This window comes from Larus michahellis, chromosome 9 (genome assembly GCF_964199755.1).
Source record: "Larus michahellis chromosome 9, bLarMic1.1, whole genome shotgun sequence".
NCBI classification, from domain to species: Eukaryota; Metazoa; Chordata; class Aves; order Charadriiformes; family Laridae; genus Larus; species Larus michahellis.
The window spans coordinates 12,323,085-12,611,442 of record NC_133904.1 but is presented as its reverse complement, the minus strand read 5'-3'; the positions used below and the strand labels follow the sequence as shown (position 1 = coordinate 12,611,442).

The window sequence follows — 288,358 nt, the reverse complement described above, 5'->3', positions numbered from 1 at the left end:
GCCCACTGACTACAAAATTCAAATCTACCTACATCAAGTATACCAGTACGATGAACAAGGCGTCTGCATACCTCTTCAGTATTACTAGCATAATTGAGAAATTACTTTGTAAGAAAATAACCTTATTGACTGCACCAGAATCCTTCTAATGAAGCAGAGAGTCGAGGATTGCTTTAAGTAAAGCAAAGCTGACAGCATGTTTTAGTTTTAACAAGTGTTAAAGAAAGTCATTTACTACAATTGATACAACCTCAGTTAAGACTCAAACCTGCATTTCTCATGTTCTCACTGCAGGTTCGGAGCTACTATTGGCCAAACTTTTGACTATTTTTAAGACGACAAAGGAGCTTTAACAATCTTCATTCTTAGTGCCTCATTGCTGGCACTCTGTTGGCTACCAACCATCTCCATCCATTTATTTTTAAGAAAGCAAATACACATTAATCCAGTGTTTAGAGTACCAACCCTGCAAAGCTGTCAAATCAGGCGCTTCAAACAGTATATTCTTAGCTAACATTTTGTACTCGTTGGCCCCAAGAAGAGAATACTACGCTAACAAAATTTAAATAAAATCAGTGGTTTATTGAACGCCCTTTATATGAAACAGATTTGTACCAAAACAAAGATGTTGACTAAAAAGAAGAATTAAGTAAATGCCATCTGTTAACATTTACAGAAGTATTTTGTCCTTTACAGCCAGCTAGTCTGAGTTGCATGAAAGTGTCAGACTACTTCTAATACAAAATCCTCAAGGCTACCTTAATGAAAATCAGTGTAAAAATGAAACTTACTTTCCAATAACTGGTACAGGTATTATACAAAAATAAAACTGCTGAGGAACTTTTAAACCTCTAGCAGATTGTTGCCCGCGGCACTTACCCTTGATTTTCCTTCAGCATCCTTAAACAGCTCCACGTATGTAACCTCACCAACTACATAAGACATACAAAGGGAAAATACCAAGAGACAATGCATTTAAACACCAGTATCTTTCTTTACTGTGCCCCTGTGCACAACTCTACAGAGAAGCACCTATTATTCACCAACAATCAAAACCAGACCAACGTACCTCCTGTCAATGGCTATATAATTTAGCTAATTTTCAGAAATATGCAGCAGCCACATTCTCAAAAGCTAAAAACAAACAACTATATTTAACCTAATTCATACTACAGATCATATTTTGGCCAGTATGATATAGTTGGTGAACAAATTCAGATATACGCAGTCCCTTCACCTAACAAATGAAACGTCAACGTTCAACTGGAAAGTGTTACATTTATCATCCTACTCACAACACCTGTTTTAAGGTGACTTTCTACCTGAATGTCTTCAATCATAAGTTTGCCTTCAGTAATAACCAAATTTACACGTCAAATATTTCACAGCAAGCCACTCACTTTCTAAAGTAGGAAGTTTCAGTAAATAAACCAATCAAATAGTCACGTCACCTTACAACAGATAAACCAGCAGTTACAGAAGGGGAGTTCTGGCATTTTTCACAGCCTAAAAGCCAAGTGTGCTTTGCATTACTTTTGAAGAATCAATTTTTTCAAGGAAAACACAGAACTAACTTTTTACAGAATTCAAATATTAGCATTATTTTACCCCAAACTTAAAATAAAACATTTGGGGTAGTAAGATTACTCTATCAGAACTGCAACAAAAGTAACAAGCTTTTAATACAAACCTCCAGACAAACAGTCATGGCAGTAGTGACAATGCAGACAAAGTTAATTCCACAGCCAGATTCCACCAAAGAAATACAAAACAACTTTTGAAAGACGTCCTTTATTATTCATGTTAACACACTAAATGTGTTGCTTAAATACAATAACCCTTAAAAAAATAAAATCTACAAAGACTACAACTAGACGAAACACAATCTCTTTAAGAAGTCATGAGGTCATGCATATACTCTCTACTGTCACACTAGAATGGCAGAAGATTGTAAGCACTTCATTTACCCATCCTACCCTGCAATGCAATTGTCTCAGATGAAAGAGGGGGAAGGGAGATAGATGAACCGAGTAAAGGCCAAAAATTAAAAAAAAAAAGTAAAAAAAGTAGTCATATCAAATCTGTGTGGCTCAAAGGACATATACGTTGCATTTAAAGTCTACCCCTTTCTTTCTATGTGAAGTGTATTATAAGGAATAAGTTACCTTTCTCTCTCATAAGATCTTTAATAGCTTGCCATTTCATGTCATACGGGATGTTACTAATAAAAACTCTATTACGATTAACAGTCTTCTTCTCTCCAGTGCCTGCATTCTTGTCCTTTGAATAGGGGTGGAATCTATTCTTGTTTCCAAGAGAAGGGATTGCCTTTGGTTTTGCAACGTACTTCTCTTTCACAGGTGCTTTCTCTTCTTTTGCTGTCTCATCATTATCCCTACATTAAAAAAAGAAAAACAAACAAACACCCAAACAAAAAAAATATTAGTCTTGTTTTGGATCATTAGACTATTATACCTCCTATGTATACAGCTGTACACCTCCTATGTTATTAAGGGGTATACTATGCTAACTCCCAGGATGTTAAATGCTGCTTTTTGAGTTAGGAAAAATAAATTCATGTTACCAGTCTAATTACAAAATACATTGCTTTATCTGGAACAAAAAAATAATGTTATAATAGATTTATTCACTACTGTAGCAAAGAAAGCACACCTTGCTACTTCAGTTACGTTCGATTTCCATTATGTCCACCAAGATTCAGCAAGATGGTACTACGGAACTGCTACAAATATCAAAATACGACGACTCAGATGAAAAATAAGCTACAGCATCCACGCTTCGGTGCTTCAATAATTTTCCATCAGTCTTGGCTAACTTACACAATATTCACCACAGAAGTGACAGCTGAAATGGTCTAATTTATGGAACAGCTTGATATACTTCATTCAACGTAACACTATATAAAAAGTAACTCTAATAGGTTGTAAATCAAATTAATTTTGTTTACCACATAAATAATTTTTATTCACAACTTGTGCCAGACTGCTTTTAGACAGAAATTAAAATTAAATTAAGAAGAAAAAATGCTCTTTCACTTTCATTGACTAACACTACTAGAATTTGAAAATTTGCTACATGCACAGAAAACAGGTGTATCAAGACATCCTCTGCATCTGAAATTAATTAAGTCACCAGGTATTATCCACTAGAAACAACATCAAAACAGACTTTTGGCCCTCGGTCTTTCAAAAATTTAACAATAGCAGCTGCTCTCTTATTAAAATGTTTTCATTTTTTAGATGAAAATGCAGGAAAATTTGCTTCCTCCCTTTTAAAGCAGCCCAAATCTCAACTTTGACAAAACTATATACTTTGAGCAGAATTAGATAAAATATCCAAAACTCTTCAGCGCTCTTGATAGTGTTACTAGGTGATTCAGCATACTAACAGAGGACCAAGATTACTGATTTTGATTAATTGAAATTAGTATTTTCAGCTCTCTGCATAGTTAACAAAACAGTGAGTGAGCAGCAGTCTTGCACTCAAGAGCACACACAAACAGCCCTTCAGGAAGCTAAACCAAGCTTGGGCACTTTTCAGGGAGGAATACATTCAAATACATCCATATTTCTCCCACGACTTTTTCCCAAATTTTGAAGTCCTCATATGATATGAACTTCACAGTCCTTGTGTTCACAAGTGGATTAAGAGAGGATTAATAACTGACAAATGTGTAGACTCCTCTGGGCCAAGTATTTGTCAAATTTAAAACATTCAATGTCAACACCACATCATCTGGTTCAAGCATCCTCCAGCCTCCCTCTGCATCATCCCTCCTCCACACCATCCTGTCTGTTGTGGCAATATAATTCTTGAGTGGCTGTGTAATGAAGTGAAACGGGGGGAAACAATGCAGGGAACTGCATGGAGCTGCAGGGAGACGGGAGGGGAAGCGCAGAGTATCAGGTTTTCCAGTCAGATCGGTTCCTTCCAATCCAGTCCCATTTGCGAATGCAAAACTCCTGCCCAATGAGACTCCTAGTAAAATCCGAGTTCTTCCCTAAGTTTTAAGATTAGAGCAATGGATCCTCTTTAGCCTTTTAAGCTCTTTCCTGCTTAAAGGATTATGAAACAGCCCCTGGGTGCTCAGGAAGAGCCAGGTCTCCAAATACGGAATCCATGGGCTCTATAAGACCTGGCTGCACAAACCAGTGGAGAGCACAGAGGATACGAGTCTGGCATAAACTCTTAAATCTGGGAAACAAGATGACACTTCACTTAGTCTGGGGATCACAGACAGTCTCCTGAAAACAGAGGATTAATTAAAAAGCAATCCTTCAATCCTTCTTCCAAAACTCATCTGCCAAAACCAACAGGCCAGTGAACAATCTGGAGCCAGAGATGCTTCTGTGGGTGTAAGTCTTACCCCCCTCCTTGAATATTAAAAATAATTTCTATCAAATAATACGTTCAAAGCAATGACATGTTAGTCATCTATACAACAAGAAAAGAGTCTCATAAACTATTTTCTTGGGAGAAAAACCAATAGTAATTTCTACTCTTTACCTTTTGTATGAACTAATCATTTTATACATTTCATTATTATTTGCCTGTGAAATCACTAGCAGATTTCTAGGGTTGAAAAAGAGATGTCTACACCAATTTCTTTTAAAAAAGCACATCCTCGTTGACTAAAAAGAGCAATTTTTACCTTTTGAAACATAATGCCTTTGAACTTCCATAAAGTTTTGGAAACAAAAGACAAGGTTTCCATATATAAATACTAAACCAGAAGCCTAAAAAATAATAAGCACAAGATAAATCAACATGAAAGCCTTAAAAGCTGCTTGGGGTTTTTTTAACAAACTTCTACTTCTCTGCTCACTAGCGTCCATACAAATAAGACGACCAGCAGAGACAGAAACGCAAGAAATCCACAATATGTGATTCTAAAGCACATAAATCAGTTAAGCTTTGCTGCAATAAACAGCTCCCCTGCTCAAAACAATGCACTTAGGGAAGTGTGAAAGTTGAGACCAGGATGCCTCTCCAATTTAATCTGAGTGCTAAGCAAACCTGGTTACTGAAATACTTTTTTTTTTTTTTTTTAAGTAGTACATTTCACCTGCACACTGACATTTTTATCTTTCACAGAAGTGTTTTGGGGAAGACTGGAAACTGCGTGTGAAAGAGTAAGATTAGAAATTCTATTACCAAGAACTTTGCATTATTTTCAAATGTAAAGTTGCGATTTCTACCACGCAGAATGACTGTGATTTTTCATTTGTTTCTGATTAGTCTCAGAGGGAAAATAAGGAAATTGCTGACAGAAGGAGGGATACAGAGAAATTAAGTCATTATTTGAACAGCAGCAACTCCAAAAGGCAATAAAACGTTACATGCCTCAAAGGTGCAAAAGGGTCACAATCTTCCTATGAAAACTCAATCAAAATTTGTGTAGTTTGGAAGCTGAGGGCCAGGCCCAGGGGAAAAAAAAAAGAAAAAAAACAACCAAACCAAACCAAACCTGTTGGTTTATGGTAATGTTAAATCTATAACTTGTAAACTATTTGAATTTCACAGGGAATCAAGTAAAGGCATGAAGTATGCCTTTATTCCTCCAGCTTTATATCGAACTTGATCCCATGTGCATTTTTTAAACACAACAGTATCACACTGGGCTGCTTAGAACATGTCAAAACTTCACAGATCTCAACAACTTTGATGTACTGCAACAGCAGGCCTACTATAAACGTATTTTCTCTCCAAGATGTGAATGAGATTAGAAGGGATATTGAAATTCCAATGATATGAAGCCAAAATCTAGTTCGTGTAAAGAAAGACGACCCTCGAAGCCTGACATCAAGAACAACCAAACCCATAAAAGGTTATTCACGGCATTGTTCTAGAGAGCTGGCACTTCTGGCTCCCTTACACTGTGTTCCTTTTAGACCTGCTAGATAAGACACAGTTTACATGTTCCCTATAGGATACTGTTATATTTACAAGAAAAGCTTGTGCATGCATGTAGGAGTTTGTGTTTGTTTTTAAAAAGTGAATCACTATAGGGCTGTCTTACCATTCTCAGGTAAACATAGATCAAAGGCTTCGCAAAACACACCGCTACGATAAGAAGTGGAGACGTAAACAACCCCACAGAGGATGCAGAACGCTCCTGGAGCGGGATGCTGCGAGGAGCGGCCTGACCCGAGCCCGTTACAGCAGCCCTGCGGCCCGCAGCCTCCACACCGCCCGCGCCCGGGCTCCCCTCAGCGACCGCCGCTCCGCCAACAAACTTCACCTTCCCCCGCTCCCGGCCCACGGCCTCCTCTGTGCACCCCGCCGGAGGGCACCGGGCCGGCAGACACCTCCCTCGCTACCCGGCCACCCCTCACGGCGCCCGGGGGGGTCGGAGAGGGCCGGCCGCCTTCCCCGCGCCGCGGCCTAGGCGGGCCAGCCGCACCCCCGCGCTTCCCCGGCCGCGCTGCCCCCCTCCTCCGCCCGCCCCGCCCCGGCCCGGCCCCGCACACACATTTTAACGCCATTAGCGCTGCCCCCGCCGCTCTTGGTTGCTGCCGCTGTCGCCGAAGCCGCCTCCTCATCCTGCGGCGGCGGCTGTGGCTGCTGCTGTTGTTGTGGCGGCGGCTGGCTTGCCGCGGCGGCGGCGGCATCCTCGGCTCCGCGCTGGGGCGCGGCCGCCGCAGCCTCTGGCTTGTCGTTCTCCGCCATTTCGTGGCCGGGCCGGGGCCCCGCTGCCGCTGGGTTTGAAAAGGGCCCGGAGCGCCTCGGCCTCGCCGCGCCGGGCCCGCCAAGTCTCGCGAGAACGGGGTTTGCGGCGGGGAGGGGACGCGCCGGGAGGCTTTACGCGTTGCCATGGCGACAGCGGTGGGCCATCGGGCCTGTGGCCGCCCCGCATCCGCAGCATGGCGCGGCCCGCCGGATCCGCCGCTCGGGACCGTAAGCCAGCGGCCCCGGGCAGTGACAAAGCCTCAAATGCCTCTGCCCGGAGCTCGGGCCTGCTCCCGAGGGTTTAGTAATTCTCACCCCGGACAGGCCATCTCCCCACATGGCACCACCCGCCAAGTGCAAATTCCCCTGATTTTAAACCAACCACCTCTTGCGGTGGCCAGTGACCCCCGCCCAGAATGGCCGCAGGGTAACTGAGTCCCAAGAGAAGCGGTGGGCAGCAGCACTGGCACCTCACGCAAGGCAGCGGGCCTAGCACTGACCAAAGGCGTAACACCATTTCCACAAGCTTGGGAATACCTGCAAGCGGTAGGGTGCTAGCAGTAAATAGCTACTGCACATTTTCAGCTCTTCACCTTGACCTTTCTAATAATACCGTCCACCCCAGGAAATGGCTGCTTGACGCCTAATTTGATTGAGGACCATCGTGCCCCTTGTTTGGGGACCATCGACATTCCAAAGCAAGTCACCCGCTGTCACAGCTTTCTCTCTACTTCAGAAAATAGACTGTAGCTTACTACTCAAATTTTACGCTAGGAATACTCAATGAATTGAAGTCATGATCTCTTAAAAAAAAAAAAAAAGCCTTGCATTTTTCCTACATGTATAGTCCCCTTGTTCCTTCAAAAATCAGCGTAGTCACGAGTAAAGTCCTCCTCCTGCCCATAAGATGTTGTGTGGTCCTTTTCCAAACATTTCAGTACCTCCATCGTTAAGAAGATCCCCACATTCACAAGGACATGAAGGCTCCTGAGATCTGTGGACCCAAATCACCCCTTAACCAGTGATGAGGCAGCTCACAGATCAAACACAGGGACAACCCTTATAGCTAGCCTGCTTAGGGGCGCTGGGACGCTCTTCTAGCATTGGCTAAAAAGCTTTCAGCTAGCACCTAAATTCTCCTCCTGCTTGCAGATGTCTGATTATTTACAAACATATAAAGCTACTGGGCAGCTCAAGCTGCACACTCAATTACAGTTAGAGCATTGGAATTTTCTAGATGGACATTTGTTTTATTCTTAAATATGAATAACAATTAAAAATTAATAGTTGTAATTCTGCTATAAAGTTTCAAAATTAGCCATGCCGCGCACACACTACTAAACATTTTGCATTCCCTATCACTCATCTTGGAAGGTGTTCGTTTACTTACGAGGTACAATCTGTGACATACTCCTCTCAGCTTCCCTTGGCTTCTTCAATCCAAATTTTCTCTGTCACTTGGGGGAAAAAATAGGTTTTAAGCAATATTTTTAAAAGAAAAAAAGAAATTCTGTCATCTGGACAAAGTTTAACTATTTCGCTAACGACAAGTACCAAAGTATTTCTAAAGGCGTCACCAAATTTTATATCAACATTTATAATATAAGGAAAACCATTCAGTCCTCTGCAGTGAATTGAGATCAGTGGCTTCCGGTTGCTGACTGACAGGAATCCATGCACTTCTTTTAAGAAAACCATAAATTAAAGTTAAGAAAAGCTGAGCACTACTGAGACTCCACGTCTCTGTTGGTGCGTGTTTCTGGCAGGAGACAGTTAAGAATCACTGACCTGGACAAATGTGGGGTTTGCAAGAAGTAAACTCCTTATGAGCTGCTGGGACTGTATTTTGTCTGCCTGTCCTCATGACTGTCACACCAGCTGTTGGTAACTGCTGAGATTTTGGAGAAAGCTCAAAGATACTATGAAACACCCTAACAACCTACATCCCAGATGAAGGTAGAAAGGCACGTCCAGAGGCCTGATAAGAGGTGCAATTCTGTTCACATATTAACCACAATTTGATAAATAACTTGGTATTTGCGATAATAACCATCACTGAAATAGTTAATGTTTATTTGAAATTGCTGTCATTACATTTTACGGCTCTCACTTCTACAGGATGAAAGGAAGCAATCCGCATGTCCAGGTTACTAAATCCTGTCACCAGACCGCTGTTGGATTGCGCTTTGCACAGAGCATCTCAGGTGTTGGAATCCTATACTCCTCAACCCAGAACTATGGCACCAAGCACCTGACGCTGAATTCCTGGGCCCGTGGGTGCTAGTAACAGGAAGAATTATTGACTTTCTTATGCACAGTTTGCCTACTTGTTCTGAGCAATCTACTGGCTATTTTGACTGCTGCCTTCTCATGTTTGTATGTCTTTTTGTCCCAGCATACACACGGTTTTGTACCAGTGAAATTAGTTGTCACTCAATGTGTTTTGCAATAAATACTGCTAACTGTACAATCCATACAGTGATGCACATCTATAAACACAGAGGTGTTTTGTACTAGAGCTGCACAGGGGCAAAGCTTAGCTTAAAGCCTGGAGGAGTGCTACGAGATTTACCCAGTCCCCCTCGCACCACAACTCCTATTTATAACATTCTCTTTACCTCAGTTGCCTCTTTCAGGATTTTTATGGGAGTCTTGGATCCTTTTCTAGAAGTCTTACACATAATCACTCAGTATTTCTGTCTTCAAAGAATAGTAATAAAAATGGGAGAACAATGTCACAATGAGCTCTTAGGGAGCTGACAGGGGTGAATTTGGATTAAAAAGTGGGATTTCTTTGGTCTACAAAACTGTGTTGAAAAAACCACAAGAAGATTTCTGTGTATAAACTGATTGAAATAAAAATAATAAAAAAGTACTTGGCACAGTAAGTTAAAAAAGGAAAACCAGTATCTTTCTATGCTTGTATTTGTGCTGAGAAAGTCTCTTTCGTTACACACCTCCTGAGAATATTTTAAAATTTTCCTTTGATACACGGGCTTCTAACATGTCTTCCACCTCTGTTCACATCCTTACAGGAGACAGACGTGGTCTCTGAGGAATGTTCCTGTTACAAGGGGATCCCTCATTTAGTACAAAACTGTGAAAAGTGTTCTTGATCTGCTCTCCTAACAAATTCCTCTTGTCATCCCCTAATGTAAATAGTGTTTCTCAGTTATGGGAAGGGTGTATGGCATTATGGCTGTATATCCTTGGCAAGCAGAGAGTTGACAGCACTAATTTACACAGGGAGTTGAAGATAATGGAATATTATTAGCATTCTTCCATATGTATGTAAATATAAGCAACTGTAAAGGAACTACTCTTGGAATTCTCTTGTACAAATAGTAGTTACGGAGTTAAAATGATTACACGTGTTCTACGTATCAGCATGCTTTTCAATACAGTTACTCCCTGGTAAATTAAAGTCTCAAGTCCTCACCGACAAACAAGTCATTGCTCTCAACTTGCTAATGACCAAATTTGTATCACGATCCTTTTAGAAACAATCGTTTTAATTGGTCTTCAGTTTACCTCAGTATTGTTTTTAATTTTGTTTCCAGTTAAATCAGGATCAAAAGCAGTCCATCAACACTTTCATCAGGTAGCATTTGTGAAAAACTTTTATCTTCCCGAAAGTCAGTTTGTATAGAATTCGAGAAAATGGGAATTCTGAGCATCATACATTTTCAATTCATTGTCTTTTTTTTTTTTTTGTAAATAACTGTTTTCAGTCAGACATTGTTCGAACCTATACGATGCCTGCATGATGAATGTGTTGCACGTATTTTTTATTGTTTGTTTGCTATGGCACCTAAACGTGCTTGGCATTTTCTAGACCCTGCCCCTTCTCCAGAAAGCCCCGAGTGCAGCTGGAGAAAGGCTGCTTTAACAGCAGATTTGCTTTGTAAATCATTTGACTTTTGCAGCTCATTTAAAGATTCCCTTTTGCACAACCACAGGTACTTCCAAACCAGTCTGCCTTGCCTAAGGCTGCACCCAGCCTACACTGCTTTACTTTGTGCTAAAAAACATTAGCCCTACTCTGCAGCCGACTCCCTCTTTTGCATAGCTATAATGCACCTAAAGTAAAGCAAATACTATCTTCCCTAAACGCTCTCTTTGCAATTAAACGCCACCTTTCCAGTCTGAGAAAAGTGGTGTTGTGTTTTTTAACTTTGGAAAACGAACCATTTTACACTTCAAAAGGGCAAACTACCGAACGCAGCAGCCTGTCTGCCGGCGGGCATCTCCCAGCCCAGCTGCGGCCGTTCGGCAGCCGGAGCCCACCCAGAGCACAGCCCTTCGCACCCGCGGCTGCGCTGCGGACCGCTGCCATCCCGCCCCTTCCTTCCCACCTCTTTCCAGTTGCCTCCTCTGTCTTGTTCTCCCCGTCCCGAATAATCCGTCAACAGCACTAGCTGGCTCAGACACACACCCCCCGATAAAAGACCGTACAGATGCCTGCTACAGCAATGAAACTGTGCGTTAAGGGGTTTGTTCTGCATCTTGTGTATTTATAACCAGAAAATCCGTGCAGCACCCTATGCCCATAACATGGGATCAGTTACACAGGAGATCTCCTCTACTTGATCTGCAGGGATCTAAACTCTTATCCCCCCCACTGAAGGTTTAAATCTCCCTAATTCTCATCATTTTTTTTCCCCAGTGTTATACAACCCTTGACCACAGTTTAAGAGACTAAAAATCAATCCTGTATTTTTTACCACTGCAAGGCTGCATAACACCAGACCTTTGGTAGCACTTTTACTGGTCCTATATTGAAACAAATCACATTACCCTCTTTTCCCCCAGCTCATTACTTTAGCTGCTGAAGTTACAAAAGAAAAAAAGTGAGCAACCTGCTTGCTTTTTGGTCTTTCCTTCCACAATGCACGTTGGTCCCTAATGACAGGTTGCATGCCCCTAACATACCCACCACCTCCTCTTTCACACTGAGGCAGTAAACACCCACCTCCTGCACGTCTGGAGAGAACCCCCCCCGCCTAAGGCCCCAGAAGCCCTTTGCCCTCTCCCTGTTGGCCAGGGATTTGCCCCAACCCCAAGATGGAGGAGCTGGGGACACACCTGGAGACATTTGCCCTCCTCATGGACCAACTCTCCTGTCCCACTCACACCAGGGGGCACTGTTGGTTTTCACTGCGTCCATGCACTCTTCCACCTTCCCCAACACTACACTGATGTGTGCTGGACTTACTAGCCGTGATTTTCAGCCTTCTTCAGTTCTGAATCCCTAAACTTGTCCTATTTGAAGAGTGGGGCTATTCAGATATTTAACATGGGGAGATTGCTTTGTAGAACTTGTTTTTCTGCCTCATTCCTGGCAGTCACCAGAGGTGTACCCTAGGGACCACCAGGACTGTAGATGACGTGTTTAAACCACTGTTGAAGTCAGTACCTAGTAAAAGCATGGCTTTTGGACAAGCACAAAGATAGATTCAAATCTTTTAAGAATACAGGAAAAAAACATGGTGGAACAGAGGTGCTTATCCTTTTTAAAATGTTAGATACCCTGAACTAATGATCAATACATAAATTAATACATAATCCTCTCTCTTTCACCGTGCCCCTCTATTACTACTTTTATCTCCCCCATACACTATTGCTTTATGATGGTGCATGTTTCTCATAAACTTGCTTAGACTTGCTTAAATTTGCTTAAGAGGGGAGTTTCAACTTGATCTGTGTCTTCTGTGCATAATATTCTTCACTGATTCTACCTTCATCATTCCATTCTAAATTTCTGGCAACGGAAGGGTGAGTTAGTTTGCTTGTGAAGGAACACTCAAAGAGCTGTTTAAAATTAAGCTGAAAAGCAAGTTACAATGGATTTAATTATTCCTCAAAATAGCTACATTTTCTTGATACTCACACCACTTAAGTGATCCTTAAACATCAAAAAGTGTTAAACAGCTAATAGCTCTAAGAATTCCCTATTTCATTTCACTCATTGGCACCCACTTGGTTTTAAGTGTCTTGCCCAACCTTAAACTAGGCCAGTTGAATTTGCAAGGTCAATGTACCAGATTACTAGATTATTATAAAATCTCTATTTCTGTTCAAGGGCTCTGCTTTGAGGACACATAACACTCCCTAAAATAAGGATTGAATCAACGGCAAATATGATTGAAGTCAGATGGAAGTAATAGTTGTTGAATACAAAGAAGATAGGGCCTGATAAAGAAATGGAAAGTGAAGCCAAGTGAATGCTCCATTTGTCCATGTATCCAGAATGGTCGCACATACACTGCTATTTCTTTTGCCTTGCAGGAAAAAAAAAAAATCACTAGTGACTTCTTTACAATTGAACATAAGTGCACAGTTCCTAGAAATAATCACATGATTTCAGTAACTTCTGCCATGAAATAGTACAAGAGGAGCAATTATTTAATGGTTAAAAAAAAGCCAACATTCCTAACTCCTACAGGAATAACTAAAGGGAAGCATAATATCATATCTATAGGGAGGAAGATCCCACCTTTTCCAGGAAAAATTGCAGTGAAAGACTCAGCATCCATGCCCAAAATCTGACAGAAGATGCAAGATGCACCCACTCAGAGGTTATGTGTTTCTATTGTCAATATTGCCCCTCATTCCTAGCCAGCGCAGACATAGTGGTCCTGATTACTCCCAAAACCTACTTACAGTAAGGTTCTCCAAGCGTAGCAATGCTCAACAACCATCAGAAAAGCCTTGATTTATGCCACTCTCTCAAAACAGTTGTGCTGGGTTGGTGTGGGGGTCGGGGCATGAAATTCTGAGCCCTTGTGTGCTTGCTAATCCCAAAATCCCAAACCATAACTGTTTCTCTCTAGCAAGAGACCTTCATGGGGCCCCAAGTAAATCAGGGACACGGCTAAAAAAGAAAACTAGAGCTCATTAGGAACAGAACAGGGTCCTTATATACATATTCTGAAAGCACAATCTTATACTATTTAAAACGATCTATTTATAAAGTCCTCATGGATCTTTAAATATGAGAGGCGCTTCAAAAATTAGCTTGACTTATAATTTCAGCAACAGACATTGTTTACCACATAGACTGATGCTGCAACACTAGAAGATAAAACTAGTAACCATTAGTGACTGCATAGTTAACCATCAGTTTAACCATTAATTCAACTAGCAGGAAAAGCTTTTTTTGTTGAGACTACCCCGTCTTTAGAAGCCCATTGCAGACACAGCAGAAGAATCAGGCATTAAAACAGCAGGCAATGCAAAACCCTGTCCCAGCACATATTAGGAAGAAAAAGGTTTAACCTATACTAGTGTTATTGCATGTAGCAAGAAACATGTGGAGTTTTAAAATTATTTTCTACAGAACAAATTCTGATAGCAGCTCTATAGTAGCCTTCAAAAATGTCATGATGCATGGCACTGTGATACAGTCCTATTCCACTGGCCCACGTGCATCCCTGCAGGGGTGCATTCACCAGGGTGGCATACAAATATGGAATCACTACCATTTAAAAGAGATTTGCTGTTTATTAGTGCAATATACAGATCCAGCTTTGGGAAAAGAAATCCTCTTTCCTTATCCACCTTAAACACCTGCTGTTGTGGCAAATGGAAGCCTCTCTAATATACAACCAGCGTCAGCTAAACGCAGCTCATGAAAGGATATAAAACGTGGTCTAGGCTTCCGCACCAGCAGCGGCTCCCAGCCATATGTCACCACGTGTTCTATGCTTTAATCGTTATTACTATTAAAGCTATTGGGAGGACCCGAGGCCACACTGTAGGTGCAGCCTAAGAGGCTTTTAACTCCCCACGCAAAGCGGCTCAGCACCGGTGTGTAAAACCCTGCTCGCTGATAGCACGGTGGTTGCTTGCGGGCCAGCAGAACGGCCCCGCCGCACCCAGCGCGGCTCTACAGGTCCCGCTCCGCACCGGCGGCGGGGCTGCGCTGTTCGCTGCCGGGGCTACCGGCTCCGGCAGGGCGGCAGCCCCCCTCCTGCGGGTACCGCAGCCCGGTCCTCCGTCACTGCGGGGACCACCCAGGCTTTGAGGCCCCGTTCCCCGGCCTGGGCGGCGGGGAGCGGACGGGAGGAGGGCCGCTCCCGCCCCGCTCGGCGGCCGGCCCTTACCGATGCGCCGCACGTAGTGTTTTGCAGGAAGTTTCCACGCTCCTCAATTTAATCCGTGCAAAGGCGGGGGGGGGAGGTTGGAGAGGAGCGCGGCTGAATAGCGATGGAAAGGGGCGGGCAGGGAGGAGGAGGAGGCGGTAGCAGCAGCGGCCGTGTTTAATTTTTTAATTAGGGCGGTTTGAGCATCTCCCGGCGGGGCCGCATCGCCGGGCGGCGAGGGGAGCCCGCCCCCGCCGCCCGGGACCCCTTCCCCCCGGGCCGTGAGCCGTCGGGGCTCCAGCCTGGGTTTCCGACAGCTGGCGAACCGGGCCCGGTAGCCGCGGAAAACTCCGCACTCCGCCACCATGGGCAGCGCGGGCGCGGAGGAGAAGGGTGGGTAGCGCGGGCGGCGCGGCGGGCGCGGCGGGGCTGGGCTGACCTTGCGGCACCGCCCGGCCCGGGCGGGGGGCACCCCGGGGGGGGGGGCGGGGGGCAGAGGGAGGGTAAAAGCGTAAATCTGCCCTCCCAGGGAAGGCGGGGAGGGGGGCGATGAAAGCGAAGGCTGTGCTTGCGATCCTACAGCAACAATTGCTCTGCAGGTGCTCGGTCTCTCGCAGCCTCCATCCGTGGGGAAGCAGGCAACACTTTTCCACGTTTACAAGTTAAAGATGATGCTAGGGAACGTCTTGTTTTCCTGCCTTTTTATATTATCCGAATCTAGACCAAATACATGAATTCACAGCGCAGGGGCTCTTGCCCAGCGGAGACTCCAGGCTTGTGTATTTACTAAGGATAAAATCTCATTTCTGCAATTCATTGCTTGCCTGAAGGCTGGAAATGTCACTGCCCAGCTGCTGCTTCCTTGTAGGGGAATGCCATTTACATTAAAAAGTGTTGCCTGCACCCTGAGTTACCATGCTGCAAAAGCAGTGCCTGTTTCTGTGGGGCTTCGCTATCCTTGCAGAAGTTAGCCATGCCTTCATTTGCTGGGCGTCCGTTCCCTGGTCTTCCTACCTTACACCTCCTTGGTTGCTGTCTCAGAAACCTTAGCCTGAGGAGACAGTCTTCTCCACAGCAATTTAGAGAATACAGGCATGCAATGTGCACCTGAGCATGACAGTCTGGTCGTGGGTCGCGGAGCTGTTTTTGCAGCATTTCTGGCCATGTGTTGTTATCTCAGATAGCTCAGACCCTTTGGAGGATTCCAAATTCATGCTGATTTCTATTTCCTTAGATTTTCTCCATTGCTAATCCTTTCACCCTGCTACCTCCTGTGCCCAATTCCTATAATAGCATTCCTGGAATACAGTTCCAATTCCTTGACTGGATAGCTAAGTGCAAATTAGGTGCTTCTGAAACTCCCAAGGGATGCCTTTTTATGTCCTTAACCACGCCAACACCTTTTCAAGTTGGGTTTGCTGTCACTCAAACACAAGCATCGGACTGAAGCTATTTGAAGTAGCTTCAGAATGACCAGATCCATGAACCAGCAGCTGGGCTGCAGATATCCAAGGGGAGAGCAGATGGCAACTGATTTAGTCCATTTTGTTACACACTATTGTTTATGAAGTGAGTTTTCATACATTTGAGGCTTAAGTATGCCAAGAGGATGAACGCTTCCAGCTTGAGCAGACATTAAAGGTACTAATTTCCAGTACTGAGCCATTAAAAAAACCCACACCTATAGGGGGTTCTGTGAGGGAAGGACTGAAACCCAAAATACAGGGAAGATTATTGAGGAAGCCTTGATTTAACACTTACTGGCTACTTTCTAAATCTTCTCAGTATCTCTGAAAACATAAGGGTGAAGGCTCGGATGAAGAAAGTGACACCCAAACCACCAAAGAGCTGGGGCTGGGATCTTCAATCCATACCAAACATTAACAGAGTTGGGCTGGTGATTCCCCTTCACCCTCCTCCATAGGTGCAGCCAGCACCCTCCGCTCATACCTCCATTCTCCTTACCTCAGCCGTCTATGTGATAAGCTATCTTCCTCATTCCTGTTTACTCTGGGACTCAGTTGTTTCTTCTGGCCTCACAAGAGCCTCCAATGGCCTTTTATTTTGCAGCAGATGTTAAGGAGCCTTTCTTTATGCCAATGTTTTTATACAGGCAAAGAATCAAAGGACGAGTAGGGTCTTGACCTATAAGTCAAGGGAGATCAGTCTGAGGCCAGCCCCTACAAAATGACTTTGCGGATTCTAACTGATATAATGCCTCTCCCCATCATACTTCCCTCAAAGGTTATCTTCAAGGATTTTTGGATCCGGGCCATGTTAGTATTCACAGTCTTCTGACTCGTGACTTGACACATAGACTGCAGCAAATGAAAAGATATCTGACTCATTGGGAGGGGACATCTAATCTGTACACAGCACTAAAATATGAAAACAATAAAAAGGCGCTCAAGGTCAGTCTTGGTACCACAGTTTTGGGGATACGTAATTAGAGCAAAATGTTCTGTGAACTTTAAGGCTTCAATTACAATTTCTGAAATTCAGGACAAGGAAGAGAAGAAAACAAAGCTGCATATTAGAGTTTCCCAGAACCAATTCCCACCTCCAAGCAAAATGCCTACTGTTTTCTGATACTGCTGTTTCAGCCAAACTCTTGCCAAATCCACATTTCAGCATCAGTCAGGCTTTGCACAGAGATCTGTCCCATAACATCTCCTGACACGCACATAATGAACAAACAAATCCCACTAATTCCGGTGTGTAACCTGCAAAATTAGTAACATTGGAAGCCACGTTCTTGGAGTATGACTCTACGGTGAAGAAATGTCACCCCAAACATATATATTTCTCTAGACTCAGCTCAAATGCACGGTTCTTCGTGGACAGCCTACCCCTAAGATTTCTCTCCATGTCTTTCAAGGTCGCAATCGTGGGGTTTGGGTCTGGCTTTCCCAGGTAGTGTCTACGTATAAGCCTTTAATTTAATTTTTATAACCCAGTGTCCTAGGACTTTTGGAAAGAATTTTTTTTCCTTGACTGGCTGTTGTTCAAATAAATTGATTTGTGACATAAATTTGTGATATTGAACTTCCTGTGATTTTTTTTTCCTACATAAGGTCAAACTTAATAGAAAAATTGGAAGTATGCCCAATGAAAATCTGTATAACAGGTGGGCTTTAGCTATAATACATTTTCAGAAGATAAATATTGATTGTTGTTGACATTACTTCAAATTCCCATAGGCTATATCTGATCTGATCCCACAGGATCTTTTCTCCAACTTAACAGGAATTAAACCAGTATGAGCCAAAGAGCAGAATATCATGCAAAACGAAGAAGGATCTCATACACAGCTCTATCGAATAAACAGAACATTGGTTGTTATGCTCTGGCAAATGTGTAAAGACTGTAATAGGAAACTGTATTATTTAATGCCTACTATAATGAGAGTTACTGCAAAAAGAAAAAGCCTTCTGCCTTGCCCTTTTAATCCTTGTTTTAAAATTTTCATTCTTTAGGATAATATTAAAAAATCCCACAAATTCTGAAGTAAGAAAGCAGACGCCAAACAAGATAAAAGTTCTGCCCATTCTGTCTTCTCAGAAAAACAAAAATCTTATTTTTACTGTTTCTGTTTTATTAATTGTAGGCTGACTCAGGACATGGCTACTTTCAGCCGTGACTGCAGTACAGAGCAGAGATACTGGAGCTCCCTTTGAACTGGCTAGCAGCGCAGGTACCTGAAGCAGTGTAGCCATGGCAGCACAGACCTCTCAGTGGCCTAATTACTCTGCCAAGAAATAAATGGATACTGGGAATTCCCTGGGGGGAAAGACGGTTGAATTGTTAACAAAAAGAGTTTTCCCCTGAGGCGTGCTAGTTAAATAGGTGTTACCAAGTGCCAAAAAACCTTAAGCTCCAACCTTAGAATAAAAACGCCTTTGTCCTTCTGCACTTCTGATGTCCCAGTCTTTCTAATTCTCCTGCTGTCTATAGAGACAAAGAAAGATGTGATTTCAATATCTGATGGAAAACCTAACATAAAGCTAAACGATTCCCACCCTCAACTAAAATCTATACATAAGATCTCCTGAAAAAGACAAAAGTAAAAGTCTCTTCTGGCTGAAAACAGACAAAGCTCTTCTGGGGGCAATGGTGGGGTGGAGGTGCTCAAGCATCCTGTCCCCACAGGACACACAGGAGGGTCAGTCCCCTGAGCTCCACAAGGAGCATGTTCAGATCTGGTGTTTACTGTGCCTGTGAAAATGTCAGGCTATGTATGTATTTAATGGGAAAGACCAAGGAGAAGAAACAAACGAGAGCAAGATTGAGGGGAAGGGAATTTACTTCTGTTAGCTCTTCTCCCACCAATCTTTCCTCACACACAAGAGTGGACACATACAGAGGAAAGCGAAGGGGCAATTTTACCAATATGCTCACTTTCTTACAAGGTCAAAATGCACACAGCATTTTTCTGAAAATGGAGCCCAAGACTTCACTAAAATTGCACGCACAATGTTTTATTTTACAAGTTGTGTCTATTTACTTGGTTTTATAAGCTAAATTACATAAGCAAAACTCACGTTATTTGGCTGAAATTCCCTTTGAGGTCAACGCGAGTTTAACTAGTTTAAGGACTGAGCTGTAAAGCCATTTCAGAAAACATACTCGTTTCTCCACAGGGAGACCTTGGTGAGTGTTGCCTTATCAGAATCTGTAGGCTTGTGCCCAGTCCGACAAAATGCTGTTTGCAACAGCCATATGCTGAAATTGCTCTGTTTTGAGGAGACAGAAAGCCAGAATATCATGAGTTTGCTGTCTCATAACAGAGGCCAGTAAGTGGATGGTGTGTAGAGGCTAAAAGTTGCAATTTTATCACATTAATTTAAATGTGAAAAAACAACAGGACACCACTAAAATCCAAGCTGTTTTTCATTTCCAAATGTTCATATGCTACGGCTCAGATATACACACCCCATTTAGACCTAACCAAACCGATTCTACTTTTCTATGCAGGCAAAGAAGCAATAGAGGTGAAAATCCCACGGAGCCACCAGGATGTGATGCCCAATGATGAGCAGTAATTACTGCAGCAACACTTCAGCCAGCATGAGTGTCAACGAAATGTCTGCCTTCCCTCTGACTTTAGAGCAAAAAACTGGCTTTGCCTTTGTAGGGATTTTGTGTGTTTTCTTGGGACTTCTAATTATCAGATGCTTCAAAATCTTGCTAGACCCCTACAGTAGTATGCCTTCTTCTACGTGGGAAGATGAAGTTGAGGGGTTGGATAAAGGAACATTTGAATATGCTCTTGCATGAAAAATCACAGACTATCCTGCCTTAAATTTGATGTTGATTTCATTTTGGAAACCAACTGTTGTTACATTTGTTATACATACCTGCATTTTGGAGATATGTTGGTGGCATCCATTTTGTTAAATAAATATTTGTTGCAAACTCAAAAGGCACTTCATTTTGCTTTGATTTTACGAACAGTGTAATGGTAGATAAGAAATTGTTAACAGCAAAGAAATACTAACAATAAACAATTCACTAGAATGTTATCATGGGCAAAACCTATTTTAAGAATTAGATGATATCTGCCTCTTCAGAGGAGGATCTCATGTCCACTGTGTCTCATGACAGGCTGGAGAGAAAGATAAAGGACAAAAGATGGGCTCATGAATGGTGAGTGCTTAACTGGTAACTCCTTCCCCTCCTCATCTGACACAATTTTCTGACGCTCAGAGACTCTGCTTGTATACTGAGAATACAAAAGTGGAAGACGCTAAATGGTTGTGGCTCAGAGCATGTGCCTGCAAGATGCTGAGATGAGAGGAACAAGGGTTGGTCCACACACTACCAATAATAAAGAACTAATGGGAAAGCTAAAATCGCATCAATTGCTAACTCACCTCTCACCTTCCAAGAAGAGCAGGGGCTGTACTACTGAGTGCTTATAAGGAAAGTGTATGTTGCGTCTCCCATGTGAAACTTGATGTAGTCCTCTGCAAACAGTGCATAGTTCTATTCCTTCCTGCTCATATGAGCATATTTTAATATTTCTCTACAGAAGAACCTCCCACTCTACAGCAACAGAAGTCAAACAGAATTACTGGAAGGGAAACAAACATCACCAAGGAAATTTTTGATTCGACAAACATTCAATGATACAAAATATATTACCTGCACAGAACTTCAGTCTGAACCAGACCATCACCACAGTGCCAGTCCACCAGTGTCTCCCATATCATTAAAAAATTTTAGGTGAAAGAGAAAAAGTAAATATTAAGTAACCAATCTTACAGTCTAGCTGAATTGGTCAAGGCATACCAATTTTTTTACTCCACTTGGTTACGGAAGATGATTCAGTTTAAACTGAAATGTAAACTGTCTGGTTAACAACACTCAGCAGTAATTACACCAGCTTGGCAAGGCAAAAGCAGAGACAGTCATGCTGCATACCCATTTGTTCCCAGCTCCCGAAAGGGAGAGGGGTGCAGAGCTGACTGGAGATCTCTCTGCTCTCCAGCCCCTCTCCACAGCTGGTTCTTCTGTTTGTGCTCCTACAGCTGTGCACAGTGTATGATCTGGACTGTCAAACTGAAGAATTGGTCATAGGAGATCCTATCGAGGCAGAAGAACTAACAGTGAAAGCAGAGACTCAAATCTGGGTATTCAAGGTCACCCTCATATATACAGCTGTTTAGCAAGTGTGCCAGTACTTGACAGAAATTCAATTCCATTTTTAAGAAGGTTGGCATCAGAAATTTAAGCACTGTCACTTTTGCTAAAAAGCTCTGTTTGCAACGAGAAGCCAAGACAAGGAGATCAGTTACGGCATTTGGTTTCTTTTGCACGTATCCTGAAAAATACATATCGTCCCTTTGCTCTATATACTAGGCAGAGGCAGCCAGTGGAACAGCAGACTTCAAGTGCCATTTGGAACATGAAGTACTTGATTGTACAAGGAAGGACATGACTCTCGTATCCGAAGAATATAAGAGAGGAACAGCCAACACTAATCTACACTGGTCCATCCAAACTATTAAACATAAACAATTTTGTGAATGTAAGTGCTTTTAAACTGCTTCAGATTCTGCGTAAGAAAAAATGCCAGACCCTCAGAGATTCAGTATATTGCATTTATCCTAGTTAATTTAACCCCAAAATCAAAGGTAGATATCAGTACACTGATTCATGTGATCTGTTATTGCCGGATAGGATAATCTGCTGCACAGACCAGATGCTGCCATTCTTTTTACGTACACCTAATCAGCATAGCTGAGCTCTGTGCTGTCAGGTTAGAGTGCTGAAGGTGCTTAAGTTATCTGGGTCAAATATAGTTCAGTCATCTCTAAACTATACAGCAAACACAGCAAACATACCCAAAGAACCCCAATACTGTCTTACTACTTTTGCTCCTGATCCAATCTATTGCTTGAAGCAATTATCAAACTCCCTTATGATTACAAAGCTTCATCATTTCCTGCACCCCCAAAAGACAAGAGAGTCAACCTTCCCAGAAAGAATATATAGAACATAATTTTTCTAAGGTTTTCCTTAAATATGCAGAGGAAAAATTTGAACGAGGCTAGGAGCAAATGGTTCAAAAATGCATGTAGGACAAGGGGACCCACCAATGACTGATCCTGCTGACTTCACTGGAATCTCTTCCACATAAAATGCGCTGAGCAGAAGCCTGAACTCTTGTTATCTCCGTTACTATATATGCAGAACTGAAAAATAGAGAGATCATGATCTGTGCACAGAGTCAGGCATAGCTGGGAGGGAAATGGAGATAACAAAAGTATTTTCAGGCCCCCTTAGAAATTTTGCAATACCATAAACCCAGTAATTGTAATGGATAGGTACATTTGCTGGTTAATAGTTAACAAGCTAGAATGCTTCTCTAAATCACCATCTAGAAATGTTTTGAAAGAGAAGGATTGGATGGTCTATTCCGTATATTAAGCAGGGAGAAAAATCTGGCCAATAAGGCAGAGTTTGTAATGCCTCAAAGAGAGGGACACACTATAGGCATGAATAAAAGAGGCAGATTGTTCTTCCCTAAAAACACAGGACTGAATGGTAAGTTAAATTATTCTGAATAAGGTAAACTTGATTATTGTGCGTAATGCTAGAATACTAAACACAAAATTAATGCCAAATAACAGTTGAGAAACCTCTGGAAATACACTGTGGAAATCAAAGTATTATTTTCAAGAACAGCAGAAAGGTAAGAGACTTTTCTTTTCCTAGCAAAATAGTAATATTATGGAAATAAGACAGTGAAATTACAGAATCATTTTACTTGGTAGCAAAAGTCTCTCTGTCATCAAAGAATCAGGATTTCACTCGTCATGGAGATGGAAACAAACCTACTTTCAACTGACTTTAATGACAAAAGATTTGGGTTTGCTCCTTCATGCCTGAAGATGAAACACTTCCTTACAAGTTTAAAAGACTGAAGGAAGCAGAATACTATCTACCATCAGAAATGTGTAGTAGTAATAATAATGATAATGTTGATCATCCAAACCCAGAAGAAGTAAAGTAAACTAAATAAATGCATCATGTTACTGTGAGGCTTACAAAACATTAAGCAGGAAAGCCAACGTAAATACGAGGAGGTTATAAAGTGGTGTCATAGCAGAGAGGTGACAGCAGAATATTATCTATAGCTGATGGAAGAAGCGAGAAAATATGCTTTAGCTATATCTCATACTGAAGATGGAGGACATCTGATTATCAGCTCTTCAAATTATAATTTTGATATGTGATTTTAGAAAAAATTTATATTGCCAAGGTATAAATATTGATGTGGCATTTTATCTTGCAGTGCCAAAGGGCCAAATGCATTCCATAAAATCATTGAGATATTTAAATTGGAAAAAATCTCCGGAGGTTATCTAGTCCAACCTCTTGTGAAAGCACAAAACTTTAAAAAACGCATCTAATGGGCTTATTTACCCAGACTTTCAGTTCATCTATTCCTTTATATAGATATATTTTGTTTCTAAAGCTTTCTGCTTTTACATACACTTGCAGAGTTTCAATGTCTAAGCACGGTCTGGTTTAGTCAGTTTGAACAGACCTGGACTCCTAATGAGTTATAGAGGTCTATACAATCACACTCCCTTATCTCCTTAGAAGTATGTTTCAAGACATACGGATTCCCATTGTTTCAATAGCTCATTTCAGGGCCATTGAGGCCATCCTGTAAGGTGCTGCAAAGGTACTTAACCCACTAAAGGCCTTAAATATAAGTATCTCTTTTGCTCTTGGGGTTTTTGTTTGTGCTTTTGGTTTTTTTGAGGGGTTCTGTGTGGGAAAGTGGAGGTGGGAAGCAGGTTGTACAGTTATCGTATGTTCACCTCGCTATGGGCTGCCACTCAGAGGGACCTAGACAGGCTAGAGGAATGGGCCAACAGGAATCGCATGACATTCAACAAGGACAAATGCAAATTCTGCAGCTCAGAGATACTAAACCCCTGTACCATACAGGCTGGGGCCTCACTGGCAGGGAGCAACTCTCCTGGAAGTGACCTGGTGAGCAGCAGGCTACAGAGGAGTCAGCACCATGCCCTGGAAGCAATGAAGGAAACACTGTCCTAGGCTGTGCTAACAAGACCATAGCCGGTAGATCAAGCAAAGTGATCACTCCCCTCCATTCAGCACTCATCAGATTGCACCTGGAACCCAGTTTCTAAGTTTGTTTACCTGTCCCTCCCACCTGCCCATGTAAGAAAGATATTGATAAACTTGTGTCTGTCTAATGGAGGGCCACCAAGATGGTCAGGGGTAGGAGCATTTGCCCTATAAGGAAATGGGGCTTGTTTATCCAGAGAAGAAAAGGCATTAGGGGAACCTAAGCAGCCCCCCCGCCCCAATACTTATTAAGAGGTTACTGACAAGGCAGAGCCCTGCTATTTACTGAGGTGCACGACAGGAGAGTGAGAGATAATGGTCATAGAGTGACACAGGGAAGGTTCCAACTGGATATACAGGAAAAAAACACTGTCAGGACAATTAAGTATTAGAATAGGCTGACAAGGCAGGTTGTGAAATCTGTCCTTGGAGAATGTCAAGACCTGACTGGTGAAAGCCCTAAGCAACCTGATTTACATTCAATGTTCCCTCTGCTTTGAGCGGGAGGTTGGACTAGATAAACTGCCAAGGTCCCTTCAAATCTGCGTGATTCTATGACTTGCTACAACTTTTTTCAAATCATCTTAAAGGGTGTTTTGAGTGTACAAATGTAAACTTGAGTATAAAATTCTATGAACCTTCCAATGCCCAGGACTAATGTTAATATTTCTTAATAATTACTGCTTTACCATCGTCATTTATTTCCTCCATTATAATTTAGGAAACCAAATACTATTTTTGGATCTGTTTCAGTTGTCTATTTATTCCATCACATTACATTGATTTTCTTTACATAAAAAAATGAACAATTTGTTATATCTTAATTGCTTACTCATAAATTGTCGCCATCGTGGAGCTACTGAAAACTTAAGGTCTAGCTTTTGTAGTTAATTTAAAAAAATGTATTTGATTCAAGCTTTTCATGCAAATTTAATGCTAGACTATGAGAGAAATACACATGGTACCATAATACTTAAGTGGAACATAAACAGTCAATGGAGTTCATGGAATCTTGTGTCACATCCCTTGTGCTGCCTACGCTTTCACTGGCTTCAATTAAACATAGCATTATTAAAAGAAGTACTATATTTGAAAATCAATTTTACGTACTTAGAATCTGATCCAAAGCCCGTTTTATATAGATGGTGTCATGAATCCTGAATTAGGATTCTGCCAACTACACCAATTTGTCGCAAATGGGTGATTTAGCTCGCTTAAAGAATCCCTGTCAAAGGTATTAGCAAAAGTGGTTTTAATATGATCTTGAAAAAGTGCGACTTACAAAGTTCAATGGCAAGGTTCACTCTATTACTGTATGCCACAATCATTTGAACAATGATTCAAAACTACCAAGGCACAAATCAAAGTTACCAAGACAAAATCAAAGTTACCATACTACAAGGTTATGCACCATATCAGTTGCTCACCAAAGAGTTGCCATTGGTGAAAGGTCTCACTACCTCGAGGAGCAACCTTGAGATGCTTCCCAGCTTGAGGGAGGATGACTGTCATGCAGCCAGGCTGCTTAGCCAAGAGTACTCAGAGAAGACTCACATATTTATGGAATAAAGTGGTTAGCTTGTAGTCAAATGACATGTGATGGAAAAGGTATGCATGTGACACCTTGTACCCACAACTTACTTTGCTCCTTGATAAATGAGTCTCAGAAAATCCACCCGCTATTCATGTGTTAATTGTATGATCGGTGTTCCAAGCGCATATGCATCAATGATCACTGTGTCACTCTGCTCCTTTGTGGGTTTTCAGGGAACAGATTGAAACTAGAGGAGTTCTTGGCCCATTTACAGCTTAGGCTTTTACCTCCTTTGCAGCCTGTACCAAACTACCGCTAGTTTGGTTAAGGGGTTGAGTGCATCCATCACAGATGGAAACATCCCCAAAAACTCAGTCTTTGACTCAACTGTTTTTTTACTCAACAAGTCACAGGATGTCAGTCTCATGGATATTTGGTGAGGCAGGGGAGAGATTATGGTGGAAAATTTATCTAATTGTGCAAGTTAATAGAAATTTTCTATTTGTATTTTTTATGGCAGAAACACAGCAGTTATTAGGAAGACTGCTTAGAGATTTCAAGAAAAGTTTCTCAGAACTTCATTACTCTAAGAGCAAAGATTTCATTTGCAAGAACACTAAACCCTTTGCTGCAGCTGCAACTAACTAGCTGCAGCCACAGAAGAGTAAACGGATCAGTGACCTAAGTCTATAGCATCCCTGAAGATGTCAATGAATAATTCGCCAAATGTATTCTTGGATCCAAATGCAAATCGGTTTCAAGTTAACATAATTAATGAAAGCCATGACAACAATGAAACATCCCAAGAGGATGTGGGCTCTGACCCACCACATTATGAAGAAACATCTTTTACTGACGAAGCACATAACAGACTGAGAATCAGTTACAGACCAGGAAAAAGAGAATTATACGACAATTTCCTTCAAAATGCGGAGAAAACAGAAGCCAGTTTACACCCCTATGATACCCACACTAAAATGTATTATCTACAAACTTTTGGCCATAACACAGTGGACCCAGTTCCAAAAATTGATTATTACAGAAACACTGGCAGTGTCAGTGGGAATAAGCTCAGCAGACCAAGCTTATTAGAAATTCATGAACAACTGGCAAAGGTAAGTGGAAAGGAAAGATACAAATTTTCTCTATTCCATTTCCAGGCTGTTAATTCTGTTTATTAATATGAGAAAGCCCTTAAATTCATGGACCTTGCCCAAGAGAGAAAGTACAAGTAATCGCCATATTTCCTTTGGTAGCTGCAGTATGTTTTTTGCTCTGTACTCTGCTCAAAGAAAAGATTTTTATTAAAAGGTGATAGTAATATACTTGATTAGCAGAAAAACATAGCTTAATCTTGTCTAAAAGTATAAAACTACTGAATCTCTTGTTTCACTTAAGAGTTAGGACAGCAGATGATGAATATCAATTCATAATTTAACCAAGCTACACAATTCACGCTTACTCTAAACTTCAATTTAACATTAATGCATAATTTTCACAGATTCCTCTGTTGTATTCATTAATATATGTAAGTATTATAAAAAACGTTATGTGCAATAAATGCAATTTCAACTAATCAGAAATCCAAAGCGCTACCTGTTTATTGCTGTAACAAACCAGTCAAACATCAAGAAAGAGTCCAGAACAAGGGTGTTGAGGTTGAAAGTGTTTGCTCAGAAGCGGGAAGCAGACAACAGTTTTCAGGTACTGATTCAGTGAATGAATTTAGGCCTTCATGCTCATTATACCAATGAATTTGGAAAGAATCTGAAAAGCCTTTTGAGTGACTACATAGAAAGCATTTATGGAGGAATAATTTGGCTAAATTCCTCCTAATCTATTCCATAAAACAGCTGTTTAGACTTTGCTCATGTAATAGATGGGACTATATCCATGTAAAACACGCTTACAGAGAGAACTACTGAACAGGATACAACGGGCTAACCTGCCTTTGAAAGATTTTCTAGGGCTGTTTTTCCTCTTCCCTTCTGAGTAGACCTACTTTTGGTTGACATAACGTAGGAGTTTACTATTGATACATATGACCAATGGTTTTTATGTAAAAAAATTCCCCTTAGCAGACTCTTCCTGTTTGTTCCACTTTTTTTTTCCACATAGACACTACAGCAAATGAATAATGAAATAACAAAACGTGCCCTTTATCATGATAATCCTCACTTTTGTTACCCTCTATGGCTACTTGTCAGAAGAATATACATTGGTCAGGTATAATCTTTTGGGGTTTGCGCATTCAAAACTTCCACAGGAAAGAATTTGAGAAGTTGGTAATACCAAGTCTTTAAATACCAGATTTTCACTAACTTCTGTGTTACTGCCTCGGATAGGTGGCTAGGTAAATTTTGCTGTCTATTCACCTATATAGATCTTTTAAGGCTTGATTTCCTTATGTGGAAGAATCACCTCCATGCAAAATAAATAGCATGGAAAGCTGTAATGAGAACTTTCGGGGACGAGAACAAGATTAACCACTTTGAAACAGTTAAACTATTAAAAAACCTACTGCAAAACCTTAGTGCAATAATATGATACTCTACTGACCGGTAAAATTAGACCCTTCCCCCTTCAGCCACAAAACCCAAGTTCTCTGTAAAAAGCAGAAGAGAGAAACAATACTTAGAGAATTAAAATCAAACATCTTTTGAGGTTCTTAATTACACACTTAGCAGGACAAGGCTGGAGAGAGAGAGATCGCCTCTACAGTCAAACTCAGACTAAAAGTGTCAATATGCAGCAAAACCCCCTATTCATTTTCTGTGTTGGGTGATAGTGAAATGAGAAATCTCCAGAGGAAGCATGCTCATCACTATTCCACTCAGTTTTACATACTTCTGAGGTCTGAATAATTTGGACAAGCATCTGATTTTTTGGTTGCTGGGCTAGATCTTGTTCAAACTCCAGTTGTCTGGAGATTCACCTGTCCTAAGGAGGATTAATATAAAGTAATGAAATCAAGCAAAAAAATAGCCATTAGGAAATTAGGACCTGATTCTTTAGGATCTTATTAGGACAACTTCTTAGTTTGGGCTTGACTTATTTAAATAGGTCTCCGCAGACCTGCATAAAATGGCTTACACAGAAAGGAGAAACAGGTTACCCAGGTAATCGTTTATGTCCAAAAATGATTGCAAAGTGGATGTGGAAAGGGAAAAATATGAATTTGGTAACCCTTCTCATTTGCAGATGTTTAAACTGCTACTCAAGGGACTAAACACATTTCCATGCCCAGAAAAAACTTCTTATAATTACTTTGTAGTAGCCAGAGAGGAGAAAAATAGTGTATTATTTTGGCTTTGAACATAATGCTGAATGAACAAATACTGAACTTTAGCACATTAAGGGATTTTCAGTTTTGACCATTACCAGAAAATCCAGGTTTTTTGCTGTTGTATCTCCCAATGGTTTGTGTATTTAAAAAAAAAAAAAAAAAGATAAATTTGTTTAGGGTTTTTTAAGGCTTTCACTTAGAGAAGATTAAATAGAAGGCAGATTACATCCCAGAATAAAATGAAGGGAAAATTGCTTCACGGATTGTGACTGTTAGAGAAGAGAAAAAAGCATCATCTAGCTTGATCATTCCCAGACATTTTCCAGTATCCAGTTCACAGAAGGATAATCTTATACCCCTCAAAACAGGAAGGTGAATGTCAGAGGTAATGGGATTTTTGTTACACTGGCAACCTGCTGTGCCCTTATGTGAGTTGTAGCCCCGGTCTGGGAGCCACTAACCACAGCACTGGAACAAACGACCCGCCATTAGCATGGCTGGAGTCTATTCCTGGCTGTCCCATGGACTCACTTTGTGACCTTGGACAAACCACTTCAGTCTATGGAGCTTATTCTGAAGAATAAACAAACATGAGGTCACCGAATAGTAGATTAGTAGGGAAGGGAATTAAGATGGTATGAAAATGCTGAGGTCCTATCAGGAGGCAAATGCAGCTTGTGCAGCTGGATGGGGTGCCCATCCACCAGCCCCAGCATGCAGCAGGCTCTCCTGCCACCACTAAGGAGGAGATGAAATGCCACACTGAGTGTGTACGTGGGTTAGACTAATAGCCTAAGATGCAGCTCTGGAGAAGATGCTTAATTCCTTTTTTCTTTAACACTAAAACCTGGGCTTACCACACCGTACCCCAAGGCAATCCCACTCCTCTCACCCTCGGCTTTTGTGAAACTCAAATTGTTGAAGACAACTGTCCTGTCAAAGCCCATTGCCAGATTCTGATAAGAAGTGACATATGTTTGACTTCAGATTTCTAAACATCACATAAGCATTCCCATTGTGCTTTGATGCTGAGCTTAACATCAGAAGATAAATATTAATATTTAATACACTTTTTTAATATGTAATTTTTCAAATGTCAGAATGTAAGGCAGGCTGAAAGGAACTTCAAATATCTAGTTCCCACACTGCTGGAGTCAAATGTGTGTCATCTTTTAGCAAGATGTGTCAGTTTTTGCACACATTAAGCCACAAAACGCCAATTAAATCCCTAAAAAATAGTCTAAGTGCTATTTCACAGCTGATGGCTGGTGATAATTACTTGGGCTTAATATTTACCCTACATAAGAAATCATCTAACCTTTCTTCATCTTGGCTATTCTCCACACTTGTTATGGAGACGTGATGAGCTCATCATCTTTATCCCCAGGAGAGATGAAGGCTAAACCGTTCTGAAACAAGGAAAGGAAAACGTTGGGTTTTTTTTCTAAAAGCAGTTAACTTTTTATTTTGGTAGCTTTTAAAAATGCTCTGTCACTTTTATTCCACATTCTTAATGCATGAGTAGCACAGGTACAACTGCTTGGTAAATAACCAATCATTCACTAAAGCACGCCAATTTAAAATGCATTTATGGAAGGTTTAAGGCCATAATTTATGATAATGGCATACAGAGCACAAATTAATTCAAAGTACATAGGAAACAACTTGTTTCAAGTACAAAGACCAAGCCCTTTTTTTTTTTTTGTCTCTGAAATTCTAACCGCTGTGGCAAAAAACCTTACATTATTCTTTAATCTTCCTTAACTTACTTTAATCACTTACTGTATTTTAAGGAAACACATCCTTTATTATTTTAGGGTAAGAATTGTCAAAATTATCTAAGTAACTTGGGAGCTCAAAGTCACAAGCTTTCAATAGATCTTGCGTTCCCATTTCACTTAGGGTCAAAAGGACCATAGGCACCAAGTTTAATCCATGTCAAAATGTATTATCCATCCACTTATTTCTCATTTGTGAGCACAAACCTGGATTTATTGTGTCAAAGGCATTCTAAAACCTTGCAACATAGTGGCTAGAGCCCCTACCTATGAGGGGGAGTCCAAATGTTAGTGTAAGTGTCGCATACAGTTGGTCTTTATGTCTGTTTTGGTTTTGTTTGTTGGACTTTTTTGAGTCCGTGGACAAAATATAGAAACAGCCTTGAAGCTTAAGCAAGATGAAAAAACTTCCTGTGTTTCACAGAATCACAGCTGTTTCCCCTCGTTGACCTGTTTAGTTAATCTGGAAATACCTTCACCCCACTCCAAATCCTGAAAGCATCTTGATTCCTCTCCAGAAGTGACAAACACTCCGGACCCTCTGCCAGGCCATGGCAAGGTACATGGTCCTTCCCGAAGGTCTTTGCAGAGGACCCAGAAAACACCTAGCGATAGTTAACCTAATGCCAACTCTTCACAAAACCAGTCAGAAGTTTGTGTTAAAAAAATATAAAATTAAAAGCAACAAAGCAGCAATGATGAGTACAAACCTCAGTACTGGGAATAATTCCTATTCAAGCCACAAGAAACATATCATGATGCTAAATTTCCTCAAAGATTCTGGGACATAGGACCTGAAGAGATAAAATACAGATTTAAGTCTAACTGGATGTGAATGATCTAAAATTCTGGGCTATTTATTCTGTTTATGTTACAAATACGGCAATTCCTAATCCTATCTACTATGGTTTTACCAGAGGTGGCTAAACCACAGAGGATTATTCATTTACTGCATTATTTACTACATTTCACTGGTATTTCTGTGACTGTTCTTAAGAATATGTTACCCATTTGCTGCTGCAATTATGTTTGTACTTCATCCAACAGAAAACACCAGAGTTCATCACATAACTTTGCCATGCAGCACTCAGCTAGGTCTCTTTTCTCTAGCGAGCAATTATCTCTGTTTCTACACTTAACATTATTCATAAATTGTTGCAGCAGCGTGTAGAGGCCAACCACAAGACCCTCATTATGTTAGATGCTGTACTAACACATCAACACAACATGTATGTTGAATACAGTTTACAATAAAAACAATTTAGTATCAGATAATAATGTATTTACTCTCCTTAAGTGATTCTTTCATCTTTTCTCACTGTTAGCAAGCCCACCTGCTGATGCCTGGCACTCCAGAGACAGTAAAACCTGATCTTCTTTGGAATCCCTTTGTTCCATGTCTCTCTGACGCAGCCAGTTGTCTTCTGCTTGGCACAAAAATGTATTTGTTTTCTGTGTAATCCTTCAGAACATAGCCGTGAGCACCGGCTCAGTCGAGAGAGTGGCTAATGGAGAAAGCACGGCTGGAGATGAGACAGCAGCCAGCAAGGAAGAAGAAAACAAAACAGGATTTGTCAAGTTCGGATGGGTGAAGGGTGTGCTGGTGAGAAATTCATCTGCATTTCTAAAAACATTAAAAGAAAATAATCTTTAAGATAAGTTCTGCAACACTAAGGTCTTTTAGAAGTAAGAGACGGAGGCGGACTTGAGGGATGTTTAGGGTGCTTTTAAAAAGCCTGCAATGCACACTATCACCCTTCTGGTTGTTAACACTACTTTCAACGTTGCACTAATGCAGTATTTTCTTGTTTAAAACCTAGGTAAGATGCATGCTTAATATTTGGGGTGTGATGCTTTTTATTCGACTTTCCTGGATTGTAGGTCAAGCAGGAATTGGTATGTATCTTATTTAATATAATTTTCAACAGAGAAAGGGATAAAGAGGATAAACTATACATGATCATGATTAATATATAATCTGAGATGTGCATTTGCATGCTGAACTAAATAATGTTTTCAAACGCTTGCCAGGGTAAAAGATGTTAATCCTCCAAACTATTGGAATTTTCCAGACTCACAGCCAAATTACTGCTTAGAGGCATAGATCTGTTAACTATGCATATGATCATCACATTTGAATATTTCTAAGCTGTGGTGAAATTTGTATTTAGATCCTGTAACAGATGTAAACTTCATGACTCGGGCCAATTTCTAATATGTGCGTAGAGAGTTAACCTTTAAGAGTTCACACTTTGCTTATCTGTGAATCCCAAACCTTGTCATCTACATATTAAAAACAACGCTTCTTCACACTTCTCTGCAAAGATGAAAACAGAACTGGAAGGAGGTTTCATCTCATCAGGATTTTTTTGTTATTTTTAACTATAGAACAGCACTAGATACTAGTGTACTATGGAAACACTAAGTTTTAACAGCTCTGCTACAGCTTTCATATAAATTAACTAAGTACACTTCATTTTGCTCTGTATTTTTGTTTCTTCATTGTGCCATTTAATCAATCTAAATCCCAGATCCCAGTCCCTGGGGGACTGGGCCCCAAGGCCTCCGTCCAGCATGTTGTTGAGTGCTCAATGAAACCAGCGAGAGAGGAAAAGGCTCACGACCTACACGAGTCTCCAGCAACTAGAAGCATCTCAGTAAGGTGCAATGTATCAGTAGTTGTTGTGTGGTACCACTTCCTTTTTAGAGCTACTGCTCTGGGGAGCACAGAAATGTGAACTGCAATGGCAGTGTCCAGATGCAATGCATCTGTGTTACACGATCATCCAGTCTAGAATAATATGGCCCTAATCTTCAACTGGCACCCAGACGGCATAACAACCAACAATCCAAAGGGTGGGTGGCAAATATTCCAGTTTGGATTCTCACAGAATGGAAATATTAAGTAGACACGAGCTGGAGTCCAAACTCTGGCCTCACAGCATCAACTCTCCTGATCTTGTATAACACTCAGTGCTCAAATTCCCACTGAATATAAGTATCATTCACTTCCTTGTTAATGGAAGTGAAATGAAACACTGAATGGAAACACCTCCCAAATTCTGCATGGTTGAAGTCTCATTTCCAACAAAAAAAAGTAACTTCACAGAAGTTTCACCTGAGCAAGACTGAGCTTTTTTTTAGAAAAAAAAAAAAAAAGAAAAAAAAAAGAGACAGAGAGAAACAAATTAAATGCTTATTAAGAAAAAAGTCCAGCCATAAACTTTTCTACACAAGTAGAAAAAAACGCCCAAACAATAAAAGTTCCAGAACTAAGCGGAAGAACTTTACCTACTTTTGCAGTGCTCCATGCGTGGCTCTAGCACTGTGCCTGACAAAGGGGTGCTTGCTGATTTTATGATGCATACCAAATGAGAGCGTACAGCCCAGGGCACTCATAAGTATATGCCTTGCCATGAAAATTCTGCATCTTAATATTGCCAAGACTTTGCTCTGGGGTTTCATGCAAAATTAGTTTTTAAGGGCAGTTTAGTAACTTATTGAGATCATCAAGAAGTATTACTTTGTTTTGAGGTGTGAGAATAGCCATAGGCAAGAGTAATTCATTTTAGAACAACTTACTTAGCAGCCATATGCCTGGTTTTCAATCTAAACTTTAATCAGATTTTAACATTAATTTGAACCAACAACAGTTAAACCCTTTCTGCTTTCACATTTAATTTTACCATTTTAATTCATTGATAAGCAGGCTCTCCTTTCTTATGGTTTATGGCTCTGCTGTTGCTTTTTAAAATTGCATGCTTTATGTAAGGTTAGTTTTACTTCTGAAAATGAGATATCAAATTCCGTTTGAATAATTTCTCAATGCATTTTCTGAATGTCTTATAACCAATGAGCTTTAAGTCCCTAGCCAAGCTGCTTAAGGAGAACAGTGATAGAAGCTCATCATCACCAAGGCTCGGGGATTTCACCGGGTACGGCTACTAACGTGGAAATTAAATGAGTCAGTTAAATCACCATCTGGGCACCATTTATATCCCCATCATCAGAGGGCAAGAGAGAAAACCCAATTATTTCCATATCCTGATAGGCTGTCTTGGGCAAAAGCTCTTACAGGGGAAAATAACTAACATTCCGACAAGGTTCTCTGTTTATCATCAGCTGGGGAAAAAGGGACAGTATCATCCTGACAAGGTTCCGGGTCCAAAACTAGCCTGATATTTCCAGCTAACACCTAGGGACTCTCCGAAGTCTGTATTTGTACCTATACATAGAATGGTTAGCCAAAGGCAGGGAAAACCACCGAGTTCATGTTAACTGAAAATCTGTCCCTGAATATTACAATTACGTTACATTATGTTATACTACAATGGTGTTTTGGCTGAGTCACTTTTTTTTTTTTATGTACTGTTCTTCTTACATGTCTTCAAAATGCCTGCTTTCCCAAGCAGATATTACTCATCAAATTATCAAAATATGTGACCCTATTTATCATATACACGTTAACAACATGAATTGTGAAATGCAATAGAAAATCCTGGAAAAATACTCCTTAGGATGCATATGCACTTACCAAATAATTTTAAAACTACTTTAAGAATAATGTGTCTAATTTATTCAATTTATAGAATCACAGAATTGCCTAGGTTGGAGGGGACCTTTCAGATCATCTAGTCCCACCATCAACCTAACTTTGACAAAAACTATCACTAAACCATATCTCTAAGCACTATGTCTGCCTGTCTTAAAGAGTTAACAGCTGATTAAAAGTCATATTCAGCCACTTCTCAGGCACAAGATTTGCAGGGTTTAACAATATCCTTCCATGTAACGGTAGCTGACCAAAAGGGATGACCATTTGGACTTCTTTTTAGGTGACCTGCATACAAAATAGGTGCATGACTAGTTATAGCAAGAGTTCAGAAATCAATAGGATAGCCATGATTTATTAGAGGCTCAAATCACTTTAAATATCCTACACTATGTTATATAGCATTTATATCTCACACATTACATTACTGTGTCTTGAAGGATTGTGATAACATGGCTATAATTCAAGCAGCAAAGAACATTCATTCAGGGATTGGATATCTATAACCATCCGGTATGAACTGAAGTCAGGAATCTGATCTGGAAGCCAGGAGGTAGAAATACAGCAGATAAGTCAATATGTCTGTAGTACTACTAGCTGAATGCCAGTTGTAGGATCCAAGTTTCAATTTGGATAAGCTCTGGTCAATAAATATTGCTACAAGCAATGTATAATCTTCAATTCTGCTTATTGCATAAGCGTTAGCAAGTTCAGACAAAACTAAGAACTGATTCCATGTTTAGCACCAAACTATAATTGTTTCTTTTTTTTTTTTTCTCCAGTTTTTGTTCCCTCCTCTCATAGATAGAAATGGGAATAGAAGCAATAAATTTGAGAGAAAAATGTGATCTTATTTCTTCACCTGACTTGAAACAAGAAAGTATTCTGGAGCTGCAGAGCCAAACTCTTAGTAGTGCCAGAAAATATAACAGAAGCAATGGCTGCAATTGTGGCTTGCGAAGTCCAGTTTGTACCCAAAGAAAAGCTTCTTCACTGGGCGGGTAGTCTAGTCCTGGAACATGTAATCTTTGCCCATGGAAGTTTTCAAGACCCAGCTAGCCAAAGCCAGCACTGATTTAATCCTGTGTTGGCAACAGTTCTGCTATAACTGGGAGTCTGAGCTACAGACCTTCAGAAGTCTGTCTGTTTCTATGATTCTAAATCATACTCGGCACCTCCCACTCATACAGCTTCTAGCTTCTAGCACAGTTTCACAAAGTTAACAGAAAACTGACCATACAGCCAAAACCTCATATTTTAGAGTGTTACTCAAACTGAAACCCAGTTCACCTATAACTAATTACGTATCACTGATCTTCAGATGTTTGATTATTTTTGCTTAATTATACAATTTTGTGATACCAGCTGAAAAAAAAAAAGACTCTAAGTTCTCTAAGATTATACATTACAGTAATTTAGATGCCATTTACTGTAGAAGTAAATTGCATCTAAAAGGCAATATTTCCATTTTCAAATGTTTTTCTTGTGTTAGAGTAAAACTACTTTTTGCAGGGAAAGAAGGAGATGAGGAGAGAGTGGGGAAGCACAGCACTTGATAGCTTGGCAAGTAAGGATATAGAAGGCTCACACTCAGGTCTTGTCTCTCAACCTGATAGACCCTTTGTCCTGGTGCACTAAGAAACTATACAGTCAGTCTTTCTCTGATTCAATATTTAATTAACTGATGAAAGGCAGCAGCATTCTTACAAGACCTCTGGTTAATGTGTCGATCTCTTCACCTTAACAGCCAGGATGTATATTAAAGGCAGATATAAGCATCCATGCCAAGGGACACTTGTTTGCTGATTTCCTCCAGCCTTTGAAAATCATGAGAGCTTCTGGCTAGGGTACTCCTATCAGAAAGAATCACTGCTTGAAGACTGATGGGAATAATTTACTACCGTGACATGGACTCCTTGGAAATGTTCTGCAAACTGCAAGTGGTCAACAAACCATCTTTTCAGTTTATTGCTCTGATTCTGGCCTGAAAATTCAATTTAAAAAGAGAATGATTTGTAGGAATCGCGGAACATGAGTAAAATATTTTATCTTCTTATTACTGACAGGTCTCGGAGTAATCATAATTCTTCTCGCCACGATGGTAACCTCAATTACTGGGTTGTCAACTTCTGCAATAGCAACTAATGGGTTTGTCCGTGGAGGTAAAAATCTTAGGGTTACTAATGCTTTCAAGTCCAAAAAGGTCTTTATGTATTATTTTCACATGAGACAAACCAGAGGGACGATAAACCAAATGGTACATCTAAAGGAACTGGAAGGTAACAATTCTAGCCACCTCTAATCACAATTTATGGCATGTTTGAATTGTCACTTTTAATAAATCCCAGATTTCAGTTCAGTCTGTGAAGTACATTTCAGATGTTCCTGCCTACTGCTGAGCGAGGGATGGCTTCTGGCTTTTCATGGAGTTCTTCTGTTACCTTTCAGCAGGTCTTTCTTATTCAGAGCATTTCAGCTTGGACATCCTTGGACAAACTGAGCATGAGGCATCTCTTCCTCTCATTTTACAGACTGATGCAGATCAGTGGACATCTTCAATTTAATACCTTCTTTATAAAACTCCTTACGTTTCAGCCACTCCTTGGAAGATGAGTAAATAATTTTGCTGGAAAAGTGCATGTCAGGTATTTTATGAAACAAAATTTTAGTGCATTTCAGAGCCTTAAAGTTATAACTGGTCTGGTCAAAACTCTGTGGAAAATGGCAAGTTCTTACTACGTCATTTAAGCAGAACAGGTATTTGAAAACACTTGAATATACTTTCTTTTTCGGATCTTTCAGGTCTTGGAATCATAGTTATCGGTCTGAGTGTAGTAGTAACAACATTAACAGGTATCTCCATGTCTGCCATTTGCACTAATGGAGTAGTAAGAGGAGGTAAGTAAATACGATCTCATGAAAAATACAAAAATCTGCAGATTTGGATTAGAAAAAAAAAAGGATTTAAAATAACTGTGTTATAAGCAAAGCAATAATAAAAAGATATATTTAATCTCTCTCAGTGGATCAACAGTAAATTAAAATGTATATAATCTTAAACACTTCCTGACAATAAATACTAACTGCCAGTGAGATGAGATGAAATAATTAACTGACAAAGCAATATGCTCCATTTATGGTGATATGCAAAAAAGATTAAAGATTCTCTGCATCACTACGCGGGAGCTTTAACAGTGTACCGAAGAATATGATCTTTCGTGCTAACATTGGAACAGATCCAAATAAATTAGAACCTGTCTGGAAGTGAGGTTCTCTCTGCTCTGTGTTACTACATTATGTATCATGAAAAATTATTTGAAGGTCCAGTTTTGCATGCTAATATGCCCTAAAAAGATTTCTGCAATAGAAAGGCATACAGAAAAGTCCAAAGGCAGAACCAGTACAAAGCACATTCCTTTTTTTATCAGTTTCCTCTATTAATAAAGGGCAAATATTGACTATGCTTGTTAGGTTAAAAGCAGAGATTCTTGCAGTATTATTTATGTGAGAAAAATGAGCAAAACCTGAGCATTTAGTTGTGCTGAAATAACAATCACTTCTATCTGTAGGTGGAGCATACTATCTTATCTCAAGAAGCCTCGGCCCAGAGTTTGGTGGATCCATAGGACTTATCTTTGCTTTTGCGAATGCAGTGGCAGTTGCCATGTATGTAGTTGGATTTGCTGAAACAGTTGTAGAACTTCTTAAGGTAAATGTAGATGTTTCATTTATATGATTAAATTGTTTTGTTTTGGCTTTGTTTTGTGGGGTTTTTTGTTTTGGTTTGAGGTTTTTTATTTGATTTTTTTTTGGTATAGTACATTTGCTTAAGTGGTGATACTTTTTAGCTGAGGCTTGAGGGACATCTTTAGCAGGGAAGAAGCTGGTCTGTCTAAATATGCCATAAAATGTTTCTCCATTATTTCTACTTTATGAACGTATTTCATAAATTTCTCAAAAAGAATCTCAAAATCAGAAAAGTAACAGACATCTAATTAGACAGCCAAAAAACCCCAACTACAAAGAGCCAGCTGGAACATGAATTACAAACACACGGTCTCACAAATCTCTGAAACTTTGACAGCTCACTGCTTTCTATTTCACCTTGTTACCTGATGCCGCCAGTTGGGCAGAGAAAGGCTGGTTCTAATAACATTTCTTACTGCTTTCAGGAGAGCGATACATTGATGGTAGATGAGTCCAATGACATCAGAATAATAGGTACCATAACTGTTGTATGTCTTCTCGGCATCTCTGTCGCTGGTATGGAATGGGAAGCAAAGGTAAACCTTTAAAAGAACATAAAGGCAAGCAGTATGATAGACTAGTGTACAGCATTTGTGTGTGAGGAATGCTATACAACAGGTGGAATTTTCAAAAGCACTCAGTTTCAGTTCACGCTTAATCTTTCTAAAAGCAATAGCAGTTTAATCATTACATTCAATGAAAGCACAATTACTCCATGCTCTTTCTCTAACATACATTTAAGAGGGAAGAGGAAGTTTGTGTTCTGCAGACAGTTTGATTATATTGATTTTTATAATTCATGGCATCATTTAGAGCCTTGGGTAAGTGCCCCCTCTGCCCTTATTTTTGATGCAGCTTGACAGAATAACATAGTAAAAACAATGTATGGTTTTATCACTGTACTCTCTCAAGCCCTACTCAGCCGAAGAGCTCTATTTGCCATCCATTCCTTAATCTCTAATGATTTCTGCTATTCTTCCACCTGTAAAAAGTTCAAAATGGAAATTCAAATGGAAATACTTTGGAGGGTGGAATAGAGCTATCGAAATCATGTCCAGAATAGCACCCTTATTTTCACATTCTGCTGTGATGGAGACTAGACCTACTTGTAAAAGACATCAGAAAAACAATTAGGTATTATAACCCTTGAAGTGACAACACACTGCAACTAAACAAATTTTATAACAATATAAAAATGTCTTATGCTTGATATTAATGCATTAGCTGTTTCGGTTTGCCTTTTCTTGTAAAGAAACTAACATAAAATTAAATTATAACTATATGTTTCAAAACCCCCTTAGTAAAAACTATCTGCTGTTGTCATTAGCTGCTTTAGCTATCTTGATTCATGGCATTTTCAAAAACTACAGAAACTAGTAATCTATCATAGGGAACACATACAGATGACTTACTATATAGCCATTTCCACAGTCAACGCAAATTAAAATCATCAGGAAAATCTTTTTGTTTCTATTAATAGGCTCAAGTTATTCTTCTAATAGTTCTCCTTGTTGCCATTGCAAACTTCTTTATTGGGACAGTCATTCCTACCAACAACGAAAAGAAGGCAAGAGGCTTTTTTAATTATGAAGGTAAGTAACCTTTTTATCTATCACAGAATAATAAGTTTGCATTCTTTTTGGCTTCATACTGAATTAAGGATTCCACCGAAAAAGGTCACAAGATCAGGATTTTCTGCCCGAGTTTAAGTAAGCTTGCAAACCAAGGGAATTTTTTTCATCTTTAATTTTGAGTCTGTCTCTCTGCGGCTGAAGCTGACAGCACAGCTATCTGCAGCTTGAGTCATTTATATATCAGCAGAGCACAGACAAACTTTTACACAGAGCTAAGTGCAAGTGCTTTAGTGACACTCCTGTCACTTCAATATGGATCTGTAGCTCTGAGATGCAGACAAGCACATCCTACTGGGGACCAGACTAAGGAAATCAAATTCACTTTGCTTATGATATGAGACAGATTCAAACCCAGTCGTCCAGACGTGAAAGACTAGCTTATTCACCTCTTTCATTAAGTAACTTTTGAACCAAATCCCAGTGGTATGTTTCATTTTCACCTATATTTGCAGCATCAATATTTGCAGAAAACTTTGGACCAGATTTCAGAAGTGGAGAAGGATTTTTCTCGGTGTTTGCCATTTTTTTCCCAGCTGCCACTGGCATTCTTGCAGGAGCCAATATCTCAGGAGATCTGAAAGTACGTATTTCATTAACTTCATAATACTAGCTGTAGGCTGAAAAAAGAACAAGAAAACCTATGAATCAACACTGCATTCAGTTTTAAATCATGTCATATTTTGGGAAGCAAAACCCTCACTTTTAAGTACTTGCTTTATTATTTAAAAACATCAGTTCACATTTTCTCTCATAATGCCTTATGACTATTCACACAAATTACTGCATTCAGATTTGGGTTGCTATATCATTTAAAAGCATGTTTCAATAACCTATAATAATATATCGTTAATGGTCCATTAGCAGCACACAACATAAGAGAAATTACACGTGTATCTCTTGGAGCTCTTCTTTTGCAAAATCTCCTAAAACATCATCCTAAAAAGCATACCTGTAAAGCTTATGTTTGTACTCACAAGAATCAGTGGAGACCAGCTTTTTCTATTCGGGGTCATCGCAAGGGCAGAGCAAGCAGAGAATTTAATGAAAGCAAGTATGTCCCAATCCTGTGTCACTACTGCTGCTCAAAGGAAAAGCTGCAGGTTTGCAGCTGTGACAGAAACAAGGAGTCTGAAGAGAAAGGGAAAGGAGGTCCAAGGGTGCCCCGTTGTCTTGCTGTGGCCATTCTGTCAGGTCCCCTCTCTCTCCTCTTGCCATATAGCAGTTGTACGAGATGATATTTCCAGTATCTAAACATATGAGTAAATTAGAGACCGGAACTCAGTGTAAACTTTGAGTGCCCTCTAGTTTTCATGACTTTGCACAGTGTATTTAATGGAAAGAGTGTTTAAGGCTAATCATAAAGATGAAGTAATTCAAAGCTCAGCAAAGCATTTGGTAAAACATCTCTACTAAATGTGGAACAATGCAATACTTTGTAATATTACATAAAATTCAGAAATGCATCAGGGGTGTCCATAACTCAAATCTTGCAATCTAATATGAAAAATAATAACAACAAAAACCAAACAAAAAACCCCAAAACCTCCTCCCCCCCCCCCAAAAAAAAAAAAGGAAATAAAGTCACCAAAAAGATGTGGCTCGCATTTTGATAACCCCAGCATGTCAAATTAAGTTATTTGGCTTTATTATATAGACCCATTGTCTTGTATACCTTAAGGATTCAACCAAAGGTCTGTTATTTCTATATTGGCACAGTAGTCACAAGTTCACCAGATCCTACCAACCCTGACAGCCCGTTCTGTTTCCCTTCCTCGCACTGAATTGCATGCCTCATCTCCGTTGTTTTCAGAGCACTGCTTTTGAAGCCAAGCACAGAGAGAAATATGTAGAAACTGAGCCACTAATAGCATCTATGAGATTCCATTTTTAATTAAAAAAACAAAAATCATTGTACTTCTGTCCACTGAGACTGAATCAGCCTCACACAATCTCCATCCTTTTATCAAACAAAAATAATTATTTTGCCATATATGGTGCTCACTATACATGGCAGGTTCCCAAAGCAGCAGCACTTCTTTCAAAAGCTATTTGAAAGAATCTGAGCAGACCAAGGGAAGTGGTTCTCCCATTGGCTCTCTGCAGTTGTTTCAGTCTGGCAATAAGTGGATTTCTATAACCAAGTCCTCCAGGCAGATTCCCCACTGAGCATGTTTAGATGCATTAGACAGGTCTAATTAAATTAACCAGCCTCTCCAGAAATCTAAAACACAAGCTAAGAAGTATTTAAAAAGTGTAAAGTTGGCCAATCAAGCTTTATTTAGAATTTGCTGCAAACACCTACGTACAAGCTTCTGTAGCCACTACATACTCGAGTAGTGGCCTAGTCCAAAGCCTGCTTACAAAAACAGTCTTCCTGCTGACTTCAGTGGGTTTTGGAGCATCATATTAAATATATGTTTAATTATTGATAAAATGTAAAAGTTACAAAGCTGTAAGAAGCTTTACTCCTAAAATTTAAGGTTACAGTATTTAAGATGGCAGCACGAGACTCCACAAAAACAGTGACCTAAGACATGCAGATCAGAACTGTATAAATTAAAGTTATCATGATCTGAGGGCAAAGAGTCTTATGCAGCTGGAGTGACTTGGCAATTTTTCAGCTCAATAAATCCTTACCTCATTTAAAAATTACATTAATTATTAACAAAGTTAAGTCGTTCATCCGTGTTTCACACGACACTCCAAATCTGTATTTTTTTTCCCATGCAACAAGCATAGTTATAAAAATACAAAAAATCTGTGGCTTCAAATGTATTCCATGCATCTTAGACTTAAAAAAAATCATTGCTAAAACAGCTTAAGAAGACAATTCATAAAGAGTGCTTTCTAGCATAAACAAACACACACTAAATTGTAAGGTTGGCTAGTATTAAAATCCCCTTTAAAATTACAATGTTTAATGCAGATCTTTGGACTCTTGTAGCTGTGTGATCGAAGCTGATATTGCTGTGAGTCAGTCTGTAAGCATGATAACCCAGCCTCATTAAATTATCTAAATTAAAAGTAAAAACAGTGAAAGGAAGTAGCCTGTTGTGAAGACACAACTAACAGTTACTGGTTGCTAATCACAAAAGTATGTTATTCTGTACAGGTATCTGCATCTATCTTAACGATTAACCAGAAATGGTTCAGTCTCATCATCCACAGGAATTTGATGGTTAGTTCAGTAAGTGTTTACCCACTATAGCTTTAAACATTAAAATAAAGCCCATTGCAACGTAAAGAGATTTTGGAGCTCCCAGAAATGCAGATCTCGGGACTCTCCTGCTGCTATAAACGTGACCTCTGTTCCGCAGAATATCCTTTGTCATGTCCAGGATAGGAGCACTGCCCCGCAAGGCTGCTTCACTACCTACCTGCTGGCACAGGACATGTTGGTGCAGGTCTAAGTGATAAAAATTTACCCTCTAAAGGTATCTTTGTATCACAATGTGGCAGGAGTCCCTAGGCATGCAAATGCAAGCAGAGTGCAGCACAGGAACTCACAGTGGTTTTTGGGTCACTGCTTTGTTTTAAGGATCCCCAAAGTGCGATACCCAAAGGAACAATGCTGGCCATTCTGATTACAACAATTGCTTACATTGGCGTTGCAGTATGTGTAGGTAAGTACAGAACCTCTGCTTCATGCCTTCATTTATACACTTTTAAAAGTCTGAAAGCCTGGTACGCAAACGCATGATTAACCTCACTGCTTTTTCATCCTGTGGATTTATTACATAGAGACACAATTGTTTTGATTTTACTGTATGTAAAAGCAGTGGGGAAAAAAGCAGCAATCAGCAGCAACAAAAGCCCCTGTTTGGCAGCTGGATTTTCATATAACTTGCACGGTTACTTTTGCATTTGATTATTCAGTGGCAAAGACCACTAGCTTACAGTATCCATGAGCATAGTAAAGATTAAAGGAACCTCTGATCAAGCTGCTGATTTTGTTCCCCATTCGCATTGAAATTTCACATGGCTTCTACTTGCTCTCACTAGTCTTACCAAGCACTCACGAGTAACAGGGTAACGCATATTTTTGTATCTTATATGTCAAAGACAGAAATCAATCGCCTCTCTTGAGGAAGATGCACTATGTAACTAGGTGCTCTACAATATTGGAACGTGAGGTAACAAAACGGACATAAGAGTAAAAAGGAGACCTGTACTGAAGCCGTGAACTGTGTTGGAGGAATATGCAATTAAATTCTCATTACACATATACAATAAACCTCTGTTCAAGAAAAAGATTTTTCTTTTTCTATTTTAATAGTATTGTAAGAAAGAGTGCTGTAAATGACCCTCTTCCGTATGAGCAAATACTTCAATGCTGCATGAAAGCCCATTTCTGGGAGGTGAATCTCAAGTCTTCTTGACTTTTGTGTTTCTTGTACTTTATGCAAAAGGCAGAATGCTTGATTCAAGCTGTAGCTCAGGCTATTGCATTATTTGGATACAAACTTGCCCTGCAATTAAGCCGAAGTAGTCATTCTTCACTTTCTATTATAAATCTGCACTAAAGCGTTCTGCTCTCACAGGCAACAGCTGTATTTCAACTTCAGAGCTGTCCACTTTTCAGTGCAATACTTTTTTTTTTCTGTTTGCATATTGGTTTGCTGAATAGGTAATTGTTACTTTGGGACTCTCAATAACAACGTTTTTGACATATTTGAAGATACCATATAAACTTACATTTTGGCTGCTAAAGATGTTGAGATCAGCACTCTAAGTTAACTCCATGTTTCTTCCCATTTCTGGTGGCAAACAAGAAAAGACAGCACAAATATTAATAAAAATAATATAGGTAATTTCTCCTGTTTAAAGTTTTTCTCACCATATTGGTATCAGTAGGGCTATGACAATTTGAACTGCTGAGGATCTGGGTTTCTAAAGCAATTGTATGTCCTTGTTAAACAAACAAAAAAAAAAAGGAGTGTATGCCTAGACCTAAAACCCTCACTGACCAGTTTCCTTTGAATATTGGCACTTGTAAAAGTGGTTACAGTTATACAATATACTTCCAAGTTAGTTAATTTATTGTTGATCTCTGTCTGTTTCCCTACTCTCAGAAATATGCTAGCGCTCTGTAGTCAACTGGCTTTTTATTTTAAAAGTAACAAAAGTAAATATTTGCTTACAGACAACATGAGAAACTAAGTCACAATGCAGGGAAGTAATCTCTGCCCAACATGAAACGTTGCTTTAGTCATGAGACTAAGGCAGCAGTTGTACAAAATGTGTGCAGACTAAGAGTCAAAGTGTGGCAAGAACATTATTCCAATGTCACAAGGAAGGAAAATAATAATCTATCATTGTTTCCACAGCCTCCTGTGTTGTACGAGATGCTACTGGGAGCATCAATGACACAATTGTACCTGGAATGAGCTGCAATGGATCATCTGCCTGCAGTCTAGGCTATGATTTTTCCAGATGTGCAAGTCAGCCATGTGATTATGGGCTGATGAATAATTTTCAGGTTTTAATGAGATTATATATATAATCAGAAGCAATATATGAATACATAAGTACAAATATGCAAAACCATTATTTGCTGACAACTAACTGCAACAGGACATCCACATTTACCTAAAAAAGCAAAAAGCTATAAGAACAATCAAAGGGAAAAGTTCCCTGCATTCCACATTACCTTCATACGGCCCGTCACTAGCCTTCCCAGCACTCCGGTAAGGTCTTTACCTCCTCTTTCAACAAGTACCATGGAGCAGTATGTGCTGTAAGATCTTCAAACTCAAAATCTAGACTTAACAGAGACGTCAGGAACTCCTGTCAGATGAGTAACTCATCCCATTGCTCTTTACACATGGATGTGGTTTTACCTCAGGGGTGCTGTGGTCACTGTGAAAGGTTTGTGCCACTGTGCAAAAAATGGAGTCCTCACTTCTTAAAAAAAAAAAAAAAGGTATCCAAAAACAGTTGAGTGAAAAATCAAGTGAGAAGTAATGCGGTCTTTCTCCTAGGCCAGAGAGAGACCACCTGCCATTTCTATTCTTCAAAATAAAGCTTAGGCAAAGCATCAAAGTAAAGCAGTTCTTCTGCAGCCTGACAACCACAGCTCCCAGATGTCTGTTCAGCCCCAGTGCTTCATGGCCCACGAGAAGAGCTTACCACCCACCTGCACTTGCTTTTTCAACTAGACATTTGTAGCTTTTAAAGTCACTTGCTTTTTTCCCAGCTGGCTCTACTAAATGACAGGGCTGGGTAACCACCTTAAAAGAGATAGCTGTCCCTGTCACAGACTACTTTTCCTTCCTTTCTTGATGATTTCCCATCCTCACTCCCACCTCAGTTCAGCTGCCCAGACCCAGGGCAACCCTTAAAATCAGTGACCTCCCTGCAGCCATAAACAATTTCACATTTTGCATTTATCTTTGCCAGATAAAAGTCAGGGGAAAAAAAAAAAGTCTTCATCTGACAAATCTGCAGAATTAACTGGTTTCTTTCCTGGAACACTTAGAATCATAGAATTTGTTGGGTTGGAAGGGACCCTTAAAGGTCATCTAGCACAACCCCTCTGCCGTAAGCAGGGACATCTTTAACTAGATCACACACACCTACTAGATCCTACACACCAAAAAGCATCTGGCAGTCACATCTGTCCACCTTTTAGCTTCCTTGTCTGGTGCTTCTCAACAGCCCTTTTGCTTCAGTGGTCACAGAGGCCAGCACAGCCCCTGGGAGGGCTAAGGGAGGCCTGGCAGGAACCACCATTACCATTTGCAGCACTGCTGCTACGCCAGCACAATCCGGCGTTTTCTCTCTTTTATAGCCATACTAAATAATTAAGAAAAAAAAAAACAACAAACAAACCCAAACCAAAGAAAGCACCTCCAACCACATTTTGTACTTTGGTACTTTTTCCTGCTGCTTCTGTTTTCTTTTCTTGCTACAAGCTGACTATTTGCCCATTGAGTAGAGGCTGTTACTTATAACAACCAGTTAGTAAAGGAGGTGAGAAAATCTCACTGAGTACTCGCCTGCAGACAGTTGCATACTTGTATAAAAATTTGGCTATGCCTCCATTGCTTTTTACTAAAATAGGAATAATAGTATCTCCCTACTTCACAGTTGGTTTGTAGGATATTGAATTTAGAACTGTGAAAAGCAGAGACAAGTAGGAACAGAACACTTAAACGCGTCTGTGATCAAAAAGCACATCCAAATGGAAGCCTGACTACTGTTTTTTCCTTCTTTTTTTCCTGAAGGTGATGAGCATGGTGTCTGGCTTTGGTCCTCTCATCACAGCTGGCATCTTTTCTGCTACTCTGTCATCAGCTTTAGCATCTCTTGTCAGCGCACCCAAAGTTTTCCAGGTAAAATTAAACTATCCATTTCCTTATACTCTGTTTAACTTTAAAGACATAAAATTTAGTTGAACTCTATGTGCCAAATGTGATGTATATTTAAACACCACTAACACATGTGGGAGAAAGAGGCATGGAAAACAGTATGTAGAGTGTTTTTCAACAGAAATAGGCAGATCTTATCATCCTCATACAAGGGTGATAGTGTACCTTTGGTCAGAGCTCAGCTTTGCTGCAGGAGCAGGGGATACACATGTGCTTGTTATAGATTGCTTCAAGGCTACTTTCAGGACCACTTCTGTCTCTTACAGAAAGCCACCCTGTAAGCACAGGGGTGTCAGGAATATGCAGGAGCCCTCAGGACCATAAGATTCAGGTGCTGGCAGGTGTGCTCAAACAGGCTGTCCAGAAGCTGTCTGCCAGCAGCAATGTGGACAGAATGGGAACAGAGGGCACGGGACAGAAAAATAACTTGTACAACTTACACCAAGCCACCGATTTGTGCTCCAGTTTCCCCCAGTTTAGACTCTAGCTATTCAGTTAACCTTTTTTAAAGCACTGAATAAGTATTAAATGCCTGTGATTCCGTTCTCCCGCTGTAAAATATAGTAGGATATTGGCTTATCACCTTATTTGAATACTTACATGCCATAGCAGTAGATGTACTTGAAGCACTACAACAGATTTCATTTTTGTTTAGTAAAAGCCTAGCAAGCTGTCAAAGACCGTGAACTTCTGATGCAAGAAAGCACTGCTTAACAGATTTAAGTTCTGATTTGTCTACCAGGCTCTTTGCAAGGACAATGTCTACAAAGGACTGCACTTCTTTGCCAAAGGATACGGAAAAAACAATGAGCCCATCAGAGGATATGTTCTCACTTTCGTGATTGCTATGGCATTCATTTTGATTGGTTTGTATATTGTTACACAACTGCTATAATGTCATGTTTTGAAATTATATAAACAGATATTTTAATACCCTGATTATGCTGAGAAAAATGTCCAGTCAGGTAAGCTCTGACACAAGCCCAAGCACACTCAACACCCTGGTAGCAATTCCATTATTCTTAAAGAAGGCAAAAAGAAACCATCAGAGACTCCAGTAACATCTCAACACCATAGCCTCATTTTCTAAATGTGGGGCTTAGAACTGTATCAAATAAGGCAAAGCCACCAACTCTGAAAATAGTTTTCCAGTTTATATTGCACATAGCTCTGAGGTAGTTCTGAGATAATTAGGAAGCCTACTCTGCCAAGCCTTCCCCACAGTCAGCTCCAAAGCAAATCCCAGTTTGCCAGCATTGGTGGACGAAAATCCCAGCTACCATATTTAGGAGCGTGGGGATTTTTAAATGAGTTTTTCCAAGATTTGAAAGTCAAACTGTGTGACACTAAGTAAATAGGAAGTTTAGTAGAGAGAATTCAGATTGCCACTTAAAAAGCAAAACAATAAGTTTTAACCATAAGTCTTTTGGGAAATGCATCTGTCCCCTCGAATATGTTTTTAAAATTCTGAAATTTACACCAGATCTACATGATTAAGAGCCAGTCTGTAGAATCAGAGTATCAGGTATAACCTTGTACAGCACATAACATTATTAAAATCAGCATCAGTGAACACTACTTAATATGAATGAAGGTATACGAGGTGGCCTTAAACTACCACCACAGGAAAATAGCCAAGCTCTCTCTGGATGACAAATTCAGACAGTGTCCAGATTTAATGCATTGTCAGGAAAAAGCTATCCAACAATCTAGGGAACTGGTGCCCATGTCTGACTTGTGCATGTGTCTTTTGCAGCTGAACTGAACACCATTGCTCCCATCATCTCCAATTTCTTCCTGGCTTCATACGCTTTGATTAATTTCTCCTGCTTTCATGCCTCATATGCAAAATCGCCAGGTGAGTCTGCATTCACCAGTGATTTAAATGTGGGCTTCATAGTCTGATCTCTGCAAGTTTTTGAGTGTACGTCAGGGAAAGCTGCAGTACCTGTAAAATATCTAAGCTATGTGATCTGAGGTTTTACCACACTCATTGAATATGATGACATTTTATTTATCTCTAAAAGGTAAAAGTAATGGCTCTAGTCCTTACGTTCCCTACAGTTGTACAGAGTGAAAGAGACTTTGGTGTAGCCCGCTGGAGCAGAAAAGCTCCTCCTCAGTGTGGCTTTTTCCTCCTCACTATCATACAACATGGGTAGATAAAAACCTGTGCCAACTCTAGCCACATAAAGTAAGCGAGGTATAGTGGGGAGCTGTTGTGTCCTTCTCCAAATCTACAGCATCATTTACAGGAAAGTCCGTAAGAACAGTAATTGCACTAGAAGTGACAGTGCGTGGAAGGGAACATGTAGATCAAGAACAGGTCCACCAAGCAGCATCAGCACAGCCTGCAGTGGCTAGGAGCAGAATTGTAGGGTGAAGAGCAATGAGTTCCCCTTCAAGGTTAACTTGAGAGCCCCTTTCTATATTTGTGCAGCAAAGGAACATGCTGACTTTCAGGCTAGTGCATCGCCACAGCAGAATAGTTCTCATCATCTTCATGAATGAATCACCTTAAGGACTAAAGTTAATCAGCTGAGCAACACTGGTTTTGGCACACAGGAAAGACAATTTCCTGCCACTGTGAATTAATTATTCAATTCAAGGAGCGAGGAACACATTTTTGACTTCCAGTGTGAAGAAACTGCAGTAGTGATATAAATGCCTACATCAACTTCCTTCCTATAGATCTGCATGGTGCCATTTGTTCAGAGGGCAGAAAAGATGAGCGCTTCTGCTAATTACCTGCACAGCTGAACAAATGCAGATCTGCTCTACACGGCCTTGAAGCTGAGTAAAAATTATCTCTATAGACTTCACGTGTGTGCATCTGACTCTACTCTGCCACTACTTAACATTTCAGACAAAACTGCAGCTCTTTTTCTTTTCTCATTTCCTCCAGTTAATTTCTGCCAAATCACAGTGATAGATTATAATAATTGCAAGGCTGCAGGACAACAAATTTCTTCACAGCAAGACCTTCCCATTCCCTCATTACAAAGATGATCCAAGATAGGGCTGCTCAACCTCTCCTTGCATCTTCTGTGTTTTTCCCCTCTCCAAAGAGTCTGCTTTGTGGAACACCTGGCAGAGACCTGGAAACCATGGAGGTTCACTGCTTGCCTCATCATTTTAATTGCTAGCAGGGGATGGATTCAGTACTGCAGCTGAAAAGCAGCAGGAATAATATCTTTTTAAAGTCAATTGCAAATTATTTTATTTTTCTGCAGTGAGGCCAGGCGATTTCCAAGTTTAAGACAGGTGCACTTACAGTATTGGGATAAACTCTCCTCTCAGCAAGTGTTCAGCTCCCATTAATAAGTTCTATGCACGTGCATCAAAAGGACACAGTAGCCAATTACCTGGAGTTACAAGAAAATCTATTTTCTGTTCTGAACCAGTGATCTTTAATTTGGCAAAAAAAAGCCATACAAACAGAATAGCTACTCAAAGCCAGACTGGACAAAGCAGTAAGAAAAGGTTTGTAGTAAAAGGCTTGTAAGAGCTATACATATAGAAGTCTACATCAGCCAACATCTGAAACTATCTGTTGATACTCACGAGGCCCAAGAATTTGCACATATCACTCCCACCCCTTCCAACAGAGCCTGAAACAATTTGCACATGGGTTTGTATGCGCAAAATTGGTGGATCAGCATTTGATCAATATATTTTATGCTCTTCCGATTTCCTCAATTCTCTTTTAACAGGTTGGAGACCTGCATTCAGATATTATAATATGTGGGTGTCACTTTTTGGAGCCCTGTTGTGCTGTGGTGTCATGTTTGTCATCAACTGGTGGGCAGCTCTCATCACTTATGCCATTGAGCTCTTTCTCTATATTTATGTAACATATAAGAAACCAGGTAAGGCCACAAAACACTATTATTTTTTGTATATGTTATGCAGGCAGACCGGATTTTGTGGGAATTAATTCTGCTACAGAATTAGATACTACTTTTTTACTGATACCTTTCTTTAGAGGGAAGTTTGGAACATCTCATTAAATCACACTTTATATAATGTACATTTAGATGATAGTCCGGTGAATTTTTGCCTGTTTAACAAGTACTTTGAGCATGGTTCAGGGCTTTTGTAAACATTCCTGCACACCAGTTTATTCCCACCACGTCTTTACTACATTTGGGCTTTTACTTGAGTAACACTCATCATTTTTTTCCACCCACACACAAAACCCTACCTGAATTTTGCTGCGCTCTTGGCTGACTCATCTGGGGTCCTCACTCAAAACGTAAACCTACTGTCCATTATACAACAAAAATGCAAGCTGTACTACTCATGAACTGATCATCCTTCACCACCTCCCTACAATTCCTCAGTAAATCAAGAAAGATGGGCACAACTTTACTGATGGAAAAAAACATGATTAGTAGCTCAGCAAATCACAGCAGCTGTCCTCAGAAATCTGTACGCTGATACAATACAGCACCAGTATGAGACTGCACATTCTGCTTATTCCTATCCAGAACAAAACTAACCCAGGTCCAGATTTCAGTGCTAACCATCTGAATTGCTTCTGCAGTAGAAAAAAATAATACAAATAAGGGAGAGAAGTTTCCCAGCAGAAGATGTGCTTTCAGTGCAGCTAGCTTGGAATAGGAACACCTGGTCTGGGCCTGTGTTGTTCTGCATATAACACTGCACTGTTGTGTGTCCTCCCTATCTGTGTTCTTGTATCCACTGGGATGGTCTGTGGTTCTCTTCCTGTGAATATCATCAGCTGTAGGAGACCGCACCTGTTACAAGACAGTTGTCAAGATCATTTAATAATTATAGCAGCCTTCCAGTACTTAAAGGGTGCCTACACGAATGATGGAGAAGGACTCTTTATGAGGGAGTGTAGTGATAAGGTGAGGGGTAATGGTTTTAAACTGAAAAAGGGTAGATTTAGATTAGATATTAGGAAGAAATTATTTACTGTGATGGTGGTGAGACGTTGGAACAGGTTGCCCAGTGAGGTTGTGGATGCCCCATCCCTGGAGGTGTTCAAGGCCAGGTTGGATGGGGCTTTGAGCAACCTGGTCTAGTAGAAGGTGTCCCTGCCCAGGCAAGGGGAGGTGGAGCTAGAGGAGGTCTTTTTGGTCTAATCCAAACCATTCTATGATTCTACGATTTCTACCCATTCCTAGTATATTGCCAGTGTCCTTGCTGAAAAGTAGCAGCTTAAAGCTTGGTTAATTCACTGAAGACACTGTACAAAAGCTATCTATCTCCTGCTCCCGAAAAGAATGACTTGTTCAGCACTTATTTACCAGCAGTGGAAGGGTTCAGAAAAGACTAATATTCCTGAGAAAAGAAGACCTCTAAACAAACCTCCACTTCCTTGCACTAAGTATTAGCTTTGTATCTTGGCATAATGGGACTTGATCTGCATTCATGGAGATCTCAAAGTGTGGAAAGCCGTGTCTTATCCGTCTCCATCCACCAAACAGCTACAAAATAATGAGAAAAGATGTATATGCCAAAATCGGTTTTAGAGAAGAATTTTTGACCTATACAGTAGAACAGAGCTAATTGGAGCTAGCAATGTTCTTTCCTAATGGTTTCTTTGAACTTCCTGAAATTCCACACCAAATACATGGCTCAGGGCTGTCCATTTTATACATGGGAGAAGGGTACAAAGTTAACGAACAGGGAAGAAAACAAGGAGGAAAACAATACTTTATATAAAGTACGAGAGGATTTATTTGCATGTTTGTTTTTGCATCACACAAGCAAAACTTATTCTATTACAAAGCACAAAGAACAATAGCTCTGTATCTATGAAGCATGAGAGAATATACCCTGCTTTGGCTCACAGATAACATGATTGCTGACCTTTGCAATAGAACAGAGGGAAAAGCCCATGGTTTAATATGCATTATTTGTCTTTATTACATGCAGAAGTAAATTGGGGCTCTTCTACACAGGCTCTTTACTATATTAATGCCTTAGACAGCGCTCTGGCATTAACTACAGTGGAAGACCACGTGAAAAACTTCAGGTAAGATTTCCAGTGAACAACAGAATGGCTTATTCTGAATAAGTACATTACCCAATTAAACACAACCTCTTTTTTCCTCCTAACAGACCCCAGTGCATAGCATTAACAGGAGCTCCTATGATCAGGCCTGCTCTGCTAGACATCACACATACTTTCACAAAGAACAACGGGCTGTGCATCTGTTGTGAAGTGTACACGGTAAGGTCAACTCATATAAATCTGAAAATTCAGCACCAGTGGGTGCTGCAGATCTCCATTACACATTCCACTCTCACTCGGCACACAATGTTCCCATTGGTGCTGACGGGCATCTGTGCAGACCATGAAAGAGATTTGCACTGAGAATGAATTTTGTCATAAGTCTTGACAAGAAAGCTATCGGCTGATACAGAGCCTGCTGGTAAATGACTCATTGAGATGCATTTCAGAGTTCATACTAGACAGAGCAAAAAATGGTTTAAAAAATAATGCATTACAAGGAAAGATTTTATTTTTTTTAAACGGACACAGCAAGACTTTTATAAAAAAACAAAAACAAACTAACACCAAAACCAAACTTGAAGGATTATAGTGCAAGAATCAAATTACCTAGGCTCTATCTTCAGCTTTGTCACCGATTTGCAGTGTTGAGGTTTGGCAAGTAATTCAGCTCTCTTTGCAGTGGTTTCTCCAAAACTGTAACAATGCTAATTTGGAGGATAAACATGCTCTTCTGAGATATAATGAGAGAAGCAAAGTATATTTCTAGTTATAAATACACAGGAAATTATGTATCTTAAAGGATGAAGACCTAGTCTTTCATTAGGACAGAAGAAAAATAGACGGATTTGTAGTGTAGAGGAGAAAATGTATTTTAAATACTACAATGACCTTTTAATTTTGAGAGGGTAAAAAAAAGAAATCAGCTCACGGCAGCAAATGAGGCTGCAGAATCTAACTAATAGAGGCAGTCCAGGCAAGTTAATGTATTCCTCTACAGGACTGTAGGAATAATTCATTTGATGCTGCCACTTTGCAGAAAGGGAATACAGAAGATCTACGTGTGATTCTTCACAAATCAAATGGATCTATAAAGAGTGAATGGTCCTAATTCTTCTCTACTGTAATTATTGTTAGCTTTCTGCATCCCGTAAGTGTAGAATCAATCCCAATAAGATCCTGAGACTACACAGCTTCCTAAAGTTGAGTTTCAGCAAGCTTTCTGAATTCTTAGGCATGTTTCTCTAACACTAGTACTTTCTATAGAGAACTGAAATTTCATAGAATTGCCTAGGTTGGAAGGGACCTTCCAGATCATCTAGTCCAACCATCAACCTAACTCTGACAAAACCCATCACTAAACTGTATCTCTAAGCACTATGTCTACCCGTCTTTTAAATACCTCCAGGGATGGTGCCTCAACCACTTCCCTGGGCAGCCTTTTCCTGTCTATACAGAAAACTAAGTCTGTTTTGCTAGTGCAAGCATTTTCATTGTTTTTGTTTTGTTTTGTTTGTAAATTATTAGCTCTTCAGCAATTTAAGCTAAATTTAATTTTGTTGGTAATAAAAGTGTGACAAAATGACCTTTTGTGATTTGCAAAATTGTGGTAAAAAGTGGATGTTAAAATTCCTAGCGACCATGTTGAAGAGCAGTCTATAATATATATCATAACAAATACAGCAAGACTATTTAGCCATAAATGTAATGCCCATCATATTTTGCCTCAAAAGCTGGCAATGCATAGTTTTGAGACACCGTGCCAGACAGAACATCTTTCATTCCCTTTTCCCAAAGGGCAGCTAGAAACTTTCCAGGAACATGGTGCTAGATAGTTCAGAGATAGGTAAAATAACTACGCCAACTGAACATAAAGATGATTAAAAAGTTATTTGTCTCTGAGGTTGTGGCTGCGTGTTGGCTTGAACAGTCTGTTTCTAGTAAAAAGGGTTATTCTGCTTTTACTCCGTGCCTTCAAGTAAGATATTTTTGCAAGGTTAGTCTTCATCCAGTCTGCAAATTCACTGGATTCCTCGTACAATTGCACAAACATTAACACTGATACAAAGGAGGAGTAGGGAAGGACACAGATAGGCTGTCATCTGATAGAAGGGTGGGACTGGCCCTTTGGCCAGCAGAAACACATTGCGCAAGCCAGTTGTGAAACTATCCTCATGTACACCCTTAGAGAAACCGGGAAGAAGGGCAAGACTTTTTTTTTTGTCCTGTCCTTACCCACAAGGGAACTTTAACCTTATTGTTTAACTTACTATTCCCAGGTCTTCAAACTACTCTTCCAGCAGCCAGGATCAAGCTCTTCTTAAGTTACACCTATTAAATGCAAACAAACTCCAACAAATTTACTATCACCAAAGAATGTAGTGTGATCTCATTAAAGAAAAATCACATGGACTCTCCCATCCTTTCCCTTGTACTTCTCAAATAGCCATAAGAAGTTCAGAAACATACATTAGAGACAACACCAGCACGAGCATCAAACAAGCCTGCTTTTGGTCAGGTCAAACCTCAATTTTTATATATATAATTCTAATGAAAAAGGTGCAGATAAAACCACAATATACGAAATATGCCACATCATTTCACAGCTTCTTTCTCAATGCTATTTTCTGATTTTTAGATAGAACTAGCTAGAAAGCTTTTTTTGAAGGCCTCTTTTTCTAACAGCCAATGCCAATTCACTAAAAGTAAATGTATTGCAGTTATTTCTACATCTATATAAATGTATAGTATATATCATTTTCTTCCAGGAAGGCAAAAAAGTAGTTTCAGTAAGGCTGAAAAATTTTGAATGAAGGATACTTTGGGTTTACATTCAAAATCACCTTTTAGAAATTGATTTTGAATTAAGTAATCCTTCCCATACATTTCATTTCGGAAAGAATTTCTTGCAGTTCAGGTTTTACACTACTCTTGATTGGGAAATAAATTTTGAGCTTACAGTATTTGCTACGGACAAAAAAAAAAAGTTTAAATCTCCCTCAGCTCTATTTTAACCAGTTTCCCAGCTTAGCAAAAGAAGCTACCATATACTAGCTTACTTTAAATGCAAAAGATTTAAATACGAATTTTGAAATACAGTCTCCTGAGCATGAGTTTACCAAGCCTTCCTAGATTTATATTATTGGAAACTTCTACCAATTTCTCTATGTATCTGTTCCATTGGAACTAAAATTGCAATTTGCTAGCATCCTCAAAAACATTAAAAATTTTAAAAAGCACAAAGGAATGAGTTCTGCACAAAATGAAACTCTGCAGCAAACTAAAGTTCAGAACTATCTGTTTATAACAAACCAAACTGGCACCACTACCTGAGTTAAGCACACAGAAATACTCACTGGATTCCAAGTGCTTCCAAGTCAGCTCCATCCTTCCGGCCCATCTAATTACTGCTTCTGTCTCTGATGTTGCTGGACACTCTCCCACAGTTTACAATTCTGCTCTACTATTCTGCCTTGGAAAGCAAAGACTACCTGTCCAGCCCAATAATGCTAAAATCAGTACCTGCGGCTCTTGAACGTCCATCTCAGAGGTTCATCATCACTGCAGAAGACCTGGACTACTGATTCAGTTTCCTAAAGACAACGTGAAAGGGAATAAACAAAGCCTAGCAAACCTTAAACTCAAACTTAAGAACACAGATTTTTTTAAAATCAACTAAAGTCCAGATACATGTTTCCCAAAACATATCTCAGTCTTTCTAAAGGCCATGCTTGCCTTTAGACTTGATGTCTTCCCTGGGCCTAATCTTTTGGGGACCCACTGGCAGCCCATTCTCTGCTGCCAAGTCAGTATATCTTGTCTTATGACTTGTATATGCACGTGGATTTTGTCTCATTAAATTATCAGATGACCGCTGGAAGAGCCTGGTGACAAAGGCATTTGCATCTTTAATGGCATGGCAACAACCCTTTTCTCTTACTATTAGTAGATAGCAGCTTAACCGTGTATATTTAGATCTGCTGAGACTTGTTTACGTAGTCAAGTCAAGGAGGAACTTCATTCACTCTGAGATGCTTCATCATACCTTAGATATTTTTCTAAGATGTTACAATCCATATTAGTCTTCCTTTCTGTCAGAATCACTATATTTAAGTAGCATTAACAGCCTCAGCCCTCTCAAACAGAATGTGAATTATGTTAGCAGCATAGTTCTTTTCAAAGGGCTGAATCTCTGTGGACCCCTTTTGAAAATGTATTTTTCTGACTCTCCCCATTCACTTCCACAGCAGACTAGGCAACTCCTTCAAAATCACTGTGTGATGTATAATACAAAGCCTTCTTAATAATATTTTATTGTATCATGCAGGGACCACGCAAGCTGTGTGTTAAGGAGATGAACAGTGGCATGGCAAAAAAGCAGGCCTGGCTCACAAAGAACAAAAGAAAAGCCTTTTATGCAGCAGTGGCAGCTGACAGCTTCAGAGATGGAGTCAAAAGTCTACTTCAGGTAAGCTTTTTGTTTACAGAACACATAGAGGAGTGTTACATCAAAGCATCCCTTTATGTAAAGCATTACTGTTTACTTGTTAAGAAGTCCTGTGTATATATGGATAATGTTATAAGCAGAAAAGGCATTCTGGGGGTACATGTGTTTATATTACAGGTTATTTCATAAAGAGATCTAGTTCCGGGCTACGGAACTACGAGACAAGGCAAACTGATTCTCTCATAAATGAACAAGACGCTATTAGAAAAAGAGAGAGGCGTCTACAGGGCAACATACGAACATCTATGCAGCCAACACTTAATATATTTCAAATCAATTCTATTGCTTGGTATTATGCAGCATATTAAATATCTGAGAATATTTTTGCATTAATTGAAAACTGAAAATATGTAATATACTTTTTCTGCAAACAGAGAGAAGGCCATCTAAATAAAAGTCTGCAATATTTTTCTATTAGTCTAAGAATATAGAAGATAATTTCCAACGGTCCATTTAAAATGGCATTAACGAAGGCACAGAGGCACCGTTTTCATGTTTCCCGTCTCCCTCTCTCTCTCACATATCTGAATATTTAAACATACAGGTACTGAGGCAACATGTAGAGAAAATTCCCATCCTTTGCACAAAATATACTGCTGAAAAGGCATCCTTGCAAACTGAGACAGTACGGAATTGACTAAAATACTCTGGGTAACAGTGACCCACTGGTAGGCCACCAGTGCTCTTTGTACACTTGCTGAATGGATGGTACAACTGAGCAAGATGAAATATTATTAATAAAGATCCCTTTGTTCTATCAAAGCCTCACAAGGACAATTCATCTTGGGTTTATACATTGTCTCAGTAGGAGATCCTTCTGATGTTTTTGAGAACTGTTACAGTCTGATGATCCTTTCCATTACTGCTTAAAACACTACTGCCAAAGTCAACTACTCGACCACAGATAATTCCCTTCCAGCAAACAGAAGGATAACCATATCATCATTATTGTAACCTAAGGACATCTGCATTGCTTTCTCAACCAATTATTCACTTCAATATAAATAGTGCAAATGTATCAGTGCTACTCAAAAAAACTCATGAAGATTCCAACATTTCCTATCTATTTTCTTTTTGCTAGTAGTAAAAACTGGCAAGTGTAACAGCTTGACAAGCTGGTGTATTTGTGGGTCTTCTCCTGAAGTTCCCAAGACATTGTGTATTTAGATTTGTATAAAAATTAGGTTAGCTGAATCTAGATCTGACAACCCTTACTTATTGGATTTTAGCATCCAGGCTCATTTATGCAGGCAATCTAATATCTTGACAAACCATTTGTTCTTCCTGTTTATAAACTGTAATTTTATCTATAAAGCATGCTCAGCTAATTTTGGATAATCTTTTGGAAAGAACACCGCAAACAGAACAGCAATGGTTTCTAAATTTAAGACAAACAAAAATTATTCTTAAGAGGATATGCCTTCTCTGCATATCATCTGAGGTGTTTTAAGAGACTTCAGACCCAGTTAATCTATTAAGTATTCCAAATCTGATAAAAGCTTTATGCTATTATGTTAGAATGAGCATATAAACAGTGCTTGAACTCTCTCTTGATTCCAAGTTATTGAACCATTTTAATGAGAGCATGTCAAGAAGAAATGCAAATGAATGCTAATTTAGCAAAACTACATTTCTGTCATCTAAAATCATTTATAGTTGGAATGATTTAGAGCTAATCTTTCTGCTTCCTGCATGGTTATGAGCATGAAGGACATTCATGAAATGCAATCTAGTTGTAAGTGTCTCCAGAACATTACTTCAGTTAGCTTTTGCCATTACTTTTCATTTACAGTAAAAGCATGTGTGTGTACCTTCTCAAGCAGTGTTTTAATATTGTTAGGCCTCAGGCTTGGGCAGAATGAAACCAAATACCTTGGTGATTGGATTTAAGAAGGACTGGAGAAATGCCACTGCCACACAAGTTGAAAACTATGTGGGCGTTATACAGTAAGTCACAGCTCAGCACCTCCTTTTTTTACTCCTCTTAGACTAGATTAATAGAGCATTCTATACAGAATTTGATGCGTAGAAACAATGTAAGAAAACACCGACAAATCTGAGTTTACACACACTAACTCTGTAACAGGAGTTTCTGACCATTAGAAAAGGCTCCTTGGCTTCACACACCTAGCAAGATCTGCTTAGCAAACACCTGGCACTGTCAGACCTGATGTGGCTTGACAGTGCTACATAAAGAAGCTGTACTGCTGTCAGCAGTACTTTTGCAGAACTGTATTTTCCCATTTTTAGTGGGCAGGAGCTCAAAGAAAAACAACCCTAATGTACATACTTAGGGAATAGGAGTACATCATGGAATTCTTCTTTTAAGCCTAGGAGACAGAGGGAGAGCCTTGCTTCAAATCTCATGCGTGCCTAAGGCTCAGCAGCTCTGTGGGTTGGGATTTAGCCAGGAAACAGTCATTTAGAAATTGGCTTCTTAGATTCTTGCTGAAAATTCACTCGTAAAACTGAAGCGAGTTAAAAAACAACAAAACCCACCCCAGATTTGTTTTTTCCTCAGAGAAGGGAGAAAAAAAAAGTACACAATGGCAACCTAGTTCCTAAAAAGTGTTGTCAGAAAGACCCGTTTCAGGAATAGCCTATCTGTTCCCATGCCCAATGATACCCTTTTTTCAAATGAGGGAAGAAAGTTGATAGTACTTTACTTAATCTTGGGCAATTCCTTCTGCGATTTTACCTAGAGCAGCCTAGTACATGGCAGTAATACCTCCCTCTGAGCACTAACACTTCTACTGATCTGCTCAAAGTAGTTTTCCTCATTGACATGCATGACGTGAAAGGATATTTATTCTTCTTTTTCTTTCTTTTCAGTGATGCCTTTGATTTTGAGCTCGGCATGATTATCGTCAGAATTAGCCAAGGATTTGATATATCTCAGGTCCTCCAGGTTCAAGGTATGTTGGTGACTCAACAGCTGAATATGTGTGCTGGTAACACTCAGCACGGGAAGGAATCTGACCATAGTCTTAGGGTCACTGTGTGGTTTCTAGAAGGTGGGGTTCCTATGCCCATAACTTCTACAGTTCCTCCTTGCTTCTACAGTTTCAATCCTGCCCGAAATCCTTGCTGAAGCACTGGCAGTGATAGAAGGAGGCCAAGCCTCACACATTAAGGGGCTCTGCACACCAGAGAAGTCAACTCAACTCCCCCAGCAATTCCAGCACAGGCGCACACTAAAGCAGTAAAATCATGCTGTGCCACAGCAACCACCCACTCCGGCATGTTTCCTTCCTGCTGTTGTCACCTCTTCCTCCCTCTGCCTACCTGAGATCTCTGGGACTTGCAGCAATCAGGAAGCTGCACTTCTGGAACACTGGGGCCCAGGAGGTTCTCACCCCATGCAAAAAATCTGGAACTCATAGGAAACATCAGTTCTCTTTTTCACCTTTTTGTTCATTCTTCCTTAGGTTAGCAGCGCATATCTCAGGGGGGGAAAGAGGAAAACCTTCCACCATATCTTCAGGGAGACATGCCACCTGGGTGGAAAAGGTAGAGGGACACAGAGCACACAGGCAGCATGAGGGGCTTCCAAGAGCCACATACATGGTGCCTTCATTCTTCCTTTTCATCTTTAGGACACAGAGGTCTTACTGGTTCCCCAGGTACCCTGAGGAAGGAATGACTCCTTATAAAAACCCCATCAGAACAATTCTCTAGGTTTTTGGTGCAACACTTTTCCACTTCTCATAAGTTTGTCCACTTGAGCAGACAGATACAGCCTAAACACGGACATTACTCCTAGCGTCCCTTGTCCTCCTCACCAGAGAGCTCTTTTGTGTTATAAAGGAATTAGATAAAATCTATAGACATGGAACATAGGCAGCATAAAAGAGAACGACGACTCTTTGCTGCCGCCTGCTGTAAATCTGCCTCCAGCTTCTCCCCTGTTTCCCAGAGACACACTGACCGCGCTCAGGACTGCTGGGGAGAACACACGGAAAGGACATAAGTACCTTAATAATTAAAACCAAAATTAAAGAGGACGGATTCCAGGATGAAGCAACCCTCAAAAGCAAATCATCTCTCAGAATTAAAAGGCGCCAGAGACTCCTTTAAGAAACAAGGGTAGATGAATATTCACCCAGCAGACTCTGGCAGCTTGATGTGCGTGGAGAGCAACAGGGCAAAATTACGGGGACTTAAGAAAAAAATTTCAAGCTAATCGCGCTTTTTTCCTCCCTCTTGCTGATAAGTCAAAGAGATCTGCCTGTCTCTACTTGCTCTAAGTTAGAAAATATCAGAAGACACAGTCATTGGAACACTAGTGAAACTACAGCAAATACCAACTTCACATTCATACAAACTAGCAAATGTTCTTCAAGTGTTAAGACACGAGGAATCAGAAAGAATTAGTAACACAGGGGGGAAAAAAAAAAAAAAGGAAAACCTTCAAATATGCAGAAATCTTTTGAAGCAGATACAAAGTCTCTGTAGTGGGGAAAAAAAGAGATCATTGTATTCTATTATACTTGCTACAGCATTCTGCTTAATAGAGGAACCGAAAATTTAGTTTTGAGTAACCATTAAGTTAGTGACTATCATCATGTCTGATAATCAGAAGCATATGGCTATCATGGATTCTAAAATGAAAGAAATTATATCCTTTTCTGTTGGCAACTGAGAGTGCCAACAGAGCACCGACTAGTGAAAGTTTGTTTTGTTTTTGGGGTTTGTTGGCTTGTTTGTTTGTTTTTTAAACACAATGTCTTAAATGAATTTACTTCACTCTCTAGTCCATATATTACTCAAATAGAAGTTTTTCTTATGAAAAAAAACTTTCTGCAGGCAAATGCCTGTATCCTATTAATTAGTGCCTCACCATAATATATATTCCACAATAATACGTGGTACCTTTTTCTAAGCAAAAGTCTAATATTGGTAAATGAAACTGTACTTTTATATTACTGAATTTACAGAATGTTAGCTAAATCTTACATCTTCGCAGCAAATGCTGAAAAAATTAAAACAGTAAAAATATTTCAGCATAGAAACTAATCACATATTCAGGATTTTTTTTTTTTTTTTAACGTATTTATGAGAATCTCAAAGTCCAAAGCCACGTGACCTTGTTCTTAGAATACGGACCCAAGGGCTGGAACCCAATACATCAGCTTTCTTACTTTAGGAAAATAGCTTTCCTAATGTGTTTTCAAATTCTTGGGGAAAGAGACCAACTGAACAAATCCACAAAGATAACTCCATAAATAGTATCTCCTGTAACTATAAAATACAGTAATACTAATTTGATCCGGAAGAGAAAATCTGAAAGCAGCTGAGCAGCACTTTAGTACACACCATTGCTGTAGGCGTGAGAACCCTATGTTAGGGCTTCCAGAGATGAATTCAGCTTCCTCCTCCCTACTGGTTTGCAAGGAAAAAGCATTTTAAAAGAGTTTTTCCTCCCAGCAGCTTTACATTGTGTACAAATTAGCACAACAGCAATTGCATCACTGCCATTATTTCAGTAAGTGATTTAATTGAAAATAGAAAATGATGTGTTACCAGTTCCCTTACTTTTCCCAATATACAGAGGAATTAGAGAAGCTGGAGCAGGAGAGATTGGCACTGGAAGCTACCATTAAAGAAAATGATTTTGAAGAAGGAAGAAGCGGCATCCGTGGATTCTTCAGAAAAACCAACATGCTCAATATCTCAAAACATGAAACAAAAAAGGGTAAGTTCCAGAATGACAACTTCTCTCTGACCCTTCAATACATCACATTTTCACCAATATGCAAACTGGACTCAGGCCAAAACTCCTGAGCCACACAGAAACCTCTGGAACAGCACCTACCCACATCAATCCTGTCTTGGTGACCACAACCACATAATGCAGAATAGACTGACCGTCCTCTACTGGTAGGACACGCTACCTCATACAACACAACTATTTTTCCCCCCCTCATTTGCTAGGTGAACTTCTCAGCTCAGCTTATGTTGAATTCTATTTGTCAAAAATAGCACATATTTATTAAGGTTTGAGGAATACAGAACAACTTGATTTTTGTTTTGTTGTGTTGTTTTTTTTTTTATAGGGTATTTTCAGTTTTTAAACAAGAGGCCTTTTTTTCTCCTCTTTAAAGAAAACAGGAACATATGCACAATATTCAGGGAACAAGCAGTCTCACTTTACTCAACATACACACATGCACTCCCAGTACCCAGCTGAAAAACAGGTAAAAATAGCACTACTGCTCTATATTCTAAGCATAATTTCATTAAAATGTACAAATGAAGGTGGTAAAAGTACTGAAAGTACATATACAGCATGCTGTCAAATAACTAATTAACACATAACTTAAATGTATAGGTGATGAAATCAAAATTACATTTCAGATATAGCAAAATGATACAGTAATACAGACAGAATTAAAGGTCTCATTTCACAATTGCTAGGCTGTAATGATAATGACCCACCTGAAGCCATGCTTGTATGCAGACAAGTATTTTCAGAATTTTCACCTGCAGAGACTACTACATCTGGCTGTGCATGCAACTCCCACAGGTATTAAGATGATCTACAGACTGAAAATATAAAATGTCATTCTTTACTTGGCAGACTTCAGTTCATTTTGCAGTCTTCAGTAGAATATATTTTTATAACAAATACCACAAGAATGTGAACCCCTGTTTCAACTACTCTTTTAGATTTAGTTCAGAAAAGCATAAAGGAAACATATATTATACACTTTGGCTCTATATATGAGATAGATTATGTTAATAAATATCCCTGCCTCTCCGTTTTGCTTATACATTCATCCTCCCCAGAGTTGTTGCATCGTCCAGCATAGATGCTACAGCTGTAAAGGAAAGCCAATAACTGCTTCAGAACTATCCTATTCACACTCTAGAAATACAGGAAAACCAAACAAAGCATTTTTCAGAACCCAGCAGATCAGAGGAAAAACCTCTAAAGAAGCCTGTCTGCTCCATTTAAAATACTGTTCTGACACCGTCTCTTTGAAATCATTGAAAGAGAAGCAGTAATAAAGCCACAGGCTTAAAAAAATGGAATGAGAGAAGATATCGTTAGCACATAGGCAAGACTACTTTTTAAAGTCAGCCAAGCAAACAGCAAGAATCAAAGTTTATTTTCAATTAACAAGGACCCTCTCAAGCATAGGGAAGTTGCCACATATGCTTATGTTTTCTTAGCTTCACCCGTGCTCTCGCTGTACCCCATTAGCTGTCTTTGTCCATCATTATACTGTGCCTTTCAGGGAGCTTTGGACTTTACAACAGACAGCTTAGCTTGCAAATGATGCAAAATGATGCCATTTACTAGTAAAATCTATCAGATATTTCCCAACTGCTTTTTAAGGCCCCAGTGAGTTTTAAATTAACTAAAAAGATGCAGAGCACAAATAATCAGATAACCCCTTTCAAGAAGTTATAATCTAGTGACAAAATATTACACAAGCTTGGGTTTCTGTGTGTATGAGTGTATTAAAAGTCCATAGCATCCGTGCTGCAATTTTCTTCAGATTTAAAGTATAGAAATTATGTCAGAAACAGTTCATTTTCCTCAAGCTTTCTCTCCACTTGGCTCCCTGAAGTTACTTATTGCCTCACTCATCAGAAATCCTTCCACTTTTTTTTTCCCATTACAGAGAGCACCATTAACACAATACAGTCAATGCACGTGGGTGAATTCAATCAGAAGCTGCTAGAAGCCAGCACTCAATTTAAGAAGAAGCAAGGAAAAGGTACAATTGACATTTGGTGGCTGTTCGATGATGGAGGTAAGGAATTCGAGCAAGAACTGCAGGGAGACAGATTTCTGTGTTACCAGATATAAAAACAGACTTGGGAATTTGCACAAAACTGTTTTCTTTTGAGATTACATAGTCAATTTTCTGTCTGGCTTAAATGTTTTAAGATTAATTTACATCCAACACTGCCGAAGTGAAGGATGGAATTTTTACCACACAATGCACTAATTTGATCTTCCTGCAATTTTATATGTTCTTCCAGGTCTAACAATCCTAATTCCTTACATTCTAACTATCAGGAAGAAGTGGAAAAATTGCAAATTAAGGATCTTCACTGGAGGAAAAGTCAATAGGATTGAAGAAGAAAAACTAGCGTAAATATATTTGTCTCACTGTTTAAAGAGTTTGAATTGATGCTGAACGTAATGCATATACAACAGGAAGCTCGAAGTTTCTCAGCACAATGGGTGTGTTGTACTGTGGGCAGCATGAAAAAAAAAAAAAAGATGTACTTGATAGAAAGGTGTTGAGCTTATGGCACAGCCCTCAAGGCTCAATATAAATGGTGATGACCAAAGGAAACTCACATCCAGCAATTTTTCCCATTAATAGCTCATATTTCTTTCTCTAAGAAGAGCGGTTTGCACTCTGTAATGAGAATATAATTAGTTTTATGGGATTTACATGAGATTGTCCAGTTAACAGTAAGTGAAATTGCACATGAAGTTTCTCATATGCAAATACCATAGACAGATAGCTCACATAAACGTGATCAACCGTGGTAAAATGTAAAAACCTTAAAGAGCAAGTTAATCAACTTGATTTGACTTAGCTTTTAAAAAAAAGTCTAGATTTCACTCACCTTCAAGCAAATGAAAGGTACTAATATAAACTTACTTTCTTCATGACTGTATATAGGACCTTTCCTTCCAAAGCACTTTACATCCTAGAGGCACAGTCATTTCATGACTGGTGGAAGCAGTTCAATTTGCAATGGACAGCAGTAACTGCTTAACAAAGAGCAGCAGCACCACCACAGTGAGTTAAAATCAACATGTCCAACCAAAACTCCATTGGAAAACAAGCGAGATGGACACAAGGACAGGAGTTAGAATTTAGCCAGCCTCAGAAAGACAGCTGCCACAGGGATGCTCCCTTAAGCTTTTGCTTTCACATAAAGCAAACTTTACTCTGCTGTGGTTCTGTCAGTTGTAAGGGTTACCCTAAATGTCACATCCTTCTATAGAAGAGATTCACAAGTGTTTGTACAAACTATTCTTATCATTGGGTAAAAAAAAAAAAACAAACCACCTTACAGCTGCTCAAGGACCTGCAGGGAAGCATCCTCTGCTCCCTGTCCAGAGCCTGCCCACACTTGGTTGTTCAGGACTGCAACCGACTCCTGGATCTAGGTACTCAGGTCACCAAATTTTGTTGGGAGGCAGTAGGAGGTTTTGACATCAAATGGGATTTGTCAAAACATGTCAGATCTTCACAGAGGCAGTTCTGGCACCTGTATACACTGCTTGTCCTACAAAACTCAGAGTGAACAGCATGGTCAGTACAGTTGACAATGACCTAATTTGCCTCCAAGAAACGAATACGTGTATGTATTTCTCCCTAAACATTAGCTTTCCTCAACAGCAAAGCTATTCTACCCATCACACACAGCAGCCTTCAAAGAGACAAGTCTGGAGGCTGGGTGGCTATTTACAATTTCATCCATTGCATTTCCAATTCAGAAATTATCTGGACTTTTGCTAACATGTAATTCCTAAATACTAAAAGCTTTCCACAGAAGTTGAGACTTTGCTCTTTTTAGCATTCAAAGCAAGGATTGCCCCAGGGGACATCAAGATTTATATAAGCAGTATGTTCTTATATAAAAAAAAAGAAGTAGTAAATTCTCAGGTCATAAGTAAATATGTATTTCTACCATGGTTTGCTCCTGGGAACTTTTTGACCTTTTCAAATTACAAAGCTTACATACCAAAAAAAAAAAGGGGGGGGAGGGGGAAAGAAGGTGGGTGGAGGAGGGGAAGAAGATACATGCTCCCAACCATGCTTCAACCAAAGGCAAAACTGACGCGATGAAACCTCTCTAACCTCAGCACAAACACACACAAAGCTACAAACTGTTCCTCCTGCCAGTTGGGGCAGAAAAGCAAAGTATTTTCTTTTATGAAAATACGTAAAGACAACATGCAAGTAGATCAATATAATTTCATGAATGAAAGAGTTTCTTTAAGCATTGCATATCAACCTTCCGGACCAAATTTTCACTAACACATATACTACCAGTGTTGTACATACTCCATGCATAGAATTCTGGTAGTAATAGAATAACAGAACACTTCTCTAAGTATTGGAGAATTCTGTCCTACTGTATTTTGAGTATTTTCCTTTATAATTCAAGCCTTTACACATACTTAAAGTACCATTTTTTCACAAAATGTAAACACCCTCCCCTCTGTCTGCTATTCATTTCAATTTTTTGTGGTTTGCATCGATCATCAGTTAAATGAATTATACTACAGCAATCACATCAATCCAGTTCTGTAATTGGAAACAGAAATACTAAAGCATTTAAAGTAATTTGTCATAAAATTAAAGATAACGAGACAACTGCATTTGATATCTTAACTCATTTATGAGTGCTCTTTGATGCAAGACACTCAGAAATATAGTGATAAAATGTTCTCTCTTTTGTTTTCAGGATGGCTTCACTTCTAAGCAAATTCAGAATAAAATTTGCTGATATTAATATCATTTGTGATATCAATATAAAGCCCAACAAAGAGAGGTAAGAAACATTACCAAAATCCATTATTTCTCAGTCAGCCTTTATCAGGAGCTTGTTTCTTTTACGTTGAGCATTAAAAAAAAAAAACCACAAAACACACCACAAAGAATAACAGTCACTTTATTGCAATCAATTCCTAAGTGCCTAGAGCAGGAAAAAAAAAATAACCTTTTAGCAATCACAACTCAAAGCGTCAAAACTATAGGAAACCTTTTTCTTTATGTTGTAATGATAAGACTTAATTTTAATAAAGACTAATTAGACAGCATACTTGCAAGCCAGTAAATTTAACAGGCATTTTATGATGGCTTTTCATTTCTATTTAGGTTGCCATAGACTCCCCTTCATCATATTATTCAGTCAGTCACAGTCCTCTTGTAAAATCAACATCTCTGCCTTCTGGGTTTTACCATGAGTTCATAAACTTAACATTTTTCTAGCCAAACATAAGCATACTTCTCCTTTCCCATGAGGACAATATTATAATACTCCCCCATCACTCAAATATAATGAAGGTTCAATGTTTTTAAAAATTAACTTATCTAAAGAATTGATGTTCTTAGGCATATGTTAGGAAGTTGATGAAACTGCGCAGGAAGCTTCACCTCCAACCGCATTAGCTAAGAAGAAAAATAAATCTTCAAGTCCTTGCTTTCTAAAATATATCTCTGTAGAAATCACCTATTTCTTCTGCTTTATGTAGACAAAAGTATATAGTAGGTTCCTCAGGGAATAACTGATTCCTAACTCAATTCACAATATTGCTCTTGGTCTTAAAGATCCTCTGAAAACATTCTCACCTTGCTGTGGAATCTTCCATCCCATCTCTTACTTCCCTCTTGATAGGTCCATGGCTATTTCATAGTCAAAGGGCTCCTCTCCCCCACCCAAAGCTTTTCCTCTGTGTTCAAGTGCAACCACAGGTTAGTCTCTTAATCCTTCTGTGTCCCGTTTCTCCACACACCGATAACTTTGAAAAAACAGTATTAGATTCACCAGTGTTTCTACAGTGCATTGGAGATTTTGACTTAGGAAATGCAATTAAAAAAGATTTTATTACTAGATACCTAAAGTCACTTACTAGTGCCCTCTTGTTTGCTCAGTTAGTTTTTTTTAATTATATAAAGAACTGTGTAGAATACTTCTAATTTTTCCAGTACTATGCAGTGATTTTATATTAAAAAAAACTATTAAAAAGAATTTGTATCTGGCATTAACATAAAAACCAAACGCATTTGCTGCATCAGCACTATCTGAACAGAACACTTTTCAGACATTTGCTAGTCCACTGTATCTCTTTCCCAGATAGTATCCCATTTTCTTCACTAATAAGAGGATTATCATTATTTTACATACTGAAACAGGCACTACGGATGTTGACAAACTCTCTGTCAACTTAGCAACAGCAACATTAAATGCTGCATGTCACAGCCTTTAACCCATCTCTTGACTTCCTGGCCATACGGCAAAGTCCAACCAGTGCCCAGCCTCCCATTTCACTTTACAGTGAGGCCTGTCAGCATAAAGTGCTCATAGAAATACACTTATATTAATACAAAAGAAACGCCCTGAGGTCTCTGTGGGATGATAGAAACTTTCAACAAAAGGGCAAGCAGGGAAGTACAGAAGGATGATAAGCTTCTCCAGGTGATGACAGTCAAAAGCTTCAAGAAACAAATTGAAATTTAGTGAGAAAATCCGTGGAAAAGTTGGGAAATGAACACAAATCTGAGCCCCCATATAACAAAAAACCTACAGCATTTCCTTCAGCCCCTTGCCACAGGAGATTTACACCAGCTGTTTCTCCATTTCATTAAAACTGTAACAGTAAAACTATACAAGTCAGGCAATGGCTCCAGCTAATGCTAAAACAATAATAAAAGCTCAGTATTTATGAGGAGCCCCATATCCATTATTAACATTAGTAACCAATATACTGCAGTTTGGAGTTACTGTAGAACTCATTTCAGTATTTTTGCTACAACCAGGAAAACACAGAAAATTCTCTGCAACTATAATAGGCCAAATGCAGTGTTTAATTATCCTCAAATAACCTTTTAATTATCCTCAAATAACCCCAACATATTGAAGTGACACAGCTATAACTTGGAGCACAAGGTGGCAAAGAATAGTTAGAGATTCTGCTGTTCTTCAGCTACAGTTATAGTCCGTGGTGCGTGCCATACATGGTGTCTGTATGTCAGTGAGTTCATACCCTGCAGCAAGGCCTCCTTTGTAATTTCTGTTTCAGCTGGAAATTCTTTGAAGAGATGATTGAACCATATCGCCTCCATGAAAGCTGCAAAGATATAACAACTGCTGAGAAATTAAAGCGAGAGACTCCATGGAAAATTACAGATGCAGAGCTGGAAGCATTCAAGGAAAAGGTAAAGCCCTGCCTGCCTTTTTACATCTGTACCTTTTCTTACACTCCAGAAGTTTGAAGCGATTAGTAAGAAAATGTGAAATACCAGATACAAAATTAGAAACATGGCATGTACAAACCCGTATTTGATATTTACAAATTGGATTTATATTGTAAACACAGCAGAGGTGTGTTACGATTGCATTACGCAGCACTCTGTAAGACCTTGGCATGTTTACCCAGTATTTTCCAGGCTGATGAGAAGCTCTGCCCACATCAGAGCCAGCCAAAGGAAAACCACCTCTGAACCAGGAGCCACACAGTACTGTGCTGAGCCCAAGCTAGTAAGATCTGCTGAGTGGTTTATTAAATGGCTCCACTGTTTTAGAGCTTGGACCTCTTAGAAAGTGCAGTTCCAAACATTCACCACTTTGGGAAATTTAAAACTGCATCCAGACCCTCCAGCTGGCTCCAGGAATTTTTCCAAAGGCAAGATTTAACACGGATTCTTACCTCAACGGCAGAGTGAAGACTAAACCTGCCTACAACACGGGAGCTCTCCCACAGTTCAGAGGCACTCTAAGGCTGATGTTGGCTGATCCACTGGGTGAATAAGAGCCCAGGCTGCTCTTTAATTCTGTTGAAACATACCTTTTTAGCAAAGAACCGCCAGGCTTCATCAGGCCAGTGCCGAAAGCACACTGCAAACTCTTCTACCCCTAAGAGATGAGTTCTCCTGTAACTGACAGAGAATTAATCTAGCAATTTTATTTATGGTTCCTGTTGGATTAACCTGAGTGCACTGAGAGTTTAGTTATCTCCACTTTATGGTGCTGGTAACTTCCTCAGTGGAGCAAGGATTGTGAGTCTGAGCTCAGAGCCGCTAGAGGTCACAGCCTGACATTAACATAAGCTGAAATCAATGGTGATTTAAAATAACACACTGCACTACCGACTGCAGCGGCTGGGAAGCAGACTGACTGCTCACTGTATTACTCTTTTCATAGATTTGATAACCAGCACAAAGTTACAGTAGTCAGCTGTGGGCAGAAAACTTTTGAAGTACTCTCAGCATAAATCATCAAAACTTGGGAGTCAGAGCCCTTAGAACATTTCAGTATAAAAGACAATGGGAATATAATCCCAGATACACACACTTGTGTGCAGAACCAGTGAGCATACAACAGGAAAGAGATACATGATTAAGTTTGGTCTTATCTAGGTCACTAACTAAAGAACCAGGAAAAAAACCCATAGGTTGGAAGCAGACAGCAATATGAAAATGCCAAATCTCTCTTTAAAATAAGAACAGCAACAAAAAGTTTAGTTTACACACCTAGAAAGACATGGCCCTTATCTTCAGAAGTAAGGCAGTTCTGGGAATATTATGGAGGACATTAGAACACGTTTAAAATTCAAGAGAGAAAAACCTGGCAGCACAGATAAAGTGTGATGTTATAGGATGACTCTCATGAGATAACAACTGGCTAAATTATGAGGATTCTTACCTATATAATGTGTAAAAGAATCGTGAAATTTCTGTAGCGAAGGAAAATTTAAGGTCTGAATGGAGAAAAAGCAGCTTTTTACATTCTCCAGGGAAAGAGAGAATAAAATTTCTAAGACCAGTTAAGATACATCTATTTCCCATGCTGTAATCTCCCTCTACAAAAACCTGCCCTGGTCTCTTGTTCCCTATGACTTGTGTTAAATTATAAAAAACTTTGAGGGCCTGAGCCTGATCTTGGATGAGTTTCAAAGCAACAGCGACTTATGCAATTTGTAAAAGTCCATAGAAATAAACAATACATAAAGCAGCTAAGTCTTACTCCAGACTCTTGGTCTTTTGTTTAAGAGGTGAACTTCTGGCAAGGCGCTCACTTTCACTTACACAGTGACATTCAGCTCTACCAGCACAGCAGCTGGACACTAACAAAATAGATGAATTAATACATTAACCGCCATCAAACAATAGCACAACAGAGTCTCTGCACACTGACTATACTCCATAGACAAAGAAATACGTAAAAACTATGTCTGAGCCAGCTCTGGTACTCTGTCAGTACAAAAATAATCCCCATCCCCAGGAAATCTTACACAGTGGTGAACAACTCTGGTCCCCATGAAGCTATGCTAATCCAGAAGCATGGCTTAGCCTCATGTTTTGCCATCTCTATCACTCTAGACCACAGGGCAGACCTGGCTTTCAATGTTGCCAGAGCAACAGCAGAAAATCTTGCAGGCAATGGCTGGTGTAGAAGTCCATGAGGCACCAGAACTGGTGATCACTGACCTAACTGATTTTTTTTTTTTTTCTTTTCCCCTGTTTTGTTTTAATCAGAGTTACCGCCAAGTCCGTCTGAATGAACTCTTACAAGAGCATTCGAGGGCAGCTAACCTCATTGTTCTGTGAGTTGCAAGATTTTGGTTCTAACTTTGAGAATAATCATCTAATGTGTAAAGGGATTCTGGACTAGAGCAACAGAAACGCTTGTGTTAATTCATTGAGGGCAAAAATAATCTTTTAAGTATGTTTTGAAGGACTTGCATCTGGACTGATCGTTCTCTGGGACTACGCTGAATATGAATCTTTCCTAGTAAATCTTCATAGCTTAAAACAAAGCTCTGCTCATGAAAGTGTCAAAGATGCAATCTTCACATCCAAATCTACATATTGAGTGTTACACCTGCTTACTCATCTGCAGAAAATACAAATTTTTCTTTCTTTCCCCCCAACTATTAACAACTCAGAGAAAGGATTCTTTTGGTTTGCACACAACAAATGGCATTGTTAGCCAAAACCTACTTGGAACTATGTGAAATTGGAAAAGGATGATGCAATTGCATAAAGAAAAAGAGGCCACCAATACAATCACCAAAAAAAAAAAAAAAAAAAAAGCATCAGCCATTTTCAGAATCAATTTTTAGTTAGAGCAGATAAACCTAATTCAGTTTCCAAAAAGGGGTGATCAGGTAGTGTTTACCATAATTGACACATACTTTAAAACTCCCATTTCACAGTAATTATAGATCAGAACATAAACTGATGGATGGCAAAACTCTTTTTTAAAGATCATATTATGTGTGGGTTTTATGACCCAAAAAATGCTTCTTTACCAGTTTAAGGTTACAATCACAAGCAGTCCATGCCCAGTACAACTAGCCACATTAACAGCACTAACCAGGTGAGCTAGAGTTTGCAGGATTAAGGCCTAACATTAGCCTTAATCTTTATAATCTTATAAAGATTACAGAGCTTTGTGCATTATAAGATTAAAACAATCATGTACTCTTAATTATGAACAGAGTTGTATATAAACAGTTGATGTTTACTACTTAATATTTAGTGAGATGCATGTTTTCAGGGCTACCCCTGTCTTCATAATGTTAATTTTATTTCTCTCTCTGTCTAAACAGGAGCCTCCCAGTGGCAAGAAAAGGAGTAGTGTCTGATTACCTTTATATGGCTTGGCTAGAAATTCTCTCCAAGAACCTTCCTCCAGTCTTAATGGTCAGGGGCAACCACAAAAATGTACTGACTTTCTATTCTTAGGAAAACATCAGCGCCCAGAATATTCCTTGCTTGATTTCAACACCTATGTTTTTAATTGCAGTGATTTATTAAAGATGCACTTATCTAATACAGATCTAAAACTTAGTAACTGACACAAAAATTTTCAAAAATCCAAAGCAACACAGTGAAGAACTAGACAAAAAAATGTAAATGGTCCCTGCTGGTGTTACACTCCAGTACAGGCAAAAGAAGGAAAATCTACCTATATCTATATATCTTTCTCACATAAAACAGCAAATATTTTGAATGCACAAAGAAGAAAATCCACTAATTTTATAAGGTATTGAAAATGATTTTGATATTTATCTAAGAAAGCCGAAATTAACTACTATAATACAAAAAGCATTAAATCTATAAGTAAATGCTTCTTTCAAATTGCATTGTCATAGTTGCTAGTAGACATACAGGAGGATTTCAATCACATGCACCAACTTGGGAGATAGAAAAAAACCTGCGTGGTATCCATCATGTCAAAGTCATAAACTGATATAATGCAAGTAGGATAACTGTGATGCTGTTTAATTATAATATTGCCAAATCAGGACCTATGCCCTCAGCAGATGCTTTTACCTAAATTGTTCTGCTAATTTATATTAATTAAAATGCTCCTAATTAACTGACAGTCAGTTACATACATAACGTTACGTACATAAAAATATGGACTCTATATGACAAGACTTGATAATGAATTTTCAAGCTCTGACATGGAATGGAATGTATTGCAATAATTAAATGTTTAAATAATTCATAATTAAATGTAAGTAAATTCACAAAGAAATTAGTGAAATAATAAGTATTCTGACAATTTTTGCTATGAATGTTACAGGTTAATACAATCTGACATTATACTTTGGGATAATATGTACAGTGATTTATGTGATTAGAAAACAAAATAAACTCCATTAGCTGAGTTGAATGCCTTATTTTTTGATTTATATAAAATATTCCTCTTATTTTTAGATTTTCTAAAAAATACTCATTACACACTAACTTGAAATAAAGGAAATCCATTAAGTTACGTAATTTTTCTATTTTCTATTCTGCAGCACTATAGTACTTTATCAATTCAGCTGTCAATAAAAACAGCTTCTCTTTTCAATGGGGAAAGTCATACCCTACGTGTAAGCATTATTTAAATTTAAGACCATTACAGAGCACAGCTAATTTAATTACTGCAGTTCTGCAACTCCTTTGCAGAGATCAACCAAAACCTAAGCCCCAGGAAAGCGAGGGGACCCTGAATTTCACTAAATGTTTATTTTAAAGCATCTCTCAGATTCTATCTTTGCTTGAATTATTAGAATATAATCTGTAGAGGATCTAGCACTCCATCTCCAAAAATGACAAATATTTGGTATTCATATTTTTCCTGAGTTCAACAGCAGCAATTTAGCAGAACATGGTAATGTAGCCCAATAATCCATCTATTTTCTCCATCTATTAAAGACAGGATAGGAAATTCTGGTATTTTTCTCATAATGTTCTTCCTTCACTCCTTCTGACACACTTACAGCCAGGTTGAAGGATCATTTTGCAGTTTAACTGCATGACACAGATATATGAGTTTCCTAGATATACTACGCTTCCTGCACAGCTCTAAGCAAACCAAACCTCACACTCTGTACCTGCAAAACAGGGAGATTATTCTTATACTTTGCAGTGATGTCAGCAGTGATACATGCTGTCAGGTCCTTCCACCTTTGTAGAATTGCAATGGCCACCACCCTTTCCACCTTGCTTCAGACACTAAACAGGTATAATCTGCGTGTGGTACCCAAGGCAGTCAACGGACAAAAAAAGAGCTTTTAGGGAGGCTCCACTTAGGCCTTCTGTAAGTGTGTTTCTTATCACATTCTATGGAAGGACCTGGGGGAAATACATACCTGCATTAAGCCCTTCAATTATGTACATAACAGGGGATTGTTTCCTAACTCTGATCTGGGGGACCTGAGCAGATCCAAAAAGAGAAGGAGCACAGTATGAACCAGCAGTGGCACTTTCTATACTATTCGCGCTTTTCTCTCATAAACGCATCGTTATGGGCATTGCAACAATTAATCCCAAGAGCTGTGTTTCTAAAACAACAGCCATTAAAAACTAAGTACTAACATACATATCACTGTAAAACTCCTTGCTTACACTACAGTGATTAATTAGAAGATGTACCCACACAACAATATTATGGGATTTATAACAAGCAGCACAAACTCTAGACGCAACAGTACTTAACTACCTGAAAGTGTTATTTCCACAAATTCACAAGTAATTTCAACATAGCAGTTTCCCAGGAGCTTCTGTTTCTCATTCCTCACCATGATTTCTGAAGTGTGTGTATGACCAATTTGGAGACCACAGTAATTATGGACTCTCTTAAATTGCAACTTCAATTGCAAAATTTTGTTAGTCCACCTACCTCTTTTCCCACTCTGTAACAGACACTTCCTCTTTTACATACATTATGCATAAAACAACTGCTGAATTTTAATCACCATGTTAGTAACTGAATTCTGATTACAAGTTTGACATCTCTAGAAAAAACATAGCTCTAAAGCTGTCTAGCACATTTTGAGCTTATATCACACTACCAGCTCTGCAGGTTTATATAATCTGGGGTTGATTTGAGCAGCCATGACAAACGCAAGCATAGATAAGGTGGCTAGGGACATTAAAGTGTGAAAATACTGTTGCTATGAAGGAAGAACAAAGAATATTTTGAGTCTTTTTCAAAAGCGTAGGCATCCCGCACAGCTAAGCTTGTGCCTAAGGGCCTGTTAAAACGATCCACGACCGCTCCTCTCATTAGTGAATCTTACCTTTCCCTCCTAACATTAGTGGAGCTCCAACAGGTAACACAGAAGGCATTTCATCATAGTTCTGAGAATACATTTTCCTTAAAACTTTTTACAACCACTGGCAAGTTCCCCATCTTGATCACATACCCCTAGGGCACAGTGCTTAGGAACGGTAACAGGCATCCTCACCCAGTGCTCCAGAACAGCATTCTTCCAACATGCCTTTCACTAGAGTTATGGTCCACAGAGATTAGTTTTGGGGGGTTTTGTTTGTTTCTTAATTTTAAATCAGCAACCCAATAGTGCAAGTAGAAAAGCTACCTCACGAAAAAGGCATCACATTCTGAAGATAAAAAGTTGCAACTGCTCAAGCCACATTGTGCAAAGTGCATACCGCTATTGTACTTCACAGCGAAAGGAGTTCTCCAGCATCATAATCACAAAGTATAAAGCTCCATCCATTTGCAAAGTAAATTCTGCCAGTCTTAACCTCTGCAATTTGCATTACATCTTTGAAAAGTCCTACCAAAAGCCTTCCTAGCTAGGCAAAATATGACAGGCTGCCCTTCATTCTCAGAAAACCTGGATGTTCCTCGTCTTTCCCCTGTGCTTTTTTTTTTCCCCCCTGTGATTCCACATGGTATTTCAAGATCTTCTTTAAGGCAGAAGCAGTTTCAGCAACTGATTAGTAGCTTACATGTGACAGATAAGGCAACAGGTAACGTGAATTAGCAGTGAAGTTGTAGATACTGGGAAAACAGCTGCAGAGTTTTAGCTATTACTAACTCATTTAACTCCCCGTACCTGTGTCACCTCCCTTCTGGCAGAGGTTCCTGACTTATCAGCAAATCTGGGAGAACAGAATTTGAGCAACCCTCAGCCTTTTCAACTTGAAGTTTGGTGGTCTCCTTCAAATTTCTGCCTCTGTCCGTTTGACTGTCATTGGACTTCAATGAAGTGACTGAGGATCACTCCAGGGTCCTGCTCTCTCTCCCCTGCTATCCCATTGTAACTTTTGTCAGAAGGCCAATAAACCCTTAAGGTGCTGCAGCTGTTTGCCAAATGAGTGACTCAGTCCTGAAGTTACAGGTGAGGAAAATCCAGGGTTTGTAACAGCGCGGTTCAGCACACATCAGACCACTGTTTAAACATCTATCCATTCTGGTACCTGGTTGGCACAGCCCCTTGGCAGGTGTGTAGCCCATCGAGGCTGCGTGGCTGCCGAGGGAACACCTCGCACTGGCCTTGCCTCTGCTAGAAAAAAAAAAGGAAAATGTAGTCGTGCCAGTGCAACAACAAACAAATATAGCAAATTTTAGCTTGCATTCTGCACAAACAACAAGAGCAATAACCCACAGTCACGCCATTGCTGGAGTTTCATCAGAAGAAATTCAGTTGCAAACAAAATAAAGCACTAAGGTTGTTCTGGAACAGAGTAAAAAGCAATGGCAAAATTCCACAGCCCCCCTCACTGTACAGCAAAACACATAATCAAAAACAGAGCTTAATTATAAACAAAATAGAGCTTAATTATAAACAAACACCCTCACAGCAGCCTTTTAAATTAAAAACCTTAATCACTGTGAGAAGACAGCTGTTCAGAGTGGGACTGGGGTGGGGAATCTCTCTTTAACGCCAGTTTTCTTCTAATAAAAATGCTCTTTCTAACACCAAAACTTCAGTGGGGAGAATTTTACAATTATTCCTGAAAGCAACTCTATGTTTCTTTCTGTGTACCACAAAGCAGCCTCCACTCCTACTCTCAATCTAAGTAAAAGGCAGATAACTTTACTTTATCTCGCTATTGTTCATCAAAGTCAGGAGGAAATGCCCAATGAAGAGCAGCACTAATCAGCAATCAAGAATGCAGGAATGTCAACCAAGTGACTATCTACAGAGCAAACAACACATTCCCAGGACCAAGGCAAACTTGCCCAGACTTCAAGCACAGGTGTTTTTTTTTTCCCCTCGTATAGATCTGGGGGGGGAAAAAGTGTCACTCGGTCGAGACGTTTCTCCTTGATAATATGTTTGGATGAGTCCTCCTATCTATTATTTATGGACTTTCAGGCTACCTTAGACATAGCGTAGAACCCAGCCTGCCTCACGGAGACAGGCCATTCATAAAATCAGTCCTTTTCTACATTATGATGCAGGATGCAATTGTAACCTCTATAAAGTTCTGCTTGTATAAATCACCATTTATAATTAGATATTCATTGGATACAACTTAAATTCTTATAAACTTCCATTTGTGGATGGCTTATATCAGAAGTCATGAAATATTCTAAGTAGCTTTTTCACATAGGTCTATGATGCATACACATGTTTCTTCAAACAGTGTACACTATTAAGACTGAAAGTGCTCAACAGCAATAAAAGAAACCCCAAATTGGGACATTTCTTCAAAATATTTTTCACAATAGGACCACAATGTGTAGCAACGGTTTCACTGCCATCTGGCTGCATTTAAAAAATGTAGCACAGCAAGGAGACAATCGCATATGCTTTGGTCTTAAAAAAAAAAGTCACAGAGAATGGTCGTTTGACAAAATTTAGACTAGCAAACAGAACTCCAACAGTCTGCAGCTATTTTGCGCAGAGAAAAATACATCCATCAGAGTGGTTAAGCACCTGTTTTACAGCCGTGAGTCCAATGGGCATTCTTGCCAGCCCACAGCACAGAAAACTAGGGGGGAATTTAGGGAAGTCTTTCATAAACAGGATGGCAAAAGAGGGCAGGGAATACCAAAATCAAAGATGGTGAAATTGTAAAATCACAGAATGGTTTGGGTTGGAAGGGACCTTAAAGATCATCTAGCTCCAACCCCCTGCCGCGGGCAGGCACGCCTCCCACGAGACCAGGTTGCTCAAAGCCCTGTCCAACCTGGCTTTTAAAAGTATTTTTAAAAAGCATTCTGCTTCGACTGAGGCAGAAGAACAAGACAGGCAGAGCACTGACAGGTTTCCCTATCCGCAGCCTGGACAAGGAGGGGAAGCGGTTGTTTCCCTTTCGCAAGGCAAACGCTTCTGACGGTTTCTGAAGGGGGACACAGGCTGTTTGCAGGAGGACGCCAGGCGGGAGGGCCGAGGCACCACCCGCATTAACGGCCATTCCTGCCGTACGACTTCGAACCGGGGCGGGGGACGGCCCCGCGGCCCCCCTGTGGAAGCTGTAACACCCCCCGACCCCCCCACCGCGCTCCCGCCCCTGCCCGAGCTGCTGACAGGGCCCGTGCCGGCCGCGCTGGGCCCTGGCTCCGCCCGCCGCCGGCCGTGCAGCCGCAATGCCGTTCCCCCGCAACGCTGCGCGCTCCGCGGGGTCCGCCCGCCATCCCGCTCCGCCGCCGCCTCCCTCTCCCGCGGAGGCCCGCGGCGCCGGGCCCGTGGCGGAGGGGCTGCGCCGCGCCGCATGGCAGGTAGACCCCGGGTTGGGGTAGAAGGGGCCGCTGCCCTCGCCCTATGCCCCCTGAGCCTGTTACAGCCGGAGGGCGGCGGGGAGCGCCGGGCAGCCCGAAGGCGGCACGCTCCCCACACGGCGGCGGCGCGATGCTCTCCTGGCACTTCAGGCGGCTGCTGCAGCCCCGCGGGCGCAGTAAGGGGGCGGCGGGGGGGCTGGGGGAAACGTAAGCTGCCTGGCTGGGCTGCGGCCCTGCTATGCCACGGGCCCGGTCCCTCGGGGGCCACCCAGCCGCGATCGGGAGGGGCTGCGGGGCGCCGCGACCGGCGAGTCCCGCCCGCCGCCACGGGGCGGGAACCAGCATCCCCGGGGGCTCCCCAGCGAGGGCCTGAGGAGCCAGGCGAGGCCATTCTCACCGGCAGGGGTGGCGCAGATGCTCCGCTAGAGAGCGACCGGAGAGGGAGCTATTGATTTCCCCCCCCGTCTCTGCCTTCAGTGAGCGATGCCAGTTTTCGCGGGCTTTTCCCCTCTCCCCTCACAGCGGTTCTCTCTCTCCCTGCCGTTCCCGCGCAGCAATGCCCTCCGAGGCCGTCCTGCAGCCGTCCCCCAATAAGAGGCAGAAGGGCTCGGTACCCGAGGAGCCCACGGCGCGGCTCCGCTTCACGAAGCTGTCCGAGAACGCCTCCACCCCCTCCAGGGGCTCTGCCCGAGCCGCGGGCTACGACCTGTACAGGTGAGGGTACCCCACCCAGGAGGGGCCCATGGCTCGGGGCTCCGGCCGCTGAGGGGGCTCTCCTGAGGCAGGGCCTCTTGTTGGGCAGACCCCCTGGGCATGCAGGACAGGAGGTCTGTTCGTTAGCTCCCTTGCTTCTCCATCCCCTCTGCCTTCGTTTCCAGAGATCTGTGGTCCAGTCATGCTGCAGCACTGATTTCATCAGGGAGCGATGCATCCGTTGGCCAAAAATCAGGCTTGACCCATCAGCCAGCGCTGCTGTTGGCGCCAGCATTGGCTAGGTGTCTGCCTATTCATCATAGGAATAGGAGATCACAAATGTGGTGTTTCTGACTGGTTGATTGTAAGAGCGAGAAGTTTGAATGAGACAATGGTGTTTCGGTTGCATTGTTAAGAAAATGCTGATAGCACCGTATGTACTATTTGAAGCTCCATCCCATAAGTATAATGTATATAAAATTATGGGGTTGTGTCATACTTCTGGTGAATCTAAGTTTTACAGTTGTAGGACAGGAAACTGAATTGTAGGCATGTTACTGTTTCATAACCCTGTGAGGCAATGAGGGGGAAATGACAAGTTAGCGCAGGTATGGTTGGCTGGAATGCCAAACGTATCTGTTTTAACCAGTAAGTAGCTATTATTTTTTCAGGTTTGTATTTCTCTTCAACTAAAACTAAATATAGCAGCATTATGCAATCTACGATCTTGTTGCAACCTTCAATGAAGACAGAGGCCCCAGAAACAATAAAATGGTAGCGCATGTGGGCCCTCCCTGCCAGCGTTTAGGCATTTCTGCTTTCCTCTTGGCTGTTGGGTGCTGCCTGCCAAAGGAGATTGTGACAGTTTGATAATGCTCCTAGCTGGAAACCATGTGGGTTGCTGTACAGACTTAGGTTTTGGTTTGCTTGAACTGATAATAACCATTGTTCAAAGGTTTTCGCTATATTCAAGAATAACTGCAGCTAGGCTTGCAGTTGTTTGCATAGTGCTTCTGTGATCAAATACAACCACTATATCTGAAACTCCACTTCTACCTCCTCTAGCTTCCCTTTTTTAGTATTACTTAGAATAATCAGCCTGTCTTTCTTCCTTCACCTATGTGACTTCCTTCCTGAAGCTTTGCTTCACTGCACTTGAGGCTTTTCTTTTGTATTCCTTTTGTCTACCAGGTTTGTTTTTGTTCTTGTTCCAGTGGTGCACTGTACACCTGGAAAAAGTCTGTTTCATAGAAAACCTTTCAGTGCTTCCCAGTGTTTAAAAATAAATTCTGTGTAAAGGCCAAGATATGCTTACCTTAAACAAGTAGAACAGTCTCACTGTGGTATTGTCATCGCTGCTTTTCATTAAGCCTCTAGTTGGGTAGCTTCAAAAAGTTCTTAAAATCTCTCTAGTTTGCAGTTCTCAACAGAATCCTGTGAATCATAAACTTCTGACTGGCTCAGAAAAAAAAAAAAGGTTGCCTAAAATTTAACTTAATAGATTATTATTTTTGATTACAACTACTTAATCTGCTGTAGAAAGCTTAATCAGAAGAGTGTATTATCCTTAAAGTTTCTGCTTTTGCACAACCCCATTCATTTAATGATTAATTTTAAAAGATAAGCTTGTATTTTTTGTCTTACCGTTAAAAAAAAACATTTAAAACTAGCAACCTTAAGACTATGCTCTTCAAATGACACCACTGAAATCTTAAACTAGCACCATCAAAATGGTGATATATTGTGTTTTAGGATCTGCACTAGATTTTGCAAATCTGTAAATATTTCTTGTATAAGTTCCATAGTATAAATTCCCAGCAAGAATAATTCTGGGTAATTTTGTACCTTAAGTTACAGAGAAGAAAATTTTCAAAATATTCTATATAAATTAGTGTTTTATTCTTTAATGTAGTGCCTATGACTGTGTGATACCACCCATGGAAAAGGCTGTAGTGAAAACAGACATTCAAATTGCACTTCCTTCTGGATGCTATGGCCGAGTAGGTAAGTAAACAGCCTATAATAAACCTGCAGAGTCACTGTAGAACAGGTTTGACACCATCATCATGTTTAGATTCTGCTTTCAGAATTAGTCTACACAGAAGAGAGGTGCCATGCGGCTGTGTGACTTATTAAGTCTTGTAATAGACATTTCTGGTCTAAAAATACATTTGAGGTTTGGTGTATGTCAAGTGACAAAAAGTTGATTAGCAAAAATGTTCATAATCTACATACAACTTTATAGGCTATGCAATAGTTCATTATTTCTCTGCAGTTTCAGAATTAGAATCAGAAAGACCAATAGGTAGCAGACATAAAGAAAACACACACCTTGATATTTAAAAGCTAACCCTGAAGTAAGAGTACTAGCGTAGTAGAATTTGACTACTTTTTGTGACAGAATACTTGAGAGAACCCATATAAGATATTTTGTTATGTTTTGCTCATTCTTTTTCTGAATTATGTATACATTCTTAAAGTAAAAAAAGCAATAACCACTCCACTGGAAGAGTGTGATCGGAGTTCGCTGTGTCCTTTTATCTAAAAGGAGAATGCGTGTGCATTTCTCTTATCCCAGACAAAGAAAATTTTGAAGAGAGTAACATTTTAGCACCTCATCAAAGGAGGCTAAGGTAAGTAAAAAAAAAAAAAACAAAAACACATCAACACCCTGCACATCATTAAATTTATCTGTGTATAATGTTTTTTGTAATTGGCTTGTCAAATCTTGTTTTCCATCATAACTTGAATGAATTGACCTTTTGAGATGATTCCAAACCAGTGGTAGCTGCCAAAAATAAACCAAGATGAGATACTTGTTGTCTGCTTCAGCCGCCTTTCTTGGGTAAACCTACTCTGCAATTGCTCGTCTAAACAAAGATATATTTATATTACTTAAAGATTGCAATTTTATTGTAGCCTGTAGCAGCTGTTATTTTGTTTAATATATACATTAACACTTACTGTAGTTCCTGTTAAATCACATTTATTTTAGAAAGACTGTGGAAACAGTTCTTGCTGCCATGACTCTGCAAACACAGAGCCTATAAATATTGTGTAAGAGTTTTAAAAGAAATAAATTATTATACTCACCAAAAAATTCTTGTTTTCTAGCACCGCGTTCTGGTTTAGCTGCAAAGCACTTCATAGATGTTGGTGGTAAGATTTTTGTTCTTTTTACTAAGACTTTGTAAAACTTGATTGCAGAAGTGCCTTGATTTCATATTGTAATAGGCGTAAATAAATAATGCTAGCTTCGTTGGTCATCTGGCAAAAGGAGGTAACTGTGAGATACCTCAGAGAGCCAGTGCATTGTAATTATTTTAAAACGTGCTGAATTATAAAAAAATTACTGATTTTTTTTAAAAAAATAATAACTATATTATACTTTTTTAGGCAATGCCTGGCATAAAAGTTATTTTTTGGTTTAGGCTTCAAAGATGACTTTTTACATTCTGCTTTCTCCATTTTGACTAATCATTTATGTGTGATTCTTTTGAGTCTGGTGCAAGATCTGAATGGATTAAGTCAATAACATAGATATTCTTTTACGCAGAGAGTATATAGTAATGATATTCAAAAGGAATAATAGAAAGCACTGGAAGACACCTTTACTGTGGATAGAATTAATAATTAGGATGAAAGGAACTTTAGTTTACTATTACTGATGAAACTATAACAAATTATGTAAAGCAAACGAAATTTATTCTCGTAACTTTGTACATTAATTGACTTAAAAATTGAAAGTTTTTTGAAAGAAATAAAATCCCACTTTGTACAAGTCTTTACAGGTGGTGGTTTTTTTGTTCAGTACTAGCAACAGATCTGTTTTGAACAAACAAACAGGATTTTTTTTAAAGTATTTTGAGCTTTTCTTCAACCTTTATTAGAAGGTCACAGATACCTTTCAAAAAATAGTTATAGGCATATCTATAATCAGAAGCCTTCATGAAAGCCTCACCGTGCCTTTACCATAGCCCTATAACTGCAACATGATGTAAATGAAGTTGAAAGTTCTATTCCAGTTTTGCTGTGGGGCTGATCAGAGCACAGACAGATTAGCTAAGTATTGTATTATGAAATGGCATTTACATTGCACAGAAGTTCTCACCGCTGAGATTATTGTGGAGTTCTGAGCACAGCTGTAACCACAGCAATTTAACCAGCACTAAATGCACATTACATTGTTCTAATTGTACAAGAATACAGTTCTAAGTTAAATAAAATGTTTTCTGCTGTTAAAACCCTGAGCAATTGGTTTTTCTGTCAATAGATTGTGGTAAAAGAACCAAAAATTACATTTCTGTTGTAATGACATGAAGAAGATGCATCTAATGGGTATCTTCAAAAGTGCTGGCTGGACAAGAGAGAGCACATTTTTTGCAAAGACATTACAATTTGAGCCACAATGGAAGTTGACAAGAAAAGTGTGCTGAAAAGTTGAGACCTTTTCCTCTTCTCTAGGTTTTTTGGGGTTTTTTGCAGGGGAGGAGGGGGTGGGGGTGTTGTTGGGTGGGTGGGTTGGTTGGTTGGTTTCCTTCACCACTCCCCTCACCGCCCCCTCCCTCCCCGGCACTGTTAAACCAGAGAGACTACTTAGAACATGGTACTCAGCCTTTACTTGCTTATAGGCTTGGCTCTAGAGGTGAGGAAGGGTGACTCTCAGCATCCTTTTCTTTCTGATGACAAGCCAGCCAAAAAAGCAAAGCAATTCCCAGTATAATTTAGAGCTGCTGCAGAACTACTTTATTCTGTCTGCTTTATGGCATACCAAAGTCTGGCTATGCCTGTGATACAGTTCTGATATCAGAGGCTAAAGGAGAGCATCTATGCCAGATTTGTGTCATTCAGGCTTTGTCTTAAATAAGCATTGATCCTTGCATGTCTGTTACACTAAGGTTTTCTTCAGTGTTACTGGGTAACATACCAAAGAGCACTAACATGGGAATCAAAGATTCTCCACAGCCCTGTGACACTAACATACATGGTCTACTATAGTGTGGTTCTTTAAAGCAACATTTCTAAATCAATTTTTTGTTTATATGAAAGAATACATATGCTCTGTAACAGTCTTTTCATCTGAAACTTAAACTAGAAAATACCAGAAGGCAACCAGAAGTGCTTAACAGGATGACCTATGTTCAGATTTATGAAAACTTGAAAACTGACAAGCCATGAGTAAAAATTATTACTGACAATTAGTAGATGACTTTTTAAAGAAAAAAAAACCAAAACTAAAACAATTGTTACATAATTTTAACTTGTCCTGCAGAAGTACTTTTGTCACAATGAGGGCATTATCCATTTAAGTAAAAATACATTGCCAGAAGCCCTAAGGTCAGGGAGAAAAATTGGGATCATGCAAGAATATGTTCAGAATTCACATCTGCTAGGTGTGGATGCTTTCCCAACAAGTGACATGCCAAACTTCTGACAGTATGATGGAATGTCAGACTGCCAATTCCAATGCATGATTTTTCAAAAAAAAAAAAAAAATGACATAGGTGATTTCCACCCAATGCATATAACTTAGAAAAAGCGCCGTAGTGCTCAGCAATGTGTATAATTATTGTAACTTGCTATTCTGGAGTAACAGAGTGCCAAGGATGTTAACATGTTTTGCCAGTATGCCCAGTTAAATAGAGTGAGTTTGTGACCCTACACAGAAGGAAAACCGATCAGGTCCTCCTAGATCATATTTTCCTGTATCTTACAAGGATCATGTATTCTTTGATAGAAATCATGTAGTTTGAACTCAAAATCTACACGGTGATTAAACTCAGTAAGACTATGTCAGTGGAGGTATAATACATTTAAGATACATTAGAGAAAATGATTGGTAGGGAATTAATTTCACAAAATCTTACCCATCTGTGCCTTTAATGGAACTTGAAATTATCATAGCTTTGACAGTGTTTCAGTCACTCAGCACAGCATTAGACTAATCGTTTTGGCCACAAAACACATTTTTAAATGTTATTTTCTTAAAGCAAAACTTAAACTCTAGTTGCAAGTTCTGTTTGTATAGGGAAGGCTTTTAAGGAAGAAGCCTGCTTTTCCTCTCTGCATCCTCTGGAAAGCTTTCACCCTCAGAAGTGTACAGGAAGCGCAATTCTTGCCTGCTAGAAAATACATCTGATACAATCTGTAGAACCATTACAAAGTGTTTACTTTATAGCTAAGCTTAGAAAATTAGAGTGTTTTAGTGAGAGGATTTTTTTCCTCTCTAGTGAATGAGTGACTTCAGTTCAGCCACAGAAATGTTCTTCAGTTATCAGACAGTTTTCAAATCTTAGAGAGCCGGTCTCTAGCAGCAATCAAATAGACGGTCAAAAGAATTGGTATCTTTTCATAGAAGTATCTGTTTAGGTGACAGCCTTTTCAACAAATACTTATAAAATAAATTTTAGAGTCTATATGTAAAGCTGAGATTGTGCTAATGCCATTGTTTAAAGGTCAGGGAAGCCATCTGACTAATTTTAAGTCAGTATAGATCCTTTATTACACTCCTTTTCAGAAAAAAACCCCAAACAACGTTTAGGGTTTAAAAAGGGGTAGAAGTACTAATGTGCCATTAAGCTCCAATTACTCCAATATAAGCTGTTTTAGATACTCTTTTTTTTTTCCCCTCTCAGTCTCCCAGAAAATAGCAGCAATGTCTGGTAGATCAAAAAACTTCATTAGCAGTTAAGTGCTAACCAGTACATCAAGTACAATTTTTGTCATTGTGTACAAATAAACTTGCTTTCTGTCAGAGACACAAAGGCAGAAAACTTAATTCAGAATGACTTTAAGTAGCCCCAGTTGTTCTGTTCTATATATTTCCTTCAGATAATTCCAGCAAGAACGTGACATGCAAGAGTTTCTTGCATGTATAAATCTAACCATATTACTTTAATAGGTACATTTTAAATATATAGAAGCATAATCTCCGTTTAAATAGAATTAGTAATCTGTAGTAATCAGTTTTGAGTATTGTGTTATATCAGAGCAGAATACTGTATTATAACAGAAAAAAACTAGCCCTCGTTATGTTAAATTAGCAAATTCCATTATCAATCTCTAATGCATAGCAATATCTGTCCCAGCATGTGGTCTAGAAAAACGTTGTCTTAGCTGTACAGAAACACTTGAGAATGGTTTGTCAAATTAAGAATTTATCCAAAGAGCTAATGATCTTATTATATGCATTTATGAGCATATCTACATAATTTTATGTGCCAAAAACGAATTTTGGCTTTCAGCTCTCCATCTAATTGACACGTGAACAAATGCACCAAATTAATGGCCAGCTGACTGCAGAACTTGCATGATGCTTAAAATTATTCGTGCTGCCATGACAAGTTTGTTGAATCTCTCTTTGTAATGCATGTATGTAGCACAGACTCGGTGTCATATAAACCAACGCAAATTATTTCACAGAATCGTAGAATAGTTTGGGTTGGAAGGGACCTTTAAAAGTCATCTAGTTCAGCCCCCCTGCAATGAGCAGGGACACCTTCAACTAGATCAGGTTGCTCAGAGCCCCGTCCAGCCTGACCTTGAATGTTTCCAGGGATGGGGCATCTACCACCTCTCTGGGCAACCAGGGCCAGTGTTTCACCACCCTCATCGTAAAATATTTCTTCCTTAAGTCTAGTCTAAATCTACCTGCTTTTAGTTTAAAACCATTACCCCATATACTATCACAACAGGCCTTGCTAAAAAGCTTGTCCCCATCTTTCCTGTATGCCCATTTTTTCTACTGGAAATACGCGTCCTGTATCTGAGAGAAAAACCTCAAGGAAGCAGAATACAATTATTTCAATGTGTATTGGTAGATAATCTGAACTGTGTAGTTAATACAGCTATATGAAATATAAAAGCAATCTTGTTCTACAGTATTTACACTTGAGTGTAGCTGAATGACAGTCATCAGTTCCTTAAAGCTTTAGTTCTGTTACCCTGCCTGGGATACAGGATTTGGATCTGTGCAAATACATAGCTCTCAAATAAAATGTTAAAGAACAGATTTCTGCTTGACACTCAAAGAGATGAAAGTTAGCAGAACAAATGGAGCCTGAATTTGGTACAGCTGTCTTGATTTCAGATAGTGTATTACAACTAAAATTAGTAGTACAGTGGTGAAACACTTCTTGACGTGTGATGGTGTTTTTCAGTTCTTTTTGTAAGATTCATTAGCACTTTTAGGTATTTCAGTGTTTTCATATATATTGTTTAATTGTGCATGAGTAATATAAAGGATGTCAATATGAGAAACTGCAATCATCTACTAATCTAAACCACCATTATCTAATACACTGACAACACTTATTAACTGGATTTCCCTCTTAATTCTTTCTAATGACAGCTGGTGTTATTGATGAGGATTACAGGGGAAACGTTGGTGTGGTACTCTTCAACTTCGGCAAGGAAACTTTTGAAGGTCAGTATTAAGCTTGGCAGAGCCTGTTTTCAGCCATCTGACTAGAAATGCGAAACTAATTTTTCTTTAAAAGTCCATGAAGGGTTAGAATTAGCTGAGAACATTTTTCTTGTTACAGTTAATGAAAACATGGGAAGTTAACAATGTCCTCTCAAGGAAACACAAAAGATTCCACTCCTAGCAAATTAGGCAGCATGCAAAAAAAAAAAAAACAAACCAAAAAAACACCCACCCAAAAAAACCCAACCAACCAAAAACCACACTGCCACATCAAAATAAACAAAAAAACCATGCTTAGCTAAGCTTCAGATTCATGAGCTGTACTGAAATGCAACTTCGTATTTAGTTTCTTTCTTGCTCTGGAAAAAAAAAAAAAGAAAAAAAAAAGAAAACCTAGCTGAGAAGTATTTGAGATAAAATTTCCCCGGAATCCTGGGAAACACTAGTAATAAAGATACAGTTTTCCCTTAACCATGCTGTCCCTCTGCAAACAGTCAGTTTTAAACTTCAGGGCCCAGTTACAATATTGCCAGTGTTTTTGCAGCCTTTTCTGCGACTTCACAGCACAAGCTTCTTACAGAACTTCTGTGAATGAGATTGGGTACTAATCAGACATTTTGTTTTCGTTTTATCAGTTCAGTCTTTTTCTCCCAGAGAAATCAGTTCCTGGGTCTAGTTCACAAAAGGAGCCACATTATACATGCAGCTGTCTCTCCATCTCTGCACTATTTATTCATAATGAAACTTAAGATGCCACAGTACGGCAGCAGGAACAAGGGGAGATGCCTTGAGCTGGTACTGCTGCTGAAACTTCGCCTTAAAAGGACTAAGCACAAGTTTAGCTCAGCCTGTATTTTTCTCAACTATTAACATCTGCTCAACTAAGTTTCAAATAAGTGTTTATGTTTTAGTACATTCTGATACTTTTGAAAGGCAATTGTCTAAACTTTGTATTGATTGTTCACTTTTTTTTGAAAGAACTAATAATGTTTTAACTTAATCGCAGTTAAAAAAGGGGATAGGATTGCCCAGCTCATCTGTGAACGTATTTTCTATCCTGAGCTAGAAGAAGTTCAAGTAAGTTGCCAAAAGAAAATATTTCTGCTATTTTGAATAATCAATAGTTTAAGATAGTTGTATATAAACTGAAAATCATGGTATAGATAAATACTTCGCTATTTACAGTTACTTTCAGTGTTAAAGCTGCATAGTGGCATTGCTACCTGAATAGAAATCTTGACACTTTGCATGCATTTACATGGATTTTTTTTTTTTTTTGTAGTTTTCAGAGTTAACGGGTACTTAAGAAAGACCTCAGTATATACTAGAAACAGTTGTCTCACACTGTGAGATTTGTTTAAACTTGTACAAAGGCTATTCTAAAATGTCTCAAAAATTTTTGTTTGATTTCTCAGTTGTAGCTATTGTTATGGTAAATGATAGACAATATCTGTTGTATAGAAACAAAAGGCAAGTTAAGACACTAAACCAACTTATAATTGCTGTCTTTCAGACACTAGATGATACAGAACGTGGAGAAGGTGGCTTTGGTTCTACTGGAAATAACTGAAAATTATTTGAATATGCTTTCTATATTTTTTGTTATGCTGTTTCTAAATCTTCCTTTGAATTAGAAGTGGGATTTTGGAGTACATGAAAAAATTTTCAAGATTTTTTCAGACTTCTCTGTATCTGTCCTCCTGTATTTTTACAGGCAGTGAATTCATCTGCATTATGGGGAAATGTACGTGACCGACTTGATTGATTAGTTGATGGATTGTTTTTTTCTTTTTAGGTGTTTGGTCCTCAGTAATAAAGAACTCATTGTTTATGTGCTGTTATACTGTAATAAATTATAAAGTAACTTAATGATTTGATTTTATTTTACTCACCTAAACTAAAATGGCTGATTGCTCCCTTCCCAGTTTGTGTTACTCTTCTGTAAGCTGTCTTCCCTGTAGTTCAGTATTTCATGCTGATAGCCTATTTCATACAGAATCCATGGTAATACAGGTATTGATATGACTTCCCACTCCGACCCCTAAATCAGAATAAGGTAAAGATATTTAATATTGCATCTTCTACAACCTGTCAAAATACCTGTGCTTCGGTTCAAAGCTGAAGTTCTGTCTTTGATCCTTAACTGATCCTCAAATAGCCAACTTTTCATCTCTCTATTAAAAGAGCAGGCAATACATTGTTTGAGCTAAATAACAACACTCTTCTATATAGTAAATAAATGCTATGAAATATGCTGTTGAAATATTTGTTGACAAATTAATTAATAAGTTACTGTATGGAAGAAAGATTCTGAATTACTGAAGCAGTGCACAAATTGTTATTTTCAGTTGTATTTTGACCAGTTAACATAGAATTCTTGGAATCTGTCCCAAACATGATTGTTTCTTTAAGTGTGAGAATCTCTTAAATGACTCAAAAGCTTTCAGGTGAAAGAACACACACACGAGAGAAGGAACAGAAAGGAAAGTATCTTGAGTATTTTGCCACTTTACAGAAAAGAATTAGAAAAGGCTGTGAGGCTCTCAAACATTTTTTTTCCCCCCTGCAGCTGTCTGTATTCTCTTTTTAGATTTTCTTAGCTGAAAGGCCACAAGTGTGAAATACTGTGCTTTAAGTAGTGTTTCAGCAGTGGAAAGGTAGGCCTTTGTGTGGATTAAGATGTTTCACAGCTTTCTTCTCCTTGGTAGTCTCACATAATAATCTTGTTGGTATTAGTTTAATATCCTTGTCTAGGACTAACCATTTCCTGTGAAGCAGGCCCAAAATACTGCACATTTTATACATTTTACCCCCTCTTCCCCAGGAAGCTGGAAAATAAAGTGTAATGTGACAGCATTCAGATTCCTTCAACCATAGGATAGTCATTACTTTGATTTGGCAGTGCTGAAGCAATAAGTACATTCATCTTTGGCTAGGGTAGAAGCCTTTCCCTCCATATGCATTATATGCTTATCATTTTTTTTTTTTTCTCCCTCCCTACACCCTTATCACAAGACTGTACTTCTGTCTGTATACCCAGACCTTCACAAGCAGGCTTACCAGGCAAAAGCATATTGTAAGCAAGAAGCACATAGTACCAACGAAGTTTTAAATAAATTGTAAAAGCTGGTCTTGACACTAAGTATCTTCCATTCTATAACCTGTCAAAAAGGACTTCAGTTACCAAAGGCTATTCAAAGGTCGTAAAATAATTATGATCCTTTTGTGCAAGGCTGTTTCCTCTTGGTAGACTGTAAGTTGAGAGCAAGTTTTGCTGCTTCTCTTTTCTTCCCTCCCTCTCCCCCTGAAGCAAAACACCATCGGGGATACATTGATGCAAATCCTTTTTAAAAGATACTACAAGATGATCTCACTTGGAACAAACTTACAGGGAAAAAGTTTAAGTTTTGTTGATGATTGTCATTTGTTGTACCTGTTGGAAACCGATCTAATTTCCATTTTTGAAAGCAATGCTAATACTCCAGATTCTGAGGTAAGAAGGAATAGAATTTGCTAGAAGAAGCACTCTCTCAGACACGAGGAGGACGCACTACAAATCCATGCCTGCTGTAAGTTGTCAACATACAGACTTTTATCTAAGTGTCATCACCAAAAAAGGCTCACTTATTTTGAAAATTGGTATAGTTGAGTTCCTTTTCATCATTTCTCAATACTTATCTAGAGAAGCATGTAATGAATTGAAGATTGCCACAAGGCTCTTCCCAGTAGGACCTTGGAAAAGTCTGTCTGTCTGAAAGAAGGGAAGTCCTTCCAAGCTCACCTCCACACTGAACCCCTCCCAGTGCATCAGACTGACTGTTGCACTAGGGTAACACATTCTGATAATTCTATTTATAGCGTTGGAGTTTTACTTCAGTATGAGTAGCACGTCTATAGAAGACAAATACTTCTAACCAGGCAACGAGAGTTACATACCAACGTGTTGAAAATTCTTAAGCTGATTCTTGCTACTGCAGACCAGGGCCTGTATTGAAACCTGCAGAAACTGTTTGTATTGGTATTAGTTATTGTTTGGTTCAAACCGTGCTGCCTGCATCTCTTCTCCACTCCTTGACAACTCCCTCCATTTTTTTTTTTTTCTTTTTTTTTTTATTTTTTTTTTTCCTTTTTTTAGGTACCACAGTTTCATTAATATGAAAAGCAATACCCTCCAAATTATTTTAGTGTTCCCTTTTTCCATTATTACCGCCTATGCTACAAAAGTATTTTATCTTGGTATCTGGCAAACACACACAGGAGGCACAGAACTGTATATGTTGCAGCAGCTAATTTTTACCTTCCCATGGCTCTTACTCATAAAACTCACCCCCTCCCTGTAAGCACGGGGAGGACGACAGACCGGCACTTCTTCAGCAAGGGTTAAATTTCCCTCTTTATAATGGTATACTTTAAGCTTTAATTAGCACATTTGATCCAGTTTTAAACAAAAATCAGAACGTTTAAAAATTTTTATATTAGCAAAAGAAAGGGAGGGCTGGGAAACACGTTGATCTGGTTCGTTACTTTATTTGCCTAAATTAACTAGTTGTAAATTATTTTTTTAATTGAACGAACAACCGGCTAAGCATGACTGAATGACATACTTAGGCAAATAAACTCATGAGAAGCTAGACATACATAGGTCTTATGTCCATCTAGACATACCCATGTCTCCAGAACCTGTCACTGAGGTGCGATCCCCTGGGCTCACTATAGGCATGAAACTAAAGAGATGCAAAGCTTCTAAGCAAGTCCAAAGTATAATGCTATTTGCGAAAAAATGAAATGAAACTTACATTAAATCAAAATTATGTTGGGCTGCTCTCTATTATCACTGAACAGGTTCAGACAAAGCTATTTAAGTTTAGACTGTCAACTGCGGTTGTAAAAGGGACATGTCTCCAAGAAGAGTTACCTAAAGCTTGGGGAGTGATCTTGTGGAAAGTCCTCTGTGTAAACGGAACTTTTACAATGGAAAATAATTTGTTGGGAATTCTCATCTATAGCAGAAAATGGCTTTTTCCTGCAGGGAAAGGAAAAGGACATTATTACCTAACAATCTGCCTCCTTTCTTTTAGAAATGGATTTGACTTGTTATAAATAGAGAAAATCCGGCCTTCAACCCCAGGTGAATTTGGAGGAGAATGCTAACTTTTGAATTCAGATGCTGAGCTCCAGGTTCACCCCCATGGTTTGGGTTCTATTTTGAGATCTGAAAGGGTTCTGTTTTCTAGTTTGTACTGAAATACATATGACAACTTGTATTTCCTTACCAAGGCAGAAGCTGATGAAGGTCTTGAAGAACAAGTGATCACTAGACAATTCCTAGCATTTGAACTCTCCACTTAGAGGCAAAAATCTTAAAAGAAAGATTATAGTAATGATACCATTGATCTTTCATCCTTTTCTTGATTTCCCCAAAGTATTAACCTAGTTTTTAATGGCTGTGAATTTAGCACTGCTTCCTCAGTTCAGCTACAGTTACATGACCCTGTGGCGTGTTAAGAATTTTTTCGATCTATGTAACGGTTTTTAGTAGATCAGCCACTAGATGGCACTTAAAGTTTGCTTTCTTTTCCGCTTTTTTTTTTCCAGAGGTATTTTTCAAAGAACTGTTCATCTATAATTAAGAGTTGATGACTCCCATTGGGACTATGTTGGCGGAAAGCAAGATGCAGCAATATTTGAGTGAAAGCAGGCAAAAGTATAACCATTAAAAGAGGAACAATGACTATAATTTAAATAAGATTTGGGTGGTTGCAGTGTTTGCATAATCCCTCCTGGCATGCAAGAGCAGTAGAGAAGCCTGTGGCTTCGCTCTCCTGCTGTGTTTCAACAAAAATGGAAAATTGTAATGAACAGCAACATTTTTCCTATCTTTCATACTCACTCTCTTCTTACCCCCCCTTCCTCCATTCCTTTAAGTGGAATGCAGTCTACTTAAGGATTGCATTGTAATGAAAGTAGTGTATAGCTTGGTAAACTGCATTGGATTCTTCAAATCAGATGCCTCTTGCTGCAATTTCAGGACATAAATTAAAACTTACTTCATATGTGTTAACCCAGTAGTGGCAGGTGACATATAGTAACCTGAATTATTAATTTTTATTAAGGTTCCTTAGTTTCTGTATTGGTTGCTACTCTGTAATAGCACAGTCTGGTGCTCTTGTATTCATTTTCCCTCCCTCCCCCCACCTTGTAATTTTTTTTTTTTTTTTAAATAACTATCATTGTACTTTGGCTTAAAGATGGTTAAATAAGTTTTGGTATTAAGTAAACTTCTATGACCCTGCCTATTTCCTGTCCTGTCAAACCTTTCCTTGTAAGAATAACAGTGTCCTTTTATTTGGTGGAGTGTAGCATGATGTTTTTGGCAGGCCCAACATTTTTGACTTGCATAAATTTGTGACCTCAAGTGCAAGAAAGTGAATGCTTGCTTCAGTGCCTCATGGTTTCTGCCTAAAAAGAAAAGTGTCCACATCGCTAGCCATTACAATTTCTGAAGGAAAATTATCAGCACACTTATTCCACCTGATTGCACATGACTGCACTTCCAAAGAAAAGAACCATAAATAAAAATAAGTATTTTGCACCTAGTTATGTAAGGTACCAAAAGTCTGAAAATATAGGGCAGACTGTACTGCCTTACGGGTTTCTAGAATTGGCACACATGGCACTTCCCTCGCTAACAGCTATTTGGCATCTCTACCTCAGTAAGGCTGTGATTCTGCAAAGTGTAAATTTGGGTCTGCTGCTGGGAAAAGAATGTCACATTTCATGGTTAAAGGTTGCAGGATCAGGTCTGAACTGAATTAACGTAATTATTTCCCTAAAACTTTCCCTCCGTTAACTGTGTGGTTATTTAGCTCTTTACCACTGGAGTGATGCTTTCCCCCTACTCTGTTAGAACACAGCAAGAAAACCTTTTACCCTGCCAAGTCTGAAAACCTGACAGATTAGTTTTATAATTTGAGAGCCCTCATCCAGAAAGTAACTACTGTATATTAATATGTAAAATATGCTTAAATAAACGTATGAGAGCTGTATATGCACACTTACTTGTTTCCCCTTAGACTTTGATGTTTTTTTCATTATGTCACAAAAATGTAATATTAATCATTGGCTTTTTGGGAAACATTCATATAGTAAATTTTGTAACAGAAATAAGAGTTTTGTATCAATTAATATTGCTTGTAGCCTTAACATTTAAAGCTGATACCCTTGAACTGAAGAACATTATCTTTTCAGTACTATTGATTACAGCAAAGGAATTTGTTTGGTTTTGTTTTGTAAAAGAAAAAAGAAAACATGAATGTAATATCTTTGGCCAGATTCTTTTAACATGAGTATTTTGTGGTTTATGGATTCCTAGCCCGAAAGGTTGTCTCCGAGTGTCCAAGACAAAACAACTATGTGTCCTAGTTGGAAGAAAACTTCCCCTTTCCTTTGCCGCTAAGCGGATTGTGCCATGTCTAGCAAGCACGGCGGCGTGTGGTCTCCAGTGCTGCCTTGCTAACGCACCTCAGTCCTGACCACAGCCTTCCTGCTTGCACGAACTTGCTCTCCGGTCACTGCCAAATTACAGGTACCTTCCTTAGGGTGCAGGACAGCATCAAGGGATCCCACTTCTCAGGTTTTCACAGCAGCAAACACAAAACAGCAGTCTCACTTTCCTACGCTTCCATGTAGAAGCTACTGCTGGCAGTGAGGCAAACTCTCAGCATTACAGGTAATTCAAGCCATTTAAATTCTGCAAAAATAATTTTATTTTTTGTCCATCCCATCCTATGACACTGTATCATAGCAATACATAGGCTGGCAGCAGTCAAAGGAGAGGAGGAGGTCTTTTGTTAGAGGAGAAAGCATCATATATATTTCAGTCCTGTTCTTACCTTTCTTCTCAACTTGCATTAAAGCATTAGAAATGTGAGAAAACTGAAAAAGGAGTTGTGAAAATCAGCAAGAGAGAACTCATTGCCCTCCCTGGACGTGAAGAAAAGGAGACAGATGAGTCAGAATGGACTGAGAGCTCCCACTTCATCATCTTGGTGAGTTTTTTTGGTTTTGGGGTGGGTTTTATTGTTTGGTTGGTTGGTTTTGTTTGTTTATATTAATCATATCAATTAAACTAATAAAAGTTCTCCAGGAAAAACTGGATAAAGCTCACTCCCTGGGCGACTGCTATGAAATGAAAAGCCAAACTGCTGCTCCAGGGAGGTAGCCAGGTACTGGTATTTTTGTCAGAACATCATTCCTCACCCGAGTGCAGCACTGTACATCTTGTTATCAGTTTCTAGCCAAGAGAGGCTTTAAGAGCAGCTTTAGAGAGGGCTTCACATTTCTGTAAGTGTAACATATGTTGTGTCCTACCCCAGGTCACCTGCACAGAGCCTCCAGACCGCTGTTCATAACTTTCCCAAATGCCGGCTGGGTAAGACTGACTAATAGTCAAAACAGGCAAGCTTTCACCATTGTATCTTGAGCGGGCTGGAAGCCTGCCGTGTGGGAGAAGTAGCCTCTGTTTGCACTTACTTTTTATTTGTATGACCTTCGAGAAGCTTAGCATTTATGGGACAGCCTAGACTGAGCAGAAAACCACAGCTCAGGCACTCCTGAGTAGTTTGGTTCCTACAACAGGATTCTGGATTTTTCAGTCCTGCCTGTTCCTGGGCACCTGCTTGCCAACAGGACCTACACTTTTATTTTTACATCATTATTGTCTGCTAATAAAGTTGATTTTAAAACTAAGAGAACCTACATTAATAACAAAAATAACAAATTGGACTCCACTTCTATCCCCCTACTCCTGAAGTTTGCTATTCAAATGTTCAGACCGTATGTTGACGGCATGGCTAGGTATATATTAAAGCATGGAAATGATCACTGATGCCAGGATTGCATACAAGCTAAATGAAAAATTATTACTCATTTGCAATTATTCCAAGAAATTTTGAGTAGCTGCCAAAATAATAGAACAGCTGGATGAGGAGGGGGACAGGGTCTGTTTAAGCTGGCACTCAGGCCAAAGAAATTCATGCAAAGCCACAGCCATGGCTGTCTGGAAGAGCCAACTTTATCCCTGTGTTGGGCTGGTGTGCAACAACAGCACTGACGAAGCAGCCTGCTAGCAACATCTGCCCAGCAAATGGGTTACTCCTCCAGCTTCCACTATATTTGAGCCGTTGGAGAACACCGAGTGCCTCTAGAGCCCCAGATCAGCAAAACCAATGCAACATTGAAAGCAGGGCTGCTTGGCTGTGGTAGGATTGTTAATCATAACGCAACCTTGTTGGTACTAACCCAGGGTAGGAATGAAACTGGGGTTTATTGCAAACCCCATGACTGTGCAAATAGAGTAGATGTGGAGAAAGCTAAGCCTTAACTCATTTCTTGTGGTCCCTTAGGGTCTCCCTGGATAGCACCTTTTCCCTTCATGCTTTTGGTCATTGAGCTCTACCTTCTGGTTTGCCAAACTTTCATTTTCCAGGTGTGCCGTCAGCTAGCAGGCAATGGTAGGAGTATTTAAATAGTTGAGATTCATGTGAAACTTGCTCACTTCTAATGAACAGTAGAGAAATAATTTAAGCTCTATTTAACTGATGCAAAGGAAAAGTGCTTACAAATGAGGCATTAGAACCAAAATTAGACTTAAGAGCAAAACTGCTGGTCTAATACTCTAAAGCATACGCCAATAGCCCAGGGAAAACCCTTTTGTTACAACTCCATCATAAGTCTATTAAGTTGCCTCTTCTACTGCTGCCTTATGATAAAGTACATTGCATAGTCTCACTAGCCTGTGCATGTTCCTAAAGTCTGGTGCTGTCACTGGCAAAGCTTTGTTATATTCCTACATTGCACAGAGCACTGTGCAAATGCTAAACAAAAGAAAATGACATCCAACTGCTAACAAAGACGTGTTGGGTTCAGATTTCTCCCCTTTGCCCACAGCCAAAGTGGCAGTCGGACAAAGGCTTCTTCTGAATCCTGGCTCATTATGTGAAGCACAACTCAATCAGTCACAAAATGGTACTAATCACAGCCTTCCATAGCTCTACAACTAATATTTTTAAAGTTATCCTGCATGCTAAATATAATTTTCTGTGGCTGAGAATTGTGAAACCAATACAGCCCTCATCAAAATGCTAAGGGTACTGGCATTGCTTTAAAACGATCTCCATAGTCAACTTCAACAGTTTATGTGCACATAGATCTCCAATAAAAGTCAGAGGATTGCATGTTTTAATAGCTATGGAAGTATTTTATTCCCTCTGAAAAAAATAATTGGATTCACGTTTGTTAATGCCCGATACCCAAGGTCAAAAATCATGTTCATATATTTGGCCAGAAGCGTTTCCTTGCAAGAGATCAAGATGTCAGAAACTTATGATTGATCAACAGTAGGTGCCCAAGGGATTTGAATGAAAACATTTGGAAGTCTTAAATCAATAGCTGTCAAGATTTCTCTATCTATAAATGCAGTTGTTTTTAGTAAACATCTGTTGAGTGTTTTTAATTCACCTAAAGAAAATATGTTGGAATTAATTTTTATGGGTTTCTGGGACATCAGATCACTAATTGCCTAAGAACTTTGGCACAACTGAAAGGAGTGAGAGTCAGACAGAACACTTCAAACACTAGTTAGGGCAAATTCTGAATGTTTGCCGATTGAAATGCAATTGTTCAGGGTTTGTGCATTACTTACTACTGAAAGATGACAAAATATGTCTAAGGAATAATTACTGAAAGAGACAGCTGTGGGGTGGGACACACTGTTAGCCTCATATGCTCTGTATACGAGAAGTGATTAATACAGAATTACATCTGAGATACAGTATAGTCATAAGACTCGGGGTCCTTCTCTCAGAGTTCCTTTTCTCCATCAAAATGAAACTTAGAATACTTCTGTTATTCCACAGACTCAAAGTTATTCCTAAGGGCAAGAACTAGTCAGCTATGTCATAGTCTCCCCAGGGAAGCTGTGGAAACCCCTTTGGCTTGATGCAGACAAAGAAGGGAAAAAGCATACCACAGAGAACAATCCTGCATTGGCTGATGGGTTGAGTAGATGACCTAACGGGTCTTTTCCATCTATAATTTTATTCTGTGGCTTTGATGCCGAAGGCCCTGTTGACATCTACAGTGCTGTTGCTTTCCTGGAAGCTTTAATAAAGATCTGGTTTGGAACTCAGAATAACTAACACCACTGAGCAAATAACTCTAGTATGGGGCGACAGGCAACAAGAATGCCAATGGGAACACGCCCCATCATGCTAGTTGGGTTTATTCCGGGCCTTAACACCAGGATTCCCCGAAACACTTGCATCAATATATAGTAACCGCAATGGATGTCAGCATGCTGCCGACTTCAATGCAGAAGAAATACAGGGCATAACCATTTACTGTACTTCTTACCCAAGATATTATTTGGATTTATAAGCTCCCATGTCTGGCCTAACCTGAAGACTTTAGTTCATTAGGAGATGCAGCAATTAATTAGAAATCCTTGGTCAGCAACAAACATGTCAGTATTTCTTCTCTATTCTTCACGTAGTCTGTTACTATCAGAAGCCTACTTCCTTTTCACTGCAGCACATCCTTATGTTAAGAATGGTACAAGCTCACAAGAGCCACTTTGTCACATTTATTCTTCAGACTTTCTACTTTACCCTGTTGCCACTGGAGTTAGTTGTGGGGCAAATGCAATTACAGTTATACCTCAAAGTACGGTGGGAAGATTTGCAATCTCTCTTGTCATCCAAAACCCCTTGTCAACAAAAACTTGTCACCCAACGTGACAGGGCTTGATTCTCCAAGTGAGACATGCCACTAGCCTCTAGGGCAGAACCTATTTGTGAACAGTTTCTGTTGGTCCATAGAGCAGAGCTCCTCAGCTAGCAGTCAGGTTTCCAACAGTTTGCAAAGTCTAAAGATATTTTGCCAATACAGTAATTAAATGAAACGTGGTAGAATGTAGCCTACGGCAACCCAGATCTGAATCTAGAAATCTAGCCTGCGGAGGCATGGTGGTACCAGAGGAATATTCTGACTCAGCTGGAGCAGCTTCTCAGATCTGAAAGAAATTTTGCCCAATGGGAACTCACAGCAGGTCACAGCTCTGTTTCTCATGAGGTTGGCTACATCTGTTCCCTTTTATGCAAGAGAAACACTTCATTAGGGCCCTACGTAACCTCCTGTTGGGCAATACTGGGCACTCCTGGTTTCATCAAATGATGAATCTGTGGGTCCCATTATTGCTTCATACCTCATACAGTAAAGTTTTGGGTGGGTTCTTGGACAAGAATCTTGGCTCTGAAACACGTTTGATACAATAGCCTTGGACACAGCCATACAATAATTCAAGCACTTCTTACAAAGCGTACGTGTTTACTTACATCAATAAGCATGAAATTAAAACCATCTCTTTTGCTATTGTATAAAATAAATAAAACCCCCAACACCATTATATTGCTTGGAATTCAGGGGCACCCCCACAAACAAATGCACCCCACTACGTGGCTGAGGAAGGTACCTTAGATTCCAGACCTTTCCATCTGCTGCAGAAAGGCCCTGTGGCTTCTCCAGAGCTGAAAGCTGACTCTGAGGGCTGCACACAGGCCAGCAGCCCTGATATTTACTGAATCAAACTGCACAGGTATGCGAGGCAGAGCAGAATCTGGGACTCAGTAACAAATAAGTCACTATTTTTAAAAGCTGTGTTGGTGTCTTTTTGAATGTTTCTTATTACTTCAGTAGATTATTACTTGGCTCTACCACAATCCAGTTTTCTTTCTAATTTCCAGAGTATATTCGAAGTCTGAGTGGATTAGAAAGCATGAAGAAGCACAGGGCTGCTATGTAAGTACTGAAGGTAGCTGTGATTTTCAAAAATACAGAGGGAGACCGACTGCTGAAGTCAGCGGCATTCAGACTGGAATTTAACAACAAAACTATTTTTAGAGGGAATGAATAGAGAGAAATATTTTGAGTCCTAGGCCGTCAGATATCATCCCTCTCCTTCCCTCAGTCTGGACTGACATGGGGATGTTTGGCTAAGATTCTGGTAGTTACCCTTGATCCAGCAGTAGACTAAATCCAGCACAAGTGTAAGGGGACACCAGGACTAAGACTTGCTCCTGCCACAAGTCAGGATTAGTTTCTTTCCCTCATTATCCCACAACAATGAAATAATTTTTTCCTATACTGTGTCCTGTAAAACTTTTAAGCGTGAAGTTGAAGGTACAGACAGGACATTTGGTCAGCACAAATGCACTCTCAGAATTACCGTGTCCAAACTTCAAATAGTTATTAGTAAAACAGGTAATTGAACACAGCGTCAACTGAAAGGCTGTTTAACCAATCAGTCTCTCACTACAGGGGAAAGTTCTTGGTGGAGAAGTAGTTCTGTTTGTTCCCATTCTTACCTTAATGTAATACTGCTGCTATATTTTGTCTTCCAGAAAGGCACTAGAGGCTGTGGCGTTGCAGCCCTCTCTTTCCGCTCAGTGCCTCACACGGATGACACACCCTAGCAGCGACGGGCCTCAGCTTGGGAACATCAGCCTGTTCCAAAAACCAGAGTTCCCACATAACTACATAATTCGCTGCTATCGAGTTACTGGGCTAGCCACAAATTGACTAATGTAATACTCACCGAGGATCAGGAGGTTGTAGCATGAGTGTTTAATTTCCAGGGGAGGGTGATTTGTCCTTTAGTATCACAAACACTTTAATTATCAACACACAAGTAAGTACTAAATCCCCATCTGGCAGCCATGCGTGGTACAAAAAGGAAAGGGAATCTGCAACCTTTAACTTGCAGTGATGTACCCAGACGTTAGGGCCCTCTGAAACCTGGCAGTGAAGTCGGTAGCACTGGTGCTTCCCTGGCTGTGGGGAGCAGGCCAAGGATGGGAGAGCAGCTGGGACTCGGCACTGCAGAGCGTCGCTTGCCTTACTGTGGCTGAGGAACGTCATTCTCCGGTTGGATATCACTCCGTCTCACTTAGTGTTTTCAGCCCATAAACCGAACAGCAGCCATGATCAAGAGCGATTCCTCTCCCCCAACATGCCTCACTGATAAAATGAAGCTTTTCCTGAGAAATAACGTCAGCCTTAGAAAATCAGATTAGTCTTTTCCTAAGCTAGAGGGTCTTTTGAACTGCTCCTTGAGCTTGGGCTTTGCATTACTCATTGCTTATTTCTCATAGTCTTTCAGCAACCAAATCGGTTCGTAAACCTGCAAAGAGAGACTTTGCTACAGCTATGACAACAGCTTAGACTAGAAGAAAGCAGCACCAACTTACATCTTCTTCAGTAGCTCAAAATCCCGAACATCCCGATCACGTTTTCTTCACCAGATCAGCTCAACGGTACTACAACTCCTCAGAAAGCAGGGGAATGGGAACAGGCTCTAATTATTGGCTGCAGATGTTTACACCAGCCAGTCTCCTGCTAACTACCTTTAATTGCCCGTGTGCTCCAGCACAGGAGAGCCACATAAACATCTGCAGCTGTTAACAGCCATTTCTTGCTTATGCAATTTCCCAAGGTTATATAAAGATTTCCTTGCACCAAGCACGAAAGATTTGCACTGCAAAATTTTAAAAACAACCCTTAGGTAACATGCTGAATACAACGACAAATGACTGCAAAGTAAAAGACAGTCTGGATTCATTGGTTGGAAACTTGCATGGAGAGTTCATTGAAAGTCTGCCCACCCTCTGCTAGGGCTGCTAATCCTCTTGGTAACAATCTGCTTTCTGAAAGAGGTTTCTAAATGTTAAACCATAAAATCTAAGCTAGGAAGTTATTTTACAGTAGATTGTCCTTCTCTGGATATTGCAAGACCAGCAATCTTTCTTAGTATTTGATTTGTATAGTAATCAGTGAAGAATTTAGTCCTAGCAGTGTTAGATCTTCAGCTAGCTGTCGTATTCACTATGTTATTTTATCTTATTCATCTGAAAATGGTTATTGTATTTCCATTTAGAATAACTTTATTCAGTATACAAGTACAACTCATCCTAGTGACATCTGTAAAAAAATTAATCTTGGAAGAGGTAATTTTTTAACACCACTGGACTGCCACTCTGTGGGGCAAAGAAAATTTTCTTGCTCGAGATGAGTAAGCAAACACACTCAGCTTCCCAAATTGGGACGACAGGACCACAAGGGTTACATGTACTTCCTATGGACTTCATAGAATATGTTTCTTTCTATTTAAGCCCTCACTCCCTCCCAATTCGCAATTACCTCTAGACTTCAGAGCTACCAGCAAGGTCTATTCCATACAGCTGCTCAAAATAAACCATTTAATTTTCTGAGCTCCTCAAGCTCCAAGTGCCATAAGCACAGCTCACCCTTCTATACCCATGTATGTGGCATCTGTAGATGTTAACTGTTTTCTGTCTTAATACCCTGAAGATCAGGTGAGACTAAAAAGTCAAATCAGGTCCCAGAGCAGATTGCAGACACAGGGTCTCTTCCTGCCAGCTCTGCAAAGGAGAAGCAGCGAGTGCCTTCTGGTTGGTGCTTGTAGCAGACCATGCAGAACGGAGAGTTTATATTCCTGTCCTTCCTGAAAAGAAATTTGGCTTTATGCCACCTGTTTCTTCTGACCTGAAGGGACCAGGTGCTATGGAAAAGCACGAGGGAATTCACGTGGCATACTTGTGGGCACCATTTCATTCAATTCTGATGCCATGTAATGTCAGGAAGCAATCTGTGAAATGACTGTAAAAAGCAGAAAGAAACTGTGCATTCAAAGGAGCAAAAGGGGAAATAAAAATAATGGATTGATTTTCAGAGTGCAACATGGTATGTATTTGGCTCTAAGTTAAAACCTCTCTGATATCACAGCACAAGGTTGTTGAAGGACTCTTTAGGTTAAAAAAAAAAAAGAAAAAAGGAACACTTTCATAATTAGCATCTATAATAAGAGCGAGGAGTGGAAAGGAACCCCTTGTACAACATTGATTGAAATTGTGTCAAGTGCTATACAGTTGAACTTTTTCACGGTGACTATAAGCCATGAGCTAACTTCAATACTCACAGTTGCTTTCTCCATACATGTGCCTAAATCTCTTCTGGTAAAAGTCAGCTTCAGCCGCACTGAACCAAGCGGCAAACGTCTGGCAGCTGCTGAGCTCGCGTGTGTCTTTCAGGAAAGCAGGCAGTGAAGCAAAGGCTGTATTAGTGGCCACCCAAATGAAAGGATGCAGAGTAAGCATCACCTGTATTAGCCTGCTGCACATGGGAAGGAGCTGCTACCGATGCTCTGTCCTCATGGGGACTAAACCTGACTGAACCTTTGCTCTTCCTAGACATCAAAAAAATCCACATGGAAGCCATGCATTCAGGGTGTCAGACTGCTCTTACTTCAGATTTGAACTCCCACCCCAATATCAGTGTTGAAAGAGCTCCATATATCAGAAATCCCACAGCGCAGTTTAGAGAGGAGGTCACCTGTGATCAGTGGGAGGGCGACTCTAAAGTAGCTGTCAAAGAAAAAAAGTTGCTTGAATGAAAAAATGGAGAAAACCTTTTGGTCCGCTTAGCAAATGCTAAGCTATGGGAGAGTTGGCAAAACAAGAAACCAGGGAAATACTGTTAAATAACACCAATTAACTTCCTTAGCTCTGTTTTCTGGAATAAGATGCTGATCTTACTTGTTCATTTACTCAGGTAGACGGGAAAATATTGTCACCAGGGGTCATATGTGCTGGGGTGATGGGAAAGTGTATGAGCAGGAAGCCATTAAATGCTTGTAAAAGAGTTGGACAGAATATGACATAATGCCCCAGGTCCAGCTAATGAACCTGCCTGAATTCATAGATGGATAAAAGATGTTAAGTTATGGGTCATTTGAGTTCTCAAGTGACAGGTCAGATCTGTGGAGTGGCAAGCATAGCATCATTATTGAAATAAGTGTTGGCAAGTATTATGAGTCTGTCCTTATGTTTAATAACATTTAATTTTATAAGCGGTTCTGGATGATATCAAGTAGCTGTTCAATCAATTAAATGCACACAGAGAAATGACTATGGAGGCTGGATTACTGGCACAGGCTCAAGGTACTCCTGGGCGGGTGGGACATCTCTCCATCCATAGAAATTTTTATTTGTTTGTTACTTGTGCTCTGGCCCTCTGAGAGCTCAGGGCAAAGCTCCACTGACCTATAAAGTTCTGCTTCTGTGCCAAAGTATCTCCGTCAGCCACTTCAGCTGCACGACACCTATCTCACGCCCAGGCCTGTCGGTATTGCCAAAGGGATACTCTCAGCACATCTGTCTGTGCAGGACCCAGGCTCAGCCGAGGGAGCTCCTCTGCTCTCTGCCTTCCTTTCCCCCGGTGGAGCTGTGGATGGCTGTGCTGAGCATGGGTGAGGTCCCAGGAGCACATTGAGGATTCAGGGCAAAATCTCGTTCCAGTAAAATCAATGGGCGTTTTGCTATTGACTTTGGTGGGGCCGAACTTCATTCATAAAGCATTGACTGTTATAATAGATTTCCCAGCCCCGCAGGCAGCCCATGCAGAAGTGTAATAGATCTACACTCTTGCTTCTAGAAATGAATCCCCTGGCTCAGGCCGAGGTCTGCAGAGAGCAGCTTTCCTGGGCCAAGCCCTTTATCCGGGAAATCTACCAGCCGGTACTCCACTGCGCGCCCGGGGCCGAGCGGGGCTGACGTGTGCCTCCGCCACGGGAGGACAGGCACATGCCATCCAGCTCTGGGAAAAGCCAAAAGCCCCATGGAGGTGTGGCCGGGTGGTTCTGCATCGCAGCATGCCGGTCCCTGGAGCAATAGCAGCAAGGGTGGACTTTCCCGGCTTGCACGGTGGCCAAGCTGGCCTTCAGCAGCCTTGTCACTGAGGCGGCACAAGCCACTGGCTGAGCCAGCGTCTGTGCAAGCCACGGGATGAAGTCTGGCCCGGTACAGGGCAGGGAAACTACTGCAGCGGCCAGCACTGCCCCTGCGCTACAGCTGCAGAGAGGGCTGTGGTCCCAGTGCCGCCTGCCATCTGTACTGCCCTGGTGCGATGTGCACTTTGTTTGAAAAGAAAAAAAGAAGGAGAGAGGGGGAATCCTGCTCCATTGTCCTGCTGCAAGTGGAAAAGGGCTGAACTAATTCAAACCAAACTCAGAACAGAAACTCCTCCCAGGCGGAGACATTTTTCTGTCAAGTTTCAGCCCTGGGAGAATTTTTACAGCTGAGCAATAAACTCTTGAAGCAGAGGTTAAGGGCCTGGCTAGCTCCAGGCTTCTAATCCAAGGAGCAGCACAGAGCAGCGGGCACTCTTTAATCTGCAGGAATGTGTCGGGCTGCCGGGGAGCTGGAGGTACTGGGGGAAGGAGGGGGTTAATCACCAACATTGTCCAGCAAACATTTCCTAATATTGTCACTTTTTACCCACAAGTTACAATTTCTCTGTTACTATAGAGGCAAGATGTTGATACTGGATTCATTTTCTGGGTTTTATTCCTTTTTGTCATTTTTCCCATGAACTAATAAGCCACAGTGGATTTGAAAGTATGAGCAAATGTGAACACTATACAAAGCACTTTTATGTTCTATTGACATTTTCTTCCCACCCTAATAATTTAGAGCTGCTAACATAAAAAAAAAAATTAAGATGATCATACTTCCCATCACTTTCATTTCCCAAGTTTATGAAGGAAGAATCATGAGTAATTTCCCATAGTTATTGTTTGCAGCGCAACACATGGTCTCAATTACCGGGATAAGAAACACAGAGAGGGTATTGGTGAGGATAAATCATTTATCTGTGCATTTCATTCAAAATTCATTTTCCATGCTATAGTTTATATTACTCTGATCAACCATCATCTTTCTTATTTCACTTTATAAACATAGTCCAACTATTCCGAGCGGGACCCCGGGTCATGAGAGATCAGTTTGCTGACATATTTTTGGAGCAGGGAAGCATACACGGAGTGACCCTCCACCAAACCTGCTTGCCGCTGAAGGTATCTACCCACGAAGGGCAGATCTGGACAAACCTAGACTAATAGGACACAAAATAACTCTTGGCTTTCACTTTTTTTTCTCATTTCCAAGGAAAGAAAAAGGGGCAACAACTAGTATCAGGATCCGTGCCCACAGAGAACAAAATTCTGTGCATTAATATGCATTTTCTTTCTGGCAGTTGGAGGTACTTCACTTGCCTTTGCACTGTTGTTGCCTTGCAAATGCCATTTCTGCGTGACTGGAATGAGTGGCTGCAGGCCCGTGGCTGATCTCTGCGTGTGAGCGCTGGCTCTGGAGCAGATGTGTGAAAGCCTCGTGGTACTTTGCTCCTTCTGCACCGGCAGCAGAGACGTACCATCGACACGTGACTCTGCTGAACCGGCATGTGCTATAAAGCGGCAGCTTTAGCACAGACCACAGCGGCTCAGACGTGGCAGACCTGCAATGGTCTCAGTGGAGTTTGGTTACGTGCAGATTTTGCAGGGATAGGGGCTCAGCTGGCATCAAAATCGTCATTTCTTTCTCTTTTGCCGTCCTTCCCAGCTGGTGCTCAAATCACAATGTTCAGCTGCTTCTCTCCTAGGACTGCTCCCAGTTAGAGATCGTGCAGGACATGAGGGTCTTGGTGCTTAGGGGGCTGGTGGAGAGGTCCCCCTGCCTAAATTCTTTACCAATCCTCTGTTTTTTAAATGAGTTCCAGGCTGGTCTGCGGGGAACTCAAAACTGTGCTGTTTGTTAGCACAAGTAAGTCCAACACAAATAGTTGGTCTTTTTCACCAGAGGGTTGTGCAACTCCTGCCAGACTTGGCCTTCAACCTGGGCCTGGTGGTCACGTCGGGACCCACAATTTCCTCCCATGCTGCTGTCACTGTGGAGCAGAACACACACTTGTTCCCAGCATATTTGGGGATATCGGAGTGCGTAGTAGGCATATGTATGGGTGACAACATGGTCTTTAATAAATTCAGTCTCCTAAATGACATAATTAATTACGGGGCAAATGCATAATGGGAAAGTTCACTCAGATCGGGCTTTGTTGAAGAGTGAACTTTTAGAATAGTTCAGCTTGCTGGTATGCAGCATCTTGTCTTTGCTCTGAGAAACAGCGGATACATTTCAGCCTTTTTTTCTCCCTTTATTTTCATTGTTGGGTGCCGCTACCAGTCTCAATCCGTGCAACACAGACATGATACATGATTTAAAAATAAAGACCAGGTCTCCTCAGGACCTCCGGCCATCCCTCACCTAAGCTTTGCCATGCCATACAACATCTCCTATGGCCCGAGTCTCCACTTGGGATTCTCTAGCTCTGGTCTTGTGCTGTGTCATGCCCACGAGCAGAAACCACCGCTGGTCTAACACGGGGCAGCATCTCGCCTCCGTGGTGCTTTGGTGTAAGAGCTGTACTAACAGATAGGGGACCTCGGAACTTCCCATCCTTTGCTGTGCCTACTTCTCCCCAGTGCTGTGAGGACACCGAGATCTTGAAAAAGTACTGGGACATCTTTTACAGGAGCAGGATTTGAAAATTGGAGGCAAAAAATGGATAGTGAGAAGCTTTCAGTGAAGGGGCTTTATGCCTTTGGCAACTACAATTTAAACATGTGGAATGGAAAATCCGTTAAATGCTTTCTTGGTTACCTTTTTTTTTTTAAATTCAGTAAATGAGGAATTGTCTTTAAGGGCTTATTAATCTACACTCAATACTTGCTAAGGCCTCATAATGATCTGGTGCCGACAGGCCTTGGGTTTTTTTCTGTTTGGCTCATTTGGCAGCTTCTCACCAGCCACAGTGCTGTGGACAGCTTTACTGTCCTTCTCAAAGCGCTGGTTGGCTCAGGAGCATCAGCTGATGGGGAAGGCCTTGCATTAAGGCCCGTAGCCTTGTGGAGCTGGCTACCATAAGGGCAGATGGCTGTTGATTCACATCGAAAAGTCTTTTGAGCAGCCGCTCGGCAGAGCCAGCGCTGCCGAGTCGCTCATTCCCTTTCTCCTCTCTCCCAGTTTCCTGTTGTTTCAGCTTTGCAGTGATGTGAATGCAGACTGACAGCGCGGTTCCCTTCATATTCCTCGTCTGGTCTGCGCTGGCACCTTCCTCCTCTCTTCCTGCTCGTCCCTCCTATCACGTGTTTCTCAAAGCAGCAGCAACTTGTGCTATCACCTTCTTCTCTAGACTCAGCACTTATATTCCCAGTTCAGCTGTTCATATTTTGCCTGATAGTTGAAGCCAGCTCCTGCTCAAATATTTTCCATCTACAGTTTATGTTTGGCACAAAAAGAATCTCATGATCAAGGGGTTTAATGATGATATATATTTTTTTATTTAAAAAGACAAGTTTATGTCTGGAGATCCCTTTAAAGCGCCTGAATGAATCTAAAGAAATCTGCATGAGAAGTGTTTTCAGCTCTTTTCCATCCTTGAGGTATCTGTGCTGAGCTGGCATCACCGGCACGCCGAGACCCGTGACCCTGTTGGGCACCTCTAGGCTGGAGAACTGGCACCACATCGCTCTGACTCTCAGCAGTTCAAGTAGCAAGTCCATTTCTCCATCGTGTGCTTGGATGTGAGCCCTGTTTGAATGCAATATGGGGACGAGGACCACGGGGCTTGTTCCTTAGCTGAATTTACTCCTCAAAATGCAAACACAGAGTACGGACTGGATCTTTGCTGCATAAGCCAAACCTGAAGTCCATGCAATCCAGGCTTGGAAATTGCACATGCAACTTCAGATCAAGAGTTTGGGGAAGGCTTAATTATGTGGAGGATTTAGCGGGGCAGCACGAGCCATGCCAGACTGCCGGCTGGAGGTGCATGGTGCCACCTGTGGTGGGGGGAGCACACTCCATTGCTAGTGCGGTGTCACAGGCGCGTTCTCGGGGCAGTGCAGGGCTTTGGGCTCCCACCCGGCGAACCAGTTTCTGTGTGGTTTGTTCCTGAGACTCACCTCTTTGCTCTGGTTGTTTCGTTTTTACGGTCAAAATTCAAAATCAAAGTGAAACTCAGCCAAAGCGCCAAGGTTTTCCTGGTTACAGGTTGAAACCAGGCTAAGAGTCGATGGTTTGTATGGTTCCAACCTAAAATCATAAATCATCTCTTATTCACCTAAAATTTGTTCCAAATTTGCTCAAAACTTGGCCCAGATTTGCCTGAAACTTGGCCCAGGATTGCTTGAAACTGAGCCCAGCTCCAGAGAGAGGTTCATGAACCTCGACAAACCTGGCCTGAGCCTGGAGTTTGTAATGAAACCCAAAACCAGGGGAGTTTCACCTGGTTTGGGTTTGGTTAGAGACATTTCTCACGGCTCTAGTATTTATTATGATTATAATAACAACACATTTATATAGAGCTGCGAGCATACACACAACATCATTGCAAAGTGAAAAAGTCCAGACAGCTTTCCTACCTGTCGGAGCTCCCCGGCTGAATAACGTACTGCACCGCAGCTACGGTCAAACTCAGTCCCGCACGGGCTGCTTAAACAAATATAATTTCTCCTGGGTTGTCACAGAGAAAAAATAAAATCACCCTGAAGCACCTCACATAGGAATGATAGGAATAAAGAATCAACCTCCAAAGAAAACTAAGCGGTAGCCCTGTTTTCCTGGCTGTTTCATCCAGCAGCCTGAGACGAGGAGGGGAAGCTGACAGATCCCAGGTCCTGCTCACCAGCAGTGTCACTTTTGATTATCTCCATGCAGCCCGCTGACCTGGATACTTACCCAAAATCTTTTTTTCCAGCAGAAAACTACCGGGCACTGTCATTTTAATTATTTTTTTTTAAACTGGCGCTGCTGCATCTGCAGTGGCAGCATCCTGTGTGGGGTACCTATGGGGACGGCCGCCCCGGGGGATGCGCTGGAGTACCGGGCCATGCCCCCGGCTTTCCCAAGAGCGTGGGCAGCGGCTGGGGCTCCACCAGGCTCCCTCTGGGCCACGTTTTAGTGCAGAGGGGCAGTTCTTCCAGCTTTACACCTGCCAGGGCCATCACAGCTGGTGAGCCCAGGGGCTCCTTGTCCTTCTCTCCGGGGACACCTCAGTACTTCGGGGCTGCTGCTGGCAGAACGGCCATTGCCTATGGGCTCCCTCAAACCAAGACATCTGGTTCTTGGTTCCTGCCCTGTAAAACAAGGATGACAAACACATCCCGACCTCACAAGGGTGTAGCGAGGCTGAACACGTGGGCCTGCAAGGCACTTGCATCCTGCAGCCCTGGGAGCCATAGAGAAGCTCATAAACAAACAAACCTGCAGATGTGAGAGCTGAGCTGGGGCGAGCGCTGGGCCCAAGAGGGTCCAGCCCAAGAGAGAGGAGAAAAAGCCCTTCCTGGGTACTCAGCAAAGGTTAAGCACAGCATGAGTTTAGCCTGGAAGCACTGAGATATAGTTATCTGTCTAGACTCCTCAGAAAAAAAACACATACATTTCTACACACATGCACGAGTGTGTCTGGGCAGGTTGAGGACTCAGCTGTACGCCAACAAGCAGCAACGGCACACACTGCACGGGCCGGCACCAACGTGGGGCTGCAGCCCAGCTTTGCCAGCATGCTCCCGCTGGCCGGGCAGCCCCGTCCACCACGGCTGCTTCCTGCCATCGCTGCGCCGCACGGGGGTATGTTAGAAATAAAAAGAAAGGCCTGAAATACAAAAGCAAACACTTTGGTGACCTCTCTGGCCTCAAGGTTCCTCTGCTGAACTCAATGGGAAGCTCATAACTGAGGAGTTGGCTTGGGTGTGATATTCCTCAAAAGCATTTGTTACGAGGGTGTGAAATATTTGGCAAGTTTTAAGGGCAACAGAAGTAGATAGTTGGAATTTGTCAGCACTGACGTCATCAGCATCTTCAAGGTTTTTGGTGCACAGGAAGATGGTCTCATTTTCAGGCGAACCAAAGCAGCCCACTCCAGAGGGACCAGGCGTTGACCTTCAAAGTCTCGCCGGGGGCACCAAGGACCTCAGCAAAGCGCGCACTGAATGCGGCAGCACCACGGAATCCTGCTGCTGACCAGCTCCAGCTTCCCGGCACCAGCAGCGCCTCTGCCTGCTCTGAAAGCAGCAATGGCGCGTCCTCTCCGCGGGGACGGCTGCTGCGGCACCTGCATGGGGACCTGCGAGTGACAGCCCAGGACGGGCACAAGGCACCAGGGCTGGTGCAGGACCAGAGAGTGAAGCAGAAGCCACGTGCGTCAGGGCGTTTTGGGCAACTGAATGACTGCAGCATTCTCCTCCCTCCCGTTTTCTTTCCCTCTTGCTACTACTACAACCTCTGCCATCGTTTGCATGTTCATTAGTGTAAACAATGGCATATTTTTCCCCAAATTACAGCTGCCTGCTCACCCTGCCTTCAGTTTTCGCAGTATCCAGAACCAGCGTGATCCCGCAGGTTAATGTGACGCCCCGGACCCGCGGTTTGCCCACAGAGCCCCTCTGCGCAGACACGTAACCGCAGGAGCTCGCACAGGGGCCGCAGGGGTTTCTGCAGGCATCCAACACGCTCAAGCCACACGCAACAACTAAAAGCTCTGGGATTTTCTGAACACAAGAGTTTTAGCCGAGTGTTATTCTGCCAAGACTGGGAGGGCTTACTCTGGGCAAAGACTCTGGTAGTCCACTGCCAACCTGGATTTACTGGATTAACCTGCTGTACATCATATCTTGGCCTTAGCTACTGGCCACTCCTGCGAGCATGAAGCCAACCAAAGCAGAAAAGCTTAAAGACTTGCTCCAGGGAGAGGGTGAAGTAGGCAAGATCCTGGGCCCAGACATCTCTGCTTTGGGAAGCTGGTGTGTCCCGTTAGCTCCTGTCCCACCTGGCATGGGACAGCTGGACACACCGAGAGGGGTACACGGCTCCTGCAGCTCCACAGGCAGCCCTGGCCTTGTCGGCTGCTGAACTCTGTCTTCCCCTCTATAACTGAAAATACAGGGTTTTCTTGTAACAGCAGTGAAATTGGAAGAAGAGAAGCTGTCTCCACCTCGCCTGGTGCCCCCTCAGAAAGTAGCAGTGCTGCAGCTCAACACAAGCTGTTCACATTGCTCATTTTGGCCACAGCCATCAGATCGGCAAGAGTATGAGGCTTTAATGGTTCGAGTACAGCATGGGTTTAAAGCGGAAATCCTAAAATTCCTTCACAGCAAATGTCAATTTTTAAAAGCAGTGAGGTGGCTTTTGCCACGCCGGCGACACCCCCAGCGTGGCCTAGAGCAGCGGGTTGGATGCAGCTGCCTTGTCCCACACTTACCCATCGTGGCGCTGCCGGCAGAGCCCGGCGGTGCCCAAGCGCGGTCCCAGGGAGGCGCAGGCAGCTGCTCGGCCACAGTCACGGCGTCTCGTCCTCCAAAGAGCTCAGGCCTGTCCGTGCTGAGAAGCCTTGACCAGATCAGCTCTTCCAAAGCACAAAGCTGAACTCGAATCGCAGCGTAGAATGTTTATCGTAGAGAAAACCTGAGTGTGACCCTTTGGGACCTGCCGTAAGAAAGCAAACACTTCAGGTCCTTTGAAAGTCAGCTTAAACGGGAGACGGTGGAAACAGTCGTGTTCTGCCAAAATACACGTCAGCTGTCAAGTTTACAAGATACTGTTACAACACACAACAAGAGAATGATTCGAATGCACAGTAACAAGCCATCTTTGTTAAACTCTGTGAACCAAAAATTATATTTATTATCCATGCATGCATCTATGCTGAGTTGTATGCACACTCGCAATGGAGGGAAGCCGCACTGTTATTTCAAATAATTAAAGATTTCAACATTTCCTTTTGAAATTTGGAAAATATCCTTTAATTGCAGAAGGATACACATTCAGAGGGGCCTCTACTTCAGTCTGTCTAGCGCTTAGAGTCATTCCCGGGTCCCACCATCAAATTGAATACAGGAAATTATTTTAAATTGCACTGTAGGTTACAAACCACTTTTTAATTGCAGTTCTTGCGCAACAGTATTATGCAACCCCTGATGCTTCACTGAGACTCGTTTGAATTTCTGCAGTTTCCTTAGAATGTAAATAATTGTAGACACACAGCAACTAAAACTGACACGCAAAAATGACATACCAGTTAAAGGGCACTGCTGCAGAGAGACACATGAATAATTGCACAAGAAAATGGATTTTTATGTGCAGATCTGTACAGCAAGACTGGGCTTTTCATTTTTACACCACTGAAAGAGATGCTGTCAAGATCTCTTGTTTCTGCAGCATTAACGAAGGTGATTTGCAGAACTGTGCAGGCAACACTGGGGCTGCTGGAAAACAATCAAGGAACTTTTGGCACGACAAGGTGTTACGCAGCAGCTCACGTGCTAAACCAACGCTACGGGACAGTCTTGACAGGTCTTTCTGAAACCGTTCTTCTCAGTTCCTCTCGACGTTTAAGGGCTGGAGAGAAAATACTCAAACCTCACACTTAACTATAAACCGTACAATCTTGCACACTGCCACTCTCATTAAAAATGACTCCCAACCTGCAGAAATTAGAGTGCCATTTACAACTGTAAAGCTCCAACTATATTTTGCCATAGTTATGCAACACGTGGAAAAAATACACCGTTCAACATTTTGGCACACTAATAAATAAAATCCAGACATGGTCTATTAAGAGTATCAAAGTAGCCCTGTGCACAAGCTCCTTTTTATATAGCTATATTTGTCATGCAGAAGAAGTCAAAGACAGCTGAAATCTAATTACAGAACATAATACAATTTGGGGTGAATTATTACAGTACATTTCCCTTCCGAAGCCATTACAGCTCAATATATGTTCCTTCTATCAACTACAGTGCTGTCCAATCAGCAGTTTCAGCGACACGGCTTGCTTTATTTTTCCTTCCAGATTTTGTAGCATCACGCCTCAGTACGATGTTCTGCTGCTGCTAAAAGATACACCACGGCACTTGCGTATACAAGAACACCCGCGTCATTGAATATTTCATTTGATATTAAAACCCAGCTACAACTCGTGATGGCTTTTGGTATCAGATTATCCCTTTGTTATCAGTCTTAGATTATTTGACAATAGCTGTTGAAGTGGGGGTAAAAGAATGGAATGTCTTAAGTCAAGGCACTTTTAGCAAACAAAACTTTTCAAATTAATTAAATGTGTTTTCTGTATAAGATTTAACATCCACTTCTGCATGTTTTAGCTATCAAAGTTACTTATTGACAGGGTTATTCAGGTCAAGTCATTGGAAGTGTCCTAACATGCTTTCTGGAGCCACGCAATAATCTGAGAGAGGTCCACTGCTGTTAGGATTTGTGAAGGATTCTGTATTTCTTCTGTCCTTCCTTTGCACGAAGAATGAACAAATGGCAGCAGCACACCTTCAGGAGAAATCACCTGCGCACACAGATAGACAACCAACCCTACCGACAATGCCTGGAACATAAGAATGCAGTTTATCACACTTTTAGCAAGAACACAAGGCCACAAAATAAACTAAAAAAAGAACTGTTTTATTGTGACATTTATGACATTGAACCCTTCTGGATATGAATGACTATGGGTACTCTTGACACGTTACATAATGTCATGGTGTAGGATGGCACTGATTGTCATCTGACTTTTGAGAATGTTTAATGGTCCCTACTGACCTCAGTGCATTTTGGCAAGTCACAGAAACTTTATCATCAGGTTTGTGTATACAGTTAACAAGTAGTTGGTCTTATAAGCACCATTACAAACCCTCACATTAAGGGTATTATTAATCTAGTTTACAAATGCTTCATTGATAAAAATAGCATGATTACAGTATACACACACTTAATTTACATGTAATGTATTATAGGCATAACTGAGATAAACTACTGAGCTAACTTTGGTTGATTGAAGTATTTAGACTGAATAATGGCAATTTTGGCTTCTAAGTTGTGTAAATATTACAGTGCATTTATAAATCTAGGTTGAAAATTTACTAGCACCAAACGGATATCATAAATGGCTGACCTAGTAAGTTGTAGTTGGAGAAGCGAAGTTTAAGAATTACAAAAATAGAGCTGTCCATCAGTTGAAAGCACATTCTTGTACCTCTGCTGAAATGATGACGTGTCTCAGCATCAGTGGCCAACTTCCAATGAGAAAAGTCCCAGTTTTCAAGATTCAACATATCAAGGTAGCTCAGCTACTCTGAAAAGCCTGAGGAAGTGGTTGTTTTGAGCTAGGGTATTCATCCTGTACCTTGTTTATGTAATAATATAATAGTGCTCGTTCATACAAATGTACTCACGTAAGACTGTACCTATGATATGGAGAATCTGATTGGGAGGAATATTCAGTCCTACCTATCTATCTTTGGTTTAATTATTTGGTCTTTGGTTGATGAATTAATGAAGCAATATCTGAATTTTCATTTTCAGGTTATCTCCCAGCTCACCACTGAGGTAGTCTTTGTCATGTTTCTCTTCAAGCTGGTTAAGTTCCTTCTTTTTATAGAGTGGAATACTACTGATTTGTAATGAATAGTTTCCGGGCACTGGCTTCTTCTTTGTGAAATGAAGGTAACTTATCCCGTCTTTCTTATTGATTCTAAAGAAACCGTCTTCGTTTCCGGAGTCAATTAAATATCGGTTATGGTTTGTCAGTGTTGTGAGGGCAGGAAGCAGTTCCAGGATGCGATCTTTGTTACTGAGATCCGAGATGTTGATGGAGAAGACTGCTGCTTTCTCAATATCCCAGCTGGCGAGACTGATCGGCGGCTCCAGCTCTTGCTGATCCTGCACAAGAACAAGTGATGTTAGTTGGCTTTGTCAGAGAGCGTTTCACATGCGCTTATGTGCATGTATTTCTTACACAGCTCACTCATTATTAATTAAATAATTTTTAAAAGGACATTCTCGAATATCATCTGTCAGATCCACTGTTATGGGTCTAGGACTTGTCAGGATAAAGTACAGTCTTTGTCACTGTCCCTGCGTGGGTAACGGGAGCCTGAGACATGCACTGAAAGTTTCTGCCTGTGGGTCCCGCTGCCTGACAAACAAAGCAGCTCCGCGCTTGGAGTCCACAACCAGTCCCCTACAAAGAGAGCAGCAGAGGAATACGCCTCCTCCCTACCAGGGGAACCACAAGCTAATGTGAACAACGATGCGCAGAAGAGAACACGGCCTGTGGAGGAGGCATGTCATTTGGGTGGGAGTCTTTTGCTTTTCACAGTTTGCTTTGTTTAGGTGTGGAGCCGGGGCGGCCCGCGGGTGCAGCAGGGTGCTGGAAAAGCAGCATCGCCCCTCACCTCCGAGTGACGGTAACTGGGCTCCCCCCAGTCCCCTGTGCACGAGTCACGTTGCAGCAGCAGAACGATAACATTTCAGACAGCACATGGGCTGTTACGGTTTCATTTGGAAAGCAAGGGAAGCTCTGTCACCTCTGAAACAAATCCAGCACTGATCACAGAGAAACACACTGAAGAAACACAGTTTACGAACCCACTCTGCCCAAAATCAAACATCCACACTCTTCTGGGTAAAAGCACTCTCTTGTCTTCCCATATTAGCAGAGCACCACGCACTGAGCACCCAGCGGGAACTGCTAACAGGCTCCCAAATCCCCTGTAGTTCTGCGTGGAAAAGCAAGCTCTTCGTCACATACACGACCAGAGAGCACAGGTGACATTTAGCTCAGGACAGTGATGGCGTGGCAACATTTTACAAGAGTATTTAGTGTCTCTTGGTTATATGTGGACTGCAACACACACGTTTGCAAACCTAGACACGTACTTTCAGCTGAATGACAAACACCTGCACAGTCTAGAGACTTGCCATGACCTGCTGCTTCTCTGGCCAGGTCAGGGCAGATCCCTTCACCTGTAACATCACTGTCATCTTCGACTGGATGAAGCAGCAAGAAGTCAAATGACTGTGACACCTCTACAAGCTGTTTACAATTTGCTGAAGTCTGTATGTAATTAGTGTGAACAATAAGTTTAATTCTAGTGACCTGTGCTGGACATTGGACTGGATGACCAGACTGGTCAATTCTGACTTTACGTTACAAGAAGCTGAAATAAGCCAATGTGGGACTCCCCAGGTAGTGGAAAAAGATTGAATTTGGCGCAAGAGGGACTACAGTAACATTACACATTACATGATCATGCTCCTACCATGACTTCTGCACTCTTACTGGGAGGTGTGGTGCTGGAAACCCAGCTGAAGACCAAACAGAATTACAACCAGCTCCATCCCATGGTGTCTCATTGTTGTAATCAATTCAGAACACACCCCAGCAGGGGGAGTGTGGGGAAGGATTCACTTCAATGCTTTTTTGAGAAATGTTTGCTAAGAACTACAGGAAAATACAACCCCCAAGGATGAGTGAAAAGGAATGCCCGTCCTTTGCATAAAGACAAAACTTGTCACATAGCAGACCAGTTTTCATGTAAATATAAGTGCTGAAACCACTTATTATTTGGTTATTGTTTTTTATTTGATTAATAAAAATAAATCAATGACAACAGCTAGGAAGAAGTGGAGTTCTGTGAGCATCGCAATGGACGATAAGCCTTACACTGACACAGTTACCCCACTCGGAGGCAAATGGAAGCCTGCCTCTCTCCCCAGCGACTTCCTAGCAATGACAAACGAAGCTCTGCCTTCTGTTCTGCTGCCTGGGCCAGTGGCGAGCACTGTGCATGGCCTCGCTGGCTGCCTCGCCCCAGGATGGCAACCTGGGTGACTGACTGCAATGGGCTGGATAAGCCCCAGGAAGGGCTGCAGCCCTGGACTCCCTCCAGGTGAGGTGTTTGTGTCCAGAGCTCTGTGTTTGCTTTGGAGAGGGCTCCAGCCCCCCCTCCCCCACAACACGGTGCTGCTTGGCAGGGTCCACATCCACCCTGACCAACACGTCCTGCCTTTCTGGCCACAAGGCCACACAAGCCTTTTACATGCCCGCTGTCCTCTGACACCAAGAGGCAGCTTTGCTGGTGAGAAAACTACTCTCTAAACAGCTGGATAGGCATTTATTTTAGTGTTTGATGCAACATAGATATTAGGTATGCAGGGGCTTCAGAGGATGATCTTTGCCTAATGACAGTGAAGAACTGCAGAAAGCTCCCCCCCCCGCAGACTACCTGACATCCCAAACCAGCTCTTTGCTCTACTTTCTTTGGGGTGTGCATTTCTCCAGTGGGATTGTCTCTTGGCACACCTCCTTCTGCGTCTGGCTTTCACAAGACAACCAGAAACCCTTTCCCCCCCAAAGGGTCAATTACCTCTGCTTCGTTTGCAGTTTCATTAGTGCTTCTGCGTTTTCTTCCTCTCTTGGGATAGCCATTGATTTTACATTCATAACAAGCTTCTGGAGAGAGGGAGTTGTCGTCTACTTCTCCACTGAGTGAAAGCTCTTGTCCTTGACCTTTGCCTAGCCCCACTCCAGAAACACAGTGTCTGAGGAAGGAAGAAATTCAAAATTAATTCCAGTGAGACATAGATCTTATCAAAAGCTCAATTTGGGGGACTGTGAATACAAATAATAAAGCAATTATGTTGCCCTCATTTCCTAGAAAAAAATTCCGCTGAAGTCAACAGGCAAAATTCTCACTGACTCACAATGCAGCTACCTCTGATTTCGAGAACCTGGCTCCATAAGGCTTTGCCTAAGAGAGACCTGCCAATACTTAATAGTTTTAAAAACACAGGCTTAAGCTCTGAGAAGTTGTTAGTAATTTCTGTTATCCAACCTGGAACACATTAAAAGAGGCCAATTTTCAGAAACTGCTGAAAAATCTGAAAAGTGAGGTCTTTCATAACGTAACCCAAAGCTTTTAGTCACTTCTAAAATTTAAGCCACAATCTTTCTGCTTTCCATTTGAGTTTCTTGATCCTACATGATGCACAGCCCCCACACTCCCACTGGGGCAAGTGAAAATTGGTTTTCTTGATAAAGCAGACATTTATTTAAAAAATGATTAATTTGGAACACAGAGGAATAGGGAACATACAAGAACGTAAGAGCATACAGAATTGTTTTTCCAACCAGTGGGTGAAGACACTTGTATAATATTTGGTTTTGGAGCTGGCCGGGGTTGTTATTATTTATTTATTTCTTAAGGACACAAGTAATACACCACAAATCACAGTGAGGGGTGCGAGGTCCCAAGTGGCAAGCTCATAGAACTTGGCTAGCTGCTGGGGTGTGCAGGAGAGAGGTGAAAGCAGTAGCTTAAAAGAGATGATTGATCCTGGTAGCCCTGACCAAGTCTCATTAAGCATTAACACCACTTGTGTTGTTCCCTTCCCTTGGTTACCTTCCCCTTCCCTCATCTCCAAAATCAGCAGGTGCATCCCTATCTCTCTTTCATTGGTGACAATCCCCCGGTTCTGCTGCTCCACGCTACAGAGAAATGAGCAGATTGTGTCCCCTTTACGCCTGTAGGTTAAAATAAGAATCCCTTACCCTTGTCCTATTCTGAAGTAACCAGGTGGACATCCACAGACATAGCCACCTTCAGTATTTGAACAACCATAACTGCATGGGGCTTGTGCAGAACCGCATTCATTGATATCTTGGCAACCTCCACTAAACTGTTCATACTGAAATCCGGTAGGGCACATACATTTATAGCTTCCCAAAGTATTGTGGCAAGATGCTCCTCCACAAATGTGTGCACTGAGACATTCATTTTCATCTGGAAAAGAAGCAGAACATACCACGTTAACCTTTACTCTCAGGTGTACTCCAACCTACCCCTTGAGAAATGTCATGCTTGGCTGTTGCTGGACATGCTGCCACATCAGACGGACAGAAACAGAGAACAGGGCTTGGCCTCACCCTTGGCTAGGGCAGCGGTTGCTAGGAGATGACTACAACCATACAACAGAGCAACATTTGGGCTACTCTACAGAAGATGTTTCATGCCACGTCAGCTCATGCTCTGGAGAGCGGAGAAGCAGAGGAGGCAACTGTTTTTTTGTTCCAGAAACATCTGAGAAGAATAAAACTTTGTACAGCCAACATTCTGGTCCAGCAATCCCATGTTCATAATGCTATTCAACATTAAAGGAAAAAAAGAGTAAGAAATCAAGATCTGACACCTTTTCCAGGCACTGAAAATCCCCCCCTACACACTCACATTTAAATATGAGATACAGGTAAGGTACAGGAATAAGCAGTAAAGTAAAAATAAAAGCAGCTGTAGATACAAAAGACGGTCACATTCTGCGCCAGCCCTTCTCCAAACTTCCCAAGTGCGGCACTGTAGGAATTCGAGGTCAGTTCAGGCTTGTTTACTGTAAATGGCTAGTTTTTTTTAATGTAGCTGGTCTGAATTTTTTTGTCTCATGTGGCAAATTGCTTTGAAACGTTCTGAATGCTATTGTTCCCCATCTTCTGTGATAAAGCAACTGTGTACGTTCATTGCGTGTGTGTGCACATGTGTAAGAAATGCCACCTGAACACTGTATGGGTAAAATGTAAAGCACAGAGCAGCATCTCTGACTTAAGCATCCAGGTTACAGAAGAGTAAGTACTAATTCAGCGCTCTACTGCCTTTTTCTAAACAACGTGTCTGTTTGCTATTTGTTTAAAAGCAACGCCTTTGCTTCTTGCAGCCTGATTCATGGCATGGTGCGCTACAGAATTGCCTGGGCAGGAGATGCAGTCACACACAGCACAAGACATGGGAGGAACCAAAGCATTCTTCAGTGATTATCTAAATATGTGTTGCAGCAACATCAAAAGTCCCTGAACACTTCATTAAATAAGCTAAAAAAGACACAAACTGTTTGCTGAGTTGGGATTGCCAAGGAATATGAAGGAATTGTCACGGAAAAACCTATTACATGGATTCTTCCCCTGTGGTATGCCCAGGAGATCTAGATAAGTATCTTAAGCATATACAGTTACAGACATTACAATGTGAACATGTGGAGACCACAAGGTATTAAAAACCGGGGCTGAATTATCTGTCACCGAAGCCTGTTTTGTCATTAACTTAGAGCGATGTTTCAATATCTGTCATACCCAACACAGCATTTATGCCAACGTCGTAAATGCATGTTTGGGCCACAGAAAGTTACCGCACCAAGAAGAGATAGGCTCACTTCGCCTTGCTCCACAGCAGCAAGAGTGTGGACACTCGTGAGGTTAGTTCCCATATTCTGGGTGATCGTTGGAAGAAAAAATATCAAGAAAAGTGGAAAAAACCAGTTACGGGAAGCTTGGACTCTGCGCAAGCTATGCTGTCAGGCACCAGCCTTGCTCTGCTACAGTCTGTGCTCTCCAACGCGCAGCTCTGCTGTGCTCAGCTTCAGCAGGAAGGAGAGATGCCATGAGGAGGAAACCAAGCCTCCTTCCCTGCAGTTTTGGGTTTCTGCCTGGACTGCCCCATGTTCAAGAAGGTGGAAGTGCCAGCTGACTCTTTCCCCAGTTGTGGCCCTCCGTGTCATTTTCCCTGGTGAAGTTTCTGGCCATCAGTATTTGTGGTGCCAAGGCTGAAGCCTTTCGTTCAGTGGGGGAAATGCCAGCACTTGTGCATTTTGAAACTGATATTCCCTGTATAAAATTTAAACAGTAGTCAGTGAGTTCAAAAGCTGGAATAACAGTGTACACCTGGTTTGGAAATACACTTCGTTAAATGCTACCACCCAGGAAGACTTGGAAACAGACAAGATGTTTTGCAAAACTGAAAGCTGCACTTCTTCAGATTCCACAATTTCCTCCAGCAGCCAGACCTGGCAGTGCTGGTTTGGGTTTTTTTTTTCCCCCACCCTCCTGCAGGTTAAATGCTAATTTAACGTTAAGGTCTTCTAGTTTAATTAATACTCAAAACCACTATATGTTTGTGTTCCTTCCTTGTTCTGCTGTATGTTACAGGCATAGAGGACTGGGGCACAAGCAAGCAAATGTGACAGCAAGGACTGCATAAAATGTCAGGGGGCTTGGTAAGCATAATTAAAAGCAGAGACCTCCCTAGAGCACCACAGTGATAACAAGCAAAGGCATTTTTATGTTTCTGAAAGCAAAGAAAGCCAAACAAAGAGTTATGAAGCCCTTTGTTCTCAAAGAGGTCTTTGGGTATCCACACAAGACTAACTTGTAAAAAGCCCATTAAATGTGACTAAAACCGTGCATAACTGTCACTAGAGGAAAAATGATTCATGTTTCTCGTGTTTGAATATGTTACATGCTACACTGCTGAAACACGCAGAGACTTTTCCCATGACTTCTGCAGAGGACCCAATTCTGTCTGCTCAAGTCATAGCCAGCCCCACATGCAGCCCCCAGAGACTTGGACAGAACCAAAGTTTAGACAGGGAAGAAATAAGCATTTTAATTCACCAGTGTATTTACTTCTTAACCTAAATCAAGAGCACTAGTATTTGTTATTTCGAACCACAATTGTCCTGCAAACACTTGTTGTAAACTGTATCCCAAAGCTGCAAGGAAGCATCTTGAAATTCTGTACAGAGAAGAAGCTTGAACACAGCAGCCTTCCTGTAGGTGTTGTTAGAATGATAAAAGCACAGATCAAGTAGGATTTTAATAGAATTTTAGATGCTTTGGTCCAGAAGTTTAATTTTACAATTTAACAATCCAAACTTGTGGTTCTGAGTCTGCCAGGTTTAACCCACCATCAGCTCTCAGACAGGACCTGTGTCTGAGCAGACTGCGGAATGGCTGAGTAAGACTTCAGAGCACAAAATATACCAGTAACACAAGTTCTCTCAAAGTCAATACAATACAGCTTCCAACACCCTCAAGGATCATTTTGTGCTTAAACACTCGTAGAACCAGGACATTGGCTACTGGGTGACTCATATACACTCTGCCTTTCACAGGAGCACACATTTGCAATGCAACTCTGCCGAACTTACTAAATTATAATCAGAAAAGGAAAATACGGCACACTGCACCATTGCCCTTCACTGTTTGCTGCTAACAAAGGTAACATGCATTTTAATGTACAAATTTAAGAAAGTGACTTGCCAACACATTGGTTCCATTGATAATGCTGGAGATATCCTTGTGGGCAGCTACACCTGTATCCTCCAATTATATTTTGGCAGCCATGCTGACACCGGTGGTTTCCATCACATTCATCAACATCTGAAAAGGTGAGAAACAGTCTGAGTTTTGGGAGAGAAGCTCAAATTACGCTATATTTGAAAAGTACATTAAAAATAACCACGTATATTCATATATAATATACGCAGAAGTATATTTCAGGATCTTTCAAAAACGTGACCAGTGCTAGGAGACCACTTTGGGCCTTTCAGGTTTGGATTTCTGGCTCCACAGCAAATAACTTAGGGCTGAAAACCACTGAAAGCTCAAATTCAGACAGAATTTTCAGAGTTTTTGCATTCTGCTATGGAGCAGACAGCAGAAAGCCATTTGTATATGGGACCCCCAAGGCTTTCCTAAGGCTTCCAGCTCCACAGCAGACAGTCCCTTGTGTTTACCCAAGCATCCAACCCAGGAATCCCAGGATATCCCTTTTGAAAGCAAATTAAACTCTATCCCAGGAGAAGGCTCTACAGGCTGTAGGGACCCAGAGGAATAAAGTCTGCAGCCCTTGAACTCTCTCTTTAGCAGGTCACTTTGGAGATGCAAGACTTCCTGTCCTTGGGTGAGTCCCTCAGAAATCCATGCAGGATTCAACAGAAGTTCCCTGAATTTACAATGCTTAAACTAAAACATTCCAGGCTAAATTGAAGTCTCCCCAGAAAATATCTGTCCAACTTTTTAGCATCCTGTAATATATCTATCTATTCAGGCTCATGGAGATAAATACTGCCTTGTTGCTAAATTTCCACCCCCTACTCCCCCCTTCAATCTACGCATGCTTACTCCATCAGTTTTGGTGCTTACTCCATAGGGCCCTCCTTGGATGACAGTATGGCTGAGAGAAGATGAAGGAAAGCAAGGGAAGGCCAAGTTAAATGCACTGTGTGTTGTACTTACCTTCACAGCTAAGTCCAGTTTGATCAAGTGAGAAGCCACGTTGACACTCACAAACAAAACTTCCTGGTGTATTCTGGCAAATGCCCTTCGCCCCACATAAGTTGATTTCAGTAGCACACTCATTATTATCTAAAGGAAACCAAATCCTGAGGGTTACTTTTTATTCCATGTTGTGAAGATGATCATTTAGCAATGCTACCAATGAACAGTTTGTGACAAGAGGTAAGGAAACACCAGTAATGCAGCTGTCGTACTGCCCTCCATTTTTACATTGCACTACAGAAGGAGAGCTTACGTTACCTTCTTTTTCATTTGAAAACACTAACAGCAACTATGGGAAGGGAAACGCTCCTTTTCTTCACCAAGAATATGGAATCTGATGTTCTAATCTCCAAACACCCCCAAATTCACATCGATACCCTGGGATCATCATACTACCACAAGCAGGATCCAACTTGCAGAGTAGGAGGAGTGTTTTGCAGGAAGTAGTTGTGTTTAATATTTCCACAGACATAATGGGTATGTGTTTAAAGGACAACTGCAGACACATACATTTCATTCTCATTGTTTCAAGAAGCCTTGACATGATCTCTAATCTGGGTCCAGCAATAAGCTACAGGAACAGAAGTATAATTATTTTTTTGCACAATGGGTAAGCAAGAATTACAAGTTGGTGTTTTTACTGTCTGATTCTTGCAAGTGCAAAATTCAAAGACATAGATTATGAAAACAAGGGAAAGTAGGAGGGAGGACCTCTTGCATCTTCTGCTTTGGTGGGAGTGGGATCAGAACCTGGCCTAGGTTTCCATTTGGTTTCTCAGGAAGCCCATTTCACTCCTTGCTACTTTGCTTCTGGAATAAGAGTCAGTAATAAACCCCAAATCTGCATGTACATTTCCACGTTACCTACCAATGCAGGCTGTATGGTGCTGAGTGAATCCAGGAGGACATTTACAAGTGAAACCCCCAATAGTGTTGACGCAAAGGAACTGGCAGTTGTGCTGCTTTGTTGCACATTCATCAAGATCTAAAAAACCCAAGAAAACATCTTTCACTTATGTTCCCTGTGGAGGATCTGACAGTTCAGCTGGACTTAAAAGAAAAATGATTGCAAATAAATAACATATCAAATAAAGTCTTTTGAATCTACATCTTGCTTTCCACACTGGCTTCCGGCTCCTCTCACATGAAGCCCCACATGCAATGAATGGGGCTTTGGAGCTAACGCTGGTTTACAGACAGCACTCTCATCTGTCAGAAAGATGCTGTCAGATAATAAATGTCTGCTCTCCCTGCAGTCAATAAATGGGAAGTCACCATCTTCGTGAAAAGCCATGGCAGAATGCAAAACAGTATTGCACTGAAGCATGCTATTACTCCAAAGGAAATACTTAAATGCTAATGACAAAGCACACTGCCATTTCCCATGCCAAGTTTAAAATTGCTGCTCTAACTCGTGCGGTTTCAGTCAGATCTTTGCTACCGAGATACATACATAAATGAAATTATAATGAACATTTCAAAATCTCTCCTGCACTGCTGTTCCTTATTCAGCATGCTGCAGAGGTGGTAGGTTAAAACTCCGTTGACACTGGACAATGCACTGCGAGCCATGCTCATCTTTGCATCCATTGAGATACATTTATCACTCAAAAATATCGTATAAACCAATATGCTCACCAAAATAAAACCAGTAATATATACTATTGGTTACGAAGTCTTTTAAGACCAGCTGCCATTAGCCTGCAAAAATTCCTATGGATCTACTGTTCATCCAGATTATCGAAGAACTAACTGAAACAACAGCTCTATCCTGTGCAGGCCACTTCCATTGTCCTTAGTGGAGATACTCACATGAATCAAGGAGACAGATTTACACCATTAAATGTCCTTGGATTCGTATTTCCCTGTGAAACACAGAGTTTCTGCAGTAAGTTCTTTGCTTGATTTTTACCTTTGCAGCTTCTCCCATCTTCTTGCAGGATGTACCCTTTCGGACATGAACACTGGAAGCTCCCCTCTGTGTTTTTGCAGATGAAATTGCAAGGTTTGGGGGACTCATTACATTCATTCAGATCTAGAAGAAGCAAAACCAGATACTTCAGTGCTGATAACCAAGATGCATGATAATGTTTTTCAAAATGCTCAGGAGATATCAGAAGGAAATCAAAATCCCCAAAGCATTCGAATGACATTTTCTTTTCTCATTTTTTAAGCTCTTCGTATTTCCTTCTTCGAGTCATCTCTTAGTAATAAACTTTATATACATACACCACAATGAAAAACCTACCTATGCAAAGAGTGCCAGTTATATCTGTAGTATAGCCAAGGTTGCAATGACAACGATAAGATCCCCTCTCATTGATGCACTCCCCATTACGGCAGACATCATGAATAACCTTGCACTCATCAATATCTGCAATAAAATGAGGGTTAGTTCACAACGGAAAAAGAACTGATTTTATACAGCTTCAACAGATTCTCGTGACCTGACATGAAAAATACCCCATACCCTACATAAAATAAAAAAATTACTTAAAATAATGAAATGTTGCACAGATTAAGCAGAAATATTAAGCGTAAAAATACGGAATGGAGCATTAATCTAACTTTCAAATGCAATGAACACGCCTTAAGTGGAAGCAAACAACCAGAGCTGATCATATACTAGCCTCCATAAATCAAAAATCACTTTGCTTTCATGTACACAAATAGCTCTTAATCTGTCACTACAACACACTGAAATGTGAGAGTGCAAATCCCCATTCGAGTGCATGTCAGTCAAGCAGCATGCAAAATAAGTGTATGCCAAGTCGGGACGGATGCCTTTGGCTACACACTCTCCTCCCAAAGGGGGGTAACTCTCTCAACATGAAAACTCTCAGACAATTTCAACTGATACCCAAAACATTTAGGACCTCACAGTGTTCAAAGATGCAAAAAGAAAGAGTTTATAATTTATCACTGAATTTGACATTATGTAAGGGGGCCTTAAATAGAGAAGTCAGTACCTGCTCCATTAGACATGTATCCTCGGCCATGAGGACAAAGCTTCTTGAAGGCCACGGTGCCTGGGAAGGGGCAGACCTCGCAGTTTTGCCCCCAGCCTCGGCCACCATCACAGCAGCATTCAGACTTGGTGACAGAGTTCCTGTTGCTTGATCCGATTTGACACATACTTTGTAAGACTTCAGTGAAGCAGTAGCCCTCCCTGTTGTCTGGAAGACAAATTATGCATCACAGAGAATCCTAATGGCGACGACCTCCAGAAGGTCATGAGATATTAGGAATTTAGTCAGAAATATAAAAGAAAGGGCATACTTCACCCTGGGACCGTGGAACTGAGAGTGAAAGACTACCAGCAGTAAGAAAGAGAGCATGACATCTAAGGGAAACAAAGAAGACGGGAAATTTAGCAAAAGGTGGAAGACAAGTTACATTATGTTTATATGTTTCTGTTTGAACCCAGAGAAAAAGTACTGCCTGAAAATCAGGACCAAAGAAAAGGCAGAGTAATTCCCAGCTGACTGAAAGCACCGAGCAGCCAGCTTTCACAGCAAGCCAAGCCAAGCAGACCGAGTGAAGCAGGCATACAGTCAGCATGAGAAGAATGAACTTGCAGGAGGGCACCTACTTACAAAGGTCCCTTCCCCAAGGCGTGTAAATTCAAGAGCACATTTACTCACTATACATTTCTAAGTTTAAGTTCAACCACGGTTTCTGCTATCAAAATGACAGTCCATTAGGGTGTTAACGTGTGACTTACCAAGGCACTCATTCTGGGTGTCACTGACAGTGAAACCTTCGTTGCATTCACATCTGTAACTTCCCACTGTGTTTACACAACGGCCGTTCTCACAGAGTCCAGGTTTGGTCTGACATTCATTCTCATCTGTGTTTTTGAAATGATATGACAAAAATCAAGTCCCTTGAGTGGATTAATGCAGGTTAGAGAAGTTTGCATGGAGTTCTTAAGCTATGCATTCTGCCTGGTTAAACATGCGTAATTATGTTTTTTTCCAATAAAAAGTCTAATTTATTCAATTTTCAGAGGAAAGATGACCATCTAAGCTCACAATATTGTATGTTTTGTTACTACGTTTTCTCTGCAATATATTGGTTTTCAAAGTTTTTCATAGTTATAGCTGCACTTCTGAATGCCATCCAGTTTTAAAATAATTCAGATCTACACTCATTCGTGCTAACAGATATAAACAAGCTTACAGCAATGGTCCCAATTCTCTCTGTTCTTCACTCAGAGTAATTCAGCAGCAGCAGTACAAACTGATTGTAAAGACAGCCACATCCAGATTTTCTACTTGCTGCCCACGTGTGCACACCTGAGCAGCAGAGCAAAGTGTGTATAGCACCGGCAGATCCATTACACAGGTAGTTGTGTAATTCTCCCTCCGAGTTCCTTAACACTGTTAAATCCAACATTTTCAGCTCTGCTGAGGGACTGTGCATTTCAAGAGCTTCAACACTTCAGTGTCACTTACCTATACAGCCTTCCCCATCTGGTCTGCGCTGATAACCTGGTCCACAGATACACATATAGGTGCCAATTAGGTTTTTGCACTCCATCTGTTTTGAGTCGCAATCGTGAATTCCTTCTTCACACTCATTCTGATCTAAAACACAAGGTTTAGACTTCATTATAGAGAGAGACGATCCTGGAAATTCACAATAGTAAATTCTGACTTTGGAATTTCAATCATAATCAAACTCTACACAAACTTTTATTGTGCTAAACTAAGCATAAGATATACTAGGCTAGAGCAAATTGATTTCTCCCAAATGCCCGTTTTCAGGGCAAGACAAAACCGTATCATCTGATATGACCTCACTTAATGCAGATGTATAAGTTTACGGGCAGGACAGGGCTAATACAATCAACTGCATAATGCAAACCATAGAATTTCATCCCAAATTCTTTCTGACTCAGTTACTTCCTGGGATTAAAACTCTGGCCCAATAGTGCAGTGAGTCAGAGCCCTACCCTGCAGGAACTTGAAATCATTATCTCATAACTGAGAGTCTGGTAGGAGCTTTACCTCTGCACATTCTCCGGTCCTCTCGCAGAACGTACCCCGCGGGGCACTTGCATTCATAGGATCCAAAAGTGTTCACGCAGCGGAAAGCGCAGAGCAGAGGGTTCTGTATGCACTCGTTGACATCTGGATTTGGAGCAACAAAGACCACGGGGGAAGTGAAATACGCTTTTGTAAAACTCAGCAGACTTGAGTGCACAGGTTTTAGATACGGGCAATACTACAGATCCCAGTTTACTGAGGGCTAAATTTGAATAGCTGTGGACCCATGGTTCTACTCATTATGGAGTTCTGCATAGGAGCAGGCACCAGACGTGCCAGGATGTTTGCGCGGCTACCTGAAGTTTCAATATCTGCAACGGCAAGTAGCCAATGGAAATAATTTCCAGGTCCACACTGCCAAAATACTGACTGAGTTAAAACTGTATCTTTTCCACATCTAGGCTCAGTTTTTATGACTGGTTATTTTTAAATTCTAGATGCGTGAATTCAGCGTCTTCACACACTGAACTCCATAAAACAATATTCTTACTAGAAACATAATTTTGAAGTGCATTTACATACACTCTGGGCTACTTCAGTAATTACTGCTATATAATGATGTTTATGCACTCTGCTAAACTCCTCTGCAATTTGAGCTTTCACCCAAATTCCATAGGGAAGTGAATGAAGCTCTAACTGTACGTAAAACTAAAGCAAGCTGATGCAAAAATAGAAGCATTCTTTTGTATGGGCTTACAAACAAATAGATTGCAGCAGATAATTTAAGAACAGCTGTGTCAGGTCAGAAGAGAGTGTCAGAACGTCCTAGGACGTTCCCCTCTCTGGTTGCAACAGGAGGAAAAGAGTAGTAAAAAAACCAACACCCTACCACGTACACAGAGATCTTGCCCCTGATACAGCCTCTCAGTTTAAGGACTTCCACAGCCAAAAGCCACAACCAAACTATCACGCTTAATTTCCACTGATAGATTCCCACATAAATTTGTACAGTCTCTTTCTGGGTCAATTTATACTTGCGGCCTCACTAATATTCTGCAGCAAAGAGTTCCACAACTTAAGTAAGTACTATGCATATAAAAATGTTTGCTTTGGTTTGTCTAACATGTTCCCTCTATTTTTGGTACCTTTACCACTTGTGGCTTTATAAATTTAAATCACGTATCTCTTCAAACACATTTTCCACACGGAAAAATTGTAGTCTCCTTAATTTTCTGTGTGTTCCTTCTATAACTCTGATCTTCCGTACCCCTCCCTTATTTGTGCATTTTCAAATTTTTCTTTTTGAAATGAGAGATCAAAGCATGAAAAATGTTCAACATAGGGGTACCATGGTAATTGTCTAGTACTGTATTTATATTTTCTGGTTTGTTCCCTGTTTCTTCCTCAGTAAACCCAAGCAGACCATTTTCTATTTTCATCACCCACAGCGACTCCCTTCACTCAAAGCTCGTCTAGGAGGTATGCAAAACCCATACGCACAATAAGCAGCATTTCTGGGGACTGTTCTGGAGAGACTGTACCCCAACACGCTCCCCTCCAGGCAGTCCCTTAGCAGATACTAACTGAAAGCCTGTTCAACCAACCCCCAGTTAGAAAAAGGTACCAACAGTTCAAGGTGGATACAGGAAGGAGGAACTTATTTTTCTGTTTCGGATAAAGATGCATTGTTTCAAATGTCCGTATTTCTCTTTTTAAGCTGCTTTACTCTCCTCAATTGTTTCTGAAATCAGGAAACTGTTTCAGCACAAAAATACAATGATATTCCTTAACACATGGGAGTCTCACCTTCACAGGTCATCATCGGTCCAGGCTCAAATCCCTCAACGCAGGTGCATTCAAAACCTCCCACCACATTCCTGCAAGTTCCGTTTCCACACGGGTTTCCAACAGCACATTCATCAGTATCTACAAGCAGTTAAATCAAGGCAAGAATACATGGTTATACTCAACCAAAAAGCTATAAAATCTATGTTGTTGATGCACAACCAAAAAAAATACAAAAATACAAAATCCAAGAACTCACTTAAGTTACTGAATTAGAGTCACAGAGTTCTAGCATAATTTGGGATTGCTAGAGGTTATCTGGGCCAAACACTCAGCCAGACCAGGACCATCTCAGAGCAGACTGCTCAGGCCCTGCCCTGGCAGGTTTTAAGCACCAGTAGGGATGGAGACTCCACAACACTGGAATAATAAATATAACCCCGCTACTCCTTAATGCCATATTCAGCAATTCAGGAGATTCTTTAAAATAGCAGATGAAACAGCTATACTTACCCACACATTGAGCTCCTTGTAGGATGTAACCGTATGGACATTCACAGCGGAAAGACCCATCTGTGTTGATACACTGCCCAAATTTACAGTTATCTGGATCAAGGCACTCATCCACATCTTAACCAGAAATACAAACAACACAGTAAGTGCAATTGACTTCATGTGCTTTTAGACTTCTCTCAAAGAACAAGTGTTGTTCTGGCGAGAAATATTCCTGAGAGCACAAAAAAACTAATATTTGAATTTTGATATATTAGGATGAGGGCACAGATTTTGTCTTGCAGGCCAGCTTTCAGAATGTAGGAATTAAACTGATTCTAAATGTCGGATAAAAAAAAAATCTCTCCAACTGGGGCTACAGGGAGAAGAGTAGATATGAAAAGCTGTAGTCATCCAGCACTCCTTAAATGAAAACTTTTGCCAATAAGGCTGAAGTGCTGTTTGTCTTGGGAGAGAACAGAATGTACTGAAGGGATCTGGGAAACCGTGGTTTGCACTTCTGGAGGATTACAACCGTGTACTGTAAACAGGCTATATATATTGTGTAAGAAAAGACAGGTATGCTATGTGATCCATTCTCTAGATCTACATAAGTTTCCTAGCAAGTCTGGCTAAAAGAAGTTTAATTTCTGATATATGAGATATTCAAGCTTACATTTTAAATTGGCATAAATAATTGGAAAAAAAAATTACAGTTCATGCCTTTTGGGAATAGTTGAGAGGTGTTATTCTCAATTGAAAGGGAGAATGGCTTATGCATAGAAAATGGCATACTGATGCAACAACGGCATCGTGCAGTTCAGGCACTCACCCAATCTTGCGTCACCAGGTCCAACAAGGATGCCAATTCCAAATGGACAAATCTGTCTGAACGCCTCTGCAAAAAAAAATAAATAAAAATCAAACCAGATGTTCAATTCCATGTTGTCAATCCGCATTACCAATGAGCTATCCTCCTCATATTCAGATCCAGAAATACAGTACGTAAATTTATAAATTTATAATTTAATCTTACATTCACGTAAAAACTGCATGCTCGCTTTACATTTCATCTGATTTCCTGTATATGTAAAATCCTGTGAATAATTAGAATTATTTATCTCCCTTCAAGGAGCAAACTAATGCAACATTTCCATTTTAAATGTATCAGTGCTAGTGACTGCATTCTTTTTTGTTGCAAATGAAAGATTTCCTACATTTTTCTGAAGAAGACACAATTTAATCTGTAGTCATGTTAATAGCTCCTTAAAGCATGCCAATCTCTAGTTCTAGAGTAAGTAATAATTGTATTATAGGTAGGCTGAGAGTAAAATTTCTGCATTCATGTTAGGGTAAAGTCAGCACTCAGTTTACAAATCCACGGGGTTTTCTGTGTGGTTTTCGAAGATTTAAAGGTAATGTGAATCTTCTGAGAGCAAGTCATTCATTTTGTGTTGCAGAAAGCATGTACTTCCTGACCTGCGCAAATCAGCTGATATATCCTTGGCATTAGAATAAATAAGAAATCATAAATTTCCACTCTGGTGGACCAAAATGAAATGAGGATTATGGAATCACAAAGGCCCTTCAGCTTCAGAAAATCCTCTAGTTTTGGGACTCACACACACACAGGAAAAATACAAGTCTTGCAACTGAAAGTAACCTTGCACCTCTCCCCCCTAAACTGCTTCTTGAGCAGATGGATGGACACAAGACTGTAATTCAAACCATCACAAGATGCTACTGAGTATATTCTCTACTAACCATGCTCAGAACATCACAGAACCCTTGACAAGATTTCATTTTTTCTTTTGTAAATTCAGTAGGCTGCAAAGAGGTTTACAGCGCAGCAGTACGATACAATAATAGACATAACAAATGTCACACTTTCTTTAGCTGAAATACATTCAGCTGATCTTTGCTGAGGTTGAACAAAATAGAACTAAATGCAGATGCACACTTGCACTGAAAGCAACCAAGTGTCTGGCACGCTGCTAGGCTCTGAGTGGGAAACAGCCCTGTGCGGCGGGCAGCACAAAGCCTGCCTGCTGTTCAAGCCTGCAGGAGACTCAGGTGGCACATGGGCTTGAGCTTACCAGTCTGCAATCAGATCGCAGACAACGGAGAACATGCATGAGATGACAAGCAAGTTTTTTTTTAAAAAAAGAAACAATTCCACTGTACATGACATGCAAAGAGACAAATTCCCCAGACTCAGATATCGCAAAGCTATTTCTTTTTTAAAAGATGAGAAAAATGGCCTTGACATCATCCTTTGAGAACAGTTTGGACTGTGAAAAATACATGTGCTGACACTTCAAGGAAATGCTGCGATGTATACCATGCTTTTCCAACTGACTTTGGTTCAAGTCCTCCGGGGCAACAGAATGAAACATGCACAGGCAATAAGCCTAGGAGGAATATTGCAACTGGCACATCTGATTCTCTTTTCTTCCCTTGGCTTTTGTGAGGATTGTCTGCAAAATATCTACATGACTTATTAAAGGAATGAACTGTATTAATGTATTGGTGAAACCAGTAATGCCGTTAACCACATTTGTCAGCATGGATTAAAGTCCATTCAGCAAATTGCACCATGATGGTACAAAGGCCCGTTGACTTGCTTGATGCTTTGCTACTCAGTCTTAAAAAGGACACTAACAAAGGAAAGTGTTTCTTTAGCAACAGTTCAGCGAGGCTTTCCTTCTTCAAGGCCTGTGTTTTGTCATTCCCTGCTATTTTTGAAATTCATTCATATTGATAAGATTGCAAATTTAGATTTTTTTAAAAACAAAACATAGTCACGAAAGGTAACAAGGTGATTCAAATGTGGATCTAGTTGGACTGTTTTGTTGTTGGTTTGTTTTTTTTTTGTTGTTGTTGGGTTTTTTTTTAAATAAGATTTCATATTTATGGTGCGCCCCTTCTTATACTTATTTGCAATTAGATGAACTTGTGTCTTGCGGGTATTTCCACTCAGACCCTATCAAGGACCTACTACTTTTCACTTTCAGTATGTGACACCTCCAGAGCAAAATATTCAGCACCTAATCTAACAAACTTATAAGCAAACAAGGAATCTGCTTGATACAGGACTATGCAAGGAATATGGCTTTTGAGAGTGCTAGAGCACCACTTTACAGACAGCAATGACAATTATTAGGGTTAAACACCTCTGGAAAATTATTTTTCCTAATTCCTTCTTATAAGAATCCCAACATTCTTTCAGTTCTGAGAAGCTATCACGACAATAAGGTAACCTAGTCAATAACGCACCATCTGCTTCCTCTGGGCAGAGTTCACAGGGATCTCCCCATCCCTGTCCCTTCAAGGCACAGCAACACTCTTGTTTGGAGTGGTTTCGGGACTTCGGCACAGAACATTTTCCATCTTCAAATTTGGTAAAACAGTAACTTACTCTCAGATCTGCATAGAGAAAAACAGTTAGGGTTACTTTGGCACAGTTTTCACTTAGAGGTGTTAAATGCAAAGTTACAGGAGGCCCCCCCAGTAAAACACCCAACTTCCATCTGAGGCTATATCAAGAAGGACCAACTATTGTCTCTGACTGGGGAAGCTCTGAAGAGGGAGGGGAACTCTCCACCACAGTAAAGGAAAGCTACGGGACAGAGTGTCCTACTTCAGTCATGGAAAAGGAAGGGTTGTTCTCTTTTGTCCAGCAGAGAAGGAAGGGCTGTACTCCCCTCTTATTCTCCCTCCTCTTATTAGTAAGAATCACTCAAGTCAAGAGATTTTAATCAACTTGCAATGATAATACTGTGTAGTTTCAAAATGAGAGGCAATTTTCAATAGTGCTTTCCTTCCTCATTCTTCCCTGAAGTACACACAAACAAAGAAAACTGGCCCAGTGGCACTACATTTTAATCCCAGGATGCTGGAGCCGAGCTGAGATCACAGACCACAAGCATCCAGCAGGCAGAGAGCTGGCAACTCCCTGCATTGGCAAGGAGACTGCAACAGGGCAGTTGTGGAAGCAGCTGCTCATCCAGTTTTCTGGCAGCAGCATCAATGCTGGGCAATGTCCAGATTTTTACAAAAGTCCTAGGTAATGGGAAGTTTTAAACAAAATTTTGCTTAGCCTGAGATACTTGAAAAAAAAAAAATCAGTCTTCTTCAGGGGATGAGGAGAAGCACACTTAAAAGTTCATACACACAAGCATGCGTTTTCCTCTGACATTATCTGTGAAACAGTGGTGTGTTTTCCTAAAGGAAAAGATGAGGCTGCATTCTTTTTTATGATTTTGTTTCTTGGGTTTTTTGTGACTTTTTTTCCTTACCTGAAGAGAACAACATCCTCAGCCTGAAGAAACCTCATTTATATAAGCTACAAAAGCCCAGCTAAAACAGTGCTGTTTTCCTGAAGTTGTGTGAAGTAACTGTGCCAAACTGCATGGTGGTTTGGAGACTTGGATGAACATTTACTGCAGGTTGGATTCATTTTTACCAAAACCACAGTTTCATTTAGCCCACTGTGAAGTGAAGAACTCACTATGGTGTCAACAAGCATCACTGTTCTGTGCCAAGTATAACTGCAGAGGTCCTTATAAAGGTCTTACTCACCAGTGGTCCCCACTGTGCACAGGACATTTAAGGATGTATCTATTTAATAATTTCGAAGTCTTTAAAATAACTTACTCCCTAATTCGCTATGCTGCTTCTTTATCCACAAAATAAACTAACCTGTGGCTTTTCATTACTAGATGACTAGATGTTCAGCTTTTAGCATCTGATCTCTGTCTTAGTGCCCACGTTTAAGCTCTGAAAACAGGTAATCTAGAAGCTAAACGATGCTTCAGACTTTTCTAAGCAGACCGTCCACACAATACTGTTAGCAAATTTTTTCCACCCACACATCTGTGGAGAGGAATAGCATATAACAAGTGTTATGGAGAATTTGATAAGTGCTAAGAACAGCTTTATTCCTGGAAATGCTGCCTTTAGCAGTGCATTGCAGTAGTCTCCTGCCTGTTTGTGCTCCAACTCCATATCAGACATGTCACAGTCTATATAGAGTCCAGGCAGCCTCAACGTTTCTTCCAGGGGTGCAAGAAAGGGCTGCAGTGCAACATAATTTCCTCAGTTAACCTGGTGCATTTAACATTATCTTCACCCCTTTTATTGCAATGTTCTCTTTAATGGCAAACAGATGTTAGGGCCAGACAGAACCTGGCCCCAGCTACAGAATTATCATGTTTTCCTTGTGAAAAACACTGTTTGAGTCCAGAGTCTCCTCATTATATTAGAAACAGGCAGCTAATAAGCCTTTTATAAAGCAGCAAACAAATTTTGAAATGCTAGAAAATAGGAATGAACTTACCTTGGCATCGCCTTCCTGTGGAAGACAACACAAAGCCTTCTGGACACAGACATTTGAAACTGCCTGGAGTGTTGCTGCATGTGCCCAGGGCACAAATTTCTGGCTGTTCCACACACTCATCAATGTCTGTAAGAAAAGTAATTAAAGAGATGAGAAATAAAAATGGTTACACTGGCAGCTGTACTACATAAAGTGTAACCCTACATTATCACTGATATCTAATAGAACAAAAAGGAACAGACAGAAAGAGGAACAAGAAATCCAGGTGCAAAATCTAGGGCTGGTTTTCAAATCCTCCTGCAGTGGGCAAATTTCAGCAACGTACCATCAACCAAACAGCCTGGGATTAGAATTTTCTTGGGATCAGATCAGGTACTTCTCGTTCAAAAAAAGTTATTGAAACTTTTTCTGGGAAGTGACTTAGTGGCTACAGTTCAGAACCGTACACTGCCACAAAAGCCTAAACATTACTCATGTTCAGATGCAGAGAAAAGTGGTAACAACTGTGAATAGCTAGGAAATGGGACAGAAGGAGGATTGTTCTGTACACACCTTCACATTTGTCATTCTGCAGGACATATCCAGGAGGACAGATACATCTGAATGACCCATCCAAGTTCTGACATGTGCCTGGTGAGCATTTTCCAGGCTCCAGTGCACACTCATTGACATCTAAAAAAACAGAAAGACAATTCATTTGAGATAATTGCTATTATCTCAACAAATCTGTGGCTGAGGCTGCTTTAATTTTGATTCCATCAAACTGATGGTGGGACTTCCCAGGAGCAGAATAGTCCTCTTGTCATTGTCTTCTTCTGCAGGTACAATGATGACAATGTGACAGTTGTCTCTGACCTCTTCTACTGTTTTACTAAGAATATCTCCTCAAGGTTTGCCACGCTTTTTTTCTACCCTAAAAGAAAACACTCACCAACACAAGTCCTTCCATCCAGAGCCACTTCATAGCCATCATTGCAAAGACACTGGAAGGACCCGATCGTGTTCACACACTGACCGTTCCTGCAGAGCATTCCATTCCCACTTGCACACTCATCCACATCTACGAAAAAGAACATTGAAAGATATATAACAAACACCTGCAACAAGTGAAACTGACGAGGTGACACTTCTGTTCCCACTATACTGGCACAGTAACTGAAAACATATAAATAATCCCCTGTTTCAAAAGCAAGTGAGGGGAAAATACCAATATTGGTCTATGTTGTAAAATTGCCAAAGGAAGAGTAAAAAAAGAAAAGGCGTATGTCACATACAAACATTTAAGTGGGTACAGAAAAGTAAGGAGTGCATAATCAGAGAGGCCTTTTCACACTAAATAAATCAGGTTTTGTCTTTTATCAGACAGGACACGAAAGGTCTGATCCTAACTCAATCGAGAAGATGGTATTAATGGTAGTTTTATTAGAAGTAGAAAGTCTTAGAACCCCTGGTCTCAGCACCCCTTACCTATGCAGTCATTGTTGTGTGAGAGGATGAACCCCAAATTGCAGCGGCAGTTGAAAGAGCCAATGGTGTTTCTGCAGGTTCCGTTGCCGCAGGCGTCTCTCTCACACTCATTAATATCTACAAAGGAGAAAATCAAGCAGCAAGAATTTTAATCACTGGTGGGGAAAGGAAAGCCTGTAGCTATTCCACTGGCAAAAGAAATAATCCACTGCCAACAGAGTGAACAGAAGGGAAAAAGATTGTCTATCTCCCAAAAAGAAAATTTTATACAGATTTATTCACTTGATATTAACACCTACAAAAATAATCAAGGGTCTGAGAATCATTTATCTTACTGTGACCCCTATCTCACCTATCCCAAAGGAATTCTAAGCTATCTAATCATAAGCATGCTGAAATCTCTTCATTTTGCTCAGACAACAGACACCACAATAACAGTTGTGAACAGGTTAAATACAGAATTTCCTTCTTTATGAAATTACTCTGTTTCTGAAAAGGGCACTTTTCTGGCAAGAAATCTACCCTTCACTTACTCCGTTAACAAGCAGGCTGTATACAATTGCTGCGTTACATTTCATCTATTAAATTTCTTGCCTAAAGGAATAAACGAGACAAAATGCTTCAGAAAATTCTAAGAAGAATGGAACATCTTCCTGGAAAATGAAAGCATCAGAAGCCTAAGTCCAGCTTAATTTGATATACTTGCCTATACACATTGTTCTGTCATCATTGGTCTTGAATCCATTGTGACAAATGCAGTAGAAACTTCCAACGGTGTCAATACACTGCCCGTGGCTGCAAATATTGGGAATTTCTTGACATTCATTCCGATCTGAAATCAAAGCAGCACAGTGAAAGTTAAGGCCTCTAAACTACAGAGCTGCAAAGATGCATTAGCAGCAACCACGATAGCTAGAATCCAGTGCACGGCCCTAATTTAAAATAGTCAATTTAATTTATTACTGAGAAAAGTGTTACTAAGTAAATCTCAGAAAAGGGGCTATTTGCTTATAAAATACCTTTTCCAACACTTGTGGAGCTGAAAAAAAATTAGTATAAAAATTATATTTATCATATACAAGTTCTTGCTGGAAGGAAAGCATATCACCATAGCTTTGAAAAGCAGAATTAATGGCATGAAATTGCATGGAGAGATCTCTGAGTGCTCTACATTGACTATGCAGCAGATATGAAAGCCACATATAAATGAGAGTTTGCATCCTTCTCATGAAAGCAACTACTTGCTTTTAGCTATGTTTGATTATAGTACAAATTGCTTGATTAAGTCACAAATCATAAAAAACAGAAAGGGAGATGAATCCCACACTTTTCTCACTGAGCTTACAGAGAGATAAAATGCAATGTAGATTTATCTACTCATTGTGCAGAGATAAAATGGGTACAACTATACACATGTGTTGCAGCATCCGTGCCTCATGCAGTTGTGATCCTGGAAACCGGTCAAAGCTCAAACAGCAACAGGAGTTACTGCTGTACGGAGTCAGAAAATATTTCGCCAGCAGCAGCAAACAGTCAACTGCATAGATGCATAAATGCATAGGTGGGGAAAGCTATCCTGCCAGCACGAGATACGCTGCCTTAAAGTAGCAGGGCACCTATTACACTAGTTCAACAGCTGACTGCTTCCTGCTACTCTTTGTATGAATGCTTTCAGGCAGAATCCAGTGAAAGAAAATGTCAAAGAAAAAAATGTTTGCTGTCCAGCATGTTTTTTTTCCATAACAAATCAGAAACATGAATCAAATGAGGTCTTTCTGTTGACCTCATCACCAGCAAGAGCTGGTTTGATTTAATATGCTTCCTGGTCTTTTGTCTGCTGCTGCTCCAAAATAGGAGAACTGAGGTGCTGCCATGAGCTTGCATTAGAATCAATTGCATTTTAGTGTTCAGTAATTTTCTTTTACGTGCAATCTAAGCAAAGCAGATGCAGTTTCTTACCAAGCCATCCCCAGTTCATTGCAAAACTAAGAATCAAGTTGTTCCTAATTGCAAAGAACTTCATGTACTAGATCTTGTTTTCCTGCCTCTGCTGCCTCTTCTCTTTACTCAGCGTATGGACAATCCCAATAGCCCCCATCCCCAGGACTATTGTACATCAACTGGGGCCATTAGTAACTTTGGATGGGTGTTCACCAAGGACCAGTGCTATAATGACACTGCTGCTAATTAGAGTCTAAAGGAGGCAGAAAGGAAACCAATGCTGGATAACATACTGTCTTAAGAACTCCTAATCTTCTCGGATCAGGAGTAGAGACAAAAGAAAAGCTATGACTCTCTGGTGCTCTGTGGGCGAATGAATTGAAGTCCCAGGGAAAAGTCACTTCTTTTCATGTAAAAGGAGAACATTGTAACTTTTTAAAAAATTGGGAGGCAGAATTGTCTCAAGTGACAAAAAATAAGTTTATATGAAAAATATTTATTATACCACAACCGATAGCACCAGAGGAAAGCTACTTTGATAGTAAGATAAATGCAGTACTCATAGTACTAGTGGCTGTGATACATCAGTTTTGATTCAAGAGCATATAAACTACTGGGGTGTGATCATTTTCCATGCAGTAGCATGACTGATCCAATACTGCAAGATGCTGAGCACTATTCACTCTCAGCAGAGCGGTTGGGAATTTCCTTCCTTTGCTGGATCAAGTACTTTATCAACCACTTTTATTCTGGCTCTAATTGTCTAACTTTATTTTCACTAAATATAAAATAAGAGCAAAATACAGGGAAGTATTACTGTTTGTGCCAATTTGCGTTGGGTATTGTAACCCATATCAGAACCTTCCCTGGCTCTTCCTGTACTGCTGTAATGAACCCATAACAACAACAATTACATTAGGAACATATTGAATATTTACATGCGCCACTGCATAGCTTAACAAAACAGTTTTAGTTCTCATAGTAGTGTTCTGGTTGCCCCTACACCCTTTTCCCTCAAGGGTCACATGAAACAATGAAAAACTACGCTGCAGGGAAAAGCACACTTCCTAAAACTCAAGTACTCAGAAGCAAAAACCCAAGAAAAATGTTATCAGTTTCCTTTGTAATTATTATTTAATTCAGAAATGTATATAATATTTATAGCTGCTTGGCTCAAAGCAGATTTTAAAATCTCTGCAATTCTTCAAGTAATCAAGATAACACGAATGCCTCTCTGGACTACGATATTAGAAGAAAGAGCAAATAGATTAGAGAACTGTAGTCCCACTCAGTGAGTATGTAAAAATAATGTTCAAGAGCCTGTTTAAATTCACAGAAAAGTTAGGAAGTCTAACAATATAAGCTTTTTAAGTTAGTTATTGTATACGGCCTAGCAGATAAGTCCACCTTATCAGCAGAGACCCCAGCAAGCAGTGATTTATTTGTAAAAATACAAGTGGCAAATAAATTGCTAAAACACATCTAGCAAATTACAATGAAAATCAAAGAATTTATGCAGAAGAAGGTCCCTGTCAGGACCACAATTGAATTTTTAGTGTCAGAGAAAAGGTAGTGAATCAACTGGTCTTCCCTCCCTAGCCACGACATGGGCTAAAGAAAAATGTTTGTGGTTGGTGGGATAAAGTGGAAGACAAACACCGTCTCAGGTGATTGACTCTCATTTATGTCTCGGTGGGATGGGCCCACTAGTCTTCTGGGAATTACCAGAATGTTTATGCAATGCCCTAAAAGGCTTTAAGAGGAGGGTTCTTAGAGTTCAGATTATCTCCTGGTATACCATCTTTCTGAAGAGGAGATATGCTTTTTTAGAATTCTTTTGAAATCTACTACATTCTATAGACCCTCACACAAACAAGCCAGAAGTCCTCACCAGTGCATCGGCCAGTTGATGTGAACCTGTAGCCAGGTTTACAGTCACAACGGTAGCTACCAGCTGTGTTGACACATTCTGCGTTTTGCTGACACACTGGTCCATTTTGGCATTCATCAATATCTGTCAATACAAAAAGGGAATTTGATTGTTATGGTAAGCTAGAAAGACGTCAAAACCACTTTATTTTTAGTGTGAAGAGTAATATCTCACCCAAATATAGGAATTTCTTTCTAATTCTGAAAAAATAAATATATCAATGAAAGTAAATATTTGGTCACATTTAGGTATCTCCCTGAAATGATCCCAAACCCACATCCTCCATTTGTAAAATTAATTCCTATATTTAACTCATACTGCTGTCTTACATTAAACTGACTAATACAATGCTAGGAAATGTTTAAATTGGAAAAAAATTATCATGTGTTTATATCATTTACAGAAATCTTTGTTCCATTAGAAAAAAATATCTTGGGATTAAAAAAAAAATAGTGCTCATGATCTGACTCAAGACTACTACTCTGTTCTTGGCTTTACTGTCAAATGTGAAAAACAATGTTTCTTCCCATGACTGCTGACTCATGCTCCTTCAAGGCCTGTCTGATGGAAAATCTGTTATTTTCTATGCAAAAGAATTCAAAATGTCTTAATTAACATTGACTTACTACACTGATATCAGTATTTTCCCCTCATTAAGGATGACTTGCAAGTATATCAGATTTGCCAGTGTCTGAATTGCCAGCTGGTTAAATCCCATTTCTCTGAGTGAGATCAGCACTCTACCTTCACAGATCAGTAGCTTGTCATTGTAGAAGAAACCCACAGGACACTCGCATCGGAAGCTGCCAACCATATTTATACAGATCCCATTTTCACACACTCCAGGTATCTCTCTGCATTCGTCAATATCTGCAAGAAGAAATTTTTTTAAACACTTGTAAACAGCACTTCATGAAATCTTATGCTACAGAATATGCCCTTATGCATTTATCCGTAAGAGAATATGTATAACGTGAGCATCAGAACGTTCCCAACTGCAATAGACAGTGAGTCATTCCAAACTGTGGAAATGTAGATTATTTCCTCAGCTTGCGACTCTTCACTGTAGCCATCATATATCCTGCTACACAGGAGCACAGAGGGTAGCACACGTCCTTCCTCATGTCTCCCACCCACAGCCCTCAAGAACCTTCTCATCTTCCCGAGTGTTACAGTGGATTTATTGGGAAGAGCCAAACAGAGAGAACGTAACTGTCTTTGGTTTAATACAGGAGACTATAACTGAATGCAAACACTTGTCAGAATTAGTTTCGCACTGTTTTACCCTTGTTAATCTGAAAAGACTTTCATGTTTTTATGTAACAGTTCGAAAGTGCCAATGCCAGGTAACTTCTGAAGTGCTGCCAACATGCTATTAATTAGATTGATTAAGCCAAGCAACCAGGGTTTGCCAATGCTCTATATACACCTAGGTTAAGTAATGGATTTTGGCAGCAAAAAAACCCAGGCACTCTTACAATTATATGTCTTGCCTATTGGGTCCTTAAGTTACACATCTTTAATATTCTGACAACATGAAAGACTTCAGAGACTCCTCAAAAGCCTCTCCTTTTAGTAAAAATTGGCACATGCACTGATGTACACAAGACAGAGAATATGGTGGGCAACTGTCAGCTACTGTGAGTTTCCATCAGATAATGTAGTTTTTAAATTTTGCTGCTGGATCAAACCCTTCATTTCCTACATTAGATTCTGTAATTCTGAGTCCTCTGATTATATAAACCATAAGTAAAAGTAGAACTACTTCTGTCTCTGGAACAACCACCTGGAGTAAATATATTGAACTTTAATCCCAACAGAAGAGTAACATCGTGTAAGGACCACAACCAAGTACTACAGGGTACACAGAGCACTGTCCCTGCAGAGTGGGCGCTGCCTTGTTCCCGTGTCCTGTGCCTACAGGTGTAAGGGACGCGAGAACTCCTGTGCAAAGGCAGCAGGCTGGATGCTACAACCTAAAGCTGTGCGTGCCCCACTCTCAGCACAGTGCTGGATGCACTGGGATGTACTGGTGGCCTCTGTGGGACGGCCCTTCTGTTTCAGTTCTGTGACGTGGCAGGGCAGACAGAGCAGACTGCAACACTCCTGGCACACATGGCAACTGCTAGAGATGCAGTTTTACCTGTGCATGTTAGCATGATCCAACGCCTCCCAGCTGATGCTGATCAATGGCCCAATTACCTCGAGTAGACTCAGCAACAATTTGGGCTTATGCTAACAGCTAGAAGGGTGAACGTTGCTTCTAAGAAATGACCTGATAAATAATAAATACTGTACATTTCTGTAACTTCTTTAAAAATTACATTCCCCGCTTTACTAGAAATATTTCCATCTAACTAGCTGAACACTGCCTCACAACAGCAGCTTAATGCTAAAGCACCCGATTATTGCCTATATGCTGCCTCTGTTTGTTACAGGGCACATTATCTGCTTCTTATTTGCATTTTTGTGTGAATAAAAACAAAAGGGAGTCCCATTAGGGATTTACTCAGCTCCTTGTCTTAGAATTCCTCATTCTCTCCCTCTTTTTGTTTTGCAATTTGTTACTTACGATTCAAATGTTACACACAATAACATATGTGAGAAATATTCCAGCTGAGCAGAAAAGAGGATTTTTGTGTCAAACCAATACACAGGGGGACTGATGTGAAATGTCAGATTAAATCTCTGCTTTAGTTTGAAGGGAAGGCTCCTAATTCCTCTCAGACCAAACGCTGGTTGGCCTTACTCCCAGACCTCTTATTCTCGGTATCTGTGCCCTGCTCATGTAGGCCTGATTACAGTTTCTTTGAAGCTTTATGTTGCCTTGATTACAAGCAGCAATCATCATTGAGGCCAGCTAGGAGGAGCTAGGCTGAAAGCCTGCAGGCTCACTCTTAAGTTGTTATTCCTCCTGTGAAAAAATAATTGGGAAAACAAACCTTCCCTCTTTCCCTTCTCAGAGGTAGCATGGAATTTAGTTCAAAACAGAAATTACAACTCACCAACTGGTAATCCTGTATAAATGTCAATGAAGAAGCCAGGCCTTTGACTTCCACAGAGTGTGGAGAATTCATCTGCAACCAGAAAACAAAGCAGTGATTATAGTATTTGGAATTAATCAACAGGCAAAAATTCATTACATCCTTTGCCCAAGAAAATTCTTCTTCTACTCTTTCAGCACCTGCAGAGCACACAGAGGTATGCAGACCCTTCCACAAGGCTCACCATGTGATATGCTTAGTACACATTTGGGTTTTCATTCAAAGGCGATTCAAATTAGCAAATAAAAAGGGCTTGGGATGACAGGCTGCTTTTGCTTTGCATATGCTTGTCTCTGTGCATTACAGTTTTTGCATACAAGTCCAGATCTGACTTTTAAGAACCTGAACTGTAAGTTGGAACTTATTCAAATAAGAGTCTAGAAAGGTTGTTCTTGAAGCAAACGACCTCGAACCAGAGTGGGATGTCCTGGGCTCAACTCTGCAGAGTCTCACCCAGGAGGAGTCCTGTATGCCCATACAATCCTCCCAGAAACTCCTACATCTTACATTTATCTGCTTGACACAGATCATTCTCAGGGGAGACCAAGGTACCTCTCTAAACCCACGGCCTACCAGAAAGGCCCTTTGTGGCAATCAGCATCAGGGAACAGCACAGAAGACACCACATTTGTTGGAGCAATGCCAATAAAACCTTGGTCAGTGCCTCAACACCAGATCAACAAGCGTTTGCAAAGACACAGATTAACCGATATAGAGCATGAAGTCTCCCAAACAGGGAAACCGTCACAAAGAAGGCATGGCCCAGCAGCATGAATGCAAACCACTCCACATATGCCTTCATTGTGACCAGGGCTGGTCATCTCCAGGTCAAAAATGTAATCAATCCCTTCATTTTAGACACATAAGAGCAGACAAAGACACAGCACATCCCTAACAATGTTACACCCACTAATAGTAATTAACGATGTTACCAAGGCTTTCAAATAGCTTTGCAATGCAAAAACATACCAGTGCTTGGGATAGGACACTGTTCACAAGGCTTATTCCATGCACGTCCAATGTTGTAGGAACAGCAGCACATTTTCTTGGTCATATTAAAGAGCAGCTCACCATCACAGGTTTGATTGTCAGCATAGTAATTTCTATAACACAGACTTCTTCTCATATCTGTGAAAATGAAAACCCCAGGCCAATGCATTAGCAACTCTTACAGAAGATGATCTACCTGAAGGGTTTAGGACATACCTCCTTCAAATATGTACTTTTTAGACACCTGTCAAGTAGACACTGCAGCTCTGTAGACTACTACAGAACAGCTTGTCCCTAGAAGACTACTGTAAAAGAATGAAGAAGTGTTTGCAATACAAATATTCCAGAGCAACCAAAATGGCTGTAACACCGAGACTCATCAAAGGATTCAATATTGGCCTTTTGCCCAACATTGAAAAACATGAGCTTGGTTATGGTTCCCCCTAAAAAATGTACAAGGCTTGCAACTTCACTATACTTGGAAGGGATGAACATAGAAAATATCAAATTAAAGGATAAATTCTGCTGAGGTACTGAGAGATCTGTATTAAAAGAGATCTGCCTTGCTTTATTTAATAAAATTAATGAAAGAAGCTAGGCCTTTCATTTACTTAATTCTTGTATAACTAAATTCAGATAAATAGTTCTGATTTGTCCCAGGTAAAGCCCTGGCCCAAAGCACTAAGATAAAGCTTTAAAAAAAACCCAAAACAAACAACCCATACCCATGCAGTTGTTTCCTCCATTGACTTGCATGTAATCAGGAGGACAGATGCAGGTGTAGTTCCCAACAGTATTGTAACATGTGCCAGGTCCGCAAATGCCAGGTGTATCACACTCATTCACATCTAGAAGAGAACAACAAGGCAGTGAGTGGCCACAGAAGCTTTCTCATTGTGCTTCTGAGAAGGAAAATGTCTCAATAACACCTGAGGTAGGAAGGTACTGGCGGAAGAGAGCTGAAGGGGCTTCTGAGCAAGGTCATGGTGGAGTGAAGCCCACACAGAGAAAGAAGAGGTGGCACAGTTGGCCATGGAAAGCCTGGCCGTGATGCAAAGATGGGAATTCTGTTATGTCTAGGCAGCTCAAAGAAAGCAATTTCAGTTTTGTACCTGTTGCACAAAAGTAGTATTTGAGGATCTCATCCAATCTGGCTTCCCAGATCTGGACAAGAACCAAAGCTGTTCCCTGTGGTGTGCCCATCTCAATAAATAATGACGCTACAACAGACTTATTGGATAGTTCAGGTCTGTTTGACTGGGGAAAGTGAGCACAAGATGTCATGTTTACTTCATCAAGAGATTTTAACCTTCGTTTGAAAAACCTCAAGCAAACCCAAACACAACACTGCCCCCAAAACACCTCAGTTCCCAGAAGTTCGAAAGTATTTCACTAGCCTTACCATTTTAAAGTATCTATGACACACCACTAAGGAAAAATACAGAGGTGGATTTACTCTTTAACATTTGTTGAGCTACGTAAACACGATATGGATGAATCATTTTGGTTCAGCCTTAATTTAGGACCTGAATCTTTTGTATTTCTGCAGTGCTTAGCACATCATAGGCACTATATTCGCATATATTAAGAGTCTGGAAGGCTGAAGACAGCCTGGGTAATGGAAAATTTAAGGACTTATGGGTTGCTTAAAGTTTTATATCCAGTACACCCTGACAGTAGCATGTAATGTGATGAACATGTACTACTGACTGTGCTAGGGGAAGGAAAATGTTTTGCAGTACAACTAATATTTCCAGTTGGACATTGGGATCAGCAGGAGAGAAAATAAGCTGTGGAAAAAAGGCATGGACACACTGTAACCAGCCCAGCAGACTTATGGGGCAAGTTTGCTCTTCATCTGCCTGCTCATTCATTAGCCATTACCAGACAGCAATTTTTTATAGCTGGTTAGTAAATTATGTTTTACTTAAAGAAAAATTGCTGGGTTTTCTGGTTTTGATTAAAATCTGATCATTTGAAACAAAAATTTGCATATATTTCAACATGGTCAAGAAGGAATTTTCTCTCTTTCAATGCAAGACTTCAACTTGTTCCAGTTTTCCCACCTTTATACGGCTTGGTCTGCTTATATTCCTTTTCAAGGATAGATTAATTCTTCTGCATATTGATCTGTCATCATTTTATAAGAATAAAAGCAGACGGCTAGTTAAGTGAAGGCTACATACCATCGCACACTCGAGTCTCTTCATTCAAATAGTACCCTGATGGACACTGACACTGGAAGCTCCCAAATGTATTAATACATTTTCCTCCTTGACAAAGTCCCGGCAGTTCTTGACATTCATCAATATCTGTTCAAACAAAACCACAAACATTTCATTAATTCTTTCCCATGAAAAACAAAACTCACTGAAGAGTTTCATAATTTTTGACGTGTAAATATAGGAAAATGTAAACATTACCCTCTAATATAACTGTAATGGGGTTTGGTCGGAATCCTTCCCCTCCGGGGCAAAGAACTTTATATTCAGCTGAAAACAAAATAGATTTACAAACTTAGAATTGCAGAAACATTTTCAACACAATTATTTTTGAAAATTAATCAGATTATTACAGGTAATTTAAAGTAACAAAGTAACTAGATATAAATATTAGGTTTTACTCCGTAACATCAACCGCTATTCCATTCATAATGTAGTTTTTTGTGTAACAGCAAACTTGCTCAGCAGTGATAATAATATTCTGACTAAATAACCTTTTTGAAAGACTAGTGAAGTTTTTGGTTAAGACTGGTGGAAACCTGTCCCCTACATGTACACAATAAATGACTATACCAGTATTTGAGTTACCTGGCTAAATTAGAAAAAAAATCCAATAAACACACTGTATTGTTGTGTTTAACCCAGGAAAGCTGACTTACTTGTGTTCACAAGTGGGCAATGTTCACAGGGAACTCCCCATGCTTTGCCCAGGGAGCAGCAACAGGAGGCCTTGGAAACGCCCACTCCGATCTCATTGCTGCAGAAGGTGCCACCGTTATCTCCACGAGTTTTAATATCCAGGTAACAGTTGCCAGATCGTGTATCTATTCAGAATGCACATAATAACATCTTATGAGAAAGGAAAACACAACACTTTATTTCAGGATGAGGGATACCTTCAGATGGCTCTCATTTCTTGTAGGACGGCCAAGGACAGTAACTTATGTTGTCCAGGAGGGCCCAGCTTTTCACACTTAGATAGGACAGTGGTGCCCCATCCCTTGGTTTTGTTGGACATCTCACAAAATAGGGAATTTACTCAGCGCGACCTAGGGCAGTTCAGCCAGGCCTTTTCTGATTTTGATTCACATTTTCACCCACACTCATACATCCTTACAGTTCCAGAAGCCCACTGCTTTGTCCTCTCCTTGAGGTTAACAAGCATGAAAGCATCTACTAAATGTTAGGAATTTCGAATACACTTGACTTCGAGTAGCATCCCTACACCCTCTTAAACAAACAAAAGCCAAAAAATAGCAGAGGATTACTAAGCAGTTGGAACCTAATGCAAAAGCATTTCCATTGGTCATGAAGCTGCACCTAGCCAAGCTGTGCTCAACGCTCCAAGAGCATGGGTCGCTGTATGCTGCAACTTCATTTGCCTGCCATCTTGGGGCCAGCTGGATGTTGGTTTAAGCTTGTTGAAATTTAAAATTGTCTCATGCATGCTGTAAATTGTGGACAGCTGTAACAAGCCCCAAGGGGTTGGTTCTGGCAGCTGGGCACTGCTGGCATGCTACATCACTCTGGACATACTCCTGCTGCACTACTACAACTTCTAAGCCAGTGGCAGTGGAATGGGAGTTGCAGAGCCTGTTCCAGCCCTTTTCCATGACCTGGGACTTTATTCCTAAGCAGTTAGCCCTGCAGCCCCTCTGTGCAACTTCACTTGCAAATCTCATAAGGAGTGGTCCCTTACCAACGCATCCAACTCGGGTGGGATTCAGCTCAAAATCCGGAGGACACTCACAGGTGTAACTACCAGCAGTATTGACACATGTGCCACTAATGCAGGTTGTGGGATCTGCACATTCATTAACATCTGCAAGAAAAACCAGCACGTGGTAAGCAAATACTCCAGGACAGTGCAAACCATCAATATATCAAGTATCATAGGCTGACCACCACAAATCCATTAGTTATGAGATACTGATCTCCAGAAAGCTCTAAAAAATACATATACGTTGTAGAAGAATAGTAGTTTGAGATTAATTCATCATTTCATGGGGGGAAAAAAAAAAATGTTTTTCCTGGAAAACCAATCTATGAATTAAAATTCACATAAAGTACTAAAAAAATACTTAAGGGAAAAACACACTGCCAGGTCATAGCTTACCATCCAGTACTGTGAATGGAAACTACAAAGCACAACACATCTCTGCCTGGGAGATGCAGACAAACAAAAGGGTTATCTCTGCTCTGTTTTCCCCCTTCTTCTCTTAAGCCAATGGGAGATCAGAGGATGACAAAGAAGGGGAAAGAGGAGCATAGAAAAAGCGAGAAGGAGAACTCTGTGTTACACAGTAGGGAAGTCTACATTCTCCTATATCCAGACTGATTTTTATAGCTTTTAAAAAGAATTTCCTAAGGAGCTGATCATGACGCTATCAGAAAATTAAACAGCACGTTGTTCAAAAATATCTTTACCTGTGCAGTTACCACCACTTCTGTCCAATTCGTAGCCCACTTCACACTCGCATCGGAAAAGTCCGGGGAGGTTATGACAAGTACCGTAGACACAGATGTTAGGAAGTGAGCACTCGTCAATATCTGACAGAGAAACAGGAGGGGAAAAATATGAGGTTCCCTTATCTTTTTAAGATACAGACAGAGAACTGCAAAACTGTTCAGAAAACATGGATCTGGAAGCCGACTGCTCCTGCACACTGTGTAATACCAGAAAAAATAACATACAAGATTTATGTTTGGAGCCTAAGGAACCTAACCCATAACCTTTTTTTTTCAGGCAAAAGGCTCTTTCCAGTGTCATTGTAAGCCATGCCAGAAACAACCTTAGCTTATTAGTGGGCTAATCTGACAAGTGGCAAAATTAAACATGGCGGGAGATATGGTTTAAAAAATGAAGTTCATTCTAAATCAGCAGTCATCTGCGGAAGGAAAAACCTGTGCCCAAAGGTGATCTTGATGCTCATCTTTGGGTTCCTGCATTTGACAGATCTCAAGTTTGGCAAGCGAAGCTTACTTTTGTGCCTTTTGTCCAAATCATCACATCCAATTCAGTATTTACTGAAAGCCTCATGCACTGCACGAAGAACAACCAATCTGATACAATAAAAAAGTGTGTGTTTACAAAGGACCTTAAAATACTGCATTTAGTATACACATCTGAGACATCAAGGAAAGTCTGTTTTAGCAACAGGAGCTAGGCTGTGTATAAGCTATTTAAAAGCTAAAAGGTTTGAAAGTAAATCGTTTCATGAAACATTACGAAACCTAATATTGTTTTAGTTTGCACAAAATTCACTCTCAAATTATTTCTCTTGGTAGATTACTAAAACAAATACACAGAAGACTTTTCAGTGGAAATAATCCCATTTATAGAGATGTACTTATGAACCAAATACCAGTTACTCTGAGTTATTACTATGTCAGGTGATACGGCTGCTGCTTCTTGACTGACTTAACTGATTAGCGTTGTATCAAGTGAGGATTTCAAATGCTACAATCAAATATATGACCTCAGTCATGTTGGTAACACTTTTATTGTTTGATTTTTGTAATTCTTTGCATATGCAAAGCTCTTATGAAAGCATCGTAAACAGTTAACTGACAACTTGCTTTCAAAACTAAACAAATACTCATGGGATTTTTTTTTTTTTTTGGTGTCTGTATAAACTTTCTGCCAGGCTTCAAATTCTGCTTCTGCACCTCACAGAAGCCCTTAAGGCATGCTTACTGTATTAGCTACCAAATCAGTGTTTTTCAGCTTCATATACACCAAGAAAAAGTAACAACTTTTTCTGTTAACTTTTTCTGTTTAAATGTTATGAATAAAATGAAGGACTGGGCACTAACTGACCAAGGTGAATGGGCAGCTGACAGCGCCACTTGAATCACCAATCAGACCCACAAATAATATGTTGTAAGACAGGCTACAACAAGCTGTTCTCTCTTTATACGATCAGTAGATAACACCTAAAGGCCCCTAATAAATAGATAAACTGAAAAAAAGCAGCTACTATTGACAATTTTCATGCAGTTCTCAATACAACCACAACTGCAACCAATTGTAAAATTTTTCAAACATAAAATATTATTAAGGCAGAATTTGTTGAGCGTTGTTAAAAGCTTACAGAGAATTACCTTCACATGCTTTCCCATCTGGACTTGGCAAAAATCCCATATCACATTCACAGCGATATCCTCCAGGGGCATTGAGGCACTGCCCGTTTTCACAGAGATTCAAGTTTTCTGAGCATTCATCGAGGTCTGTAAAAGGAAGAGAAATTGCAGGTTTACAGTAAACATGGTTTTCCCACCAACATTTGTTTCAGCAGAAGCATGCAGTGTTCCAAGGATTTTAATTATTCTAGTGGCTGTGAACATTGCAGAAGAAACTGCAAGCCAGTTATGTGCAGAGGCTATCACATCTAACAGTTTGGTACATTTCCTACATGTTGAAAATAGTTTCTAATCAAAAGGAAAATCAGAGAGAGGTACAGACTCCTAAAGTAACTACAGTTAAGAACAATTGGAGGCAGTACACAGGGTCAAATTTAGACTCAGAATGAGCACGTGAATTTTATTATAGTTATTGTTTCTATTACAGCAAAGCCTAGAGGCAGCAACTGAAAAAAAGAAGTTTACTGTGCAATGAGCAAACATATGGTAATAGGCAGTCTCCACGCCAAACATACAAAACACTGACAAAAAGTGTCACGGAGGTGAAAACAGCTTGATCAAAACTAAACTGAAGGTTGAGAGCTGATGAGAAAAACAGCCTTGCTACTGGACTATACTGCCCTTCAGATAGATTGTGGCCCTTATCCTCTAGCTAAAATTTTATACATCACAAAAGCACGCTACTTGTTGCAACAGAGTCTGGCTGGCACTGCGAGCCCGTAAAAGTCCATGGCTGACAAATCAAAGGTAGTACCTACCAGGGTGAATGCTGCATGGTTTGGCAGAGGGTTTACAGAACACTTGTGTGCCCTAGTTTGAGTCCCAGCCACCTCTTGAATCCATGAACGATAAAAGTATCCAAATTAAAAAGAAAATATTCTACTGAATGCAGAAACTCTGCAAGCACTCCATTTGAAAGATGTAGTTTATAGACTCCTGGAAATCATCATATGGGAAATTAACAGAAAGCACTGGGTTATGAAGGCCACTAAGGAAGCTAAATCAGATTCAAGAGTAAATTATATGGAGAGAATTAAACAGAATCCCAGGGTTTATAATTTGGAATTATAAATTTTGCCTTAAACCTGCTGAGCCAGATTCTCAGATGCCATAAAAACCTGCTGTAGTTGATAAAGTGCTGCTGATTTGCACCAGCTGAAAAACGTGGCCCACCAGCTGTCTATCACATGGCTTTATTCGGAACAGGGTCACCCTCCATGTAGCATCACCAGCAACACTGATATCCTCAGTGTAAGAGCAGGGCTCCTCATGACTCAGCTTACATGAGCTAATCTGTTCTTCAAAGCAGAAGACTGAAGTGTGGGTGGGAAACATCGCACAGCAATGTTTTATAATCACATTTACAGTTTATAAAAAGAGGTTTCAGAAGCAGCTACTTCCATCATTCTACATGTCAGCACTGCCTCCTGACACCATCTCTCAGGATGAGGCAGTAAAGAGGGCAGACAGCACATGCTCACTTGTGGAAAGAACAAATATTTTTAGGCAATTTTGTAAAGTAATTTTAATGTATGTGCTCTATTATTTAAATTCTAAGGTGGCTAGCCAATGGACTGGTTTACTAACTAGCCAAATTATCTGATCAAGCATTGTTTTAATGTTTGCCACCCACTCCAACTAACAAAAGCTCAAGGAAAACCTGCATTTTATCAAGTGAAAAAGATGACTGCTTTAGACTAGGCATAATACACAGTATTTTTTTCAAGTTATGGCAACTTAGGTGAAGTAGAAGACAATGGAAGACATATTAGAGAATAATTTCAAATATTTAAAAGCTTTTTCTGTGTATTGAATCGTAAACTTAGGTTGCAAGGGACCACTGGAGGTAATCTAGTGCTTTCCTAAGAAAGCTCACCTGTACAAGTGAAGCCATCCCCAGTATAACCTTCTTTACACAGGCAGCGGTAAGAGCCCATTGTATTCTTGCAGTCAGCATGTGGGCTGCACATGTGGGTTCCATTGGAGCACTCATCCAGATCTTTAAAATAATAAAAAAAGAAAAAAAAAAAAGAAAAAGGCAACATTAGTTAAAAAACCACACCATGAATACAAACTTTAAATACCGTATGGCACACAGAAGCTCTACTTTAAATAATCTTCCATAATAAAACCCACACACATGTGGGGTCATCTGGCTGGAAAAGCAGGCACAGATTATTTGCAGCCCAACAAAGAAGTTTGACAAGGTAACTGTGAATAAGGAAGCTGCAGGGCACTCTCAAAACTAAGATCCGTACCTTGTTTTCACGGGGAGCACCAGGAGAGTTCTCACTGCCTCCCATCAGCTGCCCTCGAGGACACAGCGTCTCTCTCCATGGTTCATTCTGTTTTCACGATCTCACAAGCCAAACATGAGATAATGCTGATTTCACAGTTACCATGGTGGAGAATTTGTCCTCCAACAGATCAAGTCAAATTGACCCAACAAACCTGATAATGATTTGTCTTCTCAGTTTGTAGGTGTGGTATTGGTTTTTTTTTTTTTCAGAATGGCTAGGACCCAGTTTTGGTCTGACCTTACAAATAAATACAAATGCATATGACCCTCACCTGTGCACTTGATACCATTTCCAACCCAGCCAGGGCTGCAGCTACATTTGAAACTTCCTGCTGTGTTTGTACATATGGCGTGTCTATCGCAGTTATGGGCTCCAATTTCACATTCATTGATATCTGTAAAAACACAGAGATGTTTGAAGAGCTCATAGATCAAACTTTCTCATATCCAGATAACTGATACTGGAATTTCTCAAGAAAGACAATATGAACATGAAAGCAAGCCTGCATTTCTTTATAACGTGACATTTAAAAATTAAGCAAAAGAGAAATAAAATCACAACAAAGGAAAGCAAAGAAGCATGTAGCATATTCCAAACATGTGCTGCCCTACTATCTATTTTTCTGATAGGCATACAAAGCAGTACTTCTGCAGTTCACTCCAGAGCCCTGGTAACTTTTATATTCAAAGAGGGAAACAGTAACTCAGGTTTTCCTTCTTTTTCTAACTGGTGCACTCAGAAAGAATGTGAAGCCTTTGGGAAGGACTAGCATCCATAGAGATTACCACTGCAGGTGTTCAGTGTCCTGGGATGTACGTTTGTCAAGCAGCTTTGCAATAGGTTGTCGGTCAGATCTGATGACTAAGAGCTGGTATGAAGACCTGTGCTGCCCTGACAACAGAGAGATACCACTACAATTACTGGCTTCCATCTTGTCCGTACCTTAACACAACTGAGGGAAAGACGACAGCTTTCCCATCTGCCCATCCTGGAGTCTGCAGAGCGGGACTCGGGTGGCTCTATATTGCATGGTTTGCTAAAAGGTCTCTGAGGCAACTCTGCTGAGCAGGGATTCCTGGAATGCAGCCCTCCCACAGCCCCCACGGTAACTGCAAGGATGCTGATGAACAGCAGCTGGGTACCACCTGCAAACTCCTCCTAGGATTATCCCTAGGCAGTTAACGAAGCCAGGTTCTGCTTTGCCAGAAACTGTGTGGAAGGTGGAGGATGGGCTGTACCACGGTATTCAACGTGACAGCCGACGGACACAAAGATCATCAGGCATGCAGTTTATTAAGAACTTAGGAAACCTAACGCTGTGGAAAAAAGTCAGCATCCTTGGAGACACCAGGCAGCAAGTCATCAAATCTTCAACATACGCTTTCGTGCCAGCACATTCTATTTCAGTACTTGCTATTTTCACCTTATTTTCATTCTTGGGCATTATCTGGTAATGTCAAAATGTATAGACAGAAAAAAACAAACTGAACCCCATTCTTCCTTGTCACAAAACAGTATTAATGCCCCATATAAGTACTTGGAGAATGTATAAACTCAAAGGCAAAGTTTTGAGAAATTACTACTGGTAACTAAAACAGAACTGGCAGGAATTTTCTTACACATCTGAGCTATGGATTTTACAGTGCTTTCTGTGACTGAGCCCCCTCTAACTGTGCTTTACTTCCATGCAGGATGTAAATTATCTAGAATTCACATCAAACCACTTAATATTTATATCAATTTTTTCTGCCCTCTCAGGTTCCTTTGCTGTTGCAGTAAGCCAAATCATCTCATTCTGTACCACAGCTAATGGGAAGGAAAAACAAGCTCATAAACTCGGCGTGATTCCACACGCAAAAAACCCAGCTCACACCCCTCTCAAGAAGATGATTAAGAAAAAGCATCAGCCATCAACCATGTAACAACCTTTGGGGTTCTCAGCCCCAAAACCACAGATCTCAGTTTCCATACCATTGTACCTAAAAACAACCAGCTCTTTAGGGCAAGAGAGTGGAGCCACCAGGGAAAGTGTCCAGATATCATCTTAATCACTTCCTTCGTAACCTTTTCTTGGGTTTTTCTACCCACCCTTCTTTAGAAGGGCATCCTTTATGCCCTGTACATATATTTTGCCTTTTCACAGAGGCTACACGTGACTCTGAGAGGCAGACAACATACGTCTGTCATCCTAAAATTAAATACTCAAGTCCAGAAATCACCCAAACCCACTGTTGGTTTGGGGGTTTTTTTTGTTTGGTTGGTTGGGTTTGTGTGTGTTTGTTTTTTTTTAAGTCTGTATAGTGGAACGGCATCCAATTTTACTTTTCTGGGTTTCTTTCTAAATGAGGCATTGCTCTGAATCAAAACCCCAGACATGAGTATTCCCATAATCTGAATGCTGAAGTCTAGATACAGATCTAAATCCGGCAGCTGGAATCTACTATTAATGAATGTTGACTGCACCAACAAGCCTGAAAACACGCAAATGGACACTTTTTAAAACTTAAAAAAAGGGTCAGGAGCAGATAATCTCAGACCATATTTGTATTTAGCATGTGCAGCATCTCATATGAAGATAACATCACCCTAAACAGGAAACTAGTGTCTGTCAAAAATCTTAAGGGTGGTCAGAAAAAAACACGTTCATTTTGGCTTGGACTGAAGGGAAAGAATAGAAGGAATTTTGAGAGGTCAGCTACAGTATACATTGACATAAAAAAGCTGAAGCAAACATTCTATATTTTAACATTTACATGATTTAAAAACCTGAACTGTTAAAGCACCACTAACATTAAGATTGCGCTGTATTTGATTATTTGGTGCTTTGCAACATACAAATAATCACATGCTTCCTTATACCCTGCAGAGCACAACAAAACAACACAAAAAAGATCAGTGGAGAGAATTCTGCCAAGAATTTTTTTAAACCACCAGCAAACACAAACAGAAACTTGCATGCAATAGCTACACCGCAATGAAGTCACACTCAGCCTGAAATGTAAGGCAATCGAAAACAAATTTTCAACTCTACATAAAGTGACTGTGGGCTCCATCCCATCCCATCTCCCTCTGACCTGCTAACACTTTGCACCTGAGAGCCCCCATTAACATCTCTCAGTGGAACAGCAGCACCGTGACACTGGTGCCCATGCACTGGACACTTGTTCCCCCATCAGCTGTTTGACACATGCACTAAAAAGCTTGGACTCTTCTGCAGGATGGAAGTTGTCAGCACAAGTCTCTATCCAAATACGGGTATTTATAATGGGATCGGCTTTCTCAGAGATCGTCCACTGAAACGCCATTCCACTTGCTTTGAACAAAATCCTGAAATCCCTTTCAGCTTTTTTCCAGGAGAAAAATTCAATAGATTTCAATGTTTCTTGCCTGGGTAAAGATCAAATAGGGAATGCAAAATATACTTTCTAATACCATCTACCTTTACTGGGACGTTGCAGGGCTTATTTCATTGATGCATGGAAAGGTTTTCAGATACTTAAATGAAAGCTGACTGAGGCATACAAAATACCATCACTGGCTTCATCCCAGATTTTACTTATTTTCAAAGCTATCTGCATTTAACTCAGATGTTGTTTTGCTATAATCCCTATTCTCTCCTTTCATTGCACAGCTGAGTTATAAGCCTGAATTTATTGCATTCCAATTATTTCCAAGGCAAAAGATATCTCAGACCAAACACGGTCCTGTGTAAACGGGGCAGTGAAATCAATGGAATTTATGCCTGCTTATACTGGAGCTTAATATGGATTTATGTTGCCATAAGTATTGAATTATGGCTTCACAGAACGAAACAAAAAGGAGAAGTTGAGCTCTGTAGGGGAAAAATTAACTCAACATAAATATCTTTAATAAGAGCAAGAGTCCAGATTGTGCTGTCTGCATGGCAGTACAAACAGTACTACACTCTTCAAATACTCCAACTATTTTCGTGTAATTGTTTGAGAGAAAGGCATTACTCAGTCTGAGCAAAGGTAGCATGACCCAAAGAGCACACAGGAGGACACTACCCAAGTCAGGGTTTCACACAGTAATGGCCTATTCCCTTTGACTTTAGGGGGATTTTCACTGAAGAGTAAAGGAGTGAGTCACTGATTTATATCAACCTTCTCCTCCTGCCTCCAGTATGAGGCCGTGACAAGCCAAGGAAAATAAAGACATTCCAATCCGAGACTGACACTGCATCCTCAGCCAGTTCCATTGTGCCCCAGTCCTGCTGCACACATGTTCTCAGCTTTGTAATTGCACAACTCCCATTAATACTAAGGGAGTTGTCTGCCTACAACAGATGAGAATACGCATGATAAATAATATGCAGATCTGACATCATAACAATCCCAAGCACTCTGGGGAAAAAAACTGTCAGTCACCCTATTTTGTTGGCTCCTTCAGTTCTCTTCTCTGGACAAATATTTTTTCACTCAAGCCCTTGGCAATTAATAAAGTGTCTCTCCCATTAATCAAAGAGGCACGAATTTTCAGGGCTGTGGATGTGCAGCAAAAATACACATCATATATACCTGTCATGTTGGCACTGTGCTTGCAAACGTGGCAACCAAAGGAAAGGAACGGCTAGCCTCTATCTGCACAGCGCATCTCTACGCAGTCTGGAAGTGGATCATTAAACTCGGCCAGAGAGGAGCATGTGGATAAATCACCGTATTTTCACCTATACTCTGGAAACACCCAAGTCATTCCTCTGCATTTGAATGAGTGAACATTAACCCACGAAAATTCACACGTCCATCACAGGACTCTGTGTACCATTTATGTTTTCTGTTAAGTTTCATTGAGGCTTCAATAGTCTATATGGATTCTTAACAAAGTGTGAATTTAATTCAGTCTCCACCTATAAATCAGTACTGTTTGTCAGGAATTATGCAAATCCCTTAAGCATTTTCAGACTTTTTAATTTTTTTGGCACTCTCCACATATCTGTGCATTTTATCGCACTGACGTTTCACTGGTATTTCAAGCCTGGGCCCAATTCCCACAGGGCAGTCGTCTGGTGGAAGTCACAAGGCATTTCCTCCTCCTGGGTCACTGCCCATGTAATCAGGTAGGTAAAAGGGAAGGCTTTTCAGAGGGAGAAGGCTGTGAATTTCAGCTTAGCGCTCACACAAGTAGAAAAATATATGGAAACATTCCCCTATTCTGATCTCTATACCTGCAAAATGGTTTTCTCTTTCGGAATCACTCTTGGATTTTGTTCAGCGTACCGTACCATAAGCACCTCTTGGAGTTTCACATGGGGCAGTTCAGTTCTTGCCTGCTATCCGTCCTTACATCATCAGCCTGGGGCACAGCCTGTTGTTGCTGGGCAGACGCCTATTCACAATACGCTCCTTCTGTAATACCCCCATTTGGCGGGCAGCATCTCAATATTATTATCTTCTGGTATTTGGCCTGACACAGCCAGCTCCCAGATTCATAAGGGAAAATGTATTTGTTTCACTGATACCAGAACTCTCTTGTGCCATCAAGACTGAAACACAACGTATTATTAATGGCCAGAAGCCAAAGGCAGGGGAGAGAGGCAAGCACATTGTACAAGTCACAAAACATTATGGACCTAATTCTGAGTGCAAAAGACAGGGCTCACCTCTTTCTTTCACCATATCAGGTGTCCTCCTCTTTATGTTATTGTCAGCCACGCAAGTATGCAGTGTGCACTCACTCCTCCTTTATTCACTATCATCAGCATTACTGGATGACAGCAAGAAATGTTCAAGACCAAACCCTCTAACCTCACATCCCACACCAAGGCCACAACTGAACGTCTTCCGCTAGCCTTTCTCCAAATGGCACCAGCGTGGCCCTTGCAGAGTCAGAGCCTGGTCTCAGCCTTCCAACTCCCTAAGCCTGCTGTGGAGAAATCCAGCTGACTTTTAAAGCACATTTACTTTTGATCTCATGACCATCTCGAGCAACTTCTGCCTGCAAGTTCACCTCGTTCAGTCTGATTTGACCCTAGGACAAGAGGAAAAGGCCTCAAAGTTACACCAGGAGAGGTTTAGGATGGATATTAGGAAAAATTTCTTCACCGAAAGGGTTATCAAACATTGAAACAGGCTGCCCCAGGGAAGTGGTGCAATCGCCACCCCTGGAAGTATGTAAAAGATGTGGCGCTTAGGGACATGGTTTAGTGGTGGTTTTGGCAGCACTAGGTTAATTGTCGGACTCAATGATCTTAAAGGTCCCTTCCAACCTAGATGATTCTATGACTTTGTGAAGAGAGCCCTACGCCTGTGCAAGCACGGCTCCACCAGGACAAACGGGAGGTCTGCGCACACAGTCGTAACTGGCAAGGATGGATGGGAGAGAGTCAGAGAAGAATTTGTTCCTCTGTGAAAATATCAGACAAGTAAATCTAAGGCTCTACATCAACAGTGAAATATTGCAAATTTACAGGCAATACTCCAGAGTGGTGATGAATCACAAAATACAAATGCAAGTGCCAATACAGGATTTCATCTCTGCACAAGTACATGCATACTTTATTGACAGAAAAAGCAGAGACAAGATATTTGTCATAAAGCTGGGCAATCTGGAACTGGGACAGGGGAAAACTTTGCAATCTTCTCTCTAGTGGCTGTGTACCATTGCCTGCCTAGAAAAAATCTAAAATGAACTGCTCTAAATCAGTCTTGCTGCAGTTTGCCTTGTGAATGGAAATTAAGCTATTCGTAGCACTTTGCCTAGGACACCTGCATCTACAATGTATGTTTTTGATAATTTTTTAAAAATTATATTTTTGTTACTAAGCTCTGTCCACATTCTTACTGAGAACCAAGGAGGGGGGGACCTAACATCTGTGTGGGATGGGAATGTAAGTCAGTGGGTGGATTCTGAATACTGTTAAATGATTGGGGAAAAAAACATGTTTATTTGTTAAAATGGAAACAATCAGTAACGACAAGGGAGCTGAAATATTTAGACAAAACTGTAATGGAACCCACAGGACGTTCTTTAGTTGTTCTCATGAAACAGAGAACCTCCCATTCAAAGAGTTGTATGCATTTTTGTAATTTTTTTTTCCACAGGAGTTCCTAAAAACTCTGGGTGCTTTCGATCTGTAAGACAAGAATTGAATTCTGGCATTCAGGTGCTGTTAGCAAGGTCCCTCCAGAAGAAGTCTTGAAGGATGCTCTCATAGTCTGCAGCACCTGAGCTTGGGAACTTCAGCTCTGTTCTAATAATGTGCAGACATGAGGTGGGGAATTCAAAGGTCTCCACCAGTATATCAGACTTTTTTAAAAAGTTCCTGCTCTGCTTCCTCTCTTTGCTTATTTAAATCCCCCCAAAAATTGTGATTTATTTTGACTATGGTCCCATCTCAGCTGTATCAGCATAACTGATACTTTAAATTTTTGTCAGACCACTGGCATCTATCAAATTTCTGAGCCCCTTCTGCAGCATCTGTTGTAATTAAGCTGTCGTGGTGGTTTTCCTGGCGAGTGCCATCCTCCCTGGGACACCAGCATATAGCCAAAAGCAGCAGAGGCTGGGCTGAGGGAAAGATAAAAGACGTGCGAGGTGGTGGGAAGAGCCTACATGGCAGACAGCATCCATCCAGAGGGCTGGGCTTGGCTGGGGCCGGGAAGGAGGGATTTCCCTGCCTCTCCGTTAACAAAAAAAGTATTGCTTGGGACATTTGCCACTATTTGTCCCATGATGCCAAAATGGTGGCTATTTCCAGGCACTTCCCCAGAAGCCATACCTCAGATTCCTTCCCTGCCTCCATGACCTTTCTCTGCCTTTTGCCTTCATCTTCCCTGACTGCTCCTGACCATCACTCATTACACTGGGAGTGACAGCTGCGCCATGTGTAACTGATCAGCATGAGGGCTTTCAGGTCTAGAGTACTGAAGATCTTCATATAATTTAGCACAGAAACAAAAAACATTGAAATGTTGGTCTACAGGGTACAATTAGGGATTTCTTGGATGTAGATCAGTTTATATGTAAGTCAAAAGCAGCTGTTACTAACGCACAACTATTCGTCCACAGTCCAATATGCAAAGTACAACTCCAGCTCTCAGATTGTTCTATGAGAGCTGTAAAAAACCAGCCTCATATATTTGGGGAGGTTACAGAAGTATATTATTAACTCTGGACAATAAGGGCAGACTAAGAATAAAAGACTGTCTCAAAGACATTGCCAGAAATGTGTTTACCCTAAGTCTACATTAAAAATTATATTAAACATATGTTTGCATTCATATTTGGGCAAAGCCTAAGACTCTCAACACCTTGGCTTGAGACACCAGCACTAGGACTATTAATATCATACCCTCGGAGCCTGTCTATTTGAACCTCATTTCTTGTTTGCTGGCAACACATGAAATAATGCAAATTCTAATTTTGCTGATATAATGTAGTTGAGTAGCTGTATTGTTGCCACTTTGAAAAACCTGAAAATATATTTTAGCACATATTTCAAGCCATCTGTGTTTGCCAAACTAACGCTTGGAACAGATACCTGCTATTTGTATGCATAGTATACAATTAACTAATCCAAATGCACTGAGGTCCTCAGGAGTCTGTCGAGTTACAGGCAATGGCATTTTCTGTTCTCTTAGACCAACAAAAATGCAGTAATAAGCCCAATTTTGTTCCCAGCAGACATTTTGTCACCTGTTTCAGCAGAAGCAGCATCGGGCTGAATGCTATGCCACTGAAGTTCAGCGGAACACAAGCTCAGCAAATTTGGAAAAGAGATACAATGTTTAGCACAAATAAGTGACAAGCAGCACAGTGAGAGGAGGTTTTGAACACTAGAGAAAAGGGTATGCACACTTACAAGTTTAACTAGAAGTTAATAATTAAACTTTAAAACATACCTGTGCAACCAGTTGTGCCTTTCTTGCCTGAATATCCCATATCACAATGGCAGATAAATGAGCCTTTTGTATTCTCGCAGGTTCCACTCAGACAGATGTTTGGATGCAGATCGCACTCATTAACATCTAAAAAAAACACATTAATTAAGATTTATTAAATAAAATTTTTAGAAAGTAACAGGCAAAATCTCTTGAAATATGATGTTTTGGTACAAAAATGGGTCTATGTATGCCAAGAGAAAACTGCTTAGGTTAGTTATTCCTTACCAAGCGTACATTTCAAGATCTGGTTTAACACTGTTATATTACTGTATCTGTATTAACATAACTCTCATTCCAACTTTCCTTAAAAATAGAGAATAAGATTCAGCATGTTATCGAAAGAATGACTATGACTATTTATTGATGCTTTCTATGTATATCTGTGTGTGTATATGTATATTTATATATGCATGCATACATTATCTAGTTTTGTACGAACATTTCTCCTCAAATATGCTCGTTTTTGAAGGTAAACTGTTTTGTGATTTTGTTCTACCAAGGTACAGCACTTGCACACAGTTTTGTCTTAGAGACAAGTTTAAATCAGCACTGGTGATTTATCTTGCTAGAAATTTTCCACAGCATCATCCAGTAGCACTTCCTTTCCGCAAGCACTCTTTAATCTGAGCTGCATGAAAACCTCACTGGAAGAGGACCCAAAACACGATGCTATAGATCATCATATTTGCATCCCAATCTACAGGGACATAGAGAGATTACATCTGCATTTGATAAACATAGCTTGTGCAATGAGGCTGGTCCTGTGGTCAGGTGGTCAGAATTAGGGCATAAGAGAAACACTCTTCAAATATCATTGGCTGCCTACTTGGAAATAGTGCCTTAAACAAATAATTTTTCCCGAGTTAATGCAGATTGGAAAGTAAGTACTTTCACTTACCTATGCAAGTCTTCATGTCTTCAGATGCCATGAATCCATCATAGCAAAGACACCTGTATTCTCCTGGAATGTTTGTACATTGGCCTCCATCACAGATGTTAGGATTGTCTTCACACTCATCAATATCTACAAGGAAAAAGCCAGATTAAAATATGCTACCTTTATGCAATGCGACTAACCATAATCATGGGCAGCAAATATTTTAATGCTCTGACAAACATGAAGACGATCGAATCCTTGCAAATAATTGAGTGGTGCATTGCAAAATTGTCCTGATGAGTAAGCTCCTCATCCCCAGCAAGAGTCAGTGGCAAACATTCCCCTCTGACTCCAATGGGAACAGGAACCAACTTTGTAGGTAAAAAAGTCATTGACAGAAAAAAAACCACCAGAACCGTTGTCACACCACATGGCCACATACAGTTGGAGATTCTTGAATACAATCAATAATCGTTGAAGTCAATGGAAGCTCTGAAGTCAAATTCAGTGACAAAAATACCAGACTTTACAGATCTTAAAAAAACCATCATACAAGCAGAATACTTCTACAGGTCTCAAGGCTGGTAACAAACTGGAAATACAGAGTTGAACTCATGAGGGGAATCATTACGGTACATACATTTATTTCAGTAAGAGATTTTTTCTTTTTTTTTTTTCTTTTTTTTTTTTTAGCATTTCAGCTGACTGGTCAGGCCAGCCATATGGTTACATCCTCTAGCATGTAAGTTGTTTTCTCAGTTCATGAAATTGGCCATCATTGATTGAGGCCAAGCTGTAGAAGCAGACACGTTATTATATTAATGCAGCCATTGCTAAAGTCTGGAATCCTTCTGAGTCTCTGGGGTAATATTAGTGTTCCCTGTAAAAATCCCCAGAATCTCCCTGTGTCAGCACCAACATTGACCAGCAAGAGCAAAAATCAGGAACTCTGCCTAGTGATACCATGGGAAAAAAATCAGCACAAAAAGACAAGATTCACCCTCCAAGAGAAAGGGTGTAACTCATTATCAGGCCAGTCTATTGTGGATTGCAGTAATTATGCAGCTGCAGAAAATGAACTCGCTTTAACTTAAAATATTATGTTCATTATTCTTCTGTACTTCTACCAGCTAGTGCTTGTGTGGGTACGCAGCTTCTGCAAGTAAGAAGGCTGACCAGTCCCTCTTGATCTTAACAAGCAAATAAAGTTGGCATGGACATTAGCCTGGAAATGTTAATTTGGAATGGAATGTGAATTAACATGCAAAATTAAGCTCTAGAAATGGGAATAATAATGACAGAAATAAAGAACTTTATTTACTAACCTGTCACTGTACTGATTTCACAGTTGGGGGAAAATCAGCTGACAAAGAACCTGTTGTTTCTCCTAATTGAGCTGATTATTTATGCATAACCTCACCAATTCAAACCTGACCTACTACTGAACTGAACAGCATTCTTACCAGCTCAATTATCAGGAAATATATTCTGTAATGGCTTCTAGCTCTGTGTGATGTTAAAGATAAAAGACATGTTCACACAGAGAGCAAACTGAAAATGTAAAATAGGTGTTTCACATACTCAGGTCACAGTGCTACTGTATCTTCTACCACGCACAAACATCTAAAGTAAAACCAGATACTCAGTGCAATGAGTAGAAAATGTCACAAAATAAATTTTTTCTTATTTTCACTCAGTTTAGGCAGAGACAAAATTTCAGCATGCGGGTTTTGAATATTCGCCAGGTGTTTATATATGTAATTAACATCTCTTGAAAAGAAGGTGGCAGCATTTTTAGAAACTAAAAGGGTGGTGAGGGTGCCACCTCACATCTCTGGATATTTTCGTAGGTAGAGTTTGACTTGACATCAAAGGTGTCTGGTGTTTCTGCTATTTAAACCTTTGCCTGTGTTGGCTATTGCATTCGTCTTTCTTAGAGGAGAGTATGAAAATGAATACCTAATAGCTATTACTGGCTGGCCTATGAATGAAATTCTATTTTTCAGAGTCAAGGCTGGATATAAATATGCAAAAATTCACAACTAAGATCAGATGCTTTTTCAATCCTCACCCAGGAAGGATCTGACTACAAACTTCTACGCACATGGTTACGGTCAAGTTAACATGTGGACAAAACCACTGCGAATCCATCCCTTCCCCACAGAAAAGGCAATTGCTTCCTCCCTTTTTCATTTTGAGAAGGGCAAGATAATAGTTTTCTATTACAAAGTTTCTAGTTTAACACGCAGGAAGGCGCTCTAACGATCTGCTCTGCTTTTTGGTTTAGAGATGTCTTGCATGGCTAAGGGCAAGCAGGTGTAAAGCGCAAAACTGAGATCCCTAAGACTGCCCAAGTATACACTTGGGTCATTTGGTTAAGCCAAGAAGATGCAAACAGAAAAGTGGCTCAGAGAACCCTGCTCCCCTGCTCCTCCCTTCCCTCTCACGTCCCTCTAATCCTGTCACTTGGGTTTAGATTTTGGCTAAGGCACAATTTTGATCAACTGGTTTTATTTTTTCATTGCAAAAGTGTCCCAAACACCAATGTTTGGGCAAGTTTTTGTATGAGCTTGCCTTTTCTAGAAACTTGACCTAAAACAGACTACTTCCAATCTAAATATTTTAGATTTTGAAATACTTAATTTCAGGGTCAGTCAAATTTCCACTTTTTGTAGTCGATTACTTTCTTTGAACAAGGGTCCAATGCTTGCTGAAGATTGGGTATTTTACATCTTTCTGACAATGTATGCTACAACGCGGGGGACAAACTACATTTAACTATGTTTTAAGGCTCTTTTATTCTTCGGAATGGGAGCGAGTGGCCTCCGGGTAATTGAGACCCTGGTCAGAGGTCTACAAATATTTACAAATTCTAAATGTGAGCTCTCGATTAATTCAGTATAAAAAAACCTGTCCATTTGTTCGACTATAAAGGCAATTCTATCCCAAGGGATTAACCCTGTTATATTTCTCATGCTCCTCAAGGAGCTCTTGGATGGCATTGGCAAACAGCTGGCAAACATTCACATGCCTCAGCGGGCCAGTGGCTGTGCAGCAAGAAGTAAGAGAAGAGTAGGGTAGAATTATCTTTCCAGTAACCTATGTGGAAATCACCGAGTACAATTCACTTACTGGGATCATGACTCCCAGACTCTCAAAGGAGATCACCCAGCCTTTACAGAGCTCTGAAAATTTTCTCACAAACCCTGTTTAGAGGGCAAGAGGGCTGTTTCCTAAGATAGTTTCATACTATTCAGATTTCAGTTTGTTTGAAAGTCATTCAGTTTTGAAGTAATGCAGCATACTTGCATTTGACTAAACAAAGAATTTAAAATAGGAATTTTCTTGCTTGCTTAAGAGCAGATACCACACAACCACAGAACAGGGCAACTGGCTCCTTTTCTAGCATTTCTGTGTATTCTCTCTGCAATATAACCATATAGTACACATGCAGAGCATTTTGGCTTATGTTTATGATGATTCTTTCCATTGATTTCAACACATTTGGGATTTAGATCTAACGTAATACCTTAAGGGAGAAAAATCTATCTCCTAGAGAAAAAATTACAGCTTTTTGTTACCAAACTCAGAATCAACTTGTACACTTTCTGAAATTATGAAGAATCAATTCCCTTCCAAGCAATTCAGTTCTGCAGTCGTCAAATTCTGACATTTTGGAGATGTTTACTTCAGAAAAATAACTTTCCAGGCATTAACTGCCTATTTTTTACAGTATATTTGTTACAGTAGCTTTAATCTTAAAAAGAAGGTCTATTTTTAAACTCTTGAAACAAACGCTTCCAGCAGAAAAGTTCCCAACAATCTCCCTTACCAGTGCATGTCCTGTGGTCTGGCATGAGCGCAAAGCCTTGTTTACAGCTACATTCATAGCTGCCCTCTGAGTTTGTACAGAAGTTCTCACAGCCACCATTCATTATACTGCACTCATCAATATCTAAAAAAAGGAGAAAATTACAGTTAAAACCCACAATACCTTTTACTTTAAAGCATATTTCAAGGACACGCTCTGAGTCAGCTTTCCAGAACAGCATCAATCCAGAATACACACCTGATATTTGCACGCTCCTTGAACACTCAAGTGCTTGCAAATAGAGGCATTGGGATGGAGGTCAGGCAGACCAGGAGGGAAAAAGATGATATTATCTGACTGCATATACAAATACCTCTGCAGCTCTCTTTCTACATATAAAAATACCACTGTTGGGTTACCATAGTATCAAGAAGGCAACAAAGTTTTTGTAAGGATCAAGGGAAAAAATTATCTACTAGGCAGAATTAAAGCCAGTGGATTTTGCACATGTTTCCGTGGCACAATAAAATATATGCATATAAGAGTGCACAATACGTGATTTAAGCTGAATGTCATTTACAAAATATGGCTTTAAGGAAACAGTTACTGGAAAGGCCCTATATTTAAGACAATTGCAGATCAAATTAGGAAAAATTCAATTGAACTACACGATTCTAGTCCATGGTCTGTCAGGAATGCTGATTTTTAATAAAACATAGAACTTGGGATTTAACAAGGTATTCCCTCTTAATGATCAAAGTCTTAGGCCATTTAAAATAGTATGCTATTTTATGCATCATGATTGATTTACTAGAGAAAATAAGCTATTACACAGTTAACTGTAGCGCTGCCAAAGTTTCATTCATTCCTGACAAGTAATGGATAAGCACATTTTAGGGTTTTTTGCATACTGTTTTGACAGACTGTACTAGATTTTGGAATAACTGTTAAAAATGTCTTTATACAAGTTCTAAAAATGAAACAATTACTTATGTTTCATCTTCCCTATTTGCTAGAGACCCCGCGTAGATTTTGTCCTTACCAACACAGTATAGCTTGTCAGGTGTGGACTGATATCCAGGATTACAAGCACACTGATACTTTCCAATCAGGTTGACACAGTGTCCGTTTCGGCACAGGCTGGTGCTTAGGTCACATTCATTAATGTCTGTTGCAAAAGAAAGTGAGGAATGCATTTTAGGTCTGAATGAAAATGATACTAAAGCAAACATTGTAAATGCACGTGCAGCACAAGAGTGGTATAAAAAGCTGTGCACAATATTGATTTTTTTTCTGCATGTCTCACCTATACATGCAGAGATATTTGGTGATATCTGATGGCCTGGAGGACAATCGCACCGAAAACTTCCCTCTGTGTTGATGCAGGTGCCACCTCGGCAGAGAAGGGGATTGCGCTGACACTCATCGATGTCTGTGGGGAGAAGGGAAGGCACGTCACTGCAGGGACCAGCATTGCCACAGTGGCAGCCCATCCCTCCCCATAGACTGCTACCCACCACTGCACCGTCTCCCTAGATTGGTTCTGGAGCCTCTCCTAAAACAAGTCATCCCTTACACCACAGTGCAGTTAAAAAAAATAAAATAAAATAAATTCAAAAAAGGCTTCTTGTAAATTTTAATATACTTTAACTTCAAAGTTCAGGATGGTGTCCCACTTAGCAAAATGGGGATTGTGGGGATAAATCTTACATCCTAAAATCCTGACCCTTGCTCATTTCTTCTGTGGCATCCTGCAGAAGCAGCGAAGTCACATTTGGGGTGGAAATCAAGTTAAAGTGAGCTTTATTAAGACTCACAAAATGAGAGAGACCTAAACCCAGGCACTATCAAGCATTCAAAAAAAACCCAACAAAAACCCCCATGCATAGCATACTAGCACACAGCATACTATTGCACAGGTATGGTTTATAAAAAACATACCCATGCAGTTTTTCATCATCATGAATCCACTTTCATAGCCTTCAAAACATTCACATTCAAAGTCTCCAGGAGTATTGACACAGATGCCTTGGCCACAAAGATCAGGAGAGATGCGGCATTCATCAATATCTGTAACACAAAACACAGTCACAATATTTTCAAAAGAGTTGAGTTTTTCCTTTTCAAATCAAAGTTTTGAGAGATATATCCATGCAGTTTACCTGTGCAATTCCTCTCTTCAGAATCAAGGGCAAATCCACTGTCACATCTACACTTAAAACTGCCAATGGTATTTCTGCATTTTCCATGGGTACAAAGACTGGGGACCATTTTACATTCATTGATATCTAAAAATGAAACGGTAAGGACATACGATGTTATCACTTCATACAAAAACAGCACACAAAGGAACAACACTGACTTCAAAGCTCACCCTTTCTCATGATAATGACCCCTCCTTTTGGGAAAATGTTAGCTCACATTAAATGAACTTCCACCTAACCAACACTGTAGCACTGGAGCTACCAAGAGCGCTTTCTGACATAAATTGGTATTACTCTCCCCTTTGTCTTGAGGGATCTGATCTGCAGCTCACTGAAGTCAATAATAAGATTTCAGTGGACAGAGGATCAAACCTACAAGGGCAAAGGGTGCTTCCAGAAGAACCACTCTGTCTTCTGGTTTCTGAGAAAAAAAAAGTGACTTCCATGAGTCACAGAAAACATAACGAGCATAAATAAAAGCACATGTCACTTTTCTTTATGGGCAATTAATGACTTAGTAACTGTTTATAAAACTAAGGCTGAAACTAACAACAGCAACTGTGATTCATATATATTTTCCCCTCCTTTCAGCCTTCAGAATGTTTAGTTTTTGGGTAACCGGCTTTCTTTATAAACATATTCGCATCCATTTGTGCTTCTGACACTGTCCAGCTTAACCCCACTGGTAACCCTGGAAAGAAGGCTTTCAGCACATGATGCTAGGGTGTCACTGTGTGATTCTCATTTAATGTTGGAAGTTTACCAACAACAGTCATAACAAGACTTGGTTTACAGTAAATTAAATTCTGCTGATTTGAGCTACCATCCTGAAAACATTTTTTTTCTACTTCTCCAAGTAGCTCCACAAGAAATTCACAAAATTATTCACCCTCCCTTGTCTGCTCCATAGTAGAATTAAAGTTATTGCACCCTGCAAAGGTAAGAAGGATTGTTCTTTCAATACATCCAATGCTGAGTGCTCAGTTTGTTCCAGTTCTTGTACTAAGAGGTGCCAGGTCTTCAAAGCTATTCCATCAGCCAGAGATGCCATTAGATGCAATACAGGAGGCAAAGGCAGGCACAATTTAACCTCTCTACTAGAGACACAAATTTAGTGTTTTGAAGCTGCAGTAATATGTGGCATTTAATGGTCTGTGACAAAGACTAAATTATCTTCTTCTGGCCTTAATTTCCATGAAATCTAAGCAGATTTTCAAATGTGCCTTAAAGTGAGTGAAGTGCCTGACTCTCACTGAAATCTTCAAACCCAAAGGAACTGTCCAAGGGAAGAGTAAAAGGAAAAGCGGTATTTGCTGGCAATGAACCACAAAAGGATCACATACCTTTAGAGAAGGGTTTCCCAGTTATTTCTATTTTTGTAGAGAACCCAGGTCCTCTTGGACAAAGAGCTTCAAATTCAGGTGATCCTTTCAGAGGACACTCCTCACACTCAAAGCCCCATGCTGCCCCCACTGAACAGCAGCAAGCATCCATTCGGTGTCGGCCTGGGATTTGTGAGGTGCATTGCTCATCTTCATGCTGCAGGTAGCAACTCTCCAAGCGAATGTCTGTTGGGCAATTGAACAACATGTTGAGAGAGAAAGAGAAAATTTAGTTCACCGCAGAGGAATCCTTTTCCAGAATCTCTTCACCGGACACTTTCCCCATGTTTTTGTGGACTCACAGGAAGGTACCAAGCACACTGCATAATTTCTCACAGCAAAATATTAATGCTAAACACAGAAATTTAGAGTTGAAGTCAGTTTAAAGCACCATTCTGAAAATGGTGCTCCACACAAAGTAAATTTTGGATCAGAAGAGGATTTTAAGCATTGCAGCTTATCATATCTATATAAGGCCTTTTCATTACTAAAAGCTATGCCTTGTTCTGAGACAAATCTTAGGCATTTACTGTCATAAAGGTACAAAGGTGCTTTGGATGGACAGCATACGAAATTTCAACATTCTTTTGCACCCTCTATTAAGGTGTATGGTGTGGCTAGCAACACCACCTCCCTCCTCAGACACCTGAGTCCCGGCCCACAGCGATCCCACCGACACCCTTCCAACCTTAGTGATTTCAGTGGGGCTGCCGATGAAGAGTGCTAAGAGCACAGCCGACCTGTAGGGAATTAAATCAACGCTATTCACCAGCTAGCAGATGGTGATGGGCTTTAGCTACTACCATTGGAATCTGTTCATATTCCAGTTGAACCAAGTTCATGTCCCTGATTGATTCCATTTGAAAATTACTTATGTGGACAGAAATAATTTTCCTTACTTGTAAGAAAACACGCAGCGCAAACATTGCTCACCGCATAGATTTGCTCTTCCCTAGCAGACGTGTAAATGGAATTAATACCTACCAAGACATGTCCGGCCAGAAGCATCTAAAGTCATTCCATTGGGGCACTGGCAAACAAACGAACCCAAGGTATTGACACACTGCCCGTTTGTGCAGACTCCAGGAAACACCTCACATTCATTTACATCTATTTCCAAACAAAATGTGAATAAAAGTAATCACTAGAATGTTAAATATGAAAAAAAAAAAATCAGAAAAAATATGAACATTCTAACGTTTGTTTTTTAGGATAAAATACAAACCTACAGCAGTTTACATGGTCTGACAAAATTCCAAATATTTAGGATTTCCTACACAAGTCAGCCAGAACCAATTAATTACAGAAAACTGCTGATGATTAGAAATAATACATATTGCTATTTGCCATTCCTACATATACTGAAATCAAACTCAAAAGTAACAAAGAAAGGGAAGGGCATTTAAAAATTACATCAATTTTCATACTCACTGTGGGCCAGATTTTTGAAGCAAATGGGCAAAGAAAGACAAAGGTACGGGCATAATCAGATTATGCATTATTCCAAAGAGATTAAGTTATGCTGTGTTTTTTTAATATTTTTTTTTTTAATACATTTCCGTAATATAAATATTTGCGTCTTCTCAGGCACACCTCTGCATGTCTGGAAAGTACAACACTGTTTGAAATCTGGCCCTACGACCTTGTCAGCAATCAGTAACTTTATATAGATTAAAATAAACTCCTTATGACTGCACATGGAGTTTAACTTCATTAGGTAAAAATTATATTTCTATATTTAAGTGGCAAATTTAGCACTTTTGGGTAAGGATAATTTGATTAACTGTTAGCTTGGCCTGAGCATAAATAAATCATTAGTACTCCAAGCGTGGGGTCTTTCCACCGGTGTCCTCTGTGAAAAGCATGTGCTTCACAACTGCCTTTAGGAAAAAGCCTCCAGCATTACTTATAGCCCAAGATGAAGCATGACAGAAGAGGATACGAAGAAATGAGAAAAGAATGACTCTGATAATCTATAGCTGAACACTCATGTACAGAGTAGTCAAGAAGTGGGTCTGCTGGACTCGCTAGGCCTCCAGACAAAACTGCTGGTGCGAACTGACTCTGCAGCTCTCAAACCGCATGGAGCAGGGTGGAGGATAAACGCGGGGTGGACACCAGTGGCCTCTGCCCTCGAACGGATATTATAAATAAAAGGCCTATATTGACTGGAAGGCAGGAAGTAAAAAAGCCCATGGACTATTAGAAACCACTGAAACACAGTTCACGGCCTGTGAGCCATATTCCAGCTGACAACTTCAGGGCTCACCCGTAAACCAGAGGAACACTGCCAATTTAGCTTGCTTATTTCCCTGCACAAGGTCCATTACTCATTTTACATGGGCTGTGTATGGGAGAACTGAGTATCACCTTTTGGGAACTAAACTTACTGCCTTGTCCTGTCTCTCACTTGCCAGTAAATTTCCTAGAGATCTTCCCCTGTCTTGAAAAATGCTTACATTGGTTGAAACCCAAATACAGCTTCAGTAAGTTAAAAGCAGGGGGAGCTACTCTGAAAAATCTAGGGCTATCCAGGTCCCATTGAAATGAGAAAGATTAAAGCATGTAAGAGATGTAATCCAAAGTGCTGGTAAAGGAAATGCTGAAAACAGTTATGTCTACATCTTGGAAGAATAAACTTTCCATCCCAGCAGTGTTGAAAATGTTCTAAGACTTTCCTTGTGAAGAGATAGGTGGGGCCACTTTTTTTTTTTCCTTTTCTTTCACTTACACACTCCAGAAAGTGTTGCTGAGGTCAGATAAGTTATGTACAGTGGGTCTGCAGCACAGACGTGCCAAGGTATTCAGTCATCATTTGGAAAGCAAAGAATATGTTTGAGGGTGTTCCTCTTTTTAATTTTTTATTTTATTTTATTTTTTGTTAAGGGAAAAAACAATGTTTCTTTATGGAAGCTACATATGGGAGTAATTTTTAAAAAATACTTTAACTGCAGTGTCATGTCAGATGTTGTCTGTCAGGATGACCCACAGCAGTTTGAGACTCTCTGAGCTTCTGCATATTATGGAAATATGCAGTACTTTGCCAGGGGTTCAAATCAATTCAAATGAAGATGAAATAGGGTGGGACCTTCAATTCTCACACAATAGTATAGAGTCATCTCATACCAAGCAAAATGCTACACATTTAAAAAAATCCTCAACCTTTTCTTTAACTAAAGTTTAACCGTGTCCTGATGCCTTTTTTTTTTTTAAGACGACAATGAAACTATGCTTTGGAATGTGTTTGATGTCATATAATGTTGCATGGAAGAAAGCCAAGGTTAAGAAAATAAAACCCCATAACTTTTATATGAAATATAGTTTTTAAACATTCTTTTTCTAAAGCATAGGAATGGCTTGTCACACCACAGTATCAATAACATCATGTTTTATAACTTATATAAGATGCATACTTTGCCCAAATAGGTTCCTCAGTTCAGTATTTGAAGAGAGAGAACCATCTCCTTATACTGGTAGACACTATATTTGCAAGTGTGTACTTTGAGATAAACTGTGAGTATGTAGGAACGTTAAACAAACTGAAACCAAATTCATCCCTAACATAACTCTAATGAAGTCAATGGAACTACACGAGGTAAGAATTTGGCATAGTGCTCCTCTATGCTAAATTAACCACTTAAATCAAAACACTGGCATTTTTTCATTCAAGCTCTGATTTATGTTAAGGCAACAATAAATACCTTCACACAATGTTCCTCTTATTCTTGAATATCCCTTTTGACATATTGGGTCTGTAAAACAAACAAAAGTCAACTTTTAGAATGCTGGAGTCTAAAACTCACCATTAACTTATTGTGCAAAACTGATCATGTGAAATATTATCTCGAGTTTATTGCTATGAGAAGTCTGAGTGCTTAGACAGTATTTCAGTATTTTCTGAAATAATAAAGAGATAAGATGAGGCAACTACATAAACTATATAGAGTGTCAGTCATTGTCCTCTTTTGCTTCCTGTGTGTCTTAGCTAGCTAACCCAAAAGCGGTTCTATGATTCTTGCTTCATTCAAATCAATTAATTAATTTAACTCGATCACAGCACATTACAGCCCTATTTACCATGGATGGATGAGGATGAATTCTGCTAAGATATACAGGATGAATTTAACTAAAGATTTGAGTAAACTAGCAGCTTTCAGCATATAGAAATAACAAGCCACACACATTTCTGCATTCATCAGCTCATCCTTGGGTTCCCAGCTCATCCCACAGTTCAGTCTAATTATCAAGTGAATATGCAGAGACCTCAACCCATTTCTTGATCAACCGTATGATTCTCTAGATCATCAGTTAATCTACAGAGTATAGTAACAAGGGCTACTCCCTCTCCTCCCTCCGTTACCACACCAAAGATCCATTTGTTGCAAACATTTTCTTGGGACCTCCAGGGAACACGCATCTATTGCTACATCATTAGGAACTCTAGATCACTAATTATGACAAACCATGCTAAAGCAATGCTGACTATAGGTGTGGTCCTTTCCCTTCTGAATTTAAACTGGTAAAATGTTTACTATAAAATCCAAAGTTAGACCCCTCTATAGCTACATACTACCTCTCAAATATTAAGACTTCTCTTTTTCAGACTGAATAAGGAATGAGTGCTTGATAATAGAACAAGTAAAGTTATTTGTCTAGCCTGACAATAATCTGGACCAACCTCAGAATAAGAAAAATCCTAGGTTCCTGAGGAAAATGAACAGCATTACCTCGTTCACATGGTGTACATGGGCTCCCCCAAGCAGCACCTAGTGAGGAACAGCACTGGGACTTCAGAGTTGCTCCATTGATATTTATTTCACATCTTCCATCCACTATGTTCTGCCAACAGGTACCCTTAACAGTTTCTGTTTAAAAAAAAACCCCAGTGTATTGTTATGCAGACTGTTTAGCATTATACATGAATATATTTGCAAACACACTTGAACTTAACTACGAAAAAGAATCACCCTTTCATTATAACTTACCACTTGAGATCTGAATTTATTTTAAAAGCTCTTAATTTATCCTTCTCTATGCTGGACTATAGCCTGAAATCATCCCAGCACAGAGCCTGCGCCAATCCTGTTTATGCTTATTGACCTTAACAGGGAATATCTCAACATCATTCAAGACCTGAGTTGTTATATTTATTACAAAAAAGATTTCGTCTCTCATTCAAATTTGACATGGAGAAGCACCACGCTCCCAAGTGCTAGTCACATTTTACGTACCCACAGTAATGGTGAAAACAAACACTTTCTTAGCATTGTTTCTGTAACATTTTCCAAAAAATTTATCTACACAAGTTATTTTTAAATATTTTCTAAACTTGGTATACAATGTTTGTATGTCACTGGACGTTTTCAAACAGCAAACAAAATCTTTAGAAGAATAAATACCTATGCAGATGGTTCTGGTTGTATCCAAAGTACTTTCAGGAGAACATTCACAAGCGAAAGAGCCTGGTGTGTTTTTGCACACCCCATTGACGCAGGGGTTAGACTCGCACTCATCAATATCTAGAAAAGAAACACACTGCCGTTAGTACCAGGAAGCGTTAGCAAAAAAAACACATGGCCTTTTTTAGGTTAGGGAAGAATGGAAGAAGCTTTCCTCGTGACCAGTCTTCCTGATATTCTATTTTTCTGTTATGAAACTCTTCACTATAGACTAATGACGCATGTGTCCTAAAGACACACTAATATGTCAGAACATGAAAACATTGAACCTGGAAGCCGCATCTAATTTTTCAGTGATATCCAGCTATTGCCCTGCTTTGTGGTGGTGGACTGTGTTGTTTAAATCATCTGACACACATCCTGTCTATGACTCAAAAAGGGTTCAATCTAGGAGCCATCTGGCTCTCTTCTCCACACAAGATAATAGATTTGTAAAACTTAGGTCTTCCCATCCTTTGCATAGTGTGGGCCCACTGGTGGTGGTCAATAAGGAGAGTGCTAGCACAGACCTAATACAGGCTATTCCATGAGGTTTTCTACTGCTTCCATTCTGGCTTTGTCTCTCCTCATTGCCCTACTTCCTCGTATAATTTCTTCATGCAGTTTTTAGTTCTACAAATTACATTCTCATCAAGGCTCAAGGCATTTCTGGCACAATCTGAGAACAATCCAAAAGAATAAAACTAGGATGAAATGGAGTGTTACCAATTACCTTCACATGTCTTTAGGTCAGGAGTGTATACAAATCCTTTTGGACAGGTGCAGGTGAAACTTCCAGGGGTATTTCTGCATTGCCCATTGTCACAAAGCAGCATGTTCAGTGCACATTCATCAATGTCTATAATGAAAATCAATAACTTTTTAAGAAAGAAAACATTTCTGGAATAGAAGCCGAGACAGAATCTTCCTCCCAGCAGCCACATTTCATTAGATTTTGTGTATGTAGAAAGAAGGAGACAAAGGGGGAAGAGAGAGAGAATAGGATGAGGGGTAATGGTTTTTAAACTGAAAGAGGGTAGATTTAGATTAGATATGAGGAAGAAATTTTTTACACTGAGGGTGGTAAGACACTGGAACAGGTTGCCCAGAGAAGTTGTGGATGCCCCATCCCTGGAGGGGTTCAAGGCCAGGCTTTAAGCAACGTGGTCTAGTGGGAGGTGTCCCTGCCCAAGGAAGCTGGGTTGGAACCAGATGGTCTTTAAGGTCCCTTCCAACCCGAACCATTCTATGATTCTATGACACTCACATACATGACTTGCACTGCTTTTCAAAGACACTAAAAAGATTTCTAGATTCTTTTCGCAGACAACAGGTTTGGAATTATTTCAAATGGAAATGAACATTCCAAATAAACTAACTCTAAAGATCCCACTTACTGCACCTTCCTTTTTCATGAAAACTACCATTAAAATAATGGATATAATAATAGTTATGTGAATTCAAACCACGCACATATTACCTAGAGAAAAATTAACATTTTAATTTTGTTTTTTAAATAGGGAAAAATAAAAAGAAAAACCCTTCTCTGTAGTTTTTTTGTTGACTTTTTACTACACTTTATTCTTTAGCAGGCTGCTTTGCTTTTATAAGAGCTCATACTTCCTTTCTACACATATACATAATATATGACAGCCAAACCATGGTTCAAAATAAAGCTGGGAATCACACTTTCATCTTGCCTATATTGTGGAATAGGTCTATGCAGTCTCTGTTTCCCTGCACGGCAGCCCCCACAGTCATGAAAGAAATGAGGAGAGGATTGGTTTGGAAAGGTTTGCTGGTCATCCCAGTCTTTAAATTACCATTTTTTCCAAGCTGGCTCTGAAGTGTCTTAGATGTTACGGTTAGCAAGGCCAACGTAAGTCTACACTTGCTTCAGAGGTGAAAAATTTAAATAGAAATGCTAGTGCTAAATTTCAAGAGCCCTTAGGAAATCTTTGGAAGAGCTGTGGTCATTAGAGAGAAGTTGCAAGAAGGTGGCAATGGGCCATGAATGGCAGGTGAAGACCAGGAGAGACCCCGAGAGCAGACAGGAACAATTGGCTAAGTCAGAGAGGCCTCAGAAAGTGTTGAGAGAAGTTGGGAAGACTCAGAGGGTCAGTGCAGCAGCTGGGAACAGCAAAAGTGCGAGGAAAAGCAGGGAGATTTGCAAAATAAAACAGACCATGTGGGAAGCTTCACAGGAGTTCAGAAAAATTGAGAGAGGGCCAGGTGGAACATTATGGAAGAATGGGAAACAGCTGTGATGGAGCATGGATGTGGGCTGCAACAGGGTGGGCTGGGGAGCAGCTGGAAAACTCACAGATGGATGGGGAGAAGAGAAGGGATGCCATAAGCTACGGGCAGACACTGAAATGGGACATGGATAATTAAAGCCAAAGAAACAAATGGGAAAATGGGATGAATTACAGCATGACTTTTATCAGATAGATCAACTCTTTTTTTTTTTTTTTAAGTAAGATAGTGGATAGTTTAGACTGGGATAACACAGATGACTTAAGCTATTTAGGTTTAAGTAGAGAATAGAGAACCCAAATAAAATTATTATGTAAGCTGGAGATAACAGGAAGGAATTTAACAACTTTAAGGTGGTTCCAGCGCTGGCTGAAGGAGAGATTACAGTAGGGTATATTAAAAAGGGGAGTAATCACCATGGAGAGAGGATATTAGCAATGACTTTCAGGGATCAGTCTTGGGACTGGTCCTATAAAATACTCATTGTAATGTAGAAATAAAAAAATGAATGGGATCAAAAACCGTGGACAACACTAAGCTGGAAGTTATTACCAATACAGAGAATCATGCAAGACTAAGTTTATCTTGACATGTGAATCAGAGAAATAAGATGAAATATTATCGCAATTAGGGACCAATAACAATAACATGCTATAAACCAGAACTCATCAGTTGAAGGCTATCAAGAAGAGAAAACTCTGGATGTAACTCCCAATTAGAGGTTGACTTTGATCCCAAAGTATAACATGTATTTGAGAAAAGACTAACACACTCTAGAATCAATTTAGGCAAGATATTCCTAGGGGTAATGGAGAATTGCTGGCACCACTATAGAAGACACTGGTAAGACCTCATCAGAACATTGTATACTGGTCAGATCAGTCGTTTACAAGAGAAGGCTGCAGCCTCTGCTTTTATGAAAAGACTGAGTGTGGATTTGGATAGTTTAGCCAACAGAGTTTGAGAAAGGATATGATGATTCTTTATAAATACTTTGGGGATAAGTGTTGACACAGTGCTAAGTCAAAGGATAATATTAGTACAACATCAACTAGTAATAAAATGGTAACAAATAAATTTTAACAGGAAGCCAGAAGAGATTTCTAATCAGCTGTGCAAAGGAGGTCTGGAACAATGCACTAATAGAAGAAAGTGGAAGAAAGGAATCTAAAGGGCTTTAAGTTATGGGCTTTTGATGGGACCGTGTAACGGAACAAGAGAATTGCCAGAATTAAAATTTGTAACAGGAGTCTGCAGGCATCTGATTTTTTATTAGTCTTTTTAATATCCCAGATAATGTAAGAAGAAACTGGACTGACACTTATTTGTGTTCTTTTTATCCCATGCCACAGTGCTTCCACTGGTCACCTCTAAGGAGCAAGAAGAACTTACTTCATTTCTTCTGTGATGAAAAATTTGGGTTTAGATTTTTTTTCACTTGGACAGCACAGGAAATCAGCCCTAGCTAGAGAGACACCATACCATCAGATTCTGCTGGTGCTTCCAATGACAATAAATATTGCTGTGTCTGGCCAGTACACTTAACACAGTTAAACCAATAGCCCTGTCTGAAAGCTGAAAGGGAATTTTCACCAAAGTCCAAGTTGGGAGAAACCATGTAAGCCTTCTGTAGCATATGGGATGCTTATCTTATGATCAATTGGAATTTTTACTTAAATCCCCTGCTCTTGGAGACACCTAGCACACTGATGATCCTAGATCCCCCCTATGGTGCATTGTAATTGCAGGATCTGGCTTCTCCTAATTTTGAGAAAAATTGGTACAGCAGAGTGCATGTTCAGTGGACTTAACTGAACTGGATGTTTATTGCCTGGTTGCCAGTGATTTGAGTCACTGATGGCAATGGTCCCTTACAGCCCCACAGTGGAGGATTTTATAGGCATTGCAAAGCACTGAAATTAAAACAAGAATTCAGCAGGAACATCCAGAAATATCAGAAGAGCAGCTAGTGGATCTGATGAGACAGAGGAAAAAAAAGGTGGAGGATAAAAACAAGCATCAAGCTTCAAAATTAAAAATGGGACATTTCATACCAATGCAGTTTTTCCCAGTTGAATCCACTTCATATCCAGGGTCACAAATACATTTGTATGTTCCGTGCAGATTCTCACACCTTCCATTTGGACAGAGATCAGTATCCAGTAAGCACTCGTTAATATCTACATAAAGGTAAAAAAAAAACAAAAACAAAAAATGAGAGTCAGTTGTTAAGGGGTTGTGGGTGTTAATTGTCCAACTAGAAAAAGATATATTTTCAATATCACTAACATTGGTTGCTCCATATTTATAATGATATATCCTGATTAGGGGCTTCCTACCTAAATATTTACACTCAAGAGAAAAAAGCATCCCTTTCACACTGACTTAAGAACATCTCTAGCCCACAGACATTTAAGACACTTGCAACTGTAAATAAGAACTGGGATATTAAATTGGGGTCTTACATTTAGGGATGCACATGTATTAATATGCCCCTGTATCTCCTGATTCACAGCATTTACAGATGGCATTACTCTCCAAAGCATGAACATCTCTCCTTTCTGAATGCTTTTCCCGCTTTACTGCCAGCAAATCTACTAGTGAGCATTGTCTGAGTTTGCAGTTTCACAGTTCTATGACTGCAAAGCTTTTATTGTAATCATTTGCTCCTTCTCTGTAATTAACCTAACTCTGTCAGCCTGGCCTTTTTGATAGATGAAAATGTGTGACGAAGCTCAATGTTCAACATGGCTTTATTCTTCAGGATTATTTCAGTTGAAATGTGCAAATATGACTTACATATTATGATTACTAAGTCATATATGTAATAACACTTCTCACAAATTTGCAATTGTTTTACACTCACATACATTCCATGGCATAAAACAGAGGGGGTGCGCTGGTGAAATGGCATGCTCCACTCATTTCATCCTAAATTATTCTAATGTGTTGCAAACAGCCATTTGAATAAGCCTTTCTCCCATTCCTTCCTGCCATCATCCCCACCAGCGTGTCTAACAAATCAAGGATATCAAGGCAAGACATTTAGCCAGAACTGCTACAGTTTGAATTACATTAGGTGACCTTACCATTTCCTCCTGCAGTCATGCCAGTTCCACTGCTGCACAGAGCCTGATATTCAGCTGAAAAAATATTAAAATACTTACTGGAATATTCTTTCTTTCTTAGCTCATTGCTTTCAGCATCATCATTTACAATACGCCAATTAATTATTCAAATGAAATAACCTGACTGCCAATTATTCTAAAAAGAAGCATAGCTTCACAGTGTTCTGAACCTGTGAAACAGTTTAGCAGATTCAGGGTCCGCATCTGCTCATGAAGATGGATGAGTAAAACCTTCACACGGTTAACCGAGGCATTTAGGAATAGACATAAACTTCACGCTGGCCCTCCTACACAAATGAACCATAACGTATTCACAGAAAGATTCTCCAGAACTCATATGCCCAAGCCCTTGCTCAAGGTGCACATTCAAAGTGACCAGGAAACAGAAAAAGTTTTCATCTAAATCTAGCCCATATTTCATTTAATTTAGCAAGAGTGTCTCCGGGTGTTCATAGAAGATTAAGGATATCTAATCCTTAAAAAAAAATAAATAATTAAACTATGAATCAAAGTATCTCAAATATCTCAATTACCGCTAGGTTCAAGCTCTCCTTTTGAGTTCAGAACAATTAAAAGAATAAACTGACAGACAGATCAGCATTAATTGATGCCATAGAGGTCAGCGTTTTCCAATATATTTGCACTTTAAGAACAGCCCAAATAATTACACTGCTAAAATTAATAAATATTAAAAACATTTACGGAATTAGCTGTCTTTTCTTTAAGGAAAATCATGTGCAACACATCTCCCACTATTATCATAACCAGCAGATTAATATGTACCCTGTTTGAATCAAATAATCACTGCCACTGTATGTGAAAGCAGACCTGCTCTGGCCACGCATCAGCAATACTTTTAGTCTAGAACATCAGGAACTTCTGCAAAGAGCTTCTGAGGAGCACAGAAAGACAAATGTCTTCCTTTCAGGATTTTTTTTCAGTTTCTCCAATACAATGCTCCTCTAAGAAATCTACTCATAGAATCATAAAATCTTCACGGTTGGAAAGGACCTTTGAGATCATCGAGTCCAACCATACACACACAAAAAAAACCCCTACAATCTCTGCCACTAGAGCATGCCCTGAAGTGCCAAATCTAGACGTTTCTTAAATACCTCTAGGGATGGTGACTCAACCACCTCCCTGGGCAGGCTGTTCCAGTGCCTGACCACTCTTTCAGTAAAGTAATTCTTCCTAATATCTAATCTAAACCTACCCTGCCGCAACTTCAGGCCATTTCCTCTGGTCCACTCATTATTCACCTGGGAGAAGAGGCCAACACCCACCTCTCTCCAACCTCCTTTCAGGGAGCTGTAGAGGGCAATGAGGTCTCCCTTCAGCCTCCTCTTCTCCAAACTAAACATGTCCAGCTCCCCCAGCCTCTCCTCATATGACTTGGTCTCCAGACCCCTCACCAGCCTGGTAGCTCTCCTCTGGACACGCTCCAGCGCTTCATTGTCCCTCTTGTACAGAGGGGCCCAGAACTGAACAGAGTACAGAGGCACAATCACTTCCCTGCTCCTGCTGGCCACGCTATTCCTGACACAAGCCAGAATACTGTTGGCCTTCTTGGCTGCCTGGGCACACTGCTGGCTCATGTTAAGCTGGCCGTCCACCAGCACCCCCAGGTCCTTTTCTGCCGGGCAGCTTTCCAGCCACTCTTCCCCAAGCCTGTAGCACTGCTTGGGGTTGTTGTGACCAAAATGCAGGACCTGGCACTTGGCCTTATTAAACTTCATACTCCTTCCCTCCCCCACTCAAAACCCAAAGAAATACTACACCTCACCCTACCTGAGATGGCATTTTTTTTAAGAATTAAAGAGGTGGTCAAAATAACACAGGAAAAAACGAGAATTCTCAAGTGACTTAATTGGACGTTTGTTTTTGCATTGACTATCCAAAGCCTGCCTACTTTATAAACTATTCCAGATCACTTAAAGGATATGGAATTCAGACAGCAAACATGTGACTGACAGGTGTACATAAGGATTTGAATATATGTATTACTCAAGATGTTTCCATGAATAAATTGCGGTCAAAATTATATTTGTTGTTATCCACATCTGTCAAAATAGAGTTTCTTGTTTGAAAATCTGTTTTAAGGCATGTAACAACTCTGGACCCAGATATTGGCATTTACTGTTGCCTCAAAAGATTCTCATTTGTACTCTTCCAACATGCAAAATAGCAGATTGCTCAAAATATATAACGTATTATATGACTATTTAACCCTCCTGATCTAGGGTGCAATGTTAATACAAAACTGTATTTTACCTTTCTAAAAATAATTTATCAGCATAAAGTTTGTATTAGAATATGTACCAGTAAATATGCCATACCTGAATTTTGCGCTGGGCAGGGCTGACAAGGCTCCCCAAAGGCGTAGTCAGTGCTGGCACAACAGCACTCTGATTTTGTAACTGCACCGGTTAAGGGTCTCACACATTGTCCTCTCTTGTAGCCGCCATAGCATGTGCTTCGCATATGTGTATCTGAGGAAAGAAGGCTCTCTTAATCCTGCCATAGCCAACTATACTGCCATAAATTACAACAAGTATTAAAGCTAGCTCACGCGTCATAAACACTGTAAAATAACTGTCAAAACAAAACATCTTTCACCATTTCCCTATGCTTTTCACCCACCTATACTCTCACTCTACTCAGGACAGGAAATTCCTCTTCCTTGTGCTCCTAAGAGTTCAGACACACAAACTAGTTACTGCATTTAAAGACGTAACATGCATTAGCGAACTACTGGGGAACAACCAATATTTAATCTTGATCTAGCAAGAAGCTACGGGGAAAAGGGACAAAGTCTCTGCCATGCGACAGGGACATTACTCACTTGTAACTTGACAGGCCCAGTGGCAGATCTCACAGCTAGAACCAAGTATACCTCAAAACTCCCGAAAAAACTCAGTACTTTATTCTCAGAGTTAGAGGATTGGTTTGATTTTAACAAGTATTTTCTCTCCCCCTCCCAACCTTGTCAGTTGCCTCTGACTCATCAAGGCTAAAATCACCACTGGTGCAACACCCTGGATTAAGCCCACTAAGGCCACACTAAAGCTTTTAATTTTATACCTGAAAAAAAGTCAGAATAAGAAAAAAATAAAAACTCGCATCAGGAAAAGATCACATAATACACTGTCATTAAAAAAAGATCTTTCTTTGCTTGTAAAAAAAACAAAGAAAAAGTCAGTAATGATATTCCAGTGATAAGATCTAAAATGTTTGTCTTTTCAGGTCCAGAGGTGACATTTCTCACTTATTAAAAACTGGCCCATAATGACTGTCAGACACATTAGAATTTTAATATCAAACACCTCAAACATCTTTCACCTGTAGAGAAACAGGCAGAAGTGGAAAAATTGATATGTCTCACTTTCAAAAGAGGTGAAAGAGTAACAAATGAAGAATTTTACGTTGACAGAAATGGGGCAAATTCTCACCTACTCAGAACTGATAGGCACTACTTGCCTCCAATGGCACTATGCTGTATAGTCCACCTGACCTTGTGGTTTGGCCCACACATTTTTTCTCTTTAAATGCAAAGGAAAAGAAAAAAGAGCAAAATGTGCTATTACAGTAAATATCCCCAAGCTGTTAGTATCCACTATAACTATCATTCACCAATCCATGACAAAATGGAAAATGCTACATTCAAACTTGATTATGTCCATCAGACTAGCATTAATGCCTTAACATTGGTTAATTGTGACTCGCCACACATTAAGCTTGTCTTACCGACACACACGCGTCCGTCCAGTCCCACTGCAAGGCCAGGGAAGCATTCACATCTGAAAGAGCCATCAGTGTTCACACAGCGCCCGTTCATGCATATTCCAGCTGTCTCACACTCATCGATGTCTGTTGGAGAACAAAATGAGCTTTATTAGAAATTAAATTACATACTGTTCAACGCCTGGCTGAAACTTGCATTTGTGCAATTTTCAACGTACCCTATACAAAAATACCAAGTGTAAATGGAAACTAGTTCAAGTAAAGGTTTTATTAAGAATAACAATTAATTGATTCTGTGAAATAGAAGAAGAGGAAAACGCAAAATTCAGGAGAAATAAACAGAACAAAACAATTTCACTCTCCTTGGAGTGCAAAAAGGGATTACATCTTCCTAACTTGTTCCCAAGGGGTACATATTCTGATTTAAGGGTCACTCAGGCAAAAACATAATCGGAGGAACGAGGAAACTCTGACTGCTGAGACAAAGGACTTCTGTAGCGTGTAACAGGACATTCCCTTTCTGTGTTAACAGTTAGTTTATGTTGTAAGACATCAGTCCAGATAGCAAACTGAATCCTTCACTCCCCGCTACGAGGTGCCTTCTCAGGGCCACCAAAGAATTTCCCTTCCTCCTGCTGCGGGTTCAATTTTTGGAAGTACATCTGAATGTCCACAGTCAGATCCTCCCCGCACATAGTGTCCTGCTGGTGATCTGCATGACAATTGGGTTTTCCTATCAGATGCTCATTACAGCCCATTTTATAAACTTTCAATGGCCAGACTGCACTCCAGCCTTGAAAGGAATTTGTTAATGATTTGAGCCCTGAGCAATGGCTGAGCACAAGCTACCATCTTTGCCCAACAATAGTACATTGAACAATAAGGCCCTTAGCAACGAGATACAAGAGTGAAGCCTTATAATATTAGGCTATCACAAAGGGATGTCAAATTAGTGAAAAATTATATAGGCTGCGCATCCTGTTAATAGTAAGATCATTCTCTAGACACAGAGAGCATGCCATTATTTTATAAGTGATTAAGAAAAGGAGTGTTTAAAATATTGTTTGGAAGCATGTATAACCTTTATAAAATAATCACTTCATAACAACTCTCCATAATATATACAAGAGACAGTGTGTGTGACAATTTCCTTTTTTCTGACCTTAAAAGGGCAAATTGAGAGTGAAACACCTCTGTGTTTTACTTAGTTTGTGTTATTTGGCATAAAACATGGCTTGTATGATCCAAGATTCCTTTTTCAAACTGCATTTTAAAATAGAAGTTATATTTAAGTACATGGGCTCAATTCATTTCTACTTCATCCTGCAATCTTTTGTTCTGTTTCAGACCAATCTTAAATGCTTTTCCCACTTTAAATTTAGTCTTTACTCTGTGTAAGTAAAAACAAGGTTGGGACTTCAAAATGTGCCCATAGCATTTAACAGCGTAGATAAGCTATTTTGTTAGACAACACTGAACTCCTTTGACAGATACAAGTTCTCCTGAAGAAAGAAAATAAGATGTTTTATAGAAAGGTAAAGTGGGTCGCTTAGAATTGTGCAGATCAGCTGAAAACCTGGCTCCATTAAAGATGGGGCAAAAGGCTTCTGCTTTTACCAGGGCTAAGATTCCACCCAGTAAATCAACTGCACACGCAGACATAATGTCCAAATTTCTAACCTTGACAAGGCTCTGCTGCCTTCTGTGGCAAAAGTCGCCATTTGGACAACTTCAAAAATATCCGTTTTTTCTGACTTTTGCCAGAATACCTCAACCTGGTTCTGGAAAACCACCTAATGGATTCATTCTCCACGTCCAATGAGTTTTTGCCTCTTCTGTTTAGCTCGCTCTGTAGTGCCAGCTCAGTACACGAAGTCCTCTAATTTTAAACAGGAAAAATTTACTCAGACTACTAAACTGCCACTTTCAGTTGCCTTGCAATAGCTTTCAATTTGGGGAATTCCTGTTTGGTCTAAAGATGAAACAATGTATGGAACAGAAATCATGCTTTAAACTCCTGCCTGCCTGATGTAAGTATTTCTGAAAAATCATCAGCAAATCATCAGCAGAAGAAGCTAATGGGGAGTAAGTTTAGCATGTCTTGTATTACAGGGAATATACAAGACTATGGTGTAACATTCTTTTTTGGCATGTTACTTCATAACGCCTGAGTGGAATTTTTTACCAGACAGCCAAGCATATGCCCTGTACTTATACTTATATTCCAGTTTTATGGAACTAAGTGTCATTTACAGTATCCCCAACTTTGGGTTAGAAATTCTTCTTCATAGTTCAAAATTCAGCTTAGATTCCATCAAATTAGATGTTTACAGGAGCAACGTGTTGCACACTGCAATTCTTATATTCCTTTGCTGATGCCCTAAAGAGTTTGGCAAAACCGTGTATTCAATTCCATATCAAAATTGCTCAGGCAGGTAGCCAATCTGCGGCAGAAACGTCGGTTTGTGCACACACACATTCCCAATATGCACGGGCACTAACTGCATGTGCGAGCATGAGCTTAGAGTTTAAGCTTGTCTATGATCTCAATGCATTCACTTCGCAAACCAATTCAGGATATGCGGTGCGAACAATGAGCGTTTCAAAGGCCAACCCTTCTGCAGGACAGAAGTTATTTACGCTGTACATCTGATGTGTACAGAAAGGACTCAATAAGGATAAACACTAAAATGTACAGGAAAAGACATTATTAAAAGACCAAGCTTTTAAACTTTTACCAATATGACTGGAGACATTTACCAGAGAGTTGTGTTCTCTCTAGCTCCTATATTCCTGGGAATTATTTCATGCTACTTTGGGCAAGTGGAAAAAAGGAGACAAATATGAAGTTGGGAAAAATGTGATTTGGGTGTCCAGGTCTCAAAATCTGGTTTGATTTTGACCCAGCAGTAATTTTAACACGTTTGCATGCTCATTCATAGAGAGCAAGGCTTACTGTAAGTGTTGAAAAGCAGTGGGAGAAATCCTTTATTTTACTATAAGATCTGTTCCAATTTTCAGTAGGAATCAGTTGAGTTGCCTGCAATTTTGGATAATTTTCAAATATTCTTCCTTTGATGCACAGAAGTAACATTTCTCTAGGGCCAGAAACCCCTTTTTGGCTGTATCCATACTCCTGTTTAGCCAGGAGGCATGTAACAGAGGCTGTGAAGTTGAGTATCATTGGATTTTAAGTAGTCTGAAGCAATTTACATACCATCTTCTTGGATGGTGTTTCAGTGCACAAACTAATGAAAAAAAAAGAAAAGAAAAAAAAAGAAAAGAAAACAAGAAGAAAAGAAAAAAACCCAAACGATGCTCAAGGCAAAAATCAAGACAAGCATCTGGGCTGAGCTTGCACCAGTGAGTCACAACATAGAGAGCAGCCAGTGGTCTTTGGGAACATGACTGGCTGATGTGCCAAGGCCTGATGGGCATCAAGTTCTTCCCTACCAAGTCTCACTGCTGTCCCACACACAGACCAGCTGGAAAATAAGCTTTGGCAAAGCACAGACATCCACCTACCACTTGGAAAACAGGTAAGAACGGAAATAAAACTGATTGCTCTAAGTGTGTGAAGGCTACAGCCAACACAGCCAGTAGCTGTTAAGCTAAGAGACACTTGTATGGATCTGTACATTTGTTCATTTAAGAAACTAAAGAACAACTCATTTTCCCAATCAAAACAACCCTATTACAAAGCAAGGATGGGGTCATCTCTCATTAGAAATACACGATTCCCCCACCTGAAAGCTGGTTAGCACTGTCCTGCATACCTAGCGCAAAAGTTATCAAATGCAAGAGAAATTCTGGATGTTTTACTGGATTTATTGGCCTGGTTTGGATCTAAAGTCTAGACACCACACAGTTCAGATCTAAGACCGGTACAGTGTTCAAGAAGCAGCGGAATCAAAATTAATTTACCTTTAATGTCAGTAACTATCCAAACCAAACTATTTATTCAAATATTTACTTTTGTTATTGGTCGCAAAAAAATGCTGCTGTAGAATCCAGTGTGACTTTTTTTTAAATTTACCAAAGTGTAAGCAAGCACTTTCTGCCTTGATTCCAAAAGTTAAAAGATTTTAAATTTTTCAAAAGAAAAACTGTAAGTAACTTGGCCCAGCATTTGTTTATTCCTTATTTCGACTTCTGCTTTGTGCCTATAAAACTTGTTGAAACATGAAGATTTATACACAAAAAACTTCCAGTTCCTGACGGGACTGAACGGAAACTCTGACGACATAACTAGCAACCAGAACACTGCAGTGTCTCCCACAGGGGGTATTTCTGAGCTAGTGCAGCAAATGGAAAAGACAATCTTGCTGTGGTGCTCATGTCTGCATCTTGGTCACATGGGGTGCTGGGCACTCCTCAGAGATGCTCTATTGACTAGGAACACCCAGACAGGAACGGGAGAAAAACCCGTTTTTGAGCAATGAGCCAGGATGTTTGGGTGGCCAAAGGCAGAAAACCTTAAAAGGCCAAACACAAAAAGTGAGATATACTGGAACCAAACTGCAGAAGACCTCACAGGCAAAAAACCGTGGAGTTTAACTAGGTCAGATCACACAGTCCTTGATCAAAGAATATTTCCCACTGGCTAGTTCGGGCGGTTGCTCAACACTGTGGAGAAGACTGAGTACCATCTTGCACAATGACAAGTCATTCTAACTGATTAAAAAAGCATATCTGACGAGAACTCTGCCCAGTGCTGCTTCTCCCCAAGGATCACTGTAAGGAAATAAGGCGATTCTTGAAGCTACCAGAGGGATATGACTCACAAGCTTTGGGAACCCGTAACTTATTGCGCTCACCTCTGCAATAGCGTCCATCAGATGCTAACTGGAACCCTGGTTTACAAATGCATTTAAAACTGCCATCTTCATTGATGCACATTCCATTGAGGCACATGTTCCTTATGCTGCATTCATCCATATCTGAAAATGTACATAATAGACATAATGCTCATGTTTCAGTAAAAGAACTCTTACTAGATAGATCTGTAAGATAAACCTTAATTTCTTTCTCAGTTGTCAGAGGTATACGATAATCAGAAACATATGATGGGACATACTGCACTGTCCTAGAGGATGTGTCAAAGCAATGACTCTGTTTTTTCATACTGAATCGTTAGCATATAAAGGTATGCATCCAAAAAGGAGGAGGAGAATGAAAAACAGATGAGAAACTGGACAGCTTAAGAACTGCCAGTTGGTAAAAACCCTAAAAAAAGTGAGAAAGGTATGTAATTGAAGAGGCTTCGCAATCTTCATGTACATAGAAGCTAGGTTAGAAGCAGCCTCCCAGTTGGAATGGTAAACACAATTTGATGTTACTAACACCTGAAAAGTGAGCAGTGGGCATTTGTGTTTGGAGTGAAAACTTTTGTAACCTCCACTGTCTGAGTCTAAGATTTATATGTGGGAGACTTCCCAGCACTGTGCTCAAGCACGCATTCTGTGGGCACTTTCGACATCAACTTCCATTTAAAATAAAACTTACTCCTTCTCTGAATTCAGCATGACAGGTCACATAGGAGGGTACTTACTAATCATAGCTTCATACTAGCTTCTGACCTAATGGCATAGCATGAAGGATTCAAATAGGAAAAGGTGGAGGTCCCAGACACCGCTTGTCTGAACCCTGCACAGTTACTCGCAGGAAAAAAAAAAAAAAAAAGGCAAGTACAGAGAATTCTGTGCTTGATTTGAGTAAGCTTTTATATCCGCTTAGCCTTTATTTCGTCCTGGCGCAAATGAAATTAGTTTTGGACATTACATCCAAAAAACTCAGCACTATTTACCAGTTTCATCTAAAGGACTATACACAGTTACATTAAGGTATGGCACAATGCCATGGTCTATACTGATTAGTGTGTGTGCACATGTATTCCTAAGAACAAAACTTAAGGCATTACACTGCCAGAGATGAAACTGTTTCATAAGTGGATGCAACAGACATTCTGGCAACACATGCAATGGAATTAAAAATGTTTTACCAGACTGCCGATGTCCTGGTTCTTATTACTATTAGCACATGGTATTTAGTGGGAAAGGAAGAAATCAGAATCGAGTTTTTTTTCCAAAATATATTCATTTTAAAATATACTTAGTCAATATAGTTCCATAGTAAGATATTTAAAAAGCAGCTTATAGTGCTAAACTGTATCTAAAAAAGAGTAAGGAAAAACAAAGTCTTAAAATGTCTGTCTCTACCAAGGATTAACAGAATCACTACTAGCACATAAAATCACTGGATCATAATGACATTACAATATATTCGGAATCGTGCTATTTTCCTTAATATTGCAGCTGTCTTGGACAGAAATTACACTTCTAGACATGGTGTGTTTTCTTTTTACTTACAGGCTAAGTCAGACAAAAATAATTTATGATTTAAAAAAAAAAATCGTGTATCTATCCCAACCAGGAATTTTGGCATTAAGTCTTTGAGCTGAATCACTGAGATAATATTCTGCCAAAAATGTTTCTAAGAACAGTGCTTGAAATTCCTTTAACGTATGAATAGATCATTGGGAACATTCCCAAGGACCTTGGGAAGCATGATAAAGAACATTCTTCTTTTTTCCCCCCTTTACTAAAGGTCTGGGAGGTAGGAACACATCAATTATGTTTACAAATTTTTCTTAAAACAGTTTTTATGGGTCAGACCAGACTGCATCTACATAAAACACATTGCTAGTCACCCAGTAAGATCCCATAAAGCATGCTGTTAAACACACAGTAAAATCAGGCAGCATGTGACTTGTGTTCTGGTTTAAAACGTACCACTCCCATCAAAGAAACTGCATTTTGCGATAGTGGTATGTGCTATTTCTCCTGCTGGACAGACATCCCGTTGAGGATTGCCAAGCCAAGGCTCCAGAACTGGCTGCAAAAGACAGTTTACTTGCCCTCCTCAATACAGCAAAAGGTATTTAGAAATTTGATTCCTTGTTCCTTCCATCCCTCCCCCCCAGCAGAGGTCCTTTTCTTTTTCATTGATGTGAATAACCCCTTGCAACTGTAATTACTGATACGGGGTAACTTCAGAAAAGTCTTACCTTCACAGTTTTTCCCATCAGCTGCCACTTGAAAGCCAGCATTACACACACAGTGAAAACTGCCATCTGTATTTATGCATCGTCCATTATTACAGATACGGCCATTCTGTAAACATTCGTCAATGTCTGAAAGTCAACCAAGAAGAAAAATAACATTTTGGGTTTTTTCCTTTTCATACTCAAGAGGAATTTTTCCCATTTCCCCTTGCCCTAGATTTTTAACCCTCCATGGAAACTATATTCACCTGAAAAATGATTTATTGTGATTTCCATAACTGAATGTTATGGGGGTGGAAAAAGTTCATCAGCTTTAGAATTTCAAGTTGCTGTGAAAGAATTTCAGTGAACATTACCCTGCAGCTCGCTCTAACAAGAATCAGACCCTTCCAATTGTTTTTTTGCATTTTTGTTCATCATGAAAATATTTTTACTGAAGTTTAACTTAACAATAGCTAACTACTGAAGGAAAAACAGCGGAAGCTTGTCTTTTGCTGCTGCTTTATAAGATAACAGGAAAGTTCGAGACTTTCCCACCTCAGAATATATTTCTCCTGCTTATTTTATATTTGAAACATCAGCTCCTCGTTTCCCTCTCTCTGCAGGAGGTGCTTGGCAAGTGCTTTGGAGGACCTGAATAGTGATATCACACTAGGCTGGCAGCTCTCCCTCTCCTCTGAACGAGGGGAGAGGAGATGCTGAGACAGACTGTCTAGACATTTTTCAGATTGCTCAGTGTTCTCCATCAAGGCCTGGACCATCTCCCAGAGATTCCTGCACACAGGGGACTCTGCTTGCAGAGATCTCGACCAGTCCATGCAGACCTATCTATGCAACCGTGCAACCATGCTGTCTTCCCAAATATGCTGGGGGTGCCCTTCCCCAGGCCCTCTCCGCAGAATCGTGTTGCTGCGCTTCAGGAAGAAGCGGAGCACAGGGTGTCCTCCCAAACGCCCCTGGTCTCTAGGCACCTATCTGAGGGGGAACAGACGCCTCGCGAAATTGTGAATCCCTATTTGCCGCCTTAGCAGTGCAGTAGCTCTGGGAAGCTGCTAAGTAATCCCTGAAAACAACCAATTTGCAAGCAGCAACCAGGCCAGCAGAGGTAAGAGCTGCTCAAGTGACAGCTCACTCCAGTGGCAGCCTGCAGCCCTCTTGACTTCCAGCAAAAGCGTACAGGCTTGAGGAACCTCCCCTCATTTGATAAAAAAGCATTATCGATCAGCAACGCATAAAAGTGGGTTTTCTCTCTGCTCAGTCCCTTTCTCCCGACTTTTGTGGCACTTGGTTGTACCTGAGCCTGTCTTCAGCTACTCCGCCAGCTTTCTTCCTGTAGCAGAAATGCTACAGCACCTCAAGATTTTTTCTGGCCTCTTAATTTTTAGAGTTCATTTGGATTTGTACTTTTATGCATCTGATGTCATCTAAATCATGGTGCAGAAAATTAACACCAGAATCTTGTTGTTCTTTATGTACACGCAGCTGACCGGAGACCCACCGCTAGTTTATGTTACATTTCTAATTTTCAAATTATGAAATAACATTGTGGATTATTTTTTCCCCCTTCAGAGAAACTCGCAAAAACAAAGCTCCGCTCACACTGAAATGTCCATAATTGCTGCCATCTCCATGTAAGTTCTGACCTCCTCCTTTCAGAAACATCAGGTAGATTATAGTAAGCACTTAGCTCTTAAAAGCTTTAACTCCCATCCATTCACAGGTAATCCTCATAAAATTTCACTCTTTTTTGAGGTCCATTTTAGATCCCCTCTTCTGCAACTGAAAAGCATTGTTTGTTTTGATTACTAATCATAATGTGACAACTTTATTCATCTATGTCTCCAATTAACATATTGATTCAGCCAAACTCCTACTAGAATTATATGGGATCCTAACGACAGTTGCATCAGTAGCTTGCAATACAGACTGCAATGTTTAATCAGTCATCAGACTCCTCATGCAGAAAAAAACCCTGCCCTGGAACCTCAGAGCAAGGAATAGATAAACATCTGGTCATTATGGAGACTTCATTTTTCAAGAATGGACGTAAGGAATACATTTGCAAAAGCGTATCAGCACAGACACATCTGTGTATGAAAAAAATAAAACCTCAACATACAAAGTAGTCATGCGAAGTAATTTTACAGCAAATGCTGATTTTGGCAGGCACCAGTGCTATATGCGTATTTTGCCAAGTGCACCCCACTAGCCTTTTTCTTTTCCCTAAACTGGTCCTAAAAATTCCTTTAGAAAACTAAGATTCTGCACATTGTAGTATTTTCTGAACTGCCTGTCAAGCAAGCACAGTTCCCATAGACTGCTAAGGAACTGCTAAGTGACCACACTTTAATGCCATTAAGCTACTGGGCTTCTGACAACCATGTGTTTGTGTAATGAATCAGTCAAATTAAAAGCGTGTGACAAAAATGACTCATGAGTAAATTCATCACCGCTGAGACTCCACTTCAGCACTCCTTCACCACTAGTCAGCTGAACTATGAAGATGCTTCCGCGACATGGCTGTTTGGCAGCAATTAGGTCAAACACTCCCAGCAACATGCAGCAGTGGTGCTGGCTCTGCATGTCCTCCTGGACTGGAGTAAGCTTCTGCACCGCAAATACCTTTCTGATTCACAAAGGGACGAAAAAAAAGCTCACGCAAATACAGATAGCTTTCTCCTGGCTTTTTAGAAACTCTCTGCTTCCGAATGAGTGCGTGGTTAAGGAACCCTCCTCCTAGTGCAGAAAGCAAAATATGAAGACAAGCTGGGACTCTGAGCACTCAAACATCCTGTTTCATTTAGATGCTTCATTTCTTATGGAATATCAAAGTAGTCATTCCTACTCCTGCCAGAATTTTCTCATTATGACTTAACTATAAAGGACTGCATCCACCTTTGCAGTCAAATTCCCACCCTAGAACATTTTGGGAGCCACAGAACTCTGACAGAGGGCTGGCCACTGAGGAGCTACACGTTCCCCACTCCTATAGGAAGACAGGATGAAGACCATCAGGAATATTGTTGAGCCTGGTCTTCAAAACACCAATAATGGGGATTCTACAGCTTCTCCACCTAGCCCTTCCCAGTGCTTCACTACTTTTCCATACCTTATTTAAGTTTTCATTGCTGTAATTTATATTCTTTCTCTGACAGTGGGCAGGGACAACATATGGGCACTGTACTCTTATATTTACCCAGTAGAAGACTTATCTTTCCCTCCACCTCTCTTAATCTTTTAACAGTCTTGTATAGGTAAAGGGTTTCTCCAAAGTACGGATGTTTAATTGTCCATGAGAGATCCTCAAAAAGCAAAAGAAAAAATTTCTCAATAGTTTACAAAAAAGAAAAAGATGTCTCTTCCACTTCAAAGTCACAAATGGTGCCAAGATACTTTCAGTACAAGACAAAATGTCTTTCTTCATGACCCAGTCTGTGAACAGCCAGTTCAGGCAGGTTAATAATTTTTACTGCCATATCCAATTTATTCTTCTTTAAAAAACCCTCATATTTAATATACCTGTTAAATTTTGCCCAAAACTATTTTCTCTCCTGGTATGTATACAATAGTACAAAAATGGCTGCAAAACCATAATTTACCTCGGCACTCAGTTCTAGTTGCTGTGCTCTGATATCCTATACGACACTGGCATATATAGGATCCCTGGGTGTTCACACAGTCTCCACTGATGCATGGATTCTTTTCACATTCATCAACATCTGCAAAAAACAGACAATATATTTTTATTAAGACATTGGTTGAAAGGTATTCGGGTCTGCAGGGGTATTTTATTGTTTTGTAGTTGGAGAAATAGCATGCTTCAGTCTGAAAGGGGACACCACTGAATCCCCAGTAAAAGGATCCCATGTTCTAAGCTAAGCAGGAGCTGGGGGAAAGGAGTACTCAACACTCTCGCATGTGTGAGAGGTAGACACCTTAATCCCACACCTCCACATTCCCAGCCCCACTGGAGACATAGATTTTGACAGAAGCAAAATCTTGCATGTAAGAGACAGCTAATCGTTGCTCCTACCATCAAGCTCTGGCTGAGTTCCAAAAATTAAAGGGCTCAAGAGCGCAACAAGATACTCCTGATGGACTGAAAGAGGACTTGTAAATCTTACTAAATCGGAGATCATGATTGTTTTGGGGTTGTTTTTTTTTTTAACAATACGTCATTTGCATACTCAAAGAGCTGGTAGCATTTTAAAGAGGTCATTTGCAATCACTAACGAGCACATTATAGTCACAGGTTAGTAAAATAAGAAACCCTTACTTCTGTATAATTTTGCAGCAAGTCAGAAGATTTGTTAAATACCGACTTAAAGGCAAAACTGCTGCAAAAATAAGTTTGCAGTTGAAAGCAATTAGTTCTTGAAAGCATATTTACTGTTTGGGGTGGGGGTTTTTTGGAGGGGGGGTTGTTTTATTTAAGAACTCAGAGTTATTACATTGTGTGGAAAAGAATTTTTCTTCTTTAAAACAAAATTCCCCACTTTGATTTACAGCAGAAAACCACATACCAATGCATTCCCCTCTAACATCCAGTTGGAATCCTTTGTTGCACTCGCAGCGGTAGCTCCCAGGAGTGGGAATACAGCGCCCATTAAGGCAGAGATGTCGGAACAGTTGGCAATAGTCAGTGAAGTTCACCGGCAAGATCACTGAAATAATAGAGTTGGAAAAACGTTTTAATAGTTCACAATAATAATTTTTGGTAATCTGCAACTTGTGCAGCATTTTCCATTAAAAGTCAACTGTTATCTTCCATCATAATGAGAATTACATAGTAAAATCAGCATTGGGAGAAAGAAAATGGCACTTTGACTCTTAGAGATTTGGCTGAAAACAGCTAGCAACCACTCTTTTTTTTTTTATTGTGGCAAGTCTGATCCTGTTTTCTTCTTCTACAGGACAAAAAGGGACCAAGTCTGCTCCTATCTAGAGGCAATGTGGGTACGTGGCACTGCAGGGACTCTACTCAAATCCTATAGTAGCAAAGAGCAGGCAGACTGGTTCGGTTCTTCATTTTCATAGATAGCAGGGGGAGAAGGGGGCAGGGATAACGCTGGAAGGTGTGCCTATACGGTCTTTGGCAGGCAGACGTGAGCTGGCTCTGTCCGTACTCCCAGCTGACCAGAAGCTGTGCAGCTACGTCAGTGTAGTGTCAGGCCCGAGTTAAGATACTTTGCCTCTTAGGCTTATTAGCTCAGCTTGGTGCTGAACCAAGACTAAATAGTTTCAGCTGGTGCCAGTGCAAGCAGAGCCTGCTTGCATCTGCACAGAGCATGGGCGAAAGGAGCTTGTGTTTACTTGCAAAAGAGCGTGTGGCTATGCCAAATGATTTCAAGTGGCACATGCCTACTGCAGACTACGTAGGCACGTTGTAAATCCCCTGAGCAAGGGACAGAATAAGGAATACATCGTTATTCTGCTCTGGCTTCCTCCTTGCTCTAGAGAAACCTAACCTACCAATGCGCATCACTGAATAAGTTCTTTCTCCGCATTGGGTCAGCCTCAGTGTCCAGCAGACTAGTATTTTTATCAGTACATTCCACACCTGGCCAAGTGAGAGTGAAGAAAACAACCTGAAAGAAGCTGCTTTCTCCCAACCAAGCTCTTTAGTAACTATCATAACCTAGTCAAAGAGCTATTCACGTTCCTCAATATCGACATGCAGCAAAGCTCACAATAGCCTTAAAATAACAGTAATTTAACTACTACAATAGAAGGGCCTCAGTACAGAGAGTGAGGATGTAATTTTTGAATCCTGTCTAAATAGGGAATAAGATCTCACCACCAATGAGATACACTTGCTGTAAGATACATGGTACCAAGCTATGATTAGAGGGATACCCATGGACTGTATGTCCACATAAAGTAAGCAAAAGATACCAACAGCTGAAGGGAGCACCATTGCTTCTGAGAAATACATGTTTTTAAAGAAGCTAAATGAAAATGGTGCAAGGAAAGGTTACTACTTCTTTCTTACCATGAGGTGGTGGAGCCCGAGATGGATAAACTATTTCTGGCTGTTGAGGAGGGTAAACACCAGGAAGGAGTGGTGGAGGGATGACCTCAGGACGACTTGGAGGAAGCTCAGGTCTTGCTGGCAGCAGAGCAGCTACTGTGCACAATTTGCGATACTCATCTGAAACACGAACACATGAATGCTGCTTTAGACTTGTAGCCTTTCCATTTAATCCAGCTCTCACCCTTTTCACAGTGTTTCAGATTAGCAATAACAAACCTTAAATAATCTGGAAAATCTGAGCCTGTATGTTTTCTTCATAGTAACAAGCTTTGTTGTGTGAATCAAGTCATTAATCCATAGGAGGATATCAATACTACCTGTCAGAAGACTGCTAATAAAACAATAAAATAACCAACATTCTGGATATGAAATTGAACAGTGAGGCGGAGACCTGATCTTAATCTATTTACCCTTCTTTCAGGCAAAATCTTTGATGAACTCAGTGGGAAGTTTACCTAAAGAAGGACTTTTGGACTTGATCCCAAGTTAATTTAATACAAAGCTTGCCACAGAGTTAGAAAAATACTGAACAGGGAAAAAAGCCCCGTTTCAACTGGATTTCTTAAAAGCTAACCTCCTAAAACAAAGAAATATAAATATAAGCAATGAGGCAAAACCAATTAGAGAACGAATATACTAACATGATTTCCCTGTGAATATGAACTTTGCCAATAAAAGCAGAAACCCAATGAGGCTTAAGGAGCATAGACAAAGAGAAACCGAGTCAGATCCACACCGAGTTCATTCTTCCCCAGACGATGGGAAAGTGATCTATTTTGCTGTAAGCACAGTCTATGCTGAGTGTTATGCATCCTCCTACTGTTTATCTTCATTCGTGGCATCTGCCCTACTGCCCCACTTTTCCTCCTGCTCCTGATTCTTTTGTCTTTGGGAAGTGTGGGTTTGGAACTTGTGATCCAAAGAATGCACGCAGAGTATCACAATTAAACACCACATTTCCAGCTGACCTAATTCATGTCCACAATTGGTGTGTACACAAATAACTATTTGTACAGCCAGTATCTTTGAACTTCAAAATTTTAAAGTTTATGACACAACAGGGGAGAGGAATTATATAATAAAAACAAAATGCTACAGAGATGCATGAATTCCTGAAACAATACAAAAAATGAGAACTGAAAAATAAATTCAGTGTTGGGAGAACTAAGGTGGATATTTCAGCCTTCAACACTTTCATCTCACTTCTATTTCCACCTGTAAAACACATTAGAAGCTCTTCCTGAATCACAAAGGATTTGTTAAGTAAACACGGTAGCCTAAAGTTCTGCTTTTCCTAATTATGATCTTTGCATTTATTTTAATGCTCTTAGGTGATCTGTTTGTTTCATGTGTCACTGCATCTCCCTCTATTGTTCCTTAAAATGATTTTAGTCTTTAAGTCATTCCCAAGAAGATTTTATTATATTATGTATTGCATTTTGTTTATTTGGGGTTTTTTTCCTAGCTTTCTCTTTTTCGTATTCAGTTGTAATCTGAATCTACTCTCAATGAGTGGTCTACCTGTGATAAAACAGAGACATTCAGAAGAAACAGTGTCTGTATGTACGTACACAAATTCCAATATGCAAATGTTTGCTAACGATGGTGGTTTTAATAGTCACTTCTCTAATCACACTTTCTCTACAACACACTGATCAGGCTTTGCAAAAGAAACAATACTGTATTTCTTTTTCACTCTAGTTTGGTAATACCCAATTATCCAAAGCCAATCCACCAGGAGCCTAGGCTTTCCATGCAAAAAGAAGTCGTGGCCTTGGGGCTGCCCATCAGTTGAATGGAATGAGCACACACGAAGGGACTGCTGAGGTGAGAACTGAACACACGCACGGCTGGATGCCTGAGATACCACTCTTAAAGTATTTATAGTGTCAATGGTAAACGCCGTCATTGCACATAAACAATTATTGCCATGTTATGCAAAGAAATACAGTGCAAGCCCTTTTTACTGCAACTTTAATCTCCATGTATAATTTCTAGCAATAAACAGCCTATTTTATAGTAACATCTGGGTCTGCTGCCCACACTGAAAATGCAACTGCTTGGTTACATTATGCATCTAGTGCTCCACTTTATATTGCAGTAAATTTCCATTTCAGAGTTAGAGAGACTTTGGGCCACTGACAGCTCTGAATTCCTCATCTTGCTTTTTCAGGACACATTGAGGAATAACTGAACTTGATTAAATAATGACAGCAATACATTACATACACATAAGTCCTTTCAAAGAATTTCAAAGCACTTTGAAAAGAGTAATTTATAGTCTCAATTTATATTCCAAGTCGGGGGGGGGACAACAAAAAAAAAACCAAAAAGTGGCACGTAACCATGATCTGGAAGACCTTGCATGGATTTATGAGTTAGGAAGGCCTGGGTTTTAGCTTCTTCTCCACCACGTCTCAGTCTGTGCCCTTGGCCAAATTACTTCACTTTTCCACCCAGTTTATTCACTAGTAAGATATGAATAATTAGAAAGTATGTAAAGAAAATAGAGACTTTGTTAAGACTGAAAGCTTTCTCCTTGTCTTCCTATTTCAGATGAGCCTCAATAGATTATTTTGTTAGCATTATCCTAGCCAGTCTTGGACATTTAACATGTTTAGATATTATTAATGAGATACTGACAGAACCAGGAAGAGTCTTCCAAGAGTTCTGATCATAGATCTCTGCTCCAGTATTACGCAGTTTCACTCAAAGGATTAGAAACAAGAATAATAAACACTCCCATACATGACCTCTGACAATTTCTTCAGAGTTACACTGCTACAGTGTTACAACCCCCATTCCTCCCTAAACTCCGCACCTCCCTTGATCTCCTCCCATCAATCCTTAAGTTTCTTGCATTCTTCTTTTCTAAAGCATTTCATTAGGTCTCCAGTCCTAAACAATCTCAAAAACATCTTTCTTCCACTCCCTCACACTTAGTTTCACAATCTGCTCACCATCTCTAAAGTCAAATCTTACATTATCTGGGGATCTCAATACACAGGGAGGCGATAAAGTACAGCACATTTTGGTAGCAGAGAGAAATAAGGTTCTGTCAAACTTCAGGAAATAAATGGCACCTCAAAGCTAGACATAGGAGGAAGGAAACCCCAGTTTTCCCATGAGAATGAAACTGCAGAGGGAATAGGGATCTATTAGAAGGCTCTGGAGGAAGTCACTTGAGCCTGAAGAGGATGTTGAAAACGAAATCTGAATCAGGTAGTGTTGGAATAACCAGGCTAAAAAACATTAATTAGCAACAGATGAAATCCTTTGTTTATGTCTGCTTGCCCTAGCCTCCTGGGGGTCCTGAACAACCCGCCATAGGAGGCACTGCTTTGATCAGGGGGGTTGGACTGAACGATCTCCCAAGGCTCCTCCAGCCTCAACCATTCTGTGCAGTTCTTTAACGAAAACATTACTGACAAAAGAAAATCACTGCCTAATTCAGTGTTCAACCATGCTCATAAGAATACAGGTGGATTCATACCGGTGGATCTGATCGGGCACATTTCAGGAGCGGTGGCTGCACCAGAAGACCAGCATCGGCCGCTGTCACAGCAGCACTGCATTTTGGACAAAGGCTGGGGGAGCTGACCGCCGCAGCGCCCGTTGGTCAGAGAAGAGAAGCAGTATCCAGGACGCACATCTAGCGAGAGAAAGAAATGGATATGTAATCATCAGTCCGATGAGGAATCTGACTTTCACAAAAAGGAAAGGTCCCGTTGTTCTTGATTGATTACATTATCGATGACATAGCTCTTGCAACATTACAAAAAATCAGAAAACAAAAGGCAGAAAACCAGAAAAATCTAGATAATATTTGGGCTGCTTTGGATTCAGGTATAATACCTCCTGTAAGAAAGCTGCAGTGAAATATGGAACAGCAATGAATTAATGGAGGCAAAAATAGAATAGGAACGTCTATTCAGTATATAATAAAATATGCTTCTGTGCCCCCAAAGAAAAATTGCAGTGACATCTCTATTAAAGATAGTACCAGATCAATTCTGTTTAAGCTTTGATTTGAAAGCCACTGATGTACACCAATAAACTCACAGTATTGCAGCTCTCAAAGCATTAATTCATTTTTCATTAGTCATGGCTTCCCCAGCTGAAGTATGTAGTGATTTGACAAGATATAGGCTTGCAGGCAAAGAAAGAGGAACACAGCTTTAACTGGTGCCATCACATTGTTTATGGAGATGTGCTGGCTTCCTGTCTGAAAAGAGTAAGCTCGTGCTGTACAAAGAACATCTTGTACCCAGAATTCATACACTCAGCTCTAACAGCGTTGCCCAGAGATCCCCCAGCTTAGAGAAGGGAGAGAAAATGTGGATGGGAGCAAAATAGAAAAAAAAAATTAAAAAAATATCCTGTGATACAATCTGAAGCTCTGAGCAATTGTTTCACAATATGTCACGTCATGTCAAACGCAATATAAGCTGTGGTGTGATTTGATGCTGCATGATAAGCCAAACCAAGTTTCTTTCTAACATACGTGAACATTTCCTCTCAAAATATGGAGGAAAAGTTGCAGATATAACCTTACAATAGCAGACACCATTCCCTGAAGAAACAGTATCTCAGTTATCCAGGGCTGGTGCATTCATCTGTCTAGTAACAGTGCTTTCCAGAGTTTACTAGCTATTCTAGTGGACATAAAAATAAGCAGGGAAGTTTCTTATTATTTTGAGGAAATTGATATATAGTGATATGTTGGGAGAGTCTGTGATGGTTCTGCCTTTTATTAGTTGGAAGTCTGAACACGGATATTACTGGCAGTACAGCTGAAAGAGTCAGTTGGTCTTTGCTTCCGAACTTTAGTTAGTTCACTCATATTATCATATAATGGAAATCTGAAATGGAGAAAAAAAAAAAAATCTACTCAGATTTATCACTGGTCCTCCATTTTCTCCTGGTATGCAACTAAACTGCCAAATGCATACATTCCTTAATCATTTTAAAAATCAAATGAAGCTCTAAGGCTAACTGTTCCCCGCTGCATCTGTTATAATTTTGGTCTTCATATGGGGTGGAGAGATATTCAGATACTTGGTGTGATGGTGGGGTGGATGGTAAGGAAGGAAGTCCTCTAACAGACCCTATCCTCATGCTCTGTAATTCATCCTTCTCGGTTTTGGTCAGTACCCAGTTTTGAAACATTTAAAAGGAGTAATGGGCAGAAGTGGAAAAAGAATCTACATGGGATCTGTGAATGCACACAATGTGCCATAAAAAGGTAAACACACAACAAACATCTTTGTCTTCTACAGGTGTAAGAGCTTAACCAAAAGCCGCATCATTTTCAGAAGACGACAGTAAGTTTGTGAGAAAAACACCAAATCCTTCCATATACCTAATCAGAAGTGATTCCTTTTTTCCTCTTTCATTTTCTGTTCCAAATGGTGAAACACAAAAATAAGAGCAAGAACAGCAGGAAACAACTATTTTACTGTTTCAGCTTTTAATATTTTTATATTTTTCACTAAAAAAAAATTGCATTTTGAAAAGGCAAAAAATCACCATCACCACGAAAATAGCTTTCAAGAAAAATGTACACACACACACCCCCCTCCCAAAAAAAAAAGCAGCCATCAAAAAGTAACACAGTAACACTGACCAAACAAATTTATGGCGGTTGGAAGTAGAGACTAGCAGCTTTCTTCATAGCAGTCTTCATGTACTTGGGTTGAGGTGTCCTGCTCTTCAGCTCTAGGAGATATTATCTTTGCTTTGTCTATTCTAATTTTTAAGGTTTGTAATAATAGAACTCCCGGTTCTTCCTTTGGATGTTTGGCTCCAGTGCTGCTTAGTTTGAGTCCCATAAGGGATACATTTCTCAGAAGCACTTCCTCATCTCTAACAGAATAGACACGTTCAGCTAACACTTTTCACTTAAGACAGGCATGTTGTAATTAAATCAAGATTACATGTTTTGCCCAGCTCAAATACAGATTTGGGCTCTGTCCTTGTTAATATGGCAAGTATGCAGTCTGCATATTAGACATGAATCCAAAATATCTGCACATAATTAATAGTGCTTCCTATTTAGCACGTTTTGCCTTGGACACAAAGCCAAAATTTTAATGATGGCTCATAGTCTGGCGTATTACTTAACACAGCCTGTCATCATTTAAATACCTAATTCTTTAGCTGAACTATTTCAGCCTACAAATACAGTGGATAAAAAAGGCTGGAAAACTGCAAGAACATAACATGGAGGTGAATGTTGGGCAGTCCTGACTGAGCAATGACTATGAAAAGTAAAAAGCAAATGGAAATTGTGCATCTCTAGAAATTTTTTGTTACAGAAAGGTGAATCTCCTTCATAAATATTCAGTACAAGCAGCAATTAATGATTTAATGATTCACAGTCATTTCGGAGCTATTAATCTGAAGCAATAAAAGCAATTCCCACTTGCATTTCAAGCGTATAGTATGCATCCAATCTACCAAAATCCTGTTCTTGATAATGGAAGAAATACAGTTCATTTCTTACAATCTGCAGAAATAGAATGGTACCATTCAAAATGAATCATAACTCAAACTACTTCCAGATCTCTTGGATAAGTTAATATCATTTGGTACTTTTCACTGTGAAGGGTTGGGTTTTTTTTTACAATTTTTTTCCCAAATGATTTTCTACCAAAGGTACAAAACACAGGGTGCTCTCTTGAACCCCACTGCTGGCCCTGTGTATGAGCCTTTAAATAAACAAGCCAAAACTCAGCAAATAAACCTTTTATTTAATTCTCATTTGACAAGAATTACTCAAAAATCAGCACTGGCAGTGAAAAAAGAAATTACTGCGTAAAAATGAGAAAAAAAGATATTAATTGAATACTTGATCTGCCTCAGAGCAGGCTGTATGCTTCCCAGAAGCAATAAGTGCTAACACTACTCTGTTACAGCTTTGGCAGTGCAGTGGCAGTCATTTAATTCACAGAGTGGTTTCATTCCTGGTCCGGCCTTTGGAAGACAGGTTCTGCTCTGCCACAGTGAAAGTCTGAAAGAACAGCACTGCCAAATCATCAACACCGTGAAAGCAGATACAAATGTCCCACACCCAGCTTATCACACTATTTCCTTTAATGAAAAATATCTGCATTAAGTTCGTAACACTTGGAATGAGGGGGAAAAAAAAGCTGATTACCTTCTCTGTCAAGTATATTTGCTTTTCTAAATGACTGCTGAATATAACATGGATTAAATCAAAGACAAAACATGACAGCAAGAATATCAAGGGGATGTATCAAACAAGTTGTGTCTATTTTAAGGCAACAAATACGGCATAACAGAAAGACCGTAATAAGAAAAGTGAAAGGGAAGGTCACAAAGAAGAGGGAAAGAGGAAACACATCCTGCAAATGGAAAACTCATTTCAGAATACATATATTGGCACATAATGTACTTCTATATAAAATAAGGATTTCAAGATCATGAGTTGAAATACGTTTCTGGTACCCATTTTAGATACTGATGAACGTTCATGACACCTGCTGTCTTATTATTTACAGGATTCTACTCACCTATGCACTTTAAGCCATCGGGAGCTGTATAAAACCCTGGAGGACACTTGCAGAAGTAACTGCTAACTGTGTTTGAACACTCTCCTCCATCACAGATTCCAGGAATGGTGCTGCATTCATCAATATCTTCAAGGCAAAAAGAGAAGCAGGGGCAGGTTAGCTAAATTAGTTCTGGCACGAGAATAGGTATTTTATAATTAGTATTCAAGATGAAATTCAGTGTGGTCCGAGACCCCTCCTAACTTATGTACTAGGGGCATAATCAGCAGTTTTGAATCAGGATGTTTTGTTAGGCATCTAATAAACACAAGTGAAACAGAACCCAAGAAAATACTGTATCTGTAAATTGCAAAGTGCCAGTTTGTTTTACTGCTTAATAATGATGTATGAAAATCTTAAACTGCAGAGGGGATTTACTAACAGTAAGTAAACCATAACCCCTCCAGTTTGAATTCTGCACACCGGAATTAAGAAAACTGCCATGGGCCCTGTAATGACCACAGTGATCAGAAGCTTAACTGTTATGTCCCGCGGTACCTCCAGCAACACAGTGTCTCCTGGCACCATCCTAAGGCAATGGTTCAATACTGACTCAAAGGGAAGCATAACACCTACTGAATTGCCCGTCCTCTTTACTGCACTGGGTTTTTTCTTGGAAATCCCCCATATAAAAGCACTGAGCAGCTAGGCACTGTTTAACTAATGCAATCTGACAGGATTATAGCTCAAAGCAGGATGACTGCAGGCAACAAAAATTACCTTTCCTGGCTTTCTCCAATAAGTGAATGCTCTGAAGTTTCAACAGATTTCTAGACAGAAATTGTAATATCTACTGCAGAAGTCAGGCAATGTCCATAATTCCCCTCAGATTTTGTCAGCAATTTTAAAATAAAAGTCCGTGTCGTGATTTTCTTCACTAATGAATCTCAACCTATATACTAAATCATGATCATAGACACAATGCAGAAAAATTTTCAAAGTCTGCAGAAAAAAAACCTAGCAAATACGTTCATATGCCTGATAATAGCTGCATACACAAACAGAAGGAACTTGAAGCGTTTCTTTCACAGCTAGGAAGTCATGTGAATAACAACCTATGCCAGCCCCAATTGCTCCCTAATTACCATCAGTAGCCTGCCTGTGATGTGTAGTTACTTTCCCCTTGGTTTCCAGTGACTGTCTTAACAATGCAGCTGCATCTACTTAGCACTGCTCTCATACTCTAGGAACCTGGAGTCCAGCTGAGCTTAAAAACAGCTCCCTTTTTTCCACGGTACCTACAAGAAGAACCACCAAAGCAGAGCAGAAAGAGAGCTTATTCTCTAGAACGATCAATGACAACTGCCTGTCACAGCTATCTAAAATCACCCAGTTGCTCTCCTGACAGGGAGAATCCAGCCAGAAATAATGGCATCACAGGACTCTATCCAACCTCTCCTCCAGAGATCTACGAACAGATAGACACATGGCTGTAATAATGATTTCACCAACCACAAAAACTTCTGAGACTAAATACTGCAACACCACCCAACACGCCAATGCAAGGAGTGAATAATATCCTAGTCATTAAAAACGATTGGAGGAATTTAAATGTAATGCCTGAATTGGAATTTGGCCCCAACAGATGGGGGAACACCCAAAGTCCCACAGGACCGTTAATGAGCGTTTTAGCAAGCAGAGAGGATCACTGTTCTACTTCTCCTGTGAAGTCGGTAATACAAAAATTCAGTAATATAAAAATTATCAATTCCTCGTCCCCCAGGTAAAGCACTGGATGCTCTAACACCTTTGTGACCCCTTGCCTTTGCAGGAAGGGAGTGGAGGGAGTGGGGTGGCATACAGATAACCAGACCTCACAGACCAACCCATCCCAAGCGGTGCCGGGCCTTGGGCCCCCTGTGCACACATTCCGCCCCAACATCTTGCGAGTTGTCGTGATGTGGGTCGCATTCCTCGCTCGGGTGTGAGAGAGGGGTGTGACTTTTTGTTCGATGCTACTTCAAGGGTGTTGCCAAAGCCTCAAGTCCAAGTGCTCTGGGAGCGCTGCTAAGAGACTTCTGGGTTCTGCTCCAGGATTATACTCCGCAGGAGTCCCAAAAGTCTCAGTGACAAAAAATGTGGAAATTGAATTTTGGTCTGAATAGAGCCCTTAATTAACAGAGAAAAATGCAGTCGTAAATGGATCTGATTCAAGCATTTTCTAACTCATATTCACCAATGTTTATCTTAAAGTCAGTGTTGCCACTGTTTATATAGAGTCCGACCTTTTTAAAAGCAAAATCATCATTCTTTATTTTAGGGTTGAGGCTAACCCAAACAGTATTTCACTATTTATATTAGTGTTGACATTCATATAAGCAACATTGTCATTGTTAAGTATGCGAGTTTTATAAAGGTAAGTATATGTGATGTGCTTGCAGATGTCACTAATTTTTCCTGTCACTCCAGGAAAAAACATTCCCCGCAATTACCACAAAAAAGTATTTACCTCAGATTAATGCAACTGGAAGAGGAATGGTGACATGAAGCAGTGAAAAAATGTAACACTTAAAATAGTTTTCCACCAGCTATGCTAATAAAGAGAACTTCAGCCAACACACCTCATTTCCCACCTTGTTGCGTCGTCTCACTGGTCTATCATGATCTTACTTTAATGGGGACCCACTGAAAAAACAGTAGTGGTAATGCAGCAGGTAGCACCCAGTTCTACTGAACCAGTGATCAAGGCTACATTATAGCTGCCAGCAGTCCTACTTGCTGGATAGGAAGTTAAACCATGCACATGATCAGATATTAATTATTATGTATTAGAATTAATTACAGCTAATTACTATAAGGCAAATACCTTGTCTTATATTGGAGATTTCAACTTAAAACCCAAAGGGATAATTTAAAAAAGCAGAATGGAGATTCTGTTGTTACGTGACTATGCTCTTAACTGTTGAATCACTATCCTATTTCATGCCACTGGTATAAACGTACTACTTCTAATTCTTTGAATTCTATTAATACCTACACACCTTGAAATAAAACTGCTTGGTACATGCAATATGGAGATGCAATGGAAGCAAGTCTCTGTCTGCTGAGGTTAAAAAATTTACTGGTATGGAATATAGAAAGGAAACTTCATCCTATCTTCATAACCATGCGATCACTCCAAAGGGATTTCACAAGATTGTGTAAATTTGTGACAGGACTTGGGAAAGAACCAAGCTCTCCCAGGTTTTAGGGTCTAGTCCCTCAACTACTACCAAGTGCAGGCTCTGAAGGTGGTGGTTATTTGGGGTTTTTTGTTCTATGGGATTTATGTTTGGTTTGTCTTTGGTTTTTTTACATGATTCAGCAACTGAAAAAATACCATAGGAATGTTTATATAATGAAGCCTGTGCAAGCCTACAGTTCTCAGTCTTTCAAGTACTAATACTTAACAAGGCACATGTTCAGTCTGTCTTCTTCACCATGTTCTTGGTATTTCATCCACAGAAGGAAACACTTGCAATGTTGTTGCACCCTAAAGTTGTGTGACTTTCTGCCAAAATCCTTGGCAGTCAATACGAAAACCATGCTGTGTACAAACTCTTCTGAAATAGCTTTCCTTAACCTGCAATTAAATGATGAATTTATACTTGAAATAGGGATTTTTCTTTTGAAAAACTTCTGCCAAAATGACTAAAAAATTCTGAGTGCTACCTTAAAGGCACCTGATGCAAGAAAGGGTGGTGCATAGACACCTTACTCTCACAGTCACACATTTTTATGATATTGAAAGTCAGCACTCCAAAAATCACTAACCACTTACGAAACTTGTCTGCTCAAATTAGTTAAATTTTTGCCTAATGACTGAAAGGAAAATCAGTTGTAAGAGCTTAAAAACTACCTGGACTTCACAGTAAAGAAGATGAATCAAAGTTGTGCAATTGACACATTTCAGTACTATGTTCCTTATGTATCCAAAATACTCTTAAAGCAAAGGAGACGCCTATGCCCAATTATTATATTATAGGGAGAGAAAAAAATACTATGAAATCACAGTTAAAAATTAATAAGATTCCATAATCACGCACTGCAAATTTCCACACTAATATCTAGCACCTGTTGTACTTCCAAAATAGGATGACCAATAAGGTAAAATGATTGTCCTTCTTTAACATCTGCAACTGTAAGGATGAGTTCAGAGTATAGTCCTGCAGTCTTCACTCAGCAGTGCTGAACTCCCACTAATGTTAAATACAGTTTACCTGAGCAGGCGGGAATGTGTTGAACCTTCCAGTCATATAAACTTTTTGGTTAAAAGAACCACACCGATACGTGTGCCTCAAGCATTTCTAAAGCAACATATCGGTTAAAAATACTTTTAATGTTTAATTTGTTTCAGATGTACCTTTAAGTCTTTAAAATATTACGTGAATAAAAGGCTGGAAAGAGCTGCAGGGCCATTATTTAAGATTTTCTCGTTTAGAAGGAGAAAGGACTGTTATTTGTATTTGTTGTGAAGAATGCTATTTGCAGATACAAGTGCAAAAGAGACTGGAAAGTTTGTTACAAACTTCTAAACAAAGTTAGCCCCAAAAAGACAACTTCTCCCCCCCCCAGTCTTTACTTTCAGAAGAAAGTTCTAAAAGTTCTTACCGTCACATTTTTGTGTCACTTCATTAAACTTGTGTCCAGCTGGGCATTTGCACTCAAAAGATCCAACAGTATTAATGCAATTTCCCCCTTGACAGATCCCAGGGATGGCTTGGCATTCATCCACATCTATCATGTAAAAAAGGAAAAAACACCCACTTTTAATTCATTTCTCAAGAACAGCCATAATAATTTGTCTACACAGAAATTAAAGTAAATATGCCTAAATCCATTCTTCACCCATCATAATATTATGATACTTGCTTACGAAGACAGACACTAATTTTGTAATTACTCTATGCAAAGTATGATTAAGTACAGTACTCTAAATATTTTCTGCAAGAAATCACATAGTTATTATTGTTACAGACATTAAACATCTAACTGCTATTGCTTTGTTTTTCCAAAACATCTGGGGAACGGTGTGCAGAGAAGACAGCCTGCCAAAACCCAGGTTCCTTTAAAGTATCTGAAGCTGGGCACCCAAAATCACTTCCCCCTTGGCAAGTCTATACAGTGCACAGCCCCCCAGCGCCGAGATGCAGGAGCCGCAGAGGAGCAGAGCGCAATGTGCATGGCGGGGGCCTCATGGAGAGGCACAGGGAACTGCATAGTCATTACTGATGGGAATGATTAACTTGTCACTCCAGTTAAGATCAGCACCAATGACCTTAAGCTGGGGATTCAACTCAAGGGAGTCTCATAGCCATAATTAATGTCTCAGGAGAAATTATTAATTACCTGCTGATACATTCATAAATTTGAAAAGTTTTTTTCCCCACTTATTTCTCTCTCTTTGCTTTTAATTTTTTCACTCGAGAAAATGAAACAACAAAGATGATATCACAGGCTAGGTAGGAAGCTCAAGACAAACATTTTCAAGAGGCCCCAGTTTTTGGCCTCACAGCTATTTTTGCACAACAACATGTGTGTCGTCACTTAGCTGCAAAAGTGTTGCTATGGCTTAGTAACCGCTAGAGAAAAGAGACTGAAGGAGGAGGAGTGGCACTGCAATAGCAGAGCGCGGAGGCCTGGCTCACAGTCCCCGGGGGCTGCCCCGTGTCTGCTGCTCCCTGTTCTTCGGGAGCAGAGGGAGCACTTGCCACTCTCCAACCCAAACGCCTGCGCTTCTTCCCCCGTTTCCCCAGGGAGTACCAGCTCCTGCTGGTGAAACCCAATTTCTCAAACTCTTGGGCTTCACACTAGGATCGGTTTCAACACAGGGACACAAGCTGAAGGAGATGACGCCTTCAAATCTCCTTTTACAAATCCCAGAGAGCCAGCTGTAAAGTGTCTTGTAGTCTGAAAAGCAAAGTATTATGTCTGTACAAAAGGCCAAGAGGCAATTTCCCTGGAAGCCACAAGTAGGAAGCTTCGGGAATGCCAAAGGGTATATCTGTACCACATCGCAGAGCATTATGTAAAAATCCCTGGGCTGACTGAACTGGGTCGGGGGGTGCAGCAGCGGAGCCAGAGCAGTGCTGTCCCGGAGATAACTGCTGTGCTGGGAGGCACAGAGCCCTAGCACTGCCTCAGCACCCTCGACACAGCCACACTGCTGCTGCGACTCCAGCTACAGCAATATGCTCTGCTTGAATAACAGTAATCAGCCAGACTTCATGGCACTGTACTGACTTAAAAAAAAAAAAAAAGTAATTAAAAAAAATAGAAGTCATGCTCCTGAGTCACAACGTCTTGTTTCAAAATCCCACCTTTTGGCTTTCATTTTCCTCCTTTGTATCTTTAAAAATCTCAGCTGTGATACTAATTTAACTTCCGGCCAGACAGACAAAGTCGAACTGTGGGCAGCAGTATTCTATTTACTTTTTGAAATAAACTTGCCCTCCCCTCCGTTTTAATTTTTTCTGACTTCTCCACACAATAATAATGGTTCCTTTTTCTCTTCAGAGAACCTGGATTTTATTTAACCTGCTTTCCCTTATTTAGATTGAATATGGATGTGAAATCCCTGAAATGTCTTCAGTCTGAATGGATGTTATCTGATTTCAAAAGGACTGGATTTAGTACAATTGTATGAAAAATAAAGCTAATATGTGGTTCCATAGCAGATCTGTTGAAATTATGAACACATTACAAGAGAAGGGAAAACTGGAAAGTACAAGTCAAACACACAGGGCCAAAATTGTGTTGGCACTGCATATAGATTAGCATAAATGTAGCTGCAGCAAGCAGAAGTAACCTTATTCCGAACTGCACAGTCCCATTAGAGAGGTCACTGCAGCTTTTCCGTGACACAAACAAGAGGGATATAACTAGGTGTGGCATGAGTTCAGGGGTGTGGGCCACATATTTATGCACATAAGATTTCAGAAGTGTCCAGAACCTCAATTCACAGATTTCTGCACAATTTAGTTCTGCGCTTTACAGTGAGAGGGGCAACAGAATGGCTGAGGTCAAAATACACGCACATTATGTGGCATACACATCAGTGGTGCCCATCTCAAAAGTTCATCGTGCCTGTCTGCAGGCACCAGCCAGGGCTTGGCCTGTGACAGAGGATATCTACATTTTTAGTGCGATGGAATGCCTTGAAGTCCTTCATAAGAATTTCATGATTAAATAAAATTACTCATAGATTTGTCATCTTTATCTCCCCTATTTTCAAAAATATTGTAACTTATTAGAAAATGTTAGACAGATTGAAATAAACTAGCCCCAAAGATACGGTCCTGGGAATGTATAATCCACATCAGTTTAATACATAGCTGCCCCTGTTAACTTTCTCCTGTTTCCTGCCAGACATCCAGACAATAAAAGAATTTATACAGCTGGAAGTATTAGAATAAAAGCCAAAAGCAGTGTAAGGACTTTCTACGGTAAGGCATGCTCTGAAAGAAGTAAGCAACATCTGGGTGGATTTTACAATTTGAAACAAATGCAAATGCATTTCCAAAATTGTATAAAATATATAATAGGGCATTTCAGATGGCACGACATGGGCTTTTCTCCAGGTTGAAGCAGGGTTGCTCGAGAGATAAGACACTCAAGATGAATCCAAAATCAACAAATTTTAGCTAAAAAGTCCCACACCAGATAAATAGAACAGTATTGCCACAGATTGATTTTTGCATGTTTTGAGTGCTTTTTCACACAGAATAAATTCCTCCACGGAATGATCAAATGGTACGCTCAGAAAAACACCATTATAGAACCAAGGGAAAGGGCTGCTGGCAGTGAGAAATTCATTAAGATGCTGGCTGCTCTCACATGACCTAAGTTACTAATGTACTCACTTGAACACCAGGCACTCACTGAGTCATGAAGTAATGCATCTGACAATGTTTTTCCATTCTTCACACATATAGCTGAGAATGGCTTAGGACAGGTTATTCACAGCAGTGTAACTCAATTAAGGTTAATCCAGTAACAATTTCAGCAGCTTTTGGGGAAGCTTTGCTGCTAACTTACCTTGACAGGCCCCAGTTCGAATGTTTGGAATGAAGCCTCGGCGGCAGGGATGCGGCTGGGCAGGACACATTTCACAGGGGTGGCCCCAAGCTCTCCCAACGGTTGCACAGCAGAGGGTTTTTGTGCAGACTATTCCACTGAGCTGTCCCTGGCACATCTGGTTGGTTATCAAAGTGAAGCAAGGGCCGGTCCTGTAATCTGCACCAAAGACAGGAAACCTAATCAGCATCACAATAAAAATGCACAACAAAACTCATAATACAGCAAAACAGCAGCACATTTAGGCAAGTCTTCTGCAAATAAATTGCCCACCAGCCCAACAATTTTACTTAGCAGTGTTCTGCAGAGGATTTTTCTCAAGTTTTCTTCTCATTCAAATCCACTGAAAATAAGCAGTTCTATAGATACATTGTGACTATTTTACCAGGAGTATTACGCACTTAAGATTCTGCAGGTCCCCTTTGCTGCTTGGTTTAATCTCTAGTAATACTCTTTGGGAGGACTTTTCATCAGTTGGTTTTAAATGTTCAGTGCATTAATTAAAGTAATACTGATAAAAGAGTTAGGACATGTTTATTTCCACAAGTGTTGTTCTCAAATAAGTCTCAAGGAAAGACACTACAGACTGCAGGAAGTTTTTTGAGGACAGTTTTCACTGTTATTTAGGCATATGCTGTACCAGATATGGGGGTAAGCTTTGCCTACAGCTGAATGGAGGGCATGTGGAACACATCTGCTTTGATTTGTTTATGGTAGGACAGGCCACTTAGCCCACAGACAGAATTAAGCTAAGATGTTCATAAAATACTAGTAAGAGGCTTTATTTTGTTCCGTTCTCCAAGGGCAACAACCAAACAGTGGTATTGCCAGCTCCCGCTGTCTTCTGTACATCCGGGGTGCACACTCTGTTAATCCTTCACAAGCGACCCTAAAATGTTTTCTGCTATGGTGCACCAGGACAGAGTCCAGCGTCCTGTAAGCAGAGCCAGCAAATTACGAACCTGATGTTTGTCTGTTCTGAAATAGTTACCAGGTGCCTCGGCCAAGGACACTAAGTAATCCACACTATCTTACAGTCATGACATTATAAATTCCTCCAATTTTCATGCCACTTCCAAACTTTGTTAACAATAAGATGTTTGCACGACTCATTGATACAAAGTGTTAAATAGGGCAGAAGAACGGATGCCTTTCCCATCTGCCCCATCTCCCCACACCAGATGCACCTTGAAAATTATCATTTAACTAACCTTCATCCCAATCCAGGGATGCTGTGTCCATATACTATAATTCTGCTGATTAATCAAGCCACTCTGATATAATACACAAAATGGCTTACAGAAGTCCTGTAAGCTATACAATAGTGCTATATTGTAACTATTATCTTCATCAATGAAACACAATCTTCTCAGAAAGGATATCAAATGAGTTTGAAAGACCTATTTCTGATTAATTTGTACTAAATGACACTGAATACCATTTACTCTTCATTAACTACGTATTACATCATATAATTGCTATTCTACCTTTTGCCTGTTTAACAGACCTACAGATCATCTCTTTTCCTTTTAAAATATTGGAACAACAATAATCTTCTTCCAGCCTCTGGAAATTTGTCATTTATTTCCAGATTTATGGAGGATTAACCTGCACGATGTGAGAACCCTATAGCTAAGCTCTTTTCAGCCTCCCTGGCACTGGTTAGCTGGACTAGCTGTATAAAAATATGTAAATGCAATTACTGCTATTTAATGTCATCCTTAAATGCTATCAGATTGCAAACATAAAATTTCTGTCTTATCCCTTCCACACAGTACAGCTACATTTACTGAACACTTCTCCCTCCTCTTTCCTAGCAATTCTGTCAGCTTCATTATGAAATGGGTCAGAATCTCTAATAACATCTCTCTTACCCATCGTTTCTTAATTCCTTTCCAACACCTTAACTTTTTTTGGTTTGGTATTTTTCATTGTGCCCCTCCACTTCCCCATATTAATTTTCTACACTAGAGCTTCTATCAAGTTCTTCTCCTGTTTTTTAAGCATTTTTGTAACTGCTTTCGTTTTCCTAGTTAGCTGGGCTTGTTTTGCTCCTGTCAAAACTTGCATTACCTTCTTTCTCATTTCTCATTGTAGAAATTCAGCTCTGGAAGCACGTAGTACAAACCCAAATATTACTGGTTTTATCTTATTCCTTCAACACACAAATTAATACAAATAAGTCATGATTCATTATAGCTATCAATTAAAAAATTTTAGTTCCAAGATCGATTCTTCATCCTTGAGCAAAATGAGGTCTAGGACAGTTATCTACTTTACTGTAGGCAAAACTCCCAATATTAAAATTCCTAATATTAGAACAATAGATGACAATTACTTTATACACCACGGTTTTGTGTCGGCAACAGGAAACCTCCAGTCTGCCTCCTCAGAATGAAGTCCCTCATTGTAGATTGTCCCTATGCCGTTTATATATAGACAGTTTAAAAGAGAGTCATTTTGTTCTCTGTCGCAGCGGGAAGCACGCGTCAAACAGTGGTGAATAACCCATCTTGTATTTTATGGTAGAATGTGAATGGATCAGCATTTACAATTGTTTGCTTTCAAGCTATAAATGACTTAGCAGTGGCTAATACAACTTAGAAATATGGTGAACTCAATGAAGTTAACTTTATAATCACACAAATCTTTCCACAAGGTTTCAGTAAGAAGTGGTAGGTCAAATATGCACTCAAAACCAAGCAAAGCCAGCTCCTATTTGTTATTATGCAAGTTCAAAGCACTTTAGTATAGAGAACTATAGACTTTATTTTCACCTCATCTTTTGCCTTGGTAAATTTTATTCTTAATACTCAGCTTTCTGCTGACTACAGCTTTCCTTCTATTTTCTCAAATACAATCATTCACCTTTTCACAAGTAAGATTTTCTTTTGCGTTCTTAATGGAAAATTCTAAAGGTCAGAAAATGCATACGAAAAATTTGGATGTACACACCGAGCAATGGCCACAAAGATCCACACTTCAAGTCCATTTTTTTTTTATACAGAGGCTTAATAAAAAGAGCTCTAAAACTAAAGCGCTCATAATAGTGAGTTTAAGATTTTTTGACACATTACAAGATGAAGGCCTACGAGAAGGAAATGGGATTCCACTAACACAATAGCAAAACAAAAAGGGAATGGTATCACATGTAAAGAGACATCCTTGAGTTATATCATTTCCCTTCAAAGTGTTTGGTTTTATGAGTTATGCTGATTTCAGAAGATGCAGTAAACCCTAGGGTCTTTGCTACAAGGCACTGACTTGGGTTATGAGCTTAAAACATCAATCTTTATTTTGTTAACAACACAATTTCCTTATATGTTCATGCCATTTGCGATTACTTCAATGAGTAAAGCTCAAACACAAGGTTCCAAGTGATCAGTCAGGAGTTGAAAAGAGAGAAAGGGGAAAAATATAGCCAGAAAAGCTATTACACAATTTGTTTGTTTGTTTGTTTTTCCCCAGAGGTTATTTCATTTTAACTGAAGAATGTGGAATCTTGAAATTATGTTAATAAAATTATTTTTTAAAGATGTGTAACCGATAATTCAAATGTTTTAAGTCACTTCTAATGCAAATTTCAGCACGTGCAAGCAGCCTTCAGTAAGGCATTAGTCACGGTTATCTAACAACTTTATCTGCTTCTTCACATACTTCTTAGCTATTTTGATAAGGAATAATTCCACAGGGAGCCTCAGACAAGTGAGAAGATGGCAGAAACTGTAAAACCACACTAAGTTCATACACTGACAAAAAGAGCAAGAGGGCAATAGAACAAGGCTGGTTTACACCATGCAAGAATCCAGCTTATTAAGTCCACAGGAAAGGATCAAGCTGCATTTTGATCTAAAACTTGTTCCTGTTTCAGCCACAATCATCCAATAATTCAAGTTATCTTCTCAAAAGATCCTGTATGTTCCTAAAAGCACCAGAAAGGCTGCTGAAATATGTAATACTGGCAGGCTTTGATCAAAACCAAGTACCGCAATAAATAATGGTAATTGTTCCAAGTAACGCTGGACAGCACCAAAGAGACTCCGAGCACGAGGATAATGCAAGACTTTCGACACCACATACACATCTTAAGCCCTCAGTTCATATTAACCTCTGTTTGTTTTCAAGCACAATGTAGTTTTTAATATAAAAATACAGTTTAAAAATTTTTGAGCTAATGGAACGCACATTAAACAATGATGCTAGTGCAAGGATGCTGGATGAAATTCTGGTCACTCTTTCCTTTAAGATTCATTCCTTACAAATCTCCTACAAAGAGTTCTTGATGTTTCAAATTAACAGCCTGATTTTGCAAACTGATAACCACCTGTTAGGGAGGTTGACAGACTCCTCCACCCCTGTTAAAATAAATGGAAACTGAATGGGTGCAAAGGTTGAAGGATGGGACCCTAGCAAGCCAGCATTTATCTTGTCACTATCAAGAGCTCATTATTGAAAACAGGAAAATGGCCATCTCTTGCCATCATAAAGAAATTGATAATGATAAAATGAGTGTTGTTTTTCCAGTTCTCAGCACACAGCATGCACAGCTCACACAGTACCTTGCGCTGCACACTAGCTGAGAGGCAAACCCAGAACGTTGCTTGGAGGGAGGAAGCATTCCTGCTAGCTGTTAGCACTTCCCGTGGGTAAATTCTGCATGAACCCCCAAATCCAGCCAAGACTGCTGTGTAACTGAAACCACCCTCAGCAATGCAAACTGGCAACTTTCCCTTTCTTTAGTACAGGGGAAAAGGGAAAGAAAAGAATACTCCATTATCATACAAATACTGAAAGAAAGGTCAGAAAGGGCTCTAAGGCAAGTGAAGTACCTTAAAGCTGATCTTTATTACAGCTTACTTTCCTGCCTAGCAGCATTTTTGTTTCTGCTGTTTGGCGGGTTGGTTTTGTGGGTTTTTTACCAGCTGGGGATAGGAGAGGAACATGGGAAGTGAGACAAGGCAGAAACACTGTCTCATCTCTGCAAAGGCTACTCAGCACCGCTCACGTCTGACCCATTGCGCTTGATAGCCACTGCCACTGCTTGGCCAGCCATCAGAAAAGAGAACCACAACCAGCTGTACCTGTGAATGCTCTTTTGGAAACTGATCTCATAGAGTCAAAGAATAAACTCTAGCTAAATAACTCAGTCTGAGTTTCAAGTAGCAGAATCCTTTTAACACAGTACATGACTTCAGGCAAAGTTCAACTATTTTTTTCTTAAGCACCCAAAATGTGTATTTCTAATGGAAATAAAAAAAAAGAATTTTATAGTAATTCTGTTTTTCAGTGGCATTCTTAAAGTACAAAGTGGATTTTTAAATGGTAAGAAAACTAGTAACTATGCAGTTACAAGCAGAAAAAAACACTGGGTAATTAAAATGCAGCACTCTGCAGGCAGGTGCAGGAACAGTATGAGAAACTGAGCTTCCAGCTTTCCCTGGCCTGGAATGGCGTGTGCTGAGAATGCTATATATCAGAAAAGATATCACATCCCTGTTATAGAGGGGGGAAGTTTGCCTTAAACACAACTTTTAGATTACGAGAAGTAGGATTAGAATTAGAAAAACAGATGATGGGATTTCCAAAGGAGTTTCCAAAAATGTCCAGTGGCTGGACACTTACATACGGGAAAAACTAATGGGGGAGAAGGGAACTCCAAATGTATCAACTCACATGTCACCAATAAGAATGATATGAGAATGACATCAAGCAAATTATATTTTTGGAGCAGAGATAAAGAGAGTGTTTAAAAAAAAAAAAAAAAGCTTTTACTGAGCCATGAATGAAGAATCTTAAATTAATCCTAAAAATAAACACACATATAATCATATTTACCAAAGCCGATTTAGGTGTGCTTGCACAAACGAAACTCCTATCACTTTTCCTGAGTTTAAAAACCAGGAATGGAAGAAAAGTATATCAGATATTCTGATCTAAAATCTGAATTAAATGGTGACACAATGGGAGTATGGACATGATAAGAAACTCCAACTCTTGAAATTATAGTTCTTTGAGCAAGCCTTGTTTCTTGAAAGGATTTGAAACCATACAATACCTCTCACTATACAAACGACTATCCTGTTAATGGAAAAACATAGCTTCCATCACTGTATGTTTCACTGTACTTCAGTCATTTTACTCGCTTCTAGAGAAGGTAGCAATACTTTTAAAAACAATGGAGAAAAACACCATGTGCCTCACTTCAGGAGGCAGGATCTGCTGTGTCTGCAGCGAGAATTTTTGCAGTAAAAATTCCAAGAATTATAAAGAATCTCAGAACGGACACATGAGCAGTAAGCACCACCATAGCACAGAGAGTTACAGAACTCAAAGGCTGAGCATTTCAGGCTCAATTTCCAAATGTCCTTCAAAGTGATTCTAGGTATTTTCAGACACACTAAAATCTCCTGACGTCAGAGAGAACAAAGAGAATGCTTTACAGACATACCCCTCCCAAAAAATTAACCCAACCTGCGTGTGTCACTGTATCAGAGAAATAGGGAAAGGCAATACGCTCCTAATTCCATTTTCACTTGCAAAACGTTCCTATCAGTTGCTTGTAGGCTATCATGAAATCAGATTTTGCATACAGGACTTTGTGGCTTTCAAGTGAGGTCAGAAAAGTGAATGACCATGCTCAGCAACCCATGGGATAGCTACTCCTTACCTCCGTCTTTCTTAATAGGGGATGTGTCACACGTCTCGCTTCATGGACTGAATCAAGACCAGACTCACAACACACAACTCCCATGTTAGCTCAATGCACTGACTTCCAACCATTTAAAAAGTCAGACACAGTAATTCTCCATCCACAGGTGACACTGAAATGCCAGTTGATAAATGCATCCAATCACAACACTCTTTTTTCCACACGGGCCGTTTCCTTAATAATTACTCACTGTTAAGCACTCCCTGTCCTCTCCTCCCCCCAGCCAGACACCATTACTCACCCCAGTCAGATCCCAATGTGTCATCATTGGAAAGTACATGGCAAAGATAGCAGAGGGTGTTCAGAAGGAAAGAAAACAAAACTTGCTAAATATTTTAAAACTTATTTCCTACGATGTCTAACACTCCTTACCAATGAGGTTTAGCTGTGGTATGGGAAGAAATTATCACCATGCCACTTCTGTCTGCTCCCTTCCAGTGCCGGATACGGCTTCACATATTAACAAGACCCTTTCCCAGCTGCTCCAGCGCACAGCGCAGCACGGAGCTCAAATTGCTGAGATGTAACACTGGCTAGTGCTAAGATGTCACTGGAACTAGGGACTCGGAGTGCAACCATTCAGGCAGTGTTTCTGGCGGGGGTATAAATCTGGCAGCAGCAATGTCTCAGAATACCACAGCTGTGCTGCGGACAGATCACAGCTCCGAGTTGCCTCTCGTTATTTTAACAAGAGTAAAAAACATCCATGGAAGCATATCTAACACTTGCAATAAATAACTTCCACTGGTATCGTAACTCTTTATTCTGTATTAGTCAGCCACAAAATTCAGTTACTGCCTCATATATTCCAGCCCCAGGAATATTATCCTCTAATTCATGATTCTGATGACCCCATTTCTGCATGTCTTCCTCACCTTTGCTTGCTTCAAATTGTTCTCATATATTGACTTGCTGGCACACTTCAGCCTAAATTTATTTTCCATTCTGTAAGCTGCTTCACAAATCCATTTCTGCACAGATGATCTGTTTAACATGTTTATCTAGCAAATATTATCTAGTCTTCCTAGGATACTGATTAAAGAACAGGACTTTTAAACAACAGCTTACTAACCATGTGAAACTAACATTATCAGTTGCATTCAATGTACAGAACTCAAGCTGACCATTTTCAAAAGTATTTTGGCAACCCATTTTCAAGAACAAATATACAACTATTTTCATGCCAATTTTGTTCTTGCAACTGACCCAGTTCTCGAAGTCTGTAACTGAAAAGTAATAACATTACAGTAATAAAATAAAAAAATAATGTTCAAAATATTATTATAGAATTGGAGTGATTTGTTGCACACATTTTAATCCAACACGCAGACTAAGCATTTCACCAAAATCAAGGCTTTAGTTCTGTTGTTCCCAATTATGTGCGGCAGCAGTCCAAATACAGAAAATTGTTACCACATTTTATTCTTTTCCGTGATGAAGAAAACAGTAAGCAATGCAGCTAAATGCAGAAAAACTTCTCATTTCTGAATAATCAGTTACCTGACAGACTCTTACCCACCCTACTTTGCTGTATAAGCTACAAAAGAACACTTCTTTGCAGATTTTAATTTTTCCAATTTCTTTCACAGGCTAGCAACAATGAAATAAAATTCTGAGTTGATTTCCATCTCTCTTTTTGCAAAAAAGTAACTAACTTTGGTGACATATTTATTGTCAAGACCGGATGATTATTAAGGAGAATGGATTCAATTGAAGAACTCTGGAAGTTTCACTTAAAAAGAACAAGTTGGCTGAAGTTTATTACTACTTTTTAAAAAGAGTTCTTAAGAAGTGCCACGTTATAGAAACTCTCTTAACATACCACCAAGTATTAACTATTAAATAGCAAGGTAAAGACAAAGCTAGTCGACAAGCTCTGTGTATTTCTTCTCTTTGCCTGCAGAAGACACTGACTCTAAAATAACTGAGACTACCCCAAAGCAGGGCGAACTGTGCAAGAAAAATAGATTCTACTGACTTACAGAATATTGAATAGACCAACATCGAAAGAAAGGGAAAATGCTTCCAGACAATGCAACACACAGGTTTTAAAGAGACAGTGCTCACATTTACTGGTACAATACATTAGAAATAACCTTTTTTTTTTTTTTGTCTAAAATATAACTGTTCCTCTGCAGTGTCATGAAACACAATACAATTGCAGAGCACTGGAACGAAATTCAGTCCAGAACTGAAAACGGGTTATAAATAATAAAGGGGACGTGAGAGGAGAAAAGGAGCCAATTTCACTGCTCAAGCTAAGTGAAATACAATGAGTAAACATACAGCGGGAATGGTGAGAAGTTGACTCACTTTCAGTGTGGATGGCTTAAAGGGAAGGCAGTAAATGTTAATAATGATGTTTTGGGTGCTGGTAAGTATATATTATCATAATGACATACAGACAAATAACTTTTGTGGTCCTAACAGAATGCAGAACTTCTAAAGTCCTGGCAGCTCTTTAACAAGGTAATTAGAGCAATCAACAATTTCTTCTTACTCCTTTATAAGAGCTGCCAGGAATCTTCTGGCTTGTCCTAAGCAAGCTCCCTCTTTGCCATAACCCAAAAAGACCAGCACTCCTGAGAAATTATGGCGGTGGAAAACTTCCACGGACCGAAAGCAAGAAGCACGCAGATTGTATTCCCGTAAAGATTCTTCTCCACACAGCAGACAGCTCTCTGGCCAAACTTCTCCAGCCAGGCACTCACCCGGGTTTTTGTATTCTCAATACTTCTCATATACATGTATTTTTAGTGGTATGCTTTTAGTGATGTCAGATTTGATATGCTGTAAATACTGAATATTTTTTTTATTAGCCTGAAGACTTTGGAATAACTAATACTGTTCTTTTTGAGTAAGGCTGTAACACAGGGGTTTATGTTGTAAACAGCCAGCCAAGAAGATACAAAAAGTATCCGGAAAGCAATGACAACACACAATATTTTGATTTTCACAGAAATATTTTAAAATTATTTCATTTCATGATTGCACAATAACCCCCCAAAAACTTCAGAAAGTGTTACAAATTTAAGTCAATAACGTACAAAAATTGCCTCAGACACTAATGTGTCACCTCTAACTTTACAGTGAAACACATCAACCACTTAATTGAAATACCATGCAACCCTGCGTTACAGGATCAGATTCCTTCCTCAATGAAACTGTGGCATCACTCTGTGTGTACACCACTGTAATCACGACCAGAACCTGGCTCATTTTGCATAACCACATATATGGGATTTGCATTAAGACTGTGGTCCGAAAATAAACACAGTAATAACATGCACTACTTAACTCTGAATGTCTGATGCTATCTCTGTTGAAATGTTACAGAGTACATGCCATAACTCTGGAATTATCTCATGTATTCAACACCTATTGCTAGAAGTAGGAAACATCTCTTTCCAAGAAGGCAAATGATGTAACCTTGACTCACAAATGCTTTCAACCAAGCAAGTATAATTTTATTAAAAATATATATATATATTATACCCACCAATATAAAGTACATGAGATGCCAACACTCGTGTGTTTCATTAGTCTCAATTTTTTGTACAATTCTGGAGATATTGTTATGGACCCTACCCCTCAGTTATTATTCTCCTGGTCTTCTTTGGATTGTACAAGTTTTCAGTGAGTCTAGGGTTCTCTTTTCTTTCCTGTAATATTTACTAAAGCATTAAATTGCTCATTGCTAACTGTGAATCGTCTTCAGAAAATCTAAGATACAGAGCTTCTAGACTTCTACATTTATTGGAAAGAGGCAACGAACATCAGATATATTAGTATTTAATTTAAAAAAGTAAACTCGTATTATTTCTTTAAGGTCTATCGTAATTCCTGTCCCCATTGACCACTTGGTTGAAGGAGTCAATGAATGACTGGCATCAAGTGACTGAGGACTTTATGCATCCATCACATCTTTAATCTAAGGTTTATAGAAACTATTTATAACACTTGTCAATTAAATACTCTTTGTTAAACCCACATCAAAAGCCTGATTTTCCCAAGCAGCAAGAGACTGCACAACTAATTAAATATCTTAAAACAGGGTGGCGGGAATAAGATATGAATCCTCAATTATCAAACTTCGGGTCAAGTTCTCTTCTTACTTGCACGCTGCAGGCAAGAAGACTGAAAGGTCTTTACTGACTCTTCTGTTAGCGATGTAACGAAGAGCACATTTTATTTTATTTTTTAATTTAAGAGATTGGTTAGGAACAATTGTAAGTCTTTCTAAAAGTCTTTGAATTACCATGAATACTCTAGCCAAACAGGGCAAACTTCTTATGCATTTACTCAAAATGCAAGCAACTACACATTCTTAGCATATTGTTTAACATTTCTTAACTTTTTAGATGCCTTTGGCCTTTTCTTATTCGTCACACTTCCCATGTACATATTATTTTAGTGTAACAGGTATTGCAGATCTATTTTTACCTCACCACTGGAAACTGGCATCTCTTCTACTTGTTGATGGGAATGTCAGGTCCTAAGATTTCATTTGCCTCCACACATAGGCCAAATAATTAAACCTTGGGAAAAAGTCACCAGCCTGAGTGCCTTGAACACAAACATTCAAGCTTTGAGACCGAAATCTCGACAGATTTCTGTTTCCTCCCTATTAGACAGGACTTTATGATTTTGTTGGTGCCCGGATGTGGACATCCAGCATGAAGTCCCGGTCTCACAAGTAAAGGGTTAGACTCATTGACTTTGACGAGAGAATGACAATTCAGCTAGGGAATCCCGTTGCCTGTGACTGTGCATGCACACACCCACACGCAGAAAACAGCCAGCGTTGGGGGGGGTGAGGGGAAGAGAGAGATCCACCCAGCTTTGGAGGCCTCTTTCCAAAAGCTGGTCCATACTGGCTCAACTGAAAGTGACACACTCCAATTGTATTTCACTAATTATGTGCTCACGGGGAATAGCATCAGAATCTTGGAAACCATCATTTGTACCAAACGGTTCATTAGACTGATTGCCATACAGTTTTGTATGATTTCTCACTACTTATTTTAGAGATTCTGGGTTGAAAAAGAAGGTTCTCTCACCTCCATGCTGCGTAAATCCCAGTGGTCCTTCAAAGCTGATTTTTTAAATTTTTTTGCCATGACAATCACTGAAATTTATCTGTGTAAATGCACAGAACATCTGGAATTAATGGCTTCAATTAACATAGTTCATAGAAGTGGTGCTCCAGAACATACGTCAGTGAGAACCAGATATGTAATTTTTATTTGGGGAACATGGGAGAAAGGAATCAGGGGTTTAGCAAATGAGGCAGGTGTCTGTGAATAGTTAACAAGGGCACTGAGGGGAAGGAACAGCTCTGGCTTGTTTCTTTATATACTTCAACACCGTAATGCTGATTTCATACAAAAATGGGAGATCCCAGTTGAAGGGGGATGATGGATATACATGCATATATATGCACACATACTTGCACTCCCCCTCCCCCTCTTCCCCCCACAAAAAAAATAAGGCAGAAGTTTTGTTACACTCTGGCTATACAGAGATTCTCCAAAAGTTAAGTAAATGCTCAACATAATAGGAATCACTCGGATTTAGGTCAGCAAACTGCAAGCCTCACTAACTCCCAACACAGGAGTACTTAACCTTTGAGTAACACGGGTGCCTTAGCCTGTCACACAACCCCAGCCTCCCTTTCTCAGTTTACACCGCATGGCGTAACACGCTACATAGCTTGGCGTAGTTACGCATCACTGCTAATGCATCATGATATATGAGTAGTACCAGAACCTAAACCGTTATGAAAATTAGAGCGCCACACAATGCAGAAGTCCTTTAAATACATTTTCCATTCTTAAAAATCATTAAAATGCCTTTAAATTAAGTATAGTATTTATAGATTTAACTATGCTATTTATAGATAAAATAATAATTTATGTAAAATTTACTAAGCCCTTACAGGCTTTGCTTCTGTTTACAGATAAAAGTATCCGCAGAAACTGCTGTTGATCCAGATGCCTGTCTAATACATAATACTTCACAGCCTTACAAAATGCTCTGCATAAAAGGATGGAAACTGCTTTTTGGCCTACTTTCTACACTGACATACTGAAGAGGAGGGATAGTCTTGTGGTTGAGACACTTGGCTGGGACTGAGATGACCTGGGTTCAGTTTCAGACTCCGCTACAGACTCCCTGTACGTCCTTACACAAGTGACTTAATCTCCCTGTATATTAGCTCCCCACGTGTAACGTGGGGCTGCCAATACTTCTGGATGCTGGTGGGGTTTTTTCCTCTTCAGACTACACAGCCTTTGGGACACAGACTTGTGTGTTTTGTGAATGATAAAGGGAGCCTCAAGCTGAGTTCAGGCCTCTTGGCATTACCGTAATAAAATGAGAAAAAGATTTTTCACATAATGTTTTTTGTGTTAAGACCCTTCAAGGTTTTTTTGTGTTTAGCTTTTTATTTTTATGTTCAATTAATTGTCAGTTTCTAGTAAAAGACCAGAGGAGTTAGCTCCTGAGATTTTTTGTGCGGGGCGAGTGCAACAGCAGCAGAACACATTCCACAGAAGAACTCATGCACAATCAATTAGGTCGTCTAATTAATTTTCCAACTCAATAGATTCTATGAACTCTTTTTTTTTTTTTTGCAGAAACATATCTATACTGGATACACATGTGTAAAAGCAATCAAAAAACTTTTAAAATCTTAGAGAAAGACAGATGATATTCACTTGAAGGGAAGGGGCTGCTACATGGGAACAATGCCGTCTCACATGGGATTCATGTTTCTGTCATGAAAGGAGAAAACACATACAGGGGGATGACAGTATCTTCTAGTTGACAAGGTTGTGTAGTTACCAGTAGGGACTGACTTGTTAATCAGTATTTAGACTGATTTATGATACTAGGTACCCTATAATTAGGGAGAATGAAAACATTGGCCATGTGGAGAGAAAAAGCAAAAGAAGCACTTAGAAAACAGGTTTTGTCCCAAACAGGGACAAAAAGTATAGATATTTGCAGAGGTTTTAACCACAGATGACATGAGGTACCTTATAGCATCTAATAACAGAGATCTGTTTCCCCAGACCTAACTCAGACAAAACTTCAATTAGCATCAGCAGGATCTGTGTCTGAATGAGGACTCTGGGATCAAAGATGGAAATAAGCAGAAGAACGGCCACAGAATTTTATGCCCTCTCTCGCAGAGACTTCAGCATCAAATTTCAACTGCCATGAATTTTCCCTGCACTTCCTTTCCCATCATTGTGATCACCCAAAAGTACTTATTCCACACTAAAATAATGAAGTGTTCGTGAGACTATAGCTATAATTGCAATGTCTGAATTAAAACAGTGAGCTGTGACGTTTCTAAGAGTCCTGAGGGAGATGACAGTGAGTTATAGAGAATACACAGATACATGATGATCCACAATTATGGGAAAGATCGCACAGAAGCGCGACAAAGTGCTTCAGTTGGGATATTATCACAGACATTTCTATGTAAGCACAGACTAGATTTATAAAGGAACTTACTAAAAGGCCTGTAGGAAATAAAAAAGTGATAAACAGAATTGTTTCTCCAACCTATAACACTAATTGGTGCTCTGTTAGTAACTGTTTTCGAATAAAGCAGTTGCTAGATCAGATGAACAGACAAAAGTGAGACAGTAAGCTCTGGAAAAGATGCATGCTGCCTGTAGGTAGGAGAAAACCAGACCAGAAAGCCTTCAGGGAACAAGTGTGAAGGAAACAAGGATACAGAGAAGCAAAACAGCAAAGGAGCACAGGGAAGAAAAACAGGAAGGCAGCAAAGACGGGATGGATCAAAGCAAATCTAACAAATGAGTGGGAGGCACAGAGACATGGAGAGATAAACAGTGGGAGCCAGCAGACACCATGTGTGAGAAGGGGAGAAAAGGAAGGGGAAGGGAAGGAAAAGGCCGGCCAGCCCAAGTGCTTTGCCAGCCAACCAGGAGAGGGAGGTTTGCCAGGACAGGCCAGCCAACTAACTAGTTAAAAAGGAGGTCCAGGGAGCCAACTAGTAGAGAGCAGCCAGCCAGGCAAGGCCAGCCAGGAGAGGAATCTGTGTATCAAGTAGAACGGGAGCAGTGCCGGCTCCAGCCAGGAGCTGGGTGACCTGCAACAAGCGCCACGCTTTGCAGGGGGGAAAGGGTATTAACGGCGCTCACCTTCATGCTCTGCCAAGCAAAAAGATGCCCGAGAATGTCACAGCAATGTGATGAGCATCTCTTTGACACAGTAAACCGCAGCATGCCACCAGGCTATGCACTCTGAAATATCCACTAGCTACCACTGGGTCACCAAGTATGAATAAACAATGACTACACAAATTGCACATATTGACCACTGATTTTCCCAAAGGGTGTTTTGCTCCCATCTCTAGAGCTGATTCCCATATTCTTTTTCTACTTTGATATTTTCAAGCTGATAAGGTACAAATTATGTACCCCGACATTGTTTATATAGTTCAATATTATAATCCTAAATCAGGAAAAACAAACACCAGGCCAGTGATAAATGAGGATTCGAGATAAAAAAGGGGTTACAAATCACATGAAGAATGGACTAATTCCAATCCTAAACACTGACAACATACAGCTTGTCTGTTAAAATAGGCAGCTCCTATCTATCCCTCTCAAAAAAATAAAATTAAGTGTATTGAATAAGGAAAAATTTAAAACTGTGGCTAATGGATATCTACAGATAGTAAATACTTGTGCTCTCTTCTGAAATATTTTTTACGCTGAAAGAACAATTGATTGGAGCAGCACAAACCTTGGCAAGGCCTAATTGTTTTCCCATCTTTAGATTCAAAATTCATCTTTCAAAAAAGGAAAACAAATGAGCAGTAAAAGATAAAGATTTAAATTATTTCTGAGAAGAACAAGCTCCATTTCACAGTCACCACACTGTTAAGTGCATCCTGTTCATTTTTATCTCCCCCAAAAGTCTTCCATTTGTAACTCAGCATCAGACGAAGTAGGTACTGAGGTTAACAAGTGATCCTGTCAAAAAATCAGGACTCACAGGACGAACAGAAGTGAGGTAATCCATCTGTAAGCAATGACTCAATGCTTACCTTACCCTTCTGGATATAGAATCTGATCCACATCAGTGAAACCCTTGAGTTATCTTTTTCCTTTTAACTTCACTGGGCTTTGAATGAAGTATTAAGCCGTTAGGAAGCTAGCAGTCCAATTCAGCTCCCCTAGCCCCCTCAAGCCAAGAGCAGATTCACAGCTGAGACAGGGGACATTTTAGGTATTAAAAGCTGACTTCTTGGGACTGAGCGCAAGAGAATGGTACATGACAGGCAGTACCTTGGGGTTCCTGCAACTGGTAAGGGGCGAGAGAGGAAGGGAAGCAGGATGGAGCTCCCATTTACTGCTAGGGAGCCACAGACAGTTAAGAGGGGTAAGCGTATAGAGTGTGGCATAATGCAGTTTAAAGTTCCTCTGTGGGAGCTCTGGCATCTCCCTATGCTCCGAGGTTTAGCAGTTGCAGTGCCAATTTGAACTTGTACTTAAAAATCTAGGAATTATTGTCTTTCAATTTTTAATAGAACGGGTACATTTAGGAATCTAGGTGGTCACTGATACACATGTGCATCACCCAGCAATATTGGTGGAACAACAGACTGTTCTGAGTCGTGTCTAAAGTTTCAGCTGCTTGTAAACCAGCACTGTGGGAAAACTTTTAGGTGGCTTTAAAAAAAATTCTCATAAAACAGTAGAAAGCTCATAGTTTAAGACATTTCAGTGGAACAAAAAACTTCCTCCTGATTATCACAGGTATTTTGCGCTATATCCAAAAGGTAAGTAAGACTTCTCACAGAAATAATGTCTTTTATCTACATCATTCTTGTCAGAAAAGTGCCTGAACATCTATTTTAATAATTAAGCTTCAGGTTTCAACTACACTTGTGATAAGTAGCATTCATATTAGAAAAATGTTTTTAAAGCATTAAATAGTTTAGTCTTACAAAATAAAATAAGCCTGCAGTGGTTAAATTGCCCTTACATAAGAGCTTTTTATTAATGTGTGAATATACTATAAGCCTAAATTATAATGTAATTTACCCCACACATTTGAAATGAGATAACCACTGGATTGGAACTCTTGCCTGACAGCATGCTGATCTCCTTTTCCCCCCCCATTTCATTTAATTAGGAACTTGAAATTGAATCAGCAACTTTTAAACAGCTGCGTAAAAGCCCTGGTCACAAATGCGATCTCGCGTATTTTTCACGTGAGCCTCAGGCCGCCGCTCTGCCAGGCTGCAAGCCTGCTGCCTGCCATCTCCTCCTGCTTCCAAAGAGGTATAGAGAACCACTGGCATCCTGGGTGCTCTGTCTGCACAGGATACCTCTGCATCACTATCACACCACTGCAAACCACGCACAATACTGACTACTTAAAATAAACACCTAACTGAAATCAAAGCAAAACAACAAAAAAACTCAAACAAACAAAAAAAACCAAACCAAAAATAACCCCACAAAACCCAAACCACCAACCAAAAAACCAGCACAAAGACAACATCTCATGGAAAAAGGAAGGCCCAAAACCCTTCCACATCCACTCCAATGTAAGCATAACTTAAATCCAACTAAAATGAATGCAAAGATCTCCTCTGGATTTAAAAGGGCTACTTGCACTTCATCAGAGGCTTTTGGAGGACACATATACAAACTTCTCTATGTGTTAACTGATGTACGTTAACACACCTGCATTACAAGAAACACTTTAGAAATATGACATGAAAGATTGTGCATTCTGCACACAAGCCCAAACGAAAAAGCACACTACATTATAAAACTGAAAGAGGTTGTATGTATTTTGCTTGCTATTTACTCTACTAGAATATTTCTTTTTCATCATCTTGAAATCCCAAATTGCTGTTAAATACATACCATTCCATATAATGGTACTTTCCATACCTTACAGCCACAGATAACAGAGTTTTCTTTGCTAAAACATGTTCATATTTGCAACTTATGCCTTTGAGCACTTCTTACTTTTATGCAAAATTACTGATTGATAGTATTGTGTAGTAACACAGCATAGAGCTAACTGCTTTCTCAATAACCCTGCACACCTTCTTGAAACCTGGCTGACAAGACCTGATCATGTCAACTTTTGACTCCTGATTCAAGGCCCACCCAAGTCTTTGGGTGTCCCTTTGTTTGACGTGAGTAGGTTTTGGATCACTTCCATAGTTACTGAAAAGTTTCACCCAGGCTTCGCTTCCCTGAACAGCATAAGACTTCTTCCTCTGAGTTTAAAATGCTGCCCAAATGTTTGAATATACAACCAATACACACGCACTTGTATGTGTGAAATGCATGTATAATCTACCCTCCGGACATAGCAAAACAAAAAGCTGTACAATAAACGTAAACCGTTCCCTGCAGGGTTTTGGCACTAGTTCACAATAAGTGGCAAATCATTACTGCTTTTGATGTTCATTGTAATGTTAGCCATCTTGAACTCTTCTGGTATTTCCTTGGATGCAATGGGCAGTTGCCTAGAAATTTCATTTGTGGTATTTAATGCCGAGTCACTACATAACATTTTATAAGATGACCCAAGTATTTATGAACAAGAAATAGAAGTTCCATGTGCATATGCACAAAACGCATCTGATTTGTTTAAATGATTTCAGACACTAAAAACCACAATTCTTATATCCAGAATGAAGAACTGTCAGTCTCTTAGTAGTGGGAGATGTCAATAAAAGCTCCTCTAGCTGCACTCCAGAAAACTACAATTTAATGTCAAAACTATCTCAAGTCTTCCGAGTAAGTCCCTCCTCCATTATATTGAATTCAAAGGAATTGTTACCATTTATTTCAAACAGGAGGGATACCACTCCTGGTATGTTTTGGGGATAGTCACATCGTTGCAACAGCAGCAAGGCTTTGCATCAGAGTAACAAAGAGAAATTCCTCCCAGCTTGAGACTGAAGCGGACATCAACAACATAGGCTGAAGGAAGTTGTTATTTCTATTCAAAATTCTAAACAGCTGTTTTCAAGGCAGATTAAAAGATTTTTCAATGTTTGGATTCAACTCAAGAGCTTTATCTAATGCATACTTTGTATTTGAGTATTTGTTGAATTAGAAATTTAATAGAGCAGCTGAGTATTTTAAAATCTTTTGGAAGATGTGAAAAAGGGATGTGAACTCTAGCACACCCTGTAAAACATAAATTTCTTACCAAAAGAATATGTTATTCATGTGCTCTGTACATTAGGTCAATTATTACTCACTTTCTTTGGAGAACAACCAAGTGCCTCCACCCTTTATAACAGAGCACTGTAATCAACTGTAGTAAGAATAGCCGAATTATTCTAATACACATTGGTGGCTCAGGCCCTAGCTCAAGAAGGCTTGAACAGTAAGAGACTAAGATGGATTTACCATCACCTTTACTTTTTTGTTTTTAAAGAGGGGAAAAAAATTAATATTTCCTTGTACACCTTTCTAAATAATTTATTTTTCACATAAATGCGGAAAAAATTATAAAGAGGAACGCTTTAAATTGGCCCTCCAATTTAAACACTTCTGTTATTTAATGACAAATTCCATAAACATTCTGATACCAATACTTCTTCCACTGCACGTCTTTCATTTCCGCTAACCCAATTTAACCTCTCATCTTCCTTGCAGTCAGCAGCTGTACAAAGCATTTTTTTGGTACTGACATCAGCAAGTGACTGAAGTGCTAGTGCTAGATTTAAAATGCCTTCTAAAACCACGACTTTTTGTATTGAATTTGGAACCGAGTTTGATACAACTTGTACTGTTAGTTTAATATAGTATCACCTTTCATGGAGCCGTATCTTGTTGGGCTCCTGCTGGGACCAGAGAGCTGAAATAGCACAAGGTTTAATGCATGGCACTTCATTTTGCCCAGCCTGGCTCAGGCCAAGAGAAGCATTTCAAATTATTTAGATAACCACACAGATTAAATACCCAGCAAGATAGCTTGCTAAGTCATTCATCATTTGCCATTCCTGGACTGTGCTTGTGTCTAGCAATGTTTTCACTAGAAGAGCCGTTCAGATGAATGGAATGCACATCTCCGCTGGGTTTCCCCTGCCCGAGCGGGAGTCTAAACTTCTCAACCTGCCTTCAACGCTCTCTTCCTGAGATCTTCTTGCCTATCTTTCCCCCTCACCTGCTTCTCTTGCTTTTTCTTTATGAGCCCCTATATGTCTACCCAATTCCAGTGTATTAAAACATTACCCTCTCCTTATTTCAATCCCTCAAATTGTCCTCTTATTACTCCTTTGATCTTCACCTCAAGGATCAAGTTAACCGGAACAATTCACACTGTGTGCTGCAGTTTAATTCCAGACATAGTATCTGCATCATTAAATTGTATCTTATCTTAAAGGTTATTGCAGCCCAAGTAATCTAACATTGACTCTCCTTTCATAGCTACATATCACTTACCTCTTTTTTAACTGCCCATTTCGATGGTAGATCTTTTTGCCTTTAAAGCCTGCAGTCTGGAAGTCATTTTTGACCCTGTGGTTTCTTTTGAAGCCTGTATTAATCTGACTGTAAAGCCGTCATACTACCATTTTACAAATCTCTCCAAGTTACCACCCATACTGTCCCACCGGGACATGGAGATTCCTATAAAGGCTTTCATCATATCCCAGCAGGACAATTATAATTCATTGCTCTCTGGTTTTACTATTACCTCTTATAAACATTTCAAGCTCAACTAGTATTCTGTCACTGTACTGCTCAACTGAACTAAGATGTCTGGACATATTATTCCAGCAGAGAGACTAGTCCAATGGCCCTCGAAGAAGCAGTTCAAGGGGTCTCACTGAGATCCATCCTAATTGCACTTTGAAGGAAGTGCACAGCATGCTCTTTCCACTGTATGTTTACCCCTTCATTTCTTGCTGTAATTCTCAGAAACTTAAGCAGACACAGGAGCTTGTGAGATCCTAAAATCTCCCATCACTGAGGGACCCAGTCTCCTCAAAAATCAGGTGAAATTATCAGTCAAGTACCTAATGGGTCTCCCCATCTTTTTGTTTTAAGTGACAAGCAAATGAGTACAGCCAGTGTCAAGTGCAAATAGGAAAATTCCCCCGACTGTGTGTGTGTAGTTACTAGCGTTAATAAAACCATTCCCTATCCCACATCCCGTGAACCACTGTAATTTTGTCAGCTTATTTTACATTTTTAAACTAACTCTTCCATTTTTAGGATTTTATTAGGCAAGTACACTAGAAATTATCAGCAGAACACGCGCTTTCGTTAACTCAATCACTGCCACAATACAAACACCCTCTAGATGGTAGAGCACACAAATAAGAAAAAATGCAAAACATCGAGGATTATGAATGCTTTGACAATGTTAGCACTGAATCTTCCTTAAATGGCTAGCAGGTTTGAATGACACAGAATGAATCAGGTGCTAACAAGATTTCATATTTCTGTTCTTAAAATACTTAACTTTATGTGTACCTATGTGTGTACACACACACATGCATTTTTAATAACTTTCCCACTTTTAATTACTTATCCCTAGCCTTTACACATCTTCCTATAAAGAGAAATATTGAATCTTGGTTTCTTTACATAAGGAAGTTCTGCCTTTTTCCAAAAGGAGTTTTTTCTGGATAAGCAGTGCAAAGCTAGGCTCTGTTTTAAAGCAGAGGAGAATTTGGAGAGTGATCTTTCTCTTAGGGCTCCTTTCTTTTCAGACCTTCTTTAGGCCTCTTTTCTTTCCCTACAGCGTTTCTCTAGAGTGCCAAACTGTACAAGCTGTCACTGAAAAAAAATACATGTAAAAACCACTCAGTCATTATTTGTGAACTTCTCAAGGCCAATTGGAAGTGTGAATGTGACTGTCCTTACAGCAGCTCTTAGGTAGTTATTCCTATAACCTTTTGCAACTTTTATGCTGAGGTAGGATATGAGATTTCTAAATGTAACAGCTTACTTTAGAAAAGCTTTGATTTTTGCAGAGATTTCATCAACTCTGTTACAAGTATATTGCAAGGAAACTTACATGTGACTGACGATTTTGAGCACCTCTGCGTAAGATGCACTTTCATTAGCATTTTGCAGCTGACCTACATAAAAGAATTGTTTTACCTGGAAATGCCCCTGTAAGATTATCCTTGCATTAGGTATGATCTATGATGGTTTAAAAGACGTTCTCTTTTTTTTTTTTTGTTAGAACTGACCATCATGAAAGTTTTGAATCACTTTAAAAAACAAACAAAAAAACCAAAAACACAAAGAAAAAATGAAGTCCTTGACTTGACTGAGGTATCACACATACTTATATTTGTTTTTTTCTGTTGCAACTGTAACAAAAATTTTCAGCTTACCAGCTCAGTAAGAAAGATAGATATGAATGGAAAATATTCATATAAAATTTCAAGGCGATTCACAAGGAATGTTTTCACTGTAACAAATAGAAAGATTTCAGGTAGCCGTGCTTTCTCATATCAAAATATATTGCAGCCCAGAGAAGAAGGAACATTTTTATCCATAAGCAGCTAAGTGAGCACTGTTAGATAAGTTCTCAGCTGCATTTGCTCATTCCCTATATTATATTCAACTCTAGGAGTCACCATTTCAAAAACACCTTTTCTATGGAAAGCTCCACGAGAAATTAGTTGTGCTTAGCTATTTCATACTCTACAAGTTTTGTAGTGACCCAGGAATTGGCAGACAGCTGAAATTATAAAAATGGAGATGTTACAATGGTACTAAGAGAGCAAGAACGGCTTGAAGACACTCATTCTGAAGGCCTCAAATGCAACACCGCATTGCAATGACAACTAAAATCAATAAAAGCTGACTCAATCTTTCTGCACACACACAAAAAATCTGACTTTCGTGGTACAACACATCAGACAGATTCTTCCCAGTTCTCCCTGGAGCTCCGCAGAGCACAGATCTGGCAGTGCAGGCCATTCAGGGAAGTTATATCTTTCGACTGCCTGCACTGTGTATATAAAAGTCATATCTGTATTAATGTAACATCCCATAACCAAAAAACGTAGACATCTCTTTGTGTATATAACTTCAACAAAACCTCTTGATGAAAGCACAGGCCTCTGCTTTTCACTTCTTGAAACACTACAAGGCAGATGGCAAGTACCGCGCACGAGCAAAGCCAGCGCAAGGTTCAGCCCCCATCTTGCAATGAAAGCAGAACTGAATTTCTTGCATAGCTAACACGTGCCACAGGCCGCCAGCACACCTGGAGGCAGGCATCAGGGTCAACAGCAAAGCTGTCTGTGGCACCTGGCGAACCATCCCAGTGACTCTCCTGTGGGTCCCTTCAACGTCCTACATGCAAGAAGCAAATCTTACAGATTATGACGACGCAGTTATTTCATTCAACTGTTTGTATTATAATTTATACCAAAATATGGACTATTCAATTTGTGATTAAATTTGTATGCATCTCTTTGTATGCTACAACTAAAATCAAATCAAAACAAAACAAAGTCCAAATAATACCTTACTGCGCATCTAAAGGTCAGTGCCCTTAGCAGCCAATCAAGAAGGCATGGAAATACAGAAAGGGCTGCCAAATAGTTGAATGAAAACTTTGGATTTGGATTTGTTTGACTGAAATCAAAACTGAATTTGGAACAAAATGTAAATGTTCAGCTTCATGTACAAAAGTTGGAGCCCTCACATCTCACAAGAGACCTAAGCCCATATGTACTGAATCATGTATGGATCTTGATTAACCTTTAAGCATATATCTGAAGAAACATTTTAAAACTTGCTACGTGATATTTTGAGATGCACAAAGCATAAAGCGAGCAACATAGGACCATTTATAGGGTGTATCTGCAAGGAGCAGAACAATGGATAAAAGCCTTCAGATAGACAAGATCCTAAAAATGCTTTTTGGCATTAAGTAACAGACTGAGCTTAGTACTGAGTTCTGATCCAGAGATCTACTGATTATATTACTAAGCATTATAAACCACCTTAAATCACACATAGTTGTTCTGCAGAGGCTGACTTCTCCACCATTGAGCTGCACATTGAGGTTGCACCTCAATTTTAAAACTTAAAAAGTCCTCATCCATTTATCTCAACCTTTTATAGAAAAGATAATCTAAGACACTGATACTGAATTTTTGTGTTAAAACTGAAAGACATGAAGGGTGGCAACATGTATTAAAATTATTTTAAAGACAGTTAAACATCACTCTGTGTCTGAATATATTTAGCTTCAGCCTAAAGCCATTTTTCATAATTTTTCAGGGGGAAAATGGTGTGCAAGAGTCCTTATTCCAGGCCTTCAAGCTCAGCCATCCTTTAGTTTGCTGCAATAATACTGTACATGCATTCATGTTACAGGGCTGCAGAAACTACATGTCTATGTCAACAGATGTGTTTCTTGGAAGACAGCTACAAAAATCAAGTTTATTCAAATGTTTGCCAGCTACCATATGCTGCAATACTACTTTAAATGCAACATAAGGCTTTGGGAACATACTTTTACTGCTATCTACACTTTGTTATTTACTTTCCATTTAGACTAAATACCAGAGACGGGGCACACTAAGGGGTGCAGTGTCCTCTTTGTGAAAACATTCTACCCGTTGTAATATTTAGAAAGAAGAAAATATACACAGCACTATACTACTCTTGACCACTTTCAGCGGCTGCACTTTCATAGAGAGGCTCTGGGAAAGATATTTTTACATATGGCATTAATTCTGGGAACTTTTAATAATGGCCAAATATAATTAAAAATTATGCAAAAATTCCTGACATGAAGAAAGCAGTACAGAAACGACTCTGTTTGAAGAAAAAGCAATCACTTGCTCATATTCTGAGTCCAGAAAAAAACAAAACACACGTGGTACTTTTTTAATATTTGAACTACATCAGGCCCAATTCTGCTTCTATGCGAAGCGAGTGGCAAAACTCCAAAATGCAGCAGGATTGAGCCCCTGATGTTGTCACAAGCATTCAAATAAACAAACAGGGCTGTAACACATTCTAAGCTTCCACTGTGTTCCTCCAAATGGATCCCGACAGAAAAAGAAAAGCACATTTCATTGCATTTTTGCAATACAAGGATAACAACAATGTACAATTTTATATTATATAGAAGTCACCCTCTTAGAGTATAATCATCCCAATGTCTAAAGAGAAACAGATTCAAAGAGCCAAGAAAGCTTTTATGAACAAGTTTGGAGGACACAGTTCTACCAAATCTGACAGGGATGTCTGATCTCTCTTAGCTTCTAACATCACTTTTTCCTCTGGACTTTAATAAAGTGCATGACATAGGGATGTTTTCACATGACCCAAACGTGGGCATGTCATATAGCCAGCTAAATCCCCTAGGCTTTTTTACAGACAATAAAAAGAGCTGTCGATGTTCTGAATCACCCTCAGGGGAACATAAGCTAAGTCTCTGCTCTCAATATCTTCAGCCACTCTAAAAGGAACTGCAGAATCCGTAACTCACTCCAGTTGTTCAGCATTGAAAGTCAAATGGCGTAAAGATGGCATCCAGTTTTTAACCAGTAGAAGAAATTTTGCTTTTCTTGCATCTTCGTCTTCTAATACCTGTGATTTCTTTTCATTAACAATTTGACTAGGTGATATGCTAAAAGCTAAGTGCACCTCTCAGATCTTAACTGATTCTGAAAGTCTGGGCCAAAATCCAGCAAGGCCTTTAAGCACTTGCATAATTTTAAGCATATTGACATCTCAGGTTTGAATTTAAATGCACGTCAAAGCCCATCACTGGATCTCAGCCAGAGAACTCAGCACCTTCCAGAAGGAATCCTTGAAGTTCAAGTTTCAACTCAGCCAATATCCATGAAATATTTTCCTTTCTGGACTATGTATTTTAAATGTGTCTTAAATTGCTGTAGGAAGCATTTCCAACTCCACCACACTTTTACTGTTTAGCTTATGTCAAGTTCACCTTTTTGATGAACATTATCCCACAGAAAAGCCAGGTCTGTTGTACTTATGATAACACCTGCATATACTTGACAGGACGCCCAGGAGGCTTCCCCTGCTCTGGAAAGGTGCCAAACACCATAGATGACAGCTTAGGAGCTAATCATACACGTGTACCACTGCTGACCACGCTACAGTTATCAGTCCAGCTCTGATGAAGCGTACCTCACCAGTGACACGGTACACACTCCCAGAACAAGACGAGGAACTCAACTGATAATAATGAATTTAAAAATTCTTTTTGCTCATGTTTATAGTTTTTTTGTACCATCATTAACACTTCTAAGACATACAAAAAGCAATTTGTTTGCCAACACTGACAAAACTGTCCCAAGGCCAGCTGCTACCCTCTCAAAGAATGACTGAATAAATACATAAAAATACTCATGCCACAAATTTGATGGAGTTGGCTGCATTGTGAAAGAAGCAGGTCTTCCACCAGATAAAGCCCTTCCGTTGTGCATGTATTTGAAGCTACTGACCTACACAGAAGTCTTGTAGACCTTCATTAACAATCATATGGTCACCATTTACTGAGGTAATACCAGTCAGGCTAATTTGTATTACAAATATGGACCAAATATATGCAAAACCTACTTAAAACAGTAGACACAGAAGTACACGACTTGCCTCCGGATGTAAGAAACTGGCCCTAACTTTGCTACAACCACCTGCAACATTTTAATTGTCTTCCATATCAGATTATTGGAATAACCCCCATGATTTTCGTTGCCTCAACATTGTTGTATTCAAGACAGTTCTAAGCTACAACATATGCAGCAAAGGCTCGAATATTCTTTGGTCTGTGACATACGTGCCACAAACACTCTGTGACTGTTACTACTAGTTGATGCTTGTAGAGAAAAGCACTGCGTGATACGCAGCAGTAAATTACTTACATCACTGTTAGCTTGTGGCATGGCATAACCTAGAAGTCAAACCACAGCCAAACAGATGGAGAATGTGCATGCCACAAAACCGTATCACTTCACATTACATTTATATCCAGAAACGATGTTTTCAAAACAATCTGCCTCTCCTGCTTCCCCCAGAAATGGGATAGTTTAAGAGACTATTTCTCTTGAGTAATTTCTTTCTTTTTCCCCCTCCATGCATAGAGATGCTTTGATTTTGTTCTTTCCCCCCCCCCGCTTTTTTTTTCTAATAAAGACACAGTTTTACTCCACAAGGCACGAATCTTGTCAATTTACTGGATAACATCCAGCCATATATACATCAGAAGCCCACCAGGGAGTGTCACAAATTCACATAACTTTCCAAAGCTAGACTCAAAATATGGACCTCTTACTTAGCTGACAGATGTGTAAAATCATATGCAGCCAGACAACTCCCTAATGACCACACAGGTGCATGTGCTGAACAATGCAAGTTATTCTAAGACCAGCATTAGCGTATACTTGAAAAGTTATCTTCAGAAAAAGTTTTTCTGATGGCATAATGTGATTATGGGACCAAAACCCACCACACCCTTTTTAGAGGAGAGGAACATATTAGCTCAGCTAGGTAGAGAGGCTGCAGGAAATCTCTGTGAAAGAAGCCAAATTTCAGAGGTTTTCTAGGAAGATATGACTATCATTTGGCCTCAATACTGCAGTAAGCATTAGCCAGAAATACTACAGCTCATTAATGACTATTTTCTCTTTTATTGATAACTATAGAATCAAACACATGTTCTAAGTAAAAACTGCCTACGGATGAGGCATACAAGTTAAAGATTTCCACCTCAATTGTGCTCAGTAGCATGTATGGGATTGCATGACGGCATGATTTGGCTCCAATGGCTCTGTGTCACCACCCAACACAAGGCAGGAGTCCTGAGGAGCAGCACTGAAGCTGTTAGCAGGCTTCAGCCTCGATACTTGCCCTAATGAGGTGAAGTCAAACTGGCCCACAGATCAGGCAACATAAAATCAGCATTGAACAATCTTCTGAACTTGCACTTTATACCTCCTCACCGGACTGAAGGCTCATACCTCCTCACCCATGGAGTCATTGCTTGAAATTGAAAGCCTTTGCAGTAATATTCAGTACATTCTTTACCCATAAAGCCTTTACTCTCTTCAAAATTAGGATTTTTTTTTTTCCATTTTTTTCCTAATTTTCCATTCCTCTTACTCCTCTCCAGCAGTGAGATCCCAAGACTCAGAACAGAGCTACTTTTCAATCTTCAGAAAAACTTCACCATCAGTTTGAACTACTTTTACAACATCAGAGTGGACAACAGGCAAGACTACACACAGTGCCAACGCAGCAATTTTACCTGCTGTAGGGAGTGCAGGAAATACCTGCTTCATCCTACCATCTGCTCTAGCACAGAACGAAAAGCTTTGGTCTGCCAAGGCTTGCTGTTCTGCATCACCCACCTGTGCTGTCCATATAAAAAAGCCAACCATTTCTGCAGCACTGACAGCAGTGATCATCTGACACACTCACCGACAGAAATTTCATGTGCTAAGCACATCCCCTACATGCGAGCCCCAAATCAGGTTATTAGTGTCTATTCTGTCCCAGCTTCATAGATACGTAACGCAACCTTTTTGTATGAGTATTAAACAGATCAATTGATAGCTCTAACAAATGAACGTGTTTTATTTATATTTTTTATTTTATTTTTATATTTATATTTTTAATAAATTATATATTTTTATATTTATATATTTATAAATATATTTATATTTTATATGATATGTAATATATTTATATAAATATAAACAAATTTATATTTATATAAATATATTTATTTTATTGTTATATTATAATTATTTTATTTTTAATATTATAAAATTCAACAGAAGGATTATACCTACACATTGTTCACTACATGTCTCTCAAATGAACCATTAAATTGGTTTAATAATGCCGAAAAAAGTTCCATATACCAGATAAGACAGTTGGTACAGCTGTACATGGAAACTGCTGTGATTATCACTACGGATGCACAAATAAAAAGCTAAAATTGATAACAATAAAACTGTACAAAATGGAAAGAAGAATTGAATAAACTCTGCCAAAACAAAACACGCTAAAGACAGAGGCAAGATGCTGCTTATCATTCGTAAACAAATGTATGAGAGATACAAAGAGCTTTTCTGATGACTTAGAAACTGACGTTTGAGTAAAAGCCCTTATCAATATTTTTTATTTGCCACCTCTTCCATTGCAGTGTTTTCATAGCAAAAAAGTAAACAAAAGAAAGGCCTTAATCAGTTGCATGTGTGTTTCATCCTGGCCTCTATCCTTATGAAGCTCACATATTGCTAAAAATGCTACTTAAAAGTTATTTTCAGTTTTGAGACTAACAATAACAAATCCAATCAATTCAACTATAGATTAGAATAGGCAGTGACTCGACAGCCCTACTGTTAAGAGTAAATAAGTGGGGATTTTTGCCCCAGAAAAAGAAAATGACACTCGGCAAACCTACCATGAACTGAAGCATTAACCATTATAATCATACCGATCAACACTTGTGATACATAAAAATCACAAAAGAAGAAAAGATTGAATGTTTCATGAACCAATGCTAAAGTTTTCTTTCTCATTAAAAATGCCATTTAGGAAAGTTGTTACCATTTTAATTTGTGCTATTCCTTAACTAATATCTCCACAGTTTTCTTAGACTGCAGTCTTCCTTTCAGTAAAGCTTCTTTACATTGCATTCTACACGAATGTTTCATAGACAGCAATAACATATTACTATTTAAATATTTTATTTCATATTACTATTTAAGTATTTTTAAGTTACTATTAAGCAAGTTGGAACATGAATTTTTTTCCACTGTTTTAGGGCACATACCTCTTTCACACTGGGGTCCAGTAAAGCCATATGTGCAAGCACATCGGTTCGGAGCCACGCATCTCCCTCCATTTAGACATCCATTTTCACAGACGGCTGTATAAGAGGGAAGCCAAAAGTAATCTTTATTGAGCTATTTCCAGAAAGACATGAAGGTGTGTACTTGACTAGCTCAGATAAACTGATAAAAATGGCAAACATAACAGGACAGGACACTTTATTTTCCAGAGCCTACTTATGATCTTTTCCTATTTCCTGGCCTCATTAGTTTCACGAAGTCATCTTTTCAAGGGAGCATAATATAAACACAGTAACAATCACGGCTTTCTGACCTCTCAGAGCCTTTCTCTTTGGGATGGCTAGACAATTCCATAACTTCAAAATAACATCTCTTTCAAATTTTCAACAAAGAAACACTGAAATATTAGAGACTGCAGATAGAAGGTGCAGAAGAAAATTTCACCTCTAAATCCTCAAAATTTTCCCTATTCAGAAGCAAATTTAAAAATTTATTTGTTCCTCTACCATAACAAAAAAACAATCCAGTATTAAAAGACTGTTGTGAAATAATTCATGCTATCAACTAGGATAGCAAAATGCAACAAATAGCTATTTTGACTAAATTAATCCAAGATATTCTCCCCCTGTACGATGCTGTCACTAGATTCAGAACCCAGTTTTCTTCATAAGAAACTCCAAAAGCAATTCTTGTCAAAAATAAGCAGAAAATACAACATTCACATGAAAAAAGGGCTTTTAAATACAATTTGATGCTCATTGAGTAATGTTATTCTTTGCTCCATTTCAACATTCATTTCAGTAAAAAGAAGGTTTCCATTTATCCTCTTTTATCCACTCGATATTTCACAGAGAAGGCAGAAATGCAATTCTTAATCCTTTCACCATGTGATCCTCTTCCAGATTATTAGGGTAAATTCCTGGTCCCACTGAAGTTCATGTAAAGTGTGCCATTGATTTTGACAGAGCACAAAAGGTTTTCATTAAATGAGCTAAACACGTGTTCTCTGTCAGACCAATAGTTCACTAGATAGCAACATGACAGCCTTGGTTAAAAGCAGTGTCTACATCCTTATTTGAGTCTCTTCACAGCATTCCAGCCAAGAAGAGCAAGAGACCACCAGAGTCAGCTGGGGAGAGATTTCAATCACAGGATCCAGGAATGCTGTTGGCTCAGGACTGATTGAGGAGATCAAAAATACGTCGATCAACTCTAATAAGACAACATCAAAATGAGCAAAATTCCTAAAGCGTACTAGCTAAGTCTGAAGCAAACCCCTGAAATTAAAACAAGGGGGTATTAAAAAGCTTAATTTTGTCTAAAAAAACCCTGAAAACTGAATCCCGTGTAAATTCTAAATGTATGGCCTATTGCCGTAGTGAGTGGAAAGCCCTGGAGGTCAATGGGAATTATGGTAGTGTGAGGACTGCAGGATCAGGTTATATCCAATTATTATGAATTCACATGATGTTTATTTTAATAGTCCTGATCAGAAAGAATTCACTCGGCATTCATTACAAAGTCATGTGTTTTCCTGTAAAATTCCACTGTACCTGATCAAAAACAAGCTCAACATCAGTTGAAATTTAGTGCTAAAGGGTGCCCAACCCACACATCCCAGAATTACTTAACCGTACGAAGTACCTACATGAGTAACAGTGTACTTACGCTGTCCACAGTGTGTTCCTGTATACCCCTTCTGACACAGGCAATGGTCATCACTGCAGCTACCTCCGTTCATGCACCGGATGTTACAGTGTTGTACTTCAAAGGAAAAAAGATTTTCCCTCAGTTAAATCAAACCGGTGAGAAACACTTAACTGTCTGCTAAGGGATATTTTTTTTTAGGGATTGATTCTGTGAACCAGAAACCAGTATTAGAAACCAAGGATGCAATATTTTAGGATAGATACTTAAAACAGCAGTACAGAAAACACTACTGATTTATGGTTCCTAAGGAATATAAGACATAGTGCAAGGATTTGATACCACCCTTATTCACTGAAGTCAAAGGCATTTCATTTGAGCATCACAGAATTTATCTCCTAGTTTGCAATCACGAGAAAAGGGCATCAATAAGGGAAAAGTACTAAACTTCTGGCAGATACCACCAAGAAGAAAGACAGTTTTAGCATCTGGGTAACGGAGGAGGGAAGTATTAAGGAAAGCACATAAGGAAGCTCCTGAAGACAGCCTGGTTCTGCCAATACACAACACCAGACGCTGATCTGCCCAGGTAGGAATTCTTGCATGAAAAGGAAATATAACAGACCAGTTTGTTTCTGTATGCCATCTGTGGGCTCACCCCATCTGCAGGTAAAGCTGCTGCCGGCTGCTGGGCTTGGGGGCTGCAGAGCTCACAGACAGCACTTCCCCAGAGCCAACAACCTTCCCCTGCAAGCAGCAGAGGCAGGGGAGCAGCACCACGCTCTCCTCAGCCACAGCCCCACCAGTTATAATGATTAACGTGCCACTTAAGTCCCATGCCAGTAAAGCATAAAAGCCTGTGCTGCATTTTTTCTAGTAATAAGGGCAAATACAGTTTTTAACTAGAGGTTAGGAACAACTTAAAGTATGTCAGGCTCTTCATCAGGCATAGAGAAGCGGGCAGGACTCCCAACAAAGTGGGAGCCTCCTTACAGGAATCACTGTCCGACTCAGCGGTGATCTGGGGCAGGCACTCCAGTACACAGCCAGGGAATGGTTTCCCTCTTAACAGGAACCACATGAAAGGCTCCTCCCCAGGTGCAATTACGGTCAGATCAGCATTTCAGCAGACTGTGATGGAGCACTGGATACCTGCACCACGCTGTCTGAAATGCTCAGGACTGAAAAATAGACATTGCATGTCCCACCAGAGCCTGTTGCGAACAGGTGCCATGCCAACCACTGAATTTTTCCTGTTGCACAAAGCCCTTAAGCATCATTTGGCTTTTTACAGTTCAGAAGTATGTGAATGGAATTTTATTTTTATTTTCAAGTAGAAATAATAATTTTAACTGTATTGCCTTCTATAGAAATACGAATCCACAGAACAGAAGTTAAACATGCAATTGGAGAAAGGATTTAAAACAATCTAGCATTTGAAACACCGGTACTCTTAATTCTTCAATTACAAAAGTAAAAACTGTATCTTACGTTTCTTATGTGTCTATTAGTTACGATACATCTTTGTTCTACTTTGGATGTACTTCAGGCAACAAAAATGTACCAACATTCCTCAACAAAAAGTAAAATTGTCTGCAAATACAGAGTGAATATCTGCTGAAGATTTTTGGACAATGTCCTAAGTAGGTCAGAAAAAGGTGTATAGTTACTTTAAAATGTGTAGTTCAACTTAGCTTTATACAATCTTAGAAAAACAGAGGGGATTACAAAAAGCATAGGAAATGATATCATCTGTCAAGCAGGGAAGGAACTTAAAAACCACAAACTGATTTCAATTAGAGCGAGCTATGCCAAGAGCTAATTTCCATTCCCACATGAAGACCAAAGCCATTTAAATAGTTTGAACTACATTTGAGATAAAAAGGTTAACAGTAGCTTATATGATGATTTTCATATTATTTGTTCAAGTAAAAGTAAAGTACATTTCCCCATTTTGGGATGAGGAGTGGTTTTATACATAACACACACACAAAGTTTCCATAATTTGTCTTACTGCTTCTTGAAGGAACTTTTCCAAGGTAAAACATTTCTTCCTCCTTTTTAAACTAAAATCATTATGGGAGACTGCTGGGACACCCAGACGTCTTTATTAAAAAGAGCCATTCAAATCAGTGAGCTTTCTTCCTTATTACCATGCAAAAAAATCAGTGACATGCAATCATAAAACTAATCATTTATTTTCTGCCCTCTTTTGAGGGAATATTGAAAATAGTATTTCCAAAATCATACGGGCTATTATGAAATATTACCCTTCCAAAAGTTTATAGAAACACATGCGAAGGCTGTCTGGAGCTCAGAGGATGATTTTAAGATTGCGTTTTTGAAAAGTCGCATATTAATGCAGGTCCAGAGTCTCTTTTCTCAGCTATATCAACAATTCCATTAATGTCAGCAGAGATATTCCAGTAAATGAAAATAACCTGTTCCAAAGTATCACACTGACAGAGACTCAAGGAAAAAGCACAGGAATTACCAGAAGGCTGGTAAAGCAGTGCATATAGCTTTGCCTTTCCCTGGCACAGAGAGGAAATGTTAACAACATTAATAAATTATTGCTTTTAATCAATTATTTTACTCTTTCGGGTCCAATTTGTAAACAGTCTGTGCTGGAAACGTCTGAGGTCAAAACAGGAGTAACTGCAGAAACACAGCTTTATAAACCTCTGAAAGAGCCAGTGAGACCAAACGCATCCACAGGCGCTTTGTGCGTGGGCAAGGTTTGCCGCGTTGATCAATGCAAAACAACAAGCTGCACGCTTAAGCGTAACAAGGTCCTGTCTGTCTTAATAAATTCTCAGCAAAACGGAGTAAAGACTTCATCGCACCATGAGCACTATCAGACCACAACCGCTCACGGAACGTTTGGGAGCTCACCAAGCAGCCGAAAAGGAAAAACACACGCCGTCTGCTCTGCCATCCTAAATTAAAAGGCGTGAGGGTCTGCGATCCTCAGGGGGGAGCCGGGGGAGCCGCTCGCCCATCACCGCAGGCCAAGGGTGGCCTGCATGGCTGGCCGGCATGCACCGGCGGGAGAGGCCGCCTCTCCTCTCCCTGTGCCACTGCCGAGGAAACGCTCCCAACCCCGGCCATGCATGACGCAGGGCTTCGCCTGCCAGGAGCTGTAAACAAGGAATGACGGCCTCATCGCATCCCAGATGCTCAGCGTGCTTTCTCTGTCGAGTGACTGACTCAGGGGAGAGATGGCAGCTAGCGCCGGGACGGGACACGGGCCTGCAGCCCTGCGGGATGTGCTGAGAAAACACACAGCAGCCTTGAAAACTCTGGAAATGTTTAAAATTCAAGACCTTTTATCACCTCAGAGAGCAGCAGGATATAAGGGAAAGGGCTGAGCTCCAGGCTTTACTGCCATTGAACAGTCATCTCCCACACCACCCCCAGAACCACCTCACCTCACAGCAGCTCTCGCTGCCTCTGCCATGGCTCCCTTCCTTCAGAGACAGCCCCGTCAGCAAACGCCTTCCCTGTCCAGGCCAGCCCAAGCCATTCTGACTAGAAGAGGCTGGAAGTAAAACCAGTGGCTGAGCTCAGAGACACACCTGACCCTGGGAGCAGCGGGGGGTGCCTGATGCTGAAGGAGAGACCCTCCTCCTCCTCACTCGCCCCCCCCCGGCTCCCACTGGGGCAGAGCAGCAACTCCAACAACATGGCAGGACGGTGCCTGCAGCATGAACAGACAAGGCCAAAGCAGCCATGGCCCAGGTGGTGCGGGAGGTAGCAGTGGAGCAGCCACCACAGAGCTGGGGCAGCACAGGGTGTAGGACATCTCCCCACACATGCACCTGCAACCTCAGAGCCACCCACACACCAGAGCCGGCAGGGAGGATGCCTCCACACCTGGCAATCTTATCTCCAAGCCTACTGTAAGCATGCCCAAAAATTCACTGATTATACAGAAATAACCACTACTCTGCCAGCAAGTTCATTGATGTCACGAAAATCCCTGCTGAGAAAACCACCAGTTGATCTTTTCAACCACAAATCAGATTCTTAAAGTTGACTCGTAACCAGAAAAGTCCCAACAACTGACCTGTGTCAGAATCAAACTTGAAGGCTTTGTTTTGCTTTCCAATCCACATGCTTTCCAATCTGCATTAATTATTTGATTCCGGCAGACAACCAATCTATAAGAACTACCATGAATTCAGTTTCTGCCCACAGTTGTACATGCTATAAAACCTGTGCCCACTACTTATTCCTTAAGTACTTAAGACAGACATAGCTTAAAATATCCAAAAGACATCTCAGGGACATCTCACATATCAGAAGCCATACATTTAATCCTGAGAAATCATGGTGCTCGTATTTGTATTTTGAATGTCAAAAAATTGTATCATTCACTTTTGATTTTTTTTATTATTTTTAGTAAGAGCTTTTTCTTATTTGTTAAAACATATAATTAAAATAAGGTTTTATGAATGCATATTCTGACAAAATATTAACTGTTGCCAATGGGAGTTGACAGTAACCCTTTGATGTCAAACAGTATTTTTTATGTTTATGTTTACTTTGTTTCCTAATAGCAGATCTAAGTCATTGTGGTCTATTGTGTAAATACGTATTCATGGATTTTGTCTACAGTGCCAAGAGAGCAAATGACTTACAGAAAGTGTATGTTCTCTAAGTTTTAATGAGGTGCTGGGTCATAAACATTATTACACAAGAGCGCACAGAGGCAGTAGAGTCTTTTTCTCTCTACAACAACTCAAGACACTTTTCCTTGTAGAACTGGTTTGTTTTAATAAATAAAGGTGATGTGACCACATACACAAAATATATCTTAAATTATTGCACTGATTAAACAAGATATCTTTTTAAACCAACTGCTAAGTCTATTTGGAAAGTGGTAATACCTATACCATACACAGAAAAGCAACATTTAAAAATGGGCAAATCTATTTAGCAATGTAAGGAATATAATGTCAGCACTGATTAAAGTTTATGATTAGTAGAATATTCATACCTAGGAGAAGTAACTGTCAACAACCAAAACAGCTACGTCATATAGGCTTTAGAAGCTGCTTGATTAAAAACTGTAGTAAAGTCCTTCTGCACCCATTTATGTGTGCAACTCCAATGAAGGCTACAACTATGGAGATCAATGGTAGATTATTTCAAAAAAAGAACCACCAGAAGAACTGTAACTTTACTCAAACTCTATTTTTCTTTTAAGTCTCGACTCATAAAATACTTCAGTGTGGCCTAAGAAAAAAACGAGGTAATACTAAGGCTCACTCATTCCTGCCTTCTACAAAGGTGCCAAAACATGTAACAGATGTAGGGGTATATCTCTCCTTCTGTACCCTGACGGGGACTTGGGAGAAGGTCACACTTTCCTTTACTGGCTTACAGGATTAAGACGTATGCACCCGGTAAAACAGTAGCTGCAAACCGAAGCAGGAACACACCACCACACGCATTTGTGTGGCACTTTGCACCCTTCCTCCTTCCGGTACTCTCTGGGAGCTCCATAGCTCCATACCCTCCTCACGCTGGCCTCTCCCTAATAGACATCACAGGAGCCTGAGAAAGGGGCTGAACTACAAAGAACAATATTTACCGTTTTAGTACATGCCATTCCATTACATTCCACAGTTGTTTTTGTTTTTCCACTGCTATTGCATGAAAAGGATGCTAAAGCCACAAGCCGAAGTGGCCGGTTATGTGGGAAAACTCTTATCAATTAGGAAAGAAAAAAAATGGCAAGGTAAAAAATACAGGGGCAAAGCAGACCACACACTGAATCTGAAAAGGTAGTCAGAATTAAAAGGATGAACATTTTGCATAATATTACAGACCCCAGCTGAGTGCATCCTCCACTGACTTGAGTTAATATGCTGTTCAGATATTTACGAGCATTTGCGGGAAACAGTTTCCCTCAAAGTTCTTCCCAGAAACTTCCTATTTTATATAAAAATCAAAATCATCTACATTCTAAGAGACACGCACCATACAAAAATGTAAACAGAGTGGAGATTACATCTGGCATCTCAGATATCAACTGAGATACTATCCCAAGCAAAATCCTATTTCCTATCCCATACTCTACCCATTTAGCCATTCAGCTATCTAGTTCATTTAGTTAGTTTAATTTTACTTATTTTTTCCTGGATGCGGGGAACCTTCCTTGAAAACCTGAAATCCAAACATTTCTAGGAAAAGTTATCTCTCGGAAAAGTTTAATTTCCAAAGCGTCTGTACCATAGCACCTACAGAATTATCACCTGAATTAGGTCAGCAATATTAGATTCAGAAGATACATACTAAGCCCGGCCAGGAAATGCTATAATACTTGTAGGCCTAGGTATGTAAAATGCAGCATAGTGTCTGGCTTAGTAACCCCCAAAATGAGAGCAGAATTACAAAGCAATTCAAGTTCAGCCAATTGTCAACAGTCATCTCTCTATCCTTACAACTTTTGTGCTGTACATGTCTGCATGTCTAGCATTGAATAGAGATAAGGCATTTTCCATAAAGCAAAGACTGGAATTAGTGTTACAAAGTGGCAAATCAATGCACCTTGCAATAAAACTAATTTGGTTTTAATTTGGCAAAGAAGAGGGTCCCAAATAGCTAGTCTCTGAGTCACTCTTCAGTTTCATCATAGGAGGCTACACTTTCTTTCCTGTGGTAAACGTATGTCTGGTGACTCAGAGGTTATTTGTCTTAAACACTGACCACTGAACTATCTTACATACCTAAGTAGCTTCAGAGACTCAAAAGAGCAATATCAAAGACACAGAAGAAATACTTACTTGATTTTGAACCACAGGAGGGGGCTATCTGACCATTTGGGCATGTGCACATGTTTGGTCTAGAGCAAAATCCATCCCCACAGGAATGTCTGCAGATTGCTATAAGGAAAACACAAATGCCTTTAAAATATGCTTCAAAAACCCCAAACACATAAAAAACACCTGACAGAAAATACGCATTCAGCACCATAACATAAATACCTACAAACTCACTAAATTGCATACAGCAGATTCCAAAACAGTTCCTCCTGTTCATCTGCATCTCTATAGGAGACAGCTAAAACCTAGACCTTCACCATCTTATTACGAGAAAGTCTGGGAACACGCCACAGGCCGCATTAGATAAAGGGAGATTTCCTTGGAAAAGCGAAGCTGTGGTCCATTTCACCAGGCTACTCTTGGAGGAGGGATGGTGTCGAGAGAGCGTTACAATGCTCCCTTTATTTCTGCCCCGGACACACACAAGCGTAATAATTGCTGTCTGACAGCACGTTGCCTCAGTATCTCTAGAGAGGGTCTTATCAGCCTTAGGCAGTGCCTTTAACAATTATTTCTGGTACATTGTACACATGTACAATGAATATGCATACAGCACTATGATGTACGTATATATATATTTATATCCCTCCATATGCATTTCAGGGACATGGCCCAAACAAGCAGAGCAAATGTACTTGCTGGCCCAGTGCTGTTGCCTCCTTCCATTTACTTAAACAGATTAACATACTCCACAGCAACTCGCTTCTGAGAGTCCACACACTCCTTAGATCCCTTTACCACAGACTTAAACAGAACATGTGGATGAGATTAATCCTTTGTTAAACACTGGTATCGCATCACTGTATTGTAGCCCACAAAACTTTGTATATTAGCTTAATATATTTAAAATGGTAAAGAAATGATGTACAGCTGCTATTGAAACCATATAGAAACATATTTCAGTTCTGGTACACAATTAAAAATACCCTGACATGGAGGGACAAAGATAAACCTCAGTCATAACACATAACTGGATTAACTTACGGACTATGCATTGGTTTCCACCAGGTAAAGTTTTCCATCCAGGGCAACAGTAAGCATTGTAACGTGATCCACACACATTTGGTCTGGAAAAAAAAAAAGTATGAATTCTTATTTTTACTCAGAAATATGTTTTAAAAGTAGAGGCATAACAATGGAAAAAGTAAATCACTGCAATATACATTTCAATAATTAAATCTAGAAGTGTTGTATGTTTTTAGCAGAACTATATGCTTTCAGCTGATGGTTTCGGAGGTAACATACACTTTTACCAATTGAAGATTGCATTGTAAATACAACATCAAATCAGTAGCATCTGAACAACAGCAACAGAATGGGTAAACCCTGTCTCATACCACTCCGTATCTGGAAAAAGTAGCACACAGGGGTTTTGAGCAAACTCCCCAAAATGAGGGATCATACCCATCATCATTATCGAACACAGAGGAAATCTAGTGCTCTTTAAATGAGAATTTTTAAGCTTCATGTTGCTTTCTCTGCTCTAAAGCACGATTACTGTTCCCTGTTTCGTCTATGAGCAAAGCTATGTATGTGTGAAACGTGCCAACCATTACATTAGCCAAATAATTGAGCCAAAATATGTAAATGCTTCATTAGCAAACATGACTTACTATCAAAAAAATCAAGGATGTGGGTGCATGTAGAGAGAGCGTCCTCTGAAGTGAATATGAGGGGCCTATTGCACTTCTTAAACAATGGATCCGCAGGAATTTTTCTCTCCAACCCATTCCTCTCATCTGTATTTACCCTTTCAAATAACTATATCACTAGAGGTTACAATGAACGCTGACAGGACACGACGCTATTCCTATTGTGATTTTATTGGTAAAAATAGAAAAGGTGAAACAGTTCTATACCCCTCACAGACAATTTTTTTTTTTCCAATTTAACTTGTCCTATTTATTTAAGGCACCTATCCATGCAAGGAAGCAAGTAAAAATAGCTTCAAAACTGAGAAAATGTGCCTGCTTTTGTAGTATGTTTAATAATCTTATCAGCGGAAAATTTTACAAACTCTATTAATATTGTGAGCAATTACTCAATAGATCAATGCAAGTAAAGCTAGCTATAAACTAGTACTTCCTAGAAACTGCTTTATTAAAATACTGTATACAGAGTAGAGACAGATTTAAAGTGTTTATTGTTTTAGGAAGGGTTTTCTGTTATTATTTTGTCCTTGGTCTTTCAGAAAGTTTTTCATCCCCAGTATTGCAATGTCTAAGTAAACAACAGTTACCCCATATGGTGAGGCAACTTAAGACAAACAATCTCGATATATACAAACATTTATTTATGCACATTTTCTAACTAACGGGACTTTTATACTGTTTTTATTTAGGGATCTGCATTTTTAATGCAATTTCAAGTATTCTGATTACACCAACTTCGGTGACACTCAGTCTTTTCATTCAGTGCTTGGCCAGAAGGTACTTAAATCAAAGCAACCACTACCATTACCTTCCACTGGTTCTGGCTAATTACGAAGTGGCAACCGAGGTGAATGTGAGCAACACAATTGGACTTGTTGCAGGGCCTTTTTCCCTTCCTGCAACCGGTGTTACAGGCTCAAAGTCTTATTTATATAATTCCAATGTATTCAGTTTTAGTAATGTCAGCTACTTCCCCGCAGGGCTATAACCATGTAACTTTCCTAGAGTTCCCTCTTCATCAATGCCAAATGTTGCTCCACGATCATCTGCCAAGTAAGACTGGCAAGCAGACAAGCGAGATTGCTTTTCACCTTCTCCAGTCAGAAGAAATAATGGAACTTATGAAGACAGACAGAATGAGTTTGTTGCTACCTGTTACAACCTACAGGCATAAACCACTCATTTCCGATCCGGGTTGGTAAGAATTTATAAACACCTGACCATAAAGTGATGTTTAGGTACTCTGTCAAATTTCAGCCTCAGCAAGTACATGGCTTTGGGGACCATCTGGTCCACGTTAAGAGTCAGGAGCAGATTTTTGTGCCACGGGGAAACCCGATTTTAAAAATCTGTTTCCAAAACGGGGCTCTGGAAAACCTAGATGTGCCAGCAACCATGAAGTCAGAGACCCTGGGAGCCTTGAGGCTGTCCACAGGGTAGGCGAAGCTGTACATGCAGAAGCTCCAACTCGGATGCAGCGTGTTTAGCTTAAAAAAAAAAAAAACAAAAAAAAAAAAAAACCAAAAAAAACCAAAACCAGGAGTCATCAAACTGTACTGCGATGGAACAGTTTGAGCCTGACAAGTGCATTTTCCAGTGGAACACTTTTTCATCAAAAAGCTGCTGTCTAGCTTATAAAAGAAACCTATATTAAAGTCTGAATGCTACTTCTTTGCAAGGGAGAAAGTGTTCTTTACTTGTGCCTATTTGTAAAACGTCTTTAAAAAGAATTAATTTTGAAGGTTAAATTCACTGATATTTATGAAGTGAACAGACACTATAGCAATAAATCCCCATAAATAAATAAATAAATAAAGTCTTCAAGGGAAAAACAATTTACCTCATGTAAAATCATGGAAAGCATCAATCAAATCGTAAAGGCTCTATTGTGGTACTTACTTCAAACAGTTGCCCACTGTTGTGTTTAATAGAGCATATTTTCCTGCTGATATTACAGGCTATGAATACTAAAGAAGCATTTTACATTCTTATAAAACTGTGCTCCTGAACAGCACTACAAACAGACTTCAGCTATAAAACCTGATTTGTAATGGTAAAATAAGCAAAAAAGCATCTATACAGCACAGGCCACCTGTAGTGCCCACAGCACCTTCCTTTCACTCCAAAGCCCAGAGGAGGGAGAGCACATCTCGGGAGTAAAGCTGTTCCCATTGCAATTTTTAAAAGACAAGTCTTTCACTTTATTTTAGAGTCACTTACGAACTTGTAAAGCATAACAGGATTTCTGTAATGGTATGGTGCTGAGAGACAGTATGACTGATGCCTAAAGTTTCATCAAAGACGTCCAAAGTAAACAAGAAATTATTGTCTTCGATTCATGATATGCAAGTACAAATTCAGTAGCAAAATGAGTTGAGTAACTATCAAAAGACATTAGTCATCAACTAGAAAAGTCTTAGAACAGCAGAGAGGAAAAAAGTTCATCTGGAAATTAAGATGATTAACGCTTGAGAGTGATAGGTCTGGCTGATAGCACCTGCATGCACAAAACCAGAAGATATTCTTCTTCGGGAAGAACTGTGGGGAATCTCCCCCCTCGTTATGAAGGTTTTGTCTGTCCTTTCTGCCCGCATCAGCTCCTTTGGATGGACACAGTGGTCCTGCCCCAGGTCAGCGCTGCGCCAGCCCCAGGCTGGAGCTGCAGCATAGTCTCTGCCTGTCACACACTCTCAAATAAACACTCTCCTTTCTCCGCCGGGCAACACTACGTTGTCTCATGGAAAGGACCAACAGGTCCCATCCCTCCCTGCTCCCAACACAAGGATGCGCGGCTGCCTGGCTCTCTTGCATTGCATGCCATTACCCAGCAACTTGGGGGGAGGGGAGGATGGACTTGTGGAGCAGACACACAAACATAAAATGATGGGAAGCAAATCAGACTACGCCTGGCAGTGCCTTCTTATCAGATATAACCAGGCAAGCGAGGGTACATGACAGCCAAAGAAGAGAGTGAAGTGTTCAAAAGCCCTGTGTGAAGCTGGCAGCGGGGAACACCAGCCAGCGCAGGAACAGCAGGGGCACCTCCAGCATGGTGGCGGTCCTCTCCAGGGCCCCGGCAGAGTCACAGCTGGAGCCCTATGCTGCAGCCTGCCCTGGGGGTGTGCTAATTCTGTATATCCCAGCTCTGCCCTGCCTGTGACCCCTCGAGGAAATTACAGCCCTCTCCCAAAGAAAGCGTTGCCCATCTGCAGCTCCCACGGGAGGAAGAGTTTCTAGCATTGCTGTAAGCAAGGCTTCAGGCGGAAATTTTGTCAGCAGCACTGCCATGCACCGGCCAACGCTGGCGTAAGCCAGGCTGAATCAAACCCAAAGCGTGGGTCTCAAATAAATTAGATGGAGAGACCAGACAGGGTGGGCAGAGAGCAGCTGAGAGAGTAAGAGAGACAGCTGATCACCAGTTACAGCTGAGCTCAGATGCAGGGACACAGAGGAGGGACTCTAATCCTTCCCTCAACTCACTTTTCCTCTCCCTAGGAAAATACACAGGGATTCTTCCTTGCAAGAAAACGTTTAATGAAGGACTTCTATTAACTATTTGGCTGCAGCAGCTAACACATGTTTAACATAATGTAGGGACCCAATTTTCTGGCAGAAGAGATACAATTTAAAGGAACATCATCAGCCAATGGTTATTTTTAGAGAAGCCTTTGCCTATTTTCTTCTTACGTGAGTAACATCGGGACCTGCTAAAACTGTATTCAAAATTATTTGCTGATCATTTCCACATAGAACTGGAGTGGTGCTTCCATGCTTGCACTGGGAGTTAAAAAGAATGACGAACTGCACCTGAAAAAACGGTAGGCTGGTCTTAAAAATGTGGTTGTCTAAGTCTGAATTTTACCAACATACTAAGAAATAGTAGCTAAGGCTCCAGAATGTGAAGACAAATAGCTTTTACTAGTAGTTTTCCAGAGACACATAATTGGGTCTATACCTTTTGCTGTAAAACAGATTTACGTACCTTCCTAAACTCCTCAGCATCTCAGAGAAAAATGCTAAAAGCCTAGAGTGGCGCAGCTCTGCTGACTCCACTGGAACTTCACTCAGCTGAATCGCCACTGAATCAAGAAATTTCCATTGTTAGAGATACTCCAAACCTGAGTGGACGCGGCCACGAGCAACTTGATTTAAGCTCACCCTGCGCTGAGCACAGGTTGGACCACACGGCCTTCCAAGGTCCCTCCCCACCTAGATGACAGAAGCCAGGTACTTGGTGCACAAATTAGAGGTTGATACCGAAAGCACCTTCCTTTGCTGCGCTGGTGCCTACCCCCTCCTCCAAGGAGCAGCAAGCAAAGCAGAACCATGAAGGGAAGGTCCAGATCCCAGTGGGATGCAGCAGCTAACAGCTACAGCACGTAACAGGCAGCATTCCCAAGCCACCCACCACCCTGTCATGTACCATTCTGCACACGAGAGCCCAGTGAAGAAGCCTGGTTGTCCTTTGAACTCACCACTTCCAGTGAGCACACCCACAAACTGAGAAACTTCACTGTGCGGATGGGATAGGGCAAAAAACAGACACATCTGCATTTAATATGCATAAGCCTCACTTCCAGGTACCCCAAATACTTTAAACAGGAATTGCTTCTCTGTGGTTTAGCCAAATATTAGAAAACGGGATGTTTTCAGTCACTGTGCCCTTTCTCTTCATTCAGTGAACATTATTAAGAGGACTCTTGAAGCTATTTAGTTCAATTGTATAAAAGCAAAATCTAGGAAACAATGCTAGACTCTGAAAGCAAACACAAAATTTAGCTTCTATTATCCTACAAAGGAGAAGCACGCGTTTTAAAGCAAAATATGCTTTTTTATGTACAAAGGCTTGTATCTGATGTACTCATTTTTACCATGCAATAAGTGAGCCTGGGTGTTTGTGCCACGCAGAGAGCCTAATATGATAACTATTTCTCACTCTGACAGTAAGGATACCGCTGTCCCAGAATCCTGGCTCAGTTCAACTAAAAAAATAACATTCTGAGCAGCTCTACGGGTGTCTTTGGCTCCGGCCTATGTGCAAGTCAAGAGTTCAAAATGACATGCAAGTTTCCTGCAGCAACACTGAACACTTTTCTAACCCTAACTTCCATCACACTGTGACAGCTAAATACAGCAATCCAACAACAGCATTTGACATTAAGTGAATTCTTCCGCACTTGGTCTGAAAATCTGACCGTGTCTTTCACAGGGACAGACTCATCTAACCTGACAGCCAGGCATTGTTCTCATTCATAGCCAGGGACAGACGCGTTTCTGGCACGTATTCCCTCATTGTTCCACTTGAGAATGTCAGTGGGTCCAGTTCGACACGCAATCTACATGGCTGTGTAAGACATGTAAAGTACAATTATGCCACCACAAAAACTATCTGCTGGGCCAGACAAGCACAGCTGGATAACAGGAGGGATCCAGCAGGTACTTTCCCTGGTAGCCCTAAATAACATCGCATGGGAAACAGATGTAACTGTGGGCTAGGGCGATGCTTAGCTCTCCAGATGTCACTTCCAACAGAGGAACCGCGAGAGACCAGGTTACACCTCCCGTGCCACTGCCCACATTCACCGTATACCTGCTGCTGATGGGGGCAGACCTCTAACACTCTCCCAAGCGAAAGCACACAGGCAAGCTCAGGACCTCCACCAGCCCGTGCCATGCACTGCGCTGAGCAGCAGCACAGGGACTGGCATGGGGCACACTGGCCAGCCGAGCCCCAGGGCTAGCCATCCCCTTGTTGAGGCTTTCCCAGAGGCTGCGGGATGAGCTGGTGCTACCCACAGTCTCCACCTCGGAGCAACTGCAAGCATTTAGGGAGTCTCATAAACACGCCACTTGTATCAAGACTTGTCAGTTAACACCCTTAGATGTTAAGCAATGCCATTAACCTGTGTTTTAAAGTGTTCTCCCTTAGGCTACTGGAAGATTTATTTTAGGTAAGATAGCAGCATTTCTGCTCCTCCCTTCACAACACATTGTATCCTACTTACCCTCCTACCCATCCTTGCTGGGACAGTAATACTGTCCTTTCAAAAGGCCAGTTACCTGCATGTCTGCCAGAAGGCAACAGGAAAACCCTGCTGATACGGATCCCACTGTTTCAGTTCACCTCATCCCTAGCAGCCACTGCTAATTTACACTGTCTACAGGGAAGAGAAAAAGATGAAATACCAGAGGCGGGGGGGGGGGGGTAGCATGGGGGGAAAGGAGAAAAGAGAGGGAAAAAATGTTCCTGAAAGGAAACAAATTTTAGTTTGAAACCTCAGCCGAACATCACTGGATAGTCTGATGTCCTCCAGCAAAACATGAGAGAGAGGGAAACTTGAAAAAGAGGATGAAAATGATTAAGACTGTAGACAAAAGAACTGTGGCTTCATTTGGTATTTCTGAGGCTTTAATGGTCATGAATCATTTCATAAAATGAGAAGTAGAAGGGAAAACAGCAGATTCTCCAGCAAGTCAACATTCAAAATATTCTTCCAGATAAAAGCTAGAACTCTTTCATACTTCAATGAAGATCTATAAGCAAAACCAGAAGGCACAGGTTTTAGTCTAACGGGCTACATTCTACCTCCCAATGTACCTTCCAAAGAGCCCAACTTTACTGAAATATCACAAAAAAAGAAAAATATTCTTCTCCTACCTCTATCTGCACATCAACCTGAGCATGAATGAGGCTATTCAGTAGGTCTGAAATCCTTTGTAAAAATAAATAAATAAAACTGATGTGGGAAAGGCAGAATGGACGAGAAAACAACTAAAGAAGACATCCACAATACAAATATATTTTCCAACACAGTGCGATGGTTAATCAGAAACACTCCAGGCCACAATTGTTCCATTCTACAAAAATATTTACTGAGTCTGGGGAGTAAGACCAAAGCAACACACACGCATCTGTATCCTCTTCGTCTTTAGGGTTCAGCAGGGAGATGAAGAAGAGGAACAAGACGGAAGGTGATCTTATTGCAAAGCAAAAAAGCTAATGATTAATTTCTTGCTATTCCCATATGTACACACTCAAAGATCCCTAGCTCCTAAAGTCTTGTTTAAGTAGAGATGGCCTTCTATTAGCCAACATCTACTACACTTCTATCAAGACGAAGTTTTCCTGTGATCCATGTGGCTAAATAGTTTGGGTCTGGCATTTTGGGTAGTACTATTCTAATGATGACAAGCTGCTGAGCCCATGAACGTATTTAAAGTGACCCTTGTCAAAACTTGTATCGAAGTTCATTTATATAAAACATTCAAGTTTGCAGGACGGAAGATGAATGACAATGAAAAAGACTGTCCTAAGTGAGCCACACTGCTGAACAACATACGACAGGAAAGGAAAATAAGCATACAGGAAAACAGAAGCTGCAATTTTATTCAATAAGGATCATTGTAAATGAAGCAGACAGACGGACTGTCCCTGCCAAACCCTAACCCAGCGATCCTCCCATTGCTCCCAAATAAACTGAGAGCAGCCCTGTCCTTACTTCAAGTCTGCATCCTCAAGCCCAGTATAGCCCCAGAGGTTCTGGCACAGTGGTGTGAAGCTGCACACAGAGTAACTTACCCAGTTAACAAGGCAAACTGGGGGTCTGAATTTGGTGAACAACTTGTGGAACCACCACTGAACACAAAATGTATCCCGTGCTGGCTAACAATGGGGGGAGAAGTCGACTTTTATAAACCATAAATGGGCTTTTAATTGAGGAAAGTGCAGCCGTGGTTAATGTCCCAGCCATGTGCTGCAGGCTGCTTCTGCCCTCTCCAACCAGTTCTCTCTGGAAACCTGCCTGTACCCTGCTGCAACCAGACACACTCTTGGCAGGTGCCGTTCTTCTCCCCAACACTTTATGCCTCCAGTTTCTACAGACTGAACACCACCTGTCCCCCCTCAATAAAAGTTCAACTAAACACCAACCAACTGAGATCAGAAAGCTTCCAGAAAGACAACGCTGCTCAAAAGATGAGACAATTCCATCACGTACCCAAGGAAGAAATTATCACCTAGAACACAAGGAAAGAAACAAAGCGCAGTCCATGACGTCTCTTGTTTTCTGAGTAAGAGCTGTAGCATAAAGGTGTTTCTAACCTGACAAGCAATTAAGTCATAGCCACAATCAGCCTTACACAGGACCCTTCAGCATGAAGGGCAGCAAGGTGGGACACAAAGTGGCAAACCCGTCGTGAAATTCTCTGCTCACTCCATACACAAAACACAAACCCATCACAGGCCAGTTGTGACCCATCCTGCAGCATCTGGGTCAGCGTATCAGGTCAGCCCGATGTAGCCAAGAGCTATGCAGACCAAAATAAATAAATAAATTAATTAAAGAAATAAAAAAAAAGGAGAAGAAAGGCAAAGAACTACATCCAGTCCTGATCTTCAGTGTGTCACCTTGTCAAAGTGGTGCGTGGTGACAGGAAACCTGCTTTGCCTAAGTCCCCTGAGCCAATTTTACAATATTTTCAACACAAACATGTTTCATATAGTACGTCAAGAATGCCATTATACTGTATATTGGTGCCTTTTTCCTCTGTTTGCTCTATTTGTGGCTTACTAACATCAAATGGGAAAAAAAAAGTATTTCTTTAATGCATTTTTTGTGGGGTCCAATTCAAATTTCAAACAACAGACACATGGCGCTTCAAAATCATTTGTGCCCAGCCACAATATAATACAAGAAAAGATCACAGAAGAAAAGACTGGCTAAGCAGCTGGTAACAGAATCACGTGTGCCTAAGACACTCACCAGTGAAAAGGGAGACTACAGCAGTACCCACCGAAAGTTTTAACCATAGGATCGTTTTTCACTGGCATGCCCAAAATGAATCGAGTCCTAATTCTGTGCTACAAACTATGCAGGCCCAGAAGTCTATCCCCATAAATCATAAACCAGAATTGTGATTCAGACCATGCCTTTTAAAGAGATGGCGTCCAAGTGACAGGATTTGGAGAGTACAAGGACTACACGGGCCTGAAGGTTATTTACCTTTTACTGTTTTTCTTCAGACTGAAGAACACCATGGAACTATAACAAGAATGCTAGTACGGGAGCTTTGCGTTGCTACTGGCTCTGGATAAAGCAATCCAGTACAGACTACTGTCAGACAGCTTTCGTTAAATGCATCTAAAAATTTACATGTAGTATTTAAATACTGCAAGATGTTATTGAAACCTATTATGGTAGCCAGGGGAAGACATCTATATGATCAGAATTGAAAATAATTCCCTCTTTAAATATTAGCCCTTCAGCAAGTGTTAATAACAGATAATTCCAGCCACAGAACAGATTCCGAGCTGGCTTCTTGCTTGATTCTGTCTGTATTCCCTACTCCTCACCCATACATCCTGCTCCCCAGAGAAAGTCACACCTACAGCAAATCACATCATATAGTCTTACTGAAAGAAAGGAAACAGATACGTGAGACAGACTGCCAAGATCTATGAACTCATTTCACTCTAGAATTAGATTTCCATGGACAGTGTAATAAAAAAAAAAAAATGTATCACAAAATAAATAGAGTCTCAGGGGTGCAGAATCTTAACGCCATGTGTAGTTGCCAAGCACTTCAGGTTTTGCATTAGGATGCACTGGCATAGAAGTTCTTCATCCTCCATGCAGGCTTTACCCCATAGGGCGCAGAGGGCTGGACGGAGCTCGGCCATGCCGCCTGGAAGCCAGGTGAGCGTTCCAGCACATCAGGTATTACAGCAACTTGCATGTTTTTTTAATTAAGATTTTTATTCCCAAGTATTCGGGCTGCCCCCTGCTCACAGAGTGACACTGACAAGGTGTGGCACCAGCAGCTGGCCAGAGGTGGGCAGGCCAAAAGTGGTAAGAAAAATGTTTGAGGTTTTTCAGTATAAACCAATATTTACCGGTATGGAAAGTCTGCTTTCCTTCAGCAGGCTTTCAGTGGCAAATATTGGTTTAAAACGAAAACCAGAAGCCTTAATTATATAGTTGAATACTGGAATTATGTTATAGATTACAAGATTTATTCTATTTCAGGGGGCAGCGATGCATAAAAAGGGTCAAACCCAACCGAGCTTACTCAAGTAAGCACATCAGTATACCTGTGGACTTCATTTGGGCTGACCCTAAGAAATTGGTCCAAAAAACCTCAATCCCATGGTGAATACCTCTAATTCAAGAGTTTTATGAAACATTTTTGAGCCAATTATTCTGTTCTGCAATATTCACTATCATTTCAACTCAATAAAACCAAAGAAATTAAAAAATTCTTGAACAAATGCATTTAATTAGTGTCTTAATTAGAGTCATATCACAATTCAGCTATCTTGAAGAAATTCCAGTTCTTTTAAAATTTCCACTGTGCTATTTGTTAGGCAAGTAATTGCTTTCTTGGCCATTATACTGAGAAGAGACCGATAAACTTGCTTAAAATATTATTAAGAACTCACTGATCCTCATTAGCGTTTGAGGTCTTTGTCTATCATCATCAGAAAATGGGAAATCTTAATGAATTCTAAGATCTTTAAGCACTATACTTCTTGTATTCAGTCAAGCACCAATCAAATCACCAGTAAGTTATTTTTTACTTTATATTCGAATGACTGAATCGTATATAAATGATTAACTTCAAGCATCTATTTTTTTGAAAAGAACTTCCCATTCATGGCCAATTTTGTAAGTTTTACTTCTTTAGAAGCTGATGCTACATTCTTAGGTGTTTAAGGGCGTGAGGATAATGGCTCAATGCCTTATAACTCAATTCATTAAGATTTGTGTGAACGTTTGGGGGATCCAGAGGATAAGTGTCTCAGTAACAGCTTATCATTTTAACTTCCTGAATCACAATGGATTCCAGCAACGTTTCCATGAATGGAGAATCTAGTTGTATTTTGAAATAATTGCTGCCTTTATTCTGATTGCTTTCTGATAACTTAGAGGCACCAGGCACCAGCACATAAACACACTTTGCCTTAGACCAAACATAGATGGCATTACAAGGACCAATCGCTGATTGCTAATGCCTTCATAGCTGGACAAACTCAAACTACATAAGCAGCAAGCTTAAAGTCTTTAAACAAGTACATAAGAGGCATTTCCACATAATTTATAATTATTAAAGTTAAAATATACTTCTAGAATCATGTTATATGTTCAGACAGCTCACTGGCGTAAACAACGAGGCAAAGGTCACAAGGACGAAGTAACCATCTCCTGCAATCAACAGCTTGCACTAAAAAATGTTAAGTGGGAAAAATCATGAGAACTGAAACAGATCTTGGGCTTCTTCATTTTAACATACAAGACCAGTATTCGCACAGAGACTAACCTCGAGACTTTTAAACACTAAGACTCTCAATAGTGATTATAATCAAACACACAAAAAGTTTAAATGTAAAGGGTTTTCTCTAAAAATTTATCCCCATGCTTCCACAATCAGAGCAAGAGTTCATTGCAAAAAGAAAAAAAAAAAAAGGTCTTAATCAACTACAATAACACAAGAATGAAGTTTCCCAGCATCTGTTATGACTTGTGTTACAACTCTCAGATTCCCAAATGCATTTGTACTGATGAACAAGTTAAAAAAATAGTATGTCTTCTTGTAAAATCGTATTTTTAGCATTTTAGTCCTTCAATAACAATGAATTCTCCTTGTCTAATGTATATACAGTTCCTGTACATTCAAAATATGTTTTCCATCTGGCTTTCCAAAGAACCGGTTCCAACCTTGTCTGTTAAAATGACAACTCTTTTTATTCATATTGTACAGTACTGTACCACACCTAAGGAAGTGCTCACAATTTCTAAACTGGAAATATGCAGCAGGATTCACCCAACACTGACAAAGATGACTGGGTGTTAACAATCTCCTCCAAGCAATTTTGGAACTCTACACTCAGCCTCAAATGAGAGTTACTGAAAAAGGTCTAACAAGCAACCAAACTAGTAATTTGTTTTGTCTTTACTGTATCTCAGATCATCTGGCAAATTATGACGTTCTTGTTAACAACCTGCTTCCCAAGGGTACTCATTCAGATTTGGAATATTCCAAAAAATTGAGCATGACATGAGATACCTAAAATTGATATTGCCATTATCTCTAGATTTACAGATTACTAAGTAGATATTAGCTCATAGGTAATACACAATAAAAGCAAGAATCATTGCAAAGTATGTAATAAATTGAAGGCTTCAGTTAAACTTAAGAATCGACTCATAGGGCTAAATACTCACCCTAACCCATTTTAGATTCCAAAAGTCATTAACACTTGAAACATCATCTCTTGATGCAGTATTGTTACTGTCTAAACAGCACAGTTTTAGAACAACAATTACATTCACCAAAGAAATTTTATCCTCAATTAATGTGCCTCTAACTGCCCCCCAGCCAGCACACGTGTGCTAGATGGCACACTCCGTCCCACTGCTCAGAAAATGCTGTTTGTTAGTTCATATCAACCCAGAGTTCTAGAATGAGAAAGTTTATTAAAACATCCTGAAGAATAAAGGCTCTTTCTAGTAAATACTTCTCTTTATCATCTTTTATTGCTTGCAATCAGTCCTACAAACTTCGCTGCATGTCCTCTTCGCTTCCTAGAATAGTTTTTGTCACAGGAAGGATCTGCTTTGCCCAACTATTTCTCTTGTGACAAGGTATTAGGAAATGAAACAAGAGAGTCTGACCCTACAAAATTGGATCCTTGAAAAAATAATACCGATAGCTTTCATCTGTTTTTGCAACGTGAGGGCCTAAAAACATAAACCTTTTCCAATCAGACAAGTACAAAAAAATGCCAAGATTGCAAATCTGAATATAAATAAAAAGTACTACACAAGTATGAGGAAGTTGTTACCAAGAAATTAAAACATATTCATCAAGGCCTCTAAAAATAAAGATGTAATAGCTCCTTTTTGAGGAAATCAGGAAAAGAAAGAAAATATCTCGCATCCCTTACTGAAGTATAATTATCTCCATATAATTTTTGCTACGTTTGTGCTTTGCCTGATGAGTGAAAAATCTGGCTATGGGCTGAAGAGGTGCATCAGAACACCTGAAAAAGGAAATCTCTTTTTTTCTTCCAATATTGCAAGCTTTTCACCATTACAGCAAACTAAGTTTTCAACTGCACACACACGCAATGCCTTTCAGCTGACTTAACAACTATTTTTGCATTGGAAAGGTGTTCCATTAGAATTTGGAAAACAGTTTGCCTGACACAGATTTACCCTTTAGAAAACCACTCTGCTAAGCATGTACCACAACGTTTCATAATGATTTTAAACTCTTGCATGCTTGGGCTCACTCAGACTAGTTCTAGATAGCTCCGATAGAAAAAAAGTGGTGCCTATGCTTCCCCCCCATCATCCCCAGGTCACAAGGAACACCAGATAAGCAAAGACAGTCCACTTGAGCGCAAAAGATGCACATGGCAAAAGGTTTAAGGTGGAGAGGAGAGAGGACAGCTAATGGAAAGGGCATGCCGTGGTCTCCGGGCCTCATCGCTATTCTGCTTTATGCAAAGCAGAAGTCCGGGACGCGGGAGGAATGCACAAGCCCGCAGTGCGCCTTCATCTATGTCCTTCCCAGAAACTAAATCAGGGACCTCCGAGCTGCAGCGGCTCATCCTCACGAAGCGTCACCCACCCAAAGGCGAAGCAAAGGGCTGCAGCACGCAGGGGACCCAGCACCCTGCCCCGCCGGGAGCCGGGGGGTCCCGGAAAGGCGGCGGGGCTCCGCGCTCCCTGCGCCGCCGCTACCCGGGGATGCTGCGGGCGGTGTCCGGCGCCCCCCAGCCCAACCAACCCTTTTGCGGGGAGTCGGGGAGCTCTCCCACCCCCACCAGCTCCCACCACAACGGGGTAATGGATATAGATGCGCGCACACACACACGTACACGGACAGACCCGCGCCCGCTCCCCGCACCGCGGCACCCGGGGGGGGGGGGACCGGCCCCGCACCTACCCCTTGAGCGCGTCGTGCCCGCCGCCGCCCTGCCCTCGCCTCTTGGCCCGGCTGGCCCGGCTCTCCTTGGCGCTCGCCCCCTCGGCGTGCCCGGCGGCGGCGGCGCCCGCCTGGGACGCCCACAGCACGGCAACTCCCAGGGCGAACCCCAGCAGCCGCCCCCGCCACATCGCGTCCCCCGAGCCCCCGGGCTGCGAGCGGCCGCCTCCTCCTCCTCCTCCTCTCCGCCGCCGAAGTCCGCCGGTCCCCGCCGCCCTGTCTCCGAACAGCGTCTCCAAGGCGAGCTGCGAGGGGAGAAACGGAGAGGAAGGAGGGGATGTTATGGGACCACGGAAAAGCGGCCGCGGCCGCCCCGCGCCCCCCGCCGCCAGCCCCCGCGCCCCGGCGCCGTCGGCCCCCGGCCAGCCCGGCGCTTGCCCGCCCGCGGGAGGCGGCGGCGGCCGCGGGGGATGGCGAGGGGCTGCCCGGAGCCGCGCGGACTCTACCTTCCCTCCAACAGCATCCGCGGGGGCTCCCGCTCCCGCACCCGCCGCGGACAGCCCGCGGCCGCCACCGCTCCCGGAGCCGCAAGCGTCTCCGGGGCATGAACCCTCCCCGGCTCCCCGAGCCGGGCACCGCGGCGAGCCGCGGCGGCCGGAGCGCGGTGCCCGGCCGGGGCAGGGAGCCCCGCGCCCAGCCCGCCCGCCCCGGGAGAACCCGCTGCGAGGGGCGCGCACCCGCTGGAGCCGCCGCCGCCGGCTGCCGTTCCCGCTGCTGTTCCAGCTGCGGCCGCTGCACCCACCGCTGCTCCAGCTGCGGCTCCAGCTGCCCCCTCCCTCCCTCCCTCCTCCTCCTTTTTCCCCTCCTCTCTCCCCCCCCTCCTCTCCTCTTCAAGTATCGCCCGCGCAACACTTTCTCGCGAGAGAGAGGTACATATAAATGTCCCCCCACCCCCGAACCGCCACCCCGGGGGCTCCGGGGCGGCTACGACGGCGGGAGGTTGTCGGCGGGTCACCTGCGACCCGGGGCTGGGGGAATGCTGTGCCCGCAGGGAGCCCCACGGTCCCCCCCGGCAGGAGGGGGCTCTGCCGGCGGCCAGCGCTGCCTGCCCAGGTCACCCCGCGGGTCCCCGGCTCCCACGGGGGCAGAAGCATTAACCTCTGGGCCAGATTTAAGGCTAAGCAGAGTAAGGGCGTAACACAGGATTGGGGGGGGAACTGAAGGAAGTGGATGCCCGTACCTCCATCTAAAAAAGGTCTGTGTCCTAGAGGTGCAGTATTTTTCATCTATGTAGTAGCTTAAAACCATAATAGTATGTTTCCCTTATAAGGCAAAACAGCAACGATGTTGGCTTTACCTTAGAAAGTGCATTATTCATTCTGCAGCAGCCTCTAGCAACCAGCATGGCACAGCCACCGACGCACCGAGCTCCTACATCTCCACAGCCAGCTCCAGAACAAATGCATGTCTCATCCTTACCAAGGAAAGGAAATAAAGACCTGCAGGTTTTATTTTTGCTTTTGGGTTTTTGTCCATGACCACCTCTGGTAAGGCTGATTTAGAAATCCTTAAGAAAAGCAAACCACTACCAGATCTGGAAAGGTAGAAAGTTTTAATCCTGAAGTAATTTGGGGTGGGGGGAGGATAGTTAATATTTACATACTCCGGTCAGGTAGATCTATACCAGGATTATCCCATTTCAACATAGACAGAAAATATAAAACCAAAAAAAGCAAACCTATTAGAGCAAAAGTAAGTCATATTTATGCGTTGTGCTGCTCCTTCCTTATAAATATTTTTGTCAGAAATGTTGGATTTCCTAATTTGCGGGTATTTTCATTTTTTTGTTAGCTTCAGGCAGGTGCCGATGGTGAATGGTTCTGTATTATTGAACTGATATAGCAAAAGCTCAGCTGCAGAGTTTTATAAGCAAGCAGCTGACCACCCACCCACCCACCGCAGCTGCCAAACCACCCTGCCCAAAGATAAGTGCATGGTGTATCACATACCACTCCTACATGGTACTTCCTACTGTAAGATTCCCTATCCAGTCTCTGTTTACAGCTGAAATGTAATGGTGACACAAGATATGACAGATGTTATTTGAAATACATAGTTTGAATTGGTTTATAGTAGTTTTTACATTATGTATATGAATATGCATTATCCTTCTAAACGCACATACAAGTATTTAAACTAGTACAGGAAATGCTGCATTTGTGTGTACTCACCACAACAACAGCATTCCAATCATTTTGGCTGATTTTTATCATCAAGGAAAGTGGTGGATTCTGCAAATTAACAAAAACAGTCATTTGGTTTTGACCATTCTAGTGTCCTTATCTAACAGTTTAATGTGAAAACTTCCAGATGGACAATTAAAATACACGTGAAATGTAGATGTGCAGTGAAATGCTATGAGATACTGGCATGAGAAAAAAGTAACGGGATTCAGAGTATGGCTCTTCACTGTGTCCAAACAAGGCCCAAGACAGTAGCAACCCAAAACTTATACCACTATTTTGTGACTTGTGCAAAATTAATCAAGGGAATTAACTTTAATTCCGCATGCAGAATATTACTGATTTGCATTTGGCACCACAGAAGCAGAAATTAGGGATTTTGATAAATGCAAAATGTTGGTTTTCCTGCTACAGTCTGGATGGAGAACTAGGAATTTGATTTTTTGAAAATTTTGTTGTTTGTCTGCCATGTAAGCAGACAAAAATATGATTTTTTTATGCTTATGCATGTTGAAGAGACAATATAGCAGTGTGTGAAGGATTTTGTATTTCTTTTGCAGTGTCAAATTAAAGTTTGCTCAGAAAAGAAAAGAGACCAGGATAAAGGTGATAGTAACTGTCCCTGCTATTAAGAAATCCAGGACATGGAGTACATGGATATACACTTCGCTTCCTTCACTCTCATCTATGTGTACAGCAAAATCTAAACATTTATTTAGTGAATATGGAGGTAAATAAGTTTAAACCAAACCACTGCAGAAAAGTGTTGTCAGATATTTACTAATTACGTTTATAACATGAAGATAGAATTTACTACTGGTAAACAAAAGTGAGTTATGAAAGGAATTCTGGGTTACTATTTACTCAAACATTCTTTTGGTTTCAACATTTTCCGTTTTAACCACTTTAATTTTCTGGATGAGCTACCAGAAAAATATCTAGTCTGTGTCACAGGTTAATGGGATGATTTTCTCATACCTTCTAGGACATTTTATGATGTATCATTTGGTATCTTGCACAGTTGCAGAAATGTGGATTACACTGTATGAAGTAATGTTACATGATATGTGGGCTGTCCGTTAATTAATCTGGTGAAATATGTAGCGCATCATCAGCTTCTAGTGTGTCATTTCAAAGACTATGCTTACACATTAGAAGAATTAAATTGTTGACAGCTTTAGAATAGTGCCCACCTGAGTTCTCAAACCACTAGAAAAATACAGTGTCACAAGCAAAAGACTTAAAACAACTTCTGCTCTCTGCTGCTGAGCAGAGCTACTCATAAGGGTCAGCCACACACTTTCCCACAGCACTTGAGCCTTTGCAAACATTTGGACTCTGAAGAACATCAAGACAAACAGATCCCTATGTGGCCTCCAAAACACTTGTCATCCACTCAGAAATTTCACTCAAGAAAAAAACAAACAAAGAAGCAATTCTGATGATCTAGTTGATCACTGTTTCGCATGACGAACAAAAAACTGAACTCTTAGATTAACTGACATCCAGAAGCTCAGTGATATTTTAGCTCCTTGATCAAACCCTGGAATCAAACCCAGAAATACGAGACATCAAGAACAAGGCATATCACATCATTGCTACATGCATCGCGGAATTTGCCGTAACACGTAAACAGCTATTTTTCCCCACAATGCTGATTCTCCCCTATGATTTTGAGGCTCTTATAACTGTATCTTGGGGAATGTGGATGGCATGGATTGTGGTGACAGGGCCCAGAATCAGGGGAGGATAATTTTAAGTAGATTGATTATATTAGGGAATGATAGAGAAGACCTAGACTACCTTTTGCAGTTAGGTGTCAGCTTGGAAGCAGTGATCCTAAATGTTTACATAACTACACACATGAGCTTTAAATCAGGTCCAGTACATCCCTCTAGTAGAAGACATGCTCCTAGTTAGCCATGCCTTAGTGCATCTCCCTGTGCCTATTGACCTCGTGTACATAAATCATTTTCTACAGTGGCTAGTTTACTAAAATTTAACTGATTCTCGGAGAAATACCTGTTTGTCCTGCTATTCCATTTTCATAAAGGCATTGAAGTCTTCAGTGCTGGCGATCTTTGTGTCCAGCAGCAGTGATGCAAAGTACTGGTCTTCCTCCTTCCTGGCCTTTACCAAGCTGGTCCTTGTCATCTTACACAAATGTTCCTTCCTCTCCTCCTGTAGGATGCTTATCAGAATTTTCATATCTTAGACAAATTGCTTTAAACCATTGCAAACAACAACAACAAAAAATTTTCCCACTGGAAGTACTGAGAGAGAGTTGGGAGTTCATTTCATTTAGGTTTATTTCAATTTATATGAACTTTTGCAATAATTGTATTTTTTGATCTGTAAATTTACTCCAACACAAGTGAGCAAAAATAAGTATGTCCATCTTACATATTTCTTTATTAAGAAAGCCTTGATTATGCCAATGAAAACAAGTAGTGTGGGAAAGTTTTGGTGTGTGTATTTTTTTAAGTACATTATAAGCACAAACAGTAATTACATCCAGACAACCAATTAACTGGTTTAAATCTAAAAAAAAATTAAAAAAATTAGGTAATTAAAAATAAAACAAACCCATTTTTCTTAATGCTGTTTGGTCAGACAAGCTGTGATAACCAGCTATGAAATCCATTAATGATAGTTTTGGGGGACAAATTTCACTTAAAACTTTTATTTCATTTTTACAAATGGTTTTATTTGAAGTTTTCATCTGTCAGCTGAGTTTATAATGATGGAGAAGGAAATCCAACCTACATTAGCATATAATTCCCTAATTTGTGATACTGTGCAAAGTGTCGGAGTAACGTTTCTGTAATATTACAAGAACTGGAAGAAGGTCTCTCTTGGCTCAGACATTAAGGGCTGATGTTCTTCTGGGGAAAATCCAGTATTTTATCTTGGTTGTATCCTAGATGACCATAAACCTTTTACATTTCATACAGATTCAGAACACATCTCACCTACTTATGCCTGTATGGAATAGTTTAAGCACAGAAGTTATGTTGTTTTAAACAAAACAATCCCTTCGATTTATGAGAAATTTTGATATCACCCCACCAAAAATTGTAGGAGAAGTCAAACAATAATTGGATTTGTCCTTACTAAGATCTGAATGAAACCGATGCTCTTACTCCTCTGAAGCAGCTGGATTCTTCAGTATCAGTGACAGAGAAAGCACAAGGAAACTCAAGAGATGCCCAAATTCAGACACCCCCCCTTCTCAGTACTATTTTTTGGATAAGTTCTGTACAACATTCATAGCTATTTTCTTTTCTAAAACTAGGTCTCACCTGAAATCAGTCCTTACCTAGTACAAGTGAAACTGCTATCTCCATTTACTGAAGACACATGAGATTACATTAACAGAGGTATTCATCAGGGTCCCGAAGAAAAGATAACTAAACCAGAAGAAATCCTATGACTTCCTCCAGGCTGTCCTCCAGGAAGGGGAAGCACAACTTATTTTTCTAAGACTAGTGTTGAATGGAAATATAACTAAAATACAGTGGAATGGATTTTATTTTTTTTAAATCCCAGTCCAATAACAAGACATACCTCGACACATATTAATTCTGTGCGTACAGCTAGAAAACCTAAACTTTAACAATAGCAGTTGTGTCTTTGATTTTAAAAGAAACATTTTAATCCAGCCTTAGTGCAAGAAAAGGAAACACATATACTGATTCTTTCTATCAGCTATAACCCTGTCAAATTTAAGGGGAACTTTGCCAGAGTAACAGTCGCAAGCCGAGTTTCCTCAATCTTATATTTGTCCCAGATGACCTCTTAAATCCCACCTGTAAGCTCAGAAGCAAAGTGAAACAAATTTTGTGGCTTAGCATGAAATGCCAACTGCTGGGTGAATTTTCAGGCTAAGACATTGAGCAAAACGGATATCGCTTTTTATTAGAATTAATACATTCCAAGTGGGTGGAAATCAGTAACTAGGAGCTTCTTCTTGTAGTTCTCATTTATGCAGAACTCCCTACTGACTCGAACAAAGACAGCTGAATCAGGCCCTACATTCCTTCAAACATTGTGTCAGCAAGGGATTGGGTGTCTCTGCCTCTGTTTTCCATCCCAGTGTTCCTCTAGCTATGAGATGTCTCCGTTGATAGGGAGTTGCCCCATGATGCAGTTGAAATAATAAAATAGGTAATAAGAGACCAGGGATTAGACTCTGAACCCACCACATTCCATTTGCAAGGCCCTTCCTTTGAGAAATAACACGATGAGAGCATTGCATACAGCTCTCATAGAATCAATGATGAATTTAGGTTCAAAGGGACTTGCGGAGGTCATTCGGTGCAGCCCCTTGCTCAGAGCAGGGCCAACTGCTGCTCAGGCCCTATCCAGCCGAGTTCTGAATATCTCCAAGGATGGACACTCCACATTTCTGGAGTAACCTACTCTATTGTTTTACCACCCTCATTGTGATTAATTTTTCTTGATACTTAGTAGGAATTTCCCTTGCTAGAATTTGGGCCTGTGCCTCTCCTCCTCCCACTGCTCACCACCCAGCAGATTCAGGCTCTGTCTCCTCTGCACTCTGAAGACAGCAGTAAGATCCTCCTTAACCTTTGCTGCTTAAATCTTAATGAGCTCCTCTCCTTAGAGGGCTTTGCTTTAGCCCCTAACCATGCTGGTAGCTCTCTGCCAGGCATGTTCCAGGTGTCAATGTTTTTTGGGTTTAGTTTTGGGGTTTGGGGGTGGTTTGGTTTTTTTTTGTCCCAGGGTGCTCAGAGCTGGATACAGTACTGCAGATACAGTTTCTCCAGTACCAAAGGAGGGGAAAAATCCCTTCCCTCCACTGTCTGGTTACACTTCCACCAATACAGCCCCATATGCAGTTGGCCGCCTTCACTGCAAGGGCTCGTGGCCGACTCCCACACAGTAGCGACGAGTCTCCAGCCAGGGACTAGTTCAGTACAGCTCTGATCTGCACTTTCCTTTATTCAGTGACTTTCCAAAGGCTGACTTAATTTCCTCAGGTTTTCTAGATACCAGTAAATTAAGTGAGACAATCTAACCTAGAGTCTGTGATTTCTTACTGGGTATAAAAATCATTTGGGGATTTTATTTTTTTTTTTTTAATTTTTTTTCCCTTCCTCCCTGTCTGTTGAAAGTATTAAAGTTTACTTACTGAGAATCACTGGGGGGTCGTTTTGTCAGGTTCCTAAGTTTCAGCAGTCGGTCTCCATTTCCCCAAAATGCCTATCAGGTGCAAGGTCCTTTATACAGCACACTGGATAGAACATGATCCAATTAATAACGTATACATCTTTAATATATTGCATCCTGCACTTCCAGTACTGTCGTTTGGGTATATTCAGCGCACAGAAGCCAATAGGAAACTTCCTATTAACTTTAAGATCATTTCGTTTCATTATTAGCCCCTTCTCATTTATGTATTGGCTCAACTCGCAACAAGCTGATTGTGTCCTAAAACAAGTAGCTATAAAGCATATAAATAATGCAAATAATCAGCTTGCCTTTCTTTATAAGGAAACGGGAGATAATAATTGCAGTTAATTCAAACATATATTCATTTTACACGTAACCAGATGAAGTTAAGGAAGCTATTTGAGTAGGAAGTTGCAATAGACTCCAAATACTGTGGCTCAAAATGAGAACGAGAAGGGACAGGAAGAAAGCTCTGTGTGGTTTTGGTTTTTTTTTTTTTGGTTTTGATTTGTTTGTTAAAAAAAAAAAAACAAACAAACTTCTTTTTTCCCTTTCCTACAAGGAGAATTAAGGTACAGGGATAATTTAAAGTTTATTACTTAGATCACTTGAAATTGAGTAGCTTTTACCAGTGTTTCTAGTACAAATTATTCAGGTTACAGTTTAAATGGGGGAAGAGATTCTAACATAAAAAAAAATTTAAAGCTTTTTTTAAAAAAAAAAAAAAAACCAACCACCAAACACAGAGGACAAACAAAAACCAACTGCCTCTAAAATATCCCTAATGGTTTGCAAATTATCAACACCAGATCCACCCAAAATTGCTGTTACTGTGATGAATGGGGTGGAGTTCAGAAGAGATCAGTCTGCTATATTTCTTTTTTAAAGGGACAGGTTCTAGCACTTTACAAATTTTAAGTAAGAGAAGTTGGAAACTGTTTCTAGCTTTGTGAACTCCTTTCAATACCAAAAAAAATACCACATAACTTCAGACGAATAAGAAGAGAGGTCGAACAGGCACGCAGTCAGCAGAGGAAATGTCATCTGACACCCGTAAGGGAGAGCCAAGGAAAAATACTCATGGGCAGGAGATGCTTGGGAAAAAGGACATCTATATCTATCTATCTATAGATATATGGATATATAGTAAGGCTGTCTTTTCCCACTCCTGCTCATCAGTAAGAGGAAGGAAGTCCAATTTTATGGATGAAACAGTGGGTGATGTAAATAAGGAGATTCATGCTGCCTTTTCAAGATAAGGAAATCTTTCAGAGGCTCCAGTCTGGACGCATTTTTTGATAAACTATTGGGAAAACAGAGTTTCCCTGCACTGCAATGATCTGGAAAAAACTTCCTTTGGCACTACAAGCCTAGTCCAAAGCCCGAGATAATTCCCCCCCGCCTCCACTTATTTCAGTGGACTTCAGAGCATGCCCTGACTTCAGCGTGGTGGATGCTATTCCATCAGTTAAGCTAAGCTAGAACAGTAAAGATTCTGAAAACAGCATATCACATGGATTCTGGTGCATTATGGAGAACTGGGAACAATTCCTTCTGTACAACTGGCTACAAAATCTTCCCTCCTTTTCAAAATATGCAATCCTCTCTGTTCTTTGGCCCATACACAAGGCTCTTTACCTAGCTGAGTTTTTGTCACAAAGAGCAAAACAGCAACAAGTCTGCGCAGTCTTGCTGACTGCGTATTCAGAGTCCTGCACAGTGAAAATACAAAGAGAATCTTGGCAGCGTTGTCTAAAACAAGAAATTAATGGTTTCGAGTTTACTCCAACTTACAAAAAATAAGTCTTTAGAATGCACATATGTATCATGTTCTAACATACATGTTGATCAGTGACAAATTCAGAACTAAATGTGTTATAAAAACAACTGCACCATTATCTCAGTTCAGTGGATGACTGATATGCATATGTGCTCACAATGGTCATTCCCCATGGGATCCTGGAAAAAGTTGCTTTTTCTAGGGCATCTCAGCATTCAAAACCTTTTCTATGGTTTTCTTTTTTGGTCTCTACCTCTCCCCCTCCCCACCAGTGGTATCAAACTGCATCTTAAGGACAGTCTGACTTAAGCAACCCTGGTAGCCACTTACCCTGCTTTGACAGGTTTATTTCACAAGCTGTCCTTCCTCCTCCCATGGTAAAAAAACTGTATAATACCATTTGCAAGGAGAAAAAAAAAAAAGGAAAAAAAGAAATTTTTTAATAATATGGGAAAGGGTAGCCCCTGTGCTTAATTAAACTCCATCCTGGAGAGGAGAGCTCTTCTAACACATTTGGAACTAAATTCTGTGTTCTGTTAACTGTGATTGAAGGACCACAGTAGAAAGAAAGTTAGAAAATTTGAGGAACTTCTTCCACTCACGCAGAAGGCAGGTGGGATTTAACCCAGGAAGATGCTGGGAAGTACAACAGTGTGTTAATCTGCAAATCCCAGCTATAAACCCCTCCGAGTCTGCACTGCTCAGCCCTACTCTTGAGCTATCAGCAGACAGCCGTGTTTCAAGAAAACGCTGTCTGACAGCTGCCAGGTGTCGAAGTTGCTGTTCTTCAGATGATCAGCAAAATATGTTCCACGGTTGCCAGCACTTCTGCGAGAAAGCCTTCAGCAGACAGTGTGGTGATTTAATGTACAGGGTTGTTGATATTCCAGAAGCTCTCAGAATCCCCAGGTGAGGCTGTGGCCCTGTTGCACTGTACTAACAGCACAGAAAGAAAGCTCCAGGCAATTATCCACTGCCCTTTGACACCAGGTCTAGGCAAACTGCAGCAGTGGTGGAAAGACACTCCAACAGCAATACGTGCTGTAGAAATACGTGCAGTAAGTATCACAGAATCATAGAACATGTTGGAAGGGGCCTTTAAAGGTCACCTAGTCCAACCCCCCTGCAATGGGCAGGGACACCTTGAACTAGATCAGGTTGCTCAGAGCCTCATCAAACCTGGCCTTGAATGTCTCCAGGGATGGGGCCTCCACCACCTCTCTGGGCAACCTGTGCCAGTGTCTCACCACCCTCATTGTCTTCATGGGCTGCACAGAGAAAGTTGTCCCCCTTTCCTAAATCTGTGTGGGCTCACCCCTTCTCTCTGCTTGCACCCTGAGATCCCAAACTCAGCCAGTCCCCTGCCTGGGCTTCCTCCTTCCCTCATTTCACCCTCAGTAGCCATCTTCTCAGTGACACATCCAATCTGATATCTGCTTATGGGTGCAAGGTAAGGTTATGTAGTCCAACTTCATCTCTAGGATTACTCCAGAACTTCATTTACCATAACTAGATCTTAACAGCTTTTGGATATGACCACTTGCATAGTCATTTTAAAGTCCTGTTTTCCTCGTCAACAGTCTCATTCTTCCAAAACTACAAGAAGGGATGAGAATAATTATTGGGGGGTGGGGTGTGGGGGGTGGAGATGGTGTCCCTGTTACTAGGTAGCTTAGCAAATATTTATTATAAGTCATACCATTGCTTCTGGTAGTAACAACAGTGAGTTTCCTAACAGAAGTGAAGGGCTGACATCTAGCAATGTTTTAAAGTACTATGTCACATACAGCAATCCACAGGAACCACTTGACATGACCATAGATTTCTTCCTCCTCTTTCACTATTGCAACTGTGAGCTGAAGTAATGGCAGTAGATTTTTCCCCGTCCTTGTTTCCTCCCCATCCTTCCTGCTGTCCCAATCTAAATTTAAGAGCAGTTCAATATATACTTCAAGGGTAGGAAGCATCCTGACCTAGGAATAAGGAAATGTAGGAATAAGGCAGAAGCTCTTAGGGGTCGGACAAGAGCTTATGGTCCAACCAGCCTCAACCATTCTGTGAATCTGGTGGGAACTGATTCACTAGATTTAAGCGGGCCCAATAAAGTAAAAGGAACCTGCCTTACCTCATACATACCCAACAGGTGGGTTGTTAGCCCAGATGAAACCTTACTGAAGGTGAGTGAGCACTGGAACGAGTTGTGCTATAGAGGAGTGGAATCTCCATCCTTGGAGACACTCAGAACATTGGGCAACTGTCTCTAGGCAGCTCTCTTTGAGCAGGGAGGTTGGACCAGATGACCTCCAGACGTCCCTTCCAACCTCAACCACTCTGTGATTCTGTGCTCTGAAATGTAGGGTTACAGGATTGGTGAGCTTCGTATTGGGATCTACTCAATCAGTTCCTCTCTGATGCTTCTACCAGGGCACCGTGTTTCAATAGGTTTTCTCTGTATCAGGGACCTAGAATCATTGAGTCTGAATCCACGCTGGCCAAGTTCCCTGTTCTCCTAAGCACAAGAACCCAGAAGTCCTACTCTTAACTCACATGTGAAGGTGCAGAGCACTTAAATAACCACATCTGCTTCTTGGAGGAAGGTACTGGAGCATATGCATGCCTGAAATTGTAAGGTTATGAGACTACTACACAGATTTGATGCAGAGCGCTAACAAACTGAACCTGCAGAGAAGAGTAACAGCAATACCACCAAAGGAGGCAGGGAAACTTGTGTCAACTGTTAAGCCCCAGTGCTCACATAGCAGTGCTGGAGTGGCTGAGCTGGGACAGGCCCACCTGCAGAACCGCCAGGTGTCAGGCAGCATGTCCCAAGCAGCAGTGGGTCCTTCCCTACCTAGGCCCACGCACGCCCAAAGGTAGGGCCTGCCAGCTCATTTGAGAAAAACTTAAGTGCCAGATGCCTGCTTCTGTGCTATTTACAGCTGTACAGATAATTTTGTTTCAACATTGCATATCTTACCTGCTTTCTGAAGGTGTACATGCAAATTACTTTGATTTAGCTTCACTGTGGACACTGCTGTTCAAGAGAAGAGTTAAGAACAAGTTAAACTCCCTGGTTGATGAGTTGGTCACAGCTTCCCACAGGGACTGCTCAGACATCCGCAATGATAAATAGAGTCAAAGCCTCTACTGGCTCAGCTCATGTTTATTAGAACTATCTGCTAATGACCTAAAGGGAACAATCTTGAGAAACGTAGGACATAGTTTCCCCAGCTATTGGTTATTATAACATGCTTCGCTGACACAGGCAAATAATCTCTTGTAAGAGCACTGCAGGAAGACGGGAGTTACGTTTTATTAAGGATTTTACTTTTCACATTTGGTTCCCTTCCAGCTTGGAAGGAAGCTAAGATACTTAAGTTTTCCACAAAAGAAAAATCATGCGGAAAAAAGGCCGGACTTGGATCTCCTAAACGGTTTCATTTTAATTTTGACTTTTTAAAGTTGCAAAAGTTTACAAATGGAGCCTCATTTTAACACAAAAGCTTCCACTCAAATAGCGTTAAAATGTTTTGATTCTTGGAATGTTTCCATTTTCCTTCCATAACAAAATATAAAGACAAATGCAGTTTTGTCAAGTATTTTAAGAGAAGTGTATTTTCAAATGGAAAATTGTCAGCATTTTCTTTATTGACTCTATACCCCTCTTATTCCCCTTTCTTTTCTTCTAAATATTAGTCCGAGGCATTCTAGAAGAAAGTGAAAAAGTTATGAGTGGGTAGTTTGAAAAGGGCAGCTAGCTTCTGAAAAGTGAATCCTCTTATCTACATTTTTCTTAATAAACTCTTTCTGAGCAGAAAAAGAAGAAAGGAGACAAGCGTTTTAGGAGGCACCCTATCTTCTCCAAGGACACTGTATTAGCAAGTCATTTCAAAACCTTTAAAATACACACTCCAGGAAGCAAAGAAAAGTTTAGCCAAGAACTTACCCATTAACTATTGCTAAATTAAGCCTGTGCTGCACACCTGTATAGTGTTGATCACAACATCAGTAACTTGAGCAAAGAACCAGGGGATTACTGGAAAAGTAGACGTTTCCATTCTGATCCTGTAGGTTCTCATCTGTTTTCCAGCCAGTAGAAGCCACATCCTACAGAAAATGGCCAACTGGCAAGCTTAAAGGAGGAACCCAGTCATTCAACAGTCTCCATACGTCCCACAACTTGCACAGGCTCAAAGAGCATTAGACACGCACCAAAGCTGGCATGGGCCACAGAACAAACATATAGCAGCACCACAGATGTGACTGGGTTCCGCTGATGTTTCTACAGCCTTGGCTGCAGTCTGAGTCATCGCGACATTGACACTAACACCCCTTGTGTTTGTTTAAGGGCACAGAAAATAAGTGTTTGGTACACAGCTTTAAGATCTTTCTGCATGTACGAGTTTTAAAGCTGTGGGTGCAGTTTGGCCTTTAATGAAAGTCAACACGTACAGAACAGTTTCATTCAGGGAGTTACATTGGCAAGAATCCCAGTCACTGAACTGGTTTCCCTACAGAAGGAGAAGATGAGCAGAAGAAAGGAGAAGTTACCAGTGGACTTTTGGTTTTTACGAAATATTAACACCATCCTTAAATCTACTGTGACGAAAAGTGTTATATAAAAGTATGTATGGTATAAGACCACTAGAGGGGAGTAAAGTAACTTAAAAGTGAACATTTCCTCTACTTGGTTGTGCTGTACAAATTGCATTTGCACATGTTAATTAACAGCTATAGTAAAACCAGAGTATTAAAGAATTGCATTTGCTTAACATTCTAAGCAAAGTTGATTAGATAATTACAGTATTTCTGTACCATTGTCCCCTCTCACTAGGCTGCAGGCTGACAGGGAACATTCGTCATCTGGATGAAGCCAGAACACCAGGGATGGCATTCAGCCAGAACATTTGGCAATAGACATGAATTTCTTTACTTGTATTCAGATTTACAAAGAAGCAACACTACATGATGGAAACAGACTCATTTTATCAAGTGTGAAAAAGGCTCCGGGCTTAAAAGCCAGCTTGGTAGGTGAGCATGTATCAGAGACAGGAAAACCAACACCTCGGTTCTCACACAGATCACTGCCCAAGTCTATGCAACAGTGAAATATTTACCCAAGCAACAAGAACAGAGAGAGAAGCATGATTAATTTGGAAGTGTGAAGTACTCTGCATCAGAACGCTGGGTGAAATCTCGCTACAGCTGCAAGTAATGTGCTCCTGTATCACTGCCAGGTTACCATCGTCTCCATTGTAACCCATCTACACTGTGGGAGACAAGACTGTGCAGTGAATCTGCACAAAAGAGCAAACGTTTAAAATAAATTTCAATGGGAAATCTTAGCAACTCCCAGAGAACAAAGGGAAACATGAGAACAGAGTTCCAACAGCAGAAGAATGGCTTTGACAGCAAATTTTAAGGATGAATGACTGAAATATATATATGTGACTGTGTATCTCAATACTTCTGGAAGTATACCCAGCTTGAGATTTTATGGGAAAAAGGGACACTATAGAGTAGTAAGTAGATCTCCAAACTTCAGTGAAAAGTACCAACTACAAAGTAAAACAACGGGTAAGAGGGTAACAAGATATGAAATTCCAGAGGTGTAAGGAAAGCCTGGGAGTGCAAGCAAGCCAGAGCTCTCCTTAGTTGCATATCCACAGGTTGGATATAATCATAGCAGTTTTGAAAGGCTTTCACAATCACAGAGAGGGTGTTTTGCAGAGATTGTAGAAATTCTGCAGAAGAACAGACAACCAGTTGAACCGGTCCGAAAACTATCAAGCGTGGTAGGACCAAGACTGTTTCATTTAATTTTTTCCCATTTACCACTTGCTGTCCTTTGGATTCTTTCCACATTTGCATGCAACAACAGACCTATACCTCTTAAAAGCTGATTTATGCAAGAAAGACTGAAAGAAGCGTTGTTACTTAAGCGAAAGAAAACTGAAGAGGAAAATAGTAGTTTTTAAGTATGACATAAAAGAAATCCCTATTCCATGTCCTTTGTACATTGGAGAAGCAGTAATGAGCTTAAACTGCAGCAAAAGAGTTCCAGTAAGACACAAACCGAATGGAGATGCAGCCTTTCAGCAGCAAGGATAAAACTGGAAAGGATTTGTCTGGGAGTTGTAGTCTCCCCATTACTGGGGAGCTTTCAGAACACATTGGACAAACATCTATTAAGACCAACATCAGCGTAGGGGATTCTGCCTTGCAGCAGGAAAAAAAGACTGCGTGAGCTTTTTAGGAAGGTAAAGGTGGAAAAGACCTGTGATGTTATGTAAATTGTAATTCATTAATATCATGTAATATCATGAATCGGGTAACACATGAAAAAATGGTATCTGTCACTCTGGAGAAGAAATTCATGAAGATGAATCTATTTCCCACCAGCAAAGGCTGAACAAGAGGATGGAGGGAGCCACACAACTCTTAAAACAACACAAAGCTCAAATAAAGAAAAAAAAAAAAAGAGTCCATGCAAAGCCAAAAGGAAAGAGAGTCCAACATTAAAATTAGGAAAAAAGAAAAAAAAAAAGAGGCTAAGTGCAACGCCAGAGAAACAAAAACTGACCGATATAAAGACAAAGGGAATTAAAAAAAATAGTACAAGGGGATAAACGAGACTAGAAGAGAAGACAAATGAAGGAAGTGTAAAAGCACAGTAAAGCCATCAAGTTGAAAGAAAAGGTAATTTAGTGGTTAAAGTACTGGCCTAGCATTTAAAAGACCTGGTTTTAATTTCTTGTTCAGGCTTCTTAACATTCCTGGGTACCTAACCTCTCCTGGCCTCAGTTCCTGCTCATATACCTATTCTCATGCACAACTTACTGTGACAGGAGACAAGGTTTCAGACGTCCGTATGCATCTACCAAAAATAAAGAATGTGGAAATTTAAATCATTTA

At 40.3% G+C, this 288,358-nt stretch overlaps 5 protein-coding genes and 1 long non-coding RNA gene across 8 annotated transcripts in view; 3 read left to right on the top strand and 3 right to left on the bottom strand.

Moving 5' to 3' along the window:
- Positions 1-6,775, bottom strand: part of MYEF2 (myelin expression factor 2) — a 20,838-nt gene extending 14,063 nt beyond the window's left edge. Inside the window, exons 1-3 of the mRNA XM_074599656.1 lie at positions 6,494-6,775; positions 2,166-2,395; positions 880-932 (exon numbers count right to left, since the gene is read on the bottom strand). Coding sequence (XP_074455757.1) covers positions 880-932; positions 2,166-2,395; positions 6,494-6,690 — 480 coding nt within the window. The 5' untranslated portion in view covers positions 6,691-6,775. The remainder of the gene's footprint in view (positions 1-879; positions 933-2,165; positions 2,396-6,493) is intronic.
- Positions 6,776-15,028: 8,253 nt separating this feature from the next.
- Positions 15,029-20,196, top strand: CTXN2 (cortexin 2). The gene is made up of 2 exons (XM_074600750.1): positions 15,029-15,167; positions 19,749-20,196. The coding sequence occupies exon 2, from the start codon at positions 19,803-19,805 to the stop codon at positions 20,049-20,051; it is 249 nt and encodes an 82-aa protein (XP_074456851.1). The 5' UTR covers positions 15,029-15,167; positions 19,749-19,802; the 3' UTR covers positions 20,052-20,196.
- Positions 20,197-26,621: 6,425 nt separating this feature from the next.
- On the top strand, positions 26,622-76,161 carry SLC12A1 (solute carrier family 12 member 1). 2 transcript variants are annotated; one of them, XM_074601232.1, is made up of 27 exons: positions 26,622-27,032; positions 32,450-32,584; positions 32,802-32,877; positions 37,600-37,695; positions 38,336-38,431; positions 39,103-39,242; positions 39,706-39,816; positions 40,761-40,872; positions 41,367-41,494; positions 44,453-44,537; positions 46,242-46,393; positions 48,141-48,248; positions 49,027-49,150; positions 50,041-50,142; positions 51,998-52,153; positions 54,192-54,291; positions 54,378-54,489; positions 58,598-58,738; positions 60,618-60,724; positions 61,610-61,692; positions 64,329-64,472; positions 66,409-66,540; positions 66,773-66,884; positions 69,227-69,313; positions 71,565-71,700; positions 74,020-74,087; positions 75,096-76,161. In XM_074601232.1, the coding sequence occupies exons 1-27, from the start codon at positions 26,622-26,624 to the stop codon at positions 75,229-75,231; spliced, it is 3,390 nt and encodes a 1,129-aa protein (XP_074457333.1). In that variant the 3' UTR covers positions 75,232-76,161. The 2 variants fall into 2 exon arrangements, with proteins under 2 accessions (XP_074457333.1, XP_074457334.1); XM_074601233.1 differs by lacking the exon at positions 38,336-38,431.
- Positions 76,162-81,319: 5,158 nt separating this feature from the next.
- DUT (deoxyuridine triphosphatase) lies at positions 81,320-92,417 on the top strand. 2 transcript variants are annotated; one of them, XM_074601428.1, is made up of 7 exons: positions 81,320-81,463; positions 82,018-82,177; positions 84,069-84,160; positions 85,271-85,315; positions 90,507-90,581; positions 91,588-91,658; positions 92,095-92,417. In XM_074601428.1, exons 1-7 carry the CDS (start codon positions 81,457-81,459, stop codon positions 92,149-92,151), a joined length of 507 nt encoding a protein of 168 aa, XP_074457529.1. In that variant the 5' UTR covers positions 81,320-81,456; the 3' UTR covers positions 92,152-92,417. The 2 variants fall into 2 exon arrangements, with proteins under 2 accessions (XP_074457529.1, XP_074457528.1); XM_074601427.1 differs by having other exon boundaries at positions 81,425-81,639.
- Positions 83,351-92,614, bottom strand: LOC141748813 (uncharacterized). The gene is made up of 3 exons (XR_012589102.1): positions 92,474-92,614; positions 85,250-85,423; positions 83,351-83,590 (listed from the first exon to the last, which is right to left on the bottom strand). It is a non-coding gene; the product is annotated as an uncharacterized LOC141748813 (long non-coding RNA).
- Positions 92,615-117,997: 25,383 nt separating this feature from the next.
- On the bottom strand, positions 117,998-273,617 carry FBN1 (fibrillin 1). Its single transcript, XM_074600026.1, has 66 exons — positions 273,582-273,617; positions 272,246-272,529; positions 257,628-257,710; positions 256,605-256,703; positions 249,832-249,927; positions 248,145-248,240; positions 218,573-218,770; positions 215,147-215,272; positions 210,518-210,643; positions 206,476-206,634; positions 202,941-203,099; positions 201,472-201,612; positions 200,548-200,667; positions 196,952-197,077; positions 194,703-194,825; positions 189,889-190,011; positions 188,481-188,633; positions 186,103-186,156; positions 185,068-185,193; positions 181,491-181,616; positions 180,719-180,838; positions 180,047-180,184; positions 179,021-179,071; positions 176,304-176,429; positions 175,281-175,505; positions 173,896-174,021; positions 173,675-173,803; positions 173,040-173,165; positions 172,776-172,901; positions 171,755-171,877; positions 167,944-168,069; positions 167,004-167,129; positions 158,414-158,536; positions 157,719-157,841; positions 155,804-155,929; positions 154,127-154,249; positions 153,399-153,521; positions 152,359-152,523; positions 151,901-151,969; positions 151,664-151,789; positions 150,203-150,325; positions 149,457-149,615; positions 148,449-148,520; positions 146,188-146,313; positions 145,405-145,527; positions 142,279-142,404; positions 141,573-141,689; positions 141,037-141,165; positions 140,658-140,777; positions 140,106-140,231; positions 138,044-138,193; positions 135,600-135,665; positions 134,789-134,905; positions 134,297-134,416; positions 132,512-132,634; positions 131,957-132,088; positions 131,224-131,349; positions 130,469-130,675; positions 129,748-129,873; positions 129,412-129,534; positions 128,368-128,484; positions 127,458-127,586; positions 126,480-126,599; positions 122,949-123,180; positions 121,765-121,939; positions 117,998-119,275 (listed from the first exon to the last, which is right to left on the bottom strand). Exons 1-66 carry the CDS (start codon positions 273,600-273,602, stop codon positions 118,886-118,888), a joined length of 8,733 nt encoding a protein of 2,910 aa, XP_074456127.1. The 5' UTR covers positions 273,603-273,617; the 3' UTR covers positions 117,998-118,885.
- Positions 273,618-288,358: the final 14,741 nt, after the last annotated feature.

Coding starts and splice junctions, on each gene's coding strand:
- CTXN2 (XM_074600750.1), top strand. CDS start 19,803: ATGATGAGCAGTAATTACTGCAGCAACACTTCAGCCAGCATGAGTGTC.
- FBN1 (XM_074600026.1), bottom strand. CDS start 273,602: ATGAATAATGCACTTTCTAAG. Junction 148,521..149,456: donor GTGTCCTATCCCAAGCACTG/GTATGTTTTTGC, acceptor TTCTGGTTGCAG/ATGAATTCTCCACACTCTGT. Junction 129,535..129,747: donor AACTGGCACTCTTTGCATAG/GTAGGTTTTTCA, acceptor TGCTTCTTCTAG/ATCTGAATGAATGTAATGAG.
- SLC12A1 (XM_074601232.1), top strand. CDS start 26,622: ATGTCAATGAATAATTCGCCAAATGTATTCTTGGATCCAAATGCAAAT. Junction 40,873..41,366: donor AGGCTTTTTTAATTATGAAG/GTAAGTAACCTT, acceptor CTATATTTGCAG/CATCAATATTTGCAGAAAAC. Junction 48,249..49,026: donor GCGCACCCAAAGTTTTCCAG/GTAAAATTAAAC, acceptor TTTGTCTACCAG/GCTCTTTGCAAGGACAATGT.
- DUT (XM_074601427.1), top strand. CDS start 81,507: ATGCCCCCTGAGCCTGTTACAGCCGGAGGGCGGCGGGGAGCGCCGGGC. Junction 82,178..84,068: donor GCGGGCTACGACCTGTACAG/GTGAGGGTACCC, acceptor TCTTTAATGTAG/TGCCTATGACTGTGTGATAC. Junction 85,316..90,506: donor GCACTTCATAGATGTTGGTG/GTAAGATTTTTG, acceptor TTCTAATGACAG/CTGGTGTTATTGATGAGGAT.